General features: G+C 36.5%; 15 protein-coding genes across 20 annotated transcripts; 8 read left to right on the top strand and 7 right to left on the bottom strand.

Moving 5' to 3' along the window:
- Positions 1 to 43,245: 43,245 nt before the first annotated feature.
- On the top strand, positions 43,246 to 48,844 carry LOC106138442 (Bardet-Biedl syndrome 5 protein homolog). Its single transcript, XM_060950086.1, has 7 exons — positions 43,246 to 43,352; positions 43,842 to 43,990; positions 44,474 to 44,651; positions 45,865 to 45,955; positions 47,086 to 47,232; positions 48,275 to 48,466; positions 48,626 to 48,844. The coding sequence occupies exons 1-7, from the start codon at positions 43,276 to 43,278 to the stop codon at positions 48,842 to 48,844; spliced, it is 1,053 nt and encodes a 350-aa protein (XP_060806069.1). The 5' UTR covers positions 43,246 to 43,275.
- A 567-nt stretch (positions 48,845 to 49,411) lies between these two features.
- Positions 49,412 to 60,403, top strand: LOC106138445 (uncharacterized). Of its 3 annotated transcripts, none has more exons than XM_060950023.1 (11): positions 49,412 to 49,640; positions 49,971 to 50,013; positions 50,346 to 50,534; positions 51,336 to 51,507; positions 53,053 to 53,222; positions 53,399 to 53,579; positions 54,724 to 54,864; positions 55,645 to 55,811; positions 56,445 to 56,556; positions 58,196 to 58,620; positions 59,174 to 60,403. In XM_060950023.1, the coding sequence occupies exons 2-11, from the start codon at positions 49,978 to 49,980 to the stop codon at positions 59,564 to 59,566; spliced, it is 1,986 nt and encodes a 661-aa protein (XP_060806006.1). In that variant the 5' UTR covers positions 49,412 to 49,640; positions 49,971 to 49,977; the 3' UTR covers positions 59,567 to 60,403. The 3 variants fall into 3 exon arrangements, with proteins under 3 accessions (XP_060806006.1, XP_013195047.2, XP_060806005.1); XM_013339593.2 differs by having other exon boundaries at positions 49,962 to 50,013; XM_060950022.1 differs by having other exon boundaries at positions 49,956 to 50,013.
- A 1,390-nt stretch (positions 60,404 to 61,793) lies between these two features.
- Positions 61,794 to 67,230, top strand: LOC132902952 (uncharacterized protein K02A2.6-like). The gene is made up of 2 exons (XM_060950021.1): positions 61,794 to 61,881; positions 63,234 to 67,230. Exon 2 carries the CDS (start codon positions 63,247 to 63,249, stop codon positions 67,096 to 67,098), a length of 3,852 nt encoding a protein of 1,283 aa, XP_060806004.1. The 5' UTR covers positions 61,794 to 61,881; positions 63,234 to 63,246; the 3' UTR covers positions 67,099 to 67,230.
- Positions 67,231 to 106,337: 39,107 nt separating this feature from the next.
- On the bottom strand, positions 106,338 to 125,904 carry LOC106138454 (protein krasavietz). 3 transcript variants are annotated; one of them, XM_060949931.1, is made up of 12 exons: positions 125,750 to 125,904; positions 125,346 to 125,417; positions 119,840 to 120,016; positions 117,060 to 117,160; positions 116,407 to 116,472; positions 115,940 to 116,012; positions 115,082 to 115,247; positions 113,642 to 113,753; positions 111,234 to 111,365; positions 109,647 to 109,793; positions 108,634 to 108,829; positions 106,338 to 107,504 (listed from the first exon to the last, which is right to left on the bottom strand). In XM_060949931.1, the coding sequence occupies exons 2-12, from the start codon at positions 125,404 to 125,406 to the stop codon at positions 107,476 to 107,478; spliced, it is 1,260 nt and encodes a 419-aa protein (XP_060805914.1). In that variant the 5' UTR covers positions 125,407 to 125,417; positions 125,750 to 125,904; the 3' UTR covers positions 106,338 to 107,475. The 3 variants fall into 3 exon arrangements, with proteins under 3 accessions (XP_060805914.1, XP_060805911.1, XP_060805912.1); XM_060949928.1 differs by lacking the exons at positions 119,840 to 120,016; positions 125,346 to 125,417; positions 125,750 to 125,904 and adding an exon at positions 118,909 to 119,101; XM_060949929.1 differs by lacking the exons at positions 119,840 to 120,016; positions 125,346 to 125,417; positions 125,750 to 125,904 and adding an exon at positions 118,776 to 118,875.
- A 1,088-nt stretch (positions 125,905 to 126,992) lies between these two features.
- On the top strand, positions 126,993 to 129,252 carry LOC106138446 (large ribosomal subunit protein mL45). Its single transcript, XM_013339597.2, has 4 exons — positions 126,993 to 127,180; positions 127,257 to 127,500; positions 127,642 to 128,030; positions 128,929 to 129,252. The coding sequence occupies exons 1-4, from the start codon at positions 127,157 to 127,159 to the stop codon at positions 129,211 to 129,213; spliced, it is 942 nt and encodes a 313-aa protein (XP_013195051.2). The 5' UTR covers positions 126,993 to 127,156; the 3' UTR covers positions 129,214 to 129,252.
- A 1,806-nt stretch (positions 129,253 to 131,058) lies between these two features.
- LOC106138441 (regulator of G-protein signaling loco) lies at positions 131,059 to 217,662 on the bottom strand. 2 transcript variants are annotated; one of them, XM_060949859.1, is made up of 13 exons: positions 217,081 to 217,662; positions 210,954 to 212,461; positions 210,379 to 210,531; positions 145,430 to 145,528; positions 144,440 to 144,591; positions 143,449 to 143,638; positions 142,725 to 142,883; positions 141,035 to 141,166; positions 136,435 to 136,620; positions 134,704 to 134,949; positions 133,952 to 134,074; positions 133,153 to 133,231; positions 131,059 to 132,178 (listed from the first exon to the last, which is right to left on the bottom strand). In XM_060949859.1, exons 1-13 carry the CDS (start codon positions 217,478 to 217,480, stop codon positions 131,985 to 131,987), a joined length of 3,621 nt encoding a protein of 1,206 aa, XP_060805842.1. In that variant the 5' UTR covers positions 217,481 to 217,662; the 3' UTR covers positions 131,059 to 131,984. The 2 variants fall into 2 exon arrangements, with proteins under 2 accessions (XP_060805842.1, XP_060805843.1); XM_060949860.1 differs by having other exon boundaries at positions 144,440 to 144,588.
- A 296-nt stretch (positions 217,663 to 217,958) lies between these two features.
- On the top strand, positions 217,959 to 228,176 carry LOC106135304 (nucleolar complex protein 3 homolog). The gene is made up of 13 exons (XM_060950066.1): positions 217,959 to 218,115; positions 218,198 to 218,481; positions 219,021 to 219,274; positions 219,778 to 220,013; positions 220,410 to 220,575; positions 221,060 to 221,180; positions 222,171 to 222,381; positions 223,346 to 223,534; positions 224,179 to 224,360; positions 224,812 to 225,020; positions 225,829 to 226,007; positions 226,772 to 226,980; positions 227,940 to 228,176. The coding sequence occupies exons 1-13, from the start codon at positions 218,110 to 218,112 to the stop codon at positions 228,148 to 228,150; spliced, it is 2,457 nt and encodes an 818-aa protein (XP_060806049.1). The 5' UTR covers positions 217,959 to 218,109; the 3' UTR covers positions 228,151 to 228,176.
- Positions 228,177 to 228,693: 517 nt separating this feature from the next.
- LOC106135328 (uncharacterized) lies at positions 228,694 to 236,785 on the bottom strand. The gene is made up of 12 exons (XM_013335591.2): positions 236,673 to 236,785; positions 236,245 to 236,425; positions 236,056 to 236,151; positions 235,696 to 235,778; positions 234,959 to 235,169; positions 234,119 to 234,253; positions 233,354 to 233,442; positions 232,786 to 232,901; positions 231,015 to 231,364; positions 230,360 to 230,490; positions 229,872 to 230,013; positions 228,694 to 229,358 (listed from the first exon to the last, which is right to left on the bottom strand). Exons 1-12 carry the CDS (start codon positions 236,723 to 236,725, stop codon positions 228,999 to 229,001), a joined length of 1,947 nt encoding a protein of 648 aa, XP_013191045.2. The 5' UTR covers positions 236,726 to 236,785; the 3' UTR covers positions 228,694 to 228,998.
- Positions 236,786 to 238,766: 1,981 nt separating this feature from the next.
- LOC106135327 (trafficking protein particle complex subunit 2) lies at positions 238,767 to 240,879 on the top strand. The gene is made up of 3 exons (XM_013335589.2): positions 238,767 to 239,039; positions 239,209 to 239,358; positions 239,735 to 240,879. The coding sequence occupies exons 1-3, from the start codon at positions 238,950 to 238,952 to the stop codon at positions 239,912 to 239,914; spliced, it is 420 nt and encodes a 139-aa protein (XP_013191043.2). The 5' UTR covers positions 238,767 to 238,949; the 3' UTR covers positions 239,915 to 240,879.
- Positions 240,880 to 240,932: 53 nt separating this feature from the next.
- On the bottom strand, positions 240,933 to 244,665 carry LOC106135326 (uncharacterized). Its single transcript, XM_013335588.2, has 4 exons — positions 244,380 to 244,665; positions 243,814 to 244,074; positions 243,242 to 243,388; positions 240,933 to 242,937 (listed from the first exon to the last, which is right to left on the bottom strand). Exons 1-4 carry the CDS (start codon positions 244,465 to 244,467, stop codon positions 242,879 to 242,881), a joined length of 555 nt encoding a protein of 184 aa, XP_013191042.2. The 5' UTR covers positions 244,468 to 244,665; the 3' UTR covers positions 240,933 to 242,878.
- Positions 244,666 to 245,054: 389 nt separating this feature from the next.
- LOC106135307 (DNA-directed RNA polymerase III subunit RPC4) lies at positions 245,055 to 251,444 on the top strand. Its single transcript, XM_060950072.1, has 9 exons — positions 245,055 to 245,264; positions 245,820 to 245,944; positions 246,469 to 246,581; positions 246,912 to 247,058; positions 247,734 to 247,806; positions 249,009 to 249,115; positions 249,839 to 249,940; positions 250,431 to 250,538; positions 251,262 to 251,444. The coding sequence occupies exons 1-9, from the start codon at positions 245,101 to 245,103 to the stop codon at positions 251,418 to 251,420; spliced, it is 1,098 nt and encodes a 365-aa protein (XP_060806055.1). The 5' UTR covers positions 245,055 to 245,100; the 3' UTR covers positions 251,421 to 251,444.
- Positions 251,445 to 252,202: 758 nt separating this feature from the next.
- LOC106135311 (small ribosomal subunit protein mS26) lies at positions 252,203 to 253,566 on the bottom strand. Its single transcript, XM_013335573.2, has 2 exons — positions 253,036 to 253,566; positions 252,203 to 252,729 (listed from the first exon to the last, which is right to left on the bottom strand). Exons 1-2 carry the CDS (start codon positions 253,501 to 253,503, stop codon positions 252,553 to 252,555), a joined length of 645 nt encoding a protein of 214 aa, XP_013191027.2. The 5' UTR covers positions 253,504 to 253,566; the 3' UTR covers positions 252,203 to 252,552.
- Positions 253,567 to 253,852: 286 nt separating this feature from the next.
- On the top strand, positions 253,853 to 260,575 carry LOC106135334 (calcineurin-binding protein cabin-1-like). The gene has a single exon (XM_013335602.2). It carries the CDS (start codon positions 253,957 to 253,959, stop codon positions 260,179 to 260,181), a length of 6,225 nt encoding a protein of 2,074 aa, XP_013191056.2. The 5' UTR covers positions 253,853 to 253,956; the 3' UTR covers positions 260,182 to 260,575.
- LOC106135335 (protein unc-50 homolog) lies at positions 260,569 to 264,553 on the bottom strand. Its single transcript, XM_060949937.1, has 6 exons — positions 264,151 to 264,553; positions 263,861 to 263,926; positions 263,590 to 263,710; positions 262,298 to 262,434; positions 261,548 to 261,649; positions 260,569 to 261,267 (listed from the first exon to the last, which is right to left on the bottom strand). Exons 1-6 carry the CDS (start codon positions 264,383 to 264,385, stop codon positions 261,131 to 261,133), a joined length of 798 nt encoding a protein of 265 aa, XP_060805920.1. The 5' UTR covers positions 264,386 to 264,553; the 3' UTR covers positions 260,569 to 261,130.
- A 2,502-nt stretch (positions 264,554 to 267,055) lies between these two features.
- Positions 267,056 to 280,350, bottom strand: LOC106135301 (proclotting enzyme-like). The gene is made up of 7 exons (XM_060950110.1): positions 280,255 to 280,350; positions 270,431 to 270,485; positions 269,351 to 270,346; positions 268,919 to 269,111; positions 268,387 to 268,547; positions 267,730 to 267,986; positions 267,056 to 267,211 (listed from the first exon to the last, which is right to left on the bottom strand). The coding sequence occupies exons 1-7, from the start codon at positions 280,348 to 280,350 to the stop codon at positions 267,056 to 267,058; spliced, it is 1,914 nt and encodes a 637-aa protein (XP_060806093.1).
- Between the last annotated feature and the right edge of the window lie 8,008 nt (positions 280,351 to 288,358).

The following is a 288,358-nucleotide window of genomic DNA, read 5'->3' as shown; positions in this document are numbered from 1 at the left end:
TGAAGCAAAAGAAGAATGCAGAGATCGTAGCAAGTGGAAAAGTGTCGTCTCTGCCTACCCTCCTGGGAAAGAGACGTGTTAATGTGAATGTTATTTTTTTCCGTATATACTTATATACATATTTAATGCCACAATTTTTTTCTATCTATAAATTTATAAATTATTTTTCTATAAATTTTTAACAATATAAAAAAATCCCCTTTCGAATTAAACTTTGGATACGTCCGTGCTATCTTCTAGCATTTTATTATGATGGTAAAGTGCATTTTCCAGTTATAAACGACGTTTATGGTTAGACGGAATGAGATCTATAAATTATTTATTTTATCAGAGCTTGCCAATCGTGTTTTAAATACAAACTACAGAGGCATCCTACTTAAAAATATCACGCCTATATCCTTTGCGGGGTAGACAGAGTCTACAGTTTGAAAATACTGAAAAGCCGCGTTTAGTATGGCTTATGATATACAAACAATAAAATAATACATCTTTTTTTTGTCATCAAAGCGAATCTGTTGCATCTTCTGTTTGACACTAAATAATAATTAAAGCAATTAGCTTCCTAATTAAGTATAAATAAAAAATACTTATATCCAAAATTATATAAACAGAAAGGCTTATAAACTTAAAATTTCTTTTAAGTGGTGGGCTAGATCATATACACTTACTTACATACAGATAGTCACGTCTGTATCCCTTGCGGGGTAGGCAGAGCCACGTTGCTAGCCCATCGCCTATCCCAAGTTTATAAAGCTACTCCTTAGTCGTCTTTTACAACATGCATAAAAATTATATGAAATGGTTCCATTCTAAATTGCCGGACACCACACGGCATATCACTCCTCAGACCATGATATAAAAATCTGACTTTTCAACTTTATACAAAGACAGTTGGTTAAAAATTCTCGTGAGACCTTTCATTTCATTTATTGTGAAAAGACGTAGCATATAAAAGAGCGTATACATACATACATACGGTTACGTCTATATCCCTTGCGGGGTAGGCAGAGCCAACAGTGTTGAAAAGACTCATAGGCCACATTCAGCTGTTTGGCTTAATAATAGAATTGAGATTCAAATAGTGACAGGTTGCTAGCCCATCGCCTAAAATAAGGTATCTCCTCAGATCTTGATATTAAGAATCCTCGTGGGATCTTTCATTTCATTTATTGTGAAAAGACCTTGAAGGTTTCAATCAAACTCCACAGTTACGAAGCGTATAACTGATATAAATGTAGGCGGGTAATTCCCACACAATTTCACACATGAAATAAATGTTCTATTATATTGTATGAGGGCAATTCAATATCATACAGTGGAAAAAGGAAATTGAAGGTTCGTGCGGTTAAGGTAGGGTGCAAGTTTTGGCTGTAAAATGATCAATAGCCGCTTGATAATGCCATTAATTTTAGTTCCAGCGGGAATTTCTGGAAATCCTCTCTTAGTGCTCACCTACACTCTCTAAGAAACATTGTTAAAACTTTAATATATAAGATAAAATTTTAAGCACCTCCAAAAATGGCGGTCGAATAATTCTGAATTCGTAAACTTTTGTTGCGGTAAAGTAAAATAATTTTAAAGATTTTGCTAATAACACAGCGACTTGCTAATTTTTTACTTAATTATCTAGTTCCTTGATTGTATGCCAGGTGACTGGAAGAGATCCCTCCATAGGATAAGTCTGTCATTGCAAGTGATTTATTTCTTTTATAACTTTTTAATATTTCTTGTAACTGTGTTAATTTCTGTGTAATATAGATATAAAATACAAACAAACAAACATACATACATACATATGGTCACGTCTATATCCCTTGCGGGGTAGACAGAGCCAACAGTCTTGAAAAGACTGAATGGCCACGTCCAGCTTTTTGGCTTAATGATAGTATTGAGATTCAAATAGTGACAGGTTGCTAACCCATCGCCTAAACAAAGAATCCCAAGTTTGTAAGCCTATACCTTAGTCGCCTTTTACGACATCCATGGGAAAAAAATGAAGTGGCCCTATTCTTTTTTGTATTGATGCCGGGAACCACACGGCATTTGGTTGGCAAACAAACAAAACAAATAATTAAAATTTAAACCGCTGCAAGTGGCACCCCACACCAGACGTTTGTTTGTACGGTTGTGCGAAGGAAATGAAAAGGGAAAAGCTCGGCCAATAGTGGGGACTCGAGACCGGCATTTAGTGAATCTGCATGAGATTGGAATACTTTCTGTTTCGCAGACTTAATGAAGTGTTAGAAATGACACGAGTTAAATTTAATTTTATCGGTGTCTTCTTCGTCTTTTAGTTAGTACCGGTTACGTCCTTGACCGAGAAGAGAGCTTTGGGTTAGTCAGATTTTTACACTAAACAACTCCCATGAGAATTCCGGAACCTTAGCAGGGCAAACGACATTATTGAATGGTAGTGTATATTTATATAAATATTCTGCTTACTTGTCGACTTATATAAAACTTGTAGCACACTTATGTAAAGAAAATTGCAAAAGAAATAAATAAATGAATGAAAAGACAAATATCGGCCAATAGTAGGCTCGAGACCGGCATTTAGTGAATCTGCATGAGATTGGAATACTTTCTGTTCCGCAGACTTAATGATGTTAGAAAGGGCACGTGTTTAATTTAAGCCTACCCATATATGTAGTTATTTGTGCAAGAAATTTATATCCATAAATTTTTAAACCTAGCTTGGTTTACTCGTTACTTAAAAAGAACGCCCAAAGACAATATGTTTGAGAATATTTCTATTAATTTCCTAATACGAGTATACACAACAAAACATCCTATCAAAACCCTTAAAGTTGTTAATACTTTGTAAAATCTAACAACTTTCGCAAGGGAATAGGATACTATAGAATTAACTATAAGTCTAGTATAGTTCTAGGTCATTAGTTTACGCAAAAAACGACATACACGCCGACGGAACTGCGGGCACTAATCGTTAATAAACATACATACATATGGTCACGTCTATATCCCTTGCGGGGTAGACAGAGCTAACAGTCTTGAAAAGACTGAATGGCCACGTTCAGCTATTTGGCTTAACGATAGAATTGAGATTCAAATAGTGACAGGTTGCTAGCCCATCGCCTAAAAGAGGAATCCCAAGTTTACAAGCCTATCCTTCAGTCGCCTTTTACGACATCCGTGGGAAAGAGATGGAGTGGTCCTATTCTTTTTTGTAATGGTGCCGGGAACCACACGGCACAATTACCAACCACACGGCGTTAATAAACTTGATTATTTCGATACCAAGTTTATTATAAAATAGATAGTTTATTTAACGTACTCTTTTGCGGAGGCCTCTCCGCGAGGCAGAGTCTACATCCTTCCTTCTTGCCGCGATCCCTGCATGCCTCATCAACATTCATATAACCCTCTTCATGCAATTCGTCGTTTTTAATTTTTATTTCGTATGCCATTTCTATACAATCATTAGCTCTTCACAACCCGACATGTATAAAACTTGTATTATGTATTTAATGTATCGAAACATGTTTGCGGTAGGATCATGTACTTATCGAAGGCATCCTATTGCCTACCCCTTATTTAATAAAAGGTTTCTCCAATATTTAGAATGTTCTTCGTATAACAACGGTATTCATTATAAATGTTTATCCTTTTCAGACCATGTTTTGACTTTAGGTACATATCTAAATCCACGAAGAAAATATTTGTATTTTTTATTTTTTGTTCTGTTTAATATTATAAAAGCGAAAGTACCTAAGTTAATTTGTCTGTTTGTTCTCTATTCACGCGTTATTTACTGAATTTATCGATTCGAAATTTTGCGTATATATGTATAATTGGGAATATGGAGAATGACATGGGATACCTACCATCCCGGTAAAGACTAAAGATTCCGTGGGATTTGCGAAAAACCTATAGATATATTAGTTTATAAGTTCCCTTAGTTCTTCGCTTTTTTCAGGTGGCGCTAAATTCGCGCGAAGCTAGTAAAAGCTAGTTTCTGATATTTGGCAAATAAATATTTAGGGGCACTGTAGGTACCTCACGTTTTTTAGGTTAAGTTCCATACAATTTTACTTAAAACTTACAACAACACACTTCTTTACCTTCGATCGCATTCATAATTCATTCATTCATGCAAGCTAGCCATTTAAGGATACTCTTGACCTGACCTTTTGCCATGACTTCCCCGATTTCATACATATATGTATATTATAAAATCACATTTTTATCCCTCACGGTGTAGACAGAGCCAGCCGTATCAAAAAAAAACTGCAAAGCCATGGTCAGTTGTACCTTGTTAATTAAGATTCAAGGCGTAGACAAATCCGTATCGAAAAACTGCATTTATTCAGCTGTATCTTGATAGGATTGAGATTCAAACTTAACAAATCGCTAGTTGTAAATCACTTCTAGTATCACAATCAAAATGCCATGTAAAAATCTAAATAACACGAGTTCCTCTTTACAGCGGCCACAAATCAAAGTTGCCCGTGTAAACACGGCATAATTGCAGGCCTGTTTCAAAACACGCCTACTACAGAATTAATTGTTCTATCTTCATAATTATTAGGTGTGTTCGCATAAAGCATTTTTCATGTTATACTTAGGTACCAGAATTGATTATTTTCTCTGATTGGCCTGGGTCTTAGATGTTAACACATATAAATTAACATAAAACACTACCTCTTTCCTGAAAGATAGGCAGAGACTATATCTTTCCACTTGCCATGATTCCTCTGACAGATTCAAGGTTCGACTAGCAGAGAATGCTTTATCAGTCCACCTGTTCTACATTTTACATGCATGAAATTTAAATAAATAAATTACTTTTTTCTCCTTTTTCGCGTCGTCCACATTCATAACTCTCTTCATGCAAGCTCGGCGGCTTATTTACGATACTTTTATATTTAAAGTGAAAACATAACGATTCAAACAATTAGTGGCGTTATTTTAATAGGCTGTATGTGTAATCCTTAACACTCCTGTTTTACATATAAATTGTTTTGAATTCTCAATAATTACAGTGCAAAGGTGCCTTCATAAATATTCTTTATTGCACGCCAAATTTATGTAATGGCAACATCGCTAGGGATGGGGGGAGATATGCATTTATCGATAACTTCAAACCGAGCCCCATCAAATATGATTATTTATTTTCCTGAATGAATAATTACCGAATCCAAACAACATACAGTAAAATACAGTGCCGTGTGGTTCCCGGGTGCCATGTGGTTCCCGGCACCAATAAAAAAGAATAGAACCACTCCATCTCATTCCCATGGATGTCGCAAAAGGCGACTATGGGATAGGCTTACAAAACTGGGATTCTTTTTTAGGCGACGGGCTAGCAACCTGTCACTATTTTAATCTCAATTCTATCATTAAGCCAAAAAGCTGAATGTGGCCATTCAGTCTTTTCAAGACTGTTGGCTCTGTCTACCCCGCAAGGGATTTAGACGTAATCATATGTTTGTATGTATGTACAGTAAAATAAAGTCACGCTAAGAAGGTGGCCTTACAGCTCTTTAATTCGTTATGCAATGGAAAAACTTTTAAAAATATCTATACAAAAAATGTTGAGTCAAATCTTGTTCATTTTGATCACAAGTTAGGTCATTAATGGTGATTTCTTGGTGGTTGGAATTTGATCACCCAAGAGACCAAAGTGGTGTTAGGTATATGGTTTATTATTGTCACGTCAATTTCCTAGAGGGAAGCAGATATTTCTGGGGAGGAGGAGAAGAGAGTCTCTATTTCTTAAAAAATCGGCGACAAAGCCAATACTCTCAAATTGTAGTGACGTTCTGACAGAAGTTGACATTGACATAGCGACTGGTTCTTTTATTTATGGTTTTAAGCGAAAAAAAAATCCTTAGCTACCCTAAGTAAGCCTTACCCTAGATTGACTTTTATGTTCTGCGCGGGAAGAGAGCAGCTGACACACACTGTGTTTTTTTTCGCTACTAGACCAGCATGGAAGATAATTAACTTATATTTATTTATTTAAACTTCATTGCACAAAATACATTTGTATAGCACAATTGGCGGATTTAATGCTAGAAGCATTATCTAACAGTCAACCATTGGGTCTGACAGAGAACTATGTGGAACTTTATACCTTAAGTTATCGATATATAATATGATATCGATAAACATCACTCCCATCACTAATAGTGGTAACGGTCAGAAATATTGTTTATAGATGGGAGATAACGTGAACGCGGCCGCCACGTAGCTAGAATATTGTTTGGCATAACCTCACTATTATGCAAATAGTGCAATTGGTTTTACTACCAGTTCAGAATCGGTACCTACTCAAAGAAATCTGAATAATATGGGGTAGCGGGAGCGATGATTCGGCTCGACCGCCACAAAGGGAAGATCTTCCGCCAGGCTGGTGTGATGCCTGGGGAACCGCGCGACAGACGATGTTGTGTCGGAGGTTGTATATATGCTCCAGTCCGTGAAATCTTTGCTTGCGCGATTTAGGTTTTTCGCTGTATTTGACTGATAGCGTCGCGTGATTTTATTTTTTATTTTTGAGACTTGTGACTTGTAGATGTCACCGCAATGGGTTATTTGATTGATTTGCTTTAACATACATACATACATACGTATATAGTCACGTCTATATCCCTTGCGGGGTAAACAGAGCCAACAGTCCCGTAACTGAAAAGCCACGTTGCAGGGCCTAAGTAAGGAACTAAGTTCCAAATAGAGACAGGTTGCTAGCCCATCGCCTATAAAAATAATCCCAAGCTTATCAGCCCTTCCCTTAGTCGCCTTTTGCGACATCCATATGAAAGATTTAAAGTAGTTCTAAAAACATAAAAAACTATTAATCAGGCGTGTTTTAGTTTATTCTGTAAAATAAAATTAGCACGTAATAAACAGAATAATTAAAATACAAACAAAGTAATTGGCTTTGTCGGAACCCCTATAAGCTCACCGCTAATGGCCGCCCAAAATGAGTGCAACCACACGTGTAAAATATAAAAGGTATAGAAAGAGAGAGCATGTTTTTTATGTGCAAATTAGAGGCCCGTCTATAAAACTTCATTCACAAATAGGCACTTCAGTCACCGTAGACTGGCACGCGCGACGTACTATCGAAAAACTATCACTGTTTCGCTTTTTGGTTACAGTGATGGGACTGTTGGCTCTGTTTACCCCGTAAGGGATATAGACGTGACTATATATGTATGTTAAAGCCTACTTATCAATCAGGCGACGCCAAGTCAAATAACCCATTGTGGCGACATCTATCTATCAATCTCATTTCTATCATCAAACAGCTGAACGTGGCCCGTCTGTTTTTTCATGTTGGCTCTGTCTACCCTGCAAGGGGTATAGACGGGATTATATAGGTATGTATGCAACATTGTAATAATAAAAATCTACCCCGCAAGTGATAAAGACGTGATTTTAAGTGTGCATGGTATTTCTGCTGCCTCCACGATTTGTCTAGTAGCTACAAAACTACGACCAAGTAGGGTGCAATAAAATTAAATTATGTCCGCTAATATTCTCAACATTTAAACACGACAAGTTAATTCTTTCCGCATTCATAAATTGGCAAGATTAATTATCAGGCAACAAGAAAATTTACAACAATTTCAAAGTCAATCAATTCATTTATTTCCAAAAAAGTTATTGTATGTAAATAGTCACATATAATGCATAAAATTACGCCTTTTTCCCGGAGGGGTAGGCAGAGACTAAATCTTTCCACTTGCCACGATCTTCGTCTCATCCACATTCATAACTCTCTTCTCTCTTCTTTTCGGGTACTTTCCCGTACTTTATTTCCCGTCAGATATAGACATGATTATATGTATGTATATAACTCTACAAGCTATATATGGTGTAAACTATACTAAATTGAGCTAAACAACCAATGGTGCCGTGTTACATCGATTTCTACCGCATAAATACTAAATCGTTCGCGCACCTGTCCCGTTGCAAAGGAGAGTTTATACTGGTGTCATTCTACTTATATTATAAATGCGAAAGTTTGTATGTCAGTATGAATGTTTGTTACTCTTTCACGAAAAAACTACTGAACTGATTACGATAAAATTTGGTATGTAGGTAGCTGAAGACTCTGAATAACATATAGGCTACTTTTTATCCCGGAGGTCCCGCGGGATTGATAGGGTTTCCATGCGGACGAAGTCGCGGACGGCCTCTAGTTTTAAATAAAAAAAAGAAACCGCGGGCTACCTTTAATAAATAAATATTAGCAAGTACCTGAGGCGTGAGTTTGACAAAATTAGTTTTTTTTTTTTCATATTTTATAAAAAATAATTTTTCCACATTGTCACCTACGATAATTTCAACATCGCCCGCGCGGAAATAAAAGAGAAACTATGATTTATAAAAATTTTGCCATGCAAATAATTTTCTGAATATACATTTGTATATTGTTTTATTTCCTTATAAAAAAAAAGAAGGGAAATATAACCGCAATAGAAATAAAACTCACGACGAAAAACTACACCGATGAGGCTTTCATGATCACCGTTCCATTTTACGCGACACAAACGGATGATTGCATAAAAACAATATGTAAATTGTATAAAAACCGAATGGAAATTCCCCGATTACTATCGTAAATCCCGCATTTTCGTCCCAATTGTCACCCTCATTGAAAATGCATTCACTTTCTCGTAAAATTGAATTGCGCACCGCTGCCGTGTGCAACGTATTGGTTATTATCGAATATTGAACACTGTTTGCAGTTTGTCTGTATGTTTGGCTGGATTTTTAACCACTATCGTAAAAGGTGTGTAAAAAATTTAAATACAAAATTTTTTTGGTGTTTGTATTAGAACCAAATTAAAATGTTTTCGATATAATAACATGTCAATTTTCTATTTAAAAAAAAAAACTGTATTTTTTTTCAAACTTTTGCGTGGACCTCGACTCCTTGTAAAAATTCTAGAAAACAGGAGCAGATATTTGAATCAATCCATAATTTTGACAAAATCGATTCAAATGTTTGCTTACGAAAATGTATTATACTTTTGCAATAATACTCGTATTAGAGGTATGTAGTAAAAACAATTTTTAAATGAAATAATTTAAATAAATTAAAAACCTGATTCGAAATTAAAAAAAAAACAAACAAAACCCATTTAAATTTCGAATGTCATCCATAATCGAATTCGCCACATTCCTTCAAAAAGGGAAAATAAAAATTACAAATTCAAAAATATAGAACAAAATGGAGGAAATTCCGCTGCACGTTGATCGGTTAATGTGGTTAGGCTGTTTACACAAACGTAATCGGATAAAGCCGCATGCACACTAGCTCGCTCGCGAGGAAATGCCAGTGCTATGTGCTACCTACGTTGAATATTTTAACGCAAGTGGACGGCTTAGTGGGCTGTAAGGCTAATAATAGTTGTAGGTGTTGGCAAATGGGAATCAATAATGCGTTTTCTTATTATAGTACTTCTTGTTGCATTTTTGACGGTATTCGAGTTTTTAAAATCATTTTGTCATATATTATTATCTTTGCAATGATGTCGGATTTAAAAAAAAAAACACAAACAACCGAAGCCACACTTCCCGCCAAATTTTCATCCACACAAATATACAAACAAATGAAGCCTTATTCCTTCTTTTCTCGTGTAGATTTTTACTCCCACTCTTTTACTGTACAAGCTGTCCGTCTATGGAATGCTCTCCCTGTCGATATCAGGAAAGCCCAGACTATTAATAGTTTCAAAAATGTCGTTAGGTCTGATTATCTTTCTACTCTATCCTAAATATATGTTATTATTATGTATTTATCTGTATGTATGCGTATGTATGTATTTATATGTATTATATATATTCTGTATGTATTGTATTATGTTCAAACATTTATTTATCTTGCTCTGCGCCAACGCCAATCTCCTGTTTGGTTTCCTTCCACCCAAAGGTTGGCTGGAAGAGATTGCTTTAGCGATAAGTCCGCTTTTGTACCATCTAGGTACATATGTATATCTGCTTTGTGTTGTTTTGTTTGTTTTACTCTTATGGTGCAATAAAGAGTTTTATCTATCTATCTATCTAGATTGTAAAAATCAATCAACTTGGCACTTACGCCTTACAGATTAATATAATACTCGTACAATGAACCCACACAATCTATGTAATGGAGTACGTTCAAGCCATACCATTAACACCCCATAAAACCCTATAAATTGTTTGATACGCCCGTCCCGATCCGACAGGATAACAGACAATATGGAGAGATAACGGTAACTATTTAATGGCTTATAAGTGACAGGTTCAAATAAATACATACATATATAAATCACGCCTCTTTCCCGGAGGGGTAGGCAGAGACCACATCTTTCCACTTGCCACGTTCCCTGCATACTTCTTTCGCTTCATCCACATTCATAACTCTCTTCACGCAAGCAGGTTCTAATAGGTATGTTATTTTTATATTCTTCTAGTTCTAGTCATGCGAGTCACAAATGATTCTGATTTATGTACATTAGTTTATGTGCTAACCGATGCTTTCGAGATCCGATCCCGATAGGATTAAATTACAATATATCTATATATATATAGATATATTGTAATTTAATCCTATATCCCGATAGGATTAATATATATATATATGTATATATATATATATACATATATATATATATTAATATATATATATATACTACTACTACTAGTAATGACCTAGCTTTTCGCTACGTACCTAATCCGTAGCGGTTCCTTTGAGTACGTACGCAGTGTGCGCCGTGCGATCACTGCACACGTAATGAGCCGCTCGATACGGTACACCCGCAGGGTAGTTTGGGTTCACCATACATACATATAATCACGTCTATATCCCTTGCGGGGTAGATAAGGTAAGATAAGACTGATAAGCCACTTTCAGCTGTTTGGTTTGATGATAGAATTTAGATTCAAATAGTGACAGGTTGCTAGCCCATCGCTTAAAAGAAGAATCCCAAGTTTATAAGCTTATCCCTTAGTCGCCGTTTACGACATACATGGGAAAGAGATGGAGTTGTCCTTTTCTTTTTTCTATTGGTACCGGGAACCACACGTGACAATTATTATCTTAATAGGTATATGATAATATAACATCTTTTTTAAAAGTAAATTATATTCAGGAAACGATTCCTTTTGAGAAATTGAAACAATTATATTTAAAGCCTGCCGTAGTGCCGTTACTTGTAATTATTCTGATTGTATTTGTTGTTTTTCACACGCTTTAATGAATCTTAAAACATAAGCTGCGGATCAAGCAAGCCTAAAGTAATTAGAAAAACGACTAACATCAATAAATGTATCTATAGATAATTCAACGACAGATGCTTATGAAAGGTTTGATTTAAATTCGGGTAACAATTTGTTATGATTTGTTTTGGAAGGCAATTCAGAAATATCATATTTAACAATTTCTTTTAGTTTTATCACCTTTGCACTTAAAACCAAACTGCTTCATATAAAGTGTAGCTAAATATGGCGAATATAAATAAATTCAGGTTTACTCTTTAACCTACGCTCTAAAGATAGATCATAGATCATCATAGATGTAATCATTCAATTTAATATCAGAAAAATTAATATATCAAATGTAACCTGTGTCTGTACTGACACGCGGTCCAGGTTCAATTCCAGCTGTTTATTTACAGCATGCTGAACACCGGCCGTTCACTGACCATTGTGGCCGGACAGACAGAAACACAATGTTATGTGATAATTTACAGCTGATAAAATACGGCAGTGCCGTGTGGTTCCTGGCACCAATAGAAAAAAGAATAGGATAACTCCATCTCTTTCCCATGGATGTCGTAAAAGGCGGCTAAGGGATGGGCTTATTAACTTGGGATCCTTTTAAAAGGACCACTCCACATTTTACCCATGCATGTCGTAAAAGGCGATTAAGAGAAAAAAAAACCTTTCAGTGTTTGAATCTCAATTCTATCATCAAGCCAAAAAGCTGATCGTGGCCTATCAGTCATTTTAAGACTGTTGGCTCTGTCTACCCCGCAAGAGGTATAGACGTGATTATATATAAGTATGTATGTATGTTAGAGAAAAGCGAATATACTTGGGATTCTACTCACTCTCTCACCGTAAGAACTCCTATCAACGGTCATGAATAAGCCTCCATGTTCAACTCGATTCATCGCTATATTCGATACAAAATCAAATCAAATATTATAATTACACTAAATCAACAATAAGTTACATTATGCTGATGTAGGATACAAAAACATCATAATTTTTATTCATTATCTATACTAATTTTTTGTTTATTTGTTTGTTTGAACGCGCTAATCTCAGGAACTACTGCTTCGAATTGAAAAATTCTTTTTGCGTTGAATAGACCATTTATCGAGGAAGGCTTTAAGCTATGTAACATCACGCTGCAACTATAAGGAGCAGAGAAATAATGGAAAATTTAATAAAAACTCATCATCTCAGGGAAATCATTCATCCTTGAGGGCTTCAATGATGCCGAAAATAACTATTCCACACAGACGAAGTTGCGGGCACGACTAGTACAAAAATATATTAAAAGATGGACGCCAGGATGTTGACTTGTGTACTTAATAAATAATAAATTGGTAAATAAATCAAAACAAAATAAAGTTAAAATGAGTCTATTGTTAATTGAAATCACGCAATGAAAGAAATTAATCAAACACATTGAAGCCGAATTTGTAACAAAAGATAACAAAAGGTAACGACAAAAAGAAACACAATACAGTTGGTGGGCATTGTAATAGAAATAATACTTATAAAGTATAGAACAGACAACGCGAACGACATCGTAATGTCTGTTTAACATTTCTGACAGTGAGCCACAGGTTCCATTTTCAAGTCCTGGTCAGGTGGTATAGATGCACAAAATTCAAAGGCGGCCTCTGTGGCGCAGCGGTAGTACGCTTGTCTGTGACACCGGGGGTCACGGGTTTGAATCCCGGCCAGGGCATGATGAGAAACGAACTTTCTCTGATTGGCCTGGGTCTTGGATGTTTATCTATATAAGAGTTTATTATAAAATGTAGTATCCTTGGGTTAGTATCTACGAGATAACCCAACGATACTACACAAGTTTCGAACTTACTTCGAGGTTAAATCAATCTGTGTTATTTGTCCCGTATATATTTATTTATTTATTTAACATTACTGGCCAGTAGAAGTGACGTTTAAAGAGTCCGGTTGTTTTATTAAAAAAAAAAAACATTTCATTGGCGATGGAGTATAAGTACGCGTAACCGCGAGTGATGATAATCATCATGATGGAAATTTAAATTTTCTAATTGTTTTGTGTCTGGGATTTTGATATTCAGAAGTATAATTTTTTTGGCTTGATGATAAAATTGAGATTCTAATAGTGACAGGTTGCTAGCCCATCACCTAAAAAAAGAATGCCAAGTTTGTAAGCCCATAAGGAAATGTACACATTCAGGCAACTGGATGTGTTACATTGATCGATTCAATACGGGTTAGGTTTACCTGCAAAGTTTTGCGGAAGTCAGATGGGAGTATCTTCGTGTAAAAAACCTGACTCACCCAATCCAGGATCCATGGTCAAAAGCATATCCCGGTCTCCTCTCTAGACTGATGAAAATGCAACTGGGACTAAAGCCAGTAGGAAGCGAAGAATTTGTACAAAAACATAATCGATTCGAAAACAGACGACTTGCATAATAATACTTATAAATACAATACAGCACTGTCTCCTCTAGTAAGTATATATCATTGTCGACAGTCAAGTCAACGTTTCATTAATTCTGAATCGATTCGTTGTACACCTGAGGTTTTATTATTCAACTGTGGTAAGATTGGTTGTGATTATTTTTATTTATTACTAGCTTTTACCTGCAGCTTGGCGTACGCGTCGCTATGCGGGAATTAAGCGTCATGTGCAAAAAGCGACGAATTTAACGACATCTACAAAGAATTCCAATACAAAGAATATGTAAGTATTGTATGTATATATGTACAAAGAATACAGGCTTTTTAATCCCGCGTGGTTCCCGGCACCATTACAAAAAAGAATAGGACCACTCCATCTCCTTCCCATGGATGTCGTAAAAGGCGAACGCGACTAAGGGATAGGCTTGTAAACTTGGGATTCTTCTTTTAGGCGACGGGCTAGCAACCTGTCACTTTATATGAATCTCAATTCTATCGGTAAGCCAAACAGCTGACTGTGGCCTATCAAGATTTTCAACACTGTTGGCTCTGTCTACCCCGCAAGGGATATAGTCGTGATTATATATATGTATGTATGTGGCGGTTTCAGGTACTTTTGACCTGACCCTTTACCAGGACGTCCTTAATTTGATCAGGATACGTTCGCCTAGGTCTTCCCACTCCGACCTTTCCCTCCACACTCTCCTTGTATATCTGCTTAGTTAACCTGCTTTCATTCATCCTCCCCACATGACCTTATGTATGTATGTATGTATGTGGCGGTAAATGCGCGCGGACAATGCAGCGAGCAGAAACTAGTTTTCGATATATGTACGTAACACTCGGCAACTATTACATGAACAGTTCCCTGAGTTGCCGTTTCGTGGGTTACTGCTAATTGGCGTCCGTTACTGTTACGAATACTAGTTGTGACGTCACAGTACCTTTCTGGACGTTTAGGAGTCGGTGTGTAAAAATGTGGGTTGAAAACCCTAAGGTTTCTTTCAATTTACTGCTTTAATTATTTGCCGTGTGGTTCCTGGCATCGATAGCAAACAAAAATTGGACATGGCTCAGACAAGCGTACTACCGTTGCGCTGCAGAAGCCACGATCATAATCACGACTTTACCCATTACAAGGTAGACAGAGCCAACAGTTTCGAAACAACTAAAATCGCCTTTTATTAATCCATTGGAAAGATATGGAATGGTCCTATTCTTTTTTTTTTTTGTGCCGGGAACCACACAGCAAAATTTATTCTACATTATACGGAACCACGACTTCACTCCAAATATATTTAGCATTTCCCGTCTTCGCTCAATTAAATGAATAATACTCCCAACGCGTTTTATGTGCCCACTTTTATGTTTTTTTTTTTCTCTTTGTTGTTTCCCGCCATTTCTCATTCTTCTTCCGGGTTCAATTTAGCGCCCTTGTGCTATTTCTGGCAGATTAACACGTTGTTAATAAAAAATACTGAGAATTTCCTCAAATATTTTGATCCGATTTCGTATAATATTTCCTTTTGCAAGTTTATTATATACTAGAGACCGCCAAAGACTTCGTCCGCGTGGAATCAATCCCGCGGGAACTCCGGGATAAAATAAGCCTATATGTTATTCTGGATCTTCAGCTACCTACATACCAAATTTTATCGTAATCGGTTCAGCAGTTTTTGCGTGGAAGAGTAACAAACATCCATACTGACATCCTGACAAACTCACAAACTTTCGCATTTATAATATTAGTAGGATTAGACATTTTTATGTCATTGCTTACTTATCATAAATTTTTCAAATGTTTCTGTTCAGAAAAAGTAATACAAAAATTGTTATGTTTTTTTTTTCTTTCAATTGATCTTTGATTCCTGGACACATTACTATACCAGTACTATTTATAAATCATAACATACATACTTAAAATCCCTTAAAGGATGGACAGAGCCAACAGTCTTAAAAAGACTGAAAAGCCACGCGTACAATTGTCACCAAATTTTGTTGATATTGTTTTTCAAAAACAATCCCGCCAAAATTACGGCGGCGCCCTAATGATGAATATTCAGTGCACAGCGAATATGTTTGTGTGTTTGTTTATCAAGATCTCGTCGCCCGGAGATGAAGCGGGCAACTTTTAATCTAACAACGTAATGCGATTACGTGAAGGGAAATTCATGAAAAAGTACTGTAACCCCTACTATGAGTTTTCTCATTTAGTGCGGCGTCTGAATGCAAGCAAAATAAGACTCGAAAGAAAAATAAAAATCAGTAAATATTTAAATGTGCCGTGTGGTTCCCGGCACTAATAAAAAAAAAGAATAGCACCACTTCACCTCGTTCCCATGGATGTCGTAAAAGGCGACTAAGGAATAGGCTTGTAAACTTGGGATTCCTCTTTTAGGCGATGGTCTAGCAACCTGTCACTATTTGAATCTCGATTCTATCATTGAGCCAAATAGCTGAACGTGGCATAACAGTTGGCCAAGACTGTTGGCTCTTGTCTACCCCGCAAGGGATATAGACGTGACCATTTGTCCACCGATGAAGATTCTATAGTCGATTGCGACAAGTACACAAATAAAAACACATGGTAGTGGTTGTCCTCCGCTAATTTTTACGTTTGGAAAGCTTGTTGTTACTAAGGAAAAATTAAAAGCATATTTTTCTACGACGAAGGATAATTTTCTTAGTCGAGATTTAATTATTAAAAGGAAATCCCGTTTGACAGGTGGAAATCGGGTAATCTGCATTCAGGAAACTGGATGTGTTACCATGATCGAAATATGGAGTATGATCCTGTCAGCAACATACATACATATGGTCACGTCTATAACCCTTGCTGGGTAGCCAGAGCCAACAGTCTTGAAAAGACTGATAGGCCACGTTCAGCTATTTTGCTTTAAGATAGAATTGAGATTCAAATAGTGACAGGTTGCTAACACATCGCCTAAAACAGAATCCCAAGTTTGTAAGCCTATCCCTTAGTCGCTTTTTACGACATCCATGGGAAAGAGATGGGAGTGGTCCTATCCTTTTTTCTATTGGTGCCGGGAACCACACGGCACATTTAGCGCCACCTACAAAAGAAAACAGGTTCGCAAATCCCACGGGAAGTTTCGTTTTTAACGGGATGAAAAGTACTAAAAAGCTACTAAGGGATTAAAGAAGAATAAAAATCCTCTCAAATCCACTAGCAAAGTAAGAATAGATATTTCAATATCAATGTGTGATTCCGTTCGGTATTTATTATTTCATAATTAAGCATGTACTCGTATAAAATCTGAAATCTAATATTTTAGTGATTCTGGTTTACGACATCGAAACTCACGTAGTCGCCGGTCGTCACCTCGAAAACGTTACATCCAGGAAAATATGACACCGAGACTAAATCCTGTAACACATAAAACTTTATGGAGCGCTAACCAGTCGATGATTATAGGAATTGGAATTCCCGAGGCAACCGATACTACGGGTCGATAGCCTGATTTACGTTCACTAATGATTCAGCTACACTACGGTAGGATATTTTGGCAACAAACTTTAACTGGATAGCGTCCGCGACTTTGTCTGCGTAAAGCGAAATAGTTAAATCGAGGAAAATATGACATACATACATGTCATATTTAAGGAAAATATGACGTACATACATGTCATATTTTAAGAAAATATGACATACATACATGTCATATTTTAGGAAAATATGACGTACATACATGTCATATTTTAGGAAAATATGACGTACATACATGTCATATTTTAAGAAAATATGACATACATACATGTCATATTTTAAGAAAATATGACATACATACATGTCATATTTTCCTCGATGTAACGTTTTCGAGGTGTCGGCCGTCGATTTCGTGCCATTCGATGTCGTAAACCAGAATCTCAAAATATTAGTTTTCAGTATTTATACATACATACATACATATAATCACGTCAATATATCCGTTGCGGGGTAGACAGAGCCAACAGTCTTAAAAAGACTGATAGGCCACGTTCAGCTGTTTGGCTTAATGATTGAATTTTATCAATTTAATAATAAATCTTCATCTTGAACTGTTGGAATACTTGGGAAGCCATATAAATGAATGAATATATTTTTTTAAGGATATCTTTCGAGCAACAAACAGTCGAACGTGGCCGGTCAGTCTTTACAAGACTTTTGACTCTGTCTACCCCGCAAGGGATATAGATGTGTTTTCATGTATGTATGTAGGCTATCTTTCTTCCCGGAAAAAGTTTCTTCAACATTCAAAAGACGACATGAAGTTTCATTTAGTGATCTTGGGGTGCGCTGACGGAAAAATTAGCAGGATTTTTCGTTTCACGCGAAAGGAGTCGCGTGCATTATCCAGCAAACTTACAGAGCTTTTCAAAGATTACCAAATAGTCGGCCAACTTGTTAGCCCATTTAATGAAGTTCTACAATGTTCGTAACGAAGTTATTCCCGGCCGACAGATGGCGTTGATTGATGAACTCAATTATAATACTCGTTTGTTCTTCCGACTTCGACTTTTTGACTTTATATTGAACTTGACTTTCCCGGGGTATTGGAAGTTCTGCCTGTCTGTCTGTCTGGTACGTTATAACTTGGAAACTCCTTAACGGATTTGAATGCTGTTATAGGTACCTACATATAATTAGGAACGTTGTAAAAACTAACATATATATATTATCGCGTCTATACCCGTTGTGGGGTAGGCAGAGCTTACAGTTTTGATAAGATAGATTTAAAAAAAATGTAGATAATCTATACTAATTTAATAAAGCTGAAGAGTTTGTTTGTTTGAACGCGCTAATCTCAAGAACTACTGGTTAAAATTGAAAAATTATTTTTGTGATGAATAGACCATTTGTCGAGGAAGGCTTCACGTTGTAACTATTAGGAGTGAAGAAAAAATGGAAAATGTGAAAAAAAAGGGCTTCGAGGGCTTCAATGATGCCCAAAATAACTATTTCACGCGTTAGTCAATTGAGTGATTAATATTTGCAATTTCAATCTTATAATTTAACAGACGCGTTACTTGAACGAGCAAATACCCTCACGATGTTATTTTTCGATTGGCAACATAAATACATATGGTCACGTCTATATCCCTTGCGGGGTAGACAGAGCCAACAGTCTTGAAAACTGACTGAATGGCCACGTTCAGCTATTCGGTTTAATGATAGAATTGAGATTCAAATAGAAACAGGTTGCTAGCTCATCACCTAAAAAAGAATCCCAAGTTTGTAAGCCTATCCTTTAGTCGCCTTTTACGACATCCATTGGAAAGAGATGTATGTATGTATGTCACCACGCATTAATAGGGACGAGACCGACGTTAAAATGTAACAAACTTTAGGTAATGCTATACATAATATTACTGCATTATGCAGATAATGCTTGCGTAATTATGCGATTAGCCAGAATTTGTCATGACCGCGATTAGCGGCGACGTAATCTGGCAATTTAAACAACATACATATACGTACATACATAACATTAAGCCTCTTCCTCAGGGAGATAGGCAGAGAAAATGATCTTCCTGACACGATCCTTCCAAACTCTTTTCGCTTCATCCATTTTCATAACTCTCTTCATTTTCTAACCTCAGTTTGCAGGTTGTAAAAGCGTTATAAAATTGAAATTGTTCTTCTAGGCGATGGGGTAGCAACCTGTCATAATCTGAATCTCAATTCCATCATAAAACCGTAAAGCTGAACGTTGCAATTTCGTCTTCTCGAGACTGTTAGCTCTGTCTACTAGTTAAGGTGTAAAGACAAGATATAGCATTAGTGTAAGAGACATTTCAACGAACTCTTTGGGAGTGTAGGTTAACCCTGAGAGATAACTTCCCAAAATTCCAATCGCAGCAGTATGTGACAGTTCAAATATAGACAGGTTATAATTCAGTATTGAAATTCAAGATAAATACAAAAATAAAGCATTTTGGCCAATGAAGTTGTTTGATGTTTTTCTTAACGAAATTAATTTACTTGTCCTAGAAAAAAAAAGTCGCGTCCATACTGAGAAAGTATAATAAACGCATTAAGACGCTATTTTTCCCGAATGTCAGGGAAATTAAGATGAAACGCCGCGGAAATAAAATAACTAGTGTACGGAAGAGCATCACGGATGTTTATGTTAAAAAAAAATACGATCGAATTGAGAACACCTCCTTTTTTGAAGTCGATTAATAAAAGGTAAGACGAAAACAATATTTCTCATATACTGGTTATTTTTTATGTTTTCTTTAAAGTAGTGGTTTCATGTTTTATAAGCAACAAATTTGTTTATGCTATTTCTAGTAAATAATTACAGACATGTTTATCCCTGTGCCCTGGTTCCCGGCACCAATACCAAAAAAGAATAGGACCACTCCATCTCTTTCCCACGGATGTCGTAAAAGGCGACTAAGGGATAGGCTCACAAACTTGGGATTCTTTTTAGGCGATGGGTTAGCAAATAGGTGAACGTGGCCATTCAGTCTTTTCAAGACTGTTGGCTCTGTCTACCCCGCAAGGGATATAAACGTGACCATATGTATGTATGTTTATCCCTTACGGACAGACAGACCCAGTGGAAGGCCACAGTCAGCTACCTACTGGGGTTAGATTATTTTTCTGCAACACACAAATAATTAAATTGTATATTCTATGAATCAGTCAGATACAAGAAATTCATTGGAATGATAATTTTCATTCGAATTACGAATATTCTAAATTATCTATCGTTCGAATTACTCGTTTAAAATTAGATTTTTTTTTTTTTACTTTTGAATACATATAATACATTAATAGCATACAGCTATTAATCTAACTATCCATTTGCTCCATATTTTGTGGGTCAAATGCCACGGCTCTTTAATTTAATCACCGTAAGAACTGAATTAAAATAATAAATGACCCTCGATTATGACGGGCATTGGGGTCGGTTTTATGTGGTCTTCTTGTTTATTGTGCTCGCTTGAATTTGAACTGGAAAAAGAAGTAAGAAAACATGCCGTGTGGTTCCCGGCACCTTATAAAAGAATCAATTTAAGAGATCTTTGTATATTTGTAAATTGACGTTTGGTGAAAATGTTGCAGTGTAGTTTGTTCTGCTGTTTCTTCTACACATGCGCTTTGGAAGCGGTTGTAGTTATAATTAGATTTAAGTGATGTGACGTGAATAAGTGATACTTGTATCCAATTTTGAAAATAAATCTATTCTATTCTATTCTATTAATATCTTTCCCATGGATGTCGTAAAAGGCGAGTGAGGCTTAGAAACTTAGGATTCCTCTTGTAGGCGATGGGCTAGCAACCTGTCAATTCTATCATGGTGCCATATAACTAGCTTTTCAATATTTGCAAAACGATTGGCACTGTCTACCCCGTAAGCGATATAGACTTGGTTATATGTATGTTATCCAGACCAGGCTTGAACCCGAGAAATTACAAAAACGCGCAGACTCGAGAACACTTTTCAAATGAAATCGTATGAACATTGCAACCTTCAAACATCAGTTTCAAGAACACGAATCCTTAATATTTATTGAATAAAAAAACTTTCCACGGTCATTCTTTTGGATAAAAAAACATAATTCGCGGAACTCAGTTGATTTTGAAATTGAATGACTTTTGAAATGGAAGTTGTTGTGCTCGAAACTTAAATACAAAATATATATATTCCGATGAATCTAGCATCCTCCTTTTCTGATGTCGGTTAAATATATTTAGTACATACGTGTACACATACCGTGTGGTTCCCGGCGCTTGATAAACGTGATTATATGTATGAACCTACATACATACATATAATCACGTCTATATCCCTTGCGGGATAGACAGAGCCAAAGGTCTTAAAAATACTGATAGGCCACGTTCAGTTTCGGCTAATCGAATTGAAATTCGAATAGTGTCAGCTTGCTAGCCTATTCCCTGAAAGAAGAATCCCAAGTTTATAAGCCTATCCCTTAGTCGCCTTTTACGATATCCATGGGTAAGAGATGAAGAGGAGACTTTTCTATTGGTGCCGGGATCCACACGGCACAGCACGGCACGGATTTGAATCTGTGACTTTATGCGCATCGCGTATTTTAACCAGGCACCTATCCGACCACCAACACTCATTCTAAGCGTCTATATCTAAGGTATATTTAAAGAAAAAAAGATGAAGATTTCTCACAAACTAATGCCACCTATTTTTCTGCCCTAAATAAAGAACCACGAGCGTATGTTACGACAAGCAATTTTTTATACAGTGCACAAATAAAACCACTGAAGTTTCTCATAAGAAGTGCCATTAAAAAATAATCAGCTTGCCAGCCATGTTTGGGGTGGTTTATATCTCACGATCTTTACAAAGCAAAATGCGAAACGAGTTGATGAATGCGGAAAATTTTTTCTTTCCTTTATTCATTGTTAAGATGGAACACGTTCTATTAATGCTGGGTTTCGGCTTAAATAAATTCATTAATTAATTTATTTATTTACTAATTTATGTACACAGAAAACATCGAGACTGATAAACACAAGAAAAAAAATTACAAAAGTTCTGCTTATTTGCATATTACATTATTGCAATATTGCATATTATATGCCGTGTGGTTCCCGGCACCAATACAAAAAAGAATAGGACCACTCCATCTCTTTCTCATAGATGTCGTAAAAGGCGACTACGGGATAGGCTTACAAACTTGAGATTCTTTTTTATTCGATGGGCTAGCAACCTACTACCACTATTGTATCATTAAGCCAAATAGCTGAACGTGGCCATTCAGCCTTTTCAAGACTGTTGGCTCTGTCTACCCCGTAAGGGATATAGACGTGACCGTATGTATGTAAGTTCTGCTTATTTAGATAGACCTGTACATGTAAATTGACGATCGGTGAAAATGCTGCAGTGTAGTTTTCCGCCGCCGCCGTCCGCCGCTTCTACACGTGCACTTTGAAAGCGGTAGTAGATATAATTAGATTTATGAATTTGACGTTAATTAGTGATACCTTGTAAATATTGAAAATGAAACTATTCTATTCTACCGTGAAGTTATAGGTTTAAACTATACAACACTTGTACAAATTTGCAAGGTTATTTGTATTTATAACATACACATCTTTATAATTAAACTTGCTTTCACCCGCGGCTCCGCCCGCGTGAATTTAGCGACATCTACAAAAAACTACTAATTTAAATTTAACGCTATCTAACAAAAAGGCGACGAAATTAGCATCACCTACAAAAGCAACGATTTAAATGCCACCTACAAAAGCGACTCATTTAGCGCCTACAAAGATATATGTAGGTTTTCCTCAAATCCCACGGGAATTATACATAGGCGAAAGGTTACCCTGTCCTTCTCCAGACTTCTAATAATAAATTATGTATACGTGAAATTTCAAGAAGATTAACATACATACATACATGCATGTCTATATCCCTTGCGGGGTAGACAGAGCCAACAGTCTTGAAAAGACTGAATGACCACGTTCAGCTATTTGGCTTAATGATAGAATTGAGATTCAAATAGTGACAGGTTGCTAGCCCATCGCCTAAAAAATAATCCCAGGTTTGTAAGCCTATCCCTTAGTCGCCTTTTACGACATCCTTGGGATAGAGATGGAGTGGTCCTATTCTTTTTTGTATTAGTGCCGGGAACCACACGGCACTAAAGAAAATTAATTCAGTAAATAACCCGTGAAAATGTAACAAACAAACAAACTAACTCTTGCATTTATAACATTAGTTGGGATTTGTTTTTGAGCATGTTTCGTGCGCGTAAGGTGTAAACGCCCCTAAAAAGCGTAGTACCCTATATTTCAAGATTAGGCTAAGTTCTTTAGAAAAATGTCCTCGCTCACAAAAGAAAAACATTTACTCCTTAGGACAATAGATGGCTACCGTCATACTTGCCGATTGCCGTAAAAAATCCAGTAATGATAAATTTATTTTCTTTTTTGTAAGACAAAAGGGTTTGCGTAGGTTTTTAGAGTTTGATTGTTCTTATTCTTATCCGAGTTCGAATCCCGGCCAGGGCGTGATGAGAAAAGAACTTTTTCATATTAGGTACAATTTGTTACAAATTGTTTATATAAATCAGCTTTTTTAATTCTTGAAATCATTTTTATTTTACACTAGCTGTGCCTGCGACTTCGTCCGCGTGGAATAGTTATTTTGGGCATCATTGAAGCCCTCAAGGATGCTCCTTCCACGATTTTTTTCACATTTTCCATTATTTCTTCGCTCCTAATAGTTTAAAAGTTGCATCTAGACGTTATATAGCCTTAAGCCTTCCTCGTTAAATGGTCTATTCAATACAAAAATAATCTTTCAAATCGAACCAGTAGATCTTGATATTAGCACATTAAAAAAACAAACAAACTCTTCAGTTTTATAATATTAGTATAGATAAATCTAAGTGCCTATTTAAACTAAAAAAATATTCTAATAGAATTATAACCAGAAATATGTACCTACAACTTACAAAAGAAAAAGAAATGAAAATAAACTTGAAACGCCTGTGCAATACTGTCTTGCCGTCGTCGGGTCTTCCCATACTCCCTTAGTGGAGTCGGAGTAGATTGGTGAGGGCTTTTGGCCCTCTTCAATGGCATCATCGCTGCCTACGACTGTAGGCAGGTCGATGGGGCGGCCGTGACGGCCTCGGTCTTCACGTCTTCATACACTGGGAGTTCCCGTCAGCGGCGGCGTCGTCACTGGTTGACGACGTCGGCCTCAAGGCAGCGAGGGGAGGGTTTCACCCGACGGCCCGGAGGGAGCGGAGTGGAGCAGATGCCGCGCAGGTGGCTGTGTGATGACGCGTCCGCCCTCTCGAATATCTAGGTTCTCCCACTTCAAGTCCCTGAGCATCGTCGAGTTCCTCACGTAGCGCGGGGCTCCGACGACTGCTCTGAGACTTTGGTTCTCTTGGGCTCTGAGTCTTCTCCTGTTGGTCTCAGAGCAGAATGCGTACCACGCCGGGGCCGCGTACGTGAGACGGGATCTGACGTACGTTTGGTAGATCCCGAGCTTCTTCCTCAGGGGGAGGCTGCAAGAGAGAACTGCGTGAAGTCTCCCCCTGGCTGCCTTGGTCATGAAGCTTGCGCTTGCCTCCTGCCCCTTTTATACCCTGCCTCTGCTAGCCGCGTCGAGCGCGGCAACCGTTACGCAAAAATAATCCTTATAGCATGATTCAGTATTTACGCGCGATGGCTTGTTAGGGTATTTTATTTCATGTATAAGTTTGGTGTTTCTATACCGATTTCGATGATTCTTTTTTTATTGAATAGGTACTTATATAAATTTTTAAGAATTATGAATGAGTGTGAGTGTTATTGGTATTATAAACATCAGAGTAAAGAAATATAATCAGAAATCTCCGAACTGCTAAGCTATTCGGAATTACACGTGTTATTGCGAGTCAACCATAAAAGATAGACTTATGCTGTCTTGGGATATTTTTTTAATAATTTTATGTAGTATATTTCCGTTATACATGGTTTTGCTGTATCTTTAACCATTAAGGCTGCACACGCGACGGAAGCTTAAAAAATCAAGTAACTTCTCCCGTTTTCCCAACATTTCCTTTCACTGCTCTTCTCCTAGTGATTGTAGCGTAATAAAAAGTATACTATAACCTGCTCAGGAGTATGAAGAATAACTGTACCAAGTTTCGTTAAAATCCGTCAAGTAGTTTTTGTTTCTATAAAGAACATACAGACAGACAGACAGACAGACAGACAGACAGACAGACAGACAGACAGACAAAAATTTTACTGATTGCATTTTTGGCATCAGTACCTATCGAACACTTATCACCCCCTGATAGTTATTTTGAAAATATATTCCATGTACAGAATTGACCTCTCTACAGATTTATTATAAGTATAGATTAAATTCAGTCTTCTTAAAAATTAAACAACAAATCAGAACATTTTTAAAGTTTAGACCTACAGCAATGTAAGTTACATTGGGTATCTATTAAAATTTTAAAACAAAACAATCAATTTTTTTTTATTTATTAATTTTTTAAAACCCGGTCTACAAATGAAACCTTCCCCGGACGCTCCCCGGATGCCCTCTAAACTAGGACAAATACGGGGAAACCCGGACGGATGGCAACCCTATGTATAAGTATTTATTATAACATATAGTATAGTTGGTTCCTGGCACCAATAAAAAAGAATAGGACCACTCCATCTATTTGTCCATGGATGTCGTAAAAGGCGACTAAGGGATAGGCTTATAAACTTGGGATTCTTCTTTTGGGAAATGGACTAGCAACCTGTCACTATTTTAATCTTAATTTTATCGGATTCTATCAGAGACGGGTACGCTACTAACACACAGGCAATAAACACGTCTTAATCCCTTGCGGGGTAGACAGAGCCAAGAGTCTCAAAAAGACTGAAAGGCCACATTTAGCTGATTGGCTTAGTGATGGAATTGATGTTCAAATAGTGACACGTTGCTAGCCCATCGCCTAAAATAAGAAGCCCAAGTTTATCACCTTCTCCCTTAGTTGCCTTTTACGATATATAACATACATACATATAATCACGTCTTTTTCCTTGCGGGGTAGACAGAGCCAAGAGTCTTGTAAAGACTGATAGACCACGTTCAGCTGTTTGGCTTTATGATATAATTGAGATTCAAATGGTGCCAGGTTGCTAGCCCATCGCCTAAAAGAAGAATCCCAAGTTTATAAGCCTATCCCTTAGTCGCCTTTAATGACACCCATGGGAACGAGATGGAGTGGTCCTATTCTTTTTTTTTAATGGTGAAAAAGTGAAATGACAAAGGAAAAGGCAAAGAAAAAGTTACAAAAAAATAGAATTGTTTACGCCCTTAAGTACATCGCTCAATTAGCCGTCAAAGTAAATACCTTTTACAATTTGACGGCCACCAGTCGTTCGCTACATTTCCTAACTTTTCCTACAATTTAGTACACAGTCCAATTAAAAAAATTAAGGCGGCGCGACGCAAGAATATACTATATTTTACTAGTTGTCCCGGTAAACGTTGTTTTGCATTTTGTGGATTTAAAAAATAGATGCTGGCCTATTCTCAGACCTAATCAATATTCATGAGAATCGGCACACAGGAGCTCACAAAATTTCATGAGAATCGGTCAAGCCGTTTCGGAGGAGTACGGGAACGAACATTGTGACACGAGAATTTTATATATAAGACTAGCTTTCGTAGCAAACGTCGTTTTGCCATATAAATATTTTTTAGTTAATTTCTTTTTAAAAAAATGTTAAGTGTGGACAACCCTTATGACTAAGGGATATGAAAAATAGATGTTGGCCTATTCTCAGACCTAGTCAATATGCTCACAAAATTTCATGAGAATCGGTCAAACCGTTTCGGAGGAGTACGGGAACGAACATTGTGACACGAGAATTTTATATATATGAGATAACGAGCGTCAATCACTACATAGTACAAAGCAATGTCGCTTCCCGCGTCTATTCCTCTGTATGTTATGTTCGCTTAGATCTTTAAAACTACACGGTGGATTTTGACGAAGTTTTTTTTTAATAGATAGTGATTCAAGATGAAGGTCTATATATGTATAAATGGTACCCGTGCGAAGCCGGGGCGGGTCGCTAGTATTTTATAAAGGTCTCGCTCTCGTGGGAATTTCAAGAAAACAAACAGTATTTGTTACTTTCTGAAGGTTTTGCTTGTCTCTGTGCTAATTTAAATTCAGTAGGTTAAGTAGTTTTTGTGTGAAAATAGGTATAACAAACATACATATAGTCACGTCCATATCCCTCGCGAGGTAGACAGGGCCGTTCGGTTCGGCTGTTTTATTAATGATAGAATTTTGATTCTAATAGCGACAGGTTGCTAGTCCCTCGCCTAAAAGAAGAATCCCAAGTTTAAAATACTATCCCTTGGTCGCCTTTTACGACGTCCTTGGGATAGAGATGGAGCGGTCCTATTCTTTTTTCTATTCGTGCCGGGAACTACACGGCACTACATATGTATTTTTTATGGGCAATAAAGATCATTTGTTATTATGTTATATGTATGTATGCATATAGTAGAGTATGTTATATGTATGTATACATACATGTTGCTGATAACCAAACATTAATTAGACAATTTTATGTCATAATAAAAATAAAAACTAATTAGTTCAATAGTTATACCGCGCTCAGTCTCAATTTGTTCCAACGAAGGTATAAGCTCATAATTTCTCACAAAAATCCGACACCACCCCGCGGGGAGAGTTTAAACAAGTCTGCCCACCAGATGGCGTCCTATTCAAATTTTCTTGTTAGAATTTACTTCTTTTATTAAAAAAAAAAAAGTTCTACTCGCAATGTTTTACGCTCAGGGCCCTTGATATAATAGTTGTTTGATTGCGAGTTTAAGAGTTTATTTTGCGCAAGTAAAATTAAGTACCAAGATGTTTTATTTTTAGTCGAATTTTCTTAAAACGCCCATCTTAATTACATAATATAACGTAACAGGGGAAAGCTTTTAGTCGGCCAACGATTTTTTTTTTTTTTGTATTCTATGGGACAAATGACAGATAGCCCCTAATGAAATATATTTTATTTTTATTGTTCCGTGTGTTATATTTAAGCAAATAATTTAATTTAAATAGGTAATAAATTAAAATCCGCCTATTTTCATTTTGAAACAGTAAATTTTACCATGAACAATAAAAAAAAAAATATTCTTGCTGGCATAAACAAGTTTGAATTTTTTTTTGTCGATATTTATAGATTCAAATTAAGAAGTTTCTTTCGAACGACCATTAGGTAATCGACAGATTATTAAAAGCGTGTAGGTACATATAGATATTTCAATACAATTTTGTTTTTTTTTTTAATTTACAAACTCTTCCACACGCCTGAAAAAATACAGTTGTTTTCATCGTTTCCTCAGTATTATTATAAAGTTGCCGTGTGACTTTAGACCTCCCTCTCTTTTTTCCGATTCGTACCTTATCCCTGCAGTTTTTGCGAGGCTCTATCTCACTCGTTAGAAATAGAGACGTGATTGTATGTATGTATGTATCTTGAGGGCGGCTAAACAGCACTCGTTTCGAGTGTCTGTGTTATTGCCATACCGCCTTCAAGTGGTAATCATTGAAGGGCACTCGCACAATGCAGAGCAAATTATAAAATAAATTATTTTTAATAATTTAATTTTGCCATGAGGTTCCCGGCATTAATAGAAAAAAGAATAGGACTACTCCATCTCCTTCCCATAGATGTCGTTAATGGCGACTTAGGGAAAGGCTTATATACTAAGGATTCTTCTTTTAGGCGATGGGCTTAATACCTTTCACATGGCCTATTAGTCTTTTCGAGACTGTTGACTCTGTCTACACCGCAAGAGATATAGTAGGATATTTGTAGGTGGCGCTAAATACGTTGCTTTTTGCAACTAGGTAGCGTTAAATTAGTTGAATCTATTTGTAGTTGGTGCTAATTTCGTATTTTTTTGTAAGATAGCGCTAAATTCGTCGCTTTTTTGTATTATAGATAGAGCTAAATTCTTTGCATTTTGCAACTGAGTGGCGTTAAATTCGTTACTATTTGTAATAAGTGCTAATTTCGTATTTTTTGGTAAGACTAAAATTAATAGTTCAAAGTCCCTAAAGAGGTAGAAATTTACAAAGTTTTAGTGACCGCCTACCCTTCCTATAATAGGCCCCTGTCGACGGGTACATTTTGGCGTACGTATAAGTACCACGTTTACGTTAAGCGCCCATAAAAATCGCTAATTACCCACCTGCCTTCTTCGTTTTGCCAGAAACCGCTCCAATACGTACGAAGAACAATTTTCCGTAATATATTTACTGTCTACTGCGTATTTTCCTAAAAAGTTTCAGTACAAAAATTTGAATATCAAATGATTATTTTTCCGTATTAAATTTAGATACTTATACATACATACTCCGTAATATATTTACTGTTGTTACCGTGTGGTTCCCGGCACCAATAAATAAAAGATTAGGACCACTCCATCTCTTTCCCATGGATGTCGTAAAAGGCGACTAAGGGAAAGGCTTACAAACTTAAGATTATTTTTTGGCGATGGGCTAGTGTTAAATATGTATAATTCAAACTTCGCGCCTTTATAGAATCATAGATTCATTCACTCACTCATGTCGCTGCTCTCTCTACTCTGTGACATTATCGAAGTGTACATGTGCTAATATTAAAATAAAGTTTTTTTCTCGTTTTAAATCGTCTTCCATCATTTCAAAGTTTAATAGGTTATGGCCCAGAAAGCCCTGTGATAGTGTATTGTTGAAAATTGGACAGTTGATATAAAAGTGAAAAAAAAAAACTAACCTCAAACACGGAACCGGTCAGTTACGAAAAATCATCATAAAAGTGTTTAATTATGTCTTCAAACAATCCATTAACCCGTGACGCGTCCGCATTTCCTAAAGTCTACACTCCGGTAACGTCCCGTACAATGAAAATTTTGCCGACTTTCCGCAGAAAAGTTAACTTTGTGCTTCAACCGTATAATTATATTCAATGAACTGTATACCTAAAAAAAGATAGCGAAACGAGCATCAAGATAAAAGTAAAATTATATACTAATAAATACCTCAAGTATCATCTGTAGCCCCGAACATTTTAAAGATGACATTTTTTTGGCCGCCATTTACACTTTACACGTTAATTGCACGAAATTCATTCCCATTTCATTAAAATATTTTCCAATAACACAAAGCTTAGTAAATTCCGCTACGAATGAGTATAATCACAACACTTGAACACAAACAATCACTCTTCAATTGTTTATTAATTATATACTATGCAAATGACACACGATAAACAATTGCCGTCGGACACTGTCAATTTCGACCGTTGGCGAAGAAGGGGTGCGGGCGGGGTGCGTAGCCACGAATCGAGCAACATACCGTTAGCAACAAAAATGTAATTCAATCGTAATGTGTCATTTTTACGCAAGTTTTTTGTGTGTATTTTTTTTAATAAAATCCATAACGTGTTTTAGTGAATGAATCGACCATATTTCTTGCTAAGTATCGAATAATTTATGTGGGTCCATTCAGTATAAATTTTGTAATACACCAGAATTCGGGTGTCGTATTTTAACTCCTAAATCTAATTAAAATACCACACAATAAATTGACTATTAAAAACATATTCAGATAGCTTAACTAACGAATAAATAATATATATTTTTTACACTAGTATTCATAAAAAATTAAGGTCTCCTTGTTTTCCGCCTAGCCGAATAACGCTTCTCCGCGATAGATTTGTTTTATTTTTTGTTTGTAATGAATAAATCCAGAAACTACTGCACAGATTTTGATGAAATTGTCACAGAGACAAATTAAACCTTCAGGAGCTCCTTTTTTACCACGGGCGGAGCCGTGGGCTATAATAAAAAAAGAACAAATCACATAGATCGAACGTGAGTTTGAGATTTGTGTAGCGATAGGTAGGTACTACTTACATTTATATAACAACATCCTCTTGGATATTCTTACATTCCAGATCCATCCTACTAATATTATATTATAAATGCAACTTTGTAAGGATGGATGTTCGTTACTCTTTTACGTAAAATATACTGGATGGATTTTGATGAAATTTAATATATAGGTAGAATATTACCTGGAAATATAGGTTAATTTTTATCCCGAAATTCTCACGACCACGGACCAAAGCCCAGGAGCGCAGCTAGTAATAGATAATTTGTACTTTATCGCACCATTTTGCTATCACAGTTTGGTCTGATGGTTAGTCAGTCATCAGACTAGTCAGTAGAGAATGCCATATGGCATGAAGTCCACCTTTGTACATATTTTTTGTTAATTTGTGCAATAAAGTTTTAAATAAATAAATAAATCAGGGAGTAATGATAATTTCAATCATTTAATAATACACATTATAGCCATTCCACATTTTTTTTATGAAAAATACAGATCACTTGAGAACCCTGGTCAATGTCAAAGCATTACGAAACAATCTAAGTGCAGTACCCTAAATTAAAATTTACAACTTCCGCCACATAAACGTAAGCCTACCACTAAACACACACTCGATAAAATAATAAGACCTATTTTTAAAGTGGTTTAAATTTTATTTTAAGAAACATTTTGACTATGTTATTAAATAAACAAAGTGAAAATAATATTTAAAAGAAAAAATAATTAAACAAATTTGCAAAACTTTTTGCGAACGGTACTTTCTAACCGACGATTCGCGATCTCAATATTACAAGGTCAATGCCATGCAATGAACAATATGGACGATCGAAATCACATAATTACGAATTATTGTTTATATTATAACTAGTTCAACAGAATTAATTAAAAACCCAGAGAGCTGAGTAAATTTACGTTAAACTTTATATAGTTTATATGGTACTTAGTTTGATAGAATAAATATGAAAACGAATGAAAACATTGTCGATCGTAGGTCGATTTCAGTTCGTAAAAGTAATGTCGATTTCTCGACATTAAATCATAAATTTAGGCCAGAACAAATAATGTTAATAAATAGGTTATTTAATAAGCTGTAATTTGATATGTAATACATTAAACAAACACTTTCCTTCTAAAAGATTTTGACATAATTCCGTTAATAAATTTTACACACCGCACAATAAAAATAATAATGGCGGAAGGCACTTGTCTTGTCGCGTACTTCACTCACGAATATGTTCTTATTTACAAAATTTTTGTTGATTGTCATTGGTTTAAAAAATAAAAAACGAAGGACAAAGACTTTCTGTTGGTTGTTACACAATTTTTGGGCGGACCAATGATATTTAAATGATTGAAAAAAAATACCAAAGACAACAGACTGCGTTATTGCCTCGGTTAGGAACTAGGACGCTTCGTGCCGTTTTACGTTAGTGCCTCGGTTAGGAACTAGGACGCGTTATGGGTTAACGTTAATTGAAAAATTAACTGGCCGGGACAACTACTCAACGTGGAGATTCGCCGTAAAAACATACCTCGAACACGAGGAACTGTGGGACTGCATTGAAAATTCTTCTGACGACTCTGTGGATCAAAAACGCGATCTTAAGGCAAAGTCAAAGATAATTCTATTGGTGGATTCTGTCAACTATGTCCACATTCAGGAAGCCAAATCAGCAAAAGAAGTGTGGGACAATTTGGCTCATGCGTTCGACGATTCAGGGCTGACACGCCGAGTAGGTTTACTTCGAGAATTATGCACTACAACTCTCGCCGAATGTCAAAACGTAGAAGAGTACGTGAGTAAAATAGTGACAACTGCTCATAAACTGCGCAATATTGGATTCAAAGTAGACGATGAGTGGCTTGGGACCCTTCTCCTCTCTGGTCTACCTGACACATACAAACCAATGATCATAGCAATCGAGAGTTCTGGTATGAAAATAAGCGCAGACTCAGTTAAAGCAAAAATTCTACAGGATGTGAAAATGAGCAACAGTGATACAAGTGCCTTTGCAGCGAATTCAGCAAACAAAAAGCCTTTTAAAAAGTCATTTCCGAAAGGGCCACGCTGTTATAACTGCAACCGATATGGTCATCTGAGCACAGAGTGCAGGTCTAAACGAAAACAAAAACAACAAAGTTCAAGCTATGCCGCTGCATTCATGGCTTCAACCACCAATAACAATGCGTGGTATATAGACTCCGGCGCCTCAGTGCATATGACTAGACACAAACACTTATTGAAAAATGAAACAATACCACTAATTAAGACAATCAAAGTAGCGAATGACAAATCCTTGCCTGTAGAAAGCTCTGGTGAACTTGACCTGAATATATATAATGACAGAGGTCAATGTAACAAGATTTTATTTCAAAATGTTCTATATGTGCCTGAATTAGCAACAAATTTACTATCTGTCAGTCAAATAGTAAATCATGGTGGTGAAGTTAAGTTCAATAATGAAGGCTGTGTAATATTAAACAAAGACAAGAAAATTGTTGCTACAGCTATATTAATCAACAATATGTACAGGCTAAATCTGCCAAATGGTCAGGCATACATATCCGACGTTGATAAAGAAGACATTTATCTCTGGCACCAACGATTGGGACATCTCAATTTCAATGATTTAAAGAAAGCAGAAGAAAATACGGATGGTGTGCAATTATCCAAAAAGACTGACAATTTAACCTGTGTTACTTGCTTGGAAGGCAAACAAACACGCCTCCCATTCAAATTAAGTTCATCAAAAACCACAAAATTACTTGAGATAGTCCACTCAGATATATGTGGACCAATGGAAACCCTTTCAATTGGCGGTGCTAAATACTTCATTACCTTTATAGACGACTACTCGAAAAAGGTGTTTGTCTATTTTCTGCACAAGAAATCTGAAGTTCTTGAGAAATTCAAGAAATTTAAAAGCCAAGTTGAAAATCAATTAGAGTGCAATATAAAATGTCTGCGTACTGACAATGGGACAGAATACATGAACAATGTTTTCTCTGAGTTCCTAGATAAGAGTGGCATTATTCATCAAACCACAACGCCATATACACCAGAACAAAATGGAGTTTCGGAACGCATGAATCGCACGTTGGTTGAAAAAGCTAAGTGTCTGTTAAGTAACGCCAACCTACCTAAACAATATTGGGCAGAAGCCATACACACAGCAGCTTATCTCAAAAACAGATCTCCAACTCAATCACTGGCTTCTAAAACTCCAGAGGAAATGTGGTTTAAGAGAAAACCGAACTTAAGTCATTTAAGAATATTCGGCTGTGAAGCAATGATACATCTACCCAAAGAAAAACGCAAAAAGTGGGATCATAAATCACAGAAAGCCATATTTATTGGTTATTGCGAAAATACTAAAGGCTATAGATTTATAATACCTACATCCAAAACAGTAATTAAAAGCAGAGATGCTGTTTTCTTTGAGACTACAGTAAAAAGGAATTATGTGCCTGTAGATCTATCTGAGAAGGAATCTATGTGTAATTCATCATCCGAAACAAATCATGATTACACATCTGAGAGTCTTGATGAAACATCAGATAATTCAAATAAAACAAGTGAATATTTCTCAGATCAAGGAAATACCTCAGATCCAGATTACATACCAAAAACAAGTGTCAAAACATCAACACCTTCCAACATAACATTAAGACCAAGAAAAAACCTACAAAAATTGAAAGAAAATGAAGATTTAACTTACCTGTGCTGCAGTGATAATGATAGCTCAAACGTTGTACCTCAAAGTTATGATGAAGCTATAAACTCAACTGACTCAGAAAAATGGAAAATATCAATTAAAGAAGAATTAGAAGCCCATGATAAAAATGGAACTTGGACATTGGTGGAAAATTCATCCAACGTCAAACCTATAGGATGCAAATGGGTGTTCAGAATAAAAAACGAACCGACAGGCCCTCGTCACAAGTCAAGACTATGTGCAAAGGGATATGCACAGAGAGAGGGTATCGATTTTGATGAAACATTTTCGCCAACTGTAAGATACGACTCCATTCGTATTTTATTGTCAATTGCAGCTCAAAAAGGTTTGGAAATAGTTCAGTTTGACATTACTACTGCTTTCCTGTATGGAGAGCTGAAAGAAACGATTCTAATGAAACCACCAGAGGGATTGAACTGTAACCCAAACATGGTATGTAAACTTAATAAATCTTTATATGGCCTGAAACAGGCACCGAGGTGTTGGAACACAAAATTCAACTCTGTTTTAAATAAATTTGGTTTTCAAAGATGTAAGGGAGACCAGTGTGTTTACATTGGATTAGTCAGAAATACTAAATGCTATCTATGCCTGTATGTTGATGACGGTCTTCTAATTTGCAAAGAAAAATCAATTTTAACTGAAGTAATAACTGATCTGCAAACTAATTTTGATGTTAAAACATATCCACTCAACTGCTATGTGGGAATGCAAATTGAAAGATATAATGACTGTATTTTTGTTCATCAGACCAAGTACATAGAACAGCTATTAAGAAAGTTCAACATGACTGAAGCTAACTCCAACAGTGTACCTGCTGATCCACATGTCAAACTCACAAAGCCTGATGGAAACAAACCTGAGAGGAAATACCCCTACAGAGAGGCCGTGGGATCTCTCATTCATGCTGCAACAGTAAGCCGTCCTGATCTCATGTTTGCAGTCAGTCAGGTGAGTAGATTTTTACACTGTTATGGAGAAATTCACTGGAATGCTGTCAAAAGAATATTTAAGTACTTACAAGATACCAAAGACTATGGTTTGCGCTATAATATGTCAAAACCAGATAGCATCAATTTGATTGGGTACAGTGATGCTGACTTCGCCAATGATGTTGAGACTAGGCGATCAACAACCGGTTATGTTTTCATTATAAATGGAGCTGCTATTACGTGGTCATCTCAAAGACAACAAACAGTAGCTTTATCCACAACGGAAGCCGAATTCATGGCAGCCTGCGCTGCCACAAAAGAGGCAATTTGGCTGAAGCAGTTACTACAGGATTTAGGTGAATTTAAACAAGAATCAGTTACTATAAATATTGACAACCAAAGTGCAATTAACGTAGTGAAAAACAATGACTTTCATAAACGCTGCAAACATATCGACATCAAGTATAATTTTATAAAAGAAAAATTTCAGGAAAAAGTTATAAGTCTTAATTATGTACACACAAACCATCAATATGCTGATATGTTTACCAAAGGCTTGCCTAAAGAAAAATTTAGTTTTATGAGAAGTAATATTGGAATGTCTAAACATAACATATGTTTGTAATTAATGTGTCCTTATGTTTATTTTTGTTAACCTTGTATTTTTATATTCTCATAAACAAAGAAGGCTCGAATTTGGAGAGAGTGTTAAATATGTATAATTCAAACTTCGCGCCTTTATAGAATCATAGATTCATTCACTCACTCATGTCGCTGCTCTCTCTACTCTGTGACATTATCGAAGTGTACATGTGCTCCTATTAAAATAAAGTTTTTTTCTCGTTTTAAATCGTCTTCCATCATTTCAAAGTTTAATAGCTAGCAACCTGTCACTATTTGAATCTCAATTATATCAGTAAGCCAAATAGCTTAACATGGCCATTCAGTCTTTTCAAGACTATTGGCTCTGTCTATCCCGCAAGGGATATATACGTGACCATTTATATTTATATATATATAAATATATATATATATATATATATAACATTAAATCACCCTGTATCTAGTAAGAACCGTATTGGACATGACACTGAAGGTCTAAACTAACAGGCTTTGTCGTGAACTAAGCCTAATTGACAAAAGGGTTTCTGCGCGCGACGCCGATCCCTAATTGGGTCATTTACAAACATATAAGTAGATTTCGAAGACCACTAATGGCTCTGGTGATAAAATGTCTTACTTAACCAACTCTGATGAAGCGAAGAATAGGGGAATTTCAACCGACTTGAAAAGGAGGAGTTACTCAGTTCGACTTTCAGTATTTTTAACCAACTTTTTATGTTTGTTACCGCGTATCTCCGGTATTTACGGCCTCTGTGGGGCAGCGGTAGTACCTACGCTTGTCTGTGACACCGGAGGCCCCGGGTTCGAATTACGGCCAGGGCATGATGAGAAAAGAACTTTTTCTGATTGTCCCTGAGTCTTGGATGTTTATCAATATAAGTATTTATTATAAAATATAGTATCGTTGAGTTAGTATCTCGTAACACAAGTCTCGAACTTACTTCGAGGGTAACTCAATCTGTGTAATTTGTCCCGTATATAGGTATTTATTTATTTATTATAATTCGAGTTGAATTTCTTTTTTTGGCTTCAATAAAGTAGAATGTCCGTTCGGTCCCATAGTAATGTATTTAAGCTGACACCGGCTACAGAAATTGAAGTAGGTTATGTACTAACCCATTAATCGCGAAGGTAAGACGAAGAGTTCTTTAAATCCTACTTCACTACATAGTATAAAACAAAGTCGCCCATTTTGTCTGTAGTCCCTTCGTATGCATAAAACTTTAAAACTACGCAACGGATTTTGATGCGGTTTTCACTAATAGAAAGAGTATTTTCTCCGACAGGTTTTTATATATAATTGAAATACATTGAAACTATATTAGCTGAGTTATAGCGATTTATGTCCAAGAAGTCAGAAAAAAAATCTAATTGAAGATTGCATTTGTGCGTGCGCCGCTTATACCGTTGGATACAAGTAAGAACAATGTATAGCAAAAACATTGATCTTTATTAGTTCTACAAAAAAGTCCGCGATGACATATATCCAGCTTTTTTATTTAAGTCACAAAAACTACTTTTCTGTATTAAAAAAACATTTAATTCGTTGGGTGATGTTTAACTGGTGATATAACCAATAATACATATATCCTTATCAAAATAAGTAAGTTCATCATCACGAGCATTTAATTTAGATTATTTTTGCAGTTTACAGTGTGTTATTTAGACATATAGTTTAGGAGATATCACGATATTAGTATTGCGGCACGGTACGGGCCGGCCGCGGCGGCGGGGGCAGCGTCCCTATAAAAACGGTTCATAAAAAATAAATAATATTAAAAAGTAGGTAGGGTAGTAAACTACGACTTTGATCTATACATATAAGACAAAAAAAAATCTGTACATTACTTAAATATTTTTTCCAAAAACTGAAAAAATATCAAAGAAGAGTCACAGAAACCAAAAAACATTTTAATATTTTAGCGGTTAAGGGAAAGAGAAGTTATTGTGAATTGAAAATTAGTATCCAATATGTGTTGGTGCGTTGACTGTATTTGTCGAAGTAGCGGGATACACGCAAACGAAGTTGCGCGGGTCAGCTAGTATATTATAAATGCGAAAATTTGTGAGTATGTCAGGATGTCAGTATGGATGTTTGTTACCCTTTCACGCAAAAACTACTGAACCGATTACGATGAAATTTGGTATGTAGCTGAAGACCCCGAATACACGTAACATATAGGCTACTTTCTATCCCGGAGTTTCCGCGGGATTGATTCTACGCAGACGAAGTCGCTAATTATCAATAATTTTGAGCTTTAAATTTTTTTTTTGGCATTAAGAGTCAGGTTTTGTACACGAAGCGACACCCATCTGATATGGATCTACAATTTTTAACATAAAACAATTTTAACATACCTAATTTCAATCAATTCATAACATCAAATAAAACTAAACTTCTACACAACAGAAGCCATTAGCCATTAACGTAATAACGGCGTGTTAATTTGCCAAAGAATGACAAATCTCATAATGCAGCCTCTTAGTATTTTCGTCGATTACAAGATTTACCCAAGCACTTAGTGGCTTTTAAACCTAATGACGGGTTTTAATTGAGTTAACAGTGTTTTAAAGATGACATTTTGGGGATATATTTTTAGTTCACATTGAGAATCTCAATGTGAACTACAAATATATCCCAATTTTTTTTAAATATATCTCAATTTGAGATATAGATATCTTTTGATTAAAATGTATATGGTAGACTGTTAGATACTGCTTAACCCAATGGTAGACTGTTAGATAATGCTATTAGCATTAAGTCCGCCTATTGTACTATACAAATTGTAATTATTACAATAAAGAATAAATAAATAAATAAATATATATCAAATTAGAGGAAGCCCGTGGCTCCGCTTGCGGTACCGAAAACATACATACATATATATATAATCACGTCTACATCCATGTAGACGTGATTATATATGTAGAAGTAGATGTTGGCCGATTCTCAGACCTACTCAATTAGCTCACAAAAATTAATGAGAATCGGTCAATCCATTTCGGAGGAGTACGGGAACGAACATTGTGATATGTGAATTTTATATATAAGAATATATATAAATATATTGAGTCTATATTATATCTATAAATATGGATTTGGATCTTCTAGTAAACTGTCTATAACCCTCGACCATTGTAAACTAACTGACTACAAGAGAACATTTTGCGTACAAACTCCACTAACTCGGGAGTGCCCAACTGTCGAAAGAAATTTCGGTTGCCAAACACGCTGGCAAGGATTTAATCCAGGAACACAGATCTAGGAAGATGGACAAGACCGAACGATAGGACTACATAGAGTTACATCTTTATCCCTTGCGGGGTAGACAGAGCCAACAGTCTTGAAAAGACTGATAGGCCACGTTCAGCTGTTAGACTTTATGACGGAAGTGAGTTTCAAAGAGTGGTTAGCCCATCACCTACAAGAGAATCACAAGTTTATACGCCTATCTCTTAGTCGCCTTTTACGACATCCATGGGAAAGATATGGTGTGGTTGTATTCTAAACTTAGCAAAGTGCCGGCCACACTCAATATTTTACTTCGTTACTAGTCCAGTATACTCTAAATGTATCTGGTTATAATCAGTGTGTACTGATTACCTTAGTCGCCTTAAAGTTAGAGGTTCTATTCAAAAGTGCCGAGCACCACACGGCATTTTATAGGCGTTTCTTTTCAGAAATAAATGCTCTCATTTTATATTTATCTTGTCTCCGCTGCCTGTCGGAAAATTAGCCTTTTAAAGAGCTCAAGTCCTGCAATCGGACGGAATTAAATTTGTTCCGCTCATTAAAGGAAAACGCAAAGGTTGAGATGCCGAGGTTTTTTATAAGTTAAAAATAAAAGCACTGCAATATTTATGAAATTAATTTTAATATTCTATCTATGATTTCTCTCGTTAATTAATTAATTTATTTTATTTCTATTCTGAAACAACTTCTGTCTCATCATCGATCATAATAACACATTTATTTTTTCATTTTAATTTCTTTACAGATAATCCGAGAAACTAAAACTAAATTTGATTATTAATTTAATTTATGAAAGATAGAAGTTATTCTAACATCATCAAAGTCATCAAACAAGTTACGGCAGACAACCGATTTTCATGCTAACATTTTTCGCACAATCAAATTAACAAGAGAACAGAACAGTGCCGTGTGGTTCCCGGCACCAATACAAAAAAGAATAGGACCACTCCATCTCTTTCCCATGGATGTCGTAAAAGGCGACTAAAGGATCGGTTTACAAACTTGAGATTCTTTTTTTAGGCGAGGGGCTAGCTACCTGTCACTATTCGAATCTCAATTCTATCTTAAATCGCTGAACGTGGCCTATCAGTCCGCTCAAGACGGTTGGCTCTGTCTACTCCGCAAGGGATATAGACGCGATTATATGTATGTATGTATGTAGAGAACAGAAGAGACAAGTTACGAATGAATTCGATTGTAACATAAATTTGATAACTAGTAAATTAGTCAATAATAAAAGAAAAAAGTTCCGGCACCACTGCATATCTTTCTCATGGAAAGGGCGACTAAGGGATAGGCTTATAAACTTGGGATTCCTTTAGTAGGCGATGGGCTAGCATCCTGTCTCTATTTAAATCTCAATTCCATCAGAAAGCCATATCTACTGATCTGTACAGCTGAACGTGGCCTTTCATTTTATTCAAGACTGATGGTTCTATCTATCCCGCAAGAGAAATAGATGTGACTTTATGTACCTATGCATGCGTGTATGAAAGAAAAATATATTTATAAAAATATTGATTTAACCTTAACTATTAAAGTCTTTGATACCCTTCTAAGATATATTCTGATACTGAAAAATGATAAGATGTCTTTGTATTTGCACGTGACTCTTAATTGCTATTTAAATTTAGAATGTGGTTCCCGGCACTATTACAAAAAAGAATAGGACCACTCCATCTCTTTCCCATGGATGTCGTAAAAGGCGACTAAGGGATAGGCTTATAAACTTAGGATTCCTCTTTTAGGCGATGGGCTAGCAACCTGTCACTATTTGAATCTCGGTTCTATCATTAAGCCAAATAGCTGAACGTGGCCATTCAGTCTTTTCAAGACTGTTGGCTCTGTCTACCCCGCAAGGGATATAGACGTGATCATATGTATGTATGTATGTAAATTTAGAATCAAAATTTGTTCCATTCTTTTATTAAAACAATTTTATATTAAACCATGTCAATTCTATATTCACATTAATTTGAGATCTTCGCAATTTCATAAGCATCTTGTCCAAACTCTTTCACCCTTATTCCATTACCTTAACGTTCATTTTGGTTAAAATGAATAAATTTAAGAGACTTTCCGTAAACGTCTTTTGAAATTAAGTAGAAGTTTTAAAGTAGGCGAACAACTTCGGCAGTGGATGCGTAAAATTGGCTTAATAGAAGATTAAAATGATTATTTGACTTCGTTAGAACGGGGAAGGACTATTGTGTCGTGCTTTTTGACACGTCTTTAGAATTACATCACAAAAAGGGACTTGTTGGCGGAAATCCGGGTTGCAACATATTTTTCTGACTTTGCCGGGTTAAACTGACTGACTTCTTAACTTAGAAGATTAGTAGGAGTTCTTGTAACAAGGTCAATTGTTCGAAATTATGTAGATACCTACATATATTTATTCTCTCACCTACACTATGAAACTAAGTTTAAAACAACTTATTATTAATTTTAGTGCCGTTTAGTGCACTTTAAAAGAAGACCACTTTATATCTTTCCCATGGCTATCGTAAAAAGTGACTGAGCGTAAGGTAAGTAAACTTAGGATTCTTCTCGTGGGGATAGGCTAGTAATTTGTCACTATTTGACTCTCGGTTCCGTCTTTACAGCTCGACGAGGTCTTTTAGTCTTTTCAAGTCTGTTGGCTCTGTCTACCTCGTAATAGATATTAATGTGTATTCATATATGAAAATTTCTTTGTGTAATAATTTCTTTAGGCACATGTATTGATTTTAACAGCCTACGCGAACCAACTCCCAAGCACTGTGATCCGAAAAAATATTGTAAGTACTTACATACACTCGCATTTTTACCCGCCTCATAAACCTAATGTTATTTATTGTAGCAATAAACGAGAAATGAGAACGCTTCTAGAGCATATATTAAAAACCTTATGTTCTTTTATTGCAAACAATTATTTAAATTTTATGAAAAAATTAAGTTTGAGCCGTGTGATTTTGTGTGAGGTGGAATTGAAACTTACCCAAGTATTTCCGTGAAGTCTTAAACTAATTTAAATCTCACTAACAGATTTCTTAAAGTTTAATACCTTATAATTTTATTAAGTATGTACTCTTAATTATATAATCGCAAAATTTGAAGAGGAATGGTTCAATAAGTAGATAACGCGTGAAGAATCAACAAACAAAAGTACTATAGCATTTAAAATATTAACTCTAAGTTTATCATAAGAAGGCTGGTTCAGTTTATCATTATAAAAACTTTTAAAATAGATATTTAATCGTTTTAAAGAGCGTCGCTGGTCGAATCGGTAAAGTGCCCGGTTTAAATACGTGATGCGCATATAGGCACAGGTTCAGACCTCGGCCATTGTCCAATGACCATTTTCGTAAGTTATGTAGGTACCTATTTTAACCGCTGAGCTTGCATGAAGAGAGTATGAATGTGGATGAAACGAAGGAAGTATGCAGAGATCGTGGCAAGTGGAAAGATGTAGTCTCTATCTACCCCTCCAGGAAAACACGTGATTTTATTTTATGTATGTATGTACTTTAGTTTAAATACTAACCGATGCTCTAACGGTGAGGGAAAACATCGTGAGGAAACTTGCACTGTATGAAAATTGACGCACAAGTCTCGTTACCATGACAACGTTTGCATCAAACATTCACTGATAGTGTTTTTGTTAGTGTTAACTCACAATCTTTCTAAAATGTCTAAAAATAAATCGAAAACAAAAACGGGTGCTGTGTGGGAGGATAGGGAAGTGCTTTTTGACCTGCCATTTTCGTAAGATTCATCTCTCCCCTCACGGGAAGAGATTTCTATTGAAATAAATATCACCTTTGTACTAGAATTACTGTATTAAATGCACCAATGTATATAATTTTGTGTACATAAATAAATAATAAGATTTCTTATTTTGTTTATTTATTTATTTAAACTTTATGCACGTAAAATGTACAACAGGTGTTTGGCTTAGCGATAGAATTGAGATTCAAACAGAGACAGGTTGCTAGCCCATCGCCTTAAAAAGAAGAATCGCAAGTTTATAAGCCTATCTCTTAATCGCCTTTTACGACATCCTTGGGACCGAGATGGAGTGGTCCTACTCTTATCCACCGGCAACCACGCGGCACTATTTATTATAATTTGAATCCCGAGTTCATAGGCCTATCCCTTAATCGCATTTAACGACATCCTTGGAAACGACATGGAGTGGTCCTATTCTAATCCACCGGCAACCACACGGCACTATCAATTATAATTTCATTCCAGATATTTAAGACTACGTCCAGGTGAGAAGATTTTCGACAGGATTGAGCCCATTGAAGACACGAGGGGAAACAGCGGTACCAAGGGGCGAATGGTGATCACTAATCTCAGGATTATTTGGCATTCACTGGCTTCGCCCAGGATCAATTTGTGTAAGTTGTTGTGACGTGTGGTTCCCGGCACCAATACAAAAAAAGAATAGGACCACTCCATCTATTTCCCATGGATGTCGTAAAAGGCGACTAAGGGATAGGCTTACAAACTTGGGATCCTTTTTTAGGCGATGGGCTAGCAACCTGTCACTATTTGAATCTCAATTCTATCATTGAGCCTAATAGCTGAACGTGGCCAATCAGTCTTTTCAAGACTGTTGGCTCTGTCTACCCCGCAAGGGGTATAGACGTGACCATATGTATGTATATTTTTAACGTTTATTTTTTTTTACCAATTCATGTAAGTACATAGGAAAGAGGCGTGATTTTATGTATGTATGTAAGTACATAGATAAAAAATATAAATATTCTGCTTATTTGTAAATAAACGTCATCCAGCAAAAATGTTTATTTAATCAGATAATTATCAAATGAAAAATCGAAAAGTAAATTAATTAAAAAATATTGCGTCATTTTTTTCAGCTATCGGCCTGAATTGCGTCCTATCCACTAACACCAAAATCGTGAACTCTGGTCTTCGAGGCACCACCCAGGCACTTTACCTGCTAGCCGCCTTCAAAGACAGTCGATATGAGTTCGTCTTTACAAATCTATCTCCCAACTGCATTCGGCATTATACTTCTGTTGTCGGCGTCCATAGGTAAGAAATAAAGTGGTATCAGATGTGCTGGTCAGGCGAAGATTATCCTAAACGTTGTTCTACTTGTGTAACAAATTTTATCAAAATCGGTTCGAAGCAATCCAAGCGAAACTCGACCCCCAATGACAAAAACAAAACCATAGTAAAGTCAATTTCTCTGCAGTTAACTGTACATACCATTCGTTTTAAAATGAGCTTCTATTTAAGAATAAAATGTGCGTCATGTAGATATACGTACATTCACGTCTATATCCCTTGCGGAGTAGACAGAGCCAAGTCTTAAAAGTATTGATTGGCCACGTTCAGTTGTTAAAAGCATCCCAAGTTTATAAGCCTAACGAGGGGATCGTTCGTCGCTTACGACATCCATTGGAAAAAGGAATCCCAAGTTTATAAGCCAATCCCTTAGTCGCCTTTTACGACATCCATTGGAAAGAGATGGAGTGTTCCTATTCTTTTTTCTATTGGTACCGGAAACCAAACAGCACAAAATGTTCGTCAAAGGTAATTAAAATGCAAATTATATCCTACTTTTCTCATCATAGTTAAACAGCAAATGTAGGTACGTACACAGACTCAGTACTAATTTACGCTCGCATTTTCCATGAAACAGAATAGAATATAACTTTCCTTTGACTTGTCTTTATTTGCGGTGTTTCACTTCTTTTTAGATTCAGAATAAAGCGTCTTGCAGACAATGCACATTTTTATTCATAAAAATTTCATGTTTAAAAAATATTTTCTTGCTTGCTATGTCCAACAGTCAGGGTTGCCAGATTACAATTTCTCCTAACGTTATACCAAAATAGTCTTCCATTTTTCCTTTCGTTAAAATGACACGCAAATCCTGGCTTTAGTAAATATGAAACACATTTTCTTACATACCTATATCATGCCTTATCCCTTACAAGGTAGACAGAGAAGTTTTGAAAATAATTGATAAATGGATAACTGGAATTGATGCTCTTCCTTTATCAAAGGCAGCAATAAGCGATAATCACGTTTAATTAGCTTAGAAAGATTTCCCATTGCTCATGGTTACGAATGATTTTGGTAATGATCCCAGATCGTGATAAGACAGAACCCGGGCTATTTTTCAGGGGCAACGCTAAGAGGATCTTACTTGGTAATTTATTTGTTAGTAATTTTTGCGTATTTGACATATGGCAACCCTAAAACTAGTGTAACTTATGCACCGTGTTTTATATTTCAGGGCATACGGCGCTTCCAGACTATACCGCGACCTGAAGTTGAGAGCAGCCGTAATACAAAACAAACAACTGAAAGTGCTGCCTTTAGAAAAGGTAGGTGAAGTTACATTGTGGTAGGAAAAGAGTGAAGGCAGCAATTGAAAGTTTGGTAGTTTTGATACGAAAAGTACGATGACATTGTAAAACGCGGTCGGTTGATATCTTCTTTTATATGCCGAGTTATTTAAAAAATAAAAAAAAACATTAGGTAGCAGTGTTGCACTACTCATTGATTCTAAAGCCGTGAACACACGGGGTGCTTTTTTGCGGGGAACTGATAAACAACAGTTGTGAAGTGGTTTTAAATTGTAACAACAGGTCTTTTTCATGTGAGATGAAATCGAATGATGGAGTTTACATTGGGATAGAGTAAAAAACTTCTAGTCGATTATCTAAAAAATCGCATTCTTGATTGATTTTCATAATATTCGCAGGAATATAAATTGACATAGTTAAAATGTTTTAGTTCGCAACTGACTAGCCAAGCATGGAGATGCAAGTCAAATGAATTATTTAAAAAAAATGTTTATTGTGTAATAGCAATAACAAAATGCTAATTGCTGGAACCTTCTTCTAAGCCAGAAAAATGCTTGTAACTCTGAAGTTAACAAAATAGAAGGAAAAGATAAACTCTTTATTGCACCATAAGATTAAAACAGCACAAATTAGATAGAGATGGTACAAAGGCGGATTTATCGCTGCAATGCAAATGCAATCAATTCCAGTCAGCTTTTGGATGCATAATGCAGATATTTTTTTTATATTAATCACTTATTTCTTAAATAACAATTTTGTATTATTTATACACATACACACATATAATCACGTCTATATCCCTTGCCGGGTAGACAGAGCCAACACTCTGGAAAAGACTGACAGGCCACGTTCAGCTGTTTGGGTAAATGATAGAATTTGATTTTGGGTTAATGATTTAATACTTATATAATAACATTATATAGAAACATTATAAAAAAATAATTAAGATATCTACCAGCAGCGGAATCGGACTCAAGTTACCCGTTTTTAGGCCTGCTAAGAAAGCAACCTTCTGATGATGCGTGCCGTGTCTAGAAGTACTGCATTCTGCATATGACCCTTGATCAAACCATCTATCGAGAGCCTCTTTAGATTAAAAATTATAACATATATATATTATGTATAAATTATAATAACTATTATTACAGATATGCCTCAAAGAACACAGTATCTGGAACTTGTCGACAGACTCCGGCAACCTGGGGTGTATGTTGATGAGCAACGTGCGCGTGGTGTGGCATGCGGAAGTTAACGACGCCTTCAATGTGTCCATGCCTTATATCACCATCGAGAGTGTAAATATTATCTATCATTTTCGGTGTCATCATTATACATTGTATCACAACATCATCTAATAACGCACAGGGTAACTTGATTCAGGTAACCAAATACCCATGACTCTCTACAGAGTTGTGCACGTTAGTTTGAGTGCTAACCGATGTTGTGGAGCTTAGATAGACTCGCTTCGTGTTCTTTCTGAAGCAACTCCCATCTGACCTTGTGAGTGGGTAAGTAATTACCCACTCTTGGAGTTTGGTTACATGTAGTAGACCCAAGCGTCCTTCTGAAGAAGTAACTAACGCCAGTAGAATGATGGTGATGTCTTATATCACTATCGAGTGTGGTAGTGACTTCTATCTACATAACAAAGAGTTATTTGATTCAGGATGCTAATGACTCTTTCCAGAGTTATTTACAATGGTTTGAAAATTTCGCGCTGCATATATAATTTTAATCAAATAAAATAATTGTTACATGATTCGAAACATCCGAGATAAAATGAACATACGTTACGTGTGCGTTTAATACTTACCTGTATAATGTTTTTTTTTTTTTCAAAATTCAAATTCTATATTTTTATGTATTATTATAGGATACTTCATATCGCTTAATAATTGTCAAAACGTTTGGTTTCACAACATTGGTTGACGTCAAATAAATACTTAAAACTAAGTTTACTGCCGCTTCCAAGGCGCCAGTGCAGAAGAACTGCACTGCAGCATTTTCTTCACATTTATAAACAGAGCAATGGTTTGATTGGGAACCGATGCTCTTACAGTGAAGAAAATCATCGAGATTCAGGCAACTGAATTTGTAAGCCGGATTGTAAATTTAAGGTTGCCCTGCAAATGTATCTGAAGACGGGAATCGCATTGTACTTATAATATTCAGGCATATTCCGTAGTACTATGGTCAGGGAATCGTCTCTCTAAAGTGATAGGAACGGGAACTGGCACGCAGGCCAATCTGGATGATGTTGTCATTATCTATACAATTACAACCCTCTTGATGCCTACGATCTGAACCAAATTATGTTCTCGTGAAATTCTTTTCTAGATATCCATCCGCGACTCGAAGTTTGGCGAAGCCCTCGTCTTCGTAGTCCGCCAGAGTTCTGGAGGCTACGTGCTGGGCTTCAGAGCAGACCCCCCCGAGAGGCTACGACCACTTTTAGCCGAGCTACAGGCTTTACACCAGGCATACAATGAGAGACCAGTCTTTGGTGTCGAAATGAACTGGGGCAATGAGGTATTTACCTTGCATAGTTAAATCTAGCTTCGTTGTAAAATTCACCAAATCAGCTGGTCTGGCTAGTCCAGTAAAGGAACAGAATTTTCTACGCCTTTCCTTCTATCAAACAATTATTACAATAATTACATATTCGATTTATCATTCTTCACTTTACAGATGACAAAACCAGTAACAGATGATATCGAAGAGTTGGAGGAAATCGGAGAGCCTCGCGGAGAAATGGGACCGAATCTATACCTAGCATCGCAATTAGCACAAAATAAAGCTGAAACTGAAATACAGCCGGTCTACAGCCCATATTTGGGCCTAGCTATTGAGCCTTTGAAAGAAGGATTCACTTTGAAAAGCCTTTTTGAAGTTCAAACAACATCCTGAACCCAAGCAAGTAGTTATCGTAAGGAGTATTATGTAGTTACCTTTGTTACAAATAAATTATTGAGTACACCAATAATATCCTGTAAGATTGCACTTTAAAAGAAAACAAATTGTCAACCACAGTCTAGGCAGATAGGTTTTTACCTGCACTTTGACCTTTTTTTTAAAGTCATGTGAAATTGCGCGCTTTTTTTGATTTGTTGTTATTTGGTTTTCTTTGCTAGGACCTTTTAGAAAAAAATTATATGTTCTTGCCATTCAAAAAAATATTGTACTAAATGAGTAGTTTTATTTCTCATTCCAAGTAAATTTTTAAAACCTTTAGAAAAACCTTTTCCCGGGTAGGCAGTAAAAATAAAATTCATTAAAATATCTCATTACAGGAATGAGATATTTTAATTAAATTTATCATTTTTTAATTTTATGATTATATAATTCTTAGTAGAAAATATAGTAACAACAAAATATAATAGCAATACTTGTTAACTGTAATTTGTCACTCATTATAACAGTCATGTTCAATCCAAATGTCAAATCAAGTCAACGAAAACAAAACAAGATCCTACATGTTCGTATTCAGTCGATGGTTGATGTTGAAAAACGTATCTTTATTTAGTTTTTGTTAAAAATGTGTGATTTTAATAAGATTCGATAAATTTGACAATGTTTTTTTGTAAATTCAGTTTAAAATCACAAATCTTTAGATCATTAAACTAGGTAATCATTGAAAGAGTGACGAAAAACATTAGTACCTAATTTTGCTAGGTACTTATTAATATTTTTATTGGTAAACAAGGTAAATTAAATAATTTCTTATTTTTCAATCACTTTATTTGTTTATAAAATAAATACGCATTATAAATTAATTAATTAATATTTAATGCATGAATTATTAAGACTAATCAACAGCTGTGTACATATTTATTATTAAATTAAAGTATTTAATTAGTTTGTCCTCATCTTGCATGTATTTTAGTTCTCCAAAACATTTCATCACATGTAATTGTTATTTTGCTACAACATCCAATTCATCCTTTGAATGTGTCTATAATCATCATGATTTTTAAAGTTCATTTCTTTTGTTTGTATCTGCTTATATTTATTAGATTAGTTTTAATTGTTACAGAGTAGCAATGAATAAAGAAAATAACAGGAGTGCAGCAGGATTGGTAAGTACAATAAATAAATAACTATGACAAATCACAAAGACACATTTACACGGAACATATTTTTGGAGCCCAGATATCACATAAATAAAATACTTATATCACATGGTTCAGAATTTAGCAATTTAATTAACTATTTGATTTTACAAAGTTGCTTCCAAAAATGTGCATGAACACTCAAAATAGAGTGCACTTACATCTAATAAAATTGAATCAGACCATTTTTTTGATATAATTTTATTCTTGATTTATTTGACATTTATTATATACTTAATAATAAATATAAGTATTAATTTATATTGATTCTTATTCTTTATGTTATATTATTTTTACAGCGTCGTTCAGCCGTCGCTGAAAGGATCCGACTAAGGGAAGAATGGTCAGAATTGAAAGGAACCTCAGATGCGCCAGAGGACAAAAACAAGACAAATGTATTGAGGAAACGTAACCTTTATAAGAACACAGCCAAAAAACAGAACCATACCGAAACCTTGCAAAATATCAAGAAATATGTGAATGGAACGGTAAGCATTTATGGAACTGTTTTTCCACTATCACTACATAGTATAAAACAAAGTCGCTATTTTAGTCTGTTTGTCTGTATGCTTAAATCTTTAAAATTACGCAACGGATTTTGATGCGGTTTTTTGTAACAGGTAGAGTGATTCAAGATGAAGGTTTTTTATGTATAATAACATTTATAATTTTGCACCCGTGCGAAGCCGGGGCGGGTCGCTAGTTTATTTATAAATTAACTAGCTTTTACTCGCAACTTTGGCTGTGTGAAATTAGCGCCGTCTACAAAAAAGCAATGAATTTAGCGTCATCTACAAAAGAGTACAGGTTCCACAGTAACTATGGTTTTTACCGAGATGAAATATACCCTATGTCCTTCTTCAGACTACTTGATATTGCAAGATAATAACTTTTGTAGATAACTTATTAAGAGTAGCAGATTTATAAAATTTTATAGGACGTACAAATAAATACTATATACATGGCAGATTACATAGATTGAGTTAGCCTCGAGATACTACATGATGCCATATTTCATAATAAATACTTATACTATAGATATATGGATGGATAGATTAGCCTGAGTCTTGCCCAGGCCAATCAGAGAAAGTTCGTTTCTCATCATGCCCTGACCGGAATTCGAAGCCCGGGACATCAAAACAAGCGCACTACCGCTCCACCACAGAGGCCGTCAAACTCTTAAGTGACAATCCAGGTGGTTCAGCTATTTCAATCAACTTATTACGGCGAACGAAGCCGCGGGCGACAGCTAGCTGCCAATGTCTAATGATTGGATCCTTCTTTAACAGGAATTCTCCAAAACAATGCAAGCTAACAGTGAGGTTCTACACGGAGTGGTAGCCCTGGTGGATGTGGGGGCGGAGATGAGAGCGTTAGCGCTTAGGGCTGCGCTGACGGCCCTGGGTGCCACCGTGGTGCCGACTTGGAGTCCAATTGTCACGCATTTGGTGTGGTCACAAGGTAAAAATCAGCTAGGAAACTTTACGACTGAATGAAAGAATATTATGCACACGCCATACCGCTCCAAAATTCATCTTTTCTCTCATGGGTCTACTGGAAGAGATTTCTTTAGAAATAAGTAGCACCTTTGTACTAGAATTACTGTAATAAATGCTCCTGTATATTATTTTGTGTACATAAATCCTACTACTATTATAAAGGCGAAAGTTTGTATGGATGTATGGATGTTTGTTACTCTTTCACGCAAAAACTACTGAACCGATTACCATGAAATTTGGTATGTAGGTAGCTGAAGACCCAGAATAACACATAGGCTACTTTTTATCCCAGAGTTCCCGCGGGATTGATAGGGTTTCCATGCGGACGAAGTCGCGGGCGGCCTCTAGTAAATAAATAAAGATATTATATTAAATACAGAAACCAAAAAATTGGATTTGTGATCATGATCATGACATATACTGACTGACTAGTTCCCCGGCTAAGGTTGTGGAAGTCAGGTGGATCGGTTACATATATAAAATCACGCCTTTTTACCGTTCGGGGTAGGCAGAGATTGCGCATTCACTTACGACTATCCCTCCATACTTCTTTCGCTTCATCCACATTCAATTAATCTCTTCATGAAATCTTATTTAAAACCAAAAAAGTGGAGAACCCACCACAAATAATGGGACCAAGGACGGAAGAAGAAAATAAATAAGGGACAAATTGATTACTTATAAATAAATAAAAAATATAAGTTTCTCTTTTCACATCATGTCCAAGCTGGGATTCCAACTCAGGACTTATTATGTCACAGTCAAGCTACTGCTGCGCCACAGAGGCCGTCAAATTCCATCATTAAGCATAACAGCTGACCGTATGACTTAATAATGGAATTGAGATTCAAATAATGACAAGTTGCTAGCCCATCGCCTAAAAGAAGAACCTCAAATTTTGTAAACCTATCTCTTATCACCTTTCACGACATCTATGGGAAAGATATGCGAGTGGTTCTATTCTAAAATGCCGAAAACCACACGGCACTACAATAATTAAAATAATTCGTTATCTCACAGTCTTTTTAAGAAAATATTGTAGTCGTATGTATGTATATGTAGTAGTTATTAGAATTAATAGATGATGTGACGTCAATAAGTGATACCTTGTATCCAATTTTGAAAATAAATCTATTCTATTCTATGTACGTCCGCATGGAAACCCTATCAATCCCGCGGGAACTCCGGGATAAAAAGTAGCCTACATGTTATTCTGGGTCTTCAGCTACCTACATACCAAATTTCATCGTAATCGGTTAAGTAGTTTTTGCGTGAAAGAGTAACAAACATCCGTACTGACATCCTGACATACTCGCAAACGTAGGATTATGACAATTCAAAATTCAAATTTTATTCATTATTATAGGATACTTCATATCGCTTAATAATTTTGGTTTCACAACATTGGTTGACGTCAAACAAATAACTTGAAACGCTTCCAAGGCGTCAGTGCAGAAGAAGCGGCAACAAACTGCACTGCAGCATTTCCTTCAACGTCAAATTCCAGCCGGCAGCGTGGGCACCCGAGCGCGTGCGCGCGCGCTGGCGTGCCGCCTCGTGTCCCCGCTGTGGGTGGAGGCGTGCGCGGCCTCCGCGGCCCGGCTGCCGGAGCGGGCGTTCCCGGCCGCCGCTAGGGCTTCGGACTTGCCGTCGCCGAGGACGCTTAGGCAGCTCTTGGTGAGTGGTGATCGGTTGTCATATTTTATGTACTGTGGTAATAACACGTCGCATACTTGTCGTATTTTTTTTTTTGAATTAAACGTTTTAAATTTTTTACATACATACATATCATCACGTCTATATCCCTAACTAAAAAGAAAATAAATAATATTGTTTTTTTTTTTTTATTACAGAAAAAAGCCGAAATGGAAAACATACCACTCCTAGAACTACTGTCCGACAAAGAAGAGGAACGTGAGAACAGACCGGCCAGGCTGCGGTTGTCGAGCGAAACCGACCGCGACACGTCGGCGGACACGTCGGCGGACACGTCTAAGAACACGTCGAAGGATAAATCTGGAGATTCCACTATAGGTATGAAACAAATTATTTTTACTATTACAACATATTTTTATGTGTATATATTTATTAAAGCTAAAAAAAAAGCCGTGTGGTTCCCAGCATCAATCCAAAAAAGAATAGGACCACTCCATCTCTTTCCCATGGATGTCGTAAAAGGCGACTAAGGGATAGGCTTACAAACTTGGGATTCTTTTTTAGGCGATGGGCTGGCAACCTGTCACTATTTGAATGTCAATTCTTTCACTAAGCCAAATAGCTGAATGTGGCCATTCAGTTTTTTCAAGACTGTTGGCTCTGTCTACCCCGCAAGTGATATAGACGTGAGCATATGTATGTATTTTTATTAAATTGGTACTTACGATTAAATATTGAAAATGTGTACAAAATAAAATTTTCATACCATCATCATATAATTACCTACGTATATACGAATTTCAATTCCATCACTTAGCTATACAGCTAAACGTGGCCTTTCTGTCATTTACAAGGCTCTGTCTGCCCCGCAAGGGATATAGACATGACTATACACCTACAGCTTACACTAATATGGCTTTTTCGTTCGTTTAAGCGTTGGCTACCCCGTTAGGGATAAAAAGTAATAATATGTATGTACTTACTAGCTGTGCCCACGACTTCGTCCGCGTGGAATAGTAATCATTGAAGCCCTCAACGATGAATAATTTTCCCCGTTTTGTTTTTTTTTTCACATTTTCCATTATTTCTTTGCTCCTTATAGTTGCGGCGTGATGTTATATTATATAGCCTTAAGCCTTCCTCGATAAATGGTTTATTCAACGAAAAAATAATTTATAATACATACAAATACATACATAAAATCACGCCTCTTTCCCGGAGGGGTAGGCAGAGACTACCTCTTTCCACTTGCCACGATCTCTGCATACTCCCTTCGCTTCATCCACATTCACAACTCTCTTCATACAAGCTCGGCGGTTTCGGGTACTTTTGACCTGACCCTTTACCAGGACGTCCTTAATTTGATTAAGATACGTTCGTCTCGGTCTCCCCACTCCGACCTTTCCCTCCACACTCTCCTTGTATATCTGCTTAGTCAACCTGTTTTCATTCATCCTCTCCACATGACCGAACCATCTTAACTAATTCATATTATCGAATTTATAATATTATTGTATTTCAGACGTAGAATCTCGAGTGAACACAGCGCCCCGTCGGGCTTTACCTAATTCGTCGGTCGGCAGCCCGCGTCCGACCAAATCCAGGCGGAAGCTGTTCACTCAGAAAGAGACTGAGGTGATGAGGAAGTCTGATGAGGAATCAGGTCAGTATGGATGTTAAGAATCAGGTGATTAAGGATCTCCTATCCTTAATCATCTGATTCTGTGCGCCTCTGCGCACATTCGTCTTGTTTACTATTCAGAATCCGTATGGGCTGGTAGTAAAGTTACGGGGCTTGAAAGCCTATAAATGGTCTATTCAACGCAAAAAAGAATTTTTCAATTCGAACTTGTAGTTCTTGATATTAGCGCGTTCAAACAAACGAACTCTACAGCTTTATAATATTAGTATAGATACTAGCTGTGCCCGCGACTTCGTCCGCGTGGAATAGTTATTTTGGGCATCATTGAAGCCCTCAAGGAGGAATAATTATCCCCGTTTTTTTTTCACATTTGCCATTATTTCTTCGCTCCTTATAGTTGCAGCGTGATGTTATACAGCCTAAAGCCTTCCTCGATAAATGGTCTACTAAACATAAAAATATTTTTTCAATTCCAACCAGTAGTTTCTGAGATTAGCATTATAGTTTCAAAGAAACTAACTCTTTAGCTTTATAATATTAGTATAGATTAAGATAAACCTAAGTCTATTAGCAAAGAAATAACATGCTGTAAAAACCTTATAATACTTATTGTTGTCTCATAACCGACTAGCTGGCATGCAAAGATTGATAAATGAGGATGAAGCAAAAGAATAATGCACGACGTGTGGCAACAGAAAATATACCTATGTGTCGTCTCGAATTGAAAAAATAATCGAACAGAAATAGGACTTGTTGTGACCAAAGAAACTATAAACTACTAAGTATATCTCCACATTTCAGACGCAGAGACACCAGGCGAGAAACGCAACAAAATCGCAGCGGTAACGCAACGAGATCGCAAAGAGCTCGCCAGAGCCGAGCGGATGGCGCGCAGACTGGTCGGCGCCTGCGCAGCGCCCGCCGCGCAACGGGTTCACTGCGTTTCTGCTGAGATTAAACCGAGAATCGTGAGTTTTTCTTTTATATTTTCCTATTTTAAGGAAAATTTCTTCCTCCTGGCTTTAGTCAACCGCTTCCAAAGCGCATGAGTAGAGTCCGTGGCGGAACAAACTACACTGCAGCATTTTCAGCGGACGTCAATTTACAAATGTACAATCTAGCAAATCTAAATCGTGGACGAATGCACCTTGTCTACATTAAAAAATAAATGGAACTGAATGAAACGACTAAGTTATATATTTTTATGCCCTCAGGTAACACTCTAGTGCCGCGTGGTTCCCGGCACCAGTACAAAAAAGAATAGGACCACTCCATCTCTTTCCCATGGATGTCGTAAAAGGCGACTAATAGGCTTGCAAACTTGGGATTCTTTTTCAGGCGATGGGCAAGCAACCTGTCACTATTTGAATCTCAATTCTATCATTAAGCCAAATAGCTGAACGTGGCCGTTCAGTCTTTTCAAGACTGTTGGCTCTGTCCACCCCGCAAGGGATATAGACGTGACCATATCATTGTCAGATTTATAATTTTAAATTGAGAAATAAACCATCCACTCGAAGACCGATATCCGCGCGGATGGAGTCGCGGGCGGAAGCTAGTTGTACATAAAGACTAAGTAATATATTTTTATGATACCTCAGGTACTTACGGGTATGGATCGCGCCGAACGCCACGCGGTCTGCGACGCGATACGTAAACTGAACGGACGCGTACAGTCGCACGTCAACAGGAGAACTACGCACGTTTTACTTGGTGAGTACCTACGAGAGTATTTGTACGTGTACGCAACCATATACGTACCTGGTTATACTGAAGTATGTATACTTCAGTAAATAAAGTCAAAAATAAAGTTTTGTGTCCGGTATTACTCGTACTAGACGTAAACTGTACGGACGCGTACAGTGGCACGTCAACAGGAGAACTACGCACGTTGTACTTGGTGAGTACCTACGAGAGTATTTGTACGTGTACGCAACCATATACGTACCTGGTTATACTGAAGTATATGTATATACTTCAGTAAATAAAGTCAAAAATAAAGTTTTGTGTCCGTTATTACTCGTACTAGACGTAAACTGAACGGACGCGTACAGTGGCACGTCAACAGGAGAACTACGCACGTTTTACTTGGTGAGTACCTACGAGAGTATTTGTACGTGTACGCACAAATACGTACCTGGTTATACTGAAGTATGTATACTTCAGTAAAGAAAGTCAAAAATAAAGTTTTGTGTCCGTTATTACTCGTACTAGACGTAAACTGTACGGACGCGTACAGTGGCACGTCAACAGGAGAACTACGCACGTTGTACTTGGTGAGTACCTACGAGAGTATTTATACGTGTACGCAACCATATACGTACCAGGTTATGCTGAAAAAGAAATACAAATTTAAAAAAAATAAATATATTAATTATAAGCTGTGCCCGCGACTTCGTCCGCGTGGAATAGTTATTTTGGTCATCATTGAAGCCCTCAAGGATAAATAATTTTCCCCGTTCTTTTCACATTTTCAATAATTTCTTCGCTCCTAATAGTTGCAGCGTGATGTTATATAGCCTAAAGCCTTTCTCGATAAATGGTCTATTCAACACAAAATGCATTTTTAAATTCGAACCAGTAGTTCCTGAGATTAGCGCGTTCAAACAAACAAACTCTTCAGCTTTATAATATTAGTATAGATTCTAGGATACTTCATATCGCTTAATAATTGTCAAAACTTTTAGTTTCACAACATTGGTTGACGTCAAATAAATAATTGTACGCGTACGTACTTACATACCTATGTAAGTACGTACGTACATACATACATACATAAAATCACGTCAATATCCCTTGCGGGGTAGACTGAGCCAAAAGTCCCGAAAAGACGGACAGGCCACGCTCAGCTGCTTGGCCAATGTTAGAATTGAGATTCAAATAGTGACAGGTCGCCAGCCCATCGCCTAAAACAAGAATCCTAAGCCCATCCCTTAGTCGCCTTTTACGACATCCTATGACCTTCTCCGTACTTCACTGTACGTACATATGCGAAATTACTCGAAAGTAAAAAAAAATCACGAAGATCGATTCTGTCGTTTCGACGTAAAAAACTGACATACTAACACACTTTTACATTTAAGGGATAGACTTACAAACTAAGGATTCTTTTTTTTAGGCGATGGGCTAGCAACCTGTCATTATTTGAATCTCAATTCCATCATGAAGCCAAATAGCTGAGCGTGGCCTATCAGTCTTTTCAAGACTGTTGGCTCTGTCTACCCCGCAAGGGATATAGACGTGACCATATGTATGTATGTATGTTTCACATTTATAATATTAGTACGTACGCCACTTACGACTACAGATTTTTTCTTTCTTTTCTCTAATCTCAATAATTTGTCTCTCTCAGGTTCATGTCGCTCCGATAGTCCAGAACGCAACTGTTCCGGCGTGACAGCACTCAACATCACAAATACGTGTTCCAAAAATACCAGCACAAATACGTGTTCCAAAAATACCACAACTAGTTCACGTACAAAAACTGCCATCAATAGTCTTAAGAATAATACCAAAAATAATATCACTGTATCTAGTATAAACAATAAAAATACTAGTCCCGAAAGTTCAGTACAAAATAATGTGATAAGTACTGGTAATGAAATGAGGGTAGTTCACAGGAGCGAATTGCAAAAAGCGCGTACATTGAACGCTTTGTTAGGCGCCGCTAGAGGTTGTAGAGTGTTGAACGCGCAATGGGCTTTAGATTCTTTGGCGAATAATACTTGGTTACACCATCATGGTTATGAGGTGCCGCATTTGAAGAAGATTTCACAGGTATGTTTATTTATGTTTATTTTCTGTGGTTGGACTGGGTCTTGGATGTTTATCTATATAAGTATTTATTTTAAAATATAGTATCGTTAAGTTGGTATCTTGTAACACAAGTCTCGAACTTACTTCGAGGCTAAGTCAATCTGTGTTATTTTTCCCGTATATATTTATAAATTAAGCTGTATAGAACCGTATTGTGCCGTGTGATTCTCGGCACTTTAGAAAAGGAAAATTCCATATCTTTCCCATGGATGTCGTAAAACGCGATTAAGGGAATGGCTAATAAATTTGGATGGGCTAGCGACCTGTCACTATCTGAATTTAAATTCCATCATTAAGCCATACAGCTGAACTTGACTTTTCAGATTTTTCTGAACTGTTTCTCTGTCTACTTCGCAAGGGATATAGACGTGACGTTATTTAGGTACAGCAATCTATCATATTTATGTGATTTATCTGCTGTCTTAAAGTCTTCTGATTAAACATATAACATGTGTTTATAAGATCCAAGAGATATCTCCTTATATTGACGTCATTCATATGACTTTTATTCCAGAAAGCGCGCATAGAACGAACAGTGTTAGGCAAACTGCGTTCAGAATACGGTTACGACGTATTTTACGGTATGAAAGTGCGGGTCACACCGAACGCCGAACAAAAAGACGCCGCCATTCAACTTTTGACGTTATGCGGTGCCGCTGTACAAAATGGCGGCCGAAGCGTTCAACAAAATGGCGGATTGACACAAATTGGCGGCAAAAGCGTTGAACAAAATGGAGGATTGTCTCAAAATGGCGGGCAGGAATTCGATTTGACAGTTGGTGTGAGAAACGGCGAAGTCAGCTCTAAATGGGTTTTCGACAGTGTCGCCGCGGCGAGAATGAGAACTACAAGGAGATATATAGTTAACAGGCATTTGACTCAAAACACACAGGACAGTGTTATTTGACATTTATATTAATAATTTCAAATGATTTTACCATGATCCAATAAGGTTAGTTTAGGCAAAAGTTGCTGAGGTCAGACGGGAGTCGCTTCGTGTAAATACCTGACTCACCGAATTCACAATTTGTAATGAATCTATACTAATATTATAAAGCTGAAGAGTTAGTTTGTTTGAACGCGCTAATCTCAGGAACTAATTGAATTTTTTTTTTGTGTTAAATAGACCATTTATCGAGGAAGGCTTAAGGCTATATAATAACACGCTGCAACTATAAGAGCGAATAAATAATGGAAAATGTCAAAATAACGGGGAAAATTATTCATCCTTGAGGGTCTTCAATGTTGCCCAAAGCAACTATTCCACGCGGACGAAGTCGCGGGCACAGCTAGTTAGTTAATAAGGTCATATATCATCACAAGTGATATTAAAAGTATCAAAAATTTATGAGTACCGTAATCTATAGAGTTTTTTCTATGTAAAGCGATTTTTTTCAATGTATAAAGCAATTTTATTAAGTTGAATGTTTAAATTCTTGTTTGACTATACTAATCTATTGTATGGATTGTCACATGATCTTAATTTTAAAATATGGATATTTTAAATTAAACCTACTCTGTATTTCTATTTTTAGTTAACTTATAATAAATCAGGTATAGAGTTTAAAAGTTTTTATAAATTATATTTATAATGATTTTTGTTTTATGTAAATAAAGCTATGATATTAGGTAGGTAAGTAAGTTATTTTTGTAAAACAGTATGTATGTAAGTACGTAAAACGTTAATTCGTTACTGCGGCTCGGGCAGTTTAAAAAGTGATTTTCAAGTTTTGTTGTATTTATTGAGCTAATTTTTGATCGTTTTAATTATAAATTAAAACGATAAAAAAAAATATATACTTGCATACTGATCTATTTTATTTATTATTAAATCCTTTCGTTAAATTTTTACAGAGTTTTTATATCTTATCGCTCACATATATTTTGGTGTACCGTGTGGTTCCCGGCACCAATATAAAAAAGAATAGGACCACTCCATCTCTTTCCTATGGATATCGTAAAAGGCGGCTAATGGATAGGCTTATAAACTTGGGATTCCTTGCAACCTGTCACTATTTAAATCCCAATTTTATCATCAAACCTAACAGCTGAACGTGGCCTATCGGTATTTTGACTGTCTACTCCGCTAAGGATATGGACGTGATTATATGAATGAATGAATTAATATATTACTAGCTGATTGTTTAAGTAATCTGTGATTACACTTAGGTACGGCACCGTCTTCCTCCGGGCCTTAGACCTGGTTGCGTCCTTGACTTTAAAAGGAGCCCAGGGTCCCCCAATGCCACCACCACGATCCTAGATTGCTCCTAAGAAGTTAAATCCTATTGAATATCTAGGGCTGAAATCAAGTTATTAGCGCAACCTACCGCCAAATTAGAATCAAAACACAATAACGAATAGGAAGTATGCAGAGATCGTGGCAAGTGGAAAGAGGTAGTCTCTGCCTACCCCTCCGGGAAAGAGGCGTGATTTTTTATGTATGTATGTACACAATAACGACCTTTTACCAAGTGAATAAAATTTTAAATCCAAAATCAAAATGTCTACTACCCTCTCGTTCATAATAGCGGATTAAAATGGCGCCGATCTGACAAGTTCTAATATTTTTGCGCCATTAAAATAATTTACTTCTGCGCAGGTATAGCGCCCAGTACGAAAGTTGAATAAAATTCTACTTTATTGGCACTGCGCAAAAGATGTTTTTTATATGAAATGTCAAATTCTAGAATCTACGTATTTGCTTGCCGGATGCTATATATCGGTGCAACTTTTAATAGTCAGTAGGTACCTAATAATGTAGATAGTTGTGGATTCAAATTATTAAACAAAATCTGGTTCTACCCACAAATAATATTTTATTTACAACAAATCAGTTATCGGTATAACACAAATATATCTGCAAAAAGTATAGTAAAAATAAATTTCTGCTTAAGCGCTGCAGTGCAGACGACTTCAAACCGTCATTCCATACTTCCCTGTTGGTCTAGAAAAAAAAGATATGGTTTGCTTCTCTTACCGCGCATTTTGTAAAAGTCAAATAAGGAAAAGGCTTATAAACTTGTTTAATAGTTTTCACTGTCTGTAGTGTATGTGATGTAGTGTATGTATATATCTTGTTGTTTGTCTCGAGCGCATACGTCACGAGTGCGGTCGAGTGAGTCAGTCGGTGTCTGACAGCGAGACCGGTAACACGTGTGGTGGTGCGTTGGCGAGCCAAATATAAATACACGATTATTACATTGGCGACGAGGATAAACTGTGAGTAAATAATGTTGTTTTGTAATAATATTTTTAAACTGTAATAAAAAGATTTCATTTACTTAAAGGTGAACTAAAATGTTCTGAGCAATTTCATTTACTTAAAGGCTTATAATACAAAGGAACATTTTACAGCATTAAATATTATACCTACAAGTATAACAGTAACATTTCGTTATTGTTAAATGAAAGTAGGGTACATCTAAAATGCCAATACACCATATTTCTAATAAAGAAAATCTGATATTAACTAAATAAATTTTACAAATCGCATTTATTTTATGTACTAGGTAGCGGTTTTTGTTTACAATGTACCCGCGCATTCATCAAAGTTGTTTACAATTAGATGCACCATGACTCACCGTAGTCATGGAATGATTTTATACTATAATACTGATAAGGAGGGGCTCAACCTTTTGAATAGATTTAAAGATTTTTAAAATCCGGATTATTAAATGTAAACATTATTGCGGTTTTCAACGATAATATAATAAAAATACTTTTCGAAAATACGTAAAAAAAAAAAAAAAAAAAAAAAAAAAAAAAAAAAAAAAAAAAAGGCAAGTTCCTTAAGGTGTAACTAATAAAGGATGAGGTACATTACCTACATTCCTACATGGGTAGAATGCGTGAGCGCGAACGATGAACGACAAAGATATTTAAATAGGCGTTGGGTTCGATTCCCAAGAACAAATACCTCTCGTAGGTTTTCTGCCTCTTCCTATAGGTTCCAACATTTTCTTTTGTATGTGTACTTTTTATTGTATGTTGCTCAATAAATAACAACAACAACAACGTTTCGTATAAAAAAAAAAAAAAAAAATTGCTTACCACTTTTACATGATTTGGAACATTGCTGTTGAGCAACATGGTTTATTATATAATTAAGATGTACGAAATAAGGCAGCATTGCTGATCATTAAATTGATACAAAACAAGGCAGCATTGCTGAGATCATTAAATTGATACAAAGCAAGGCAGCATTGCTGATCATTAAATTGATATGAAACAAAGCAGCATTGCTGATTATTAGATTGATATTAAACAAGGCAGCATTGCTGATCATTAAATTGATATGAAACAAGGCAGCATTGCTGATCATTAAATTGATATGAAACAAGGCAGCATTGCTGACCATTAAATTGATATGAAACAAGGCAGCATTGCTGATCATTAAATTGATATGGAACTAGGCAGCATTGCTGATTATTAAATTGATACAAAACAATTCAACATTGCTGATCATTAAATTGATATGGAACTAGGCAGCATCGCTGATAATTACATTGATACGAAATAAAGCAGCATCGCTGTTCATTAAATTCATATCGTTATTTACTGGTTCATTCCAGATACAACCCTACAATGTCGCATCTTATGCTTGAAAAGTTCGATTGCGAAGGAGAATCAACATCAGTAAGTGTACGGTGGGAACGCTGGAAGCGAGCACTCTCTATATATTTAGACGCTGCGGGTATCGATACAAGTCAAAAGAAGAAAGCTAGTCTATTGCATTTCGGTGGCTTAGAATTACAAGAGGTATTTTATAACATTCCTGATACCAGTACGGACGACACAGACGTATTCAAAGCAGCAATAAATAAACTAGATGCTTACTTTGCACCTAAGCAAAGTAAAGTTTATGAACGACATTTATTTCGATTAATAACGCAAGAATCAAACGAAAAATTCGAAAAATTCCTGGTTCGCCTAAGGCAACAAGCAGATAAATGCCAATTTAAGGATAAAGATGAACAAATTATAGATCAAATAACGGAAAAATGCTCGTTAAAAGAGTTGAGGAAGAAAATATTACAAACAGGAGATTCCATAACACTTGACACTATAATATTCGAAGCTAACGCTCTTGAGGCAGTTAACCGACAGCTTGAAGATTTTGGTAAGGAAACAAATAAAAGCCAAGAAGTTAACAAAGTGGATTTAAAAGGGACACGAAGTACCGGAGGAAATTATAAAAAACGGAGGAGTAACATTGAATGTAGTAGGTGTGGAAATAGGAACCATGGGTCTCAAGATAGCAAATGCCCAGCTAAAGACAAAAATTGTTTAAAATGTGGTTTGAAAGGACATTTTCGCCAGTTTTGTCGGACTAGATTACCTATAAAAAGAAATAATGATACAAATGATTATAAAACTGAAAACAAGAGATTCAAAGGACAAAATAAAGATAATGAGACAAGGAGTAAACCGAAAGACGACTTAAACTATGTTTTTAGAATAGACGAAGACAATGAGTTAGAATGTGAAGTTGGGGGTACAAAAGTTAATATGTTAGTCGACTCAGGCTGTAAATGCAATTTAGTTACAAGCAAAACATGGAAAATTTTAAAAGACAGTAATGCAATAATGGAAAATCGAATTGAAAATCCAAATAAAACATTTTATGGTTACGGAAGCAATCAACCATTGAATGTTATTGAGTCCTTTGAATCAAATGTTAGGATTGCTAGCAAATCGCAGAAAGCAACTTTCTACGTGATAAAAGATGGCACGAGAAATTTATTAGGCAAAGAGACATCTATCAGCATGGGGGTTCTCAGGATTGGATTGGAGGTAAATCAGACAGAAATGGAGGCACCGTTTCCTAAGCTTAAAGGTGTCCAAATCAACATATCTATTGATGATAAAATACATCCAATTTCTCAACCACTTCGAAGAATTCCCATACCGTTAGAAGAAAAAGTGGACACTAAAATAAAAGAACTAATAGATAGGGATATTATTGAAGAAGTACAAGGTCCGTCTAAATGGGTGTCTCCAATAGTGCCGGTGCTAAAGGATAACGGAGAAATTAGACTGTGTGTCGACATGAGACGCGCGAATGCTGCAATCTTACGAGAGAACCACCCATTACCTACAATGGACAAACTGTTACCCAAAATGAAGGAGGCAAAATATTTTAGTAAACTGGATATAAAAGACGCATTTCATCAACTTGAACTACACCCCGATTGTCGCTACATTACTACTTTTATTACGAGCAAAGGTTTGTTCAGGTATAAACGTTTAATGTTTGGTATAGCATGCGCCCCTGAAATCTTCCAAAAGACACTGGAAAGGATCTTGTTAGGATGTGAAGGAACCATCAATTTTATTGATGATATATTAATTCATGGGAAGAATATAGAAGAACATGATAGAAGATTGAAGAAAGTAATAGAAACGTTAGAAGAAAATAATGTGGTGTTAAGAAAAGATAAATGTTTATTTAGAAAGACTGAAATACATTTTCTGGGACACGAATTTTCAGAAAAAGGAGTAAGACCTTTACAGAAATATGTTTCAAGTATACAAGGATTTCGAGCACCTATAAACATAGGTGAACTTCAGAGCTTCTTGGGTTTAATAAACTTTGTCGGGAAATGGATTCCTAACTTAGCCACTACAACTGAACCTCTCAAAGAGTTACTTCGGAAAAAGTCGGGGAAAGCATCAGAAATTACCAAAAACTGGGGACCCAACCAAAAGAATGCGTTTGCAGAATTAAAATTAGCATTATCTAATATTCCTACCCTGGGCTTCTATGACGTGAAGGACCGAACTATAGTAATAGCTGACGCCAGCCCTGTAGCATTAGGTGGAGTTTTAGTTCAAATGAACAATAAAGGTCCCCGAATTATTGCGTACGGGCACAAAACATTGACTGACTGTGAACGAAGATACTGCCAAACTGAAAAGGAAGCGCTTGCATTGGTTTGGGCTGTGGAGCATTTTCACGTTTTTCTTTATGGAAAGCAATTTGAACTGGTAACGGATCATAAACCTCTGGAAGTCATATTTGGACCCAAATATAAGCCATGTGCAAGAATCGAGCGTTGGATTATGCGACTGCAGACATATGATTTTAAGGTGGTTTATAAGCCAGGTAAAGAAAACATTGCGGATAGTTTATCTAGATTATGCCACTCGGAAAAACCAGCAGTTAATTCTATTCAAGATGACATACATCAAATTGTAGAGATGACAAAACCAAATGCCATATCATTGAAAGATATTGTAAAATATTCAGAAGAAGACCAAGAGATCATTAAGGTCAAACAGGGTATATATGATAATAACTGGGATAGTAGTGTCAAAAATTACTCGTTATTTAAAAACGAGCTTTGTTTTTCCGACGGAGTGTTATTGAGAGGGACAAGATTAGTGATCCCAACACAATTACGAAAGGACGTCCTTGCAGCAGCTCATGAGGGCCACCCGGGAATAGTACTAATGAAGGCTAGATTGAGGACCAAGGTTTGGTGGCCAAGATATGACAAAGATGCTGAATCCTTGGTGAAGGGATGCAAAAGTTGTACCCTGGTCTCAGCTCCAAACCCACCGAATCCACTGAAGCGACGAGAATTGCCGAATGAACCTTGGGTAGATATAGCCATGGATTTAATGGGACCGTTTCCGAGTGGTGATTATATATTGGTTGTAATCGATTATTTCAGCCGATATAAAGAAGTCAAAATTATTCGTAAGATTTCTAGTTCGGATATTATAAATAATCTAAAAGAAATATTCAGCCGTTTAGGAAATCCACTAACAATTACGGCGGACAATGGCAGACAATTTTGTAGCCAAGAATTTAAACAGTTTTGTAAAGAGAGGAACATAATTCTATACAATACCGTACCCTATTGGCCCCAACAAAACGGCGAAGTAGAACGCCAAAATCGGGACATACTTAAACGTTTGAAAATAAGTCAAATGGAAAACAGTAATTGGAGAGAGGGTTTGGAAGAATACCTAACTATGTATAATAGTACACCACATAGTGTAACTGGCAAACCTCCTGCAGAATTATTCTTCAAACGACAATTCCGTGATAAGGTTCCGATGGTGAGCGATCTCATCCGCCGACCAGAGGACTCCGATGTGAGAGACATGGACAAAGAAAAGAAACAGCTAGGAAAAGAATATGCAGACAGAAAACGCAAAGCAAAAGAGTGTAATCTAGAACCGGGAGATAAAGTGTACCTGAAAAACATGCATAAGGACAATAAACTGAGTCTGAATTACGATCCAATTCCGCACACGGTGGAAAACAGCAATGGCGGAGATATAGAAGTCCGAAATGATTCTACAGGACAAATATCGAGAAGAAATATAGTTCACTTGAAAAGAATCGAAGGGCAGTGGAAAGTTCTGGATAAAAACGGAAGTGAAGCTGAACTCAATTATAGTAATAATGAAATAGAGAAAAAATAGGGATGACCGTATATTTGATTATGTGATGATTATCAAAGTATCAGAATTGAATAGATTATTTGGGAAGTGATTTATTAATTATAATTAAAGTAAAATACTGATTTAATTAACATTCCAACAATAACTAAAAAACCGAACCACCATGTTATAATTAAATAAAAAATAAAACTACTATTATCTAATTTTGGCTTTACATATTTTGCACAAAGTGTATTATTATAATAAAATAAATTAAAACAAGGAAGAGATGTAGTGTATGTATATATCTTGTTGTTTGTCTCGAGCGCATACGTCACGAGTGCGGTCGAGTGAGTCAGTCGGTGTCTGACAGCGAGACCGGTAACACGTGTGGTGGTGCGTTGGCGAGCCAAATATAAATACACGATTATTACACTGTCATCATCCTGTTTACGTGGATGACCTTCGAATCTTTTCGAGACTATTAGCTCTGTCTGCCCCGTAAGAGAAAAAGACGGATAAGATGTAAGCACTACTTATAAACTATATCAAATGAGAAATTTAATCTGTTATTCTTTCATAGCTTAATCACTTTTGATAAAGATTTAAGAATTAGTATAGATAATTAATCGGAGATCAAACATAGGCCCTATTTCTTGGAAATATATATACATTTTTTCTTTGACGGAATCATCTTAAGTAGGTATATAAGTGGTTAATATACGCACTTGACTGCTTTGTTATACTTATAATCATTTTTGGATACATTGTAAGTTAATAATTAAACATTGTTAACTTAATTTAGTCACAGTAAACGCATTCATCTTTTCCAATGAAATATAAAAGATTAGTATGTGATAGTGACAAACGTACGCTATTTATAGAAAACTGAAATTATATAAAACAGGACGTGACTGACTGATCAAATCCAATATTCAATATAATTTAAAATAAATATAGGTACATAGATAAAAAATCGATTTAACCATTGTTTAGTTTTTTTTTTCACTTTTTTTTAATTGGTTTCAGATTTTTTGGTGTTTTTTTTTTGTTTTCACTACCGACCGACTATTACAAGCACAGCTCGGTCGCCGATGTACTACAAATAAAAACTTAAGACGTAAAGACTGAAATGGCGAAAATATATCCTCAAAGGTTCCTCGTAGACCAGGGAATCATAAGACGCACTCAAATACTGTATAAGTCTAAAAATGGCGTAGCAATATGTAATAATGTTAATTATAATGTAATAGTTACACGAAACTTGCACTTTTTCTCGTCACGAGTCGATTACTTCGCTTCTAAAGCGATATTTGCAGGCCTTACAAGTAGATTTAACGTGGTCATTTGTGAATACAAATGTTTATGTTTGTTGCTGAATAGCAACAATAACTTTTGTAAAATACCGACTCCAATCGATATCCTCCTTTTAGAAGTCGGTTAAATTTCAAAAACATACATTATTGCATGGTCGTCGAAATATTTTTGTAAATAAGTAGTCGCTTTTTTCAGTAATTTTGTGTTATTCCTATGAGAATAAAGTCTTTCTAAACCTTAAACATTCGCTTGTTAGTGTTACAAAAAAACTTTCCTCAACAACGCATTAAAATCAATTCAGCGCAACGAGAGATACTCTCGGACATACTTACACACATATATACATACAGGTCAAACTAAAACCACCATTTTTTGAAGCCGGTTTAACAATATTTTACACATTTATGTCTTTGACATGTACTTATATTCGGAAAAATTAAAGCTTATACTTCAACAACACGCATTATTCTTTGATTAGTGGTTGATAAATAAGCCATTAAAATATTTCGTTGTAAAAGTACGCAATCAGATCATAGTTCATTGGACTTAAATAAATATGCTAGCCACTAAAATTTATTGGTATATATCATGACAAAACAACTTAAATTCGTATTTAAATAAAGAAAAAAATAGTGTTGTTTGATTATGGATTAGACATTAAGTTTAAATTTAGAATTCGAATTTAAACTTTTATCGAAACGCACGAAACAAAATAAGACCATAAACAAAAGTAGGTTAGGTCGTCAGACCGGTTTGGCAAAGGAATAACCTAGGGACAGCCAAAACTAATATTATTCACGGGCGCTTTATAAAAATTATAAGTCATGCTAGCTTGGGGTAGGGGAAGCTAAGGCCTTGACATGAAATCAGCAGACCGTTTGTATTTCACTTTTAACAGATGCACACAATTAAAATAAAACAATGAAGACGATTCGTGAGCGAGCTTCCGTACATAACCATGAGTATTTTGTAACGGTCTTTTATTATTGTACGCTATCTCAAAAATGATTACTTACTAATGGAAATGTACTGTACTGCATGCGTCCGTTCTATTTCTTCTAGTTAAACAGTGGGATTTATTGGATAAAAACCCTAGGCCTCATTTGTCTGCCCAAGGACCAAACCAAAGCCCTAAATCCAACCAAACAGTATTATAAAAAAAATTAACTGCCTATGTAGTTAATAAAGTTCCCATGTGAAGTTGAGGAGGTTTGATAGGATTCGTTTCGTGAAAGGCTTCGGGTTACAGGCAGATGATGCAACCGGGACTATTACCAGGATGATACTGACCGCCACTTTCGAAGGCCGCAGTTCTGTTTATTTCTTAAGAAAAATGTAGCCTCCGTAGTATGATACGCGCCCATTTATATGGAAAATAATCACTATTTCGCTTTTTTTTCATGACGTTTAACGGGACAGCGATAGTTTTTCACGGCGTCGTGCCAAGCTACGGAATTAGCAAACCTTACAGGAGTCATATAAGTAGAAATGTTTTTGAAGGAAAACATGTTTCAATTGAATACATACATAAAATATACAGATTTGCCGTGTGGTTCCCGGCACCAATACAAAAAAAAAGAATAGGACCACTCCATCTCTTTCCCATGGATGTCGTAAAAGGCGACTAAGGGATAGGCTTACAAAACTTGGGATTCTTTTTAGGGCGATGGGCTAGCAACCTGTCACTATTTGAATATCAATTCTATCATTAAGCCAAATAGCTGAACGTGGGCATTCAGTCTTTTCAAGACTGTTGGCTCTGTCTACCCCGCAATGGATATAGACGTGACCATATGTATGTATGTAAATATGCAGATAAAAACGATGTACAAAACCCGATGCGGCATACGATACGAGTAGGTACCGTAACGTGTAAATTTATATATCTGTGTGTATGTATGTTGCAATTTAAATCATAACGGTTACCGCGTCTTGGCGTGGACGATGACTCATCTTCCGCTTTGCCTCACTGTGTCGCTGGAACGGTTGGAAAAGTGAATTTAAAAAAAAATTAACAATGCAGATTGTACAAAACTTTATTAATAAAAAAAGTACAACTGAAATGCAATTTTAACGGAATATTTTGCTTATCAATGAAACTATACATTTAAAAAAAAAAACTGTCAAAATATTTTTTATAAATATAGTTATTGAAAATATCAACAGTTAATTCGTACATATGTACAAATTGTAGAAAATGTTTATCTACAAAAAAATCAACAGATACCTAATCTATGCAATACAAAAAAGCTCTATGCGATTTACATTCATAAATATAGTCACATCTATATCCCTTGCAGGGTAGACAGAGCCAACAGTACATTCATTCTGTCAATTATTTTTATACAAATTCCAGAGTAAATCGCATTTTTTGTTCGAAATTATTATTTAAATATGATGCAAATAACAGAAACGTGACTTTGACCTATGGATAAAAAAAGAAAAATAACGGTTGGTATACAGTTTAAAACAGGAAAGCGCTTCACAATTGAACTAGATTTTCCAGGAATAAAATCTTGTCTATCTCTATCTCGTAACATTTCAATTTTTATTCATTCAATATTTTTTTTTTTAATTTATAACAAAAACAAATTCAAAAGTATTATTTTTCTAAAAGGAATGAGGATTCATTATAGGTACGTATGAATTTATTTATAAAAAGGTACTGAAAACATAAATAATTATCAATTAGTCTTTTCAGCTAAATAAAACACTTCAAATCTTTATCAAAAGTGCACTTACACGCAAATAGAGTATTTTTAGCGCCAGAGTTCGAGGAAAAAAGGCAAATATATAAAATCGAGTTACAGCTATTTAGACACACATCTTAACGTATTAATTCTGTGTGTGTGTAGGTACCTACTCAATTTTGTGTCAATAATTTGAATGAATGAAACATCAGCTGTGACTGTCTAATAAATGTTAGGTATTATTAATGTATTTATGAAGTTTTTTCGCCAGTGTGAACTTTTGACAACTGTTGGGATTTATTTTTATACTAACTTATCAGCAGCTACGCCCGCGCGATTTTAGCGCCACCTCCAAAAAGAAACTAATTTGGTACCACCTACAAAGGAATACAAGGGTTTTTCGGTAATTCCACGAGGGCTGTATAGTTTTTACATAGATGAAAGAACACTACATATGTCCATCTCCACTCTTAAAAAGATAATCTTTCTAAATATGTATTTATATTATTAGTTGAGTCCAGCTTTTGCGTGGCGATTTACTACCGTGGGAAATTCCTGAACAAAAAGCCTATGTTACTCGTGAAGGTTTTGTTGATATATCTCTGTGCCAAATACTATCATCATCACGTTATTTGAATTGTCTCATTACAATATATAGACAACCTTTGCACGAAATAAAGTTTTGTTTGCAAAGTCTTATTTATAGCTACACATCTGTGCCTCTAATAAAATGATGCTACCTGTCAAAGTCATTTACAGTTTGCTTTAATTTTTTAAAAGCTTGTTTTTAGGTTAATCTACTTATATTGGGGTTGGCAACACTGTTTTCCCGTTTGTAGTGTTAGTTCAGCTTTTTTTACCGCGGGCGAAGCTGCGAGGGAACAGCTAATACCTAACTAGTTCTTCGCCGCGAACTTAGACCTCGTGAATACATTAATTTTTTACATAATTGTGAATATCTAAAAAACTACTTATCAAACGCACTTAAAACTTCTTTTGACATTGACAGTTCCTACATACATTCATATAAAAAATATAGATATATATATTTTCGCACCAATTTGATTGGTAGACCTCGCTCGCACGGTCAAAAATTTTGAAAGCTCTCGAATTTAAACTTCAAATCTTTCGTTCGTTACCTAGAACTAAGAACGAAAACTTACAAATTTTACATATGTACCAAGTTTTTTTTTCTTTGAATAATTCAATTTTCATCTTTCGGTTTTGCTAAGTATGGAAAGTTTGATCTTTGGCCATGTAAGCAAACGTGCCCATCTCTAGATAAAATTCCAAAGTGTAACTTAATATTAGCATAGTCGTTAGATAGTAAAAGTATGTGAATGAATCGTTTATTTGCATACAATTAACATATTTTATCTATATTCGTATTGTTAATTCCGAGGATATAGCTAGCTAGCGTGACATTTTTTTTGCTTTATGCAACACAGAATTTGTTAGGGTAAATTTCCCAATGTTTTCGGTAACTGAATTCAAGTCTGTTTTATAATTTATGATTTAAAATTGTTACCAAAATTCTATGTACTGCGTAATTAAATAACCAACCCAAGTAATCGAAATTCGTAAAAGCAATGGGCCGTGAAAGAACGAAAGACCTCAATAGTCGCACAGGAAGTAGATACTATATCTTAAGGCGTATTCATACCATCTGCTTGCACCTGGCTGGCCAGGTGAGCGCCATTAAAATATACTTTAAGAAAACCTATCGTATGTGAACTCGCCGATTTTGAGTGACCACAGACAAGGGCTAAAGTAGAACGGACGAAGGCTTAATAATTTTTTTTTAACTAATACAGATTGTCGTCAAATTAGTAAAAACTACTTTCAATAATATAACTGTTATATTAAAGTTCGTAACATTATTGTGTCGTGGTTGTTTATCTACACGATTAAGTGTTAATAAAGTATAGTATGTAACAGTTTCCGATAACAAAGGAAAGGACGTTGAGACCAGCTCAATTTGTATGATTTGTGTCTCAATATTTATTTATTTGGTCGATCGTGCATCATTTTATTATATGTCCTATATTCAAATGTCACTATAACATACGGATATCAAGAAAAATATTACATGTATTATTATTGTTTCTAATTAATTACTTACGAACAGTAGATCAGAAAGAAAAATTAACTGCGTTTGACAAATGACAAGTTTTTGCAGTAAAATAGAAAGATAAAAAACATTCATTAAGACCTCGCGTACTATTAAAAAGTGGAAATTTAACTTTTGGTCTGGCAACTTCGCTCACTCTGAATGAATCAAGGTCTTTAGCTAAAAATACATTTGTATGCGTGCGTAAACTTGAAATATAAGTAACCTACTTAATCATCGACAACAAGGGTCGCTCCCGCCGAATAGTCCACAATTTGTGAACTCGGTTCGTTTCGCATAAGCATTATAAGTCTTTCCTGCAAAGCAGGTTTACATGCAGCTTGCACACCCTTTAAAGGAGACACAAAAAACGCAATAAAAAATAGAGTACCTCAATAACTGAGCTCTTTCCGGTTCCTTTTGAGATGCTACCTGGTGTAGACAATGTAGGTACCAGACCCTTTTCTTTAAAGGCAAAGTAAGTACCTGTGTAAGTACATGATAAAAAAATGCACTTCTCGAAAGAATTTAAATTGTTCGAGTATTGTGAGCTTTTCCAGGTAGGCTGGCAATAGTTGTGGAGCGGAGGTGCAATAAACATTCCCAGTGCCAATGTTTATACAACGTTATAAACAATGCTTATGGAATTAAGTACAAACTTGAGTCAGAAGACTCGTTAGAAGATTTAACTTTCGACGATTGATATTTCGTTTTTAAGTTCTAAGTATTTTTATTGTATAAATGTTTACTAGGGGAACAAAATCAGATTCTTAAATTCGTATTTTATGGAAGAGAAATGTTATTTATATATGCTGATGTGTCAGAATTTCATTATTCCATTTCTCATTATGGATTTATCGAAAGACTTCACACAATTTTTAATGTGCTATTTAAATTACCTCTTAATTTGATATTTTTTTCGTGGTTAGATAGAGAATGAACTTAACAGGAATGTGCGATGGTATCGTGTCAATAAATTTCAAAACCAAAAAAATATGAGCAAGAAATCGTTCTTACAAATCACAAGAAGACATAGTTAGTTTCATAATTTGACTTGCTCAATCTGGTTAAGTACTAGTCACCAGTTGATTGATGACTAGTTTATGAAATTAAGAAGACATTGCTAAAGCAACTGAGAAATCATGTGTGTCAAATTCCATATAACTACATTCATCCCAATAATAACTGTTTCTTTGACTGTGTGTGTGTGTGCAGATCTTTTTTAATCATTTTCAATGGTATCAATTTTCTAAAAATAATAAAAAAATCATCTAAGAACGGATTTATGATTCCCATGAGGGTAGTCTTGAGCCAAATCCTTTCAAAAACGTTAAATTTAATATCATATTTTTTTTGCCAGCACTTCCATGGATACATCTTTTTCACAATCTGTTTTTTTGTTATCCTTTCCGGGATTTGGCTTGTGTGTTATGTCAACTTTAAACACACAACTGAAGTATTTAAAATAACGAAGACGAGAGTAGTCATTAGCAAAAACAATAAATTAACAAGGTACCTACAGATTGTATATTATGAAAATTTTAAGGCAGACTTTCTTTCCTTTTTTATTCACGACCTATTCCTTTGTTTTTCTTTCCGAAATTGGTATTACTGACAAGATTAAAATGACCCATTAAAATAATCTGAACCGCAGTTCATTTATCAGACTTAGCTTACCGTTAGCACATAAGTACCCGCTGAACTTCAATTAACTGATTATCAATAGATGTTTGAAGCCGGCCAGCAACGGTTTCCTGTAAGCGGTCAACTTGCCAGCTTATTGCATTCCTAGACAAGTTATTATTGCTAATCTGAGTTCTGCTATTTGGCTGTCTAAAATAAAACGCCTTCGGCTATGGAATGTTTTAGAAGCCTTGTAATCTCTTCTCTCAACTTTTTATTGTTCAAAATGTAGGTAGTTCGGTTTTTGATATCATTAAATTCTGTTTTTATTTTAATATTTTTCGAGGTTTATTATTTATTTTTGTTGCGATACATACTTTTTGTGGATCCACGTTATTGATATAAGCTTTGCATCTCAAAAAACAATAAAATGATAAATTTAATGGGTCTTATTGATATGTTTGTTAAAGAGGAAGTGTTTCAAAATTTCGAATAATATTGCTTAGTCCTAAAAGTGTTTGAGCTAAAAACGAAGCCGATAACAATCCAAAATTTACAATCGTTATCCTATCTTTTGTTGGTGTTAGCATATTTACATTTCGTAACCATTATCGACATTTTAAACTGCAAGATATACCACACCTGGCTGGCTACAAAAAGCTCTATTGCAATGGTTTAAAGCCTAAATCAACTTTCAACCGAAACTGTCCTTCATTTTGGCGGTATCAGATATAAATACATACTTATGCACATCATACACACGGGTGCATAGGTGTGTGTTGAGATTTACGAGTAAAACCGGTCCATTGCAGACTCGGCAAAGTTACTCCATCAATTCAGTTCACTCGATACGAATGTTGAACTTTCGACGAAACTAATCGAGGGTACATCGGCACATACGAACTTTCTATTTTACCGCCAATCATAGACAATAAAGTTTACTTTTTAAATTCTATGTCAAATATGTACTTTCTCGTACAATTAAACATGAGTAATGTAGCATTGATGACGAATCAACGGTGATTCATTTCGATGGCCAAGACTTTGTTACAATTTATTGAAGAAATATCGACCTACCTTCATGATTTTACCAAATCATAGAATAACCGTTAAAACTTTGAAAAAAAAATTAAAAGTACCCCCAAAAGCAATATAAAATTTCCCTACAAGTCTGATCATAGCTTAGTTTGACACGTAAAACTAACGTTTAACTGTTTAAAAACATAATTTACTTTTGAAAAAAGTTACAATAAGCCGTTAATAGGTAGTATGGTCAGTGCATCTCTACAGGCTCTAAAACTAATAAATGACCAAAATGTTGCATTTAGCAATAACATATAATTATCAAACCTTTGTTCTTCTTGGCAGACTTTCTTTCCTTTTTTATTCACGACCTATTCCTTTGTTTTTCTTTCCGAAATTGGTATTACTGACAAGATTAAAATGACCCATTAAAATAATCTGAACCGCAGTTCATTTATCAGACTTAGCTTACCGTTAGCACATAAGTACCCGCTGAACTTCAATTAACTGATTATCAATAGATGTTTGAAGCCGGCCAGCAACGGTTTCCTGTAAGCGGTCAACTTGCCAGCTTATTGCATTCCTAGACAAGTTATTATTGCTAATCTGAGTTCTGCTATTTGGCTGTCTAAAATAAAACGCCTTCGGCTATGGAATGTTTTAGAAGCCTTGTAATCTCTTCTCTCAACTTTTTATTGTTCAAAATGTAGGTAGTTCGGTTTTTGATATCATTAAATTCTGTTTTTATTTTAATATTTTTCGAGGTTTATTATTTATTTTTGTTGCGATACATACTTTTTGTGGATCCACGTTATTGATATAAGCTTTGCATCTCAAAAAACAATAAAATGATAAATTTAATGGGTCTTATTGATATGTTTGTTAAAGAGGAAGTGTTTCAAAATTTCGAATAATATTGCTTAGTCCTAAAAGTGTTTGAGCTAAAAACGAAGCCGATAACAATCCAAAATTTACAATCGTTATCCTATCTTTTGTTGGTGTTAGCATATTTACATTTCGTAACCATTATCGACATTTTAAACTGCAAGATATACCACACCTGGCTGGCTACAAAAAGCTCTATTGCAATGGTTTAAAGCCTAAATCAACTTTCAACCGAAACTGTCCTTCATTTTGGCGGTATCAGATATAAATACATACTTATGCACATCATACACACGGGTGCATAGGTGTGTGTTGAGATTTACGAGTAAAACCGGTCCATTGCAGACTCGGCAAAGTTACTCCATCAATTCAGTTCACTCGATACGAATGTTGAACTTTCGACGAAACTAATCGAGGGTACATCGGCACATACGAACTTTCTATTTTACCGCCAATCATAGACAATAAAGTTTACTTTTTAAATTCTATGTCAAATATGTACTTTCTCGTACAATTAAACATGAGTAATGTAGCATTGATGACGAATCAACGGTGATTCATTTCGATGGCCAAGACTTTGTTACAATTTATTGAAGAAATATCGACCTACCTTCATGATTTTACCAAATCATAGAATAACCGTTAAAACTTTGAAAAAAAAATTAAAAGTACCCCCAAAAGCAATATAAAATTTCCCTACAAGTCTGATCATAGCTTAGTTTGACACGTAAAACTAACGTTTAACTGTTTAAAAACATAATTTACTTTTGAAAAAAGTTACAATAAGCCGTTAATTGGTAGTATGGTCAGTGCATCTCTACAGGCTCTAAAACTAATAAATGACCAAAATGTTGCATTTAGCAATAACATATAATTATCAAACCTTTGTTCTTCACACTGAACTTGAATTTCCTTCAAACAAAGACATTGTTAATCGTCCGAAAGTCCCGAAGAGTTCAGCAAGTTACCTGGTCGATTTTTACACGTGGAAGTCGCAAACCTGTCGTTTGGCGACCACAAGCAGGCCGGGATTGGTGCAATGTGGTTCGATACATAGCACAACGTTTACACCGACCCGCGTCCTATGCGTGGTCGCCGCTGTGAACGACCGGCCGGCTAACGGGACTGCGCGCCGCGGATGCTGCGCCCGAGTAGCGGTGTTGGACGACACGACCCGCGTGGATAGGCCGGGACTGGTGCAATATCGCACTTATATACCGAATATAGCCCCAATCACAACCTCACCACACGGGCCTCTTGAACAAAGACGGCCGCTCCTGCGCCGCGCCCGATCTTCAGACTCGACGTAAACTGTTTATGAACTTACGCACTCTCCGACGGAATGTTACGCGCGTATTTCACTTTACCGAGAATGTGTCTGCACCGCGCGGCAGTCGGTGACGGAATGGTTGGAGGCGAGGGGAGAGCGAAGCACGCGCAGCTGTCGCGCCGAACCGCCCCCCCTCGCCTCATCGGTCCCCTCCCGGCCCTTTATCTTTCTGGGAAGTGGTTCCTGCCTTCCCGACTGGGTTGCCAGGTATCAATTTACCCAATTTATAAGTCAAACTCAGGATTGTGTGTCAAAATATAGATTTTCTTGAAAGTTGACATCCTTGACTTGACACATAGTTGCTCCACAACTACGATGACGTGTGTGTCTATTCAAGCTTTAAACGCAACCAACTGTTCGAAAGTTGTGAATTTTGGTATAAATTGTATACTTTATGTTAACGCCGTCTATAATTCATTGAAATGTTTAAGCGCGGACATTCTTGGGCCCATAAAATGTTACACACAAAAAACTATCCGGGTTTCTATTATTAAGAATGACATTCAAAATCATTGACTTTCAGATGTCTTAAAATTTTAATATCAAGATACGAACTTTAACCTTTTAAAATTAGCTGACCACCTTCATAGTGTAATTCTTATTTAATAATTGTTATCATTACATTGCAGCTAGTTTCATTTAGTTAGAAATTTGTTATGTCTATTAATTTTTATACTATCAAACTGACATTTCTTTGTGTCAAGACAAAAATATTATTTATTTTATTAACTTATTAATGCAAAAGTTAAATATTGTTTTGCCGCTGAATAAAATAACAATACGTGTAGCATTTTATATAGGTATTTTTTTCTTTAAATGATAATATTATATTACTGCAAATTATACAAATTAAAGTATAAACCGAAACTAATAAAACATCCCAAACCTAGAAATGTTCGTAGGTATTTCATCGTGACAGGTTTGATCGAACTAAAACTTGTAACTCAGAGGCAAGCACACAATAACTGCTCACCAAAGCCATCAAAAATATATTATATAAACATATTAATATTTTCATCAAAAGAAATAACTGTCAAATTTTCCAACTTTAGGGTAATTTGAAAATGTACTGTTGCACCCTAAGTTCGACATTCAAACGATTCAAACCGTCCACCGCCGCTACCTGCGCACAAGACAATCAGACCATAGATTATGCCATAGATTGCAAATCTAACAGCGAATAAAAAAATACCATTGTAAATACACGCACGAGCCACGTGGTATTAACGATTTATTTATTTATTCCCCATACCACGTGACGTCATCATTTTTTTTAACCGATCAGATGGTAATTATTTATGGCTGTGTACAATGTCACACATGGTCAGAACGGTGTATTTTTTTTATAAATATAATGTCGGTGTTTTGGTTTTGGCGCCGATCGTATAATTTAGCTATTTAAAACATGATAAATTAATATACTTTCGTACTTTAGTAGGAGGTACTTTTACTTTTGATAAAGCTACTACGAACAACAAATAAGTACATGTAAATTATGTACAAATGTTTGCATCCATTATCCATGCGCTAGAAGAAAAAAAAAATATAGTGCGTGCCATCTGCTTCTTTACCTGCGCTTGTAAAAGTCAATAAAAGGCTTGTAAAGTCTTGTTAATAAAAGGCTTTTGGTCTTATGATTCTTCTGAAAAGCGATGAAATAGAAATCTGTTACACTTAAAATTTATCCCATATATCATCCAGCTAATTCCAGTTTCACTTGAGCCTACGGTCATACTGAAGGCTCTGTCTACCCCGTAAGGGTTATCCTTTAAGTCTTGAAAGACATGATTTAACACGTGTGGATTACGCGCTTGCCTCATAGGCATATTATTTTTGGTTAGAGGATAGAAGTGACCAAGATCACCACAGACTTACTACACAAACAGAACTTACACAAAGACATACTGTTGACATCAACCACGTGTTGAATTCAGTTGATTCAGAATACCATAAGAACCAGAATCTCACTCAAAGAGTTAATAAAATATGTCTACGTGTGTAAACATCTTATTTGTGGGCACCAAACAAAAAAAAAAACAAATCAAAATGTTTTATTTGTATAAAATAGGGAACATACATTTAAGAATTTGACTTAAATAATGACTTTTAGTAAGTACGTAACGTTCTACTTAGGTACTTACTATAAGCCAATAAAATTGGTATCTACTAAAACTCAAGAAAAATCCCAATCTACCTACACCGCTAAACATGAACAAAATAATAGAGTACCTGAACAATTTTTGTTCCCTTAAATACAATTGTAAGTTGTTGTAAAGGCAAAAAATTTGCAAAATTTTATTGTAGACGACTGGGACAGGTGAAGCTTGTAAAATTGTTTATTGCTTTAAGAATGTACTTATACGATACATTTCTTTGTACTTATGCGACAAAGAATCCAAACACAAAATTTGAATATTTCAGAACAATCTTCTTTCTCAATGGTTACCTTTGAAAAGAACAAAGCATAAACAATATCACATCTTTTCCATTTTTTAGAATTTTCGTAGACAAAGAAGAGGGACTAGAGATTTGCAAAATTGTGCACCACAAAAGGCAAAATACGATGAAAACTCCAACTGTTACAAATTAGAGTCGAAAATATGCTTAGTAAAGTTTATGCAAAATGGCCTCGCGAATTCTGAGAAAGCATTAAAAGCGTCGGTCCATTGAAATTTTTGCGTGCTGTAAGTTCCATTGTTAGTAATGTAATACTGACAGCAAATTAAAACACCCGAAAGTTTCAATTTGCCAGGCGGAAGATGAAGAAAATAGTTAATCGGTGAAATAGACTACTTTTTACAGGGGAATCTAGCTTAGAATTAAGTATTTATTAATGTTATGACAGAGTTGAGAGGAATGAATTGTGGTCAGCACTTTCTATGCATGGGGTGAGCAGTCTCTTAATACGAGCACTGAAATCCTTATATGAGGATTCGAGTGCTTGTGTCAGGATAAACGGAGCGCACACTGAGTGGTTTAAGATTGAGAAAGGCGTTAGGCAAGGATGTGTTGCGTCACCGTGGCTGTTCAACCTATTTATGGATAGCTGTTTGACAGATTTGAAAGAGTCTAAAAGTGGATTAAGGATGAATGAGTTACTCGTCAAATGTCTGCTCTATGCCGACGATCAGGTTATACTGGCGTCATCAGCGGAGGAGTTACAGGAGATGGTAAACTGTATGCATGAAGCTTTAAAAGAGAAAGGAATGAAAGTGAACGTAAGTAAAACTAAAACACTGGTTTTTGAAATGGAGAAAGAAATGACAGCATGTAATATTTTGATTGGAGGAGAAAAAGTGGAGCAAGTGAAAGAGTTTGTTTATCTAGGATCAAAGTTTACATCAGATGGCAAGTATGATAGTGATATTGAAAGGAGAGTGAACGCGGGGAACATGGTGAATGGAGCTTTGCATGCCTTTATGAGCAGTCAGAAACTATCCAAAAAGGCTCGACTGGCTGTGCACAGGGGCGTGTTGGTCCCGACATTAATGTATGGGAGTGAAAGTTGGGTATGGCAAAAGAAGCATGAAAGCAGAATAAATGCAGTGGAAATGAGAGCGTTAAGGAGTATGATGGGTGTGAAATTGAGTGACAGGATAAGGAATAGCGTGATAAGGGAATGTTGTGATGTGAAAGAAGATGTAGTTACAGGAATAGAAAAGGGTATGTTAAGATGGTTCGGTCATGTGGAGAGGATGAATGAAAGCAGGTTGACTAAGCAGATATACAAGGAGAGTGTGGAGGGAAAGGTCGGAGTGGGAAGACCTAGACGAACGTATCTTGATCAAATTAAGGACGTCCTGGTAAAGGGTCAGGTCAAAAGTACCCGAAACCGCCGAGCTTGTATGAAGAGAGTTATGAATGTGGACGAAGCGAAAGAAGTATGCAGAGATCGTGGCAAGTGGAAAGAGGTAGTCTCTGCCTACCCCTCCGGGAAAGAGGCGTGATTTTATGTATGTATGTATGTATGTATTAATGTTATAGGACCAAAGATTTCCTCACGATGATTTCCCTCGCCTTAAAAGCATCGGTTAGCAATCAAAGTAATGTATGTTATCAAAAGAATAATTGGTAATGTCTACGGTGGGATTTGAACAAAAAAATTGAACCTCAACCCTATGCGTCACGTACTTTTATATTCGAGTACCTTTTGCCTGCCAAAACTCTCTAAACTTAAACATATCTAGATTCTTAATTAGTTATTAGGTTAGATGTAGAGAATGTTTAAATTCAGGTATTACTTATGAACCGTCTACCGTACATAAATAAATCACGCCTCTTTTCCGAAGGGGTAGGCAGAGACTACATCTATACTCGTATATTTTTGCAATTTGCGATTATACCGTGGGAATTTCTTGCAATTAATTAACGGGAGCAAATTCGTATTCCCAAGTATCTTCTGAAGGCTCTATACGTCCGTAAAATTTCATCCAAAAAACCGTAAATGTTTTTTTTATTTACAAACAAAAATACGACGAATATTTTCTTTTTTTATCAGAATTGAAGTGTAGAACATGTCGTGTGTGTTTTTATTTTGTTAATAAATTGATATGTAGGTTAATGACTTAATTAAGCTTTAGCCAAGCGTCGTGGGTCAACAGGATCGATTCCCGGCCCGGCCATGTGTCCGCCAGATGATTGTGAAGGTACTTGTGTAACGTTCATTTTGTAAACATATAATTTAGTTAGAGTAGTAAGTCTGAATGCTTCCAGCTTGGTAGAATTGAAAAGATAAATAAATAATAAAATCAATAAATATATATGTACGGGACAAATTACACAGATTGAGTTAGCCTCGAAGTAAGTTCGAGACTTGGGTTACGAGATACTAACTCAACGATACTATATTTTATAATATAATAAATACTTATATAGGCCAATCAACAAAAAGTTATTTTCTCATCATGCCCTGACCGGGATTCGAACCCGGGACCTCCGGTGTCACAAACAAGCGTACTACCGCTGACTACAGAGGTTTGTTTGTAAATCAAAAAAAAAACATTAACAGTTTATTGATGAAATTTCACGGACGTATAGAACCTTCAGAAGATACATGGGAATACGCCATTGCTCCCGTTAATTTATTTCACGAAATTCCCACGGTATCTTCGCAAATTCCTGCAAAAATGAACGAATAAACATACTTAGTGTATGCCAATTATTCCTTTTCCCGCGCAAGTTATTATAATTTCGGTTGAGGTAATAATTGTTCAGGCAATGGGCTGGCAACATATCACTCTTTGAATCTCAATTCTATCAATAACCCGGCTAAATGTGACCTTTATTTCCATCTGACCTCCATCTCATCTCAATCTAAATAATACGTCTCCATGGTTTTTACCGTTTTTATGTAAGTAAACATACATACATACATAAAATCACGCCTCTTTCCCGGAGGGGTAGGCAGAGACTACCTCTTTCCACTTGCCACGATCTATATGTATTATGTAAGTATAGGTTGAAGATTTAACACAACTAGACAAGTTTTTGACTCTGTCCGCCCCTAAAGGCAGGAGGACGTGAACAACGCTATCTAGACGCCACTTAAACGCAGGATGTTTAGACTAAAGCCATTGCTGAGTGGACGGCTACAAACTACCCACGTGATAAATCAATCTAAATTATTTCAACGTGGTTAAATTCTTTTGATAATAGTTAAGGTTAATCCCAAGTACCTACTTCATGCGTGATTTTGAAACTTTAATGTACACTTTAACCACTTAAAAACCGATATGATATACCGATAAACATATAATCACATCTATATCCGCTGAGGGGTAGACAGAGCCTACAGTCTTGAAAAGACTGATAGCCCACGCTCAACTTTTTGATCCTATTCTTTTTTATATTTGTGCCGGGAACCACACGGCTCAACAATACTATCGATAGGTAATTGAAATAGTCAGCAGCAATACTAAGAGTATTGATTGTGTGGACTATCGATCGGCAACGCTACTTTTATATTTGGTAGGTATGACGAAGTGCTAACAACCTGCTACTGTCTCTGAAACTAATACATACATACATACATACATACATACATAAAATCATGCCTCTTTCCCGGAGGGGTAGGCAGAGACGTCATCTTTCCACTTGCCACGATCTCTGCATACTTCCGTCGCTTCGTCCTCATTCATAACTCTCTTCATGCAAGCTCGGCGGTTTCGGGTACTCTTGACCTGACCCTTTACCAAGACGTCCTTAATTTGATCAAGATACGTTAGGGTAGGCAGAGACTACATCTTTCCACTTGCCACGATCCCTGCATACTTCTTCGGCTTCATCCACATTCATTTCTGTTTCTAAAACTCGAAATTTCATTTTGATGAAATTTTACACAGAACTTACAGGAATAGCGTAAATTTTCATTACCGAAAATTCTCAATTTTCAATATGTACTTTCAAACCAATTTAACCCAAATTAATCCGTCATATGTTGTTCAATCTATCCTGTCAATCCAGTAACCCAGATGGCGGATGTCCAGCGCTGGGCAGATGGGCGCGCAGCTGCGACGCACGCGCCAGATTCGACGTGCGCGCGCGCACCTAATGCACCTTTGCCGTATAAAGATTGATTCCTTTGTCACAAAAAGTAGATGCAATAAACTGTCGATTTTTGAGAAAAGATGACGTTTTAATAGGCATTTCAAAAATACGTAAATCGATGAAATAAACTGCCAAATTGTGAAGAAATATTTTTTGTTTTATGGTACCTACATATTTCGAAATCTGACATGCGAACCATTGGACTTAAATGCGAGGACGCCAAAAATAACCAAGTGGGGAGAGAAAGTCGGAAGGCGGACCCCGGGCTCCGAAACACTCCTGTGGAGGGTGCAACCGGGAACACGCAGAGATAAAAGGGAGGTACTTCGAAATCGGTCAAGTGCAACTCGGATGCGCACAAAGGTCACTGGCTATTTTTATTTTAATACATAATATATAAAAAAAGAATATAATATAAATGAATAAATAAAATATACCAATACCACACATTGATATATTACCTAAGACACAACCCAAACAGCTGTGTATAAAGATTTAAAAATGGACATTCACCTTCCTTATGTGGTTGGGTAGGTTGTATTAAGATAGGTATTTCTAAAGTTCCCGCGGGAATGGAATTAAATCGGATCCTCTCTTGCTTATTAATTAGTTAACTCTGTCTGTTACACCTAAACCACTGAACCGATTTTTATGTAACTTGGTATAAAAATAGAGAGACCCTGAGGAAAAAACCACGCGAACGATATCGATGGAAGAGGCTAGTTTTTATATAGAAAACGAGAAAAATAATAATCAATTTCAAGTTATGTTTCAAGACAACAAATAATTCATCATCTGTAAATTTAATCTTACTATCATGGCTTATGAGATAAAAGCCTATTGTTTATTCGCATAACTTTAAAAATAATTATATTCTTAAATTATTTCAACAGAAGATTCAGAAGAAATTCTTTATTGTAAATTAACTTAAAATTCACAAACCCAACGAATTCTATACAACCTAACTCGCTATAGGACAGTGCAATCTGCCTGCAATCCTGCGCCGGCGCAGCTGCGCAAGACGACAGCTGCGCGCGCGCCGATGCGCCGACGTATACGCACCTTAGAGGTAAATGTAAGTATGTTATACCTGCATTTTTTAAAATCATTTGATATTATACTCAAAGCATAACTGTTAATTTATGAACAAACTCAGTTCCGACGAAAAATTCTAGTTAACTAATTTCCACGTTGATGTTTAGCAGTGCGCTTACCGTATATACTAGGGGAACATTACTTTGTATCCTACATATAAACACGTCTGTATATCCTTTGGGCAGACAGAGCCAACAGTCTTGTAAAGACACCCAGGTAATGGGCTTTAAACCTGTCACCATTTAAATTTCAATTTCATCATTATGCCATACAGCTGAATGTGACCTTTTCATCTTTTGGAGACTGTTGGCTCTGTGTACTCCGCAAGAGATACGGACGTGATTATACGCATGTAAGTATGTATTTACCACCGCGCCACAGGAACGCCCGAATTTATTGAATGTATATTGCGATTTACAATTATAAGTATGTATATGCTATTATGAAATAACTTTGAACCCTATTTGACCCTGAAAAAGACCCTTCGACACCCTTAGCAAAGGACTCCCTTGTTCGACCTTCAAAAATCCTTTTATGACAATACAAACACTAATTTGGAAGCTTTTGTTAAGCAAAACTTGAACTTAATCATTTTATTATTGACGCATTTTTATGCATACCTAATAATTTAACAGAGACAATATTTAATTTTTATTATTAATTAAACAGTCACGGATCTAATTAATGATTTAAAAAATACGGATAAATCCTTCAAGCCTATTCTACTTAGTAGCTTTTTTCTTCTTCCTCCTGGCTTTAGTCCCGGTTGCATCCTCACCACTCTGGAGAGGAGCCCGAGGTAGGCCTTTGATCATGGATCCAGGATTGAGTGAGTCAGATAACTTTTTATATAGAATCGTTGAGTTGGTATATCGTAACACAAGTCTCGAACTTACATCGAGGCTAACTCAATCTGTGTACCTAATTTGTCCAAAAAATAATAATTATAAAAGCAATTTTTTAATAGGGAACTACTTAATACATTCAACTGTCTATTTACATACATACATATGTTCACGTCTATATCTCTTGCGGGGTAGACAGAGCCAACAGCCTTGAAAAGATTGAATGTCCACGTTCAGCCATTTGGTTTAATGATAGAATTGAGATTCAAATAGTGACAGGTTGCTAGCCCATCGCCTAAAAAAGAATCCCAAATTTGTAAGCCTATCAATTAGTCTATTTATTAACATCATTCTCTTGGCAGTGGTACCCGGTTGTATCTTGGAGACATTCAGTCTTCAGTGCGAATGTGACCACGATCCCAGATGGGTAAGTCAGCTTTTTACATGAAACGACTCCCGGCCGACCTGTTTTCACGCAGATTTTCGTTCATTCTTCGCGCCTGCACCGTTGCAAAAATTTTCTAACAACATCACCTTACTAATATTTCAAACGCGAAAGGCTGTCTGTCTGTCTGTTCCGTTTTCACAGGTAAACCGCCGGACCTTCCGGTACGACCTAATCTAAAATTTGGTATACATATAGTTAAAAATGCTGCATTCTAACATAATTTTTTTTTTTTTCAAAAATCAACCCTTGACATACTAAAATGGAGTGTAAAAGTAAAATAAAGTGTAAATTCTTCTAAACCTGTCACAATTTGAATCTCAATTCTACCAAAGACAAGCAACTGAACGTGGCCTTTCAGTCTTTTTAAAGACTATTGGCTCTGTCTACGCCGCAAGGGATATAGACGTGATTATATGTATGTATGTAACTTTCTTAGCTTCAGAATGGACATTTAATCGGAAACCCAAACGTTACGTTGTACATGCATGCTGTTATAAAAAGAAATTTGAATTGCCAGTACGAAAAAAAAATAACCTTCAGAAACCTAATGTAACCATAATTTAAAAAAAAACCCTTTGTCTTGAAGTGTCACTTATTATTGTTGGGATTTTAAAAAAAAGGAACTGTTTTTGAATGTTTGACTGATAATTCGAAAATCGAAAAGTACTTAAAAAAAAAACAATCGGACGCGTGCATAGCGTCAATGCGGCACAAAAGAGGATGGATAGAAGCTTCAACACCCAAAATCGTTCAATTCCCATGTAGATATAACCCCATGAAACAGCCAGCCAGCCCGAAGTGTGATTTAAAGAAGCATTTAGTGAGTCAACTTCGATGGTGGAATCTGCGTCCAACCGGTTAAGTGACCGTTAGCTGGCCGCGGATCGACACGTGCAAGGTTCACTTCCTACAGGACTTATTTATTTATCTAAATATTACTATTAAATTAATAAATACTTTAAACATAAAACTATATAGCCGTGTGGCATCAATAAAAAAAAAGAATAAGACCACTCCGTCTCGTTAACATGGATGTCGTAAAAGGCGATTAAGGGAAAGGCTTATAAACTTTGGATTCTTCTTTTAGGCGATGGGCTAACAACCTATCACTTTTTGGAATCTCAATTCTATCGTTAAGCCAAACAGCTGAACGTGGCCTATTACAGACAGTTGGCTCTGTCTACCCCGCAACGGATATAGACGAGATTATATGTATGTATGTATAAAACTTTATAAAATTCTTCTTCATCTGCTGTTCTGCTTATGAGTCTTAAAAATATCCATTTCATTTTAAAAAATGTTTAGTTATGTTATGATTATCTCAATCATAAGATCTCTTAAATCGAAGGTAAAAAATATGAAATCATTCATTTTGCTTACACGTCAGAAAAATAGTTGAGACGGACAATTTCATGCCTACAAATGCTATTAACGTGTGTGCTATATATATGTTAACGTTACATTATACATTACCTATTTACAAAATGAAACCCAATCGCAAAAATCTTGACAAAAGCGTTCTACGAAGACGTTTGTGTCAAACTGTATTTGAATTTGGACCCTCGTAACGAAGAAAATGTTGATTGTTAGGTACAACAATCCGACCGGCATTTTCAAAGTTAAGCGATAACTAAGTATTACTAAACACAAAGGGCTTTGTTCAACTGTTAGGTATACCTACGCTATGCCGTGTGGTTCCCGGCACGAGAACAGGACAACTCCATCTCTTTCCCATGGTTGTCGTAAAAGGCGACTAAGGGATAAGATTTTAAACTCGGGATTCGTCTTTTAGGCGATGGGCTAGCAACCTGTCACTATATGAATCTCGATTCGATAGAATTGATATTCAAATTGAGGAACGTAGAATAATTAAGCCAAAATGTTGAATGTGACTTTTCAAGACTGTTGGCTCTGTCTACCCCGCAAGGGATATAAACGTGACTGTTTGTATGTATGTTGTAATAAATTCATTAATTTAATCGATGATGTAGGCAGGCATACATTGCGCTATAAAGGTCACCTTTATTTTTTTACTAGCTTTCGCCTCTGATTCAGCTTGGAACCCGCGTGAACAGTACATTCTTTCTTTATAAGTAAACACACTAAGTGTTTGGAAAATTAAAACACGGAGATCGGGGTTTTGACGTGAAAGACGAACAAACAAACATACAAACACACTGCGACATTTATTACATTAGTAGGTATAGTTATCTGATTCTAACGCCAATCTTCTTAGCCTTAGATATACCTTTGTGTTGCGTATTTGTATGTATTTATATGTATTATATATAGATATATATATATTGTGTGTGCATTTTATTATGTTTTTTTATTTATTTTGCTCTGCACCAACGCCAATCTCCTGTTTGGTTTCCTTCCACCCAAAGGCTGACTGGAAGAGATTGCTTTAGCGATAAGTCCGCCTTTGTACCATCTCTATCTGTTTTGTGCTGTTTTGTATGTTTTACTCTTATGGTGCAATAAAGAGTTTTATCTATCTATCTATCTCTCTTTACCACCAACATTTGTGACCAATATTGGTCCTAACAGTTGGTACTTGGCGTGCCACCAACAAATCCAAAGTAGGTCCCACGATATTTCCTTGTTTACAATGTCAAAGGGAAACATTAAAATTAGTTATTTATGCCCTGGAGGTATAAGATTTCGTCTATGAGTGCCGATTGAGCGTCAAATGTAAGTACAATGTGTTGACAGATGTCACAGTATGTGTATAACAGTAGGTCAAGTTTTATACCTAGGTATATACATCCTACTAATATTATAAATGCGAAAGTTTGTGAGCATGTCAGTATAGATGTTTGTTACTCCTCCACGCAAAAAATACTGAACCGATTACGATGAAATTTGGTAGCTGAAGACCCAGAATAACAAATAGGCTACTTTTTATCCCGGAGTCCCCGCGGGAATAATTCCACGCGGACGAAGTCGCGGGCGGCCTCTAGTACATACATAATCAAGGCTATATCCCTTGCATGGGTCGACAGAGCCAACAGTCTCGAAAACACTGAAAAGCCACGTGCAGCACTATGGCTTTGGATGTTAATAAACTTTGGGATATGCTAATAAACTTTGAATGAATCCCAAGTTTAATAACATATCCCTAAGTCGCCTTATTCCACATCCACGGAAAAAAGATGATGTGGTCTTATACTTTTTCTTTTTGGTGCCGGGAACCATTCGGCACAAATGTCCCATTTCATGTCAGGATGATGTAAACAACTGATATTACTTATACTATGGCATCGACCATTCCAATTAAGCGTTCCGAACGTAACTGTAACCGAAAGCCAGCGTAAACATTTGTATTACGTAGACCTTCTTGTTAGAATTTATTTATGCTGTGTCATAGATAACGGTTGGCTGAATGGCCGGACTGAGAGATGATGAATGCAGCCAAGTTCTGGGTAACTGCCTGGATTAATTCTTCGCTACGTGTATTACATAATCGTTGCAAATCAATAAGTACATACATAAAATATAGTCACGTCTATATCCCTTGCGGGATAGACAGAGCCAACAGACTTGAAAGGACTGAACAGCCACGTTCAGCTGTGTGGCTTATTCATAGAATTGAGATTTACACAGTGATAGATCGCTAGCCCATCGCCTACAAGACGAATCCTAAGTTTTTAAGGCTATCCCTTAGTCGCCTTTAACGACATCCATGGGTAAGAGATGGGGTAGTCTTATTGTTTTTTCTAATGGTGCCGGGAACCACACGGCACTTATGACTATTATATAACACTTACATTCTTCTTTTCCCATTTATGGCGGAGCCGCGATCGAACTTAAATATAAAACAAAAATCATATTTTACAAATAAATCTATCAGCAGTTTAGGCGAATTAAAAGCGTTCCTAAAAATCAAACTCGCTTTCAAAAGCCATATTTGTATGGATAAGCGTGTAAGGACGCTAACTAACGAGCCATATCTTATCATCATCGCAAAACAGGTTTTGAAGCCATTAAATAAATATAAAATAACATATTAAAATGTCCATAGATGTATGTCAATGAGTGAACTACTTATTGACTAGTTTCGAAAACACGGAATTGAATCCGCCGCTTTCTTGTTTGATGGTCGTCAAAATTAGAGGTAAAATTGACTGTATGTCTGAATTTCGATAGAAAATTATACTTTTTTTTTTACAACTACTAAAAGAATATATTCAGTTAAATATCTTAATCTACTACAATTTCTGAACTGTATTAATAATAAATATACCTAATTAAATAATATTATATATATATATATATACCTAATTATACTTATAACTTTGAAAAACACTATTTCGACTTAAATTGCTTACACAAAACACATATTCGACTAGCGTTATTCCGACAGGAAATACTTCGACACACCTTCGAAAAATGCTACTTCGAGTAAAGCCATTTCGAAATGCACTTGTTCGGCTGATTATATGAATGTTGATGGATTCTGTACCACGATACTTCATACATTTTTATACGTGTTATCCCTTACAGGGTAGACAGAGCCAACAATTTCGAAAAGATGAATCTGGAAGGTCACTTCAAATTGTGAAAACGCTTTGGAAGCGGCAGTAAACTTAGCTTTAAGTAATTTATTTGACGTCAACCAATGTTGTGAAACCAAAATAATATGACAATTATTAAGTGATATTTAGGTGGTCCCCGCATGGGATATAGACGTGATTATATGTATGTGTGTCCCACACATACATATAATCACGTCTATATCCCATGCGGGGTAGACAGAGCCAACAATTTGGAAATGACTTACCTATATACCACGCTCAGCTGTTTGGCTTGATGATAGATTTTGGCTTGATGACTTATTATTAGCCCATCACCTAATAATAGGTGTCCCATAATAATGAATAAAAGTAATTTTACAGGTTGCTAGCCTTTCGCTTAAAAAAAGAATCGCAAGTTATTAATTAGACTTGTTGACTCGCTTGATTGACTTTTACAGTCTGCAAGAGATGCAGCTGGTGCATACTATGTTTCATTTTCATATTCAAAATATGGAGTGTTTATGGGTAGATTTTGGGAAATTGAAATAAGACCTTGTTTTAACCTTTGACGGCCTCTGTGGTAGCGGTAGTACCCTGGTCTGTGACACCGGAGGTCCCGTGTTCAAATGCCCTGCCCGGATGATGAGAAAAGAACTTATTCTAATTGGCCTGGATCTTGGATGTTTAACTATAAGTATTTATTAAAAAACATAGTATCGTTGAGTTAGTATCTCGTTACACAAGTCTCGAACTTACTTCGATGATAACTTGATCTATGTAAAAAAAAAAAAACAAAAAACCTATCGAGATGCAATCAATATTTGGGATTTAAAATCATTTGTATACTTACTTTCATTTTGTTGTCAGTGAAAGTTATCGTTGAGTGTAGTCGTGAATGTCAAAGGTTGGCCCTGTGACTTTCCTAACCCTTGCTTTGCTTGTTATAAGTAAATCTGGACAGATATATTTCGTTTCAATACTTTGTCATACATACATACATACATACATACATATGGTCACGTCTTTATCCCTTGCGGGGTAGACAGAGCCAACAGTCTTGAAAAGACTGAATGGCCACGTTCAGCTATTTGGCTTAATGATAGGATTGAGATTCAAATAGTGACAGGTTGCTAGCCCATCGCCTAAAAAATTAATCCTAAGTTTGTAAGCCTATTCCCTTAGTCCCCTTTTAGGAAATCCATGGGAAAGAGATGGAGTGGTCCAATTCTTTTTTGTATTGGTGCTGGGAACCACACGGCAGACTTTGTCATTGTGAAGAAGTCGACACAATGGCGGACTGTAGTACAATGTATTCTGTTCTTACCTCTGGAGCACAGGTTCCGATCCCAGGTTGAGTCCTAGGATTTTAGATATGGATTTATATTTTTTTTAATTATATCAGACATATAATTAAACTGTAACAGACTTATGTCTGTACCTACTTGAAAGATATTGACAAAAAACCGAAATATAGGGGGGTCTATTTAAGACAACAGAAGCCAAAAATAAGATTTTAAGGATTTATGCCTGTCTGTATGTTTGTACTCGCAAAACGCAAAAACTATTGCTCTGATTAGAATGCGGTTTAGATGAGTTAGACTTGGTCCACCTTAAAAAAGGGGATGTGTGCCGTGTGGTTCCCGGCACCAATAAAAAAAGGATAGGACCACTCTATCTGTATCCCGTGGATGTCGTAAAAGTCGACTTGGGATAGGCTTTTAAATTGGAATTCTTCTTTTAAAGCGATGGGCTAGCAACCTGCCACTATTTGACTCTCAATTCTATCATTAAGCTAAACAGCTGAATGTGGCCTTTCAATATTTTCAAGTCTGTCGGCTCTGTCTACCCCGCAAGGGACATAGATGTGGTACGATAAGGTACACATAATATGTATGTATGTATAAAAGGATACCAACTTCAATACGTCTGCAATACAAAGGTTTTCAATTCGGCCTACTGTTACTTAAAGCTATGAATACTTATTAGTTGTATCATTAAGGTTTTTATATTTTATAATTTTAATAAAAGTCTAAAGAACCGTAAAGTTTATATCATTATAGGGGTCATTAATATTCAGATTTCAAATGAAATTATTTAATTGATTGACTGCTTTCTAACTGATTCATATAAATTAAGGTAATACCAGAACTATAGCTACTGTTTTATGATATACCTACCTAAGTATTATTTACTCATTGAATTTGTCAAATTGTCCATACATATATTTAACAAGTCTATATATCTTGTAGGGTAGGCAAAGCCAACAGTCTTAAAAAGACTGAAAGGCCACGTTCGGCCGTATGATTCCCGCCCCTTTAGAAAAGAAACACTTCATCTCTTTTCCAGGGATATCAAGCCTTTTTCCTGAAGGGGTAGACAGAAACCATATCATACTACATGACGTGTGCTTAGTAAGATTCTACATACTTTAAAACATCGACGTATAAGTTGATCGAAGAATGATTTTTCATTGTTTCTTGAACCCCCGTACTACGGCACGCGCGATGCCATATTTATCGCGCGAAAACCTATCGCTGTCCATAATAAAAAGCGAAGTGACAGGTTGCTAGCCCATGACCTAAAAGAGGAATCCCTAATATACATAAGCCTATCCCTTAGTCGCCTTTTACGACATCCACGGGATACAGATGGAGTGGTCCTATCCTGTTCTTTATTGGTGCCGGGAACCACCCGGCACACACCCCCTTTTTTAAGGTGGACCAAGCCTAACTCATCTAAACCGCATTCAAATCAGAGCAATAGTTTTCGCGTTTTGCGAGTACAAACATACAGACAGGCAGAAATTCTTAAAATCTTATTTGTGGCTTCCAATGACATATTTATCGCGCGAAAAACTATCGCTGTCCCGTTTCGCGTCATAATAAAAAGCGAAACAGCGATAGTTTTTCGCGCGATAAAAACAGCGTCGCGCGTGCCACATGCTACGGAGACAGATGTTTTACACCATGAGCACGCCTTAAACTCATTTTACTTGACAAGAGCGAAAGAGTGCTACTTCCGTAGCATTTTTAATTTGTTACCAATCTGTTTTTCCTATTAATTCTAATATTCTTTACTGATTTAACTGATTATTGTAATTATAAGGTGATGAATGGTGAGACATCTAATGTTTATTTATAAAATGCTCATTAAGTTCATTTATTATCTTAAATCTTGAATAAACATTCTTCTTGAATTAATAAACTATTATCAACGCATAATTTTGTGCGGCCTCTGTGGCGCAGCGGTAGTACGCTTGTCTGTAACACCGGAGGTCCCGGGATCGAATCCCGGCCAGGGCATGATGAGAAAAGAAAGTTTTCTGATTGGCCTGTATCTTGGATGTTTATCTATATAAGTACTTATTATAAAATATAGTATCGTTGAGTAAGTATCTCGTAACACAAGTCTCGAACTTACTGCGAGACTAACTCAATCAGTGTAATTTGTCCCGTATATATTTATTTTTTTATTAATTGATGCCTTTTACCTACACAACAGCTCAAAAAAGGAGTTCTTCAGGTATTATTTTCTCTTAAAAACATATCTAAATTATCGTTATCGGGGAAGACAAAGCCAATAAAGGTCACAAAAGTCACGTTTAGCTGCATGGCTTTGAATGATGGAATTGAGATTCCGAAATAACTGACATAACTCACTCTTCCCTAGGTCAGGTAATGAAGAAAAATTATACTTAATGTGTGTCAGCTTCTCTTCCCATTGTAAAAGTCGGTCAAAGGAATGGCTTTGGATAAAAATAATACACTTTGGATATTTTTTTGAGCCATAGACTAATATTTTTAATTTCTATTCCATCATTAAGCCAGCGTACAGCTGAACATGGCCTTTCTGTCTTTTTATACTGGTGGCTGTGTATTCCCCGTAAGGGATGGAGACGTGAACTTATGTATGTACATATTTAGCTCATTGCCTAAAAAAACAAATTAAAGTGTATAAGTATTCTTATTAATAAATGCAGCAGACATTTTTTTTCGTAATTAGACCAGCATCGAAATAATTTTTAGAAAATTCCCACACGTGCGAAGTACCGGAATATTATCAGTGAATGTATAAAATTAATAAAATATTCATAGACATATTCATTCATTCATAAAATTGTAGTGTTCAAATCATCATACATGCCGCGGTTCAATAGATTTCAACGAGACTATAGGGCTGATTCTTACATACTACTAAAAAAAATATCTTATATATAAAATTCTCGTGTCACAATGTTCGTTCCCGTACTCCCCCGAAACGGCTCGGCCGATTCTCATGAAATTCTGTGAGCATGTTGAGTAGGTCCGAGAATCGGCCAACATCTATTTTTCATACCCCTTAGTGATGAGGGTTGTCCACCCTTAACATTTTCTTTTTAACTAGAAATTACTTAAAAGTTATTTATATAGCAAAACAACGTTTGCCGGGACATCTAATTCCACTATAAGATATACTTCACTTTTGAATGCTATCTGATGTTCTTACGGTAAGATGTAACCAGGATCCAATACGGTTTAGGTTCCTCCAAAGGTTGCGGAGATCAGATTGGAGTCGCTTAGTATAAAAACCTGACTCACCTGATCCTGGATCATGATAAATAAATATATATACGGGACAAATTACACTGATTAAGTTAGCCTCGAAGTAAGTTCGAGACTTGTGTTACGAGATACTAACTCAACGATACTATATTTTATAATAAATACTTATATAGATAAACATCCAAGACCCAGGCCAATCAGAAAAAGTTCTTTTCTCATCATGTCCTGGCCGGGATTCGAACCCGGGACCTCACGTGTCACAGACAAGCGTACTACCGCTGAGCCACAGAGGCCGTCGAAAGTCAATAAGGTTACCATGGTCAAAAACGTCAGGGTCAGGGAGAAGACACACAAAAGGAGCCGCGGCCAAGAATGGGTTAATGTTTATAAGATGTTCTAAAACGATTCCTAGTGGACCATGGCATAACCCGGCGTATCTAATGATGTGTGCCACTATAATGGCGGCCTTGCACACTGTTGCCAACTGTCTGCGATGAGAAAGCGCTAAATTGATACTGATAAAGCGTCAGATTGCCAAAATGTAAGAGATAATTTTTTTAAGAATTTTTACAGACAAAATAACAACGGCGAACGAAGTTTTGAGTAAAACCTGCTTCTTCAACGACTTATTCTTTTTTTTTCATCACGCATTATTTTTTTATTTAGGATTTCCACATTAGTGCTCTATATTTTTAAATGTCAATAATATTTAATAAAGCGCCAGATTAAAGGTTTTAGCGCAAACAAAAAAGAGCCAAATTTAGCGCAGAGAGCATTTAGTTGGCAACACTGGCCTTGCTAAACCACGCCGGCTAGAATACAAATATTATGAGAGCGCGTGTCTTTGTTCGCTATATTTAGATATATACATACTTACATACTTCCGATTTGTAGAGCACACAGACTTTTCCGATACGAGGTAGACGGAGCCAATATTAGTAACGTTATTAAGCAAGATGCTCTGATACAATTGGGATTCAAATAGTGACAGGTTATTAGCCCATCGCCTACAAGAATAGTCGTTTTTGAAAACCATACAGCTAAACGTGGCCTTTCGTGTCTTTTCAAGACTGTTGGCTCTGTCTACCCCGCAAGGATATAGACGTGATAATAATGTATCTATGTAAGTACATACATACATACATATGGTCACGTCTATATCCCCTGTTGGACAGAGCCAACAGTCTTGAAAAGACTGAATGGCCACGTTCAGCTATTTGGCTTAGTAATAGAATTGAGATTCAAATAGTGACAGGTTGCTAGCCCATCGCCTAAAAAAGAATCCCTAGTCTATCCCTTAGTCGCCTTTTACGACATCCATGGGAAAGAGATGGAGTGGCCCTATTCTTTTTGTATCGGTGCCGGGAACCACACGGCATCTATGTTAATAACTACAAATATTACTGAAATTTTGCAAGACAAAGTGAAGAGCGTCCAGAACTAGACATAATCAAAACTTATCTCCATGAACGTTCGTGACGAAAATTACCATTATAGTGAGGTAAGTGACAACAAAAAAATAAAGGACCAGTATTCAAAATTGCACTCTGGCAAGTAACGGAAACAACACAAAAGGGCGGGTAAATGTTCAAAAAGACACCATTTATTCTTAGAATAGCAGGTAAGTTGCTTTTGTCGGTTTGTATGTAGCATTATTGCTCTGACACATTGATTTTAGGGTTCCCTAGATTGGGACACGAACGTCGGAGTCCCGGCACCATCTCTCTCCCATGGATGTCGTTGAAGGCGACTAAGAGAACAGGCACACATTCATTAACCAAGCCTCAATAGGTACCTAGTAGCGAAGTAGAAAAGAAGAATGTACTTACATGCAGCTTTCTTTCTCTTCTTATACAGATTGTAAAAGTCTCGTCAATGGAATGGCTAATGAACTTAAGATAATTTTAGGCAATAGGCTATAACCTATCACTATTTGAATCTCAATGCTAACATTACGCCATACCAAAGATGACCTTTCAGTCTTTTCGAAACTGTTCGCTCTGTCTACCCCGTAAGGATAAAGACGTGATAATATGTATATATAGGCATGATATAGCTCTTGCTCGCGGTTTCGCTTAAATGGCAACGTAAAAAAGTTATGCGTCCACAGCAAAACGTGAATCTAAAATCCACTCAATGGTTTCTGCGTATGCGCATCGATAAGATAAGGTCTTATAACAATCATTTATAACACCTCGCAATAAAGAATTGTTTTATTATCGTAGTCTCCTCCATTCATTACAAAAAAAAGGTGACTTGAGTCATCTCTATCACAAAATTCTTTAAAGGTTTGTCATTCTTAAAGATACCATAGGATAACAAGAGGATTTTTATTAAATTTCCCGAAATCCTAATTTTCTACTACCTAGGTATTCTTTTCAACTCATGGGAATTAGAAAAAATAAATACTATCACGTATGTATTTCGTATAATATATACATCTATCTGTACTCCTTACGGGGTAGACAGAGCAAACAGTCTTTGTACATTCTCACTATAACTACATAAATTACTTTGCTTAACCTATGTAGTTGTATACATAAAGAATATGTTGAACAAAGTCGGACTTATCGCTAAGCAATCTCTCCCAGCCAACCTTTGAATATTGTAAATCTTTGTGTAAATTAATTTGTAAGGAACCCTTATATTCTCCACGCGCTCGTCCACACCTAATTTTTTTGTAATATTTATGATTTACGTGTGCACAAAACTTTTGAGCTCGCGGCGTGGAGAATCATGGCATTGATTTTGAGAGAAAGTAAAATCGAAGCTTCGAGCTTTTGTTATCTAAAGCTTGTTTGACTAGGTAACCACATGGTCATTTAACAGACCTCACTATTGCCATCGTGCCGTGTGGGTCATGGTGATCGGGGAATGAACGTAAAAACATTAAAAACTGATATAATTACCTACTATTTATTCGATAATTTTAACAAGGTGAGTGATGCACACCAAATGGATTTACAAAGCGGAAGAAAGTGTTGCCAACAACAATTATTATGTTTTATTTTTAATTGAACACGTGGAATTTTAGGATCACTCCATCTTTTTATCATTGATCGAATAAAATAGATCGATAGGCACTGGAATTACTATTTGAATCTCAATTTCATGATTTAACCATACAAAAATATAATTACGTTTATATCCCTTGCAGGGCAGACAGAGATTCAAATAGCGGCAGGTTGCTAGCCCATCGCCTAAATGAGTCCCAAGTTTATAAGCCTTTTACGACATTCATTACTTTTACGATATCAAGCCATACAACTGAACTTTGCCTTTCAAACAAGATTATTGGCTCTGTCAACCCCGTTAAGGATAATACAAGATTGTATGCTTGTTTTTATTTAATACTAAATTTCCTCTCAGCAGTGGTCACGACCTTAAAGCCGTTAGTCTAAACACTAAAACAATATTTCTTATAAATACACGCATTCTTCATATATCACGTCTTTATATCTTACAGGTAGACAAAGCCAAGTCTAGAAAACGCTCAGAGCTTCACACCCGTGATAATTTGTAAAAAAAAAAATTCCTATTTTTGACGCCGAGTTAACTACAAATACAATATATTTCAATCGGTTTAGCACTTTAGCTGGTAAAGCGCAACATACAGACATACATTAAGCTCTTATAGCTAGGTGGCGACATCTCTACGCCACAAATCACAAAAACAAAAATCACGCGACGCTATCGAACAAAAACAGCGAAAAGTCTAAATCGCGCAAGCAGAAATTTCATAACACCTAGCCTGGCGGAAGATCTTCCCTTTGTGGCGGTCTCGAGCCCGAATCATCGCACTCGCTACATAACTTAGTACGCATATAACTTTGAATGGATGCGTATAGGGTTGTCAAAATTAAATATTCACAGACCTTGAATACACAAATAAATCGACTAATTTAAAATGCACCCTACAAACTTGCATCCTTTTGGGAGATGAAGGTTGCAGGTTTTGAAAGGATAATAATGTCAGAATATCCTTCCGTTTCGGATACAATTGCTCCTTAAATTATACGGCACAAGGACAGACAAACACACGTGTAAATAACATAATTTAGGTTCATAGGGGGATGTTTTTATCCTACTTAATATTATAAATGCGAAAGTTTGTGAGTATGTCAGTATGGATGTTTGTTACTCTTTAACGCAAAAACTATTGAACCAATTACGATGAAATTTTGTATGTAAGTAGCTGAAGACCCAGAATAACATATAGGCTTTTTATCCCGGAGTTCCCGCGGGATTGATAGGGATTCCATGCGGACGAAGTCGCGGGCGGCCACTAGTAATGAATAATGTAAAGATTATAACGCTATTAGTTGCGATTGAGTCATATTTTTATGAGATGTCTATGTGTAATTTTGGAATTAGTGGTTACGTTAAATAACGTCCTTTATGGGGTAGACAGATCCATAATCGCAAAACTTCAAGGTGTGGTCTCTGCTGAATAGCTTAGCTAAGGGCGTCAAAGGCTACTATCTTATCGCCTGTTAAAAGAATCCTAAATTTAGTCATTTTCCTTGATTGACATTTACATTCTGCGCGGGAAGACATGCAGCTGACGCACACTGACCAAAACCATTGAAATACATATCTACATACATACATATAGTCACGTCTATATCCCTTGCGGTATAGACAGAGCCAACAGTCTTGAAAAGACTGAATGGCCACGGCCAACTTGGGATTCTTTTAGGCGATGTCTACCCTGCAAGGGATATACCTAGACGTGTTATAAGTATGTTGGTTAAACAATCTCAATTGAGATTTTGCTGTGTGGTTCCCGGCACCAATACAAAAAAGAATAGGATCACTCCGTCTCTTTCCCATGGATGTCGTAAAAGGCGACTAAGGGATAGGATTACAAACTTGGGATTCTTTTTAAAGCGATGGGCTAGCAACCTGTCACCATTTGAAAATACATAAGTCTTGTCATAAAATATCAAATTAATTAAAAAGCAACCTACAAACTAGTTTAAACATCGTGCGTAAAATCATTTACAAGAATTTCGCTGTTGTTTTCTTTCAAAAGTACACAAAAATGATTGTTCACATAAATTTGAATAATCAACGTAATATTCCACCGTTCCCCTATATATCAACCAATAAAGACAAATAATAAATTGCTAAAGTTAACTAAGAACATGTCTATAAAAGACCGCGCCCGCTTTTTTTAAGAATATTATTGACCACATTCAAATGTAGACACTTTCTATCGCATACCTTTGTTGCCCGTAGGAAAATTACAAACTGTGATGGATCGATCTATATTTAGATATCATTGATTATTTTTAACTAGAAGTGACATAAAAATATACATGCATCAATCAGTTTTAAGTAGGTTTTTTTATTAATTTTGTTTTTAGCTTTTCCAATCTCCTGCCTACCAGAAAATATCTGTGATATTAATGAAATGAATTTTCGTATACCTTAAACTTTTGATTTGTACTGTAATCATAAGACCGTGCCGTGTGCTTTCCGGCGCCAATAGAAAAAGGAATAGGACCACTCCATCTCTCCCATGGAAGTCGTAAAAGTTGACTAAGGAATACACTTATATAATTGCGATTCCTCTTTCAGGCGATGGGCTAGCAACCTGTCATTATTTGAATCTCAATTCTATCATGAAGCCAAACAGCTGAACGTGGCCTTTCAGTCTTTTGATGACTGTTGGCTCTGTCTGCCCCGCAAGGGATATATCATAAGACCCAGGGCTTTGCAGGGGTCTCGGAAGACCAAAACCGAGACCGGCTTCTCGCAGTTATACATTACGATTGAAAACGTTTTATGTTTGACAGGTGATTTAACCAAGTTTCACCGCTGGATCTAGAGACTTGAAATCTGGCGTTCTTTTCTTTATATGATCTAGAAGTGTACTAAGAGAGGATGTCACAAAATTTCGGAGACCTAAATAAAGTAAATGCATCTGAAGCACTCGGCCAAATAGCATAGCATTCGAATCATCGACAAAAAGAAAATTTAAATCCTACTACTATTATAAAGGCGAAAGTTTGTATGGATGTATGGATGTTTGTTACTCTTTCACGCAAAAACTACTGAACCGATTACCATGAAATTTGGTATGTAGGTAGCTGAAGACCCAGAATAACACATAGGCTACTTTTTATCCCAGAGTTCCCGCGGGATTGATAGGGTTTCCATGCGGACGAAGTCGCGGGCGGCCTCTAGTTAAAGTATAATTACGTACATAACTTACTAAATTTACACATATGTATATAACCGAAAAAACATTACTCTCTTTTATCAGCGGTTTACACAACCGCCGATAAAAGAGAGTAATGTTTTTAAGGAAATATGAAATGCCACATCTAGAACTTTAAGGGAGTCCATGCAAAACCGTTGGTATTCAACGTCGGTAAACCAACATATCAGGTTCCCACATATAGAACCTTATTGTCAACGTGATAGTGACCAAAATGATGTATATTTGATTGACCTAATGTGCTTTATTCTGTACATTTCGACCTACGACCGGAAGAGTAAGGTGTCGTCTTACTTGATAATCTTTAGCACGCTGTGAAAATCTGGTATGGCTCGTACGCCTACAACAAATATTTTATATGGTTTTATTAATGAGTATCTATTAAGAAACATATTTAAATTACGTATACATTTTACTAATGACCATTAAAAGAGAACATTCCATACATATAATCACGTCTTTATCCCTAGAGCCTCGGAAAGACTGAAAGGCTTTCAGCCGTATGGATTTAAGATGAAATTGAGATTCAAATTGTGACATATTGATTGCCCGTCGTCTAAAAGAAGTCTCAAGTTTGTTAGCCTTTCTATTAGTCGCCTTTTACGATTTTTTTTTGGAAAACGTGCTGAACGGATTTTGGTAAAACTTGTATACAGTGTAAAATTGAACATTATAAACATCAGACGAATTGAGTATTATTAAATCGGCGACGTTCTGATGATTGATCAGGACAAGAGTTCTTAAACCGATGAGCTCGCATGAAAAAACTGGTGAATGGTGGAAGAAGGCTTGCCTGGCGTTTCTCAAGGTAGGGTTTATGTTTTTTCTGTGGAATGGACACAATGTCCAAAAAAATCCAAGAGTAAAGGTAAAGATGAAACAATGGTATTGCTACATGCATACATATAATCACGTCTATATTCCTTGCGGGGTAGACAGGGCCAACAGTCTTGAAAAAACTGATAAGCCACGTGTTTGGCTTGATGATAGAATCGTGATTTAAATAGTGACAGGCTACTAGCCCATCGCTTCAAAGAAGAATCGCATGTTTATAAGCCAATCCCTTAGTAGCCTTTTACGCCATCCATGGGAACTAGATGGAGTGGTCCAATAAATGTACGGATATGATAAAGATTAAATAAATTCAAATTCAATTTTTTTTTGGATAGGTACTTTATAACGCTTAATAATTGTCAAATCTTTTGGTTTCACAACATTGGTTGACGTCAAGTAAATTACCTACTTAAAACTAAGTTTACTGCCGCTTTCAAGGCATCAGTGCAAAAGAAGCGGTAACAAACTTAGCATTTTCTTCAACAACGTCAACTACACAACTATCCAAACTTAGAATAGTAATGTGGACGAGAGAATACATTGTTCAGATTAATTTATTTTTGAGATTTTAATAATAAATATTATTTTTTATGGAATCTTACGGGATATACATCTCAAACCTCCGTCTATCTACTCATGAATATATCTACAAACATGTTTTACTTGTCTCTTGTCTATTACATAGCAATAAGTCTGATCGCCTTTTAATCCTGAATAGGGAACTATAATTTTGCCTCCCATTACACTCGAGGCTTATAGACCCATCTCAATAGGCATACCCGAGCCCTCCGGTCGTCAAAAGACTTTTTTTCTCTCCATATCACTAACGCAGACGTTCTCATTCATCTATTGTTGTTCAGCATCTGGTTTGGGAACACGCAGGTGTGCCAAACTCTGCCAAGTACGCAGCTGTCCGAAATTCGGTAAGAAAACCCAATTTGCTGACAGTTAGAAATCTAGTGCCCCGAACACCTGACGTGGCCTTGGAGTGGCCTTGGGATTCAAACCCGAGGGGAGCCGGGCCGTTAAACAAGTCCTGAATGGCCCGGAAGCCCTCCCCTTGAGTCGGTTGGTCTATTTTCATATTTGTCATTGTGCGAAACCGGGTCCTTTTCAATACGCGCGGAGCAATGTCTAGGGTTTAAATCTAGATTTTTAACGACATTTTTACATTCATATTTGATATTACAGACTAGCTTTCGCCCGTGGTACCTATTGCTCGGGCACAATGTCGTTTATCGCAAATCCTATGGCAACAGTACTTTTTATTAACAATTAGAAAGGTATGTCCTCACTGCTTCAAATAAAGCATTTTGTATTAGTGGCTTTTGCCGGCGGCTTCGTACGCAGAATGATCTGTTCCCGTGGGAATTTCAGAAAATCTTCTATTAACCATTGTATACAAGACAGGCAAAGATTCGATGCCGACGCCTGTTAAAGTTATTCGAGCAAATTAATCGAATTGTTGATGCGACATTCATTTTCAGACTTTGTATCACACAACTTGAAACTTAATCAAGCAATTGGTGCCTAGAATAATTTCTGTAACTTCGTAAATATAAATCCTTGTTGAAGTCGGGATTTTCAACAAACTATACTCAAATTAAGGGGGAAAATTAATCGCAAATAGTCTATTCGGGGTTTAATATATAATTATACAATTACACTACATTTATTATAATGATAAAATAGTTTATTTCTCTTGACTATTTACTACCTATATTTGTTGGAAAATAATAATACCACGTGGATGTTAATCTGAGCGTCACCTATCTTTACCCACGTGCGTCATTGTAGCGGTAAGCCGCTCACAAAAAATCACACAAATGCGGCGCAAACTCAGTAGAAAATATATTTAAGCTCTGACTGCTTTTTATCTTTGCGATAAAAAATACCTTTTGTCCTTCTCAGAAATCCCGTTTTTGAACGAAATTTCACGATGATAGTTTAAGTGAATGAAACGTAGGTAAGAGTGCAGTGTGGTCCCGGCACCAATAAAAAAAGAAAAGGACCACTACGTCTCATTCCCATATCCTTATCTATTAGTCGCCTTTAACGACTATAACTTGGGATCCTTCTTTTGGGCTAGCAACCTGTCAGTCACTATTTGAATCTCAATTGTATCATTAAGCCAAACGTGGTTTTTTCAAGACTGTTGGCTCTGTCTACCCAGCGATGTATGTTTGTAAAATGAGAGAAAGCAAACAAACAAACAATTATTAGGGAATTTATAATGTTTTCCATTTATTATCCCAATACATACCTACTATAAAACTCAAAACTTAAAAATGTGAATCGGGAAAGGTACATTAGGGAAATAGGACATTCGGGGAGTGGGACATTCGGGGAGTGGGACATTCGGGGAGTGGGACATTCGGGGAGTGGGACATTCGGGGAGTAGGACATTCGGGGGAAGACGAAAATAACAGAAGTCGTTCCGGTAATAGGACCTCATGTGCCGAGAGGGGCACAAAGATATAGATTTGATAATTTACCACTTTTATACCAGGTAGTTGAAAAAAATCGCCTTTTTCCTTTGTTTTGTTTGTAATATCTTTTAGTAAATACAAAATAACAGAAAAATACAGTAAATTTGTAAGAGAAATATACAAAGGCTGACTAATCCCATTTAGGGATCTCTTCCAGTCAACCATTGAATAATTAAGAGAGTTATACGTATAAGTTTTTCTTAATGGTCACATTTAGAAAAGGTCAGCGAAATAAAACAACTCCAGCGTGTTACCACCATTTATTGGAATTTTCCTAAAAAAATTGAATAAAAAATATCATATTTCCTCAACATTTTACTTTAGAAATGAACAATATACAGTTGTAAAAACGCCCGCACAACTCTGTGCCAGTTATTATTTTATTATTGTTAAAGTACACTTCGTGAGCGGGTCGGGGGTGACGGGGGTGACATTCGGGGGAAGACGAAAATAACAGAAGTCGTTCCGGTAATAGGACCTCATGTGCCGAGAGGGGCACAAAGATATAGATTTGATAATTTACCACTTTTATACCAGGTAGTTGAAAAAAATCGCCTTTTTCCTTTGTTTTGTTTGTAATATCTTTTAGTAAATACAAAATAACAGAAAAATACAGTAAATTTGTAAGAGAAATATACAAAGGCTGACTAATCCCATTTAGGGATCTCTTCCAGTCAACCATTGAATAATTAAGAGAGTTATACGTATAAGTTTTTCTTAATGGTCACATTTAGAAAAGGTCAGCGAAATAAAACAACTCCAGCGTGTTACCACCATTTATTGGAATTTTCCTAAAAAAATTGAATAAAAAATATCATATTTCCTCAACATTTTACTTTAGAAATGAACAATATACAGTTGTAAAAACGCCCGCACAACTCTGTGCCAGTTATTATTTTATTATTGTTAAAGTACACTTCGTGAGCGGGTCGGGGGTGAGCGCCGTCCTCCGGATTCGAACTGCGGACTTGCCAGCACTAGTCAATGGAATAAACATCTAAGCCGCATCGCAAACAGGCAGTTTACATTTAGCCCCAAACTTATATATTTTCATACAATATTTTGTTCGTACAGATCTAGTTAAACTTTCATTAAATATAAATGATAAATCAAAACGTGAAATGGAATTATTTATTGTATACATTCACTAAATATGAATTTGTTTACAATCCAATATGAACAAGATTTGTAAATATGAAAGCACTTCCTTCGATCAAGTTAAAGAAAAAAGATAAATATTGAACTTTCAACTAGTCAAGACGTCGAAAAGAATAAGAGCAAACAGAACAGAAATGTGATATTAAAATGTTATAAATTTACACATCTTGTCATGTCAGATATATAAATGAATGAATGAATAAATGAAAAAAAATAACAATGATTATGATATTAGTGCTTATAAACTACAAATACATACGTAAACGTCACCAGTTGGCGCCACTTTCGCACAGCTGTCAAAGTAGACGTCATTTCAAATTTACATTCTATTTAATAACACATTCATACATAAAAAAAAAGGTTCAAGAACTTCACATAGTCAGCACCTGTGTCAATCAAGCAAATTTTTGCACCGTTCATACGCTCAAACGATGCCATTACAAATGTTACAGTTATAGCAAACGCAACGCCATCTCGTGACCGATTTCAAAACTAATTAGTAATTCCATCGATATGATAGCGACTCGTGATTACTAATCGAATTAGTCAAATTTAAAATCAAACGATCCATCATAGCTTCAAAGGAATTATCGACGATATTCATCAACGATAAGGCGACATATTTTAGTTGGCTGGCAAGTCTTTACTGTGTGTATGTGTGTGGGGGTACATTATGCATGTGTGTGTGTATGTGTGTTGCGGACGACGCAATGTGTTGTCAGTCTCACTCGCTGCTCTTACACTAATCCTCTTCTTCGCCGCTCTCAGACTCTGTAATTCAAAATGGCACATGTTTTATAAGGTATTTTACTTTAAAAAAAATGTATTATGATTGAAAATTGTAAATTTAAATTTATCCCTTTCCGTAGATATCGTAGGAAAATAATCCAAATTAAACCTAACCCGTATTTGATCTCACCGTAAGACCATCAGTTAGTATACACACTAATGTACATAACTTCAAAAATAGTCATTGGTACGTGGCCGGGGTGGGATTTGAACCTGTGCCTTTTGCGCCACACGTACCTTGCCGATTCGACCACCAACACTAACGTCTAAGTCAGTCTTCTCTAATATATATTTAAAATATAAAAATAAAAGAGTGTAGTGTAGCCAGTGAGACCGGTCCCTCAATAGTTCGGGAGACCGGGGATGAGCCACACGTTGCTATAGCACACTTCGACACCGAAACGAGTAATGGACTCGGCCCGGCTCTAATCGTGTGCATGTTTTAATTAACTTCAAAATGTTTATATCCCGCACTAATATTAAAGAGAAGAAATTTGTATTTTTGTATGTAATAAGATTACACAACTGATTTTAACGAAATTTGGCGCTGATATATATAATAGACCTTCGCGAGTGACGTAGGTTACTTTTTCTGCATTTTTCCACGGAAGCGAAACCCCGCGCTATAGAAAGGTTTAGGTCCCAGGTTCGAATCCCAGCCCGGGCATGATGAGAAACGAACCTTATCTGTTTGGCCTGGGTCTTGGATGTTTATTTATCTATACATACATACATATGGTCACGTCTATATCCCTTGCGGGGTAGACAGAGCCAACAGTCTTGAAACGACTGAATGGCCACATTCAGCTATTTGGCTAAATGATAGAATTGAGATTCAAATAGTGACAGGTTGCTAGCCCATCGCCTAAAAAAAGAATCACAAGTTGGTAAGCCTATCCCTTAGTCGCCTTTTACGACATCCATGGTAAAGAGATGGAGTGGTCCTATTTTTTTATTTATCTATATAAATATTAATTATAAAATATAGTATTGTCGAGTTAGTATCTCGCAACACAAGTCTCGAACTTACTTCGAGGCTAACTCAATCTGTGTTATATGTCCCATATTAATAACTATTATTTATAATTTTGCTATTTTTAAGACTACATACCTTCCTCGGCGCTCTGCAGCCACTCCACAAACTTCTTCATCTGGTCGAGGAACATGACCTTGCCCTTGCTGGAGTTGGGCTCGCGGTACCACTTGAGGATCACCTCCTCGGACAGCACGTTTGTCTTGTACAGCATCAGCACCAACTTGCTGAACGCGCGCATGAAACTCATATTCTCGTAGCAGTATTCTTGCACCTGAGATGGTGAATTAAAAATTAATGTTGCCATACAAAATATATTTTTTGTCAAATTTTTTGCTAATGTGTATCAAAATCAATCAGGCTGCCGTGTCGACATGGCGTTGAAAGTGGTGGGAAGCGATTCGCTAAACAGCTGAAATACTCAGCCGTAGAGCAACCGAGACCCAACTAACAACGCTCTGACTCGTCATCGGGTATCATCATTTTAATTTAAAAAAGCACACATTACTACCACTTTTAAAAGTCGCCTCGACAATAAACGTCGGCGCAAAATAGCGCAAAGAACCAAAAGAAATGTTAAAAGTTAAACTTAAAATATAAAAAACTAAATGTATCTTGCTATCTCGCTCATAGTTTAGCGCATAGTTTAGTTCGCGGGTTCAAAATGGCGCGCTCTGATTGGCTCAACCGCTCAAATATTTTCGCGACATATTAACAATATGTAGTGATGTACTAATACTTAGCGGCTGGGTCCTATTCTCAATTTTATACCAATAAAAATATTTTGTCTCAAAGTTGCTTAGAATATAACCTTATACCGTGTGATTTCCGGCACCAAAAGAAAAAAGAATAACCAAGACCACTGCATCTCTTTCGCATGGCTTATCATAAAAGGCGACTATGGGATAAGCTTATAAACTCGAGATCCTTCTTTCAAGCGACGTGCTAGAAACCTGTCACTATTTGAATCTCAATTCTATCATTAAGCCGAACAGCTGAACATGGCCTATCAGTATTTTCAAGACTATTAGCCCAGTCTACTCCGCAATGAATACAGACCTGATTATATGTATGTATGTATGTATTTTTACCTTAGAGAGCAGAGCGATCTCAGCTTTGGCGCTCTGAGCGAACGCCGCCAACAATGGCGTGTAATGGCGCAGATGTTTGGCCGCCTGCTCCGCCAACAACTCCTCCTTTTTATTCCACTCGCCGCGGGACATCACGCACTGCCAGATCTGAAAAATTCCGTACTCTATAGCTTTATAATATTTAAAATTTTTCCTTATAAGTTAATGGAGTGATAGTATAATCAGGCTGCCTTGTCGACATGGCGTTGAAAGTGGTGGGAAGCGATTCGCTAAACAGCTGAAATACTCAGCCGTAGAGCAACCGAGACCCAACTAACAACGCTCTGACTCGTCATCGGGTATCATCATTTAAAAAAATCCGCTATTATCTCAACGTTCGCGTGCTTTTAATTGGTTTTATTTTACGCCAGTGAAATATCACACATTGTATATCATTTCTTTTGCACTTTATTTTCGTAGCAATAAGGAAGGTTTTGGTTTGAAGTGAATTTCATGGTTTACTATCAAGGATCACTAATTTTTAATTGATAATAGCATTCTAAAATGCTCTGTTCCAACATGTTCATGTGTATATTTCTTGATTTCTAAAAAAATAAAATATTTATGTATATTATATCTGAGGGGTTAGTGCGAGTTTTACTCGGTCAAACGCGTCGAGTAAGTAAACGCTAATTTGTATGGTATTGCATTAATGCAATCGCGTTACCACTAGGTGGCGCTGATTAAATCACAAACAAACAAACTTGCACTTACCCATCTGATAATGAAAACCGATTTATAACAACATAAATATAATAACACTAGCTGTGCCCGCGACTTCATCCGCGTGGAATAGTTATTTTGGTCATCATTGATGCCTCAAGGATGAATAATTTTCCCCATTTTTTTTTCACATATTAAAGTTGCAGCGGGATGTTATATAGCCTAAAACCTTCCTCGATAAATGGTCTATTCAACGCAAAAACAATTTTTCAATTCGAACCAGCAGTATAGCAGATTAACGCGTTCAAACAAACAAACTCTTTAGATTTACAATTAGTATAGATATAGATTAAGCTTTTTCTTAAGTATCGTACAAGAATAAGGTATATAAGACAGACTTTGTAAGCGGTAGTAGTTATAATTAGATTTAAGTTATGTGACGTCAATAAGTGATACCTTGTATCCAATTTTGAAAATAAATCTATTCTATTCTTGCGCCGTCTCATCTTCAGGGTACTAAATCTAAAGCCGGTTCTGCCGCAAATGAGGCAGAAAACCTCAAAAGGCGCAAATATGTAGGTATCGGTATCTAATACCTATACTTTTGAACCTGTTGGGGTAGAAACTCTGGGACCGTGGGGCCCATCTGCCCATCAGCTTTTCCGTCAATTGTCGAAAAAGCTGATTGAGGTATCTCGTGACCGGAGGGCTGGAAATTATCTGGCTCAGAGAATTAGCATTGCCATTCAAATTGGCAATGCTGCCAGCCTTCTAGGCACACTCCCGCATGTTGATGCTATGCAGGGACTGCACAATTTATAAATTAAATTTTAGTTTGTAGTCATCTTTTTTCTTTCTTTTTATAAGTAATTCTATTGTACTCACGATGGGCACGACCTCGTGGTCGGGGATGGCGTGCTTGGCGGCCATGTCGCGCAGCTCCTGGATGAGGTCGCGCACCGGCTTGTCGTCCGCCAGCTCGTCCAGCAGCGCCTGCGTCAGCTCGCGCCGCGCCTCCTGCAGCGTCACATGGCGGCGTTATTGATGTTTAAAGAACTTTATTTCTCATAAAAAATACAATGGTATTTCACTTACTGAGAAAACATTTTTACAATTAAATTATACAAAGTGCGTGTGCGGTTATCAAAACTAACAAACAAAATGAAAGTACAACTAAAAAGTTAGAGTTATTGATGTTATTGATAAACATACACCTCTATTTCCCATGGATGTCGTACATCGCGTTATTGATAAACATACACCTCCATTACACACCGTGTGGTTCCCGGCACCAATGCAAAAAAAGAATAGGACCACTCCATCTCTTTCCCATGAATGTTGTAAAATGCGACTAAGGGATAGGCTTACAAACTTGGGATTCTTTATTAGGCGATGGGCTAGCAACCTGTCACTATTTGAATATCAACTCTATCATTAAGCCAAATAGCTGAACGTGGCCATTCAGTCTTTTTAGGACTGTTGGCTCTGTCTGCCCCGCAAGGGATATAGACGTGACCATATGTATGTATGTATGTATGTTTATAGCTCTATATCCCTTACGGGGTACACAGAGACGGCTATTTTTCATACCCCTTAGTGATAAAGTTTGTCCACCCTGCAACATTTTTTTTTACTGAAATTATCAAAATATAAATTACCTAAATATTTTTATATGGCAAAACAACATTTGCAGGGACAACTAGTAATATTATATAACAATATAAATAAAAAAGAATAAATATTATTGTAGTACAACAACAAGAGCAGTTTGCATAAATACAACAAACTAAAACCTCGCAGCTACACAATAATATAGCACACTTTGACACCGCACAAAGTAGGAAGCTTTGTATGGCTCTAATCGTGCGCAAGAGGGGAACAACCCAATATAAATTCACAATTTAAAAAAAAAAACTTATTTAAAAAAAAAACTATGTCCACCGTCATTGTTTCTGCTAACGCTAATTTTCACGAAACTTTATGCACTTCATACTGCAATCAATAAATACAAAACGGTTCGTTCCGTTCAAATTTACCGAAAAACACAAGCTTTTTACCGAAAACTTTTAACTAGAGAATATCTCTCACTCTTTCCAAAAAAGAAACTCTCTCTGTCTAGGCAACAATTTTATTTATATGATACAGAAAAATTCAGCTTAATATGATGGAATTGAGATAAATATATTGACACTAGCTGTGCCCGCGACTTCGTCCGCATGGAATAGTTAATATGGGCATCATTGAAGCTCTCAAGGAGGAATTAATTTCCCCGTTTTTTTTTTCACATTTTCCATTATTATAATTTCAGCGTGATGATAAATAGCCTAAAGCCTTCCTCGATAAATGGTCTATCTACTAAAATAATTTCAATTCGAACCAGTAGTTCCTGAGATTGGCGTGTTCAAACAAACAAACTCTCAGCTTTATAATATTAGTATAGATGTTGCAATAGCCCATCGCCTAAAAGAAGACAACCTTTCAATTCTATTCTATCGAAATGATAAACGAAAGCTATTTTATGTAAAATCATGCGACTGATATATCATAATATAGAATACTCAATCAGTCTCCCACATAATTTGTTATGTAACGATATCGTTTTACGATCTACACATGTATGTTGATATCAAAGATAAACTCAGTTACTGAGATCGCGCGCCGATTTAAAAAAGCAATTATAACTGGATATACTTTTTATTATATATATTGCATTTAGATAACATAGATTTGCCGGTAAACGAGTGAAATATGTAATGAGACCAAGTTGCCTTGATAAATCATAGAATTAACTTTGCCTTCCTGTAAACTTTTCAAGTGTGCCGTGTGGTGAACGGCATTTTTAAATAGCACCACCCCATATCTTCCGTAGGTATCGTAAGAGGCGATTTAGGGATCAAGCGGGAGGACATAGTCCAGAATAGACACTGTGGTCACCAACCCGCCTGCCCAACGTGGTGACAATGGGTAAAATCTCCCCATTTCTGGGGAAACCTTAGTCCAGAAGTGACTGCGGAGTTTTATGGGTTGTGCCGTGTGGTTCCCGGCACCAATACAAAAAAGAAAAGAACCACTCCATCTCTTTCCCATGGATGTCGTAAAAGGCGACTAAGGGATAGGCTTATAAAATTGCGATCCTTCTTTTAGGCGATGGGCTAGCAACCTGTCACTATTTGGATCTCAATTCCATCATTAAGCCGAGCAGCTGAACGTGGCCATTCGGTCTTTTCGAGACTGTTGGCTCTGTCTACCCCGCAAGGGATATGGACGTGACTGTATGTATGTATGTATGGTACCTGGCTGGCCTGCGCGCGGTGCAGCTTGAGCAGCTCGGCGAGCCCGCGCGACGCGAACGACGCCGCCAGCACCTCCTCGCTGCGCCGGTTCAGCGGCAGGAACTCCAGCAGTCTGCGGGACAATGTGCATCGTTATGTTGATAGGGATCATGACAACGTTTTAAAACAATATAAACATGAAATCACGTCTCTTTCCCGGAGGGGTAGGCAGAGACTACCTCTTCCCACTTGCCACGATCTTTGCATATTTCTGTCGCTTCATCCACATTCATAACTCTCTTCATGCAAGCTCGGCGGTTTTGGGTACTTTTGACCTGACCCTTTACCAGGACGACCTTAATTTGATCAAGATACGTTCGTCTAGGTAATAAAGATATTACAAACAAACAATATTAATTAGTTAATAACCTAATGGAACATTACATTTGATCGGTGTTAGTGTTTTGATGTAAAAGAAGATATAGTAACAGGAATAAAAAAGAATATGTTAAGGTGGTTTGGTCATGTGGAGAGGATGAATGAAAGCAGGTTGACTATGCAGATATACAAGGAGAATATTAATGGACAGGTAGGAATGATCAAATTAAAGACGTCCTGGCAAAAGGTCAGGTCAAGAGTACTCGAAACCGCCGAGCTTGCATGAAGAGAGTTATGAATGTGGATGAAGCGAAAGAAGTGTGCAGGGATCGTGACAAGTGGAAAGATGGCGTCTCGGCCTACCACTAGTCGTCGTAATTTACGTATGTATTTATGCGTTTATTACATCAATGTTTCTTGTGACAACAAATTTAGAAAGTAATTGAGGTAACTGTTAGGAATTGTTGCAACACTTATGACTCCGTCGCAACAATACGACAGGCCAGTATGATGTCGCGTTGTTATATCCCTCACATTCAATAACCACTCGATGAGTAGAAATGGATATCATAATATGTCGAGGGGCTTAAGTAAACGTAGGGCCAGGTTAGGACCTTGTTCATCCAATTAATAATCACGTCTATATCCCCATGCGGGGTAGACAGAGCCAGCAGTCTTGAAAGACTGATAGGCCACATTCATCTGATAGGCGTTATGATAGAATTAAGATTCAAATAGTGATAAGTTGCTAGCCCATCGCCTAAAAGAAGATTCCCAAGTTTATAGGCCTATTCTATTCACAGATAATTATTCATAATAGTATGTCTATGATTTTAATACCTTTCGAACATGTGAAGATTACAAGCCTAATAAAAAACAGTGTAACTCTCAAAGAGAAAAAAAGCTTTAGCTTTAGAACTACCAAGGCTCTCCTCTATTTGGCTTAATGATAGAATTATCATTAAGCCAAATAGCTGCACGTGGCCATTCAGTCTTTTCAAGACTGTTGGCTCTGTCTACCCCGCAAGGGATATAGACGTGACCAGTATGTATGTATGTACTACCAAGGCCGAGATAACCCACCTTCCTTCAAGCTGGCCCTTCTTCAAAGCGGTGACCAACGAAGCCACCCCCCTCTCCTGCTTGACGGTAGCGAATACTTCCAGAACAAAGTCCAGGGCCAGGTTATCCTTCAGCAGATGCTCGTTTACCAGCACCAACAGGACCGAAGGCGGAACGCAGCCGTTACCTGAATCATAAAGACGGGATATGAATTAAAGTTTGGTGATTTAGTGTGACCGTTACCTGAATCATAAAGACGGGATATGAATTAATGTTTGGTCATTTAGTGTGACCGTATTGAGGTTTGGTTAAACTCAATGTCAGTGAAGATTGAACGAGAAATGGTTTTTCTACATTTGTTTCAGGACTCTAGCCATGTTTTTCATCATGTTAAAAAAAAATGGTACTTTTTTGATTTGACTAGACGGTTACGAGTCAGCGCTAGGGTTATTAATTAGAATCTAAAATTTAAAATCTGACATTGAATGACACATGTCATTCACAAATGTCTAATTTCAGTTTTTTTTTTTCACATACATACATACATATGATCACGTCTATATCCCTTGCGGGGTAGACAGAGCCAACAGTCTTGAAAAGACTGAATGGCCACGTTCAGCTATTTGGCTTAATGATAGAACCGAGATTCAAATAGTGACAGGTTGCTAGCCCATCGCCTAAAAGATGAATCCTAAGTTTATAAGCCTATCCCTTAGTCGCCTTTTACGACATCCATGGGAAAGAGATGGAGTGGTCCTATTCTTTTTTGTAATAGTGCCGGGAACCACACGGCACTTTTTTTTTTTTCATATGATAAATTTTCTGTGTCAAAATTAAAATCTTGAGACAATGTTATAATTTGAGTAGGGGGTTACTTACCAATCCATAGGGCAGTCATGCGGGCCAGCTTGATGCGTTGTTGAGGCTCGAAACCCTTCAGGTAAACTAGGACCTAAATTAAAAATTACAATTAATTTTATTACAGTATTTCTAAATGTAAATAAAACTTAATTATTCTAAGAAAAATATCGAGCAATACTTACTCTAGATTTTGTCAGAGTTCTAATTATGGTTACTTTCTGAAAAATACTTAATAAATTCAGGAAACTAAACTAAAATTTAATACAATGTTAAATAATAAGCTTTATGCAATGCGATAATTTTTTTACCATAAATTTTATAACTACATATTTTCATAATTTGATTTATATTCATGATGCGAGTTATGAATGTGGATGAAACGAAGGAAGTATGCAGAGATCGTGGCTAGTGGAATGAGGTAGTTTCTGCCTACCCCTCCGGGAAAGAGGCGTGATTTTATGTATGTATATAATAATGCTTCATACCTTTTTCATTTCCTCCTCAAACATCTTCTCTAGATATTTGTAACGCCTCATCAGCTTCACAAACACCTGCAAACAGACAGACGGACATCACAACACTGCTACTATAGATATATACTAGTTTTATATGAAACGGGTGTAATTTCAGTGAAGATAGAACGAGAAAGGGTTTTCTCAACACGAGTTTCAGGACTCTAGCCATGTAATCATCATTTTGAGAATTATTTTTATTTTAATAATGCTTCTATTCTAGTTTCCGTGTGGTTCCCGGCATTAGATTAGAACCACTCCCTCTCTTTGGACGTGGATGTCGTAAAAGGCGACTAAGGGATAGGCTAATAAACTTGAAATTCTTAATTAGTCGAAGGGCTAGCAACCTGTCACTATTTGGATCTCAATTACATCATTAAGCCATACAGTTGAACATGGCCTTTCAGTCTTTGCGCGGCTGTTGACTCTGTCTACACCATAAGTGAATAAAACGTGATTATATGTTTGCAGTTTGATTTGGTACATGTATGTGCATGTTTCGTGTCTTCATTGTAAGAAGCCACAACCATATAACGGATTTAGTTGATAACTTGGCCTATGGGAAAAAATTATCCCAGATCGGTTTTTTTGTAATTAACACGGGAGCAATCGTCATATATGTTTACCTGTTCAAAGTTACGCATTGTCTCCATATCTTCATTGGCGGCGAAGATGCAGGTGTTGGTTTTGGGCGACTCGCCGTCCATAGACACCGAGCCGCCGGGCACTGGCCATAGACAAGAGAAAAAACAAGTTAACTCTTTTGATCAAAAATAAGTTCGTAAAAAATTATAAATTAAAGTGGTCAGTTAAAAAAACGAACGTTTTGTCAACATTTGTGTTCAGGACTCTAGCCAACATTTTCATCATTTTAAATTTAATTTCCTTACAATGAGGGTTTTTAACACCCTAGAGAGAAAAACGGTAATGTCAAAAACATAAATATCTGTATTGTATTACTTATAAAGCTTATGCTGAAAAAATATATCTAAAAGCTATAATTTTTTTACCGACTTCAAAAAAAGGATGTCGTTCTCAATTCGACCGTATTTTTTTCTCAAATGTCTTTATAAGAAGCATTACAATGTGCAGTCAGGTTAGTACACAAAACCGAAAATTCATTGCATACTTCTTCCAGTTATTAGATAATTTTTGATGTATTTTGTAACAAAAGTAAGCGAAACAAAAAAAAAACATCTCTTGGCCTAAAGACTTTCTTTTAAAAATATTGTTGTTTGTCATCTCAATTTTGATTTCTACCATAATATCCATAGCATTCAATCCAAATTAGCGTCCATTAATTTAAATCAAACAGCTATAATGAAATTTCATTGGCTCTTAAACCCTCAAGCCAAGTGGCTCGCACTGATGAAAAATCAATCGCTTCTCTTCAGCCCGCGATCCAAACGGTTAATGGCGTCACGGCGGAGGTCAACGGCTCCGTCTGAGGCCCGACAATGACCTTAATGCAGACATTAAGCTAATGTCAATATTTGGATGCCATGTCACAAAGAAAAGGTAAGATTCGTTGACATTTTGCTATTTTTCAATTTCATTTACAAATTATGCATAGGATATCCGATAAAATTTTGGTAATATAAAAATATCACATAAATAGTTATATATTTATTTCTGCATTAAAATTGAAAAATTGCTAGATTAGATTTGATTGTTTTAGAAAACATTCATTGGAATGCAGTGTATCATTTGGCAATGAAAGCCAAATTAGGTACTTCAAATAAAAGATGCATCTTACATGCGATTCCTTAGTCAATAATACTATGCTCCCATTATAACATTGACTTTTCTTTTTACTTATTTTCTTTTTGTGAGTGTATTTTCTAAAAGAACAAATTATTAAGATCTACTTACAAAAAAGCCCACGAGCAATGCCAATAAACCGTGGAGCAGAATTATTCATGGCATCAGCAAAAGCACAATCATAATGCAATTTTGGACTGTTTTTGTTGTGTGACGATTAGTGCCGTGTGGTTCCCGGCACCTATATAAAAAATAAAAGGACCATTCCATCTTTTTCCTATGGATGTCGCAAGTTAGGGTGATGAGATATAATTTAAATATTCATGGAAAATCGACAATCTTCACTGGACTAGTTTTTAATTTTTTTTTTTAGGATTTGGCATAGACACAAGATCCAGTATGTAGCCGCCTGAGGATACCGAGCTACTTGATGAACGCTGAAGTAGACTAAAGACGTAAGTCCGGGGCACGCGCTTATAAATGAGGGCAGGGGAGACGACGACACAGTTATATTCGTGTCTTGTGTCTACTGGCTTTATGGCGAATTGTCTGTACCTATTTGGATGTTATTATCTACTTACGAAGCAGGCCGCCGGCAATGAGGACGTCGAAGATGACTTCCCCATAGCGGCGGTAGTCTAGCTTGGAGCCGGCCGCGTCTAGGAACTTGTACGCCGCGTCGAGCTCTAAACCTATATCAATAATGTGACTTACGAAGCAGGCCGCCGGCAATGAGGACGTCGAAGATGACCTCCCCATAGCGGCGGTAGTCTAGCTTGGAGCCGGCCGCGTCTAGGAACTTGTACGCCGCGTCGAGCTCTAAAACTATATCAATAATGTTACTTACGAAGCAGGCCGCCGGCAATGAGGACGTCGAAGATGACCTCCCCATAGCGGCGGTAGTCTAGCTTGGAGCCGGCCGCGTCTAGGAACTTGTACGCTGCGTCGAGCTCTAAAACTATATCAATAATGTTACTTACGAAGCAGGCCGCCGGCAATGAGGACGTCGAAGATGACCTCCCCATAGCGGCGGTAGTCTAGCTTGGAGCCGGCCGCGTCTAGGAACTTGTACGCTGCGTCGAGCTCTAAAACTATATCAATAATGTTACTTACGAAGCAGGCCGCCGGCAATGAGGACGTCGAAGATGACCTCCCCATAGCGGCGGTAGTCTAGCTTGGAGCCGGCCGCGTCTAGGAACTTGTACGCCGCGTCGAGCTCTAAACCTATATCAATAATGTTACTTACGAAGCAGGCCGCCGGCAACGAGGACGTCGAAGATGACCTCCCCATAGCGGCGGTAGTCTAGCTTGGAGCCGGCCGCGTCTAGGAACTTGTACGCCGCGTCGAGCTCTAAAACTATATCAATAATGTGACTTACGAAGCAGGCCGCCGGCAATGAGGACGTCGAAGATGACTTCCCCATAGCGGCGGTAGTCTAGCTTGGAGCCGGCCGCGTCTAGGAACTTGTACGCCGCGTCGAGCTCTAAAACTATATCAATAATGTGACTTACGAAGCAGGCCGCCGGCAATGAGGACGTCGAAGATGACTTCCCCATAGCGGCGGTAGTCTAGCTTGGAGCCGGCCGCGTCTAGGAACTTGTACGCCGCGTCGAGCTCTAAAACTATATCAATAATGTGACTTACGAAGCAGGCCGCCGGCAATGAGGACGTCGAAGATGACCTCCCCATAGCGGCGGTAGTCTAGCTTGGAGCCGGCCGCGTCTAGGAACTTGTACGCCGCGTCGAGGTCGCCGCCGGCGCGCTCGAGGCCTTGCACGAGCGCGTCGCGGAACCCGTTGGGGTCGTACTTCTCTTTCTCATCTGGGACGAAAAGATACACAGATTTATTGAATGAATTAATGTGTTTACTTACTGGAAAATATGCAGATAAGGTCTTAATTTAGTTTAAACAATGTAGGGTGGCCAAAAATTTCCTTTCATTGGTATATCGGCATGCAAATACCATTTCTTGCATAGTTAAATTATCGTTCATATGATTCGTATATATGTATATCATATAATTACACATTTACTTTTTTTCAAACAAAATCTAAGAAAAATGTGTCAACTTCTTTAATTTAAAATTTGTGATAAATATCATAGGTTCAGTAGAATTAAAGTAATTGTAAATTACTTTAATTCTACTAACTATTCTAATTACACTTATTATATTTGATTGAAAGTAAGTAAGTTTGATTAGTTTTCATTAAATTGTGACAAAAACTAATAAACATATGTATTTGTAAGAAGAATGGAAGTATGATTTTAATATCTTCAATTCTGTGTAAAAAAGTATGATGAAATTTCAAATAAATTTAAGTAAACTAAATGAAAGTGACTCGCAAAATCTGTAATATGACTCATCAGATGGGAAATATATTGATATATTTGTCTTGATTAACAATTATCTAACCTTCATGGATAAAAAAGGTTTTATTTTTACGTTTCAACCAAGTAAAAGTTGAAGTGAAATGCACAGTAAGGAAGATTTCTGCGAAGATATGTAAATTAAAAACTATACACTCATTGTTACAACAAAGATGACGCGTAATCTTTACGGCGGTAAGACTGTTTTTATTGCGCATTCAATTAAGGATTTATCACTAACGCACGTATGTTTGTATCTCGTTAATTAGCTTTTATTGTTTATTCTAGATTTAATTGTTATTGTTTAAAACAATTTTATTAAGGCACTGAATTATTTCCATTTCGTGTTGATAAAAATGTCGATTTAAAACGTTGATATAAACCACCATGGTTAATATATACCTTACACCTTTTCCTCGCTAGGTGCTAGATAAGGTAATAGGATGACAATATTTTACTTCAAATTCATACGTTTATTTGCCAACGAGTCATAAATTAGTATGTATATGTTTGTTCGTATCATAGCAACTCGGTGAATATTGCAAATGTAGTCAATTACAATAATAATAACTAATAATTATTTTACTTATGTAAAACAATTTTGATTTAATTTATTTATTTTAAAACTTTATACATTAAATAATTAGGTTGAATTTATTACTAGTAAAAAATATATATAAAATGGTATCCATAACCGCAAAATAGTAGTCTACGTAAATAATAATTGTGTTTAGAAAAAGAAATATATACATATGATCAACCGACCCATTTCAATAGAAAAAGAAAATTATGTCTTCATTATGTTAGAACAATAAATTCCTTAGTTGTTATACAAAGAGAGATCCCACATCTCTGAATCAAACCAATTTAAATATCATTACAGACAACAACATTGAAAACAAGTTTATCATTTGTGGCAAACAGCCACTTAAATATTTATCAAGTTTGCTCCTGCGATCCAAGTGTTAAATACGTTTATGTTATTGTTTTTCTGTCACATGTTAGTGGACTATTGGAATTTATTAATTTGCTTAATATTAATATTGCTTGCCCGCGCAATATTAAAAAGGCGACGAATTAAAATTAAACAAATTGAAATTAGCACCACCTTCAAAAAGCATCGAATTAGTGGTTCAGTGGTTTTGACGTGAAAGCCGTACAAACGAACACACTTTCAGATTTTTAATATTAGTATGAAGTATGGATGAACATGCCACTATTTCAATCTCAATTCTATCACTAAGCCTAACAGCTGAACGTGGCCCGTCGGTCTTTCAAGACTTCTGGCTCTGTCTACCCCGCAAGTGATTGTATGAATGAATGAACGAACGAATGTTTGTAAGGTTTAGGGGATGCGTGTTTGTTACTCTTTCACGCAAAATCTACTGCACATATTTTGATGTTTGTTTCACGGGTGGTAGAATATAACCAAGGGAACCAATCCCCGGGACGCAGCATCCCTAAAAATAGTAACTACATACATGCATATAATCACGTCTATATCCCTTGCGGAGTAGACAGAGTCAACAGTCTTGAAGACTGATAGGCCACGTTCAGCTGTTTGGCTTATTGGTAGAATTGAAATTCAAATAGTGACAGGTTGTTAGCCCATCGCCTAACCTAAAAGAAGAATCCCAAGTTAATAAGCCTATTTCTTAGTCGCTTTTTACGACATCCACAGAACGATATGAATAGGTCCTATTACTTTTATTATTAGTGCCGGGAACCACACGGCAAAAATAGTAACTCTAGCCTTGGAAATGCCTTATAATGTAGGTAAATGGAGCTTAATGCTTTAAAAATGTTTATAAATAAGTATACCTACCTTATCGATGGATGTTGTATGGACAATGTATGGCATTATTGTCCACAAACGTTCAAAATAAAAGGGTATCACTTGGGATAGGCATGTAATATCTTCGTGATCATCATCACTTACCATCAGGTGAAATGGAAGGCAAATGCCTATTCCAACATTGAATAAAAGAAAATTTAGATATATTGCATCTTCTAACCTTGATTCCTTCAATCTCGCCATATTTTTGACCTTGTGCTCGTCCTAGCTTATGTAATCAGGTCAGGACATAACAGTATTGTCAATACAAAATGAGCGCGCGACGTTGCATCATAAGTGATGAACTGACGTCAATGATAAGATGACGTGATAAATTTATCTGATTTAGATTAAGAGAAGTAGGTTATTTCTAGTATCGTTTGATGTCGTTATTATCTATCTCCATGTTTAATATAATTATTAACCTTTGCTTTAACAAATAGGAAAGGAAACAGCGAAAGGGTAGTACGCAGGTTAGTACGCCGTGTGGTTCCCGGCACCAATACAAAGAATTGGACCACTCCATCTTTTTCCCATGGATGTCGTAAAAGGCGACTAAGGGATAGGCTTACAAACTTGGGATTCTTTTTTAGGCGATGGGCTAGAAACCTGTCACTATTTGAATCTCAATTCTATCATTAAGGTAAATAGCTGAACGTGGCCATTCAGTCTTTTCAAGACTGTTGGCTCTGTCTACCCCGCAAGGGATATAGACGTGACCATATGTATGTATGTATGTAGTACACAGTACATACTGCCTGTCGGGTGTCAACCACGGAATAGGTATAGCATAAGATGGTTGGAAATTGAAATTTCCCTTTCTAGGAAAAGACGCGCTAGGGAACCAAAGGTCATCGTGGTGGAATGCCTCGTGATCCCATGATACCCTCAAAATGGCAAGGGTGCACGGAGGGAACTTCAATATAGATCAAGGGCGAACAAGAGACCGCTTCCCAACCAATGTGACAACATGGGCTTGCAATTGACGCCAACAACACCATATTATAAATTTACATAAACATGACACATTTCCATTATACATTTGTTATTATAGATATGCGACATAAATTTACACCGTATATTATCATGTACTAGCGACCCGCCCCGGCTTCGCACGGGTGCAAAATTATAAATGTTATTATACATAAAAACCTTCCTCTTGAATCACTCTACCTGTTACAAAAAACCGCATCAAAATCCGTTGCGTAATTTTAAAGATTTAAGCATACAGACAAACAGACTAAAATAGCGACTTCGTTTTATACTATGTGTGATAACCAAATTGAAAAAAAAAATTGACAGGTAACAGTTTTATTTAATTATCGCGTCAACAGCGAAGCGCGACCGCGGCCTATTTCCGTGGTTTTTCATTGACATTGGGCTACGACATGGCGCTTCCTTGAATGAGATAAGATAAAACCTTTAAAGTGAACTTTTGAAAGCAAAACACTTATCACATTGACAAATTTGACGGATTAACGGAGATATATGTACCCCAGGGAGGACAATAAATAATGGTTGACCAAAATACGCAATCATCAGACTCACTCGGTGATGATTTATTTATCTTTATCCTCTACATGCCATAATCAAATTAACACTCAACATATTGTCTAGAATATGTGCATGTGATGAACATATTTAGCATCTTTATGCCTTATGAAGTAGACAGAACCAACAGTCTTGAAATAATTAAGACAAGAGTTCAGCTAATGGCTTAATGATGGAATTAAGATTCAAATAGTGACAGGTTGTTAGCTCATTGCCTGAAAGAATCCCAGAAGGATGACATCAAACAATAAGTTTTAAGTCAGGTCAAGCTGTAAAAGTTTCACAATTTCGAATTTTAACTTGGAGCCGTAACTAAAAGAGAGAGATAGCATTCTATAATATATATATTATAATATCAAACAAATAGTTTCAATATACGAGAGGGACTTACAAAATTCAGACATGTAAGTCCAAAACAATCCAAATATTATAATGAAGATACTTTGTTTCCTGATGGCTTCATTAAATGCCACATCTGCAATAAATGGCCACTCCACGTGTTTGTATGTAATCAGCAACATATGTGTAGTTGCTAAGAGGAAACTTGTTATGTTACCAAATATAAAGGAAAAATAATGTATGGATTTGTTATAAGTTATTCTCAATTTGAATTCAATGATGATGAAGAATGTAAAACATTATTTTATTCTAAATGTAATCGAGACTATTGGCTCCGTCTGCCTGGCAAGGGATATAGACATGAATATATGTATGTATCATATAATGCTGTATAAACCAAAATCTTACACAATAAGGGAACCCTAGTTTTTTGTCAGGTAAAATATCTAATTTATTATTTCAATGTCAGGTCCTTATTTTATTAAAGGACTTGGGGGTATAAAATATTTGTGTATTAAAAGTATTCTAAACTAGCCTTTTTTTGCACCAATTTTATATTGTTTTAAATCAATTCAAAAAGTTGGCAACCTAGAGTTGGCAAATCTATGGCTTAGTTGATTCAAATTAAAATTTTATAATAAAGTGAACTGAAAAAGAGATTAGAGGTTATGTTACAAGTACAAGATTTTTTTTTTGCAAATTTGAAGGTATTCTATAATAGTGATATTATTATTATTGAGATGTCTTTATTATTTAAAGGCTTCTGAGAATTCTGTAATATGGAGTTGGTTACATTCCAGATTGGATAGGTACATCTATAAGGAATCAATCAAATACTTAAAAATAAGCCAAACAAAATAAACAACATACAGTCGTTAATTAAAACAACAATCAATAATATTAATTTATCAATATTCTACTAAGTTTTCTATTAACAAATGGCCCACTTCAAATAATAGCTAGACATCCACGGTCAAGGCGTCAAGAAGTAGGTAACGACTCAACCTTGTTTTGCACACATGTTATGCAAGACAATTCAAGAAGAAAATACAAACTCACCTCTTTTTCTGGTCTTTATCCGTTGACCCGATAATACTGGTTTTTCTACCTTCTGACTCATACAATATATTGCTGAAACAAAAACACGTGGCAAATTAGGATAATGAGAGGAATGAAAGGTGGTGCCCGTTAGGCGCGAGGTCGTCGGCCGCGCTGCCTGCGCCACGCAGCTCATAACAGAGTTAGAACTTCGCCCCTTTACGTTATGGCGGCCCTCTTTTGCTCTACTTACTGCGAAATTGACGGACCTGCCGAGAACGCAACGTTCGGCGAAGAAAGTTTGGCGATCAAACACAATAGATTCACAATCTATGACTCAGCAAGGATTCTCGAAATCCTCCCAGAACGTACAAAGTAAAACGCGCTACGCAAACTATTTTACTTATGTGTGCACTGATACTTACGTAGTGACAGGTTATGTAGGAGCCTTTTACTCCTTTTGCGAGTTCTCTTGGACTGCGCCTGTTCAGAAAAGAAAGAAACGCTGCGACAATCTCTATTCCCTTGGGTAGAGACAACTTATGGAGTCGCCGGATATCCGGTGAAATCGCCAAGATCGATTCAAACGAAGAGGATATTAAATTTTATTTTTAAAATGTATTACACTATAATCTAAGGTGATAAATAAATAAATTGAACAATTATTGGCCAAAGTATCAGAAATAATAAGAGCGCACGGGCTTAAATGCTCCAATAAGGAGAAATAGTATTTTTGAGTTAACCACAACAAATTTATTTCGTCCACTATACGTGGAATTTATTTAATTCAATCAAAATGTAAATATTTTAAAAGACACAACAATAAATTTGATAGTTTTTCAATACAATTAACAAAAACACCAATTAGATAGGAATTATTTGACTAAAAATGGCAGAAAAAACAAAACACCATAGACACTTTTGTTTGACATTTCCACAACAGTTTCCATTGTTGAAGAAAATTAGTAAAGCGGGTGATATACGCACGCGTAAGTATGCGAACTTGTGGCTCGCCGGGTTTATACGCGTGTATGTCACGAGACTGGGCGAAAACCAATTTTAAGACTGCTTCTTTTATTATTATCTTCTCTTATTTTGAGTTTTACAGGAATGATAGAAACAAACTAAATCATTCTAAAACAACAAGAAGTTTAATCAACAAATATAAGCAGTTCGTCGTGAACTTATATCTCACGAACACTGAAAATCTATAACAAAATTGAAAACTCAACCGAGTACTTATACCTAATTCTGTGACGGCCTGAAATCACTAAGTAAGTCTAAGCGATCTAGACTGATCTGTGCACAGAATTAAAAACATGGTCTGTGCGGGTCGCACAACCACAAGTCGTTGAGCGCGGCCACGTTACACTTCGCCATATAATTAAGTATGTAATTACACACATTTAATCCTGTCTGTCCAAGTCAATACGACCCAGGATGAACGAAGTCGGCGACACGCTGCACGAGCCCATAGGCAAAAACGAACATGCTTGCCAACTTTTAGTATGCAGTTGGTGTGCACGCAGCATAACCGAACAAATAACTCAGAGCTGCTTAAAAACAATCTCTTTGCAAACACAAATTTAAAAACATTATTTATATGTCGGTGTTGGCAAGTAATAATAATTTGACAATCTTTACTTGACAATGACAATAGATATCAAGTGACTTGACATAATGGTTTCAGAGGTTAGGTCGTATTTTTACTAAAACTGATAATTTGAGATTTACCTAATTAATTACTAAGTAGATATTGAGAATTATTTAATTCTGGAAACGTTTGAAGCAAATGATTGAATCTTTGCGTCAAAAATAGTGAAGACGTCATCATGGCTAATACTTTACTAACGAAGGTAAGTATTATTTGTTTCTTGTTAACTTCTACAAAAACCAAAACAATTTATTATGTATATCTTTAATTTTTTCTAGTTCAGCGCTATGCGATTGGTTCCAACTGTAATCGGCAAGCAATCAGTACGGACAACAACATCCAAGCATTGGAACCCTAAATTCAAAAAATTGAGAGCTCAGAAGTATATGAAGATTAATTTACCAAACATGAATGAAGACTTCAGTTCCTTATCTAAAGAAAGGCTTAGGCAGAAAATGAAGGAACGCGGAGTGATGCCCCCACGGCCGTGGATGGATCGACCATTCTATATATCAGCAACAGGTAAAACACAGTTTTTGAACAACAATTGATTGAAGAAGCCAAGCATAGTTCTTTATGGAGGGCACCGAATATGATAATTCATGATACTGCCAATTGAACATAAATTGAATATTTTTTACTAACATCACATCTCAATTGCAGGTGGTGTGTTTGAGGCCTATGTACCTCCAGAAGGGGATGGCAAAGCCTCCATTGTCTCTCCAACTCGAGCCAAGCAAGCTGCAGAGCTTCTACAAAAGAAATCTAAGTCAATGATGGCAATCCGTAAAATCAAATCGTTTGATGAGGACTTTGACTCCACAGAGTTTGCGCGTTTGGCTCAGGACATTTATGTTAAAGCTCATGAAAGTTTGGTGAATGACGATAAGCTTACGTTGAGGCAATGTGTGACGGAGAAGGCGTATCCAGAGTTCAGACATAATGCCCACATGAAGACAATTCGCTGGAAGTTTCTGGAGTCCCTGGAGCCTCCGAGGGTTGTACATGCGAGGTGCACTGATATTGTGACAAAGGATAATATTTTTGGACAGGTATGAATGGGATCTAGGTTCTGTTGTGCCGAACAATATCTAGGTTTGGCTACTCACGCTCAACAATATCAAAGCATCTGAGGTAGTCAAAATTTGAACGCTTATTACAGGCTTTAAAAGGCATAAAAAGCAAGTGATTGATATAAAACAAAGCCAAAAAAACTTAGATGACCTTCTCTTCCCCCTAAGTGCATATAAGCAACTTTCAGATACATAGATATATACATCTGTGGCTCCAACTGTGAGACACAAAAATTTCTTCAGGAAATTTTGTTTACATCTCGTCTAATTATTTTTAATTACCTGTAGCCACATATGGACCAGAATATATGTTTCATTTTGATTGACTCACTTATATATTTCCAGCAATGACAATACATACAATTGGTTATATGGAATTGGCAACATATCCTACTCTTATTATAAATGTGAAAGTTTGTGAGTATGTCAGGATGGATGTTTGTTACTCTTTCATGCAAAAACTACTGAACCGATTATGATGAAATTTGGTATGTAGGTAGCTGAAGACCCAGAATAACATATAGGCTACTTTTTATCCCGGAGTTCCCGCAGGATTGGTAGGATTTTCATGCGGACGAAGTCGCGGGCGGCCTCTAATATTAAATAAAATTATTCCCCACATCTTGTTAAATGTCTTTCTGATAAATATTGATTGAGTGTTATTTTTATTACTTTTATAATTTTAAATGTTTTAATTTTATGGTTATACAGAAGGTATGTAATAATTAATTATGTATGTTTGACTATCTTCTGTTTACCTCGTACAAATGCAAATAAATATCGCTCATTCATATAAAGTTACAGCCCAAAAGCGGATATGTCAGTCAAAATCTATAGATATATTTTAAATTTGTTTAATAGACTGCTTATTTTTCAGGTAACTGTCAGATTCCACACGCGCCAACAATTGTCAGTCTATGATCGCTTCGGCCGCCTCATTCACGGCAGTGATATTTTAGCCAAGGATGTTTTAGAATACATAGTGTTTGAGAAACACCTCTCAAATCTATACGGCACTTGGCGTATCCACGAGAAGATCATACCTGACTGGACGCCACCTAAGGAACCCTCTAAGTTAACAAGGGTTGCGCCTGCGCCGGTTGTAGAGTCGAAGGAAATAGTTGAGGCAAACGTGGATCAAAAGACAGCTGTAGCGGAATGAATGTAATATATTTAATGTAATATAATAGTTTATAGTGTTCTTGTGTTTTTTGGTCTTTCGTTTTACGTTAGGAAGGAGAGTTCTCATAAAAAACGTCTATCAGCCTTTCCGGAAGTAGGTAATGCTCCATCAGCATCCAATGTGGGTACTGCAGTCCTATGAGCGGTAAAAGAGGCGCAGAAAAGAAATGGGGGTCAGGTTTTACACGAAATGACTCCTATCTGACTTCCGCAATCTAACACGTACTGGATCGATCATGGTTACACATCCAGTTGCTAAAATGTGCAGATTTCCTCATTATGTTTTCCCTTATCGTAAGAACATCGGTTGGTATTGTAACTAATGTACATAACTCCTCCAGGACAGGTACTAACCTGAGCTTTTTGCGTCACACGCATTACCGATTCGATGACTGGCGCTCTCGGTCCATGTTATGAGAGTATACTTAGGTAAACGTAAAAGCCACGACTCTTTCCCGAAAGGTTAGGCATAGAGACATATTTCCACTTATCATGACCACTGCATACTTATTTCGCTTCATCCACATTCATAACTCTTAATGCAAACTCGTCGGTTTTAGAGTACTCTTTATTAAGAACTAGCTACCCGCCCCGGCTTCGAAACACTTAGGTATTTCACTTCGAAATAAAACTTCCAAAGAAAATCCTCTTTCCAACATTTCAAACAGGAACATAATCCACAACTTCCCGTGATTAGCGGATACATAAGTGATAAATAATAAAACTGTTTTATCTGTCAACTGATTTTATTGCGATATTCAATACTCTCAGAGCAAGTCGCTCTATATACGATCTATGATAACAATAAATAGCCTAAAATTATCAGTACCTAGCTTACATCCCGTTAGTAAGTGATTTTGCCTTTTGTTAAAATATGGGGACTGACTTCATACATACGTCTATTACGGGGTAGACAGAGGCAACAGTCTCGCAAAGACTGAAAGGCCACGTTTAGCTGCATGGCTTAATGCTGGCTACATACAAATATATTTTATTTATTTAAACTTTATTTCATAAAAACAATGTGGTAAATTTGTAGATGATTACCGATAAGGCTTAATTTATCTTTTAAATTATACAAAAAAAAATGATGCCATTTCATTTTAACATTATTTCTAATAATGCACATATATAAATCGAAGTCCTTTATTTTTCCAATTTATATGCTTACAAACATTTACTATTGTATTCAATCGTAAGCTTTATTTAAGTGATAACATAGTATTTTTACATATCTATCACTCTTTTTGTTCAACACATTGACAATATTAATTACATTTACATTGAAATGTCAGTCCCGTTTACCCTTGAAAGACAGTTGTCAAAAATCCTTTGACAATTAAAGTTTAAACACTGCTTAGAAAGGGCACACACATCAAGGCACTATAAATCTAAGAAGTTAGTGCAGTCTTATTTGCTATGGAAGGCATCAATTTTCAATTACAACAGTTATATATATTTACACTTTATATATTCATGACAATGTTAATTACTTGTATAAAACAATTTATTCTAAATGGAATGAATATCAGATGGCAAACGATTTGTACGCTCATAATAACATTTGTAAATTCATTTTAAAGTAATTTATTTAATGCAGATCAAATGGATAAATCGATATATAAAAGTCGACTTTAGTTGCTCACATAAAATATAGTTATTTAAATTAACAATTGTGTAAATTAAAAATCAAAATTTACATTGTTCGCAATCGAATCTTTTGGCTTTCAAGACTATATTATGTTATAAAAATAACATTTCAATCAGTGTTGCAAATTTAGGGCCATCTAATCGGTGTTTTAAATTTGTTTGGGTATTTTAGCGCTAAAAATTCATAATTCTGGATTATTTATTTATGGTTCCAAATTCAAATTTTTTTTTTTTTTTGATGGAATCAGAATATATACCACAAAAAGACAAATATGTAGCTGATATTTGTCTTTTTGTGACATTTTTGGGTCCAACTGAGCACTTTTCATTAAATGGTAGTTGGCAACATTGTATTTCACTGTACATATACGATACTGCTGTTTACAGTCCACACACAGACTTGGACACAAGACAGCACATTGATTGGTCCAATGACCTTAATTAAAACATCTGTTAAAACCTTAAATAGGTACGTTATTTGCTTTATTAAAGCTTCAACTTATTCATGAAAATCACATTAAAATACAACCACGAAACAATTTGAAACACTTTTTGCAACTTTTATATTAAAAAAAATGATTTTGACATTCAAACTATAAAACATTATGTTACAATGATAATTTTCTTAATTTGTCTTATTCACCCAATCTGGCAACACTGGTATCATTTAAAAAAGTTTGTTTTTTTCGGCCATAAGATGGCGCTGTTTGAATGCCGTTTTTTAGTTCTAAAGATGTATGGTCATGGCGATAGATTTGAAGTGATGTCAACATCACTTGGTATTTTTAATTAAAAACACTTTATGGTTAACTTTTTAAACCATTATTATATAAGATTGCAGACATTTTTAGACGTGAAGCACGAATTCTATTTCATTAGTCTATTTTATCGACATATAGCGATACATGTACAGTTAACTTCAAACAATTCCATCTGAACAAAACTTAATTCACACGTTTGTAAGATCCAAGTAAATATCTTTCTTTTTAACTGGTCGCTCCAACTTTTGGACTTCCCCATCCAGACGTAAAACCACAAAACTGCCTTTCAAAGCAGCTTAAATGGCATATTGACATATCTCTAATTTGAAGGAATTCTCGTTCATACTACAGTAGGCGCGGTCCTCTGCGGCGGTTTGGGGGGGAGCGGCGGCGGGGGGCGCGGCGCGGGGCACGGGGAGGGGGACACCGGGCACGGGGAGGCGGAGGGGGGGACAGTGGCCGGGGGAGGGGGGAGCGGCTCCACGCGGGGGTGGAGGCGTTGGCGTTGCGTCTCTCGAAGGTTTTCTAGGAAATCTGTAAATAAAAAAACAAAATCTGGTCAAAAAGGCAGTTAAAATGTGACACAACCTCATTGGTGAGTCTCAGCCTCAGTACTGGCTGCATAGGAAATAAAAAAGAACAAAAAAATTGTTATTTGCGCCAAAACGAATTTAAATTTATTGATCACTGACACATGTATTTAACGAGATTCAGATATTGTTAAGAAAAATATCAATGGCAACATGTTTGTGTTTTCTGTGCCAATAAACTTTTCAGGTTCAACTGAATTTGTAATCGTGGATTCAATACGGGTTAGGTTCCCCAGCAAAGGTTTGCGGAGGTCAGACGGGATTCGCTTCGCGTTAAAACCTCACCCAATCCATGGTTCATGCACACCCCGGGCTCCTCTGCGGAGTGGTGAGGATGCAACCGGGACTAAAGCCAGGAGGAAGAAGAACCTTTCTTTTCTTTTATTTTTCTATACACGAAACTTAGATAACGGGTGCTGTAAACACAAATATGTTGCCATATAGATATTTTTTCCTAACAATTTTCGAATTTTGTTAAATACAAGTCTCAGTGGTGTTAAGCTCTCCGTAAAACTAATGGTTCTCTGTCTATTAGCATAAAATTTTGTGTCATAATTTTACATGGCATACCTTTGTTTAGCCTAATAATTATTACGCATAATATTATTTGGCATAACTTTTTAAGCATATTTTTTTAAGCATACCTAATATTAGCATAACCTAACCTAACCTAAGAAGTACTTGCCTTATAGCGCATTACACTACATCTGCTTCGCACAAAAAATAAATTAGTCAAAACTATATTTATGCCTATTGAAATTGTATGCCAAAACCAATTATGCCAAAAAACTATTATGACAAAAAAAATAGTATACGTAACTCGTTATGCCAAACTTAAAAAGGACAAAAAAAATTAGTCAAATGGAAGGTCTCCGTAAAACTAATCCATAACATTATAAATATAAAAGTGCGTATTACCGGGCGGGTGGTGCGCGGCGGGCGCGGGCCGCACGCTGGCGCGCACGCGCACGCGGCCGGGCAGGCTGCCGGAGCCGCCCTGTCATCGACAAATGATATAACAATTAACATACATATACATATAGTCACGTCTATAGGTATCTACTTAGTCACGTCTATAGTTACCATAAAATTATATTTGATTCATTTTACGATTTTATCGATCACCAAATTATACCAATTAACATACATATAGTCACGTCTATATATATCAATATATATATATATATATATATAGTATAGGTACCATAAAATTATATTTTATTCTTTTTACGATTTTATCGATTTTATTTTCGATCGGTGGGCAACATTAGCCGTTGATTGGTTAATTGGATTTATAATAAAATCTTAAAAATATAAGATCTTTATAATCTACATATGAAACGGGGAATTTACTGGATTTTTCTATATATTATGCGGGTTGAATCGCGGGCTTCCCGCTAGTTACATACATACATAAAGTCACGTCTATATCCCTTGCGGGGCAGACAGAGCCAAGAGTCTTGAATAGACTGAAAGGCCACGTTCATATGTATGATGTAGTTGTTCAGCTAGTTGATGTAATCAAAAATAAATAACAATATTACTCTCTGGTCTCAAACAGATATACATATATATAATCACGTCTATATCCCTTGCGGGGTTGACAGAGCCAACAGTCTTGAAAAGACTCATAGGCCACGTTCAGCTGTTTGGCTTAATGATAGAATTAATAACAATACAAAAAATAAATAAATAACAATAAAATATATATACATACCTGTGTTTCCTCAGTGCATTCCTCGTGTAGCCTCAGTGCGAGGTCGCTGAGGGAGTCCGCGTCACCGTCGCCCGTAGTCGGCTCCGACGACAACACCAATTGTAGGCGGCTGCCGTCCAGATCCTACCAGAAAGATTAAATAACTATAAATATATTCGCGACAAATTACACAGATCGAGTTGGCCTCGTAGTAAGCTCGAGACTTGTGTTACGAGATACTAACTCGACGACACTATGTTTTATTATAAATACTTATATAGATAAACGTTCAGATGACCCTGGCCAACAAGAGATAGTTCATTTCTCATCATGCACTGGCCGGGCAAGACAAGACAAGCGTACTACCGCTGCGCCACAGAGGCCGTCAAATTGAGGAGACAACGAGAGAATTGATATTGAAGCTCAGATAAGTCATGGTTTAAATGATGAAAATATTTTTAATCTGTTATTGAAAAGTTACAGACACTATAATCACACCTTTATTATCACTTTATATACAAAAAAAATCTTTGAAAAGAGTAATAGGCCACGTTCAGCTGTTTAGCTTTAAGATACAATTGAGATTCAAAAAGTGACAGGTTGCTAGCCCACCGCCTAAAAGAAGAATCCCAAGTTTATCCCCTTAGTCGCCTTTTACCACATCCATGGGAGAGAGATTGAGTGGTCTTATCCATTTTTTATTAGTGCCGGGAACCACACGTTATATAATATACCTATGAATGAATGACCGAATGAAAAAAATCTACAGCTACCTGCATCAAAGTGTCAACGCTGACTTCAGCGCCATCTCTCGTCACCCGCCGCTGTACAGTGGCCGCCTGGACGTACTTCTTCAGTACAGCGGGCAGCACGTGTCTCAGTTTGCGAGCCGCGCGGCACCTGACGCACACACTGCGCCCGTTCAGCTCTATGCGCACTACGGCGCAACGTTCTACCAGAGCTTCTCTACCGCCGAGAATTGACGATGGCGCGTTCAAGTTTATGGTGGGGGTTTCGCCCTGGTAATAATAAAACACTAATAATTTTAGATCAGCATAAATAAATATTAACAGGGCAAAATTAAGACGGATTGAGCTAGCCTCTAGTAAACTTTATCATATTTTTATAATCTACACTAATAATAAAGACAAAAAAAAAATAATATTTTTGTATGTTTGTAACGAATAAGCTCAAAAACTTGTGAACTGATTTTGATGAAATTTACATATACACAGGTAGAATAGACCATTTGAAATAACATGGACTACTGTTTTTCTAGAAATTCTCACACGGGCGACGCATTCGCGCAGAAGCTATTAAAATAAACAATCTCAGACCAATGAGAAAAAGTTTGTTTTTTATCCATTAGGGAGATACGAAATTATGATCCCATGTTTAACTTTTCACTATTTTGATTTCTTTTTCTTGATATTTGGTGGCTGCTAGTGGCAAAGAGATGTCGCAACATACATATGCACATATAACAAATCATTTAGTGCTATTTTTTGGTAGAGTTTATTTATTTATTTAATTATTCAATACATCTCACAAGCTAACAGATATTACATCCAAAATGCTTACAAGATAAATACAATTATTATAGATTATTATATATTATTTTATATATATATATACATTAGATTATTATATATATATATATATACAATTATTATAGATTAATAATATTAAATTATGATACATATAGGTTATGTTCTGTATTCTAATACATACATACATATGGTCACGTCTATATCCCTTGCGGGGTAGACAGAGCCAATAGTCTTGAAAAGACTGAACTGCCACGTTCAGCTATTTGGCTTAATGATAGAATTGAGATTCAATAGTGACAGGTTGCTAGACCATCGCTTAAAAAAAGAATCCCAAGTTTGTAAGCCTGTCCCTTAGTCGCCTTTTACGACATCCATGGGAAAGACATGGAGGGGTCCTATTCTTTTTTGGTATTGGTGCTGGGAACCACACGGCACAATTATGATACATTTAATATAATATCTACATCCACATCCACACTAATAATAATCCACACTAATAATAAAGAGGAAAGATTTGTATTTTTGTATGTTTGTGTGGAATAAACTCAAAAACTACTGGTCCGATTTTGATAAAATTTGGCACAGATATAGAATAGACCTTCAAAAGTGACACAGGCATAAATTTGTTTTTACTCTTTGTTTATTTCAAAATATAAAACACAAAAATATGTCCACCCGTGCGAAGCCGGGGCGGGCCGCTAGTATAATATATAGAGTTATATAATATACTAGAGACCGCCCGCGACTTCGTCCGCATGGAAACCCTATCAATCCCGCGGGAACTCTGGGATAAAAAGTAGCCTATGTGTTATTCTGGGTCTTCAGCTACCTACATACCAAATTTCATGGTAATCGGTTCAGTAGTTTTTGCGTGAAAGAGTAACAAACATCCATACATCCATACAAACTTTCGCCTTTATAATAGTAGTAGGATAGTAGGATAGAGATACATACCTGCGCGCAATCCTTAAGCAGCACATCGTAATTGGCGCACACCAGATTCCTCCTCACCAGCAGCTTGTCCACCAGCTTCTTCACCGTCACGTTCTCGTCCACGCCCACCACGGAGGTGGCGCCATCTGGCAACACCACCCGACACAGGGAACACTGGCCGTGGTTGGTTTGAGACGATTTCACCACCTGGGAACGTCATTTTAATGTCAGTTAAATATATACGTCACGTTTACATCAATTGCGGGGTAGACAGAGCCACAGACAACAGACCACGATGGTGGCGCCATCTGGCAACACCACCCGACAGTGAGCAATGACCGTGATAACTTTGAGATGATTTTACCACAAGGGAAGATCATTTAAATGTAATTTATATACATATAATCACGTTTGTATATCATACTTAGACAAATCAAAATAACTATTTCACGCGGACGAAGTCGCGGGCACAGCTAGTAATAAAGAAAAAAAAGTGACATTAAAGAAACAAGTTAAGTACTACAAAAATAAATTAACTTATTTCCGTGTAACATTATCTAAGTTTATTCGAGACTTTTCTCCGTTCAAATGTCATTCTATTTTAAGAAATATTAAAGATACATAATAACAACGTGTCGTCATTGTTAATATACCGTTAAACTATGACATAACTTAATACGCCTCCTAAGTCGGTAGAGTTATTACATAAGAATAAAGGCGACTAAGGAAAAGGCTAATAATTAACTTGGGATTCCTCTTGTATGCGATGGGCTAGCAACCTGTCACTATTTGAATCTCAATTCTATCATTTGCGCCGTGTGGTTCCCGGCACCAATAGAAAAAGGAATAGGGCCACTCCGTTTCTTTCCCATGGATGTCGTAAAAGGCGACTATAAGGGTAAGGCTTATAAACTTGAGATTCTTCTTATAGGCGATGGGTTATCAACCTGTCACTATTTGAATCTCAATTCTATTATTAAGCCAAACAGCTGAACGTGGCCTATCCTTCTTTTCAAGACTGTTGGCTCTGTCTACCCCTCGAGGGATATAGACGTGATTATATGTATGTATGTATTAGAATACAGAACATAACCTGTCAGACTTTTAAAGAGTGCTGACTCTGTGTACCCAGCAAGGGATATAGACGTGTTTATACGAATGAATAGTTTCATTAAAACTGGCGATTTAAAAGCGATCGTAATCCATTAATAACTCTGCGGAACTATCCAGACGCTTGTTCTAAAACAACATGAAAAATTAATAGGTTAATTTGAATATCGTGTACAGTATGTGAGTACTTAGTTAACATTAATTGTTCACTCCGTACGTTTAGAGATGTGAGATGTTAATTGAGAAGAGGTTATTATTGGTTATGTTATGTTACTTATATTATTACTTATTTATTTATATATTTATGTACATCAAGGAAAATAAGAATAAAACTTAAAGAGAAATTTAGTTAAAGGGCACTACTTATTTCTAATATATATATATTGTGAGTAATCAATAATTTGTAATGACTGAAAACTGAAGACTTTTGGCTCTGACTAACCCGTTACGTTTATTTTACAAGTATGTACGTATGTTAAGTGGTTTCTTTTTGTAATGAAATCGACATAAGATTTCGTTGATACATACAGACATATAATCACGTCTATATCCCTTGCGGGGTAGACAGGGATAACAGTTTTGAAAAGACTGATAGGCCACGTTGAGCTCTTTAGATTTTGTTCATTTTTGGGTTTAAAATAACGATTTATTTTATTAGGTATACCTAACAAAAACAAAGAATAACATTCTTTTTAATAAACACCCGATCATCGACCCACTCTCATTCTCTCATTGTTACATTAAGAAAATAAATAAAATAAGAATCAATTGTTATATTTACAACAGCATAAATCAGTTAGCTGTCATCATTTCAAAACCATTCACAATGCCCACTTTACTTCATTTATATCTGTTTGAAACCAGATATTTCCAGTTCAAACTGTTATCTTAATGCAGAATGTCTATTATTGTTCCACTTGGCTTAAGTCCCGGTTGCATCCTCACCACTCTGTAGAGGAGCCCGGGGTATGCCTTTGACCATGGATCCTGGATTGGGTGAGTCAGGTTTCTACACGAAGACTCCCGTCTGAACTCCGCAACCTAACCTAACCTAACCCGTATTGGATCGATCATGGTTACACATTCAGTTGCCTGAATGTGCAGGTTTCCTCACGATGTTTTCCCTCACCGTAAGAGCGTCGGTTAGTATTCAGAATATCTTTTATTGTTCCTTGTAATCAATAATTACAAAGAAACTAACGTTACTCTAGTCTAAGTGGTAAAATTAACACATGTATTTTAAGAAATCAGGTACTTACAATGGTAAGTATATACATATAATATATAACTATTGACGTCAAGCGACTGCTTAATGCGCATGCGCAAATGAAGAAGAAACGGTACAAATTCCATTGATCTTTGATAAATAAAAATAATTTGTAATACATTATTAATTGTAGGTATGTAACGAACCTATATCTCACAAGTAACTGGACTTTAAATGATAAATAAATATAATTAACAGAGGCCGAAAACAGTGTTTTTGTCTACCTGTCTATTTCAAAATTTGTATTAATTAAACAAATCTATTACATCTATATTATCCATCTTTCTTTGTACCGTAGAAAATTTAAAAAACGCAAATTAAAAATAAATGTGAATTTACACATGCCTTCATCCTTCGCGGGGTAGACAGAGCTAATGTCACAAGACTAATTAAGATAAATGTAAGATTCAGAAGCTTAAAATCTCCGCATCAAATTCCACAAATACTTTTAGCCGCCACTGACAGACATTGAAAATATATCACACCCCTCCCTTGTATCTAATGGTAAAACATAAACGTTACACAATGTCTTTGAACTGATAACGCGGACGGAGTCGCGAGCTAAACATAGCGCCGCCGTATAAATAGCGCATCGATTCTCAAATATTTTCTTTAAGATATAGCGTGATAACGCCACAAGTTTAACAATGGCCGTATGTTTAGTCGACGTGGCGTAAATGATGCAACCATAGTGAAATTGTGTAACATACATACATAAAATCCTGCCTCTTTCCCGGAGGGGTAGGCAGAGACTACCTCTTTCCACTTGCCACGATCTCTGCATACTTCCTTCGCTTCATCCACATTCATAACTCTCTTCATGCAAGCTCGGCGGTTTCGGGTACTTTTGACCTGACCCTTTACCATTGTGTAACATACTCATACATATTATACTATTATTTGAATTTGAAGGGAAACTCTTCTTGCAGGGGAAGGTCACACTCACACACATCCACATATCCTTACAAACTTTCGCATTTATAATCTTCCTTCCCCCTCGCTCCTGTTGCATCCTCACCACAAGAGGAGGGGCACGCCTTTGATCATGGATCCAGGTATTGGGTGAGTCAGGTTTTTACATTAAGCGATTCCCGTCTGACCTCCGCAACACTTTTTGGTCACACATCCAGTTGCTTGAAGGTGCAGGTTTCCTCACGATGTTTTCCCTCACCGTTAAAATTTTCGAATTTATAATACACTAGAGGCCGCCCGCGACTTTGTCCGCATGGAAACCCTATCAATCCCGCGGGAACTCTGGGATAACAAGTAGCCTATGTGTTATTCTGGGTCTTCAGCTACCTACATACCAAATTTCATGGTAATCGGTTCAGTAGTTTTTGCGTGAAAGAGTAACAAACATCCATACAAACTTTCGCCTTTATAATAGTAGTAGGATATATAGCCAGAATAGGAAGAATTCCAAGTTTAAAAGCCTTGTTGTATAATATTGTTAATAAATAACTATTTCTCAATATATAAAATCTCAATTCTATCATTAAACCAAATAGCTGAACGTGGCCATTCAGTCTTCTCAAGACTGTTGTCTCTGTCTACGCCGCAAGGGATATAGACGTGTCTATATGTATGTATGTATGCAAATAACTATTTTAGTATCATAATATCAATATGTACCTATATATATGTGTTGTCATAAGTTTATTTTTGGTATCAAATCGTTGTTTGTTCCGTTTTAATATAGACAGAGGTGTGTCTCATTATTTGCGCGGAAAAACACGCGAGCAAACGATTTATTTATATTGTAATGCAATTAGATTTTACCTACACAACAATAGCACAATCAATGGTAAATAACTTACAAGATTTATTTGATGCCGTGTGGTTCCTTTTTTTTATTGGTACATCCATGGGAACAACATGGAGTGGAGTGATCCTATTTCTTTTTTTTTTATTATATCTGGTGCCGGGAACCACACGGCACAAAACAAACAAAATGTGCCTTATTAACTTACCGCCTTACTTAGTGCCGTGTGGTTCCCGGCACCAATGAAAAAAAAAGAGTACCACCACTCCATCTCTTTCCCATGAATGTCGTAAAACGCGAATAAGGGATAGGCTCACAAGCTTGGGATTCTTTTTTTAGGCGATGGGCTAGCAACCTGTCACTATTTAAATCTCAATAAGCCGAATAGCTGAACGTGGCCATTCAGTCTCTTCAAGACTGTTGGCTCTGTCTACCCCGCAAATGGTATAGACGTGACCGACCATATGTATGTATGTACTTACATCAGTAACAGGTGCTGTGTGATTTGTTTGCGTCTCACTGGCGCGATCCCTGGACGGTGCGCGTTTCCACGGCAGGAGCGAGGCGCCGCCGCTCCTGCGACGCTCCGAGGCGTTGCTCGCTGATTTCTTTAGCTGGAAGAAGATAAACAAATAAATTTTAAATAAACAATAAAGCATTATTGTTTATTTATAATTTATTGTTTTCAATAATTCTATCATAAAGACGAACAGATGAACGTGGCCTTATCTCTAGTCTCTTATCATCCCTAGTCTCTTCAAGAGTGTTGGCTCTGTCTACCCCGCAACGGATGTAGACGTGACTATATGAATGAATTACTGAAAACATTTATTGTACAAAATACATATGTATAGTATAAAATAGGCGGACTTAATGCTAAGAGCATTATCTGTCAGTCAACCGTTGAGTCTGACAAAGAACTTTAAGCGAGGTCAAATTAAATAAATATATTTATATTTACACAAATACAAAATTACATAATTATAATAAACATACATGAAAACTATTACATTTAATAAAATATTTATATAAAATAAAAAAGGAGCTATTACGGAAAGTATTGAATCCCTTTTTTATTGGTCATCACTAGCGTTGCTGAACTGTCGATAGTTGACCTCAAAAATCATTTCGAATATCGATAGCTCAGTTTTAATAACTAATATAAAAAAATAGATTGTGGTGAGACCATTTTACTTGACACATTTTATTGTTTAAGTAAATGTTGACAATTCTTTTAAGTTTAAATCACATAAATTATTTAAAATAAGACAATAAATAATTTCATAAGCATACATCAATACCAACAAACACATATAGAAGGTATTAACACAAATTATAATTATGCACGTGGACATTTATCGCCAAAAGATAATCTTAAATATTATTAACTTGAATTTACAAGATACTGAACAATGAATGTACTGTCAAGTTTGACAGCTGTTTACTATGAGCCAAGTTCAATGTCCGCCCTTGTCAAGTATTATTTCATAGCTACAGACACAATAAAATTAAATAAAATAATTTGAATACACGTGATATTATTAGTAGATAATTGATTAGTTGTTAACGGGCCTCCTTGAATATTTATCTATGTATATACCCGCGGCATCAATAGAAAAAAGAATAGGACTACTCCATCTCTTGCCCATGGATGTCGTAAAAGGCGACTAAAGGGTAGGCTTATAAACTTGGGATTCTTCTTTTAGGCGATGGGCTAGCAACCTGTCACTTTTTTAATCTCAATTCTATCTTAAAACCAAATAGCTGAATGTGGCCTATTAGTCTTTTCAGGAGTGTTGGCTTTGTCTACCCCGCAAGGGAAATAGACGTGATGATATGTATGTATGTATAAGTATTTATTATAAAATATAGTATAGAATAGAATAGATTTATTTTCAAAATTGGATACAAGGTATCACTTATTGACGTCACATCACTTAAATCTAATTATAACTACTACCGCTTCCAAAGCGCATGTGTAGAAGAAGCGGCGGAACAAACTACACCACAGCATTTTCATCGGACGTCAATAAACAGTATCGTTGAGTAAGTATCACGTAACACAAGTTTCGAACTTCGTGGCTCACTTAATCCGTGTAATTTGTCCCGTATATATTTATTTATTATTTTACTTATTTAAGTACGCACGCAACCTCACAGATAGCGACTCACCTTAGTGGGCGTGTCGTGTGTGTCCTCCCGCTCTTGCGCGCGCGCATAGGGCACGGGCAGGCCGCGCAGGTCGGCGCGCGCGCACTCCGCGTGCACGCCCGAGCGCAGGAAGCGCGGGTAGCTGTCGAACTTCATCACGTTGAAGATCTGCTTCTGCGCCTGCCACGGAAGGTTCAATATCGTTAACACTGTGTTATGCTTTGGAAAGTGTCGGAAATAAAAAAAAAATTGTTTTTTAACATTATCAAAGACCGTTATCATAATCTTTTATTCTTTTAATATAGTTACCATAGGTCTTGAATCTACCCTCTGAAGACGTCCGAATTTTAAATATTTTTTTTTAATAAGCAACGGATGTAGGCTCTGTCTAATTATGATCATTATATCAACATTTCAATGTCAAATAATAATAATTAAGAGATTAATAAATATGTCAAAAAATTTATGTTAAATAAAAATAAAAATAAATTATTTTGTATTAAAAAACCCCTAAAGCTCAAAAAAAACTTATTTTTCTATTGGGTTGTGACAACTGTTGGATTGGCAAAAGAAGTCAAGGACAAGCACCAACATGATGGACGGACTTGATGACGAATATTCAGAAGACTTCGGAGCAGACACAAATCCATGCTATTTGGAAAACCCTCGTGAAGTTCGCAGCGTATGTTTTACAATACCCTCAGCAATTAGAATACCACTTAGAACAAGTTATCATCAATCTAACCTGTTGGAACAAGTCAGGCGGCGCCGGGTCGGAGGCCAGTCTCGCCGCCACCGCTCTCCTGGCGGTGGCGTCCACGTTCACTGGCTCATCAGCTCTCTCCCCAAGATGGCGGTCCCAGATCTGTTTGGCGAGAGCGGCCCGCCGGCACGCGTCTTCTGTCGTACTGTATTGTTCGCATAGCCACCAGAATCTGTGTAAATATACATTTGACTGTGAGATGTGACCGTGTGGATAGAAAGACTACTCCATATTCTTCCGATGGATAGAAAAAGCGACTAAAGAAAGGGCTAATAAACTTGGAAATATATATATATATATATATTTGAGACTGGTGATATGGTAAATCAACGCTAGTAAAGTACATACATGCATATAGTCACGTCGATATACCTTGCGAAGTAGATAGAGCCAACAGTCCAGAAAAGCGGATAGGCCACGCTCATCTATTTGGCTTAATGATACATAGAATTGAGATTCAAATAGTAAGAGGTTGCAAGCCCATAGCCTAAAAAAGAAACCCAAGTTTGTAAGCCTATCCCTTAGTCTCTTTTTACGACATCCACAGGAAAGAGATGGAGTGGTCCTATTATTTTTGTATTGGTGCCGGGAACCACACTGCAAGGCTAGTAAAGTAGTATAATTTATACAATAAATACAAGGTATAGAAAAACACACAACCACAAGACCGAGGCGAATCATAATCGTTGTCCATCATACCCTCGACGGAATTTGACCCCAGGTCCTTTAATATCTCAGCCAAAAGAGGCAGAGGCATACTGACTGTGAAAATACATATTTACAATCAATACCTGGTAAAGGGTCAGGTCAAAAGTATCCGAAACCGCCGAGCTTGCATGAAGAGAGTTATGAATGTGGATGAAGCGAAGCAAGTATGCAGAGATCGTGGAAATTGGAAAGAGGTAGTCTCTGCCCACCACTCCGGGAAAGAGGCGTGATTTTCTGTATGTATGTATGTACAATCAATACCAACCTAATGTTCTCTGCAGCGAACTCCTTAGACAAGAAATGTAGGAAGGCAGCCGCCCCGGCCGGGTCAGCCAACAGCTGTTCCAAACCCAGAGACCAGCGCGCCACTCCGCCACAGGAACTGGTGGTTTGGGGGGTGCCTTCGCTCATCTGCTGCTGAGGACAAGACGGGTAAGCATTAGTTCTCAGAGATAAAAATCTTCGGGTACTCCTGACCTGGCCCTTTACCAGGACGACCTTAATTTGATCAAGGTACGTTCGTAACCGCCGAGCTTGCATGAAGAAAGTTATGAATGTGGATGAAGCGAAGGAAATATGCAGAGATCGTGGCAAGTGGAAAGATGTAGCCTACGGGAAACAGGCGTGATTTTATGTATGTACCTATGTATGTATAAAAATCTTCATTTGATAGAAAACTAGTGTTACGATATTCCCTACCATGATGAGGTATATAATAATAGGAATAATGTCACGTAATAAAATATATATGCAAAGAACCGGCCAAGTGCGAGTCGGGCTCGCGCGCGAAGGGTTCCATATCATCATTACGATTGTTACTTAAATAATTATTTTTAAGTTTCACGACATGTATGAAAACGGCACTTTCCACTGGAAACGAGGGGATTATTGTAAACCGCCTTAAAAAAAATGGGTCTCGGTTGACTTGACCTGTTGACAAACATACATACATACGTATGTATGTTTGTCCGAGATTATCTCGCGTTTCGTTGGACCGATTTTGATGCCGTTTGAGGAAAGTGTTTGTTACACTTAGGAGAAGGTTTTACCGACTTAAAAAAAGGAGGATATCGATTACAGGCAGATTCCCCTTCCTAAAATCATCCTTAGCAGAAGCTAAATAAGTAATTATAACTTTCAGTTATATAAACGTTAGTGCAAGTTCATTATTTGTGACAAATCTCTATTTAGAAAAGTTATTAAAAATAATGGGCTTGCGATAAGCGGGACAAGGCATATATTTATTGTTCCTCACCTTGTTGTACATATTGCGGTGGTCGTGATGCCGGTAAGAGCTCTGTGCGCTCGCGCCGCCTGTCGTCGTCCAGCGTCGGAAAGGCGACGACTGTTCGCTCTGGGGACAAACAAACAAACAAATTAAAGACTTACACATACATACATACGATAACGTCTATATCCCTAGCGGGGTAGAAAGAGCCACCAGTCTTGAAAAGATTGGCCACGCTCAGCTGTTGTAAAGACACGCTCACAAATTAAAGAAATGCATCAAAAATAATAATATTACATATGTCATGTCTATATTGATGCGAGGTAAACAGAAGAAAAAGTATACGGTTCGCGTATGGTTTTATAGCGGAATCGAGATTCAAATAGTGACAGGTTGCTAGCCCATCACGCCTACAAGAGAAATTCCAAGTTTATATAAGCAAACCCCTCAATCGCCACCGATAGAAATAATATGGATTTATTCAAAAGTGCCGGCAACCACACGGTACAATAATGACAATAACCAACATAATCGTAAAATAAGCATGTCAGAGATAAATAACACATATCGAAGATGGTTTCACAATTTGACCGGGTATACATACATACATACATAAAATCACGCCTCTTTCTCGGAGGGGTAGGCAGAGACTACCTCTTTCCACTTGCCACGATCTCTGCATACTTCCTTCGCTTCATCCACATTCAAAACTCTCTTCATGCAAGCTCGGCGGTTTCGGGTACTTTTGACCTGACCCTTTGCCAGGACGTCCTTAATTTGATCAAGATACGTTCGTCTAGGTCTTCCCACTCAGACCTTTCCCTCCACACTCTCCTTGAATAAATTGAATTTGTCCGGATATAATGCTTTGAAGTCCTTGGCGGACTTTTAAAAGTACTTAGAATAAATGGGTACCTCTTGGATAGGCATGTAGATGAAGTTCGGCTTCTTCATCGTCACTTACCATCGGGTGAGATGGAATGAGTGGAGATTCGGACATGGGACTTAACCGCGGTAAATTCAACTAGGTATTACAAATTCCCCGCTACAAACTTTTGTACCTAACCTTCAAATCAAATTCTTGAAAGCGACATATGAGAATTTCTATCGGCCATTTTGAACCGAAAAACAATGAAAGCAGACGATTTTATCAAAAGTTATAATCATTACTATTATGTAAGAGATCGTATCTTAATATATGGACTGTGGGAGGAAATAATTCTAGAACAAATTAAACTTTATATTAATATGGATAAGAACTATAATTTCTTTGATTCGATGCTAGAATATGAATAAAAAGTAACAAGATTCTAGCGTGTAATATTTGTATGTTGTAAAAATTATAAATTTAATAGTGGTAAACTAATTTGTTATTCGTTGCTACTGTTCATTTATCAAATGTTAATCTTTAAATTTACATACAGACATAATCACGTCTTTATCCTTTGCGGGGTAGATAGAGCCTACGGTCTTGAAAAGCCTGATAGGCCACTTTTAGCTGTTTGGAAACTAATATTCCATTTTATTTCCAAATTTTTATACTGACCGATCGAACTATTTCCAAATCACCTTTAAAACCAATGCGTATTTTTATGTTAATGAATTAAAAAGGAACCGATTGCTGGCATCATAAATATTAAATATGCGTCCTATAAACGAAAATCTAAGCCATTATGTCAATGTTCGACAAAATAAAGTCCGATAATATAGGACGCCGGTGAAAAATACGAGGAAAACAATAAAACAGAACGACTAAACCAGACCAATGAGATTCAGACTGAAATCTGGGCAAATAATGGAAAATTCCAGTTTTACAGTAAGAAATAACATACATACATATGGTCACGTCTATATCCCTTGCGGGGTAGACATAGCCAACAGTCTTGGTAAGACTGATAAGCCACGTTCAGCTGTTTGGCTTTAAGATCGAATTGAGATTCAAATAGTGACAGGTAGCTAATCCATCGCCTGAAAAATAATCCCAAGCTTGTAAGCCTATCCCTTATTCGTCGTTTACGACATCCATGGGAAAGAGAGATCCTATTCTTTTTTGTATTGGTGCCGGGAACCACACGGCACTAAGAAATAAATAAGGACATATAAACAGTACGATATAAATCGACGTGCTAACGTGTAACGTTACGTACGTAACGTGTAAAAACGTGTAACGTTGAAAAACATAAGAAAAAAAACGTTTTTTGAGATTTTTTTTTAAACTCGGGTCGCATTTACATTAATAATGAACATGTTTTTACCCGCAGATTCGCCCGCGCGAATTTAACGCCACCTACAAAAAGAATACAGGTTTTTCGCAAATACCACGGGTACTATAGTTTTAGACGAGACGGAAAAGAACCTCATTTTCTTCTCCAGTCTCTAAATTATAAAATTTAGGTAGGTACTAACAATTTTAGGCGAAGATACAAATGCGAGGCGACATTATTTACATTTAGATATGAGCAATGGCGCCGGCGTGATGGACACTGTGTTTGTCGGGAAAACGCGTGTTCAACATGACTGGCTGGATGTAAAAAAAACGAAAAATACATAAGGACAATAATTAAAAATTGTGCTAAAGGATAGTAACACAACGGTACAGGATATGGCATACACTTCAACGATACTTATTTATATAAACAACATACACACATAAATATATACACGTCTATATCCCTTGCGGGGTAGACAGAGCCATCAGCCTTGTATAGACTGATAGGCCACGTTCAGCTATTTGGATTCAAGATATAATTGAGATTCTTAAAGAAGAATCCCAAGTTTATAAGCCTACCCTTAGTCGCCTTTTACGACATCCATGGGAGAGAGATGGAGTCGTCCTATTCTTTTTTCTATTGGTGCCGGGACCCACACGGCGCTTTATTATTAATTGATGATAGAATATGACCATGGACATCTGAAACAGTGGTTTCAACAAATTCCCCGTCACAATAAATCATTTACACTCCATGAATGGGGACCGGACCGGAAAACAACGGCGTCACGCCCAAACAACAGGAGCTTTTCACAAACTTTGATAAAGTATGATTTTTTAACACTCATACAACTGAAACATCGCAAGGTGTATGTGATCTCGACCGCTAGACCTCGAGAGACTTATCTGTGCGGTTTGAAACTTTCCAAAAATTTTGGGCAGATTTCGAAAAAAATCACTTTATCTCTAAGTCAGCTGCCCGCTCGGCTACTTCTACAGAACCAAACGCAACCCACAACACTATGCAGCATTGTTACAACTAATTATTTCAACCGCTTTGTAAAACAATCGGGAGACGTATTCAAATTCTCATTTCAATTGCAGATACAATGTAAATAGTATGCATGATAATACTTATCACAGGTTGGATCATGTGAACCGAATCGCTCCCACGGGAATCCGCTGAAGATGGCAATTAGACATTAATTACATTGTGTTTTACAGCTAGAATCCACTTTGTTTTACTTGAAAACGGGACTACTAAACCTAATAGCACGTTTACGTTTTTCTCCGCCTCTCAAAACTATTCAGAATAAAAATATATGTACATTTATCAATGTGACAACTACGGACTTAAGGATATAAGGTTATTTTTATATAGTTACTAGCTGTACTGGCAAACGTTGTTTTGCATTTTGTGGGTATGACAAATAGATGTTAGCCGATTCTCAGACCTACTCAATATGCTCACAAAATTTCATGAGAATCAGTTAAGCCGTTTCGGAGGAGTACGGGAACGAACATTGTGACACGAGAATTTTATATATAACATTTTCGACTGAAGAAAAAGAAATTTAAAAATAGATTTGATCCATTAAGACAAAGTAAAAGTACGAACATACCAAGCAAATAAAAAAAAAGGTATCAGGGAAAAGAAATGAACGGAGGACGCTCCACTTAACTACTACCGAAAAGAGTTGGCTCTTAAATATAAGAGAGTAGAAGAATCGAAGCTCTTCTACTGATAAGGGTAAAAAATCTTCTTGTACCTAAATAGCCGCCAATTCGTCAATTGATCTTTGCAACCCGTAGGTCAATTACCATGTCGGATAAAATCACAAACGTGACGAAATAACTGTACAGAGATTATCCACGTCCCATCAATTTGAAAAAATCTCCCCAAAAAACAAATTTGCCATGACAAAATTTATTAGTTATAATTATAAACATACATATAAATATACTGAAATTGAAACAAAAGCTGGGTAAACAGGACATGTATAGGATTTTCCCTTGTCTCATACGTAAATTTTAATCAAGCCATAATTTGAATTCCTATTTTATCACAAAAATTTACTTCTCACTAACTTCAGCTATTTCAGGAAAAACCGCACGTTATTTCTAATCTTAAGATTCTGAATGTTATTGTCTTAGTAAAAAGATAAGGCGATAATAAATGGTGCAGTTTTATCTTAACTCTATATAACAATTTTAACTGGCTGCAATAGCAATGAGTTTGAATTTTGTAACTGAGGTAAGTAAGTTTCCGCTAACCAGTCCTAAAAAGTCCACTTACCACTAATACTAATTAGAATAATTGTCTCAATGATTAATCACTGTAAAAACATTGATTTTTAAGTCAACTTTCCACTCATAACGAAAATAAAAGTGTTACTGAAAATTTAAATATAAATAATTTTGTACAAACATCAAAGGCAAGGCCTGAACAACTTTTTAAAGAAAATGTTCAAAACGCAAGTGCGTTAAAGATCTCATCTTCGCTTTTTAAAAAACAGAAAGTTAAAATATTTGTGGTTTACGCATACTTTGGAGAAAGGCTTTGCAACAAAGAATTCGAAACGCTCTTTGCTTGTACAGATAAAGATTGTGATGATAAATCGTGAATAGATTAATGTGTACTAGAAAATACGGAAGTTAAGGATACGTCGTACAAGGCAAGGAGTCGGATGTCTGCGGTAAGGACGCATGTATCAAACGATCACTTGTCTATAGTAGATTGCATGTCTGAACATAATTACGTATCAGCTATTAGCAATCTTTCTATACAAATCTTTTAAGTATATTATAAATATTACAAAATACCTGATGACGAACCTAAGATACTCTAATGAGAGAGCACAGTAGTGACAAACACCAAAATGATGTTAACCTGAATTGACCTAAGAAAACTCTCAAATAGGTATAATTAAACGATAGGCTATAACATGATAGGATATACGTATATATCGTAATAGGAAATACCTATAATAATAGCGTTACTTGAATGGTCACCGTGTGATATAAACAGATAAACAGTTGCACATTCAAATAAGTACTATCGTCATGTGTGTTAAATCAAGTCTTGATCGTTTCAGTGAAGATTATTCTACTATGAAAACCGCTCCGCACTGTGGATGGAATGGGTTTAGCCAGCAGCTAAATCGTTGTTTACATACATACATATGGTCACGTCTATATCCCTTGCGGGGTAGACAAAGCCAACAGTCTTGAAAAGACTGAATGATCACGTTCAGCTATTTGGCTTAATGATAGAATTGAGATTCAAATAGGCGTCTTATCTATCGCGGTCCTCATCAACATTTCTTTCATTTTAAAACGACTTAGAAACCGTTTGGTTCCCGGCACCAATACAAAATATATTTGGACCACTCCATCTCTTTCCTATGGATGTCGTAAAAGGCGACTAAGTGATAGGCTTATAAACTTGGGATTCCTCTTTTAGGCGATGGACTAGCAACCTGTCACTATTTGAATCTCAATTCTATCATTAAGCCAAATAGCTGAACGTGGCCATTCAGTCTTTTCAAGACTGTTGGCTCTGTCTACCCCGCAGGGGATATAGACGTGACCATATGTATGTATGTATGAACGGCGCCAAAAGCATTCCCAAAGATAACCCAACCAATTGCTACTTTATATAACAGCGTCCCGACTGGCGAGGTCAGGACGGTTGACCCCGGCTGGCTCGTCAATGGCGGCGGGGCAATGCGGTTCAAGGGAACACCGGGGCGTTCATTCAGACTCGACGGGATAAGCAATTTAGTGATAAAAATGAATTAACGCTGATAAAGGCTGATGATATAAATGATTTTCTTGGTTTCAAGTAGAGTACGCAATTTAGTGAAAAAAATTAATTAACGATAAAGACTGATGGTAATTATGCTGTTGGAAAAATGTCGCTGCGAGTAGACTCTTTTTGGGCTAATAAGTATGTAGTCTTTTAAGTATGTGTAAAACATGAGTTTTACGGCAGGATGGAAGAAAGGTAATGGTTTAGTGGTCCTTTAAGACCTCCAAAAGAATATTTATGTCGTAAATAAGATAATAAGAAGATAAATCGAAAATTTTAAACGTACATAATATAAAAATATGTTAATGTACAGCGATATACTTAATAACAGTAACATCCGAAAATATTTTTCATACAAGCTATAGAAACTAAGGATAATTTACTCAAATTAAACTCTTAACATAAAAACAGACATTGGCATTCTTCTTTTAGGCGATGGGCTAGCAACCTGTCACTATTTGAATCTCAATTCTATCTTAAAGCCAAACATTTGACCATGGCCTATCAGTCATTTCAATACTATTGGCTCTGTCTTCCCCGCAAAGGATATAGACGTGATTATACGTTTGTTTGTATGTAAAAAAAGAAATTACACTGTCTATTTGAATGTAAAAATTATTCACATTTCTGTCACAAAAAAGAAAAACAATAAACATAAAATTAAAAATATACCCAAAAGTAAAATACCTCTTCTTTAGAGCGATCCTTCACATACCATATCACCATTTTTGTACCTCACCCACACAATACATCAATTAACATTTAACCGATTCAATCACTCAATTGTTATCACCCGTATGACTGTCAGTGTGTCTACATCAGAAGCATCGAAGAACCAATTCAATTTCTATTTTAAACGATATTATATTGTTATTAACAAAAAGAGGAATTTGAAACACTTGCAAAAAACACTATCGAAAATTATTTGGAACAACTTTAGTACAAACAAACAAACATTATAAACGAGTCGAACGGCTTCATTGATGTGTCTGGTATATCCAAGCGATGATTTTACAAGACACATATTAGAATAAAAATTATGCGCCACAGATGATCGTTAGATGAACCATTGTATGACCACTCTCTACCACGCCTAACATCACACTGTCATACAGTAGCCGGCGAGAGTCGGTATCGTCACTCATACAATGCTCAATGCAGTTTCCGGTCCCCATTCATGGAGTGTAAATGATTTATTGTGACGGGGAATTTGTTGAAACCACTGTTTCAGATGTACATGGTCATATTCTATCATCAAATAATAATAAAGCGCCGTGTGGTTCCCGGCACTAATAGAAAAAAGAATAGGACCACTCCGTCTCTCTCCCATGGATGTCGTATAAGGCGACTAAGGGGTAGGCTTATAAACTTGGGATTCTTCTTTCAGGCGATGGGCTAGCAACCTGTCAATATTTGAATCTCAATTCTATCATCAAGCCATTTGGCTTGAGATTCAAATAGTCTTGAAAAGCTGAACGTGGCCTACCAGTCTTTTCAAGACTGTTGGCTCTGTCTACCCCGCAAGGGATATAGACGTGATGTGAATTGCGTTTGCAACGGCACCTTGTACACAACGGTTTCTGACATTTCGTGAATATCAATTGGTAACAAAATAACAATTTTTTTGGACAATCAAATACAATCAATAGGAAATATTATTTATTTCTGATAAGAGATATTGAAAACATATATAATAAAACAGTTCTTCAATGTAATGTTCAACTGTATGTCTTAATTATGAAATTCAGAAAGTGACAGGTAGCTAGCAGCTAGCACATCTCATACAAAATTATTTACACTTTAAGATAATAACAAATAAATCAATAAACATAAACGCATCAAACGAGAGTAGGTATAATTTCTAATAACAAATGAAATGATATACGTCGATGAATCATTTGTTTCATATCGGGACGCTGCGTCACGTAGGGAAGACCTCGTGAAAATGGGTCAGCTATCAGCTTTGGTTGCACAATGGACTTATTTGTCGTATTGTGTTCTTTCTTGGAAGATTACACAAACAACTTTACAAATACCAACGCAATATACCGTTTACATACATACATAATATGATCACGTCTTTATCCCTTACGGGGTAGACAGAGCCAACAATCTTGAAAAGACTGATAGGCCACATTCAGTTTTTTGGCTTGATGATAGAATTGAGATTCAAATAGTGACGGGTTGCTAGCCCATCGCTTAAAACAAGAATCCCAAGTTTATAAGCCTATCCCTTAGTCACCTTCTACGACATCCATGGGAAAGAGATGGAGTGGCCCTATTCTTTTTTTATTGGTGCCGGGAACCACACGGCACCGTTCACATAATCTGGATATCTTAATCCGAATCAGAAATCAAGTGTAGTATCTAGCAAACTTGTGATGAAACAGGAACTTAGCAAATAGTTAACGGCGTGATCCATTGTATGATAATCACGAAAAATAAACCTGATGACTTTTATCTCTGTGTAGATAATAAATAATAATAAACAAGCCGTCGATATAAATTGTTTGCGTATCATCGACGCTGACGCGAGACAAATTGGCCGCCATTCATCCATTGTGCCGATAATGAACGGCCAACTGTATGTTAATTTGATGTAACTGTTATTGGCATGCATATAATGGTACAATACAAAAAAGAATGGGACCACTATCTCATTCCCATGGATCGACATCCATAAAAGGCGAGTAAGGGATAGGCTTACAAACTTTGATTGATTCTTTTTTAGCCGTTGTGCTAGCAACCTGTCACTATTTGAATCTCAATTCTATCATTAAGCCAAATAGCTGAACGTGGCCATTCAGTCTTCTCAAAACTGTTGACTCTGTCAAGGGATATAGACGTGACCATTTGTATATATGTATAAAATGAAAACTTAATTTACCGAAATGAAATTCAACTTCAAGAAGACGCGGGCACAGCTAGTTGCTTATAAAAATGTATGCTGATACTCGACATTCACCGTCATTACATTATCTTACTCGAAAATTAGTTCCAAGACATCATCTATCCTAACAATTTGTTTACAGTAAGTATTATTGGTGACATACATACATACGTATGGTCATGTCTATATCCCTTGCGGAGTAGACAGAACCAACAGTCTTGAAAAGACTGAATGGCCACGTTCAGCTATTTGGCTTAACGATAGAATTGAGACTCAAACAGTGACAGGTTGCCAGCCCATCGCCTAAAAAAAGAATCCCAAGTTTATAAGCCTATCCCTTAGTCGCCTTTTACAACATCCATGGGAAAGAGATGGAGTGGTCCTATTCTTTTTCGTATTGGTGCCGGGAACCACACGGCATGTTATTGGTGGAAATCGATTATTTATCATTTAGGTCGCGTTTGTACGTACTGTCCTGTAATAGTCACCGCATGTTATCTGTGTGTGTTACCTAGATAGCTGTCATTACGTGCAGTGGAACCATTACGTGCAATTGAGAACGGACAATTTCCAATCCCGGCTTTAGATTAAGCTCTGATTAATGTTTAACCACGGCTTTGTCGTCTGATCTAAACTATTTTATTTTTACCTTTACGTATACAATAATGTCGATTTTAAAGAAATTTGATTTAATTTTAGATTAAAGAATTTGATTAATACGAAAGCTGTTGTAAATGAATTTATTCATTTATATTATATTGTAAATGTGCCTATTTGTGCAACAGAAGACTGTATTTGTATACCCTGTAACACCTTTGCAAACCTAACGTCTGACAAAATCTCTTAGAATTTTACGACTTCACAGAAATATGCGTTAACACATAAGAGATAGTATTTTTGTTCCCCCTCTTCTTTCTGCGACTTTTGAAAAAGAACATATTAAACCACATTTTTCTGCTAACAAGAAAGTCACAGTCCTATTTAAGGTTGCATCACGCGAGTCATCAATTCTAGTGAAGTCACAAGGAAAATTAACATAGCAGACATTTTGCCCTTCAACAATTAAGTGCAACGTGAAAATAAATAACGATGACATATCAACTGTATTACTGTCAATATCCATCCATTCATCTATACTAATATTTGAAAGTTGAAGAGTTTGTTTGTTTGAACGCGCTAATCTCAGGAACTACTGGTTCGAATTGAAAAATTCTTTTTGTGTTGAATAAACCATTTATCGAAGAAGGCTTTAGGCTGTATAACATCACGCGGCAACTATTAGGAGCGAAGAAATAATGGGAAATGTGAAAAAAAAAAACGGGGAAAGTTATTCATCCTTGAGGGCTTAAATGATGCCCAAAATAACTATTCCGCGCGAAGTCGGGGGCACAGCTAGCGCATATAATAAAATTGTAACCGACTGATGTCTGTACTTGAGACTATGCAAATGCTGTTTTCACAGATGTGTCTTCGCGTGGTCCAACATAAAAACTGATAACTATACCTACAAAAAACTATCGCCTACCTCTGAGGCAATACTAAGATCAGTTCTTTTTCAGATTTTATTTATGGCGAGCGAAGTCGCGGGATGCTGGTAGCGGGAGCTAGTAGTCAATATTTATATAAACTGAGGCAATCAAAGTGCAATAAATGTTGTACCAATACCTACATGATTTATTATTAATTCTGTGACATAATGTAACGACTTTATGACAACCATACTATAGATTGTCATCGCTTTGCGTAAATATTATGGGTTGTGTTGTAATAATTATTCTATTATTCATCATCTTATCCCAGTTAATGGAGAATGAGTACAAATTTAAAGATTGGCATATTACTATTAGACGTAATTTAAAGGTCAAAAACTCAACCAAAGCTATATTGAAGTACGTTAATAAAAAAAAACCGATAATCCTAACAAAGCACTCTCGTTTCACGTGGCAGCTTATAATTCAAAAGTTAAACCCAGTTAAGCCTGGATTACTCTTACTGTTGAGCTTTAAGGTTTTTTGAAAGATCAAGCTATGAGATTATTTTTTATACTCATTTAAATCATTACATTAAATTATTATAGATGAAAAAAAAGGAATGCACCGTAATGGACTATGATGAAGGCTTAAATATGACTGAAGTCGTGCGCTAATATTTTCATAATTAATGAAGCTTATATAAAAATAATATTTGTGTTTGTGTACCAGATTAAAATCAAGCTATGTTTGTAAACGCATTCACAGATTAAACAGTAATTTATGCTTAAACAAACAATCGAGTAAGCCGACAAAATTGACATTCCAATCACGATAACAACGAATTATCACAAAACATATCAATATGAATGCGATAATGATAATAAGAAGCATGTAATCATAAATAGTAGATTAAAACAATAATAATAAATAACAAGATTGTTAAGAACCAGGAAACAAATGATCATCACATCAATATAATTTGAGAATAATCTTAATGATTCAAATAAAAAAATAATTTCAGTCGTTGAAATTTATGTGGCAACGGTGGCGAACTCATTTAGTTTGTTCAAAAAGAAGTACTTATATCTAAATTACACTAAACACAAACAAGAAAAGCCAATTTGAAAGACACCAATACTTACACCGAGCGAAAACTTATGAAACAATCTACCAAATCTGACAACAGGCATTCTGCGGGCAATCCTTTAAACCATCGGCTTAAGCGTCCTTCACTTAACTTTGGTATTATATATATATATATATACTTAAACACGCGCGACTGTTCACACCGAGCGTTATAAACAAACTGACGTTAACGTAGGAGTTCTTCGGCTCGATACAATCTTATCTGATAACGCGGCACGCGTCAGCAACGTGGGAGCCGTGCAATTTGATTGTTCTAAAACGGCTGTTTTCACTTGTGCGCTATCTATGCCTGACATTAAGCGACTAGTTCTGCCATTTCACCATTTGCAGGGTTATGAGATTGCGATTGCTATTTTATTGAAACATTATTGATGGAAATAAAGAGGTACATACATACATACATATAATCAAGTCTATATCCCTTGCAGGGTAGACAGAGCTTACAGTCTTCAAAAGACTGATAGGCCACGTTCTGGCTTTAAGTTAGAATTGAGATTAAAATAGTGACAGGTTGCTAGCCCATCGCTAAAAAGAAGAATCCCAAGTTTATAAGCATATCCCTTCAAATCAAATATTTAATAAACTCTATTGTACAAACTAGAAATAATATTGCACAAAACACACACAGTAAGATCAAAAATAGACATAAGTCAACATCAAGCAATCGTCAACAAATCTAAAAAAATAGACACTTCCACACATATAAGTCCTGATGTAAATTCTCGAAAGCATAAAAATGGAGTTATGGTAAATAATGGATAGGTACAGCATACTGCACATAGCCTTACCTCCTTATCGGGTGAACCTGATCTCATCAGAATTACGTTTCCAATAACGATAGCTACGGTCGAACACATTTGATAAAAAGCATTAGATCAGCTTTATGAACCTGATACTGAGAACGCGACTATTTTTTTAATTAATAAATATAGTAAAGATAAAACCAATGTGGGAATTGTAGTGGGCGCTAGTAAAAATCCCTATAATCTAAACTTCCGTTATATTTATGTAGTGATAGCAGAAATATAATCCAAATCGTAGACTATCCATCCGGAGATTCGTTATGGTTAAAGTAAGAATTTCCAGGAACAAAAGAGCATTCTGGTGTTATTAAAGATCTCCCCTTATAACATAAATTTAGATAAACCTGTGGGATAAACTATTTCTCAATAGAGAAAATTCCATTTTGGTAAAGAATCTTATTAATTCTCTGATTCCATGAAACTCTTAAACTTTATGCCAAAAATTTAATAGCGTATCCTCAATGAAATACTCTGAAATTTACTCATACGCAGACCAAATCAGATATTATAGCAACCGTCATTAAACCAACAGAGACTTCCTTCAGACCACGTCCTGAATGAAACTGCGTACACCACTTTATCGTACAATTAGATGTTGGACAAATATTTGGCGCAAACATCACTAGGACATCTCATATCTTAACTGTGATAAAGAGATATAACACTATTGGTAAGTTTGTTCTTCTTGATTATTTTAAATTCAATAATGTGTACGACTTTCTTTACCTGATGACTTGACTGACCTTAATTATGTGCACAATTGTTACTGTTGGGTCAGCCTACCCCTTGAACTTGAAATAGGTTCTTTTCTGTGAAGGCAAAGCGAACGGCACGATGATAAATGTTATCAGATTGGTCAAACCATTATTGAATTAATCTTTTCTTGTGTACTGAATAAATTGTGTTGATCCTAGATAGGCATGTCATATGTGAGATTATTTTCATAGTGTTTTACTAAAGTAGGCCAGGGCCGACTACCGTTTTCTATCAACACACTGTTTATCTATATTAATTAAAATATTTGGTATAGTCTAGGCAATATGCTTTTTTTTATTAAATGATTAATAGCATTAAGAATATGTCTTTACAAGATATATATTATTTCATTCAAATTCAAAACTTTTATTCATTATCACTATGGGACATTTCAATATCACTACAAAATTGTCATATCTTTTAGTTTCACAACATTGGTTGACGTCAAATAAATTAGTCAAAACTAAGTTTACTGCCGCTTCCAAAGCGTCAGTGCAGAAGAAGCGGTAACAAACTGCATTGCAGAATTTTCTTCAACAACGTCAACTTCACTATCATTCAAGCTTAGAATAGGCAATAATTGGCCTGGAAAGTATTTCTATAAAACAATCTATTATTACTTAAAAAAACACTAGATCATTCGGCCGCGTGACGGTAAGTTAGCACAGCAGTAAATGTAACATGTTTTACATACATATGCTTGAGATTCAAAATATTTATGCAATATTCTGTGAAAAACCATATTTGTTGTAACTGTTCATTATTTTTTCGAAGTAAATAGAAAAATCACGATGTTATTTGCCTACAAATGAACAGAGATGTGACAGTTTTAACTTTATCAAAGAAAAATAAATAATAAAGTAGCAAATATTTACGATGCCGAAAATATGATAGATTTTGAAGCGATATAAATGAACCTGACCTTAATGATACAACTACTGTATCTTATGACATACATTTATCACAAATAAAATGTACTCATTCATTTATATGATCAGGCCTATATCCCTTGCTGGGTAGACAGAGTCAGCAGTCTTGAAAAAAACCAAAAGACCATGTTTAGCTGTTTGGCTTAGTGATAGAATTGAGATTCAAATAGTGACAGGTTGCTATCATTGCCCATCACCTAAAAGAATAATCCCAAGTTTATGAGCCTATCCCTTAGTCGCCTATAACGCCATCTGTGGGACAGAGATATTCATAAAGATTTAAGGCAGACGACGCCGTGGGCAACAGCAAGTATAACAATAAAGCAATAAAATTGAGTTACTTTAATCAGTAAACGAATATAATAATAACACCAAACGATCCAGAGTTGTAAAAGATTATAATAATTTATAATACTAGAATATTCTACCAGAAAGATTATGAAAGTAATGCTTATTTCCGATCGAGCTCTAAATACAACAAATCGTTAAGGTGACCGGTTAAAATGCGTGATGCGCAGAATGGCACAGGATCGAATCCCACCTCGGCCATGTACCAATCACTATTTACATTAGTTTGAATACCAACCGATGGTCTTACGGTGAGGTAAAATACGGGTAAAGTAATCCTACTGCAAAGGTTGCGGAGATCAGATGGGAGTCGCTTCGTGAAAAAACAAGACTCACCCAATCTAGGATCCATGGTCAAAGGCACACCCCAGGCTCCTCTCCAGAGTGGTGAGGATGCAACTGGGACTAAACCCAGGAGGAAGAAGAACTGGATAAGTGTATTAGAAATAAAAAAATGCTGCAGTGTAGTTTGTTCCGCCGCTTCTTCTACACATGCGCTTTGGAAGCGGTAGTAGTTATAATTAGATTTAAGTGATGTGACGTCAATTAGTGATACCTTGTATCCAATTTTGAAAATAAATCTATTCTGAAAGGCCATTTAAATCTCAGTTACCAAATTCTTAAGTTCAATCAGTGAATTCTTAATTACATTTTTTTTGTGCAGTCTTCTTCGTTCTGTTGTTTAGTAGTAAGCTTTTCTTAATCTGGTCAGCACTGCTCATGGATTTAGAAATTCTTTTTTTGTTTAGTTTTTGATTTTTTTTTTGTCACGTTATTATTCGAATATGACTTTCTCGTGGTAAGCCTTCTATTTTTCTATTTAATAGTTTAGGAATCTTATTGAAACATTCATTCGATCCCCTGTAAGTAATCAAGGTCAAAATGCCGAGGAAAATGTCATGTATCATAAATTTTATAACATAAAATAAATAATAAGCATAGGAAATATGAAACACTACTGACCTAATTTAAACCCTAAATATATTTACATAAGCTGTTTAAAGAACATATAAAACAAAGGGAATTAGTAGCAGTTATTTATAGCTGACTATAAATAGAACCGACTGATAGCAGTAAGTCTGATAGTGAATTTTATTTGAACCGTGTCGATGATATGAGTAATCTGCGAGATCTAAAAGATGCCGTGTGGTTCCCGGCACTAATAGAACAAGGGATAGGACCCCTCCATCTTTTATCCATGGATTTCGTCGATAGGCTTATGAACTAGGGAAACTTCTTTTAGGGGATGGGCTAACAACTTGTTACTATTTGAATCACAATTCTATTACTGGGCCAAACAGCTGAACGTGGCCTAATAGTCTTTTCAAGACTGTTAGCTCTGTATAATCCACAGAGGATATATACCTGATTAAATATAGATACATTTAATGACATGTACATATATACGTAAGAGGTGACATTTTAGAAATGACAGCAACATCAACAGAAATAAACGTGCCCCAAAAAATTAGAAATAATTAAATTACAAATAAGAAATAACTACATTAAGCAGAAAACAAGAACACAATTTTGCCTTGGGAATACGCGATAAAAATACTTTCGCCTTGTCATTTTATTGATCTCAGTACCCTTTGATATTTTCTAAACAATACAACCGATAAGACAATTCTAAAGTTTGATATCAAACGCGTACAATTGGCCGTAAGATGAGTAAAAGTCATGACAACTAACACAAACATACACAAAGAGAGTGAATGCAATATACACATACTAATTTCGCGATGACACCGCAAACACACGCACGTAGAGACAAACAAAACAATCATTTTACTACGCGCACATATTGATGGAACTGGCTGTAAATACATTGAAAGAAAGTAAAAAAGAAAAAAAAATATTGCGCATTCATCATGATTTTAATCAGTGGAGGCAACACCCAAAAACAATTAAAATTCATAATTCCCCACGAATGTTCAATGTTGAATTCCCCAAAAGAAAGTATTCACTTTTCTATCGAAACCAATATCGACTATTTAATCGACGGAGTTAATGTCAAACGAACTGTGCATATAATATATAATTTAAAATAACATTGCATGAACCCCATCAGACGCTTGCAACTCCTGAATCGGAAGAGTTTTAGTCAGAATGGAAGGGATGTTATATGCATGATTCGGAGGAATTATAACATGAAAACTTTGATAGATGGAAGCAATGATTTTTAACATATTGATTGTGTCTGTTAATAACGGGGTATTAAGTTCTACAATTTTGACTTTTTAATCCATACTTTAACTTCACCGAAATGAATATTTTATTTCACTTCATAATTAAAGTTACGACTTCGTTACTTAGATACGACTTCATTCATACTATACACACGTACAATTAAAAAAAAACTTAATTTTCAAAATAAAAATTTTAACAATCAGAGTTAATGCCAGGAAAAAGAATCAGAATTAAATCATAACATAAAAAACATAGTAACTCATTAAAATTATCACAATCAACAAGAGAAAAATCAAACTGCTAAAAATACAAATCGCATCAAACGCACGTGCGTCAAATGCGCTGTCAAAAAAGCAAGATGGCCGACCTTGACTCGAGCGTATTATTGATCTTGCACTACACTTTCACCGCGTACGTCATCGCTATAGCACCAGAATCACTATCATCACTTTCTATAACTAAAGGGAGAGGCGCCCACCGGCTTGGGCGCGCAAACACAGACTGGTAGCTGAAGCAGACACCACGACAATCGCCATGGTGATTCCCATAGTTAGGCTGTAAGGCGGTACTCACACGAGCCGTTTGTACAGTGGGAAAATTCTGTTTTTTATACCGATAAACGATGAAACAAGATTGTGGTGAAACGAATAAAATGTTACAGCTGTAGAACGATCCTACAAATTTTAAGTTTTCATTATGTGACAGATGAAATATAATATTTTTTTTTAAATACTTATTTATAGGCAGTCGTATGAAAACTTACTCAGCATTAAGATAAAACCACAACAGTAATTTGAACTTCATCTTACCTGTAACAAAAATAAAATCATTAATGTTAGCAATGTTTCTTGTATCAAAAAGAATCCATTAAACTTTCAAAACAAACCAAAAAATCCTCTAAGCTCTAAACATCTCTCCCCGCCAAAAGAACTGAACAGCCACCATAATTGTAAACGAAAATACATTTAGTTTTGTAAAGATTAATAATGATGCAGCAGGTAAGTATGTACAGACAGCCTAGGCTTGTTCTACCTCGAATTGAATGGTTTACGGGAAGTTGCCCATGTCGTAGGGCCAGTATTTTTTTGCTTTATTTTTTTTTCTTCTCCTACTTATTGCTTGTAATAAAATCAAATCAACAATTTTTTTTAAAACAAAAAAATATGTAAGTCTTCCTCGTATTACCGCCAAGTAAAATCAAGTTCTCCTATTTTTTTGTCATTTATCTGAAAAACCCAAATAAAAAAAAACGTCACGGCCGGGATTACGGGATCTTCGTTGACACAAAAGCAGAGTAATCACGTGCGCAGATAAAACGTAATCGATAACGATGAATCTATTTGTATAGACCAGACTATCTAATCGCGTGGGTTGCCAGGTCAACTGGTCCTGCACAACCTGGTGTCACGGGTTTCTTATCTTAATCGCAGCCTCTGACGCAGTTAATATGGCCAACAAAAAAAATAGACACACCTCTCGCAAATACAGAAAATACGGACTATAATTAAATTATTTGGTGCTTTTTGTTTCCCACCTCTAACAGAAAAATATTCGGTAAACGTTTTTGAAGTTTCGTATCCAAATGTCAAATTAAATGTCCGGTAAATTATAGACATTTTTGTACTGCAAGTAAAATAAAAATGGCCGCGTGAGTTCCCCACAATGAAAATAGTTTTAATTGGCTGTAAATATGTGAGAAATTTGCTGAGCGTGACAACCTCTGCGGAATTATTTAAAAAAAAAGGATAAATAGGACAGCTAAATAGGACTACATGCGTCATCGCGATAATAAGACAATCTAGGCATTGATTAACCGTTTTCATTATTAATATCGTACGAAAAGGGATTGCCTTTGCCTACGTTTAATATTTTTTCAACATTCATACATACAGTCAAGCCTCGCAAAGTCTGAAATGCTGTTTTTGTTTTTATTAAAATCTATGCATTTATGTTAACACATGATTGGGTCGTTAAAGTATTTTGAAGAGATTCGTTAAGTCTACTGCTTATAAAACAAACACCACCATTATTACGCAGTAAAATAATAGAAATTTAATATACAATAGTTTTTAGATGACATGTTAAAAAAATTGGGAGTGGGAAGGCCTAGACCCTAGACGAACGTATCTTGATCAAATTAAGATCGTCCTGTCTAAGGGTCAAGAGTTCCCGAAACCGCCAAATTAGCATGAAGAGAGTTATGAATGTGGATGAAGCGAAGGAAGTATGCAGAGATCTTGGCAAGTGGAAAGATGTAGTCTCTGCCTACCCCTCCAGAAAAAGGCGTGATTTAATGTATGTTAAAAAAAATTTGCTACATAAAAAAAAAGAGTTTGCCATTTGAAACCTTTCTTTTTTTGGGCAGCCAGTTAAAAAAGGTTGTATATTCAAAAAATTATTAATGAACCACAATTCTAAAACTAGAACACCTAAAACCTAAAGTTAGAAATTTATAGGCCTCCGTCCTAAACCTTTGAATTTATAATTACATTCGACCAATTACAGTCACGCCATGTCACAAGAATAGAACCAATTGTTTCTGAAAACCATTTATTATTTATTTCCCATACAAATATAAATAGCCTGTTCGCTGTATACTAATTGAGGTTAAAGGTCTAAGGACTGCTCAAATTGAACTGAATAGCTTTCTAGAAAAAAAGTTTAATGTTAATTAAGTCAGATTTCATCAGGCACAGAGAGAGTGAGAAGACTAACACATACCTCACCAAAGTTTGATGAAGATCAAATATTATACAGGTGCCGCTTCGTGTAAACCTGAATAACGTTATCCCGGATCATTGTCAAAAGGCGCGCCCTGGGCTCTCCTCTCTCCTTCAAAGGAGAAGATGCCTAAACAAAGATAGTGAAAAGTCCTATTGGACTTATCAAAGTTTACGACCCAAAATCAATTGGAACGTTTTTCAACATTCGACCATACTGATAAATCAATTGTTGTCTTTGTGCGTTTGACATTAAATTTCCATTTTCCACATGTCACCAGGTGGAACTAACATACGAACAATATCCGCCACTTATTATAACAGCTGTTGGAACGACGTCACCTTTATTATTTATCGCTGTTTGTGCTTCCGCGGACTAGTTACTTGTCGGATGCATTTGCATATGTTTGCTTTGTTCTCTCTCTCTTTCTCTCATCTTTGCGTGTCCAAGTAATTGTAATACTACATCACTAAACCTCAGGCCTTGGCATTCCTTTCTTCACTTTGTCTGCTCGACAGAGCGTCTTCACTTTTAAGACCATCAGCACCTACAAACTTTTGGCGACGTTAATTCGAAATTACTTCTACCCCAGATAGTTCGCAGTCTATATTTTCTTCTAGAAGAGCGACTTCTTTGTTTAAATTAGAAGAAGAATGTGTTTTAAACAAAAAAATACAGTATTATTGTATTCTAACTTAAAGCCACACGGATCTGCAACCTGTGATGGCAGATTATTTTAACACAACAATGGAGAATAGTTATGAAGCATTCATTAGTTAGGAACTGAATGACGTTTCGTAAGCTTATATCATCCCCGGGAAGAATCAAAGGTGGTCTACTTTGCCAAAAGCGCAAACTTATTAACTAACATAAAGGATGCGGACGTGATTATACGAATGTGCGCATACGCATAAAGACATTTCCATTTGTAATTCTCTACAAAAATTACCTATTTTTCCACAAAGAGCAGTTGCAAATCAAATACACAATTTTCCTTAACATCCTGACGTACGTTTATCAGTTTTATATATTATATCGTATGTAATTGGTGTATTGTATATCATTGTTTGCCCAACTGCGGCGAGGATGTATTGTGTTGTGTTATGCTCTTCATTTGGCGCGTGCTATGCCAGCGAAAACATGTCGAAAGATACACTTGTGTACTCAGAATTGTTTTTAATGGAATTTAATATATGGTAGTTTGGTAGTTATGTCACTAATTGTGTACTGTAATTACGAAGTAATAAAGAAAAAGGAAAAAGAAAATAATTTATTTTCATTTTAAACCACTGTACAGATTTTGTGCCCTTGCGCGCTTTTGCCAAAAAGGCTGTTGGAGGAGCGTCAACCCCTCGCCTAACTGTCCCGCCGTAATAGTTAATGCCCCTCAGGCAAACTTTGGTCACATAGTCCAAAAAAATAATAATAATGATGATGTGCCGTGAGTGCCGTGTGGTTCCCGGCACCAATAAAAAAAAGAATAGGACCACTCCATCTCTTTCCCATGGATGTCGTAAAAGGCGACTAAGAGATAGGCTTACAAACTTGGGTTTCTTTTTTAGGCGACAGGCTAGCAACCTGTCACTATTTGAATCTCAATTCTATCATTAAGCCAAAAAGCTGAACGTGGCCTTTCAGTCTTTCCAAGACTGTTGGCTCTGTCTACCCCGTAAGGGATATAGACGTGATGATATGTATGTATGTATGTATAATTATGATATGAAACTGAACAGCGATAGTTTTTAGCGTTGTGCGTGCCATACAACGGGGCAGATTCACCTACGACATATGTTAAAATCAATCGAGAGAAAAACTTATATCCTTGTTTGTTTGTAAACTCTTTATTGCACTCTTTCTGTGCCCGCGACTTCGTCCGCGTGGAATAGTTATTTTAGTTTTCAATTCGAACCCGTAGTTCCTGAGATAAGCGCGTTCAAACAAACAAACTCTTCAGCTTTATATTATTAGTATAGAATAGATAAAAAGAAATATAACAAATTGAAAAACAGAAGAATATGTACACTGTCCCAATTGTGATTTCTTCCAGTCAACCAAAATACTTGTGATTCTACTCTTAGGCGATGGGCTAGCAACCTGTCACAGTCTCTGAACAGCAGTTCCATCAGTAATTTTTCAAACACCACGATGGTAATCTGTTACACAATCGTCACCCGACCCTCGTACACGGCGACTAAGGTAACGGGACACCGGAATGCAACCACGACAGTCGGTCGCCATGCGTAATGCACATACATATGTGGACACAATCTCTATCTTTGAATCTCAATTCTATCATTAAGCCAAATAGCTGAACGTGGCCATTCAGTCTTTTCAAGACTGTTGGCTCTGTCTACCCCGCAAGGGATATAGACACAGTGACTTGCAGCTTTTTACTCAATTATTTTGTTCCTTTATTGTTTGCCGGTTGACTGGAAATGATACCTTCATGGGATAAGTCCGCCTTTGCAAGTGATTTGTTTCTTTTATAACCATGTACTTACTATTTTATTGTTAATATGTAAATTTCTATGCAATAAATATATTACAAACAAACTTCCCTAATATTAATTAAAAGGCGCATCTGCAACTCTGCAGAAAGGTGATAATGTACCCGGGACTAATGCTAGCAGGAAGAAAGTCACAAGACGTGTAGATAACCAAGGCAATGACACTTTTTATGGCATTACAGAACACACAACCACGCCCACACACACCCACGAAGCGCTATCGGAAAATGTGTACATTGGGCATGTTTCGGCTGTAAATGTATGTAACGACAGATTGAGATTGCCACGTGTATATTAGAAAATACAGCAAACATAATGTAAGCGAGAGTATGCTAGCTTTACTGTGGCTGATAAATAGATTTGTACATTAATGCTCAGAATCTTATTAAGTGCTATATTTATTTTTATATGATTATTATGTCCGCTCGTCGAGATCAAAAAAACATAGAACACTTTTTTCAATTGATCCGAGAGAACGTCGGTGGTCGCATCTATAAGGTTAAAATGCGTATTGCGCGAAGAAAGGCACAGGTTCAAATACCACCTCAGAAGTCGCTTCGTGAAAAAACCTGAGGTTCTTTTTCTAAAGTTCCGATGTCAAGTTCGCATAAACTGAGAGTAATATAAACAAGCGAAAAAATCTGCGATTCCGACTATTTTTATAACATGATTGTTTGAACTAATATAATTGTTATTAACAAAGCAATTGATACTATTAATACGTTAGTTTCTCCAGAAGCTTACAGAGCAGACAAAACAATTCGACGAACTCTGACTCATGTAAAATTAAAATCGGCAAATCCGCCATTATGAGGACATCAGTCACCGAAACGGTTTAATTTGCGTGTTAATTAACACAAGGATAGTATTGTAACAAAATTGTGTTCATACACCAATTCTAAGGAATGTGACCTTCATTCGAAATGGGGTTTGCAAAACGTGACTCTATTGTGATTCAAATTATGATTATTATACGATATGAAACAAAATACATACATACTAACAATACAGACTAAGAAGACTTCAGACCAATGGCCCTAAAGCAGCCAGTGACCATAAGTGAAGACCATAAATATAATGGAAAAGATAACGCTTCAAATAGCTATAAAGCTTTTAAAATAAAACCTCAGAATGCAAACGGCTATAAAATTTGCAACTTCATATTTTTATTTGTGACGCAGAAACGATACATTTAGCCATAATATTCACGACAACAACGCAGTCCCTACATTTGAATAAAATAAATGAACCCATTCCACCTAATATTATAAATGCAAAAGTAACTTTAGTTTGTTTGTATGTTTTCGCAATCAATTTTCTTGAAATTTTGTTTACGTATAATTGAGAGTCTGGAGAAAGACAGAATAATTTCATTGCGATAAAAACTATATAATTCTCGTGGAATTTGCGAAAAACCTGCACTCTTTTATAGGTGGCTCTAAATTCGAGCAGAAAAGGGCAAAGCTGCGGTTAAAAGAAATGCATTGACAAAAAAATTTAGAGCGAACGATGGGAAATCTAAATCTAAAATATCAAAACATTGACATTAACACAGTGACTTGCCGCTTTTTACAGAATTATCTAGTTCCTTTATTGTTTTGCCGGTTGACTGGAAGAGATCCCTTCATGGGATAAGTCCGCCATTACAAGTGATTTGTTTCTTTTATAACTATGTACTATTTTCTTGTTACTGTGTAAGTTTCTTTGCAATAAATATATTGCAAACAAACATTTTCTTGATAAGGTAACGCTGAGACCGCGTGCTCCACGCACAACTTTATAAAGGTTATATAAACATTATCTGATTACAAATAGAGATTACACACAATTTGACCAAAGGTACACGGATATTTGTCAAATTTGATGGAGCGACTACAACGGGACGTGTCTATGATAACATTGTTTTGGTCAGTCGTGACGCAAAAGGAGATATGGATTATACTTCTACAATATCAAGTGAAAACTCTTGAAGTACTTTTCTGCGCGAGATTTAGTATTTTATACAAAAAAATGAAACGAGAGGTACTTATTGAGCTAAAAGTTATATGAGAAATGTTTTTACGCTGTCGTATTCACGAAATATTCTTCATTAAAATAATCTCATAACATAAACGTATGTAACGTATTTAAATAAAAGTATAAAGTTTCTTGGTTCATGGGACGTGTAATTTTACATTCAATTCGAAATAAAAAAAATTTCTAAGTTTACCTTTAGTAGGTAAGCAAATGTACATTAAATATAAATCATATTCAATTAGAGCTTTAAATTTAGCTTTGAAAATTCAATAATAATGCAATTCAATTTGGCCTTTGCAATATTAAATCGTTTCACTTCTAAGAATTTATGCATGAACCGTAAACTCCATTTCAAAATCTATCGAGACCATATAACGTGGTTAAAAAAAAACTGCAATTTAAAGCGAAATGTTTTATAACCGACTCCAATGTTAGAGCATTCGTGATCCGAGCATAAAACGTTGTCGATTACTTTTCAATGTCAAACACATAAGTATTTTTTATTCTCTAGTAGAGTTGTTTGATGAAAAATTCAATTTCAAATTACATATGCTAAAATAGGTAAGAAAACTTTGACGAAACACAACGAATAAACTGAAACTATTTCAGATTTCGGTTACAAATTTTAAAGTACAGAAATAAATAAATTATGTAAAGCTGTCAAATAAATTTCAATTCCATCATTTAACCATACAGCTGAACTTGGCCTTTCCGTCTTTTCGAGACTGTTATCTTAGTCTACCACGTAAGGAATAAAGACACGACAATAATGTGTATATATGTCCAAACGAACCTCCTTATGCGGCAGTAGCAACCTTTGCGGATAAAGTTCCTGCAAACGTTGCACCAAGTGCACAGCGCCGGTCGCCAGACGAGCCATCCTCCCTAATCCCAGGCTCAGACAAATTCAATCAACCAAATCCTATAACACCACAGACACAGATTCACGTTCTATGTTCACTTCAGATTATCATTTGCAAAAAGGATAACTTCTCCAATTCTAATTAGTAAATCACATTCATTTTCAACCACAACACATCTCACAACGGAAATTGGATTCATATACAAATCATGTTTTCGCAACTAAGCCGAACATAGTGCACGAGATAACTGTGCGCTACCGGTGCGTTCTACACAACGACTGGATCCAAAATGTACTTGTCTCAGCTTCGGATGTGAATTGAGTGACATTACAAACAACAGTAGCACACAGAGACGCCGAAGTGGGCCGTAATGCACATACAATAAGGAACGAAGCGGACGAAATTGATGTTATATCATATTCTGATAAGGCTTGCGAAGGAGACACTTAAATAAAACAGCCGTAGGAAATTGCGGAGGATCTCAATATACAGATGCCGGCCACACATGGAGATGTTACTTAAGCAAAAAGCTATCTTGTCTATACATTACCAGGAACATTCTTTATGTACACTCGTGTGGCTAGTGGTATGTAAAACATATGCTTTTATAAAGTATATTATATATTTTATAAAGTATATGATTTAAGAACAGATGCATAATCTATGACATAAAATATTGAACTAAAACTATGTAAGTTTATATTTGTATAGTAACCAATGCAAAACAAAGTGCAGTACAGTTTGTTACCGCTTCTTCTGCACAGACGTTTTAGAAATGGCAGTACATTCGACGTCAACCAATGTTGTGTAAACAAAAGATATGACAATTATAAAGTGAAGTTTGAAATGTCCTATAATAATGTATAATTAAGTACAATTGATTTGACAATAAAATCTTAATTCGAAAAACAGCTACTGAAAACATGAAGAACAAAAACGGATAACAAAGATAAGACTTGAACAATTGAACCTGAAACTCGAACAAAGCACACATCGATGGTAGATTAACGGGTAATGGACGGAACGAATGGGCCATTCACATGTAAATCTAAAACGGACGAGACACATCCAAATTGGACATGGAGGCGCATAATTTCATCTGCACCGTAATTGAATGATCTAGACGTTTGATGACCTCTTAACATTGTCCAAATTTAAGAATGTTGTGTAAAACACATCATGTGCATCATGGCATCTTTATGTCAAGACCTATAGGAAAATCTTGAGAATAAGACGAAAACAGAAAAAAAATAGGAAAAAGATAAATGAATATAATCTTAAACTTATAATAACAAACTTTAATTACAGAATTTATCACTACATAGTATAAAACAAAGTCGCTATTTTAGTCTGTTTGTCTGTATGCTTAAATCTTTAAAATTACGCAACGGATTTTGATGCGGTTTTTGTAACAGGTAGAGTGATTCAAGAGGAAGGTTTTTATGTATAATTTTTTCCGAATTTTGCACCCGTGCAAAGCCGGGGCGGGTCGCTAGTGATATGTAAATTTATCAAACGTGAAACAATGACAGAATTCAATCAATATAATGCAGCAAATAGGTATAATGAAAAACGCATGACTATTTCAAAAGATTTTAGTGTAAGGCTATTAACATTTTCCAAAAAAATGGCATAGATACAATGAGTCTTTTCATGCCTAGCAGTGGATCATGGAGGGCTGATGGTAATGATATGATAGAATTATACAAAATTGTCATATGAGCCCACTCCATCTCTTTCCCATGGATGTCGTAAAAGGCGACTTAGGGATAGGCTTACAAACTTGAGATTCTTTTTTAGGCGATGGGCTAGCAACCTGTCACTATTTGAATCTCAATTCTATCATTTAGCCAAAAAGCTGAACGTGGCCATTCAGTCCTTTCAAGACTGTTGGCTCTGTCTACCCCGCAAGGGATATAGACGTGAACATATGTATGTATGTCATATGAGCAACCCTGGGCAGCGACTACAAAAATTCGGTGTTTTCCCTGCTTCGCTACTTTAATAATTACGAACGCAAAAGTAACTTTGCGTGTTACACTTTCACGCCTAAACTTCTGAACCGATTTCGATCAATTTGGTGCAGACAGAGTTGAACCTGAAGAAGAACATAGTCTTTTTACGAAAAATGAAACGCGCTGACGAAGTCGCAGACAAAAGCTAGTCCTCTATGAACGAGTGAAGCAACAATACAAAACATAACGGAATGTTTAAATGTATCTTAGAATTGCAGCTATTATGTAATAGTACAGCTATCTCGATTGTATTGTCTGGTAAATACGGTACTGCTAATCGGAAATCATACGTATCTGCAAATTGGCAAAGCCTGTTTTTCTTTCTCCTGGTTTTAGTCCCAGTCGCATCATCACCACTCTGGAGAAGAGCTTGGGATATGCCTTTGACCATGTATCCTGGATTGGGTGAGTCAGGTTTTTACACGAGGCGATCTTACATCTGACCTCCGCAACCTTTGCAGGTAAACCTAACCCGTATTGGATCGATCATAGTTACACATTCAGTTGCCTAAAAGTGCAGATTTCATCACGATGTTTTCCCTCACCGTAAGAACATCGGTTGGTATTCTAACTAATGTACATAACTTCTAAAATAGTAATTGGTACATGGCCGAGGTGGGATTTGAACGTGTGCCTTTCTGCGCAATGATTTAGTGTAGACAAGAGACGTAATGTATGTACGACAAATTTAAATTCTTTAAAATATTTGATTCTTTGTTCCCAAAATATCAAACTAATTGGTAGAATTTCGTGACGTCAATTAAGACAATAATTCTTACCGAATGTAATAAACACAATGGAATATAAATACATTTCTCAACATTGGTGAAATATTCCATCGTGATATTTAAATTTTAAGGAAAACATTTTTTTGACAATGTTTAACAATACCCTGACATAAAAATTATTAACACGTTTTAAACCTATCATGCTATCATTGAAGTAGGTCACACAGGCATAAAATATGATCGCGGTGTCGTGGGCAATTTTAACAGTATTACATGCAACGTTCAGAAAGTTTGGTAAAATGAAAACCTTATGGTGACCGATGATGATCTTGGCTGACTATCATTTGGGATGACACATTCACTACTACTTAGCTATTCTTTAATTTTATTCCGAATTTTGAGGGTTTACCAAATAACAAAGACAGAGGTGAAATTATAAAAAAAATTGTAAAAAGGTAGGTACCTAACACTTGTTGTGTAACGTTGCAGAACTTTTCTCAAGACAAAGACGTTGAGGTGTTTACAGCCATAGAAACTCAAAAAGTCGAATGTAGTTTCCGTAAATACAATATTTTCCACGCCCATACCACCAAAACAGGTGAAGCTGACACCGGCCGCTCGGAAAATTCTAACAACGGTGGCATTTCAGTACGAAACTCACAATTAGGATGTTGATGTGAATTACATTATCACAGCGACACGGTCACGATTCGAGATGAGCCTCGTGTTAGCAGTCGATATTGGTTCACCAAACATGCCATGCCACGGTGGAACAGCATGAAGACGTCATGGCCAATGATAATATTGTAACAATTGTAATAGTTGTGTTTGCATTTGATGTTATATCCGAAAATGTATAACATAAGTTTCAGTCAGTGACTCCGCCCGTGTGACGGGTATAATCCTAAATAAGATCACAATGAGTAATGGTTGGAGATATTGCATAATGCGATAACGCCGCCTTTTGCGCATCAACTAATATAAGATTAATGATTTTTGTTGTAGTCTGTATTTGCAAAAAAAAAACGTTTATTAGTTCACAAAGTAACACAAAATGGAAAACCAAGAGATTGTTATCACAAATGAGACAAATTGTCGTTAAAAACGTCGCAGTACAGATATTTTAGAGTAGAGATTGATATTTCTAATTCAAATTATTATTAAGTCTAACCTTTCCTAAAATGGGACCATTTCGCATGTCTTCATGTATTCCGTGAGATTAAAACGATCATATTTTAACGTATATTTTCAGTACGAACAACAAAAATCATGAGATTTTATATACACTTCTAGATATGTTTATTTATTTTGCCTATATCAGCGGCATGTCCGTCCAACTTACATTTAATGTTAAAAATTGACATGGAATTTGGTTTGTACCGGTTTATTTGTGTACCTACTCAAATGATTGAAAAGCAATAAGTATTATTATGTTACTATGCGTGAAGCTGACAGCTTCTAGGAAAACCCGGCGAAAATGGGTCGACGACATTTGTGAAAGACTATTATTAAAGGAAATATTTAAGGGTAAATAGCTAAATTAGCAATGAAACGAATCATGATACACATATTTATGTATTTAGAACTATATTGCACAAAAAAATTTGAACAAAGGGCGAACTTAATGCCGTTTGGCATTCTCTACCAGTCAACCAGCTGACCAAACAGAAAAACTGTAAGTTGGTGGTGCGATAAAGTGCAAAATACATACGTTACAAACAAAATACAGAAATACATACAAGATACTATAAGACACCTATGTGTCTTGTCTAACATGTACCTATGTACATATTAAACAATATGCAACTAAGTCACATAATAAGCTAAATATTGTTCTCTTTTGCACATCATAGAAGAGATGATAGTAGGTACATTCATAGGTACATACATATAATCACGTCCTTGCGGGGTAGACAAACCCAACAGTCTTGAAAGACTGATACGCCACGTTCTGCTGTTAGGCTTGATGATAAAATTGAGATTCAAATAGTGACAGGTTGCTAGCCCATAGAGAGTCTTTGCCGAAAACCGCACTATTCGCTCTATGACTATCAATGAAATGGAAAAACTCCCGAAGGTCTACGTGAGGAGGATCAGAGCCTCGATCCTATGTTTCCAAATTCAAACAATAATGTCCCATTGTTCGCAGCCGCTGACGTAAATGCCGAGTCGAACGGAATGGCTAACGATTTCGGGTCAAGAGTGTTATGGAGCGCTGACTAACAAAGGTTCGTAGTCAATGTCTGTTTTATAAGGTTTATCACTAAGTCACATCTCATAACGCAAGTCTCGAACTTGCTTTGGCGCTAGCTCAATCTGTTGAACTTCCCAAAGCGTCAATAAAAATTTACGTAACTTGTAAAAAATAGTGGAAATGGTTTATTTGATATGACTAAATTTAATTGTCTAACATCGAGACAGCTAAAACTGAAACCAAAAGATATGACAATTATTATTAAGTGATATTTGAAATGGCTTAATTTGATGTGTCTGTAAAGACCTTATTTATAATTTAAGTAAAATTATGTGTTATTAACAGTCACGTTTCATCAATTGAACTGCAACAACAAAATTTTTCTGCCAACACCATTCATTAGGAGATAAAAAGAGATTGCTTCTAAACAACGAGTTCACATTATACTCAGAATCGTTTAAAAAATGCAATAGAACTAAGAAGATATGTCATTAAAAGAGACAAATTATTATAGACACGCGATATCTGGATAATAGAGACTAGGGAGAATGTCATGTCTAAGGACCATAATTTAACAATTCCCACGGGCGCGAAATAATGGCGGATGCGTTCGAGTGGAGAAAAAAACCTATCAACTAGCAAAAAAACGTCAATCTGGCATCAATTGAAACAGATAATAGAAATGTAATTGCTGGAACAAACGGACAATTAGCCGGTGCTGTGAACTGGGGAATTGATCATGAAAAAGTATACCCTTGACGACGGATTAAAGACGTCGACGAATTTATAGAAGACAGATTCAAATTTAAAATCAAAATTTTTATTCATTATGATAGGATACTTCTTATCAATTAATATTTGTCATATCTTTTGGTTTCACAACTTTGGTTGACATTAAATAAATTACTTAAAACTAAGTTTACTGCCGCTTCCAAAGCGTCAGTGCAGAAGAAGCTGTAACAAACTGCACTGCAGCATTTTCTTCAACAACGTCAACTTGACAACTATCCAAACTTAGAATAGAAATGTGGACGTGAGAAATTCTGATTTGTATTAGTTTTTGCGGGTTCGGATTGTCAAAAATCCTTCTTCGGCGGTTACCTGCGTCATTTTCGACTGTATGCAAATTTCTTACTAAATTTGTTTAAACGTTTCGGTTACGGTATATGAGTCAGTTCCCGTTCATTATATACATATGTATATTCAAATGTGTTATTGTTAATCTTCAAAATTAATTTTATTTATACGTCCATATTAAATACATTAATTACATACATCTGTTGAACTCTGAGAGAAGGTAAAAGAAGACATGAAGATGAAGACTTTTAAAATCAAATAAATTCAAAGAACTCTAATGTACAAGTAGCGCCATCTAGTTAAATCGCCGTGAACTTAATACACTGCAAGCAATAATCATTGTTATCTAAACTTTTTTCATTAAATTAACAAAGTACCACTGATAGATCTAAAACTATGTAGTTATAAAAATGTCCTCAAAAAAGGCAAAAACTACAGCTTTGAAGAAAAAAGAATACATCAATATTTAGAGAACTTCCTTTTTTAGAAAATAGTCAAAAAAACACGGAACATCTTACTGCGGAAACTATATGAAAACAGATGAACACATTGCAAATAAAAAACAGGAAATATTTACAAAAGACTAGAAGCCTCGACCTAACAAGGCTAATTTACTTACGAGACTTCAAGACGATATTGTTTACGTTTTACTACAGTTCTTGTCACACGTGGTATGTGGGTTTGTTTGTGGACACATTCATCCACACTTCTCTACAAAGTATAAGAGTTATTTCCGTCTGTTTGTTCAAATACATCGATATCTTCCAGACCGATTTCCATTTTCCTTTTTCCATTCCGATCAACGGAACGGGTCAATGAGTTGTTCTAAATGAGACTCGTGCAAACGACTTTTGGTGCCCGTTTTGATTAGAAAAAATAATAGAACCACACCTATCTCTTACCCATGGATGTCAACTAAGGATATGCTTCTATAATCAGGATTCCTATTTTAGGCGATATGCTAGCAACCTGCCACTATGCCATGCGTGCCTGCGTAGGTGCCGTGTGGTTCCCGGCACCAGTACAAAAAAGAATAGGACCACTCCATCTCTTTCCCATGGATTCCGTAAAAGGCAACTAAGGGATAGGCTTACAAACTTGGGATTCTTTTTTTAGGCGACGGGCTAGCAACCTGTCACTATTTGAATCTCAATTCTATCATTAAGCCAAATAGCTGAGCGTGGCCTATCAGTCTTTTCATGACTGTTGGCTCTGTCTACCCCACAAGGGATATAGACCATATGTATGTATGCCACTATTTGAATCTCAATTCTATCATTCAGCCAAGCGACTGGTCTTTCAATCATAATCACTTAACGATTGGAGCACGGAAGTTAATTAAATTGTTGAAAGCAAACAATTTCCTTCTCGATGTTCAGTAGAAAACATTCTATCGATAGATTTAAATACAATTAACATGATTGTTGAGTTTTCCATTAAAATATTCAGTTTGCATAGCGACGTCCATTCCATCACGACGTGACAACTAACGAATTTCAGACGACGAGCGTAGAATCTAATGGTGTTATATGAAAAGAAAATGCTCACTTTTGGCCTGGTATGGTATGATTGTTATGTATAACATTTTAAAAGATGGTCATTCCATCCTGCGACGTATTGTAGGTTGACTTTAAAAAATATATTTTTACCATTAAATATAGGACAATTAAAATTTTCCTACTTTAGAATGGAGTGATAAAATTATTATTAACTTACTAATGTCAGCAGATGTGAATGTTAAACGAAGATATTCTTACCTGTAACAAAACGAACAAATTTAAATAGAAAGTGAGTTAGTTAAAATTAAAAAATCATATCGTACACTTTTAATTTTTTAATATTCAGAAGTATTAGGAAGATTGCATGAAAATCTAATATTCTTTTATTATTTATACCTACAACTTAATAAAATACACCGGTCCACTTATACTACTGCTGAAACATGGATTATATACATACATATGATCACGTCTATATCCCTAGCGGGGTAGACAGAGCCACCAGTCTTGAAAAGACTGATAGGCCACGCTCAGCTGTTTGGCTTAGTGATAGAATTGAGATTCAAATAGTGACAGGTTGCTAGCCCATCGCCTAAAAGAGGAATCCCAAGTTTATAAGCCTATCCCTTAGTCGCCTTTTACGACATCCGTGGGAAAGAGATGGAGTGGTCCTATTCTTTTTTGTAATGGTGCCGGGAACCACACGGCACATGGATTATATTATAAATCAAATTCATTACATCACGTCATACAACCACCAAATAAATATTAATTAAATTTTGTTCAACGCCAACTGCTAACTCCATAATTTTTCTTAATGTTTAACTTGAATCCGACCGGCGCATGCGTCACGTCGCGCCCATTGCATATAAATCAATGCATAATCGAATCTATTCCATTCTATGTGCACACGATTTTTTGTCGCATTTTATATCATTTTCACGCTTTTGATTAATTGGACACCATAAAATAGATGTGGTGTTGTAATACGTTTCTCAAAAATTTTACATATTGCTACATTCAGTTTTAGATTAGAATCTTACAGCATAAACTTTTAAATATTAAAAAGATCAAGTCAAAAAATATTTAATGGATTTATTTAATATTATTAAATTAATAAATTTTCATACATGTTATATGTTATCTATGAATGATAAAATAAAAATTTAATGTTTGAAAATCAGAAATCGTGTGGCACCAATAGAAAAAAAGAATAGGACCACTCAAACTCTTTCCCGTGGATGTAGTCGTTAAAGGCGACTAAGGGATAGGCTTATTAACAAAGGATTCTTAGTGTAGGCGATGGGCTTGCAACCTGTCACTATTTGAATCTCAATTCTATACATACGTACATAAAATCACGCCTCTTTCCCAGAGGGGTAGGCAGAGACTACTTCTTTCCACTTGCCACAATCTCTGCATACTTCCTTCGCTTCATCCACATTCATAACTCTCTTCAATTATATCATTAAGTCAAACAACCAATCAGTGATATAGACGTTATTATATGTATGTTATATATTAAAAAATTATAAAAAAATTGATAAATAATATATATTAGGCGTATATATAGTATATTTTAGGCGAAACTCTCAGTTGTTTTGTCACCTATTTGATTCTAGTCTCAAAGCTAAAAATAATTAACGTACATCTATTGATGTACGTTAAATATTTTTAGCTAATTTAACTAAACTAAAAAAAATAAAAAAATTAACGTTTAATTTAAATTAAACGTTAATTTTTTTTGGTAGGGGTGGTTTAATTTTACCTCACTTTTTATACGACACTTCCTTACAAAATGAATCAAGCCCTTGTATTGCTTGGTATTATCGTAAAAACGACATCAATGCATAAAGGATATGAAAAGATTTCCCTGCTTTTTGTAAGCAAAGTAAAGGATGAGGTATTGTGCTAGTGTAGTATTGAGATTGAGATGAATGTAAGTATTGATTAAAACTATTTTGTTGACTAAATGATAACCTTTATTAATAAAAAAAATCAAATACTTAGAGTATAGCTGCGGCTCAACCCGCAAAAACCGGAATAAAAAGATTCAATATATTCCATATAATTAACCTTACTTAATTTAAAAGGTTGTAAGGTTGTTATAGATTTAGATTATACGATGAAATATATAAAATATACCAGGATGAAAAATATCAAACATCTACTAGCTACTTTACTCAAACTATGAACCCCACAGAATCAAATCTAGTCAAAGACAATGAACCTTCAGTGAATAAAATATAAAATATACCAGGATGATATGGCATGAAAAATATCAAACATCAACATACTAGCAACTTTACTCAAACTATGAACCCCACAGAATCAAATCCGGGCAAAGATAATGAACCTTAAGTGAATGCAATAAGGTTGTATGGTCGGGTGGTGGGTGATAAGTTTGGGGTGATCACCTGCCGTGACGGGGGCGCAGGTGGGGTGCCACCTGACTGGCTAACGGCAGATACAGATTCAAATACGAATGTTACAAATAAAGGAAGATATTAACTACAAATTTTAGCATCTGAAACATTAACTCACTCACACAACAAAATTAAATAAATTAACAATCATGAATTTTTGAACAAAAAAAGAGGCAGAGGCCGCCCGCCATATCGATCTGGTGGTCAAATATCCAAAAGGATCTCAAGCAAGCCCCGTTGCCAGAATCGAGGACCCAATACCGAACGTCTGGGCGCAGAAAAGCGAGGAGACCCGACTCAACATAACGAGACCAGGGACGGAAGAAGAAGAACTTGCAATGACACAAGCTATTATTTCGCTTCGAGGGACAGTATTTATAGACTTTCAGATCTAACTCACACAACAATCAAATATAATAACCAATTAGTTTGTATTGAATCAACCAATAATACAAAAATATGTCAAACAGCTGATAAACTTTCCACTAGCAAAGAGAACGAGAAGAAAATAACAAAAACAGAAATATAAAAGAGTAAACAAGAAAGTAACAACATCGGCTAGTACGTTTACGTGGGCCGCTCGTAAAGCGGACCGCATCATAAACAAACTGACATTAGACAATGTTGATAATAAAAAGTTTATAGAACTGGGTAACTGCGTACGCTAAAGCTGATACACATTACACACAACCAGGTTACGAGAACGATAAAGTTCTTACATGTGTAACTGAGTTTATCGCAGTTCCTAAACTTATAGCACTATTCTGTAGTATCGTTTTCCAATAAAGGCATGTGATATCAATAAAAGTTTTCGTGGAAATTTCGGAAATTCCTTTCTAAATGCTTCCAATCGCACATGTAAAGAACCCAACGGGATACACATGGCCGCCAAGTCATGTGTGGCCTGAACAAAACTTATTAACGAAATAGTTTTATAAACTAAACTTATAAAAGTCTCAAAAATTAGAGACACATTGATAGCGACAATAAATGAGAGTTTATCGCTAAAACTGTTCCACGGTAATTGCTTTGTCTAAAGAATTTCATTCATCAACCAATCAATATTTGTTATTAGACTTGTATAAACATTTTTAAAAAAATCGAAAACTTTCTACGACGACGTTGAGCTGATGTTTCCAAGAAAAATAAAACTTACAGGCGTGTATCCTAACTCTTAGATAATCATGCTCGTGTAAAATGATTGATTGTGTGTTACCATCGTGTGCACAGTTATAAATATTCGGGACGGGGAAAATTTTCATTCGGCCGGATCAAAAGGAAGTCATCACATTAATATTACAGAACTACCAAACTAGAATATTAATAATGAGAATTGTAACACTATCATTTGGACTAATGATAGTCTAGATGTTGAAATTTTAATTAAAGTAATACTTGAAATAGACCATTTTGTAAAATATAAGGATGGAAAAGGATCAAGACGAATATAAAAAGAATAGTAGCTTTATATATTGAACTGGACGTGGAGAAACGATTTATTTTACAATAGTTGTACTTACTTTCAGTAAACTAAGGTAATGTTTGAATGAATATATTTCAATAACCTCAAATATGATGTCTCGGTTCAAGCCAAAAAACATTGCCAGTTGAAGATGTTGATAACACAACTATTAAAAAAGATTCGAATAAAGGCCTTTTTATTACACTTAACTTATATAGCAACTAGACAACGCCCATAGCAGCGACCACCGAAAAAATAAAAATCCCGTCAATTGCCGTTCCCGCGGGAAAATCCGGTAAACTAAGGGAGCTTAGTGCACCTCTAGACCACATAAAGTAACCCTACATGCCAATTTTAAGACCGGGTTTGGGCTGCGCGTTGTCTATGTCAGTCAATCACTGAGTAATAGAAGACTTCTAAAGATTTCCCATATTAATACATACATACATACATAAAACCACGCCTCTTTCCCGAAGGGGTAGTCAGAGAATTCCTCTTTTAACTTGTCACGATCTCTGCATACTTCCTTCGCTTCATCCACATTCATGACTCTCTTCATGCAAGCTCGGCGGTTTCGGGTACTTTTGACCTGACCATTTACAGGGCGTCCCAAATTAACTATGAATCAATTACATACGATATGATTGACAGCACAACTGCATAAAAATTCTGTATATTGTTTACGTAACCTAATAATATAGTTTATATTAAACGGACAGATGTTCAATAGTCAGTTTTCCTGGTTTGTGTCCTATTGGACGAAACACAATTCATTAGCTGTTTGACCCAAATCAAGAATATGGAAATGGCGATCGTGTGTTGATATATGCCAATCTTAAGCAAGATATAAATACAAAAATTAGCTTAAAACCTATGGAATAACTGGCTCTAGATACAGAAAACCAGATAAACGATATATATTTAAAAAGAACTTAATAAAAGGAGAAGTAATAATGATATCAACGGAGGGCTCACAGAATGCATGGAAAATACTGTTTCCTAACAACGGTACACATTGTCCATTGCAAGCTCATAGACACATAAATAAAATAACTAGTCTATGAATCATTCATACGGCTACATCATTGTAGGCTACTTAGTAACGTTATATCACATTCACGCCCAATTACTTGTGAAACCAGTACGAGGCTTACAGAGTAGAAAGAGTTTTACGACACACGAAATGAGGAAGTACAAGTAGTAATAAAATTATAATGATCTACGGAAACAGAACGCAAACCAAAAAAGCCGATGAAAGACCAAATCATGTAGTTAAATGATTTTGAACAAGCTAGTTAAGATTTTAAACAAAACTTAAAGCGATATCTCATTGACAATATCAATATCTGAATTATCAAAATGCATGCGCGAAATCAAAATATACAAGACCTTGAACGTGTAGACCTTTGAGGTCAAATCCCCAACGGTTGACTTGGACTGTGGTTTGCGCGCGCGCAGTGACATATACGCGCGGTCCATAGCTGCGACGGCGCCGTTCGTGCCGCACAACATTGCACTTCACTAATTTAAAATTCGAACGCGTTATTTTTTAATTTATTTATTTTCAACTCGCGTCTCCAATTAATAAGGCCGCGTGTAGCTGCGCGTGCGTCGTTCGCGGCCCTCCTCCCGCTACTATTTTCGGAGCCCTGCGCGGCGACCCTGCTTCGTTTGCGCCATGTGTCACGCCCGAGCCCCTGCGCACGTTGACGGCGGAGTACGTTATGGTTTGCTGAGTCAACTTTCTAGGCGGTTGTGACGGTAATTCATACATACCTATGTGTAATAAGGGACTGTTTGTTATGCATGCAAGTATACAATTGTAAGTGGACTATTTCTGAACACAGATATTTGAGTTTATTCCCCAATAAAATTCTCGACCAAAGACCGAGCTGGACATCCTATAAAACTGTCATTGGTCAAATAGATCATTCATCACGTTGATTTGTAAGTAAAAAAGAAAAGTGACTACTGCCTCAGTTCGTCAGTCATATTAGATCAAAAAATAAGAACGAAAGTAAAAATTCCCAACAAGCTGAAAATCAGTAATGTGGTTTAAAACATGATTAAAAATATTTTCTCAAAACTCCCCATTATTCCTGTTTTAGCTTCGATCAAGTATAAAAACAGATTTTTTATACTCCTTGATCGTAGGGTTTTAGGGAAAATTTACGCGAGTAGCAAAAAGCGAGACGGAAATAAAAAGTATATCAATTCTATTGAAAATCCCAACACTTGTACTTTCTTATCGAAACACGAGTCAAGAGTACGAAATAATGAGTCAAACCTACTATATGAATGAAATATTTTTAAAGATAATGGTGGCTTACCAAAGCTGACTCTTTCTCTCAGATAAGATAGGGTTAGTTTTACGATAACTGGATTCATATCAACCCGTATTGAATACACAATTCTACAAGTGGGGTTCGTGGCAAGTGGAAATAATGTAGTCTCTACCTACCCCTAAGGGAAAGGTGTGTGATTTTGTGTATGTAAAATTGTACTAGCTTTTATCCGCAGCTTTGCGCATACGCAATTACTTCGACCAACATGTGTGATTTTAGCGTCACCTTCAAAAGAAAACTGGTTATTCGCCGATCCAACTATAGTTTATACCGGGATGAAAAGAACTATATGTCCTTCACCAGACTCTTTAATTTTATATACGCAAAACTACAAGAAAATTGGTTCAGTAAATAACGCTTCAAAAGATAAGAAACAAACTTATTTTCGCATTTATAATTTAATTGGGATCCTTTGACTCCCTAACTGAGTTATACCTTCAATCATCAGCTCAGCTTTATAAAATGAATGAATGAAATACACTTTACTGCACATTAGAAAAAATATTACAAACATTAGGACAGGACTTTTCTTACTTTTAATAACTATATTAAGAGACTTCAGAGCATATTAAAAAGAATTATCATACGTGGCCGGACTGAAAATTTTTCAACTATATCACAAACCCTCTTTTAAAAGCTCGGTCAAACTTTTTCATATAATTAAGGGATTTTATCTTAAAGCCAAATAGCTGAACGTGGCCTATCAGTCTTTACAAGACTGTTGGCTCTGTCTACCCCGCAAGGGATATAGACGTGATTATATGTATGTATGTATTTTAAGGGATAACATTCCCGTTGCAGTAACAGCTTGGTTGTTGACCGCCAGTTAATTCACCAAAGCGGTGTCTCCAAAACAGTTTAATTGTCAATTCCCGGGAACATTTCCTGCTACAATTAGGATGGCACAAAACAATGAGGTGATAGATGGATAGCCCGTTTGACCTTTCAATATCTCCTATTTGTGAAGCCAGTTTTTTATTGATGTTCCATCATCTACAATCTCAAATGATAACATTAATGCGAAAGTAAGTCTGTTCACTCCTCAACGTTAAACAACTGAACCGATTTCTATAAAATTTTACATACGTGGTGTGGAGTACGGATACGGAGAAGGACATTACGTTATAATGCTTAAGGGGGCGGAACCGCGGGCGAAAAGTAGTTTGATCTACCAACAACAATTTTTTTTTATATAATTCGAGTTGGAGCAAAAATGCACGTTTGGAAAAAATGTTTGTTTGTTCCTCGAAACTCCCCTGCAGATAAATTTTTATTGATAAAACTGGGCAGCCAAATATGCCAAAAATATAGGATTCTTAGATTACTTAATTTCGTTGGGTATGTTCTAGTTTTTGTATGTTCGCTTTGGAAGCGGTAGCAGTTATAATTAGATTTAAGAGATGTGACGTCGATAAGTGATACCTTGTATCCAATTTTGAAAATAAATCTATTCTATTCTATTCTTTTATAATTGAGGTTAACTGCAGAGCAAGAAGAAAAGAGAGAACGAAGAAAAAACATTGTCCTATCAAAGATCGTGAATCGAATCGACCCTCTAAAATAAAATCCCGATCCACTTTCACACCGAACGACCAGTAAGTGAAAAGATCCGCCAAAACGGATTCGGATATCCGACTCACACGAACAGGTAGCTGTTTCGTGAAAGCTGACCATCTGTTTATGTAATGCTCCCTATATGTACTACGTCCATTTCTGTACCGTAATTAATTTGTTATGACGACTGTAATGGCGCCAATTACCGCTGGTTCGTTTAATTACACCGTCACCACGATATTACTATCGCAACTCGATTTATACTCGACAAAAGTTCGACGCAATCAGTATTAGCTATGATGTAAGTACAAATTTATCGATAACAGGGTAAACAGACTTTTTTTTTTTAATTCGTGCTCGGTTACTATTTCTTCATGGTTATAAATTATTTTTTACTATTTTATTATATGTATTGATAACTTTTATTCATTGCCGTATGGTTCCCGGCACCAAGGATTGTTTATTTACAAACTTGGGATTCTTTTTAGGCGATGGGCTAGCAACCTGTCACAATTTGAATCTCAATTCTATCATTAAGCCAAATAGCTGAACGTGGCCATTCAGTCTTTTCAAGATTGTTGGCTCTGTTTACCCCGCAAGGGATATAGACGTGACCATATGTATGTACCTATGCTTATTCATTCATTAAATAAAGATATTACAAACAAACAAACAAACAAACTACGTGGAAATCCATGGAAAATTGCCTTGGACAAAAGTGGTTTCGCCCTTAGTCAACATCGTTGCGCAAAATGCGAGTCCAGTTGAAGAGTTGCGGGTCCCTCGTCCAATTGTTGTGGCATTGCGGCCCATTGAGCCGCTGGCTGATTCAATTCCCGGCGGGGTCGACAACCGCCGCGTGGGAAGCGGGAATCAGCTGACGCACTTGTACGGCAAATTTGTGGCTAATAAGAGTGCATTTTTGGAGAAACACCCGAGTCATTCACTACGCCCACGCAGAGGAAGCTGTCTGGTTTAGAATTTTCTGGATTTCAAGTAAACATGTTGACAAATTAGCTTTGCTTTGAAAACTGAGGATGACACAGGTAAAATGAAGAGAATTATGTAGTAAAAGGGTAGGTGTATGGTGGGTTACGTGAGTCTATATCCCTTGCGGGGTAAACAGATACATAAATACATACAAATACCTAATAGCAACGCAAGGGATATAGACGTGACTTTGTGTATGTATATATAGCAACAGATTGCCCATCGCTAGAATCTTTAGTAGGATATAAGCCAAGGTAACTCTGGGTCTAAGCTCTGGGTAGACGCCGAAGATATTTTTGGACTTATAGTCGAAGAATATAAAGATATTTTTGGACAAACTGTATAAAGTTCAGACCGCAACAAGGATTTCCTGCGCTACGCCGGACCGTTTATTTTATTTGTAACAAGCTTTAACCCGCGGCATCGCCCGCGCGAATATAGCACCAAATACAAAAGGTACAGGTTTTTCTCAAACACCACTAGAACTATAATAGTACTTACCGTGATGAACCCACGTCATTCTACATACTCTTAATTATGTATACGCGAATTTCCAAGAAGATTGGTACATAACGCGTGAAGAGGTAACTCTATGGCGCGATAATAAATATATAAATATATACGGGACAAATTACACAGATTGAGTTAGCCTCGAAGTAAGTTCGAAACATGTGTTACGAGAACTAACTCAACGATACTATATTTTTAAACGGTTTTATTTAGCTCACCCCGTTTGTTTTTTTATAATAAAAACGTATATAGATAAACATCCAAGACCCAGGCCAATCAGAGAAAGTTCGTTTCTCATCATGCCCTGGCCGGGATTCGAACCCGGGACCTCCGGTGACACAGACAAGCGCACTACCGTTGCGCCACAGAGGCCGTCGAATAATAGAGAATAGAATTTGGTTTGGTCTCATGATGACCTCAAAAAGGGCCTACCAGAGGGGTTTTAGTGGGTAGGCTGGCACATTAGATGCCAGGAGTCCCACACTCTCCCGGGTGAAGACACGGGAGGGAGTCCGTAAAAAGGATTACCGTTCGGAAAAAAAAGTTTATGTGCTGTACATAAAAATCTTCGGGAATAAATTGGACACTTCATGATTTACAGTCAACTTCAGATTAACATCTATTATATTAGTTTAGACGCACACATCACACAGGGTCCTGTTGTTCTACACAGCCCACTGCAATGACCTACTGTTAATTTTTACACTATGACACAACAATGTATAGGGCGAGTTCACAGCGTCCAAGACAGGAAACTCGCCCTAAATAACACCATAACACAGTGAGACGTGTAAACATTAGCGTTTAATTGCACTAACCATAGAATTCGGAAGAATATTAGACTATAGAAGTGGCGAGTACTTGTGAAAGTGACGTTGTGACAACTGTGGGTGTTCAAGAACACCAGATACCATATAGCTTTTATCTTTAAAACTATATTTTTTTATCTTCAAGCTATCAAAATATGAAAGTCTAAGCAGATATACAAGGAGAGTGTGGAGGGGAAGGTCGGAGTGGGAAGGCCTAGACGAAGGTATCTTGATCAAATTAAGGACGGCCTGGCAAAGGGTCATGTCAAGAGTACCCGAAACTGCCGCTTGCATGAAGAGAGTTACGAATGTGGATGAAGCGAAGGAAGTTATCATGACTATAAGAGCTGAACGTAGCCGTGGTCAGTCTTTTCAAGACTATTGGTTCTGTCTACCCTTGCGGGGTGTAAACGTGACTATATGTTTGTATTCAAAGTTACGAAATATCCTCTTTATATTATTAGTATAGATAAGTTTATCAATAACATAGTTACAGATTCGAACAGGCATACGGCCCATCAGATCCGCGGCAAATGTACCGTGCGACCGGTCGTCTCATTTTAATTAGTATCAGTTAATAAATCTGTTATGTACGTATGTATGTCTGGCACAGTTTAACAATCGAATGATAAATACCGTGTGAAATAGATCAATAGTTGATTTAATGCATATTCTATATAAAGTTTATAAATATAACAAACTACATGCCCATTTTGTGAACAATCCTTTCATATTTTCCTCAAGGCAAAATCAAATGAATACGTATATAGAAATAGACCATGAAACGAACAGGATAAAATTATTTGTATTTGCAAAATAATATATCACTGAAATGTTACTCGTAGCGGTACTAACAATAGAGATAATTATAGTAAAACTAGATGTCCCGGCAAACGTTGTTTTGCCATACAAATATGTTTTAAGTAATGTCTAGTAAAAAAAAATGTACATGGTGGACAACCCTTATCACTAAGGGGTACGAAAAATATATGTTGCCCGATTCTCAGACCTACCCAATATGCTCACATAACTTCATGAGAATCTGTCAAGCCGTTTCGGAGGTATACGGGAACGAACATTGTGACACGAGAATTTTATATATAAGATACCTACTGATAAACGACTCAATTTTTATAAGGAGTTTTTATGAGATACCTACCTAAGCGTACACTATTTTTTTTTTATTTACAGTTTTTACAAATATTCTATCCGAATTTCACCGACATTATAACCCTGGATTGAAGTTACTAGATATTCAAATCGACGTACCTGATTATTAATATCTTATAGTAAAAGAACATTATTTGTTTCTTTTATAAACTATGTACTTACAACATATTTTCTTGTTACTGTGTAAATTTCCATGCAATAAAGTTATTACAAACAAACAAACAAAAGATATTTCAGAAGTTAAAGCGGTTTTATTTTTCAATTAAAAATACTTGATTACATACGCAATATTCATATAGTTTTAATTAACTTTCCGCACATGCGTCGGAGGCCAGACGGTTACATCATTTGTTCTGACTACTGTATCTTTAATTGGACCAAAGCATAGCATTGTTTGAAACTCCTACAGGTAATTAGTTCAGGAAAATAAAAATACCGATAAATTCTGCCAAGCGTATGTGTTATTGTGTATGTTATTCTAAAATTATGATTGTTTCACACCAACTTATCGTCGAACATACATTCTCGTAATTGAATAAAATAGATTTACTTTCAAAACTGAATACAAGGTATCACTTTTCGACGGCCAGCACTTAAATCTGATTATATCTCCTACCGCTTCTAAAGCGCATGTGCAGAAGAAGCGGCGGAACAAACTACGCTGCAGCATTTTCACCAGACGTCAATTTACAAATATAGTGTACATATGATCACGTCTTTATCCCTAAAGGGATAGACAGTGACAAAGGCAAGAATAAAAGTCTCGCAAAGATAGAAAGGCTATTTAGATGGTTGCCTACCGCTAAAAGAAGAATCCAATTTCATGGGCCTATTCCTTAGCCGCCAAGAACACACGAAGTAGAATAAAGCACTCAGAAATCTGACTCCCTAGATACATAAAGGTTAAACATACATAATGTATTTTCGTTTTAAAATAAACTTTTAATTAATTTACAGTCCTTTATGTAATCAAAATAAAATAACACAATGTCATTATAACTTTTGCTATTTACCATGTTTTTTTTAAATACATTTCAATATTATTTGATTGTACCTATAATTACCAAAACAAATTGACTTTAGCCAAGTCAACGGTACCAAGATAACTAAATTGCATTCACTGCATTGTTTGGACAATTTGCGACTCACGCGCCTGACTCACAGAGCGGAGTGAATAAGGAGTTGCCATATTTTAGACGGCCTCTGTGACGCAGCGGTAGTACGCATGTCTGTGACAGCGGGTTCGAATCATAGCCAGGGCATGATGAGAAAAGAACATTTTCTGATTGGCCTGGGTCTTAGATGTTTATCTATATAAGTATTTATCATAAAATATAGTATCGTTGAGTTGATATTTCGTAAAAACAAGTCTCGAACTTACTTCGAGGCTAACTCAATCTGTGTAATTTGTCCCGTATATAATTATATTTATTTTTAGCACCTAGATCACTGGACATACATTTCAGACCATAGTATACAGTAAGCCATGTAGTGCCAATATCTTCCCGTCTGTATCGTAAGAGGCGGTTAAGGGATTAAGCCGGAAGTGGGCAGCAGCGCCTTCTACGCTGATATGACAACATAGTCCAGAATCAATTGATACTGAGGTCACCAAAAAGTAAGTAAAAAGAACATTATTTTCACAAACCCGTTTATGAGAGAAGATGTTTCGCTATATAATAAGATTCAAGTTTATAGCCCCTACATTTTTATATTCTTTATTTTCCTAACACAAGTGCTCACAACATTTTAATAGGCGCTAGGCTTGTATTAAGTGCAAGGAGAAGTTAAGTGCGCGCACGCACCTTGCATTCCACTGATAATCTTGATGGATTTGGATTAACTGTATTTTCCTCTTGGACTTTTATCGGTTAAATAGTCAAATGCATTATCTTGTTTATATTGAAATGCATTCTTAGAATTTTTCAATAAAAAAAATATTCGCTAAGTAGGTATTCAGTCCCTTAGTCGCCTTTTACGACATCCATGGGAAATAGATGGAGTGGACCTATATTTTTTTGTGTGTAAGTGCCGGGAACCACATGGCACGATTACAAATAAACTATTTTAATGACGATCCCATGACTAATCGAATTATTTCTGTAACAACTATTATTGACTTGACTCACTTTGTAAACACCGACACGCAAAATGGAATAATTTAAAACAACAGATAAATTAAGATGATTTCGTGAAAACAACACTTGAGTTTTTTTTATATAAATTAGAATTGTCAAAATAATCTTTGCCCTGTAAATTTGTACCGAATATGTCCTCTCGCTTATGAATGTAGATGAAGAGAAGGAAGTACGCAGATATCGCGGCAAGTGGAAAGATGTAGTCTCTGCCTACACCTCCGGTGTGATATATTTTTATACAATATATCATTTATTTCTGAAAACCCGGTAACAAAATAAAGTTATATTCTCAAATGTCTAATACAAATCATACACACACACACACATGGTCATGTCTATATCCCTTGCCGGGTAGGCAGAGCCAACAGTCTTGAAAAGACTGAATGGCCACATTCAGCAATTTGGCTCAATAATAGAATTGAGATTCAAATAGTGACAGGTTGCTAACCCATCGCCTAAAAAAGAATCCCAAGTTTGTAAGCCTATCCCTTAGTCGCCTTTTACGACATCCATGGGAAATAGATGGAGTGGTCCTTTTTTTTTTTTAATTTTTTTAAATACAAATCATGTCTATTTAATAAGCTGCAGAACTATACTGTACCTACCAGTTCAGAACAAATTCTTGCTCGTGACATGACAAATACGATAAACGTGGCACAGCAGAACGTAACGCTGAAACTTTGCAATGCACAATATTCTATCTAATTAATTCTGTGAAGGACCAACAATTATGATATATGTCGTGGTCTCTGACAGTACAGACAGCAGAAAAATTATCATGGGAAAAAAGATGAAGCAAGAAAAAATTGGTACAAGCATAGCAGTAAGTCTGTTTTTGCTCAACATTTCATAATGTATGTTTCTACTACATATATGTATTATTTTTTTATGGGCAAAAAAGATAATTTGTATTGTATTGTACAAGCATTTGAATTTACTCAAGTCACATCACACATCACGTCTGGTGGATTAAGGATGGATTTTTATTCATAATAAACTTTAATTTGAAAAAAAAATCACTTGAATTTGGAAGCGATGTATGTACTGGCCGGTTGCTAGCTCATCGCCTTAATGGAGATCCCCACCAATAACCCTTTCTCTTGACTTTTTCATACAGCTCGGGTAGATTAGCAGCTGGCACACGGTATGATGTTTCATGTCTACCCGACCAGGTCGGAAGCGAGAAAAATTTTGAATTCGTGTGGAGTACATATAATAATGTTCATAGCTCTTGCGGGGAAGACAGAGCCAACAGTCTTGAAAAGACTGATAGGTGATGTTTAGCTGTTTGGCCTAATGATAGAATTGAGATTAGAATAGTGATAGGTTGCTAGCCCATCGCTCAAAAGAAGAATCGCAAGTTTTTATATCTATCCCTTAAGAAAAGAGATGGGGTGATCTATTCTTTTTTCTATTCGTGCCATAATAAAATGTGAAGTGATAAAATTTCTAATAAGTTCTGTATATGCTGTCTGTCCCAACTTTATAAAGGTTGACCCTGCCGTGACATTATTTCGCTAACGATCTGAATGTAGAACATTCAGAGCTATATATATATCGTAATCAGAGCGTTAGATACATAAATTATTTCCAAGGTCTGTTAGTCTTAGTGTTTTAAATGGTGATGAAAAAGTGGATTCAACACTACAAAAACCCGTTTATTATATTTACAGCGTTTCAGGAGAATCTTTTGAAGGTATGAATGAATCAATTCTGAGCTTTCATCTACATGATGACTCTTCACAGACTTCATAGCTTAGACTCTTAGAAAGAAAAGAAAAAAATATGTTAAAAAATAGTAAAATGCAGTCTGTGTGTAAAGTAAAAAAGTATGTGACACAAATTGAATATGTAAATAGAATTATACATAGTTTTATATTTATAATTTTAGTGCCGTATGGTACCCAGCACCACTAGAAAAAAGAATAGGACCACTCTATCTCTTTCCCATGGATGTCGTAAAAGGCGACTAAGGGATAGGCTTTAATACTTGGGATTCCTCTTTTAACCGATTAGCTAGCAACCTGTCTCTATTTGAATATCAATTCTACCATTAAGCCAAGCAGCTGAACGTGACCTTTCTTCTTTCTAGTCTTTTGATGACTGTTGGCTATGTCTACCCCGCAAGGGTATATACCCGCACAGACGTAATTATTTGTTTTGTTACTAATTTTATCTATAAGGGTATTAAAGCCTAAGTCTTGCCTGAAAAAATTGATAACTTTTTATGTCTACGAAGACGGACAAGTCGAACTGATAAAGAGTATAATTATCATCTAGACGACTTTTTGTTGAACAAGGTCACTTTCAACTGTTTCATCTAGTCACATCAAACACGCTAAGTCGAAAAAAGCCTGGCTTATTGTCGTCATTAAAGAAAATAGATTTAAAAATGAAGATGCGGCTAACTTGACAGAAAAATGGGAAAGCGGACCACAAGCACCTAAGCACAATAGCAGATACAATTAGGAACAAGCTAAGATGAAAAGAATAGATTTATTTTTCTAAATTGGATACAAGGTATCACATATTGACGTCACACTACTTTAATCTAATTATAACTACTAAGCTCATGTGTAGAAGAAGCGGCGGAACAAACTACACTGCAGCATTTTCACCAAACGTCAATTTACAAATATACAACATTGAACAAGATGTTACGTCCTTATTGTATATTGTTGTATGTAGTATGTTAACTGATGGTACAATTGGTATACCAATGAACTTAATAAACAAGATGTCTGTCTGGGCTGTAAAGCATAAAAAATACACGTACGAACTGTCCAAGATAGGTACTTAACATCATCATCAGACCGAATTAGCTTCATCGCATCTAATGGGTGGCCGAAATACCGCATATTTCCCGTACAAGATTGCACGTATCAAATTTTATATCCAAACATTGGTAACCCGCTCATAACAACTGTAACATTTACTGTACGGCGCTTAACACGATTTAGACCAATTTAAACTATTTGTTAGAACCGTTTCAGGGGCAAACGTGCCGCTTTGGCTGAATAGCGGGTTTGGAGTGATTGTTTACAGAGTTCATTCATTCGAGGAATGCTCTTAAGGCGTTGGACAGATAAAAATGAAATTAGATGAAAAAGGGGCGTGGACAAATGTCCCTTTTCCTTCCTGCTTTTTTTTTGAGAATTTAGAACGTCAGTGGTCGAACGGTTGAAGTTTCCCTGGGCTAAGTTATCGAACAAAATGACCGGATTACATGATTCCAGTCCAGTAACTTTGTAGATCTGGCCTGGATTATAGTCGTTTGAAATGTCGAATCATCATCGACTACAATGACAATAAGTTTGTGAAAGTAGTTGAGATTGACTAAATTTGACTACAACTAGAGACTAAATTTTTAAACACACACAAAAGTTAGTGCCGTGTGGTTCCCCGGCACTTTAGAATAGGACCACACCATATCTTCCCTACGGATGTCGTTAAAATCGACAGCGACTAAGGGTAAGACTAATAATCTTGGGATTATTCTTGAAGGCGATGGGCTAGCGACCTGTCACTATTTGAATCTTAATCCATGTAACCCGAACAGTTGAACATGGCCTTTTAGCCTTTTCAAGATTGTTGCCTCTGTGTACCCCGCAAAGGTTATAGACGTGACTATATGTATGTACAAAAGTAAGAGTTACAAAAACCGGAAAGAGACAAGAAAAAATCGGAGAGGTACTGGAAGGCTCTAATCTTTCAGAAAGTCTAAAGATCCAGAAGTTTCCTGAAGGAACTGGACCGGACCTTGTAGTCTAAGTCTTGTATGACAACAGCGCATTCCTACACCCACTGATATGAGCGTCCGAGGGTCGGCTATTTTCACACCACGCGGAATAAAACTCTAAAAATACAATTTCATTTTTATTCGAATCGTTTGGGAATAAAGAGTGTAAAGTATTAGAAGTGTGTAACGCTTCGCCTCACTTAAACCTTTAAATAAATAGTCTAATTGTTCAGATTTTTATCATTGGCTAGAGAAGGAAAGGATCATAAACATACATCCCAACAAACATTTAGGCGACGATTAGAGCTTATTTTGTTACTTAGTGGGCTACAAAGGCATTACAGTAGCAACACTTATGACTATTGGCGATAAAGTGGCGTACCAAGTAACGTATATCACTTCTACTTATAATACAGAGTTACAAGCGCGACAATTAGGCGAGCTTAAAGGTTATGGATGTATTATGGCAAATCTTAACACTGTTGTACATGCACAGCATTTTGTGTTATAGCTTTAAGTGAATCTTAGAACTCTAAGATCTAAATAAGAATAAGAATTAGCTACTACCTCCAAAAGTGCTATGCAGGTGATAATAAACTCTTTACAAGAACCTAAAGTTGCACAATAGCGTTAATAAGCGCTACCAGCCTTACAATAGTGTTTATTTAATCTTATATAGAACCAAATGCTTGAAGTTATACAAAACTCTCTTGCATTACCTTAAGTCAAATAGGAGTATAATTTTTCGCTATAACAGATCCTATAGCGTCTATTGTTACTTTTTTGTGACTAAAGGTAAAGTAATAGCGCTTAAGGTCACTACTGTATTTCTTATATTGACTACTTGTTTTTGACAATGGCGTCGCAACCAAAATAAACAAAAATTGTTGTAAATACGTGGAAAAGTTTTCAGTAAATAGACAACATACATCGGGCGCTCGAATTATTTGCCAATAAATATGTAACATATTCACAGTGTACTTCCCTTCGCAGCAAAAATATGCTTCCTTTCTCACCATACAATATCACTTTTTTTTGTTTAATATAAAAATCATTAGTCGTAAACTTATAGCCATGAAAATAAAATTATTTATTATTAGATCACAAAATTAGTTTAATTATCTTGAATAGCGTTCAGACCGTTACAAAACACCTATTTACCTCCCTTTTAGCGCTTGAAAATATAATTAACGCCTTTGTATCTCTACTGTACCGGTTAAGGAGTCAGTTGACGCTTATTTACCCCTCTTGTATCGCTAAGAGATCCTGTTACCGCTATAATAACTTTCTTATAGCACTAATTGTACCTCTTAGCCAATTACCATAACTCTTGTATACCGTCATTATACAACCTTAAGTAATATAAAAATTGTGCCCAATTCGGGGGTAAAGTAGGGTTAGAGCGCGCTCTAACACTAATTTGTTACACCCATAAACCACTTTAGAATCTAGTTAGCGCTTTTATAGACTTATTATAAATCTTACTTTAGCGCCTAATTGTTACTTGGGATATAACCATTTTTTCTTCGTTCTTTTTTTAAAGCGATGGGCTAGCAAATCATTATTCCATCATTAAGCCAAACAAATGAATGCTGCATTTCATTCTTGAAAATACTGTTTCCTCTGTCAATCTCGTAAGGGTTAAAGACGTGATTTAATATACGCACACACTAAAATACGCAAATTATTTATATCTAATAATTTATGCTTGTATAAAAGAACATTTTTAGGATGTAATACTAACAAGTAAAACACTCGGTTTTTATTAGGTAGGTATTCATGCAAATCTGAATCTGATCTGAAACGAGTGGTGCCAACATGATCTAGAAGCACTGTTCTCGCTCCCACGTTAACTTTAAACACGCTCTTTGCATTTTCACCTTTTTCATTTGAGCCATCGCTTCTCAAACTGTATAACATCAATACAGCCATCCTATCAAAACTTTAAATACAATAATTAATAATAAGCAAAAAGTATAAGTTTTTTTCATGTTTTTATTTTTAGCGAAAGAGACTTCGATCCTGTGGAAATTTCCAGAAAGAATTCCCCAGGTTACTCGTAAAGGTTTGATCTGTCTCTGTGCAAAATATCATCAAAATCGATTGAAAAGTTTTTATTTTATTGGTTACTGTAAATTTTATTTGTTATTTATACTAAAACTTAGACTAAGGACAAATTTACTTCTAAGAGTGACTTATTTCTAGAGAAATTTCGTCCAGTAAGCCCAATTTTAAATCATGATTATGTTTTGTTTGAATCTCAATTCTATCATAAAGCCAAACAGCTGAACGTGGCCAATCAGTCTCTTCAAGATTGTTGGCTCTGTCTACCCCGAAAGGGAACAAGACGTAACTATATGAATGAATGATTATGTTTTTTGTTATATTCCAATACCGCTAAATTGCAACGCAAAAAAAAAAACAATCACCCGCCACGCCGCGCCTTTAAGAGTAAGCAAACTTTGAGAAGCGCATACCTATGGAAAGTCACAGGCATTGTTTCCCCGGCCATTGAATGGGTCTATTGACATCTACTCGTTTCCGCGACCATTTTCCTGTAAACGACCTTGTACCCTATATATAGAAGTTGAACAGTCGCCACAGATATCGGAATAATGTGAGACAATACACAGAAGTGGTAAGTACTGGTAAAAGTGTGACTGACGGTCGTGACACCATAAAGTTTTCATCTTATATCTTTCGCAAGACGACGAAGTATTATTCCTTGTACATTATACATAGTTACGACTTGCTAGGACTGAGAGCCACGTTCAGCTGTTTGGCTTTATGATGGAATTGAGATTCAAATAGTGTCAGGTTGCCAGCCAATCGCCTACAAGAGGAATCTTAATTTTATAAGCTCATCCCTTAGTCAACTTTTACGACATCCATGGGAATGATATGGAGTTGGTTCTATTCTTAACTGCCGAAAACCACACGGCACAATAACACACACGACACCTAGTATTATGCACAATTGCACAATATGGCGCTATTGTCTAATATTATTACGAATTAAATAACAAGTCACATCATTATGATGATTTCAATCCCAAGTGTCATCATTAATGAATCATGCATGATCATGATTACAATCCCATAGTTTCGCTAATCCCAACACTAGTAACAATCTGAAAAAATTGTATTCGGTTTTATGTGAGCGTGTTTTATTCTCATCTATACTAATATTATAAAGCTGAAGAGTTTGTTTGTTTGTTTGAACGCGCTAATCTCAGGAATTACTGGTTCGAATTGAAAAAATATTTTTGTGTTTAGTTTACCATTTATCGAGGAAGGCTTTAGGCTATTTATCATCACGCTGCAACCATTAGGCGTGAAGAAATAATGGAAAATGTGAAAAACTGGGAAAATTTTTCCTCCTTTAGGGCTTCAATGATGGCCAAAATAACAATTCCACGCGGACGAAGTCGCGGGTACAGCTAGTTTAAATATAATTCCCGTGGGAATTGCAATAAACGATACTAATAATAATCTGTAATACTTCCATATAGTTGTAAATAAATAAAATGTTTATTTCTCGTTTTATTTTTAGTAAGCGCATAATTTAGAGTACAGAGGAGGGCATAGGATACCTATTTTACCTGTAAAAACCACTAATCTAGTGTGTAAGCTGAAAACAGCTGACACTGTAAATTAAAAACATACACACATACATACACATGGTCACGTCTATATCCCTTGCGGGGTAGACAGAGCCAACAGTCTTGAAAAGACTGAATGGCCACGTTCAGCTATTAATATAGCTAAATTAAGAAGTTCGCAAATAACAAGAAATTATTAATCGTGTAACCGTTATCTATACTAATCTATACTAATATTATAAAGCTGAAGAGTTTGTTTTGTTTGTTTGTTTGTTTGTTTGTTTGTTTAAACGCGCTAATCTCAGAAACTACTGAACCGATTTGAATAATTCTTTCACTGTTAGATAGTCTATTTATCGAGGAAGGCTATAGGCTACATTTTATCCCGGATTTCCTACGGGAAACATCAACAATGCAGGTGAAAGTTGAATGAGTCGGCCATCTGCGAGCTTTCCACGCGAACGCTGCGCAAACCAACAAAGATATAGTAAAACATTGTACTAAAGATGTGAAGTACTCATTTTTTGCCACAAAAAAGTCCGCGAGAGCATATATCTATCTCTTAAGGTTTACTTACAATAACCACTTTTATGTTCATTTTTTAAGATTATTTTTTCATTATAAACATAAGTTATTTTGAAACCAATTTTCTTTAATTCAGTATTAATCCTTATCCAAATAAATATGTTTATTACTTTCGGCTTTTCATGTAGACTAAAATTGCCATTTACAGTATTTAAATCAGACGAATAGGTTTTGAGATATAGTCGTTATAAGCAATTTGCAGCGAAACATTTAATACGGCGAAGCAGCGTTCTTTCTAATACGCGTGACCGCCTGACCGTCCCCCCGACTTCCACGCGGACGAAGTCGCGGGCACAGCTAGTTATTGTATATATGTTATTAATCGTATAAAATTAACCGTGTAACCGTCCATCGACCAATTTCATAACTTCATGTCTCTTCAAACCATAACATTGGCAGAATCACCGAAGTTCCTGTGGAGGCCATAATATAGAAAAAAAAAGAAAGAACAAAATATAACACAATATCAGTCCTATAACACGTGTCATTGAGTGTAAATTGTAAACGTTTTAGCCAAGTCACGTTTTACATTTCTCAAGTTCAAGAGAAAATTAACATTGAACACAACGTAGGTATTGTTATACCTAATTTTTTTTAAATTCTTTTGTACAATTTGAAGTAATATTTGAATGTTTCTCATATTTCTTATATATTACTTCACATACATGTGATTATTTTAATATTGAAAAGAAGCAGTCTCTTTGGCTTGATGATAAATTGAAGTTTATAAGCCTATCCTTTAGTCGCCTTTTACGACATCCATGAAAAAGAAATGGTGTGGTCCTACTCTTTTTACCTCTACTTTATCCTACTTTCTTCTGGTGGCGGAAACCACACGGCAATATATATCGAATAATATATTTTTATTCGGGTACCATTAAGTATTCCTTAAATTATCAAATGAACCATATTTGACCTAACTTTTGAGGTTATGGAATTCCCGCGCGATTATTCCAAACAATAAACAACTGGCGGTGTTTTCTAAAAATACCCTCATTCATACACGTTTCGGTTATTTCTGTTGTCTGTTTGTCTGCTATTTCGAGATCATCGTACATGCTCGACCAGGAATTCCAATTATGTTATAGGATTATGTATCAAAATATGAATAATTGAATTAATATCAAACAGCTGAACGTAGACACTATCAGTCTTTCAAGACTGTTGGCTCTGTCTACCCTGCAAGGGATATAAACGTGACCTTTTTGAATATGAATGAATGAACGAATTTCTATTTGTTTATAAATATAATATAAAACAATGAATAAACGAATAGGACAAGTATCTGTCCATTGAACTTACTTCAAAATTAGGGTGTATAAAAATTTGTTTTGGTAAAAAAATCCTGTGTTTACCTGTATGTCTGTTTGTTTTAAGTATAAAACCTAACAGTGTTATTACGGTCATAAAATTACCTTTTACCTAATACGAATACCATAGACAAGACCAGCAAGTAATGAAAATAGACAATTTTATATTAATAAAGTTTTCATAGAACCTGTTTCGAAGAATTGACGTATGCACATCAAAACTTAACTTTTTATGCTTTCTTTGTCAATTGTTTTCCAAATGCTATGGTTATAAAGATCAAATCAGGGTCAAACGGTTTTCTTAAGGCTGCAAAATATAGTTAAATATTTCTAAATTACAAGACGTTAGTAAACATATATAGGTAACAGTTAAATCTTAACCTCCCTCCACTGTTACGAGTATGCGGATCCCGGGGTCCGCTTTCCTTAATTTATCGTTCCCCCTTCCCGGTCTTACATTTAAATCCTCAGTTTTATTTTACGTTTACAGCTCGGAAAAATTAATCAACCTTTTCAAGCAAACTCATCGGTTTCGGGTACTCTTTTCGCGTCCGGTAAACTTGACTTTTCATCATTCCGATTTCATCAAGGCACGTTTGTTTGTTTGAACGCGCTAATCTCAAGAACTACTTGTTCGAATTGAAAAATTCTTTTTGCGTTAAATAAATTATTATTGAGGAAGGCTTGAGGCCAAATAACATCAAGCTGCAACTATAAGGAGCAAAGAATATGTGTGTATAATGGAATTATGGAATATGTGAAAAAAACGGGGAAAATTATTCATCCTTGTAGGCATTCAATGATGCATAAAATAACTATTCCACGCGGACGAAGTCGCGGGCACAGCTAGTTAATTATAAAACTTAAAAAAAACAACAGACCAGCGTTTAGCTTCCTTGGGAAGTAGAAAATTAATGTGCCTCCAAACAATTGACCAATTACGAAGCAATCAACGTCAATTTCACAAAACAGGACGAAATTAGTCAACAGTTAGTCAGTCTAGTCGGATTCGTGCTATTCACAAAAATAAGTATAACATACATATAGTCACGTCTATATCCCTTGCGGGGTAGACAGAGCCAACAATCTTGAAAAGTCTGACAGGCCACGTTCAGCTATTTGGCTTAATGATAGAATTGAGATTCAAATAGTGACAGATTGCTAGCCCATCGCCTAAAGAAGAATCCCAAGTTTATAAGTAATTGTTTTCATTCATGGATTTTTTAAAGTATAATTTCAAACTTGGTTATTCAAAAATACTTTTTATTATGTATGTATTTTTCCGTGTTGATTATATTTTTAATAATGCTATCTTTACCAGATTACATCAGAAGACAGCTATATAGTTCATATAATTTGACACTATCAATCACGTAACAAGAATCTGATGGATTGCTTCAAGTCACATCGGGTTTATGTCCATATACCTATCAATTAAAAATTATATTTAACGCATACCGAACATTATCTCCAACGTTGTTTAGAAAATATTGATACGAGGTACTTAGGTACATAAACATACATACATACATTCACGTCTATATACCTAAAGGGTTAATTACAGCCAACAGTCTCGATAAGACTGAAAGGCCACGTTAATGGCTTAGTGATGGAATTGAAATTCAAATAGTGACAGGTAGCTACAAATTAAAAGGACATTTTAAACCAATAGCAGCGTTTGAGATGATCTCTGGACCAATCATCTGAATGTATTCAAAATTTATGCATTCTATTGGGCAGTTTAAGACAATTGAATTGTACTTAATCGTACGACCGTCATCTTAAAAAAAACATACCTGAGTAACAAAGAACTACTCGATAAGTAAGATACGTAATAAATTGAACCTTTTGAGAATATAACCAGGACAAACGTTAGGAGGATGATATTACATCTTTATTTTAAAAGATGATGCCGTCTGAATGATTGACTGACTTATTAAACGCTACGTTTAAAAATCTTCTGAAATTTTTCATGTAAGCCCCTTATTTACGCTAGGGGTGCGATAACAGAAGATCTTTCAAGAGAAATTAACAATATTAACACGTACTCTGGTAACAATTAAAACCGGTAATAAACTCACCAACAAATTATCCACGGAGTTATATCCGCAGATCACATATCCCATCACACGATTCGCCATTTTTATCACATCACTTAGCCCATAGACACAAGTCTCGAACTTACGCGTTCTCACAACACTACATAGATCACTTCGCACTATTTAGATTCACATAACTAATTCGGCATTAGACAGAGAAGTTTACGCTTCAAATCATAAGATTGAGAATTGTGTAACGGTGTTACGAAAGATGTAGGTACACGTGGTATTTTCAGTTACGAAGCACGTCTGTGCAACGGCGTTGAACGTAACAGACTGATTTGATTCCAGTCTGCGGTGTGATGACTATAGGCTATGACCCGGGATTACGCTGAAATTGTGCCGTGTTGTTTGTTTATTATTGTAACTTAGTAGGTTAGTAAAATTGTATCCTTAATAGAGCGATAACTTTTAAGTTTGTTGATGGAAAATAAAATGAAAATCTATTTAAACTGCCACAGACAAAATATATATAATTGTAATAATTAAATTATCTTAACGCCCCTGCATACTTATTCTACATAGAAGTTCAAGTAAGTTCTTAACATGTCCATACCAATTTAAAATCGTCTGGAGAGAAACTTAGTACCTAATGTGAGGTCCCTGGCAAGAATAGTAAAAAAATAAGACCACTCCATCTCTTTCCCATGGATGACGTAAAAGGCGATTAAGGGATTGGCTTATAAAATTGGGAATTGTTCTTTTAGGCGACGGGCCAGTCACTATTTGAATCTCAATTCTTTCATTAAGCCAAACCCGCAAGGGATATAGACGTGATTGTATGAATGTATGTATGGAGAGAAACTTAGCCACCTAAAGTTTTGCATTTAATTAAGTGGGGCTCATAATATGTTTTCTTGTAAGCGACTGTTCAAAATTTAATGGACACGAAATCAAACGACTTAGGTCAGTCTTCGTCTCGGGCAACTGATAAGTCGTTTGAATTTGCGAAATCGAGGCTATCAGTATTGGGACCGTTGAAAAATGGAGACGTGACTTGATAGATAACGTGACCTGGTGATAACAGGCCGAGTTTGCGGGGTTATTTAGTTTTTTAAGTGACATTCGTCACGGCACGACTAAAGATTTTTAAACTGAATTTTTAAATGAAATCTTTCGTAATTTATTTTAAACTTTATTGCACAAAAAATGTACAAAAGGCGGACTTAATGCCACTTGGCATTCTCGACCAGTAATTCTATGTAATATCTAAACTATTCCTAAACCAATCACGCTTTTTTTCCTGGAAGGTTGTCAGAGACTGCATCTTTCCACTTGCCACATTGTCTGCATACTTCTTTCAATTCATCCACATTCATTATTTTCTTCATGCAAGCTCGGCGGTCTCGGGTACTCTTGACCTGACCTTTTGACCTAAACCGTATTATCGATAAATCTCGATGTCTGAAAAAAGACACGTCAAGATGAAGGCACTAAGAAATGATTTTTTTATTAAAATTTGTCAAATTTTATATGGTCAGCTGACTCAACTGCCTTTAGCACGAAAAGTTGTCGGCTTTAAAGCTCACAGTCCACCGTAAAGACGTATTTTTCGCCTTACGGCGAAGCCAGAGCCAACAGTCTCGCAAAGACTAAAAGACCACGTTTTACTAGAAAATTTTAAATGTCGTCAAATAATATGATCAATGTTCTTACGGCGAGAAAACATACAATTGGGACTTTTTGATGAACTATGTTATATGGGCAAATTTAACGCTAAAGCAATAAGCCCAAAGATCTGTCAGTTAAAACTTTTCGAGACTGTGGGCTCTGTCTATCCCGCAAGGGACATAGACGTGATTAGGTATATGTATTTATGTATGTCTGTCAGTTTAACCCAACACATCTCCTGTATTGTTTTCCATGTGTCCAATGCCATCGAGATAGAATATACAAAGAAGAAGATGATTTATATATCCAATACCATCAACATATCGCGGAGGCGTCATCCCATCGATACATATTTCATCGCCATCGCAGTATCGATAAACATGCGTGGCGATTCATCGAGTCCCAGTTGATGTAACATAGTGTTCCACGAGGACGCTGGCTGACCCATTTTACGACATAGGGTTGGCGCTTTGGAGTTGATGAAAGGGAGTAAAGTTTCTTCAAAATTCGAGGTTTGAGCATGCTTGGGTTGAACCTGTGTTGCGATAACATACATAGATACATATGGTCACGTCTATATCCCTTGCGGGGTACACAGAGCCAACAGTGTTGAAAATAGTATCGATAAACATGCGTGGCGATTTATCGAGTCCCAGTTGATGTAACATAATGTTCCACGAGGACGCTGGCTGACCCATTTTACGACGTAGGGTTGGCGCTTTGGAGTTGGTGAAAGAGATTAAAGTTTCTTCAAAATTCGAGGTTTGAGCATGTTTGGGTTGAACCTGTGTTGCGGTAACATATATACATACATAGATACATGTAGTCTCGTCTATATCCCTGGCGGGGTACACAGAGCCAACAGTGTTGAAAATAGTATCGATAAACATGCGTGGCGATTTATCGAATCCCAGTTGATGTAACATAATGTTCCACGAGGACGCTGGCTGACCCATTTTACGACATAGGGTTGGCGCTTTGGAGTTGATGAAAGGGATTAAAGTTTCTTCAAAATTCGAGGTTTGAGCATGCTTGGGTTGAACCTGTGTTGCGGTAACATACATAAATACATAGATACATATGGTCACGTCTATATCCCTTGCGGGGTAGACAGAGCCAACAGTGTTGAAAATAGTATCGATAAACATGCGTGGCGATTTATCGAGTCCCAGTTGACGTAACATAGTGTTCAGACAGACAGACACAACAGTGTTGAAAATACTGAATGTTCATTCAGTCATTCAGTTGCGGTAGCCGACGTCAAAAACTTAGACTACTCAATATCTTAAATGAAGTAAAAAAATATATATTTAAAACGGTTTTCATAAAAAATATGCACATTTTATCATAGCAAGCTCTATTCTTTGATGAAAGGAATTCAACCTATTTCATCACACACGTAACATAATCGCATTCTCTATTTGATACGCTATTCTTGTAACCATAATGCCTTGAGTCTTAAGTAACAGTCTTGAGACAGTGACTGATCTTTTCGCCGTGCGGTTTCCGGCATAACAGAATAGAACCATTGACCGTTTTCTAAATCTATAAAATAACAAAAGTGAATAAATAACTAACTGAATGGTAGCGTGTGATACCCGGCACCAATAGAAAAAGAATAGGACCACTCCATCTCTTTCCCATGGATGTCGTATAAGGCGACTAAGGGATAGGCTTACAAACTTGGGATTCTCCTTTTAGGCGATTGGCTAGCAACCTGTCTCTATTTGAATCTCAATTCTATCTTAAAGCCAAATAGCTGAACGTGGCCTTTCAATCTTTTCACGACTATTGGCTCTGTCTACCCCGCAAGGGATATATACGTGTTTATATGTATGTATGTATGACTGACTGATAAAACAATGCACAGCACAAACCTCTGGGTATAGAAACTTGAAATTTGACGTGTAGGTTCTTTATGTGTTCTAGGGATACACTAAAAGAGGATTTCCCGAAATTCCCACGGGAACTGGAATTATGGTGATTTTTCATTTACGCGGGCGAGTGCGCAGGTGTCCTCTAGTTTAGTACAAACGATCTAAGAAGACTTTTATTAGTATTATTAGCAAGGATTTAAAAATTAAATTGTTTAAAAATAAAAGCCTATCAAGTGCAAACAAAACATATATGAGAATGTAAATGAAGCGATAAGTATGCAGGGATAGTGACTAATGAAAAGATGTAATCTCTGCCTATCCCTCCGGGAGAGAGCCGTTATTTTATGGATTTATTTACGTACTAGAGGCCGCCCGCGACTTCGTCCGCATTGATATCCTATCAATCTCGCGGGAACTCCGGGATAAAAAGTAGCCTATATGTTATTCTGGGTCTTCAGCTACCTACATATCAAATTTCATCGTAATCGGTTCAATAGTTTTTGCGTGAAAGAGTAACATACATCCATACTAACATTCTGACATGCTCACAAAATTTCGCATTTAATTCCACTCGGCAACCCTAAATACATTGAGCAGAGAAGTCAAGTGGTGGCTGGATATTGAATTGCAATGACTCCACTGGTCCATATAACGACTGACCTACAAATAGAACACATTGGTGCAGACTTTATCTATACTAATATATATAAAGCTGAAGAGTTTGTTTGTATGTTTGTTTGAACGCGCTAATCTCAGGAACTACTGGGTCGAATTGAAAAATTCTTTTTGTATTGAATAGAACCATTTATCGAGGAAGGCTTTAGGCTATATAACATCACGCTGCAACTGCTAAGAAATAATGGAAAATGTGAAAAAACGGGGTAAATTATTCATCCTTCCACGCGGACGAAGTTGCGGCACAGGTAGTTTATAGCGACACGCCCTGAAATCGCACGGGTTTATTGATTTTCATACAAACATTCACCCCCTATTTTAGGATTTAAGGGGTTGATTTATACCGTGTGATTCCCGGCACCAATAAAAAAAAAGAATAGGACCACTCCATCTCGTTCCCATGGATGTCGTAAAAGGCGACTAAGGGATAGGCTCATAAACTTGGAATTCCTCTTTTAGGCGATGGGCAAGCAACCTGTCACTATTGGAATCTCAATCTATCATTAAACCAAATAGCTGAACGTGGCCTTTCTGTCTTATCAAGTCTGTTGGCTTTGTCTACCCCGTAGGGGATAAAGGCTTAATTATGTGTAGGTATGTTACCACGTGAAGGTCGCACAAACAAACAAACATTCGGTGCAATTAGTGTAAATTCCATAAACACATACGTCCTCGCGTGAGTCACGGTTTCTATATTTAGCCCGCCCTTACTCCTAATGCAACTGATAACGATTGCTGTTATCAGAACAATTGTAATTGAACATTTCTGATAGATTTTAAAGGTCAGATAAGTTTCTATCAACAAATTATTGTAAGCTCTGATTGCTTTATGCAGTGCCCCAAGTACGTAGTTTTTTTTATACCTGGATCGGACATTGAGAACATACATGCAAGTACAGTTAAACTTGCAAGATTTCTTAACATACATACATTCAAGTCAGAGACCTTTCAATAAAGTGCCGTGTGGTTCCCGCCACCAATAAAAAAAAATAATAGGCTCACTCCGTCTCATTCCCATGGACGTAGTAAAAGGCGACTAAGGGATAGGCTTATAAATTTGGGATCCTTCTTTTAGGCGATGGGCTAGCAACCTGACACTATTTAAATCTCAATTCTTTTTTTAGGCCAAATAGCTGAACGTGGCCTATCAGTCTGTTCAAGACTGTTGGCTCTGTCTACCCCGCAAGGGAAATAGACGTGTTTACATGAATGAATGAATATCTTTGATAGCTATCAAAAGAAAATGCTTAACGTTTATGACGCGTCTGCGTTATCTCCATAACATGCTGCTGTTTCAGAGATCAAGTTACTAAAAATATTCGACTTTTTCCTTATTTACTTACTAGCTGTGCCCGCGACTTCGTTCGCGTGGAATAGTTATTTCGGGCATCATTGAAGCCCTCAAGGATGAATAATTTTCCACGTTTTTTTCAGTTTCCATCATTTCTTCGCTCCTAACAGTTGCAGTTATGCATGCATGTTATATAGCCTAAAGCCTTCCTCGATAAATAGTATATTCAACACATAAATAATTTTCAATTCGAACCAGTAGTTCCTGAGATAAGCGCGTTCAAACAAACAAACAAACTCTTCAGCTTTATAATATTAGTATAGATTGCGACACATCGCAATTTAACAAAACGCTAACAGCCATGTCCACATATAGGGCTGTTGAAGATGACACAGACACGTGGTCCAGTCGTGACCGCCGTATTAGGATGTGAATTAGCGCGAAATTTTTGAAATTAGCATAAACATGGTGGAATGTCAAAGATAAATATATTTAGAGAGGAAATGTATAAAAACGAATACTTAAAATAACAAAAATTAACCGTTACTTATTTTATTAGTAAATGTCTAAGGGTTAAATTAAATAAAAAAAAAAATAGGAGGTAGCACGTGTAGCCTCTTAGCCCAAGAGCATTCTTGATTAGGTCAAGTAGTAGAGGGTAATTATTTTTATTTAGCCATTATGATTTACGATTACAATCAACGCTCTACTCAGATCTACGTCTAGAGATATAAAATTTCGCATTTATTTGAATTTAGAGGTCAAATTAAAAGAGGATTTCTCGAAAATCCCACAGGAACGGTAATTAACGAGACTTTTTTTTGGGAGCAACGGGTATGCCCTAGTTGTAAAATGGACAGTCAAACGTGTAGAAACATTACGGTAAATAAATATTGTATACGGGACAAATTACCTACACAGATTGAGGAATTAGCATCGAAGCAAGTTCGATCGTTTCATAATATATACATTTAAATATAGATAAACATCCAAGACCCAGGCCAATCAGAAAATGTTCGTTTCTCATAATGCCCTGGCCGGGATTCAAACCCGGGCACCTACTGTGTCACAAAACATAATGCATCAAGCAAAATGACTATATAAATAATAATCGGCGAATAAAATTACACAGAAATGCATCACACAATTATAACGAAAATTCTGTCAAATTGACATTAAAAAAAAATTACGTATTTAAAAATGGAACGTAGTGCGGTCCGTACGTCCACGGCGGACGTTCCCGGTGTAATACTAATGGACTTAACATGACTTTCATTGTCCGGATACGCTATACTCAGTTTGGTATGCATTGGCTACAATTTGTAAAAGATTATTTAGGTCCCATGTCTTTATAAGAAATTAAAGAGACCTTAACATAAACTTTGGTATGTTTCTTTGTACTCAAATCATAGGTATTGTTTCATTAGCTTACGCTCGCGGCACCACTTGCGCACACGCATTTATTTTTATTTATTTATTTATTTAACCTTTATTGTACAAAATACAACTGAAAAGCACAATGGGTGGACTTAATGCTAAGTGCATTATCTAACAGTCAATCTTTGGGTCAAATTATATATCCTGGATATATGGATATATAATTATATATGTATATATCCATTAGCTTGTAAAGACGCTTCAAAATTTTCCATTCTTAAATAATTAGTTTTGAATCAAATTAAAAATAAGCTTGTAAGAAGCACACTTATGATTAATATGACGAAACCTGTCAGACAGCTTTGGGTGGCCTCAAATATCTGACACTAGATTTGGCCACTTACACACGGCAAAAAATAAGCGTCGCTATTTGCTTTTTTCCGTTTGTCAATATATTTAAAAAATAAACAACAGTATATTATTCAGAACTCCAAAATAGGCCAATTCACTACAGCATCACTGCACCAAACGTGGTTCAATTATAGTCAAATTAAACATGCGGGCTGCGCAACGTCTGCTCTGGAAGGGTTTAACTATAGATAAATGATTACGGCGGATCGGCGTACATCCACATATCACGTCTTAAGCCGTAACGGGGTGGATTGAAAAAAAAGAACATGGTGTTGCAGCTGCTTCTCTTCCCGTGCAAATTGTTTAAGTCGATCAAGGGAATAGGTAAAATGAAATAAGGGTAATTGGATTTTTCTTTAAGATGATGGGCTAGCAACCTGTCACTATATGAATCTCAATTCTATTATTAAGCCAAACAGCTGAACATGGCCTTTCAGTCTTATGGGACAAAGACGTGATTCAATGTATGTATGCTAACTTTTGCTGGGGTGGAGAGTCCCAGAAGATAGCGGATAATTACAAATAAAGACAAGTAGACTGATTACATAACATTCAGGCAAGTGGAAAAGATGTAGTCCCTGCCTACCTCTCCGCGAAAGAGGCGTGATTTTATGTATGTACTAGCGACCCGCCCCGGCTTCGCACGGGTGCAAAATTATAAATGTTATTATACATAAAAACCTTCCTCTTGAATCACTCTACCTGTTACAAAAAACCGCATCAAAATCCGTTGCGTAATTTTAAAGATTTAAGCATACAGACAAACAGACTAAAATAGCGACTTTGTTTTATACTATGTAGTGATGTATAAGAAGACTCACCCTCATATCTCTGAGATCGGGCTCGCTGGCTGCGCACGCTAGCGAGTCCTGCTCGGCCGCCATCTTGCTTCTCTGCTCGGAACGCGAGCGCTCTTTGCCGGAGAACATCTGCTTCGTCTTCGATATTATGTTTAGTGGCTTCGGCTTGCGCACCTGATAGTTGAAAGTTTAATAACAATTATAACGAAAAACTAAAAAAAAATTATATGGTCTGCGAGAAATTAGAAGCCAGTTTTGACTTAAGAATAGATTTAGCAAGAGCAACCGTTACCAGGAATCGAACCCGGGTATTACAACTTGAAAACCGATCATACTAACCACTTCACTATCAGTAAAGCACCAAATAAAAAAGAGATCTAAAGCTGGTTCATTACTTTGAAGTGACGAATATGATTTGAGTTGTATTTATGCTGTAATCAACGGAAACTTTGATTTAACATTGTTCCACCTTTCCATTTATCAGCACATTACTCCACCACGAGAGGTCTTGAGACAACAAAATTGGAACGATAGGCAGATTTAATTTAAAAAATAAAATATTTCCAAAACAGAAAAACATATTAATTTTACTATACCTTGCATTTAACAGTTGCGGGATGTACAAAATTATCATCGTCCTTCTTTTTCTCAGACTCACGCATGCTCAGCACCAGCATATCGTCCAAGGACGCCTGAAGATGCCTCCTCAAAGCCGGACGGGCTTCTTCGTGACTCCTCGTCGAATACACTGACACAGAGTCCATACTAGTTTTACTCGTCCCCGATACAACCGTAGCATTCTCTACAGATTCGTTCGAATGCCAATCCAGAGGCTGCCTACACCTCTCTTCATAAATCTCCACAGAGTTAAATGTCTCAACACGGTCTATTCCCAAATCCATATCCAACTGTTGGGGAACAAACTCATAGTGGCCCTCGTTCTCCGTATACACTTGATCATAGACACCGTTAGATTTGGAACTCGATGCAACATTCCCGTACAAATTGTAGTTGTAACTATCATCCTCCTTGCGAGGACTGACATGGCGTACTGGCTGCAAATCGTTTGAATTTAGAATAACATCGTCCAAGTTCAAAGGTCTCCCTTGACCGCCAAATCCGTCAACTACAGGAGTCGTATTCGATAGAAACGAACCGTCCGCGTCGAAACTGCTGCAGCCGACCAATCCGAGCGGCCGCGGTGGCATGTCCTGTCGGAATCGATTAGGCGGGGCTTGCTGAGCGAAATCGACTACCAAAATACGGTCAGCTATATTCCGACAATCGTTGTGGAAACCGATGCCGGAATCGCTGTTGCTGGACGTCGTAGTGGTCACTTCACTATGATTGCTCGGTTGTGGCGAGTTAGCCACAAACTCTTGGGCTTCGATCCTCGCGTCTTCGTGCCTACACGGTCTTCTATCTCGCGGCACCCTGAACACGGGTCGGTTGCACCGCGCAAAATTACCAGCTAACGGACTGTCTCCCTTGATAGCTAATCTGGAAATCTGCTGTAGATTAGGGCTTAAGCAATCATCTGCCGGTAACGAATACATTCCTCTAATAACTCCTACGACGTACTCAGCTGAAGGAGGAAACTCCAAACATCTCTCTGCGACCGGATCTCGTGTGCAGACGATTTGGAACTCTCTTGCTCTCACAATATGAGCTTCATGCTCTGCTAATCTAGGGTCTACGGCGAAAACATGGCAGCTATGTGAGGCTTCGGCTTCAGCTGTTTCTGCTGACGTCACTAGTCCAAAATACCTTCTATCCGCTTCTGAGCCGCACCCAGCGTATACTATCCTGTCTCTTTGATACTGAGCTAAGACTTGTCCAGTCGGGCGTCTTAGGAGTAATGAATTTGGGAGTACAGATAGCAAAACAGGGGTGGCAGGTCGCCTTTCTTGTCGGAGTTTTCTGACTGCAGTTCTGACGTTGCCAGGGGCCGCATTGGAGGCCGCTTGTGGAGTCTCTATGGTGCCGAGGTAGCCGACGACGGCGCGGCACTCCAGGCGGACCAGCTGGTTGGGGGTAAGCTGGGCCCTTGTCAGGTTTTGGAGGATCTCGTTGACGCCTGACGTGCTGGGGGCGGCGTGACACCCTGGAATTAAAGGATTTTTGATTTATTGTAGCTTGTGAATTAATCTAATACAAAAATGTGCAGAATCGTGTTCAATAAGAGAGCTATGAATGTGGGTGAAGGAAAAGAAGTATGCAGGGATCATGGCAAGTGAAAAGATGCAGTTTCTGTCTACCCTTCCGGGAAATAGGCGTGATTTTATGTATATATGTATTGTATGTGTAAAATAAATAAATATACCAAGCATGGACAAATAACACTTTTTTTGTAGTACTGAAGGCATTAATTTACTGATAAGTATTTATATCACATAGTTATATCCTTTGGCTCTGTCTACCCCTAAAGGATAAAGATAACATAAATTCTTTAAATTAATGCAAAAAAATGTATATATTCCAACAACAAACATACATACATATAATCACGACTATATCCCTTGCAGGGTAGACGGAGCCAACAATCTTGAAAAGACTGATAGGCCACATTCAGCTATTTTGCTTAATGATAAAATTGAGATTCAAATAGAGACAGGTTGCTAGCCCATCGCCTAAAAGAATTCCAAGTTAATAAGCATAGGCTTATTAATTAAAGGATAGCCTTTAGTCGCCTTTTGCGACATCCATGGGATGGTTTGGTTTCTTTTTTTATTGGTGCCGGGAACCACACGGCACATATTCCAACAATGCAATTAAATTTAAACATTTCGTATATATTGAACACTGTATCAATTAAAAAGCAACAATAGTCAATCAATACGAAGATAATGCATGCCATTCATAATTATGATAATAATGTCTACTGACTTCACATGTGTTTACAAACTGTGTAATTGATTATAATTAGCGCACTAATTGCTGTGATATCATGAGATAATTAAAGTGTTTAATATTATGTAATCACTAGAAGCGCCCACGACTTCGTCCGCTTTAAAACCCTATCGTAAAGTAACAATCAATCCCGCGGGAACTCCGGGATAAAAAGTAGCCTATGTGTTATTCTGGGTCTTCAGCTACCTACATACCAAATTTCATCGTAATCGGTTCAGTAGTTTTTGCGTGAAAGAGTAACAAACATCCATACTGACATCCTGATATACTCACAAACTTTCGAATTTATAATATTAGTAGGATTGTGGATCAATCAAAACAATAATGTCAATACAATTATAACTATCTAATTTTGAATAATTATATTAATAAAACTAGCTGTGCCCGCGACTTCTTCCGCGTGGAATAGTTATTTTGGGCATCATTGAAGCCCTCTAGGATGAATAATTTTCCCCATTTTTTTCACATTTTTCATTATTTCTTTACTCCTTATAGTTGCAGCATGATGTTATATAGCCAGCCTCGATAAATGGTCTATTCGACACAAATATTTTTTCTATTCGCTCCAGTAGTTCCTGAGATTAGCGCGTTCAAACAAACAAACTCTTTAGCTTTATAATATTAGTATAGATGACGCTGACTGAATGACATTTCAAGTCTCAAGATCTAGTGGGCACTGTGATCATACCACTAGATCTTGAGACTTGAAATTTGGTATTAAGGTTCCAAGTGGTCTAAGGTGCTATAATTCCAGAAATGCCTACATTAATGCAAATTGACAGGATGTTTCGTTTTATACAGGTGAAGTAGCTGCCATACTCTATTTATTTATGTACATCAAAGAAAAAATTATAACTAGAACATAGGTTTAGTAAAAATGTAGTACAAGGGCACTACTTATTACTAAAGAAATTTCTTCCAATAGGCCCACATTATTAGATGTTTGTCCATGCTGATCTCAAGATGGTTAGTGAGATTTTAATGGAATTGGCGTGAGCTATTTTACTATTTGCCTGCATAAGGTAAGTAGAGTACCTATACACTAAGAGACTACCACCTGACCTACACTTTTTTCCGCTTCGCAGGTTTTGCAGGGGAACCTAACCTATATTGGATCATGGTTGAAGAAGCACTAGATAAATGTGCCTATTTCTAAAGTGGCTTTGAGATCCATAGGATAGAGATTGTTCTATTTTATTAAAGTGCTAGGAACCACAGAACACAATTGCAAAATGTTATTGTGCATACATAAACGAACAAAACACAAATGTAGAACAAAAACAAGTATATTGTTAGTGCAAATAGGTGCCAAACAAACAGTTCATTAGTACCACATAAACGTAAGTGCAGAACATCAAGTTACTTTGTAAACATACCAATTTTAAAGGTCCATCTGTAAATAGGAAATAAATAAATATATAGTTTGTTTATTAATGTTAATAATTATAATAAAAATCAAATAATCTATAGGTAGATATTTGGGAGAGCAGAAACATTTGTGATAAAATTTAAATAACCAAAAAATAAATTTGTTGGACCTAAAAATGTTTAAGAGACACTGGTATCCTGGTATCACACATTTTAAACTGCCTACACCTCTCAACATGATAATACCAGTCATTTTAAAATTCAATACAAATGTCATATTTCTTCACAAAAATGCGTGGATGAGTAAAGATGTGCAAGAACTTGTGCGATTAAAGAAGAAAGCATGGCTGGATTTGTTAGCAGCAAAAGCTAACTTAAGAATGCAAGAGGTTATAGATGAAGATGTGAATGAAGCACGTAAGGAATATAAGAAAATGAAAGATTTGGTTAAGAAAGCTGTGATTAGAAAGAAAGAAGAGTATAAAGAGGATTTTGATAAAAGGCTATCAGAAGACTTTCAGTCAAATCTGAAAGTATTCTGGAAATCCGTAAGGTCAGCCCGAGGAAATACTATAACCAGAGAGCTGACTAGGATCAGATGCCAGGATGGTAGCGTTGTGAAAGGAGAAGAATGTGTACTAAAGATATGGAAGGACTATTTTGAAAGTTTATTTGAAAAAAAGGAAGGAAATAAGAAAGATTTCTGCTATAGCGAAGAAAAAGAGAATGAGATGGAAGGCGAAATTGAAATGTTCGAAATTGTGGAAGCACTTAAGAGTATGAAAGCGGGAAAGGCTGCTGGGTGTGATAGAGTGTCGGTCGAGATGCTTAAAGCAGGAAAAGGCGTAGTAGCTAGTCAGTTGTACTGCCTTTTCAATTTGTGTTGGAGAAGCGGCCGAGTACCAAAAGATTGGTGTAAGGCTGTTATCGTGCCACTTTACAAAGGAAAAGGGTCACAGCTGGACTGCAAAAATTATCGTGGTATAAGCCTGCTTAGCGTCGTCGGCAAATTGTATGCTAAGGTATTGATTAATAGAGTCAGGAATGAAACTGATGACAAAATATGGGATGCTCAAGCGGGATTTCGAAAGGGAATGGGATGTACTGATCAGGTCTTTTCCTTGCGGTGCATAGCCGAAAAGTTTTTGGCCAAGAGTCAAAAAGTCTATTGCACATTCGTAGATCTGGAAAAGGCCTATGACAGAGTTGAGAGGAATGAATTGTGGTCAGCACTTTCTATGCATGGGGTGAGCAGTCTCTTAATACGAGCACTGAAATCCTTATATGAGGATTCGAGTGCTTGTGTCAGGATAAACGGAGCGCACACTGAGTGGTTTAAGATTGAGAAAGGCGTTAGGCAAGGATGTGTTGCGTCACCGTGGCTGTTCAACCTATTTATGGATAGCTGCTTGACAGATTTGAAAGAGTCTAAAAGTGGATTAAGGATGAATGAGTTACTCGTCAAATGTCTGCTCTATGCCGACGATCAGGTTATACTGGCGTCATCAGCGGAGGAGCTACAGGAGATGGTAAACTGTATGCATGAAGCTTTAAAAGAGAAAGGAATGAAAGTGAACGTAAGTAAAACTAAAACACTGGTTTTTGAAATGGAGAAAGAAATGACAGCATGTAATATTTTGATTGGAGGAGAAAAAGTGGAGCAAGTGAAAGAGTTTGTATATCTAGGATCAAAGTTTACATCAGATGGCAAGTATGATAGTGATATTGAAAGGAGAGTGAACGCGGGGAACATGGTGAATGGAGCTTTGCATGCCTTTATGAGCAGTCAGAAACTATCCAAAAAGGCTCGACTGGCTGTGCACAGGGGCGTGTTGGTCCCGACATTAATGTATGGGAGTGAAAGTTGGGTATGGCAAAAGAAGCATGAAAGCAGAATAAATGCAGTGGAAATGAGAGCGTTAAGGAGTATGATGGGTGTGAAATTGAGTGACAGGATAAGGAACAGCGTGATAAGGGAATGTTGTGATGTGAAAGAAGATGTAGTTACAGGAATAGAAAAGGGTATGTTAAGATGGTTCGGTCATGTGGAGAGGATGAATGAAAGCAGGTTGACTAAGCAGATATACAAGGAGAGTGTGGAGGGAAAGGTCGGAGTGGGAAGACCTAGACGAACGTATCTTGATCAAATTAAGGACGTCCTGGTAAAGGGTCAGGTCAAAAGTACCCGAAACCGCCGAGCTTGTATGAAGAGAGTTATGAATGTGGACGAAGCGAAAGAAGTATGCAGAGATCGTGGCAAGTGGAAAGAGGTAGTCTCTGCCTACCCCTCCGGGAAAGAGGCGTGATTTTATGTATGTATGTCATATTTCTCAAACAGAAATTTTGTTGTTTACTGAAGATTGTCAGATTGTAGCAAATTCACAATGAATGAGCCAAACATGCCATATTTTACTTTTATGATTTTTTAATTTTGTGTCAACAAACCTGGATGATGCATCATCTGTGGTCTGCGCCGCGGTGGAGGGTGCCGTCTTCTTGTTCTTGCTCTCTCATCAGGCTCTGTGTCCTCTGTATCGGTCGGAGGCGACTCTCTAGGTGCTACACTCAACGATATAGCCCCTGGAGCGGCCGCAACGAGCCGCGCCACCGACGCATGCGGAGCCCTAGCTACATTAGCTCCATCAACAGCCAGTAACGCGTCCCCAGCCCTCAAACCAGCCCTATCCGCTGGCCCTCCTGAAGTTACCGCCGAAACTACACAAGGACGCTGACCCGCTATCGTAAACCCAAATCCAATAGCCCCGCGGGCCACCACCAAACGACGCTCAGCTGTACGAGGGAGCGCTGCTCGTCTTCGCCTCCTCCTTTGCTGTTGAGGCACCATCACAATCTCGAAGATAACAATAAACTTTTTAACCGTTATTTCACAGAAAAGTTGACAGAGGTCATGGTGGATGTTTGCCCAGGCATTCACTAATAGATAAAACTGATCAGACACTTAGACGGACGTAATTAGGTGAAATTTTAACTTAGAAAACTAGAAAAACAAGAAAGAAAGTTTCGAGGTCTCCTACAACTGACGTTTACTTAAAAGTTTGGCTACATTCATAATTGACTAATTCACTTCCAGTACTTTAATGATAAAAGTGTAGCTTAAAAATTGTACTTCATTTTATTCCTGTTAGAATAATTTTCTAAAATAGATAAAAAAGCCTTCGAAACTATAAAGCATATTTAAAAAAATTAATCTTTTTCTCGAACGCGACATTATGGTTTCATTCAAAAATTTATCAAGAATTGATATAAACATTTCTAAATATCAAAGTCAATGTCAAAAACTGACAATCCCATTATCTGATTATCCCATACATACTGAGATTTATACCTTTGAAAACAGAAGCATGTTTTGTGAACTTTTGTATTACTATCCAAGTTTAATTTATTGATACATTTTATCGTATTCAATTATAAACATCTTTTTTTAATTTACTGTAATAACAAAATTAAATTAAAATGGCTGTAAGTATTTTACTTAAAATATTGTTGTACTTTGTAACCTTAAAATTTTACTTAACTAACCCAAAAACTCATTGAATAACAGAAAAAAGGCAAAGCTAAAATCAGCAAAGTAAAGAGGAACAACCAGACGACCAATAAAATGAAGAAGCAGGGAAAGTTGAGGCTCCAGAGGCACAGAACTAAGGTCCAGAAGCAGAAGCAGCCAGCACAGCAACATCAGGTGGAATACAGTAGTGAGAGTGATTCCGCATCCGGAGATGAATGGGCAGACATGTTGGATGAAGAGGAACAGAAGTACATAATGAATAGGATAGCAACGCAACCTCAGTTGCTGTCCAATGTTCCAGAGCAAGACCAGAAAAATAAGTAAGACTTTGCACTTTCTGTTTTTAAGAGTATCTTGTTTCTTGTTAAGCCTTACTAGTTTGAATTTATTACATTCTAGTTTTGGATATCATTGCTAGGAAACCTGCATCAGGCATAGTGCTAATGTGTCCATGATCCAGAAGTTGCTTAGTCCATTCAAAAACTTACCCTCCCAGCAGTGATAGGATGTGAAGATTTGAGTTAGTCAAGGATTTAAAATAGTTAAAGTATCAATAAGTTAAGGTGTATGGAAGGCAAATGGGAAAACCACTATACTATGTTCTTTAAACTGGTGATAGTATTGAGGAAGGAGGCTCCACTTAACTCCACCGACAAGAGTTACTCTTAATTTTAAGAACAAGGAAGAATCAAGTTAGTAAAAGTTTGAGTTAAAGAAACAAATTTATTAACTTTAAATTGATAATTGAATTCAAATTAAAACTAAAACTACTTACTTATAAAAAAAGGAAAAGGTGATGACAAACTAAAATTAAATCTATGTATTTAAATAATTAAATACTTTAAATAACTTTTATCAGATCAAGAAAAAGGAAGAGAGAAGACAAGGGTAAAATGCCAAAGCCGGCCAAGTTAGCTAGCAGTGACAGTGGCGCTGAAACAGAGTCCGACACACACCAGGACTCTGATGAGGAGTCCGATGTCGAGGATTCGGGGAGTGAATTGGAAGATAAATATGAGAAGGAGTTAGCTGAAAGACCAGTGAAAAAGCTGCGACCTCTCCTTCCTATCAAAACAAAGGAAGGTGTGATGGAAAGGACTGAAGAAGTGGAAGGTGAAATTGTACATACATACATACATATAATCACGTCTATATCCCTTGCGGGGTAGACAGAGCCAACAGTCTTGTAAAGACTAATAGGCCACGTTCAGCTGTTTGGCTTTAAGATGGAATTGAGATTCAAATAGTGACAGGTTGCTAGCCCATCGCCTAAAAGAAGAATCCCAAGTTTATAAGCCTACCCCTTAGTCGCCTTTTACGACATCCATGAGAAAGAGATGGAGTGGTCCTATTCTTTTTTCTGTTCGTGCCGGGAACCACACGTGAAATTGTACTATTTTGATATCTCAAATCTATAGTTATGCCATAATAATTTTTCTATAAGAGAGGTTACCAAAATGGCCAATCATAAAACATGACTTGATCTCTGATAAATACCCAGGGTTCACGTCATGGTCCAGGAAAGGTTGAATCTGTGATTCCACAGTTCTGGCTTTGTCAATAAAATTTTAAGAATTTACAAAATAGGGAACCTTTTTTGTTGTTTATATTCACAGACACTGAATCAGAGGCTGAAGATGAGCCACCAGCGAAACAACCAAAACAATCACCAGACTCCAATGGATCAGACTCGGACTCCGGCATGGAGGGTACAGCAGAATCAACGCAGGACGGAGACGCTGAAGTGGTGACTGCAGTGCAGCTGCTAGCCGCGAGGAGGGACAAGCTGCAGCATGATAAGCTGAGGATCGGAGCTCTGTGCTCATCTCTGTTGGAGCAGCCGGAGAAGAAGGTTGGTAAAGTGTGATTGTAATTAAAATTGTTAGCTCGTCGTTTAAAAAGAGAATCCCAAGTTAAAGGCCTTTGGAAGCTGGTTGAAACGCTGCAGTGTAGTTAGTTCCGCCACTTCTCCTACACTACTCATATCAATCAATCAATCAATTTATTTGTCAAACATAGGTACAAAGATACAGTTGTTGAATAATAATACGAGTACAGTTCGCTATGTCTTGCTGTTTAAAGCATACAAATATTAAAGGTTCATGTACTTTCTTTTCTTTGGAAGCGGTAGTAAATATAATTATACTTAAGTTATGTGGACGTCAATAAACAACACCTTGTATCCTATTTTGAAAATAAATCTACATCAACTTGAAATTGAGAGTAACATCAAAATTCTTTGTTTCAGCTCAAGAACCTATACCCAATTCTGTACCTAATGGAAGAACGTTTGAAAGATGGACAGCTGAACTTACCTTCAGTGCGCAAGCTGGCGAGCATATCGGCTTGCGAGGTGTTCCGGGACATCCTGCCTGACTACATGATCAGGCATCAGGACTACTCCAATGTCAAGTGTGAGTGTAACCCTTTACATCTTTTCTCTTATTCTCTCCTATAAATCTCTTTTTCTAATGTTGATAAAATTGAATTGAGTGCCGTGTGGTTCCCGGCACCAATATAAAAAAGAATAGAACCGCTCCATCTCATTTCCCATGGATGTCGTAGGAGGCGACTAAGGAACAGGCTTGTAATCTTGGAATTCTTATTTTAGGCGATTGGCTAGCAACCTGTCACTATTTGAATCTCAATTCTATTATAAAACCAAACAGCTGAACGTGGCCAATCAGTCTCTTCAAGATTGTTGGCTCTGTCTACCCCCGAAAGGGACGTGATTATATGATGAATGATAAAATTGATAAGACATATGTCTGTTTCGCTTTTTATTGTATGGACGCGCACGCTTTTAGGGTGGAATGTTATTTAATTCTCATTGACCACCAATTAAAGTTGCTTAATAAAACTAAATCTAAATTTATATTTTTATCATCTTTATTCCAGTGAAAAAGGACACGTTAGCGCTGTACAAGTACGAGAAGGAGTTGTTGGAATTCTACAAGCGATACCTCCAGCGGCTGGAGAAAGCGGCCACCGTGCTGAGACGAAAGAAGGGAGACACTAGGTACATACATACATACATACATAGTGCCGTGTGGTTCCCGGCACCAATACAAAAAAGAATAGGACAACTCCATCTCTTTCCCATGGATGTCGTTAAAGGCGACTAAGGAATAGGCTTACAAACTTGGGATTCTTTTTTAGGCGATGGGCTAGCAACCTGTCACTATTTGAATCTCAATTCTGTCATTAAGCCAAATAGCTGAACGTGGCCATTCAGTCTTTTCAAGACTGTTGGCTCTGTCTACCTAAAACTAATAAGCAATTTAAAATAAATATAATTTATAAGATATATTGAATTGATAAAATGATTTATATAATAATAATTCTAATGTCAATATTTCCATCGTTTAAAAACTCGTCCAGTGTATAGTAGCATTTATCGGTCAAAAGTAGTTTTAAGATATATTTAACTCTGTTACCTAGGAAGTGTGCAGAGATCGTGGCAAGTGGAAGAGGTAGTCATTGCCTAGGTACCTCTCCGGGTAAGAGGCGTGATTTTATGTATGTATGTATACATACATACTTACATATGGTCACGTCTATATCCCTTACAGGGTAAACAGAGCCAACAGTCTTGAAAAGACTGATAGGCCACGTTCAGCTGTTTGGCTCAATGATAGAATTGAGATTCAAATAGTGACGGGTTGCTAGTCCATCGCCTAAAAGAAGAATCCCAAGTTTATAAGCCTATCCCTTAGTCGCCTTTTACGACATCCATGGGAAAGAGATGGAGTGGTCCTTTTCTTTTTTGTATGTGTTTCGGGAACCACACTATACAAAAATTGTACTTCTGTACCGGCACATTACAAGTGATACCATTTTGAGAATAAACTATGTCATTATTCTGTCGATAAATATGTATTGGAAAGATTATTGTCGATAAATATCAATTGGAAATTATTTCATATTTTGTTTCACAGACGACAGAAGACTGTCGGCTCCGTCTACCCCGCGAGGGATATGGACGTGACTATATGTATTTGTTTCACAGAAAACTGGACGAGTCGACGAGCAGTATAGCACACATATCTCTCCGCTGCATGTGTGACCTCCTAGTGTCAAAACCAAACTTCAACTACGCCACGAATATAGCTCAGAGTGTCATACCCTACTTGGATTGTGAGACGAGCGCTTCGGAAATAGTCACCGATGCGTGCGGCAAGGTGTTCGTAGAGGATACTAAGGGAGATATCACTTTAGCGGTGAGTAAGGAATAGTCGCTTTTATAATTTTTTTTACCTATGTGATGATGAAATGACATGTGGTTGCCGGGATCGAATAGAAAAATAAATAGGACTACTCCATGACTTATCCATGGATGTTGTAAATGGCGACTAAGGGATAGGCTTATAAACTTGGGATTCTTCATTCAGGCGATGGTCTAGCAACCTGTCACTATTTAAATCTCAATTCTATCATTAAGCTTAACAGATGAACGTCGCCTAATCAGTCTTTCAAAACTACTGGCTCTGTCTACCCCGCAAGGGATATAGATGTGACTACTAAAAAAAAGGCAAGAGCGTCCTTCATTACTTAACTTAACATCACCCTACATGTGTTCACGTCTTTATCGCTTACGGGGTATACAGAGCCAAAAGTTTTGAAAAGCCTGTAAGACCATGTTAGGCTGTATGGCTGAACGATAACTTTAGTTAAATAAGTCTTTTCTAGCTTCTGACCTCCATCTTTCAACTTTGCTCTATATTTTCCACGCGAGTGGAGTTGCGAGCGAAAACGAGTTGGTAAATATATAATTGTGACGGCATAGTTACCACTTTTTCAGTTTATACATATATTTACTTTTTATATTTCAGATGTGCCGTGTGGTTCCCGGCACCAGTACAAAAAAGAATAGGACCACTCCATCTCTTTCCCATGGATGTCGTAAAAGGCGACTAAGGGATAGGCTTACATACTTGGGATTCTTTTTTTAGGCGATGGGCAAGCAACCTGTCACTATTTGAATCTCAATTCTATCATTAAGTCAAATAGCTGAGTGTGGCCTATCAGTCTTTTCAAGACTGTTGGCTCTGTCTACCCCGCAAGGGATATAGACGTGACCATATGTATATGTATGTATGTATGTATATTTCAGATCGTGCGGCATAGTAATCACTTTGTTCAGACATTAAAAAAAAAACTATTTACTTTATATGTTTGTTTCAGATCGTGCGCCTGATCAATCAGCTAGTCAAACGTCGTGGTGACCGCTTGAAGCCATCGGCTTTAGACTGCCTTCTGTCGCTGAAAATAAGCGACATAGACATGGACGAGCAGGCAGAAATACAGCACAAGAAGAGACAGGAGGAGAAGAAGAAGAAGCGGATTGTCAACTTGTCTAAGAAAGAGAAGAAGGTGTTTGTTTATTTACTAGCTTCGTTAGATAGCTAGCTAGCTAGTTAGACTTTGTTCACTGACAATTTCAATACAACTATCTCCTGTAGCCCCCTTAGAAAAGTGGGGGGAGAAATTTTGTTTTACCAATTTTTAAGTTGGACTAAGTCAGTAAGTAACACGGACGAAAAAAACCGCATATATATCGGGGCAAAAGTTTTCTTGTGATGCTAGTACAAACATACAGACAGAAATTGACACATTTTTTTGTAAATAATTGAAAAGAAAATATATGAAACTTTAACCATGATTAAGAAAACCTTTATTTTTTTTTTATTTTAGGTCGCGTTAACATGAGAGTTTATGTATGTAATTTAGCTCATTCTTAAAGAACGTAACGACGCAATGACGTTATATTTATGGACTTAACAGAGTTTTATGCCTTTGTTCGTTAGCAAATGTCAGTCAGTTTCAGTCTTAAAATAAAAAACAAATTAACAATATTGCTTAAAACTTGAGAATGGTTATCTCATTATCAATTTATATGTTGTTATATCATGTCGGTAAGAAATTATAAATTGTGTTATAATATTATTTATTTTGTGTAGCGCTATCGAATAAACCTTATGTCTATCTATTTCAAACTGTTTTTCCATGTCTTTCAGCGCATGAAGAAGCTGAAAGAAGTGGAGAGGGAGTTGATCGAGACGGAAGCGCAAGAGAGTGAGCTCGCGCGCAGGAAACAGCTGACGGAGGTGACCAAGACAGTGTTCCACATCTACTTCAGGTTGCTGAAGAGCGCGCCTAAATCGAATCTGTTGGACGCCGCGTTACAAGGGATTACAAAGTAAGATATTTATCTTGGTGACTTAAGGGTTAGAGGTATAAGAAGGGTGCGCGATATATCTTGGTGACTTAAGGGTTAGGGGTATAAGAAGGGTGCGCGATATATCTTGGTGACTTAAGGATTAGGGTATACGAAAGGGTGCGCACTTTTTGGGACTTAGAAAGGTTCACCCACGTAATCAACCTATATTTTTGTAGGATGATGACGGAACCTAGAAAAAAATCTTTGATCTAATGGGCATCTTGCCCCGCTTACTCTACTAGTGATAAGCTTTTAAATTTGGAGATCTTTAAAGCGACGAGCTACCAACTTGAATATTATTTTAATCTCAACTATATCATTAAGCCAAATAGCTGGTCGTAGCCAATCAGTCTTTCAACATTGTTAGCTCTGTCTACGCCGGCCGCGAGAGATATAGTATACTATATGTATGCATGTCCAACGTTCCAAGGTTCACGCACGTCATCAACCTGGAATACTACTCGGACCTGGTGGCCATCTTGTCCGGCCTGCTGCGCGACGAGCGCGTGCGCGCGCGCAGCCGCGTGAGCTGCGCGCGCGCCGCGCTGGCCGTGCTGGCGGGCGCAGGCGAGGCGCTCAGCGTGGACCCCGCCAACTTCCACGCGTACTTGTTCGCCAACGCGCTCGACGTGCACGCCGGTAACTTATTTTTGTTTTTGTTGTTCTTTTCACAGTAGAAAAAAAGGCGGACGGGGTGTGGCTTGAAATAAAGTGAAGCATCGTTATTTATACGTGCGTGTGTGAGTGACAGACGTGACGTATCTTGATCAAATCAAGGACGTCCTGGTAAAGGGTCAGATCAAAAGTACCCGAAACCGCCGAGCTTTCATGAAGAGTTATGAATGTGGATGAAGCGAAGGAAGTATGCTGAGATCGTGGCAAGTGGAAAGAGGTAGTCTCTGCCTACCCCTCCGGAAAAGAGGCGTGATTTTATGTATGTATATATATGTGTGAGTGACAGAACACTTGCAATTTCGTGAGGATAGGATCTTTGACGTAATAGCGGCCTGCTATCACACTATTGGTGAGTGTGTGCGTGAGGCGTGTATATATGCGATGGGCCGGCGTACTATTGGTGCTTCATTTTGCCGTAAAGTAAAGCTCCGTCTGCCTTTTTTCTACGTCTATGTTGACATGTGCAAGTTTAGAAAATATCAAAAGATTTCCGAGAACGCTTGCATAATTGGACTGACTGAAAAAAAAAAACTTAAATATCCAATTTAAATTTATACACTTACCTTTTAAATATAAGTAAACGTTGATCCAATTTATATAGCCCATCATCTTTAAAATTACAATTTAACTAGAAACTTGTCGCTATTTAAATTTATTCCATCATACAGCTATACATTTCAATCCTCTAAAGTCTGGCTCTGTCTACCCCGCAAGGGATATAGACGTGACTATTATATATATGTATGTTATAATTAAAATCGACAAACTCCAGGAGCGACCCACGAGGACGCCAAGCTGACAATAGAAGCGATCAGCCAGATATGCTCGCGAGCGCGCCGCGTGTCCGCCAACGTGCTGCGGGCGTTCGCCAAGCGGCTCGCCGAGCTCGCCGCGCAACTGCAGCCCAACGGCGCGTTGGCTTGCTTGCTGCTGTTGCAACACTTGATACAGGTACAGATCTACCACTTTTATAAGTTACAATCGGCATTGTTCGACGGCGCAGAATAGTACAACCGACCGCCGAATGAAAACATTAGTGAAATAACGAACTTATTGCTACTACATAGGATTTTTAATCCCAAAACAACAGGAGTCGTGTTATAAGACAAATACCGACTATCGCCACGGCGCGGCGTGGCGCTCCTGCGAACTCCAGACATGGCGCGTACGCAATTAGCCAATAGCGAACGGTTTTGATCCCGCTTTCAAATGGCGCACTATGATTGGCGCAGATATTTTCGCGCCATGACAAAAATTGATTTCTGCTCAGGTACATCGGTGTAACTTATTTAAATGTTAGTACATACTGTAGACTTATTTTCTGAATCATCGACTTATACGAGGAGTGTGTGTGAGTGGTCGGTGGTCGAATCGGTGAGATGCCCGGTTAATGTCCGTGATGCGCAGAAAGGCACAGGTTCAAATCCCACCTCGGCCATGTACCAATGACTATTTTATAAGTTACATTACATACATATGTTTAATCACGTCTATATCCCTTACGGGGTAGACAGAGCCAACAGTCTTGAAAATTACTAATAGGCCACGTTCAGCTGTTTGGCTTACTGATAGAATTGAGATTATGTACATTAGTTTGAATATTAACCGATGCTGTTACGGTCCGATGATAAAATTGTGTACCTCAGAAATTCGTATGATAATATTGTTCAGATATCTATGACTACAAACTACTATCATTTTTGTAATCATTCTAGCAAAGCAAGCCGGTATCATCCCTTCTTGAACCCGACCCGGAAAGCGGGTCAGGTAGGTACTGCCCGCTGGTCGCGTCCCCGGAACACTGCGGCGCTGACAGAGCTTCGCTGTACGAGCTCACCGCTCTCAGGAGACATCACCACCCGGCAGTGAGAACTGTGGCTATTGCGCTGTATAGTGGTAGTTTACCGCAAGAGTTTACGAAAATGTAAGTTTTTTTTTACTTTTGTTCTACTAGATTAAGCTAAAACAAGGGGGGAAAAGCTAATATTAGATATAAATGCGAAAGTAAGTTTGTTTGCAACCTCTTTACAAATTGTCTACTCAATTAATCTTCTTGAAATACCACGTATATATAATTAATAAAAAGTCTGGAGAAGTACATATGGTAACTTTCACCCCAGTAAATACAATAGTTCCCGTAGGATTTGCGAATTTGTACTCTTCCTTAGGCAGCGCTAAAAGCGTTTCTTAGGTGGCATTTTATTCGTTGCATTTTGTACACGCGAGTGAAGCTACGGGTAAAAGCTTGTAATAAATAAGTGATCTTAACTTAAATTGGATAAGTTATATGAAAAATTCAGGGCAAGAGCTCCCTTAAAAATACGTAAATCCACGTTCTGTATGGCCTAAATTCAAATAGTGATCGGTTGCTAGTCAGACGCCTAAAAGAATCCCAAGTTTATAGGCTTTCCTTTGATTTGCTTTTACAATGGAGATTTTACAATCTTTAGAAGCAGTAAGGCACACTACGGTCTTTTTTCGTTTCCAGACTAGCATGTAAGGTTACACTAAATGAATGTGCACTTGTGATATCTATGGGAAAGATATGCGAGTGGTCCCATTAAAAATACAATAATACGTTTGAAATGAGAACCTCCTTTTTTTTAAGTAGGTTAGAAAAAGGACCACACGGCATAGTAATAAACACATGCATACAAATAATCACGTTTATATCCCTCGGGGTAGTCAGAACCAAGTGTTGGAAGGACTGATAAGTCACAACACGGCGCACTACATACATAGATCACGTTTGGCTAAATGAGTGACAGGTTGCTAGCCTATTGGTTAAAAAAGAATCCCAAGTTCATAAGCCTATCCCTTAATCACCTTTTACGGCATCCAAATGAATGGCAAGCCAAATAAATATGACCTTTTCGTTTACAGGACACCGATGAAAGCGTTCGACCAATACGACGGCTCGCAAATGGCGTTCAAGCCCGCTGTTCCTCCGCCCAAGAAAATAGAAGGAAAAACTAAAGTCAAGAAATCGCAGTCTCACAGCTGGGCTCAGACAGAACTGAAGATATTATGTGAGAAAGTTGAGAGCGATGTTGATTTGAATCTACCTAAAGTGATAAGTAAATGTGTAAGATGAAGTGAATTAAAATGTTAGAAATATTATGTAGCTTTTTTATTTTTTTTTATGGTGGCAAGTAATAAGACAAACTCTCAACAATTTTTGATGCAGACAAGGAAACAAAGCTTTAATTGTAATATTTTTAAAATTGAAAAAAGTATTTCACGAAATGGCACACATCTGACTCGTGGAACATAAAAGTAGTTCACCTAGGTGCTTGTTGAGAAACACAACTGGTCACAAAACACGTAACACTGGTCGAAGATATACGGAACTGATGGTCTTGGTTTAACTTCAAATATTTGACGGTGGATAAGTGAATAAGTGTAAGGGACGTATGATTGGATACACAAAAACGTGTGCGCAGCGAACGCGATCTCGGCTCTACTGGCGCCGACTGGCGCGCGAGTCACGGAGGAGACGCTTAGTCGTCCAGAGAGACGCGTGGGATACGAGGTACCGCTCAGCCGGGCTCGGTTGCCTAGCAACGCGGCCGCGATAACTACCTAACTACTTACGCGCTCGCTACATAAGTAAAATTTAAATATTTGAATGAACATTCTATTTTGGTTTTTATTTTTTTCTAAGTGGCCAGTTTCAGCCGTAAATAATTATAGTGTTTGCTGTTAAAATTGTATCCCAGTCAAAAGTTTTAAATCTTAACTATTCTTAATGTAACTGTGAATCCAATTAATCTTTTTACCCAGAGAAACATTAAAAAATGAAAAGTATATATTATGTAGCCATCTCCTGTTTAGCTATCTTGGCAAGTTGAAAATTGTGTCCCCTTTACTTAATATATCTTCCTTCTGATTTCATTAGCACAAAAAAAAAATATTTTTCAAACTACACCATCACATCCAAAATCACATGGCTATCTTCTCGTTCCACTGCCTGACACAATCCTTGAGCAAACAGATTCTCTTCTCTTTAGCTTCCACCAACAGTCTCTCGCATTCAGCCTGCTGCCTCACTATATACTCTCTCATTTCTGTCAGCTTTCCGTTCCACGCTGCGTCCTGCTTCTCCCAAAACTCCAGCTCAGAATCAGCTTTAGCATACGTCTCTTGGTTCTTCTTATATTCCTCCATTTTGTTTGTGATCTCTGCGAGTTGTTGAGCCCAAGCGGTCGCTTCTGCGGCCTCCTCGCTTTGTTCCGTGTCTAAAGATTCCTGTTCACGAGCTATTGACGATTTCAGTTCGGCTATCTTGTTGCGGGCTTCCTCCTGTGATTAGAATTAATTGTGTAGTGTAAATAATTGTATTATGTACAAATGCGTTAGGTGATCTTTTATCAAAAGCTAGGATATTGAAATACTTTTTACAAATAAATGATGAATTAAATCGTTCGTTTTCTAATGAAAATTTACATATATACATATGGTCATGTCTATATTCCTCGCGGGATAGACAGAGCCAACAATCTTGAAAAGACTGATAGGTCATGTTCAGCTGTATGACTTAATGATAGAATTGAGATTCAAATAGTGACAGGTTGCTAGGCCATCGTTAAAGAATTTAAAATTGAAAAGCCTATCCCTTAATCACCTTTTACGATATCTATGAAAAAAGAGATGGACTGTCCTTTTCTATTCCCACCGGGAACCACATGGCACAAGAAAATTTATTTATTTGAATTTAATGCATGTAAAATGTGCAACATGTAGACTTAAATGCCACAAGGCGTTCTCTGGCAGCCGAACAAAAGCCAGCAAACTATGTAACGGCGTGTGACTCACCACGAGCGCGCCCCGCTGCCGCTGCCGCGCGCTGCGCTGGCGGGCGCGCGCGCTGCGTGCTGCTCCCAGCGCGGCGGCGTGCGCGCGCAGCGTGCCCAGCGCGCGCTGCACGCGGCCCGAGCACTCCGCCTCCATCAGCTCTCTGCAACACGGGGCACATTCTACATCAAATGCTCTCTCTCTTTTGTCATCAATCTCTTTTGTCTAAAACATCCTTGAATCGCGTCAATTTAGCCCTAACAAATGCTCTCTTTTGTATTTCAATATGTCTAAACTATCTTTGAATTTAACGCTATTTACAAAAAACGACGAACACAACCAACTTTAATCAACACCACCTACTTGAAGCATAGAATTAAAAGCCACCTAAAGAATCTGTCGCAAATTCCACGGGAACGATACCTTGTCTTTCTCCACATTATATATTATATGTTGCATCTAATCTTTAGTCTATGCTGAAAATCAAACAGACCACAAACAACACTCACTTCTCGTCTATTATCTGTGAGAGTTCTGGCAGTTGAGCGGAGAGGTGTATGAGTCCCTGCTTGAACTCCACGCAGCTCGATAACGTCTTCTTCTGCCACAGTGCCAGCTCCGTCTCCTTGCTAAGAACCATCTGTGGACAAGAACAAAAATAGGCCTGTGTTGTAAATTTCAAAAATGGCTTTATTTCGATACTTAAGTGCCTGTATTACCCTAAAAATTTAATATTTCATGATAAAAATTATTCTTAAAACACATATTTTAAGTTTAAAAAAAAAAAATATTTTTAATCTGACGTAAAAACACAACAAGCGATTGTGTTCACTTACGGCAAAAGATTGTTTTGTTTAAATAAAATTGGAAATTTCGTATTTTAAAAAGTGTATAGTGCCCCAGTGTACAAATACAAGTATAAAAACTCCGACTAAATTATTCATACGTGTTCCAGTCAACCAAAAATGCGAAGAAAGTGGTTAAAGCTGGCAAGGAGGGATAGTGTTCATTGTTTATCAACAACATCGAGAATGTATTATATATAGTATTTTATCGAAAGTAGTGACTACATATTGAACTTGTACATCTAAAGAAAAACTAAAGCTTTATTTGTCTTAATAAATCAATAAATAAATAGTACCTATGTAAATTAATCTAATTTACCTTAGCGATCTGATCAGCCAGCGCTCGCTTCGAATCCAACACCCTCAGCTCGTAATCCACCTCGTCCAGCAACTTGGTCCTCTCCGCCACACACATCGTCTGACTCTCCAACTGTTTCTTCAACTGCTGACTCTCAATGGTCGCCCTCTCGATTTCCACGTCCAAAGCCCTCAAAACTTCAGCGTTCTCGCTCTTCGCAGTCTTCTGCGCTTCGATGTCCGTTCTGGCCGATCTTCTGGCTGTGCGTTCTGCGCGGAGGGAAGCGAGCAAGGCGTCCCTTCGTTCGCTTTTACGTGCTTCGCCCGCGCGAGCCGCCGTTTCTGCTTCGTCTTCTAAGCACAGCTCGTATTCTGGGAAAGAAATTTTGATTTATGATATACAAACATACAATCATCTCTTTTTCCCGGATGGGTAGGCAGAGACCACATCTTTCCACTTGCCATGATCGCTACATACTTCTTTCGCTTCATCTACATTCGTAAATCTCTTGACGTACTCTTTTGACCGGACCCTTTACCAGGACGTTCTTAATTTGATCAAGATACGTTCGTCTAGGCCTTCCCACTCCATCCTTTCACTCCACACTCTCCTTGTATATCTTCTTGGTAGGAGTGAACGATATAAATCGATATTTGATAAAGTATCGATACATGTTTTGTAATAGTGCCGTGTGGTTCCCGGCACTATTACAAAAAAGAATAGGACCACTCCATCTCTTTCCCATGGATGTCGTAAAAGGCGACTAAGGTATAGGCTTATAAACTTAGGATTCCTCTTTTAGGCGATGGGCTAGCAACCTGTCACTATTTGAATCTCGGTTCTATCATTAAGCCAAATAGCTGAACGTGGCCATTCAGTCTTTTCAAGACTGTTGGCTCTGTCTACCCCGCAAGGGATATAGACGTGATCATATGTATGTATGTATGTATCGATACATGCACGCGATATATTGCTTCAACCCGATATTATCGAATTACCTAGTATTGATATGTACTATCGATATATATTATCCGATATAAAACCAAAAGAGTAAATAAAATTTTGTTTTTGCAAGGTCTAGAGAAAAAATATTGGGATTTATAAAGCCTAATATTAAAGTTAAGTAAAAAAGGATGTAGTTAAATATAAAGTATTATTTTTAATAAATAAAGTTGATTCGTTTCTTCGTCCTAGCTGTTTTTACTCATATACTATCTGAACGGGCCGAGGGTCTGGAAGGTCGTTTCTAAATAAAACCACTTGTTTTGGCTGTTCAAAGCGTCGCGTCGTGTCGTCTTAGTCTTAGTTTGATTGTTCTTTTTTTCATCAGTCTGTCAGTCAGTTTTGTTCATTTAAAATATAAAGTCAAAGTGTCTGTCTGTCCATGGGGGCTGAACGGCCGCTACACTGTCTTATATTGTAAGAATAGTTAAATACAAACAAATTACTAACGATATATCGAAAATATTGATATATTTGGACAATGTATCGAAAAGTATCGATAGAACATTAGTATATATTATATCGAAATAAATATCGATATTTTTTTTATATGAACATCTCTACTTCTTGGTCAACCTGCTTTCATTCTTACTCTCCACATGACCAAACCATCTGAACATACCCTTAGATTTTTTTATTTTCACGTTTATATGTGATAAATCTATATAATATATATATATATTGATAATATCAACGCTTTAACCCACAAACTAATACAAAATATTAATGAATAACTCTTGCGGCATCAGTGCATAAAGTGACATAAGAACATAAAGACAAATGGACTTACTTTTGATAATCTTCTGCAGTTCCTCAATCTTCTCGTCGTCGTTGCCAAGGAGGACCTTCAAGTTCATCAGGTATTCCTCGTTCAGGTCCTCAAACTGGTGGCCGGGGTCTTGGAACCTATATCACATAAGCAATGATATACTTATTTATTGGCCAAAGATCAGATCAAGAGTATCAGAAACCGACGAGCTTACACGAACAGAATTATGAATGTGGTAAAAGTGAAATGAGTGTGCAGGGATTGTGGCAAGTGGAAAGATGTAGTCTCTGCCTACCCCTCTGGAAAAAGGCGGGATTGGGACTGGACACATGACAAGAGACAGCAGAATTAAAAAGTACACCAATAATAGTACTGAAAGATATGACCTTCAAATAAATTCTTCTTAAATTAAAGAGCTTACTCCTAAGTGGATGGAGTTAAGTGGAGCGTACTCCATTCATCGTTTTTCTCTGTAATTTTTTTTTATTTCTTAGTCTGTTGTTACATTTACTTTTTGCCTTATTTGTTGATCAAAATATATAAGATCAAAATAAATAGAAGACTTAGATTCATGATCATCTGAACTAACCTGATCCAACACTTGTGGAGGTAGTCCCTCCGCAATCGAGACAGGTCATCCTTGCCCACGTACAGGAGATCATCCGTCACGGGCATTTCCTGAAACATTTCTTTAGTCAAATTATTCTTGTTCTTCTTAAATTTAAGAGCACACTCCACTTAACTACGTGGAGTTAAGTGGAGTGTGCTCCATTTATCTCTTTTTTTTTAGACGAATTTTCTTCTTGTTTTTATCACTCTATGTTCATGAATTGGTAAACAACAAATTAATAGAATATTTGTTAGCAATTTTTTTTTCATGAAAATATGCCATTGTAAAACAATTCACATTTATATAAATTCTTTAGCAAATGTTATATAGCGTACGTCTGCGGCTCCGCCTGCGTAAAATAATAATCCCGTCATTTTTTGTTCTCACATACATACATATAATCACGTCTATATCCCTTGCCGAGTAAACAGATCCAACAGTCTTGAAAAGACTAAATATCACGTTCTAAAGGCCACGTTCAGCTGCTTCGACACAATAATAGAATTGTGAATTCAAACAGACACAAGTTGCCCAGCCAATCGCCTAAAAGAATCCCAAGTTAAAAAGTCAATTTCTAAGTCGCCTTTCACGATATCCATGGCAGAGATGTGGAGAGTGGAGAGTATTTGTACGGAGTACGGAGACTCGAGTGATGTGGAGAGTCTTAAGCCGCCTTTCACGATATCCATGACAGAGACGTGGAGAGTGGAGAGTATTTGTACGGAGTACGGAGACAGGACTCACGATGTGCGTGACGAGGTCCAGCAGGTAGCCGACGAGCGCCAGCGCGTGCGGGAAGGCGTGCAGCGTGTTGACGGTGCGCAGCCACGACTTGGACACCGCGCCCGGGTACAGCAGCCGCTTGCTCACGTGCGGCAGCTGGGGGGGGCATAAGACCAGTGGCGTAACTACACCATTCGTGGCCCGTGGCAAATTCATCGGATAGGTACGTTCTAAAACTGGGTTACAACACTTACAAAAAACTTTTTTTACAAAAGCTTTGAATTTTTAATATATTTTTTTACTTGTGTAGGAAACTGAGTAGGTTACAAAAATAAATCAAAGACTAAAACTTTTTTTACTAAACATGTATGATAAATAAGAAATTTTGGGAGTTGGGATTGTCCTCTGACCGGGGGCCCCTTCCGGCTGGGGGCCCGTGGCATTTTGCCGACTTGCCACCCTGTAGTTACGCCACTGCATAAGACCCAGTTAACTAATTATTTTGATAGATAAATTTATACCTTTAGACATTAAAATAAATAAATATATACGGGACAAATTACACAGATTGAGTTAACCACGAAGTAAGTTCGAAACTTGTGTTACGAGATACTAACTCAACGATACTATATTTTATAATGAATACTTAGATAGATAAACATCCAAGACCCAGGCCAATCAGAAAAAGTTCTTTTCTCCTCATGTCCTGGCCGGGATTTGAACCCGGGACCTCCGGTGTCACAGACAGTGCGTACATATATTTATTGATTTATTCTTCCTTATTGGAAGTCGATCATAACTATGTGCGATAAAAATTAATATAATTTCTAAGTAAATTCAATGAAGATGTAAACACAGTACCTTGGTGACATAATTATCGTTGTTCAGCTTGGTGTCCCTGGTGACGGCGGCGAGCAGGCCGCCGGTGATGTCCACGAAGCGCGCGATGGTGAGCGGCCGGATGAGCGCCGCGGAGCCCCCGGCGCCGCCCGCGCCGCCCGCGCCGCGCAGCGACAGCAGTTCCTGCACGCGGGAGCATTCCGAACGCTGCCAGGCCACGTTCGAGATCGGCCTGAATTTAAATTCAAGATTTTTATTGGTTAGTTACTAATGGGACATTTCTTATATCACTTATTGTCATATCTTTCGATTTCACGACGTTGGTTGACGGCGAATTAATTACTTAAAACTAAGTTTACTGCTGTTTCCAAAGCGTCAGCGCAGAAGAAGCGGTAACAAACTGTACTGCAGCATTTTCTTCAATAATAAAAGTCAATTTCACAATTATTTCTCAGAAATATCACTTAACATACATATTATTGCATGTACTCATACACAAGGTAAGTGTAACTTTGTCTGTTGAACATTCTTGAAAAGATTGATAGGCCTCATTCAGCTGTTTGGCTTAATGATAGAATTGAGTTTCAAATAGTGACAATTTACTCCCATTTATGCCCATCGCTTAAGAGACTAATCCCAAGTTTACAAGCCTATTCCTTTGTAGCCTTAGATGACTGCCATGGGAACAATATGGAGAGGTCCTATTCATTTTTTATTGGCACACTAACAACACTGCACTCGGCACAGACTTAACTTACCGCTGGTCTTTTAGAGTGACAAATGACAATGCTCTGTCCAAGCAGGCCTGCCAGTTGCGAGCGCGTTCTTCAATTGGGGTTCTCTGTAAAAAAACCTTTAAGTTATTGACTGACATTTAAAGTCAGAAATAATCAAAGTTAAGTGTAACTTGTAATATAAAAATTACACTTACTTTTGTTCACAAACTGCAGAAAGGGTTTACTATTTTAATATCCACAGGTCACAAACCTATATAGCAATTTTTGTTACCGCCAACGTAAAAAAGAGGGGTGTTATAAGTTTGATGTGTCTGTAGGTGGTATCATAGCTCACAAATGAATGTAGCCATTTTAATTTAGTATTTTTCTAAACAAACTTACAACAGGAGTGGTTGTGGGTCTAGACGCATAGTGACTGGACCGCAGCGGTGTAGTGGCCGCCTGGCCATATCTCTCGCTCTGCTGGGATCTAGATCTCTGCAACATTTGAGAAAATAAAATGCTTAGTAATGTGTACGAATCCATGATTCGTATTCTGAACCTTCACAACATTATACTAAGGTACCTTACCCCATTTAAAGGCAGTTTAGTAGCAGACGCCTCTCTACTCAGCCGCCCGAAGGTTGCGCGCGGAGGCTCCGCGCTACTGGACCGGTGTCCCGCAGTACTCGGGCGCCGCGCCTCGGTTGACAACCGGTCCGTGGAGCCCGGCCGGCGGGGCTTCGGCAACAACGACGGCTTACCTTCCAGACTAAGAAAATATGTTATAGATAACAAGTGGCAAAGGTCAGAGGTATGAATGTTTGAAGCTAAAGAAGTATGCAGGGAGTCGGGGCAAGTGAAAAGATGTAATCTCTCCCTATCCCCAGGGGAGAAGCGTATTTTATGTGTGTTACAGAGATCGAACCTTCAGCATTTTCATTTTCAATTTCGTGTATGGATTTATATTGATAGCAAGCTAAATATGTGAAACTCAAAGAATTCATAGTAATACTCACCGCGATTTTCGCAAGGCAGACGACTGCCCAGGTGCATATCTCGACGGTAGCATTTTAATTATCCTTTATCAAAAGGAAAAATATTTTGCGCGGAATACCTACTAGAACTTTAAAGAAAACAACTCCCAAGTCCCCCAAATTGTTTTGATTTCGTCCGTTGCTTGAGGTTTCAAATCAAAATTCAAATCAAACAAACAAAACAGTTTTGACAGTTTTAAGCTGACAAACAGTGACAATGACAGTAATGTGTGAAATTATAAAATCAGGCGAAGACATCTCCGTTCATACAGCATTTTTATGAACACAATGCTTTGCATTTGTAATAAGTACTTAGGTATAAAAGTCTAACAAAACTTTGACTTGAAGACTACATTAGTTACGGTCTTCTCAACAGAAATAGTGAATATTGAAATATTTATTTGTTTAAAACATATTCTGAAATAACATTTTTAGTTTCTTGAACAAAATTCGGAAACGTCGGGTCCAATAAACACATTTTTACGAAATTTTTGAAATCAGCTGGAGCTTCACTCAATTCGACTGCAAAACAAAAAAAAGAAATGAACAAAAACTGATCGAGATTAAACCACAAATACTTTTAAATACCTTTATCATTTACCTTCTGAATTTAAAGCAGCCTTCAAAACATCATTTACATTATGATAACGAAAATCCACTTTCTTCGATTTACTGGAACTATAATTAACTACTGGGAAATGTTGCCCGAGCATTTTATAGCAACAAGCTGGATTAACTTTTATTTGAAATTTTAATTTCCTTATCTAAAACGTATGTAATAATATGAATTATGAACACAAGGTTTATATGTACTGGATACTTTGTAATAATTAATTCAAATGTATGTAATGCAATCGTCCTTGTGTAATACTTACATTTTGAGAACTATCATTAATTAACAAAATTAAAATGTCATCTTTGTACACTCCTTTTATTTTACATTGCATGTTAAGAGATTCTAAAACTTTATTATCAGCAGTTATTAGAAGCTGATCACAGTAAATTCTTAAATATAGATCCGGAACTATCTTCTCATACTTTACCCAGGCTCCAGTCCGCCAAAACATTAATTTATCAATAGATATTCGCCACGAATCTAAAATAGGTAAGTAGGTATTAAAGTTATCCATATAAAATAAGATACACATGTTTTTACGGTGAGTGCAAACATCGTGAGGAAACTTGCACATTCAGGTAACTAGATGTATAACTATGATCCAATAGGATCCAGTTAGGTTTCCTGTGAAGGCTGCGGAGATCAGATGGAGTCGCTTCGTGTAAATATCTGACTCACCCAATCCTGGATCCAAGGTACCCCGGGCTTCTCTCTAGTGGTGAGGATGTAACCAGGACTAAAGCTTGGAGGGAGAATAAGAAACTTTAATAAGATAATGAATTTCATATCATAAATTCAGTATCCTCGAATACCTTCTTAGTACATAGCCGTTACTTAACCTAACATCAAAACTAAATGAATGAAATATAATCTTATTAGTTGGTTACCTACATACCATTCATTGTTTGTAATTTTCACTCAAAATATCCAAAATAATTTAGACAGTACCAGTAGTAACAAATCCCGCCAAAAAAATTTTTTTTTATCGGCGCAAAAACAAAAACCTTTTTTATTAAAAATCATTTTGTGTACGTAGCGATCAAATAAAAGGATTATAAATGAACATCTTTCACAAATATTTAAGACCTTTTCTTAAAACTAGTTAACTAAGTTACAAACTATACGCTTTTATTTAAAGATTGGAAGTGAAATTCCTTGTCAGCAAAGTTTAAAATAACTTCATATACATAAATAGTCATAATTTCTCGAAGTCAAAAAGGACTAATACGATAATGCAAAGCAATATGCCGAAAGATGCTACGCAGTCACATCTAATATTTTAGACTATTGCTCTATGATAATGGGTATATTGGTACGGCTACTTAAGGCTCCTCAATCTTAACTTTGACATCATGGCCACATTTCATAAACTATTAACATATATATATTTAAAGTTATACTACTTACATGGTATTATTTTTTTTATTTTTGTGAACATAACTTCAGTCCGTCAATGCCATCTGCTATCGTATGTCACTACCTCGTCGTGTAAATATTAATTTTTTGACCAATTAAATTTGCAAATTATCTAAATAATATCGTGTTGTAGTTTTAGATGTAGGTAGTTAAGTAAATTCTTTTAATGCTAATTAATAACTAATAGACTATCTATTAGTTATTAATAAAAAAAAATAGTAAAAAATATGGCAGGGACCTACTATTTTGTCATCGTCGGACATTCGGATAATCCTATATTCGAAATAGATTTTATCCCAGTTACGAAAGAAGTTAAGGTTGGTTGGTTGGATTAAAATGTTTCGCCCCTTGTGGTATAAGTTCTGTGTGCATCATATGTACCTAATTATTGATTATGATTCTGATAAAGTAAAAGAACACTCAGTAAGCAAATAAATATGAATACTTGTATCAATACTATGTGATAAATTTCCTCCCAACTTTCAGAAAGAAGACAACAGACATTTGAATCAATTCATCGCACATGCCGCTCTAGATCTCGTTGACGAACACATGTGGAAGGTCACCAGCACATACCTCAAGTCCGTAGATAAGTTCAACCAGTGGTTTGTCTCTGCTTTCGTCACTGCGAGCCAGGTTAGATATTTTATTAAAGTTATATTTAATTTATAAGCAAAGCTTTAAGTGTTCTTCTACACTGTTTTAAGTAATTTTTTTATGAAAACCAATGTTCTGAAAGACCCAGGTCAATCAGAAAAAGTTCTTTTTCCATCATGACCAGTCTGGGAATTTAACAATACCAATCATATCACTGTTATTTAAATCAAATTTATATGCTTTTATATTCAAATGTGAAATTCTAAAATCTAAATCTGTCTGTTGACCAAAAGCTAAGTACCTAAGATGATAAGATGAAGTACATCTTAAGAAAGTTCACCACTTTCAAACCAGTAGAAGTAACAGTTGAGGTATGCCTATTTGAAATGGATTAAAATTATGAATTTGTTTTCAGATGCGTTTCGTAATGGTTCACGATGCCCGCAATGAGGATGGTATCAAAAACTTTTTCACTGATGTCTACGAAGCCTACATTAAGCTGTTACTGAATCCGTTCTACAAAGAAGACACACCAATAGCCTTCCCGGCCTTCGAGAAGAAGGTTCAGTTTCTTGGGAAGAAGTATCTTACATGATCCACAAGTTTGTTTTTATAAGTTCACTTCGATCAACTGTACTAGATTCCCTTAAGAGAGCAAAACAAGTTTCCGAGGTTTTATATAGCATTTGACAAATGTTTACCATTAAAAAATGGATCTTAATGTATTGCTATAATGCACACAATTCTTTTGCTCATTGTGAATGATCAAGTTTAATTTAGGATTGTGTGCCTTATTGTAATCCATTTTTTATGGATGAATCACGTCATGCTGCCCTTTATATTTAACCTCTGACATGTTGAAAAACATAGTGTTTAAATAAAAAAAATTTATTTCATTTTTCATAAGTTAAAGTCTTGTATATTGTATGTTTGTCAACATTTGAAATCCCTGTGAATGTACTAATAAACTCATTATGTCTCTTAAGTAATTGACTGAACGACTGAAGCAAGTCAGGTCTATTAATCGCATGGCGCGAAAATATTTTTTTTTGTATGTATGTAGTTTTGTAAAGCTATGTAAGTAACTTTCGAACCGTTGGTCTGATTTTGTCGAAATTTGTGTAGAAATAAAGTGGAAAATATGTGTAGAATCGTCATTAGAATTTGCTAAAAATGGGGTCGCGTGTGCTTTGCTAGGGGGCTGGGTTCCACATTCCAACATTCTAAATCCTTATTTAAAATTATAAAGCTCTACTTTTGGAATATTTAAAACCAGTGTTGCCATCTAACGCTTTCGGTGCTCGTCGTCGAACCTTTTTTGGTTGCAAATTTTGTTAATGTAATGAAATTAAGGTTCATTGGAAACATTTGTTAATGTGCACTTTCAATTAAGCTTATCTTCTGTAAAGGCTTGTGTCCAAGAAACTTTGTCTTTTACCAGTTTTTTATTTGTTTGTATATTTAATTATTTAAGGATTCCTGCAGTTAAATAAAATAGTCTTATTGATCTAATTCTTGAGTTGTAAATAACTATTATTGTAAAGTAAAATAGGTTAAAAGTATAATAAAAGAAATTATTTATTCAAAAATAACTTTATTGTTATTACCTAAACTTTATTATACAGGCGGAATATACTATTTGTTGGATACAGGTAGTTTTAGAAACTTACAACATATGTATATTCATGTAGCATTTAATTTTCAACACATAGCATCTAAGGGTCAATTCACACCGTCGTCAAATGCCTCGTCGCGTCTCGGTGTGAACTAACCCTTACTCTGTGATCTACAAAGATTATATCTTACTTACATGTAATAATCATCCACCTGGCGTTAGGCACTCGCCTCTCAACGGACAAGCAAGAGTTGCCCCTTTGACCACATTTCGGCTCAGTAAGTCAAGTTGAATCTCAATGCCATCTTTAAATCATACAGCTAAACGTTGCCTACCCCTGATTAGTTTGTCTACCCCGTCGGTAAGGGATAAAGAAGTGATTATATGCATGTAAGTCAGGTTTTCACACAGAGAAATAAATCTGTTTTTAATTAGCACAATTTGAAACAGATACTATTTGACCTCTATAATCTTTGCAAAGGAGCCTAACCCATATTGGATTATGTTTACACATTCCAACTTATGCCCCAGGCTTCGTACATGGGTAGATTTACTATTTTATAGATGCTACGGCGAGTCAATTAGTCGTCCACCAAGATCCCCGTGAGCTCATCAACTTAATCCACTGACATAGGTTTAGCTAGACCGCACAAGTGTTCACACGAAGCTTCATGTGCATGAAATGAGATAAAAATAATGGATCTTTTTTGAAACTTGTTTCATTCAATATCATTATGAACCAAATTTATAAAATCTTTTGTCTTAACTCGTTTTATCTTCTTATAAAAGAGGACACTGATGACTGCACAGCCCAAACCGCTTTTAGTCTTGACTTGAAGGCATGTAGATTCTTTATATGGTCTAGGGGCGCACTGAGCGGGGATTTCCCGAAATTCGCTCGGCTAAGGTAATGAGATTATTTGTTTTAGGAGTGCACGAAGAGAACATTTCCTGAAAATCCCGCGGGTAAAAAAACGGGATTTATTTGTTTGATCGAGTGGAATTACGAGCGTATCCAGTCTACTACAAAGTAGAAGATTTGCCACAATTTATTTTCATACATATTGTACTTGCGGTATCTAGCTAAATCTATGTCTGTGACTGAAATGATCTTACATTCCATTAAATTGTTTATGTATAAATTGACAATATATTAAATTGGTCTGAAACAGTCACCTGCATAGAAACTTGACCCCTCTGTTTTTTTATGTACAATCAACAGTATATCAAGTTGCCAAAATTCACTAAAGGTTTGTGTTTATTTCAATGTCATAGTTCCGTGCCGAGTTGACATAATATAAAAACTTGATGTGTGGTTGACTGTTAAACAAAATGTTTCTTTGTCATTTACAATACATAGATTGCAATATAAGTATTGCCAGCCTTCGTAGCATGGTATGCGCAACAATCGTTTTTATCGCGCGAAACTAATAAAACTATCGCTGTCCAGTTTCACACACATGGTCACGTCTATATTCCTTGCGGGGTAGACAGAGCCACCAGTCTCGAAAAGACTGAATGGCCACGTTCAGCTATTTGGCTTAATGATAGAATTGAGATTCAAATAGTGACAAATGGTTGCTAGCCCATCGCCTAAAAAAGAATCCCAAGTTTGTAAGCCTATCCCTTAGTCGCCTTTTACGACATCCATGGGAAAGAGATGGAGTAGTCCTACTCTTTTTTGTATTGGTGCCAGGAACCACACGGCTGACTGTCCAGTTTCACGTCATAAAAAAAAGCGAAACAGCGATAGTTTTATTAGTTTCGCGCGATAAAAACGTCGTCGCGCGTGCCACGCTACAACGCTGGATATAACTTTTACTTACATATTGGGCTCAGTCAGTAGAAGAAGTTTTTTCAATTTGTTAAATAAATTAATAGGTACGAAGCCACATTTAGTAACATGACATAGTATTATAAGTTATTCAAGTATTTATAAATAAATCAATACAAAGCAGGAAGGCCAAGGTCTTCATCTAAAATGCTCTCGTTTGAAAAGTCATCTGAAAAGAAATAAAAAGAATTCTATTTCATTATGGAGAATGGATGATTCTGAAACTGAGATAAATTTGTGTGTTTAAAATAAAATAGTCATATTTATAGGAAATTTAAAATTATATGAGAAGTGCCAACAAGGGCCTATTTTCTGTATAAAATATAGATTTACATCTTAATCATGATTGAAGGTATCAAATCATAGGATCTTGATCAAAAGGCGCACCTTAGCTCTTCTACGACGAGGTGAAGATGTTACCGGTCTAATGCCAGGTGTAAGGTCACAAAGTAGAGCACTTTTAAAATTTTTACCTGTGAAAAATTCATCTTGATATGAGCAGTCAAATTCCATAGAGAAGTTCTTAGTGGCCGGTGGAGGGGTGTTAGGGGGAGACAGCTCTGGTTTGATCTCCGGCTCCGGGATCGGGAGGTAGTCCAGCAAGTCTTGGTGGTAGTTGTCTGGGAAATTCAAATTAACACATTTTTGTATTGCAGTATGTTTTATCTTAACTAGCAACCTGCTTCGGCTTCACATGTGTAGCATTTATAATTATAAACCTTCCTTGGAAAACCCTCTTTCTGACATTTCAAACAGGAACAATATCTGTCTACAACTTTAGATTATCTCATATATACTGACAGAGAATATATGTGGAGGGACTTTATAATATGTAGCGATATTGATACATGATCCTGCAAATTTAGAATTATGTTCCAAACTACTCACAAAGTTACTAATTAAAGTTTATAGAAAAGGTAAGGTATGAATAAATAATTCTTCCTTCATGAGGTCTGGTCTCCCTGTTTATTTTCACTGATTTTCTGGAAGGAATTAATTGTTCTTTATGTGTGCAATGAATTCAAAATATTACAAGACAACATACCATATTTATATGTTGGTTTGGTAAACTTCAGTTCATCCATGGAGTAGCCTTTTCCTTCTGTTTCCGAGTCATTATAAATCATACAGCTTACATTCACAGCTTTGGGTGAAAACATCTTTCTAGCTGGCGTATTAGTAATTTGAAGGCCTTGTAACTGCAACGCTTTTCCAGCATTGGACAAAAACGATTTCTTAACTTCTCCTTTCTTTACCGGTTCATTGGGTTTAACAGGACCCGAAGATACCATCTTGCCCATATTTTCTGGGGATATTAATAATAAAATAGTTAGATCAAGGTAATCTTATGATAATAATTTAACTAATAACTGTTATGCCGTGCGATGTCAGTCACTCTTTCTCGTTTCCATGGATGGGGACTAGAACGTAAAAGGCAACTAAGGAATAGTCTAATAACCACCTGTCAATTTTTTAGATCTCAATTATATACACAAACTGAACATCGCCTTTCACATCTTTGCGAAACTGATGGCTCTGTCTACCCCATGGGGGATGGAGACGTGATTAAAGGTATTAAGTGATAAATTTATGGAATATAATGATTCTTACCAATATTGTGAAGCGGCTGGCGGGAAACATTTTTTACAGCTTGCTTCGTGAGGTGGTCACCAAATATATCAAACAGAGATTCTGCCATTGTTATAACTGAATTTTATTTAGATAGCAAAAGGCGTAGGAACAATCGATCAGAAGTTTCTTATTTATTTCCAGTTGCGAAATTGCATCGACACAAAACAAAACAACGGTCGTTTCAAAATGAAAAATTAAATATTAACTGACCGTGTTCGGTTTTACGAAAATACACAAAACTTTCACAGCCGGGTTACATGTTATTTTGTAAAATTTTGAATAGCAACGGAACGGAACGTTGTCATGTGACAGTTTATGAAATGGGTTAGTTATTTTCTGACATTATTAAAAATTTTATTGAAGAAATTTTCTTTTGTGTTTGATTGATAATTTGACAACGGCTATTATAAAGTGTCTTTAAAAAACTTTTAATGTTCAAAAGAAGAAGAATTTGTACTTAACTATCTTTGGCGCAATATCAAAGAATTTTAGTTATGCAACTCGATTTATGAAGCAATATTCATAAACGTTGATCTAATGTCAAAGTCAAATGTGCTTATCTACAAAAATAAACAATACAATGTCACTCATTATTGTCACTCCAGTTTCTGATTGTGGCGTGATATCATAAAGTTTATAATTTATATTTATTATAATTTACAACGAGTGGTGTATTTCGTGTCTCATAAAATAACGCAAAATGTCTGATGCTACCGATAAGGTAGCTAAAACAAATGGCACAAGCGACCCCATGCAAAGACTAGCTTCATTGAAACCTGCAAGGGATTTGACTCTTGGAGGCAATAAACCTAATAAGAAAGTATTTGTACCTAATTTAAACGTGACCAGGAACAAAAACAAAGGGTGTGTATGTTTTGTAACGTTTATTTAACGACGACGGTGCCGTGTGGTTCCCGGCACCATACAAAAAAGAATAGGACCACTCCATCTCTTTCCCATGGATATCGTAAAAGGCGACTAAGGGATAGGCTTACAAACTTGGGATTCTTTTTTTAGGCGATGGGCTAGCAACCTGTCACTCTTTGGATCTCAATACTATCAATAAGCCAAATAGCTGAACGTGGCCAATCAGTCTTTTTAAGTCTGTTGGCTCTGTCTACCCTACAAGGGATATAGACGCGACCATATGTATGTATGTATTTAGCGACAACTGTAGGAAGAGAGTTGTGAATTTGGATAATCCGAGAGAAATGTGCAGGCATCGCCGCAGGTGGAAATATGAAATAACTGCCTATCCCTCCGGTAAAGAGGCATGATATCGTTAAAATAAATTTTGCTTAAGTATACTTCTGTTATTTAATGTATTTAATCACAAAGTCTAATTTATATTTGTTGCTTAATGGCACCTCTCAAACATCAACACTATGGCTTAGATTTATTAATTTAATTGCATTACAGTCCTCAACCATCGACAAAAGAACAGAAGAAAGAGGAAAAAAGTCGGAAAGATCGGAAAAATGACAGAAACAGAAACAATAGAAATGGCCCTAGTGTCATCAAGTCCGGAGGAGTATTTTCTGAAGGTAACACAAAATTATTTTATTACTAACTCTTGACTGTTTTGTCCAGTTTATAACTCTATAAATTTTAACTTATTACATTTATAAAATAATACAGGCATTTCGAACACTCTGTTGACTTTATCTACCCCACAAGGGATATAGATGTGACTATTTCTTGTATTATTTAGTATTTACATATGTATTTTATAAAATATTATTAATGTATATGTTATGTCTTTAAAGAATTGAGTGGAGTACATGCCTGTCTCCCTTTCCATCATGACTCCTATCTCGGGTCTGCTGGAAAATTTTTCTTTAGAAATAAGCAGAACCTTCTTACTTTTGTTTCTTGTATCTGATGTTTTGTGTGTACATAAATTGGTAAATAAATACATGTCTCCTGGTATTCTTTACAGCTGAATATAATTTTTTGAAATAATATGGTTAGCATGCTATTTTGCATAAATAATTTTAGACAGTTTGCTCCGTGTACTCCTTAAAGGTAAAGGCGATTTATTTAAAGCTCCACTTTAAAACATTTACAGGTCTTGGGAATGCAGAGAAACAGCATTTTGCACGGTCTTCCTACGGGGGTGGACGGAACTCGGAACCAACCACACTACAAAAACCTACTATTAGAATTAAAGATGTTATTAAGGTAAGTTAGTCTTGTAGAACCTTAGGATAGGGCAGCTCTAACCTTAAGTTAAACTTATTACATTTCTAAATTAATACAGTCAGTTAGTTAGTTAGTCTTGTATAATTTATTTACTAAAACATATTAACACCAAAAATTTTGTGCCATGTAGTTCCAGTAACAATACACAATAAAAAAAAAATAGGAATATTTGAATCTCAATTCTATCATTAAGCGGAACAGTCTATTCAAGATTGTTGGCCCTGTCTACCCCACGAGGTATATAGACGTGACTATATGTATGTATGTAAGAATTGCGAGTTAAAACTAACCAGTAACCCACTTCACCAGATAGACAAGGAGCTGGAAGACCAGAAAATCAAGTCGGTGCTCGCTGGCGGAGGCACATACAATGAGGATGAATGTGAAGACTTCAAGGATTGCATTGAGCATGATGCGCCGGTGAAACTGCCAATGGATGATGGAGGTTGGACTTTTGTTGTGTTATATTTCTTTTTTTTTTTAAACATGAAGTGATAAAGATTGGTAGAAAGAAGCCAATCGAAGGACAAATAGTTTATGATGAACATGAAAAGTAGCATAGAAACCAATTATAGGTTCTCAGGTCTTTTCTTATTTACTTGTATATTAAAAGGTCAATTAATTTTGTTAGATATACCGGCAGAGATGGAATTTATAATGACTAAACATTGATAGTTGAGAAGCCATTCAACCATCGCTCTGGATAGTACCTGGTTCGAATATCCTTAGCAAGCCAAAGATGAAACGCAGCTAGTGTGATGGGTCCATCTTTGAGCCGGTACTATTTAGGGTGAAATTTTTAACTGATGTAAATTTTAAAAAATTGTAGTTGCTCACTATTGAAATGAAAAAAATTATAAGATGGTTGGTCAAATTGGGGAGATTCTCGAAACCGACGATCTATAAATATATTTTTTATTATTATAAACAAAAGATGACTTCGAAGGAAGATGCTATTTACCTTTTAAATAAGGGAGGCCATCTTGGGATATTACCGATTGTAATCGGTAAAAACAAGGTGCGAAATGCGCAGACGCTGAAATGGACACAGAAGATGGGAGAGAGACGTTACGGCATAAACCTCGTATCTTATTATGTATTTTTCCAAATGTAGGCTTTCAGCAAAGCCAGGCGAAGTCACAGGTCAAGGTTAAACAGGAGGTTGTGGTCAAAGTCGAGGAAGGCGAGGAAATTGCCGGCCCTAGTAAGGAAGCTTGTGTTACGGCGATGTTCACACGAAGCGACATCTGTATTTTAATCATGAAAATAGTGGATTTCAAGAGGTGTAAATTTGTTTTTCTTTTTTATCTACATATACTTTATTTTATTGTAATACATTACAATAGTCGAATGGCCTATTGAATTCTCATTTTGGGTACAGATGTCGAGTCGTTTAACAGCCAGTATGACGCAACACCCGTGACCTGTGGATTCGAAAGTCCACATGGGCGGGAGAGCGGCCACAGCAGACCAAAACGTCCACTTCCGGTACACACATTGTGTATCCGGAACGACTATAAACTTAGATCATAGCTCTAAACGCCCGGTGTACGGTCAAGCGCAAAAGTCATTTGACTTTGGTAACTTGTTTTGAAGGTTTTAAGGTGTAGTTTAGATATATGTAGCTAATATTACAAATAACAACTTTATTTTTCTTTATATTAATTAAAAGAGCGAATGATAAATGACTTTTGGCCTCGACCATACAGTAAAATCGGGATATTTCGACTAATTTATATGTAACCAATTTATCCAGACGTCCGTTTAGAAATGGGTCGTAATATCCGGATTCTACTCGATTTTTATTGCCATATAAATTTATTTGATCCAAGTATATCTATGTAGCTAGATAACGGTGTTGGCACAGATTAAATAATAGAACAAGAAGTATTGTTGGTTGAAATCTGACCCGGCTTTTATCAAGTATTTTGTTGACTTTCCAATTTTATTGATGTGTAACATTTATCTTTTATATATTTTTTTTGTGTTCCTTGGTGTGTTGGTAGTGTTTTTGTCATATGGGACAGAAGTGCGTAGCATTAAACTAAGGCAGCGCGCACTATTTTACTCGTATTATAGTAAATATGCGGTCATATGATTAAATAAAAAAAATAGTTATTGTGAAATGAAAACATAGGTTAATGGACGGGTAAGTATATGGGCAAATAAAATAAGACACGCTTTCCCTCTCTATATATGGGTGCAATTTTGTAGGTTCAATAAAATTAGGCGCGTTTCAGGCTTATAAGTGGAACAAAAAAAAAAAAAAATTGGCGCGTTTTTTCAGCTTCCTAACATTGAAACTGTCTCATAATACTGAATCACTTCCAGAGCTTTCAGGTTAAGGTTATATACTTTTATTTTGAGCAAAATAATAAATTAAAAAAACAAAAATCTTGTATTCAGTTTTAGAACTACCGAAGGCCCCAGTGGACGTCAAGAGCGACGCTTTCGAAGACACTGACGTTGTCAATTTGCTGTGCAACGATAAACCCACGCTCATCTTGTTACAGGTAATACGTTGTTTTAACGTCCATTCAAAAATAGATCTTAGAGTATTACTTACATTAGAGCACACTATCCTTAAATATAAAACTCTGCTGATTTACAAAGAGTGTAATTGTGTATGGAGTAAGTGTAAGAGTGTAAATGTCTATATTTGTAAATTGACGTTTGGTGAAAATGACGCAGTGTAGTTTGTTCCGCCGCTTCTTTTACATTAATGCGCTTTGGAACTGAAACTGCACTGCAGCATTTCTCAATTTTCTTCATTCTTCAACATCGTCAACTTCACAACTATCCATTCTTAAAATAGAAATGTGGACGAGAGAATGCATTGCTGTGATAAATTGACTTATATGAAATTTTAATAATATGACGTGTAGTTCCCGGCACCAATACAAAAAAGAATAGGATCACTCAATTTTTTTCCCATGGATGTCGTAAAACGCGACAAAGGGATAAGCTTACAAACTTGGGATTCTTTTTTTAGGCAATGGGTAAGCAACCTGTCACTATTTGGATCTCAATTCCATCATCAAGCCGAGCAGCTGAACGTGGCCATTCAGTCTTTTCGGGACTATTGGCTCTGTCTACCCCGTAAGGGATATAGACGTGACGTGATGTATGTATGTGTATTAATAATAAAAAGATATAATTTTCATGATAGATATATAGATGGTATTTAATAATAAAAAGATATATTTTGTTATGGATTTGTAATTTTCAAATTCCAGCTGCCGGATTCTCTGCCGGGGCGCGGCGGCAGCAGCGACGAGGGGCCGCGGCGCCGCGACCAGGCCTCCACTTCCAACGACGAGCAGGAACAAGACAAACCGGTCAGTGATATTAACAAAAACATAACTACATATAATATAACCGGTCAGTGATATTAAGAATAACATAACATATAATCATGTCTGTATCCGTTAGACAGAGCCAATACAATAGTCATCAAAAGACTGAAAGGCCACGTTCAGCTGTTTGGCTTAATGTTAGAATTGAGATTCATATAGTGACAGGTTGCTAGCCCATCGCCTAAAAGAGGAATACTGACTATAGAATCCTTTCCCTTAGTTGCTTTTTACGACATCCATGGGAAAGAGACTAAGTGGCATTGTATTTATAGATAGTTTATAATTTTTATTTATATAAGTATACATAGTTTATACCTTCGATTATCGCTAAAATCAGTTTAATACATTTATAAGTTTGTACAGCGATTCCCGATTTTTTGAGACGATTGTGCTATACCTACATTTGTATTTTGTGCAATGAAGTTTAAATAAATAAATAAGTATAAGTACCTAATTATATTCAATGTTACAGGTCGACAACCGTTGCAGACTATCCGACTTGGAAGAGGGAAGAATTGGAAAAATATCTGTGCACAGATCTGGACGTGTCACGCTCAAACTGGGTGACACAACCTTCGAGGTACGCAATATTATATTTGTGTTAGTAGAAGCCTCATGGCCGCCTTATATATTGGAAGATCATAAGAAGAAATTTCTTTTAAATCTACAAAAATTTTTTTTTTATAATAATACAAAAAACTAAAATTTTATAATACTGGCAACATCACTGGCAGGATCGTCATGTAATCAAGTAATCACATCATTGTGTCTAGGTTGATAATTGAAATGGCAGACATTGTTAGTCACTGGCTTCCCCCACTCAGAAACTTATCATTTGATATAATAAACTAAACATGTCCCTGGCAACGAATAGAAGAAAACCGCTTACACCTTAAAATCTTGTGATTTTCGATTTGAAACCATTTAAAACTACTGAACCTATTGAGAGATTTTTTCACTCAATCCAGGACTTTTTGATGAGTAAGTAAATTGATAGCGAGGCATGCGCGACGCCATTAACTAATAAACTGGGGATTGTTTTAAGTGATAGGGTTAGCAACCAGTCACTATTTGAATCTCAATTCCATCATTAAGCGATGCAGCTGAACATGGCCATTCAGTGTCTGCGAGACTGTTGGCTCTGTCTACCCTGTAAGGGATAAAGACGTGATAGTATGTACCCATGTATGTACTAATTGTCACATCTTTTAGTTTCACAACATTAGTAAATGTCAAATACTTAAAGTTTCCGCTTCCAAAGCGGTGACAAACTGCACTACAGCATTTTCTTCTATATTTTCAGGTATGTTCAGGTACAAAAGCAGCGTTTTACCAAGAAGCGGTATCAGTGGCGGCCGACGACGCTTCAAGGTCCGCCAATATCGTGGCCCTGGGCGCCCTCCAGCACAAACTGAATTTAGTCCCGCATTGGGAAAATATGTTTCAGGACTTACCTGTATAGATGTTTATGTAAATAAAATGTTATATGTTGTAATGTGTGTCTTATTTATATATAAGTCGTAGTAGGTCTGATCTCAAGAAGAATTCACTCTTCATTATTATTAGTACTTTTCAATTTTCTATTTCTTCTGATCTCCCAATACCACTGAACAGGGGTCAGAATTGAATTGAAAATACATACATACGTAAAATCACGCCTCTTTCCCGGAGGGGTAGGCAGAGACAACATCTTTCCACTTGCCACGATCTCTGCATACTTCCTTTGCTTAAAATAAATAATTAATATAACTTATAATAAATAAATAACTGAAAATAATATAAAACTATCCACTTCAGACTTTTGGGATCAGATCACTTCAGAGATTGGACAGTACAAAGACAGGCTTATCCCTAAGTGGGATCTCTTCCAGCCAACCTGACAATAAGAGGACTGTAATTCAACTGATGTACTTTATGATATGCAATAAAGATTTTGAATCAAATTGAAAAGTAATACTGCGATATTTATGTATGTGTCACTTATAAGGGGATTGATAAAACACAAAAAAGAATAGGACCACTCCATGTCTTTCCCATGGATGTCGTCAAAGCGCTAACAAACTTGAGATTCTTTTTTAGGTGATGGGCTAGCAACCTGTCACTTTTTAAATTAATTCTATCATTTAGTCAAATAGCTGAAAATGGCCATTCAGTCTTTTCAAGACTGTTGGCTCTGTCTACCCCGCAAGGGATATAGACGTATGTATTGATAAAAATAGGAGAGGAAGAGAATAAACTACCTCGCATTTTAAAATATAATTTATTAAGTTTCCTTCTATGTACAATATGGTTTCAATTACTAAAACCAAATTTGCTCTCTAAAGAGTTTGTTCATGAGATGACTGCCCACAAAGTAAAGCTTGTTTTGTGGGTACAATGGACAAGATACACGTCACAATAAAAATGCAATACACAAACCTTTGAAAATTGTAAAAATGTACAACATGTGTGAATGTTCAAAACTAAAAAAACCTTTGAAATTAATTTCCAAAATCTATCACGATAAAGATTTTGTCAGTTTTACTTACTTCTTTCAAAAGGTTAAGTGGGTTTAGATGTTGGATGGTTTGATCCTAAAAACTAGAAAATCTAATTTAATTCTTGGCTCTCTCTTGAATTATTTCTTCCTTTGACAGCACTGCAGGGGTGTCCCGGCCCATGAACCTGTGTCCCTTCAGGTCAATGGCGTAGTTGTAGTCAACAGGGTTTGCCAGTGCATGGTCGATAGCCGCTTCAAGTGTTTCTGGTGTGATGAATGTCTTTGCCAGCTCCTGAAAATTTTTTTTATAAGAATGTACCATATTATGATGTCTATATTCCTTGCAAGGTATACAGAGCCAACGGTCCTGAAAAAACTGAAAATGAAAAATGAAAAAATGAAAAAAATGAAAAAACAAAGTGACAGGCTGCTAGCCCATTGCCCATAAGAATCCCAATTTATTAGCATATCCCTTAGTCGCCTTTGACAATGGAGTGGTCCCGATTTTAATTTAAATAAATTTTAATAAAATCTATATTAATTTGTTTGGATACTGCTCTCTTGTTGATATCATATAAAGATTGGCAAGATATTTTACCATCTGTTTTCTTATTTTTTCTGAAGCCTTCGCCTTTCTTTCTTTCATCTCTTGGTCCACTTTCTCCATCCGTAAGAGCACAGTCTCCTCCATGGTTGCCAGTTCCTTCTTCCGTCTCTCCTCCCGTTCTAATGCCACCTGGGCGTTCCATGTGTCATTAATTACGACACAGCGCTTCCATTCTTCAGCTTCAAGATTTTGAGACATCTCAGAACTGGCACTCTCTTTGCTAGACTTTTCCTTGATCATTTCTTCGTGAAAGAACCTCCTTACGGCACGCATTTGGGTCTTGTAATTGTTGTTTATTCGTAATAATTCCAATCGCTCTTCTTCGGAGACTTGGGGTCTTTTGGGAATCCGATAAATTTTACTTTTGGCGACTGGTAACCAACGAGGTTTTCTGTGAGCTTCAGCGCATTGTATGACCATGGGCCATGTACGTTTGAGCAAGGCATTTTGTGATATCATTGTATAATGGAATTATTATAAAATTATTACTTTACAATAACATAACCTCAATTTTTGTCCCACCTAATATTTGAATTTGCATTTGATTTGACTTTGACGTTTTCTTTTCGGTCTTTTTATTTTTAACTTGGCTTTGACAAATAATTTTCCCTGAGGTTCTTCGCGAGGTGACATGTATTCATGAACGTTGGCACTTGGTTGAACTTTTCGATTCGGATTGATCACAAAAATTGAGAATAAAAGATTCCGCTTATCAAGTTTCGTGAACAGACCCAACCTAAACAAGTTGTTATGTCTGTCTGTGCCGTATAGATTTGACAATAGTCACTGTCAGTTGTCGTATTGTCAAGTTATGAGCAACTTGAACAAGTAACCGGTTCACTATTTTATTTATTTATTTTCTGAACAAAATAACAACTATTAAGACTAGAAAGTGTTATAAACGTTTAAAAAATGATCAAACTATCGGCATTAAATAATGAGTCTGAAGAAGAAAGTAGATCAGAGGAGGAGGTGACTAGAGAAGCTTTAGAACAGATTGCACTACAGCAGTATGCGAAGGCTCTCGATTTGCAGAAAAAGGGTTGCCTTCCTGATGCTACGCAACTTCTTAAAGATTTATTAGATACAGAGCTGCTCTATGATGTCAAGAAGCCGGCGCCAGGTGAAAAAGTTACCGGCCCATTATTTAATTTGAAGTATTTGTGTTACAAGAATTTGGCGTCAATGCTAAGTTCTGCCGGGCAAATTGATGCGGCTATAGAATGCTATTGTTCAGCGTCTGATCTCGACGATACGGATGTGACACTCTGGCATCACCTTGGCCAAATTTGTATGAAGGCTAAAAAGTATGAAATGGCCCTCCAAGCTTTCCAGCGCGGCACGGAGCGCAATCCCCGCCACTGGCCATGTTTGGACAAAATCGTTACACTCCTTTTGGGCCTGGATTGCAAAGAAGAATGTATTGCCACTATCTATGATGTTTTGCAACTTGATCCCGGATATTTGCGGGGGATAGCTTATAGAAAACATATTTATACTACATTTCCTTATGTAAGGGACTACTTAGAATATCTTAATCCTATGTATAAATGGAATGAAAAAGATGATGAGCCATTTGACGAAGAGAAAGCAGAGAAATTGGTGAAGGAAGCTGATGAAATCCATGAAACATTTTTGGAACAACAGAGGGCCGACCAGTTCAAATGTTCAATGCCGATTTTAAAGTTAAAGAAACCTATTACTAGTCTCTCTTGGGCTTCAGTTGGAGAATCTTTAGTCCACATGCATCATTTCATGACAGAAAACTGCTTTAGCCATGCATGTCATATTGATATAGTCTTTGAAACAGAAGAAAATGTGGAACCAATGGAGGTACAAGAGGAATCAAAAGGAATAGAAATTGTGGAGAATAAACCTGAAGACACTAATACAGACACTGAAAAAAATGCAGAGAACATTTCTGAAAACGAAAATAATGATCTTTCTGATAAAGATAAAGCAACTACTGACACAGAGAAGGTTGAAAGTGATGTTGAAATTGTGCCAACGGAACCAACTTCAGAGGTTCCACAAGAACCTAAACAGAAAAAAGCTCCGGTCAGGAGAAGAGGCAGTGATCTTAGTTTTTTGCAGCAATGGGAATGGTGCAACAAACGCCGATCTGGTCGTAAAAAGCAAGCCAATACAAAAGATCGTCTTGATGATAACATTTATGATATGTTACGAAGAATGGTCCCTGTTTGTCTTACTCCAGAAATTGTGGAAAAAAAAGAAAACCAAGCAAGAGAGGCATCACCTGATATGACTGACCTTGATAAAATGTTTGAAGCAAAAGAGAAAGAAAATATTAAAGAAGTTGAGGTATATTTTGGATCAGAAGAGGAACATAAAGATGTTAAGACTTTTATCACTAAATACATAGAATTACGAAAGGACATTATTGATATTTTAAAAGATTATCTTGATATTTTAGCTAAAAAATGGAAAACACAGTGGCCTGATAATCTTCCAAAAATATTCATAGAAGCAAGTAAATGTTATTATGGTCATGTTGATACACCTTCATATGGAAATGATAATACTGAAGATTTGATACAATATACTTTTGTGAATGTCTTAGTTGAAGAGTTTTCAGTCAATGAAAAGTTTAATTCAAATACAGATGAAGAACAGCAACATGATTTGAGTGCAGTTGATACTATTGGTCTAGGGTTAAATTTGAAGCCACATCTATTTTCAAGTACAGACTGTTTGGAATTGACACTGAGACATCTTTGGGTTAAATTACACATCCACATGTTGAATAAATGTGACGAGATGGCCTTGGATTGCCTTTATCAACTATCTTATGAGTTTGAAGCTATGGGTGATTTTCATGATAAATATAATTTAAACCTAATCAATTTCACATTCAAACCTGTAATTAATGAAATTGAAATATCAGTATATATACAATTTTTGGAACGAAATAAAAAATTGTCTACAGTCATGGATTTATATAGCAGCTGTAACTATGAAGAGGTTTTGGCTATTGTAATCGATTCTTTTGAACACTGTAAGACTATGGCCAAAAAACAAGAAGAGGAAATGTCTTTAGATTTTGCTGTACAGCTTTCACTTATTTTAGACACTTACTGGGCACTGGATAAGGTTGACGAATGTTTCAAATGGTCATTGACCTGTTTGCATGAGGCACTTAAACACTTTTTTCGTTACACAAGTGGTTCCTCGGATTATGACAAGTGGACTTTGACTGTGGTCAAAATTTTAAGTTGTATGGAACATATATTGTCAACTGAGGGGTTGGCGTGTTTAGATGAAGTCTCACGAAAGGAACTCAGCCAAGGTTTGGAAGACCTAATTAGAATAATTGGTCATCAAGTGGAGACAAATGCTTCAGAAATGCCCTTTGGCACAGTAATTCCTTGGATAATTATGCACTATATACTACAAAGGGAGGAAGACCAAGGAAGAGGAAGGACTGTAGATGAAAAGGATAAAGCTTCAGGTGATGATATCCCTAATCCATTGATGATTTTGTTCATAGCTCATGAACAGTTGGGAAATAGAGGATGGTGTGCGGCATCTGAAGCTAAATTATTATATTTCACTCTTGATACAGTTGTGCCACGGTTGCGATCTCCAGTTCTGGCTAAATATTTAGAACAAATTACTCAATATATGGAACAATGCGTGTTTTGCTTGTTCGGACATCCAGCAAAGAAACACAAGTTGAAATATTTGATTGACCACAATGTGACTCCTCATTCTTTAGATTGGAATAGAGCTCAACAATTATACGAGATCTTTAGACCCCCAGTGCTACCAGCGTTGGAAGGGAAGATTTCCGGTATAACAGCTGATACTGAACAACTGTTTCATCATATCCTTGCACTTCTGCCCCCAGAATGTGATCCACAAAAATATGTTGCAGAAATGGACAAATACATAAAGAATGTAGAAGATAAACTACCAGTAGTTCCACCATTGTTGCCATATAAGATGAAAGACATTTATTTCCTTTTAGGTGATTATTATTTCAAGAAAGAAGAGGGTAAGATGTCTGTCAAGTTCAACACTTTAGATGTCATTATAAATAATGATCGATTAGAATCCTGGGCGGAAATATCACTGGCTAAAGTTGTTAATGTAGAGAGACTATTGAATTCTTGCAAGAATCTCAAACATGAAAGAGAAGTTTTGAATCCAGCTAAATCAATAATTCGATGCTTCAAACGGACTTTGGATTTAGATCCAACACATTCAAATATGTGGATTGAGTATGGCATATTTGTGTATATGATACATTCATTTTGTTCGAGACTGCTTAAACAAGCCAGCGAATCACTGAGCATGGAAGATTTTGAATCTTTAGAAAAACAGAAAGAAGATATGTTAGACACGACACATAAATGTTTCACGACGGTTTTGAATGATCTCAATAGTAGTCACGACAGCGAGAAAACAAATGAAGATTCCTGGCTTCCATACTACATGTTAGGGAAAGTTGCCGAAAAGCGAAATAAACCACCCGCCGTTTACTTGCAGTATTATATGCAAGGTGTAAAGAATTTACAAGAAACAAATGCCGTATATCCATTAAAAATTAATTATAGTACTCCACCACATTTAAGCATAGAAGTATTAGAGTTGCATTATAGGATTCATGCATCTATTCTAAAATATATTGAACAACATGAGAATAAGCCTATTCCAGCGTCAGTCGGTAAGATTTTCAAAGAGTGTTTAGCAGAATGGAAGAACGGACCATTTACAAAGAAACCAAAGAAAGATGGCATGCCTGAAAGTGAAACCGAACCTAAATCGGCAGAAATGGTACAAGCAGCGAACATTTTGAAACGGTCCGTAAGTGATGCAGGTGAAGAAGAAACGAACGAAACGAAACGTCTCAAGTTAGAATCGGCAGCCGCTAAAGTTCGCAGATCAGCGTCCTATGACACAGAAAGGATCGCCAAAGATACTTCGGCTGTCGAAAAAAATGCTGAACCAAAACCAGAACCTGAAACAGTTGCAGAGAACAAAGAAGCGGCATTAGAAGAAGTGAAGATAGATAAAACAGTGGCAGAAAAACCAGCCAGTGTAACAAGCCCTGATAATAAGAAAGATACAGAGAAAAAAGACGAATCTTCTAGTGGGACATCGTCTTCATCATCATCCGATTCTAGTTCCAGTGACTCGACGTCGGATAGCACCAGCGAATCTAGTCGAGATAGCGAATCGAGTAAATCATCTAATGAACCTAAACCATTGACTGATGACGAAATTATGGCGATTGTTTCCGATTGTTTAGACGCTCTTGAAGACTGCTCTAGCCGTTTCCCACAGCATTACAAAGCTATTTACAGACTCGCCCATTATCACTTCTACTATAAAAAGGGAAAGGATATTGAAAGATGTCGAGATCTTATGCTTTCAAACTTTACTTCGAGATCTGGGCAGAAATTGGGCGGACTGTTTAGCGAACGAAAAACTTCCAATTTCTTTAACAATGTCTGGAAGATACCCGTATCGGAGGTAGACAGAGCCGGTGGATTCGCGTTCCATATGAGTCGTTGTGTCCTTCTGACTATGGAAATACTGAAAGAGATTGACGATCATAAAACCTTGCTAGATTTGAGTCTACATCTTCAAAGAATACCGGAATCGGATAAGAAATACTTACGAGATGCTGACAGGGAAGAACTTGCACAGCAGGCATTTTCTTTATGTGTACAATCACTCAGAGGACAATTGACTAAATTCATACAACAAGCAGACTTAAAGAGTAATGAGGTCGAAAAACAAGCGCTCAAAAGTCTTACGTTGGATATTTATAGAGCACACCACAGAGCACAGAAACAAGCCCAATCAAATTCAAAGCAGTTTACAAACTTGCTCGTCGAAGCTTACAAACTGATTTGTCCGACTCCTATAACTGAAAATATGAATCTTGTAGATATGAGTTTGAGGTATTGTCACTCGCTCACACAAATTTTGAAGCAGCAAGCAACACAGGCGAGTTTGGATAAAAGTCAGAAGGCGGAGAAAAAGCAGAACACTAAAGCAGCTGAGAGTGTTAAGGCGACGGCTTCGATACCTGTTGCTCCGGCGAGCAAACCTGACCACAAGACTACAGCATCGACGTCAACGGCCGCGGCTGCAGCCACTTTACCAAAAATGTCTAACCACGAAGTTACAGCTGCCATACAAAGCTACTTGTCCATGTTGAATGATCCATTATCGCAGCAAACTGCGGCCGCGTTGTCCTCGCTCTCATACCTCAGTAATTTATCAGCTCTTGCTGGTTATTCATCGCTCCAAAACACTCTACATTCATCTTTGCAAAATTCGCTAAGCAATTCCTTCCAAGCGGAATTTTACCGCCAATTCCTCTCTCAGGGCTTCTCGTCTTACAATTTGCCAACTTCACCTCCCAAAAAGCAAAAACGTGGACCGAAGCCATCAAACCCATTGCCTCGACCAGTGACTACTACTGCGTCTCAAGTCAAGCCCCCTAAGTCATACGGAACTGCATCGATGATGACTTCTACTGCAAAATCTACATCAAATTTAACCACTGCAAAATCTACATCAAATTTAACCACTGCAAAATCGACATCAAATTTAACTGCTCCCAGTCTTCAAAAGTTAAGTTCGGTAACTGGTCTTTCAAAATCAGTTACTGGTCATCAAAAATCAGTTGCAGCTCCGCAAAGATCGGTGTCAGCTCCTCAAAAACCAGCGCTATTAGCGCCTTCAATGGGCACAGTTCTACCAACTTTACCGGCGTCAATGACTGCGAATCTGTCTTCTTTCGGCGGGTCTTCTAACTCTTCATCGCACACTTACTCCGCACATTCTAAACCATCCACCGCTCACATGTCTAGTGCGACTACCGTCTCAGCTATTCACACGAAACCGCCATTGCCACATACTCAAGCCGGTTCCGGGAAAACGCTGCAAGAAAAGTTGGCAGAGCGTCAGAAACACATACCGAAGGCACCAACTATACCTTTAGATATCAACGCTTCTATAAGCAAGTTGCCTTCTTCGCTGACTATTACGAAGACGTCTGTGCCGAAGCAGCCTGCGGTCCAACCGAAAAAAGGCGAAGCAAAGAAGACAGTGCCGAAACCTATATCTTCAGATGAAGTTATTGTACTTGATGATGACTGAAAGCACTCGTTCATAATTTATTATTTAAAGGTAAACAAAGAAACAGCAAAATACAGTTTCGACGTGTATAATGTATATATTTTTTATGAAATTTTGTAGTAACTGATTACTTTCTTGAATTACTATGTCTGGATAACTTAATAAGTTGTTGTGTGCTTTTTTTTAGTGTAAAACAATATTAAGATAAAATTTCACTGATATTTAATTAAAGTGATTGTTGATAGTAAAAATGAAAAATAAATGGGTAAAAATATACCTTACAATGAAATCTTTGTCCCCCTTTAAATAATTTATTACTAAATCTTCTGTTAAAAATAAAAACAATTACCAATGTATTTTTTTGTGATGTGATATATTAAAAATGGATTGTAAATTAATACAACCGAGTCGTTTAATTAATAATTTTAATTATAAAAAATAATATTTACAATAGACTTAGATTATAGTGATTATCTCGTAATCGAATTAAATATTCTTTTCTATATTAACATGTTTTTTTTTATTGTTCAAACACAAAACATTCATTCCAATAATTTTCTATATTAAATACCAGATAACCTGGATTTTTACCTAAATTATAACAGTTTGTTAAGGACATATGTATGTACTTGATATGAGTACAATAAATTATGGACATTCTTATGTTAAAAACTCCACTGCTTTCGTACGAACAGAGCGGTCATGTTTATGTGCCGTTGACTGTACAGGGACATAGAAAAGTCCACACATACATTTTATATATAAATGTTCCTTTAGTTGTAATTGGACTATTGAAGGCGTACTGTACCATGAATTATTGGCCATAAGTACATTTCATTATTTGTATGTTAGGTTTTACATTTCACCATTAAAGTTTTAGATTCCATACCTATTGATTATAAGTGCTTTAGTACTTTGGCATCTAGTCCACTGTTAGCACATATTTTTCCCCACTTATAACATATTCAGTCTACAGCACCCGATAATGGTAGAAATTCATGAGCATCAAACTAAGGTTCCAACCGGCTAACAGCGTTCCTATGTAGACCAGAACGAGAATTGGGAGTGGCAGCAGGAACACTCTAGCGTTCTGTAGCATCGGTAGATCTGAAATAATGGTGTTACCAATAAAGGATGTGCGGTTAAACAATATATAAATAATATACAAGTATTAAACGATATTTTTATCCTGCACATTCAGGGAACTGGATGTGTAACCATGATCAATATAATACCGATTATCCAAGTCAGATGAGAGTCGCTTCGTGTAAAAACCTGACCATACAGGATCCATGGTCAAAGGCACACCCCTGGCTCCTCTCCAGCGAGGTGAGGATGCAACTGGGACTTAAGCCAGGACGAAGAAGGAAGAGAGAAAGATACTCACTGCTATAACCAAGGAAGGTGATATACAAGTAGTATATAATGGAGGCGAGCCAGAACGTGTTGGATACGAAACAAGACAGGTACCCCCCGTGGATCAGCAGATCTGAAATTAATCCATAGTTATTAGACTAAGTCACGGCGATAGGTCAGGTCAAAAGTACCCGAAACCGATGACGCAAACTCATCATGAAGGGAATTATGAATATAATGTTTCGTAGGAATTGGAAATATGTAATCTCAGCGTACCTTCTGAAAGGGTGGTCTGATTTTGATGTAATTTAAAAGGTATGTAGGTTCTGTCAATATAATTTTTATATTAGTAAGGCAACTAAATCGGTTAAGTTGTTTTTGGGATATTCACAAAAACTTCTGGCTTACCACCAGGCAGATTGAGGTGAAACGCATTCGAATTATAATTAAAAAAATAAAAATAAACGCGTTCGTGAGGTCTGAATTCACGACGAACGACGAACAAAACTACTTGATCGATTTTGATGGTCCACGAATTAAAATTTTTTATTGACACCACCACATACATTTGAATAAATTTCATCAAACTCAGACCAACACAGTTCGTAAGATACAGCATTACAAACATACATATATACAAAAAAAAATGTATATTTTCGTCCCAAATCGACTAGCAGATCTAACTAATCATTCACAGTTAAGCAATAAATATTTTTGAGTTTGAAAAACAAGCTTCGCTCGCCTCTGTCAATTATGAACAAATAAACAAGGGAATACATACTATTGAACAGTATTATCTGGAAGCAATGTAGCAGAGACAGTGGGGGGAAGAACGCGTTTATGTGCACGTCGAAGGCGTACCCCCACTCCACGTCGGGGCCGTCGAGGTCCCGGCGCAGGTACTTGTTGCTTATGTACCTGTTAATTTATTTATTTATTTTACGGGACAAATTACACTGATTGAGTTAGCCTCGAAGAAAGTTCGAGACTTGTGTTACGAGATACTAACTCTACGATACTATATTTTATAATAAATACTTATACTTATATAGATAAACATCCAAGACCCAGGTCAATCAGAAAAAAATATTTTCTCATCATGCCCAGGTTGGGATTCGAACCCAGGACCTCCGGTGATACAGACAAGCGATTACAACTAATATGTTTGTTTCTTTGTTTGTAATATGTTTACTGCATAGAAATTTACACAGTAAAAAATAATATGGAGTATGGAAAAGAAGGCAAAATATGTGACAACATGGAGACATCTCCCAGTGTGTCACTGAGGTGTGGCATAACAGTTGCTTTTATCTATACTAATATTATAAAGCTGAGGAGTTTGTTTGTTTGAAGCGCTAATATCAGGAACAACAGGTTTGAATTTAAAAATTCTTTTTGTGTTGAATAGACCATTAAAAGAGAAAGGCTTAAGGCTTTATAATATTACGCTGCAACTATAAGGAGCGAAGAAATGATGGAAACTGTGAAAAAAACGGGGAAAATTATTCATCCTTGAGTGCTTCAATGATGCCCAAAATAACTATTCCAGGCGGACGAAATTGCGGACACAGCTAGTTATTTAAATTGCAAAACAATGTTTGCCGGGACAGCTAGTATACACTAAGTATAGAAAAAATAATAGAAATTGAACTCGATATCTTTTCATGGATGTTTGAAAGGTGACTATAGGATTCTTCTTTGCTCAATTTCATCATTCTGCTAATCAGCTGAACATGCCCTTTCATTTGTGCCGTGTGGTTCCCGGCACCAATACAAAAAAGAATAGGACCATTCCATCTCTTTCCCATGGATGTCGTAAAAGGCGCCTAAGGGATAGGCTAACAAACTTGAGATTCTTGTTTTAGGCGATGAGCTAGCAACCTGAAACTATTCGAGTCTCAATTCTATCTTAAAGCCAAATAGCTGAATGTGGCCTATCATTCCGCTCAAGACTGTTGGCTCTGTCTACCCCGCAAGGGATATAGACGTGATTATATGCCCTTTCAATATTTTCAAGAATGTTGGCTTTGTTGTGATGTGCCATACTAGTATTTATGCATAGAAAGAACTCACCAGAAAAACGTTGACACCAGGATGCCGGCCCCGATGAAGTCCACGAAGACTACAAATAACACGAACAGTGCCACCTGTCCCCAGCTCAGGCTCATGGCCAGCGCAAAGCATATTGAAGACACTGAAATTTTATGAATAATAAGCTTATTTTTTTTCAAACTAAGATAGTAAAATATTATTGTTAATGACTTCATTGAATGCCATTAGTGGGATCTCTACTGTATTAAATTAACCGCACCAGGCAAAATGAACTAATACAATATATACTTACAAAATAACCACACGCTGAGTAGAACTACAAATGCCGGATCATCTCTGGCAAACTGCGATTTTGTGTCTGAAAATATATAAAACAATGTTGCACATAAATATACATCAAAGGCAGTCTAAACTTGAAGTTTAGAGGCAAGTTTGAAGATCAAGAAAGGCAGTAAGACAGGTCTCTCACAGATTGAGAGAGATTTTTATCTCTGCAGTTAACAGGCACAATAATGTGTATAAATTTCGATAATTAAAACAAAAATAAAAGCCAGTAGTCAAAACAAAAGTTATATTACTTACGTTTCCTATAATTAAAATTTCTAAACACTTTCTGTGGAGCTACAAACAAATACACCATTTGCCAAGCTGCGAATTCGAAGTCCATTTGATTGAACTTGAAGAGCCTTCGAAGGTATTTGTACCGCTTGACCGCAGCGCTGGCTGTCGTAGCTTGGTAGTTGGCGGGAGCAGGCAGTGGAGAAGTACTCCTGGGGTAGTTACTCAAGCTGGGAGTTGGTGAAGTGGAATACTTCATTTTGTGTGTTTATTTTGAGTCTTGCTTGTTATAATATTGTAGTGATCTAATAATATTGTCTAGAATACTTTACAGAACTAAGACCACTCTTTATTTATATCGATAATAATTACAAAATCATGAAATAAATATGTACTCTAAACGATGACACATTCATCCATCCATTTATCAGTGACATGACAGTTTGATAAAGTTCAATTTTGACAATTTTGACATTGATAGATTGTTAAGCGTAGGGATGTGCAAATGTAACTTGATTATATTAAATGGAATTTTAATCGATTACATTCAGTTAGTTTTCTTCTTTTTTCATTGCACTAAGGACGGAATGTCTCGCTGGCAAGTTTTTAATTATAAGAAATGTTGATGGACGAGTTAACATATTAAATGAGCATGCTATATTAAATCATACAGCTTAACGTGGCCTATCAGTATTTTCGAGACGTTTGTTTGTTACATAAGGCTCTGCCTATTTCGTAAGGTATAGGGACGTGATTATACGTATGAATGCATGACGCTGTCTTACGTTGAGGGACAATATCGTGAGGAAATCTGTTAATTCAGGCAACTAAATGTGTAAACCATGAGCTGAGCAGTCAGATTCCCTGATAAGGTTGTGGAAGTCTACCGGAAATTGCTTCTTATGTAAAAACGGTCGTGATGTTCAATACAATACTAATTATCTTTATTGCCCATAAAAAATAAATACCTACATACTTATGGTCACGACTATATCCCTTGTGGGGAAGACAGAGCCAACAGTAAAAAAAATACATATGTAGTAGAAACATACATTATGAATATGTTAAGCAAAGGTGCACTTTATTGCTAAGCAATTTCTTCCAGCCTATCTTTGGGAATGAAAGGTAAAACATGGAATAGGGACAGCATACCTAACATATATACGTGTATAATACTGTATGTTTTCCGTGTGGTTCCCGGCACCAATACAAAAAAGAATAGGACCACTCCATCTCTTTCCCATGGATGTCGTAAAAGGCGACTAAGGGATAGGCTTACAAACTTGGGATTCTTTTTTAGGCGATGGGCTAGCAACCTGTCACTAGTTGAATCTCAATTCTATCGTTAAGCCAAATAGCTGAACGTGGCCATTCAGTCTTTTCAAGACTGTTGGCTCTGTCTACCCCGCAAGGGATATAGACGTGACGGTATGTATGTATGTATGTATGTATAATACTGTATCATAGTCAAAGGTGCACCCAGGCTGCTAAGGTTGTAATCGGGACTACCGTTAGTAGGAATGAAAGATTAAAAAAAAACAGTTTTTACATTACTTAGAATTTATTTTAAAAATACAAATTTAATCTAACTTATGGTATACAATTTTCAAGTCTATAAAAAACGAACAGTCATTATTATATCACATACCTAGGCTACTAGAATCTTGAAAACAAGAAAAACTTCTATTTCTATGAGAGTATGTAATAGGAATTAAAATAAGTTATTGAATAAATAAATCGACTATACCACACTTTTATGGCAAAAAATAAATAGCTTTCTTATGAGACTATTAAAAAGGATAAAGAAATATGGTTTACCTGATGGTAAGCGGCCACTGTGGCCTAAGAAATGAAATGAGTGTGCTTCACGCGCGTTAGTGAAATAAAAAATATATGTAAACTATTAAGGTATCCGTGAAAGTACCTACCTTATTACAATATTTATTTGGTAACCGGATTGCAATTAATCCCATTTTATAAATGGTAACCTAGGTACCTATGTGTGAAATTTGTTTAGAAAAATGTGAAGATGGAGTTACCCTCGCATATTAGGGAAGTGGTAAAGATTTCGGTGGAAACTAATAAAACAACCAAACAGTGATTCATAAAGGAAATCTGATTTGAAAGTTGAAATCGACGATTCAGACAAGTTGAGAATATTTAATCTCTAAAGATTTCTTTATACAATACTTTGATTCATAAAAATAATGAACATATTATTATATAGCTTGTTGAAAGTGGAAAGCAATGTCACAGTCAGGTCAGGTCAGAATGAAATTTTTAAAGATAGCGATCCTCTATCATGTGACAATCTTATTTAGCGCAGAATGACGCGACATCCACTGACGAGTAAGAAGCTATCAAAATCACCCTGTTTAAATGATTACTCATTTAAATAAAGCACGGCCGTAACTGATCCATCGTATGCACAACCGTGGTGTTACAGACACAGATGTCATTGCTACGTTTTAAAAAAACACCATTTGAGTCCTTGCATCCATAACGGTGTTGTTTCAGAGCCCGGGGTCTCCAGCTAAATCTATCTGACTTGACAGATCTTATAAATTTTAATGGTATAATTAATTTAAAGAACTATTTTTTGACATAAACGTCCTTTCGTGAAAATGACGTTTTTGAAAAAAATCCTGCAGTGCAATTTGTTACCGCTTCTTCTGCACTGACGCTTTGAAAGCGGCAGTAAACTTAGTTTTATTTGACGACAAACAATGTTGTGAAACCAAAAGATATCACAATTATTAAATGATACTTATGTGATATGAAGTGTCCCATAATAATGAATAAAAATTTTGAATTTGTTTCGCATAAACTTTCATATGAAAAATCGTATGAAAACTTAATGCCATTAAAGTTTATGACACCCAAATTAGGATCCTTCCAACTGCACTTCTGAAATATTTTTGAGGAGCTATTAAACAATATTCTGCTGCAGCCAGTTGTTGTAATGCGTGACCCTGGTGTAGACCCCGGGGTACCCGGGTTCTCCGCACTTGTTCCCGAAGGAGACCACCCCGATTTGGGTCCAGCGACCGTTGGCTAGCAGCATCAGGGGCCCGCCGGAGTCACCCTGGAAAGAAAAAAACAAATATCATACATACAAACATACATACATATATCACGTCTTCGGCACATACGTACAAAAAGTACAGCTCAGTTTTATTTTTTCATACTCATCGAAAAAAACTTCCTAATGCGGACCAAGTCGCGGGTAAAAGCTAGTTGCCAGTAAGTGGCTTGTATATGACCGTGTGGTTCCCAGCACCAATAAAAAAAAAGAATAGGACCGCTCCATCTCGTTCCCATGGATGTCGTAAAAGGCGACTAAGGGATAGACTTATAAAATTGGGACTCTTATTTTAAGCGATGGGCTAGCAACTTGTCACTATTTGAATCTCAATTCTATCATTAAACCAAACTGCTGAACGTGGCCTATCATCCTTTTCAAGACTGTTGGCTCTGTCCACCCCGCCCCGCAACGTATATAGTCGTGGTTATATGTATATATATAACCAGAATGTCGAGCCGGCAATTAAACATACCCAGCAAATGGAACACTGGATTTCAACGCAATTTATCATTCGTTACCTGGCATGCGTCAACACCTCCTCTCGCATAGCCGGCGCATAGGAATGTGTCGGTGATAGGCTGGAAGTATGCGCGGTCGCAGTCCTCGTTCCTCCACACGGGCAGTTTGGCCTCCAGCTGCTTGGTGCTCTCCCCGCCGCCGTACCTGGTGGTGCCCCAGCCCACCACGGTGGCGAGGGAGCCGTCGAATTGCTGGCGGGAAAGCTCACCCGTCGGTAGGCAGATGGGGATCACGTATTTGGATTTTTGGACGTTGTCTGAAAGGAATTTTCGGAGTGCTACTGAGATTACAAACATATATATAATCACGTCTATATCCCCTGCGGGGTAGACAGAGCCAACAGTCTTGAAAAGACTGAATGGCCACGTTCAGCTATTTGGCTTAATGATAGGATTGAGATTCAAATAGTGGCAGGTTGCTAGCCCATCGCATAAAAAAGAATCCCAACTTTGTAAGCCTATCCCTTAATCATAATCATTTATTCCTCGAATATGGTTACAATGTTGGTTACGACATCCATGGGAAAGAGATGGAGTGGTCCTATTTTTTTGTATTAGTGCCGGGAACCACACGGTACGATACACATAATTAACAAAGTTTAGTTACAATTCTAACGAGAGCAAGAACCCAGACCAAAAGTTAGTAAAAAACTTTACCCGCTAAAACTAATACAGCAATGTCATTGTAAAAGCCAATTCTTGAGAACTGCTCATGGGCGCGCACAGCGGTGACCCGGTGGGTGACAGGGCGGGAGGGCTCGTCTTCCCGCGCCAGGTCCACGTCACCCAGGCGAACGCTGAACTGACGGGCTGGGAATCTGGACAGAAGATTGGTACCTAGACATCAAATTTTTGTACAGAAATCAACAGATTGAGCTAGCCCCGAGGTAAGATCCTTTAAAAATAAATCTTAATAATTTTTTCTAGTGACTTCGATTGGTCATTAATATAAAAACAATCACGAATTTAAATTCAAGCATGTACAAAATACAGGTGAGCACAACTTTTTCAACAATAAATTAAGAATCACCCAGGTTAAGACTAAATACACGTGGAAAAAAAAGTAAAAAAAAAAAACAAAAATATATCATGTATCATTGATCATTGATGAGGATCATCTCAGTTATAAGAGGTCGAACGCTTGGTGGCTCCAACCTCATTGTTTAAAAAGGCAAAATGTTCAACTCACGGTCTCTGCTTCGAGTCTCTTGTACAATGGGCTGCAGTCAACACATGTCGCTTCCCAACCAGCGTGCCTCCACACCAGAATTCCCTGCGCTTGCTGCCGTGCAAGAAGATGGCTGCCATCCAGGGCCAAGCCCCGGGTTTAGACTCCGTGCCACCCACTATCCGTCCACCCTCGTCCTCTCTTTGCCCGCAATCTGGAAAGCATAACATTGTGATCTGTTATGTTCTTATTGTTCAGTGTCGTAAGCCAGGATTTGATAAGGATTTAAGTAGTAAATGATTCGTAAATTATCACCAATTTACAAAATAAAAAGTCAACATAGATGAAAAAGAAATTGCAGCCGGAAAAATAACAGCTTAAATCTAATGAAAAATTAAGTCCATCAAATGATTGTAAAGCGATTCATTATTACTTACCTATTCGGTAACTTACCATCCATATCCACAGTTAGGGAATAATTTCCAAGAATAGGAGGGGCAACCGTGAAGAAAGTTGTAGTCGTAGGTCGAGGGGTAGTAGTGGTTGTAGCCCTTGTGGTGGTAGGTCTTGGTGTCGGTCTTTGAGTGGTGGTGACAGGTTTAGGCTTTTTAGTAGTGAGAGTTAAAACTGCTGAAGGTTTCTTTACTGGCTTCGGTCGCTGAGTTGTCACTGGCACTAAGTACGTGGGCTTACTAGTCGTAGTCACAATTGGTTTTTCCGAAGTTAAAACTGAAGGCACTATTGCATTCTTCGGACAACAGACTCCGGGTACAAACAGATCTTTGAAGCATAATGATTCCCTCAAATTGACTAAATTCAACAGCAGTTGAGGGCAGTTACTGAGATCTTCACATATACCTTCTTCGCCTTCGGGTGTCGTACAATATTTAGCTTCATCGTTTCTGTTGATGTCGCTTGTAGCTATTTTAGTAATGGGTGCATCGGGAAGTACTCTTGGTAACGCTTTCTTGACTATCGGTGCTATTTTATCTGTAACATTTGGTCCTAAAACGTTCTTGCTTATCGTGTAAATAGCTTGTGGTAACTGTTGTAAGTTGGGGTCCGTTTCATTTCTCTCATTTTCACTGACCATGTCTACAAGATAGTGTCCTACAGTGTTTATTGCACCCAGTGTTTCAGATATTTTGGTAAAAGCTGACTCTGAAAGTAGTCTTCCATCATTTGGGTTGTTTGAATTGAATGGATCAAATGATGATCTTTGTTCGTAGTTTGGTTGGAAGTTTATGGGTTGACCTTGGCTTTGGTGTAATCCTTGGGTAGTATAAGGGCTTTGGTTATGTCTGAATGGTTCGTTATAAGGACCATTATAGAAGTGTTGGGGGTAATCATCTGGCGATCTTTTCCTGGGTGCTGAGAATTGATGCCATGGTGGGTTCCCTTGCTGCAGATGTGGGTTCGGCCACTGCTCACCCGTTCTCACGAAGGAGACTGGAAGAAAACTCGGTATATTTGGCGTGTTAGGAGTAAAAGTAATTAATGTAAGGTATTGTGACATGGATCAATGATGCATACCTACCCGGATGGTGGACTGGATACTGGCATTTGATGTCTGATAGAACGAGGATACCTGAAGCAAAGGCAAAAGGTAATTATTAATGGTGTGTAACTGTAAGATAAAACAAAAATTATACTGACTACAATAAATTTAAAAATACACCAGAATTTGGAGTCGCAACAAGCTCTAAACAATTTCGAAATGAAATTAATTTTGGCATACCGATTCCCCGAAAAAGGGTATTGGAGATGGCAGTTTAAATAATTAGTTTTTAAAGCCTTTCTTATAACAAACTCTATTTCGAGGCACTAAGGTTGATGCCGAAAAGGTAAACCTGGTTTCTAATTTAGGAGAGATCAGATTTCTCTCGTGTTTTGGTCGCCAATAAAACTAAAAAGGAGCCCTACAATTTTGGTTACATGTTTTTTTTTATTTTATTTGTTTACGTTTAAAGTGAAAATTTAGTTTTGAAATCGGAAACGTCGTTTCTTTTTTTTTTATATATTTAGATACGAGTATTGTTAAACTCCTGTGGGTATTTTGGGATAAAAAGGTTATGTTATTTAGGGTTATATTCTACCCGTGGATATAATTTCATCAAAATCTGTCTAGTAGATTTTGCGTGAAAGAAAAAAAGAAGAAAGAAATACTACTACACTGCATCCACACATCCTTTCAAACTTTTGCATTTATTAGATAACAATAATAGGAAGTGGTATTTTTTTTTTGTGTAAAGTAAATTCGTTTGTTTGTTGGTTCGTCTGTTTGTACTTACAAGTATCTTCTTTCCCCTGTCAAAAATTTGGGGAACATATAAATATTTACCAGTTGTTTTAGTATTAACATACTTATCTACTTACAATATGTTCATGCATCAGCTAAAAATACCAATCTGGACCGAATCCGCCTTAAGAGTGCTTAAAGTAACATTTAAAAATAAATGTGCCGTGTGGTTACCGGCACCAATACAAAAAGAATAGGACCACTCCATCTCTTTCCCATGGATGTCGTAAAATGCGACTAAGGGATAGGCTTATAAACTTGGGATCCTCTTTTCAGCGACGGGCTGGCGATCTGTATCTATTTGAATCTCAATTATATCATTAGGGCCAAACAGCTGAACGTGGCCTTTTAGTCTTTTCAAGACTGTTGGCTATGTCTACCCCGTAAGGAATATAGACGTGACTATAGATATGTATGTATGTTAGAAACAAAACCATAACTTGCCTATTCGTAGTCGGCTAACAATTTAAAAGGCACGTTTTGTATGGATCTCATCCACACATTGAGCAATAGGAGATTTCCCCAAGGTCTCTCCGTATCAGTCTCGTTGCTACAAAACATATTGCGCAAGTTAAGGCACTTTCACGTGGGTACTAATAGTGATTTAGTCGTTCATTCATTTTAAAGCAGGCTTCCTCAACAATTGGAACGTGTTTACTATGCAATGCTAAGAATTTATGTGAAATTGTTTTTGTAAGTAATCAAAATGCTTTACATAGTAGACGCGTCTTAATTGTTAATTTACAAAAAAATAGACATATCTGGATACATCGACATAGATACCTCTTCACATTTTTGTTTAAATGTAGACATTCGTCCGCGATTTAGCTTTTGCGAGATCTATGTATATTTGTAAGCCCAATGGCTGAACGTGGCCTATCAGTCTTTACAAGACTGTTGGCTCTGTCTACCCCGCAATGGATATAGACGTGATTATACTATGCATGTATGTATATATATTTCTACACATAACACTCGGAATATAAATAACTTAAATTTTAATGGTCATGTGATGATTTTCGCAAATATTTATGAAGGCGCATCTTAAAAAAGGTTGAGAAACCCTGCTTTAAAGTTATGCACTGGCATGAAAGTGTGACGACAAGGTTACATGAAAGTAAATTAGTAGTGTCGCGGGCGCAATTGGTTTAACAAAAGAATGTAAGCTACATACATATATATAATCACGTCTATATCCCTTGCGGGGTAGACAGAGCCAACAGTCTTGAAACTACTGAGTGGCCACGTGCAGCTGTTTAGCTTAATGATAGAATTGAGATTCAAATAGTGACAGGTTGCTAGCCCATCGCCTAAAAAATCCCAAGTTTGTAAGCCTATCCTTTAGTTGCCTTTTACGACATCCATGGGAAAGAGATGAAGTGGTCATATTCTTTTTTGTATTGGTGCCGGGAACCACACGGCAACATACAAGCTACATTTATGTATATATATTACTTGATATTATTATTTGATAACATGCGAAAGTAAGTTTGTTTGTTAGCTCGATAACTTCATCGCAGTTAAACCGATTTTAATGAAACTTTCTACAAATAACGCTGTTGAGTTAAAACTTGAGTTCTGAGGAGGAACCTTAAGGGTGGATGCAGCAGTAAAATAATGATGATAAATAAAATTAACATTTTCTAAATACATACATATAAAGGGCAAACAGTCTCGTACATTCAGCTGATTATTTTAATTTTGTAATTCAGATATAGTGACAGTTGCTAGCCCACCATTTTAAAGACGAATCCCAATTTTATAAGCCCTATCAATATTGAAAAAATGTGCTAATTTTAGATAAATTGATGCAAAGGACGTCCAGGCAAAGGGTCAGGTCAAGAATACCCGAAACCGCCGAGCTTGCATGAAGAGAGTTATGAATGTGGATGAAACGAAGGAAGTATGCAGAGGTCGTGACAAGTGGAAAAATGTAGTCTCTGCCTTCCCATCCGAGAAAAAGGCGTGATTTTATGTATAAATGTATGCATTTTGATGCACCTTGATTTGGTGTCGTGTGTACCTGTATTTCACTATAACACAACCCGATACATTTTGGCAAACCGCACCAATCAACCTAGATTTTGCTGACAAAACCTGGCAGGCGCAGCGAAACGGGTAACATCGTTTGGAATTATACAGCTTTTTAAGTAGGTAGGTAATGCCGTGTGGTTCCCGGCACCAATACAAAAAAGAATAGGACCACTCCATCTCTTTCCCATGGATGTCGTAAAAGGCGACTAAGGGATAGGCTTACAAACTTGGGATTCTTTTTTAGGCGATAGGCTAGCAACCTTTCACTATTTGAATCTCAATTCTTTTATTAAGCCAAATAGCTGAACGTAACATACATTCTTTTCAAGACTGTTGGCTCTGTCTACCCCGCAAGGGATAAAGATGTGGCTGTATGTATGTATGTTTAAGTAGGTACTTAACCTTTTTCATACCTATCACTTTTATATATTGTATACTAGAGGCCGCCCGCGACTTCGTACGCGTGGAATAAATCCCGCGGGAACTTCGGAATAAAAAGTTAGCCTGTATGTTATTCTGGGTCTTCAGCTACCTACATACCAAATTTCATCGTAATCGGTTCAGTAGTTTTTGCATGAAAGAGTAACAAACATCCATACTGACATACTCACAAACTTTCGCATTTATAATATTAGTAGCATAAAAGAAAATCAATTAAAACGGTATCACAGATCTCACGGCTGTGCATTAATATTTCAGTCAGTCATTCATTTTCTTCTTTTATCTTCTTGTATATAAAATTCTCGTGTCACAATGTTCGTTCCCGTACTCCTCCGAAACGGCATGACCGATTCTCATGAAATATTGTGAGCATATTGAGTAAGGTCTGAGAATCGGCCAACATCTTTTTTCACACCCTTTAGTAATAAGGGTTGTCCACACTTAAAAATTTTTTTAACTAGAAATTAAAAATTATTTATATGGCAAAACAACGTTTGCCGGGACAGCTAGTATATTTTATGTAAGTATTTTGATGAAAATCTTTATAAATTTCACTGAAAAAGTTGAAAGGTCATGTTATTAGAGGAAATTATGCATGCCCCTTAAGTAGTCTAGTCGCACTGCAATAATATTATAAAAATAAAAAAATCTACTGGACAGATTTTGATGATATTTGGTACACGAGTAGAATACAAAGTGGAACAACATGATAAGTATTTATTTCGAAATTCCCACGGAAGAGAAACCCCTGGGCGCTGCTAGTAACATCTATTATAAACAAAACAAAACACTATCTACAGAATAGGTAGTCTTCGCTTGTCAAAGTCATGAGTATCTTTTTCATGATTGATCGATTATTGATTGACTCGAATAGTTTAAAAATAGACGTCGTTCGTTGCACTCGATTCATTATTGTTACGTGGGCATTATTTATTATGCAATTTGTTTGTGTGTTCGTCTGTCCGTGCTAATTTGAAGGTGATGAGTTACGTGATAGTTTTGATGGCCAAGTTTAATATGATTTATTATTAATGTATATATTTTATATCTTTCGTAAAAGACGACTAAGGGAATGGTTAATAAACTTGGGATTATTAAAATAAGGGATACAAATGAACTTCTTCTAGGCGAACTTGGGATTCTTCTTTTAGGCGACGGGCTAGCAACCTGTCACTATTTGTATTTCAATTCCATCATTAAGTCATACAGTTGAACGTGGCCTATGGTATAAATGTGACTATACTTATGTATCTTATTGTGCATGGAACAAGCCTCCTCGGCTATGAAGGGGAGCCTGTTAAATTCCTGCTATTAAATTTATCCAATATGGATTGGATAAATTTAACAGACAGGATTCGTCAGACAGGATTCGCTTCGTTTATAAATCAGACTGATGAGATGAGATGAGACTTTCCCAATCAACGTGAAAGCGCACCCTGGGCTCTTCAAATAGGTTAGGATGTAACTCGGATTAACGTCAGAAAAATGAAGATGTTCGACCCACTAAAATCAGAATAAAAATGCAAATAATCTTTAACCTCACTTTTGGCTCGGTAAATATTTACGACCACAATCCTCGGATGGGGATTACCTTCGTATTACGTGACTGTTGACATCACCACTTTCACTAGAAGGCGGCCATTAGTCAGCAGAAGTGGCGCACGCGCAGACATTGCCACAGATAAAGCTAGGGCACCCGGACCAACAATTTTATGGTTTGTTGGTAATTATACACTTTGTAATATCTTCATTCTTCGGTTTTCGATAAAGATCGAATATGATCGAAGACTTCAATAACTAATACTACCCCGTAAAGGATAGATAAATTCACTAGCCACGATAAACTCGAAGGCCAAGTTCAGCTGATTGGATTAATGATAGAATTGAGATTCAATTAGTGACAGGTTGCTTGCCCATCGCCTAAAAAAATCCCAAGTTCATTAGCCATTCCCCTTGTCGCCTTTTGCAATATCCATGGGGAGATGGAGTAGTCCTATTCTAAACCACATGGTTATTGATAAGACAGACAAAAAAAAATCTGTATCAACCTATTTAAGAATATTTTATTTTTGTTTTCCATGTAACAGAATCCATCCATCTACATATTTATTTTAAGTAAAGACATGCTATTTTTAAGTGAAAATAACTTATGAATGAATGCGCAAAACGGATGCATTGTGGCGTAAACATGTAACTTCGCAACGCAACGCAACGCAACGCAAGTGATGCGTAATAGTTTTGTTGTGGGACATTTGTGGGACAGGATGTAAGAGACGTTGTTATAAAGTTGGGCGTATTGCGACATGTTTTCTTCACTGTTTCATATTGAACTCAGTAGCGTCGCTTGTTATTTTTTCGCGTATTAATCAAATTTGTAAAAAATATGTGTATGTACTTAATTTTGTACAAGTGTAACTGTAACAACGTACCTATGCAAGATGAATTCCAAATACTTAATTAAATTAATTGTTTACGAATTTTTACTGAATAAAATTAAAATTATCATAAAAATGTTAAAAAAAATTATAAAAATATGTTTATTAAACAATGTAAGTACGTCTTCTTCCAATGTCCGAAAATTGATTTATCTATTAATTTGTGAAATTAAAATTGAATTCATCATACTTTATACTTTTCATTTGGGGTACCATTTTTACAGCAAGTTAATCCTTTTTGGTTTATACATATGTACATACATATGTATGTGTCACGTCTATATCCCTTGTGGGCTAGACAGAGCCAACAGTCTTGAAAAGACTGAAAGGCCTCGTTCAGCTATTTGGCTTAATGATAGAATTGAGATTGAAATAGTGACAGGTTGCTAGCCCATCGCCTAAAAAAGAATCCCAAATTTGTAAGCCTATCTCCTAGTCACATTTTACGACATCCATGGGAAAGAGATGGAGTGGTCCAATTCTTTTTTGAATTGGTGCCGGGAACCACCCGGCACATTTGGTTTATCCTAAAGATAAGATGAAGTGAAGAGTTAGTTTATAGACAGAGTTATTAACACCATTAAGTAAAATTATATATAATTTGTACAATTTAGACAAATTTAAACTGTCACAAGCCGTTCTGAAGCTTAAAATGAAGTTTCCACTTACCGCCAAGACGCGACCGTCAATTAAGATTTGGCAGATGAGTAATTAATTAAATTCTCATATTTATGAATTAATATATTAACTTGGAATCGAAAATTAATGAAGTATAATAAGGCATGGAATCAGATTTATTAAGTTTGATTTATTATACTTATAAGGGAATACATTTTTGGTTGCATTATGAGAAGTAAATAATTACGCCTGGAATAACATGTGAAAAAAAAACTAATTCAACCGAAAATCGGTTTTAAAAAAAATTATTCAAGTAGTTTATGAGATAGGAAAATATGAAATTTTCTTTTAATATTGAGTAGGTATATTTAAAGAAAATTTCATATTTTTGTATTCCTAGACTGTATAAAAAAACTGTATTTCAAACTTTAGACCCAGTAGCTTAGGTTGTCAGATGCCAGTCAGATAACAAGTCAGGTTATGTTTTTTATTTAAAAAAAAAAAAATCATTCGCATTCGTTTGAAGTTTGTAATAAAGCGATTATAAATATTACTCAATACGATCGCATTCCGCTATTATACGGTTACACCATATAATTACGTGCGCATGCGCGCATCAAACACGACGCTATGTTCAGTACGATGAACTACGGCGGCCTCAGTTTTAACATTCGACTCAAAGCTAAAATTTCTGTGTCATAAAGATATTCCAAACAAGCTGCAGTCCCATGTTCGATTCCCGGTCATTACATGATGAAAATAAACTTTTCTGATTAGGGTTTTGGATGTTATCTATTTGTTTTAAGATAAAGTATCGGTCAGGTAGGTACTGTCTCATAATAGTGTTATAACACAAGTCGTGAACTTATTATTCCTTTTTTTATCGGGCGAAATGTCGCTATTTCGCTTTTTATTATGACGTGAAACGGGACAGCGATAGTGTTTCGCGCGATAAAAACGGCGTAGCGCGTGCCACGCTACGGGGGCTGTTGACAGGATGAAACTACCTAATCCTTCATTCGCCTGTTACGACATCCACAGAAAACAAATAGATCCAATTTTGAAAAAAGTATGACATTAACATAACTTAAAAAAAAAACTCTTTAAATTAACCTTTTTCCCAAATGTGGTTCCCGGCACCAATACAAAAAAGAATAGGACCACTCCATCTCTTTCCCATCGATGTCGTAAAATGCGACTAAGGGATAAGCTTACAAACTTGGGATTCTTTTTTAGGCGATGGGCTAGCAACCTGTCACTATTTGAATCTCAATTCTATCATTAAGCCAAATAGCTGAACGTGGCCATTCAGTCTTTTCGACTGTTGGCTCTGTCTACCCCGCAAGGGATATAGACGTGACCATATGTATGTATGTATGTTTTCCCAAATCGTGTAAGCAACTCATCTCGATCAGATTAAAGCTCGCGATAACGTAGTTTGTTAACTCAATATGTGTAGATGTAGAGTAAGGAGCCACGGGCGTAGCTAGGTAGAGACTTACACAGGGGTAAATAAAGGGGCAATTTTTAAATTTACTTAAGCGTATCTATTACTAGGTATTAAATTTTTTTAATTATTTATAAGAGCTATCTAGTTTAAATCTTTTTTCCTACAATTTTTTGTTTGACGGCAAAAATTTTCCGATTAGGACGATTGAAAGACAGAACTGTTCTGTTGTTCAATTGCCCGATACTTAAATCATGTATGATTATGAAGTATATCCAACTCACAGCTGTCAGTTGCTTGTAAACTGGTATGAGAAATCCAACAACGCGATGTAATCACAGAAAATGACATGCTTGCATCATTTTTTTACTCAAAGCGATGCCTCTAACAATGTAACATTAGTAATAAAATTTAAAAATCTAATGTTAGTGCAAAAAACCCTGCTCCTATCGCGGAGTACTATAAGAGGCAGGTTATTTTAAGAAATTCTTTATCTGCCCCCCCCTTAACTGCCTCCCTTCCCTTTTCATAGGTTCTGGATACGTCCTTGTGTTGGTTGCGGAGTGCTCACTTTAATTAAGTTATGTGTCGTCGCTTGGAGCTAAATTGACAAGTTTGAAACTTACAAGTTATAAATACAGTATTTTATATTGAGTGGCATAAACTGTTTGCAGTTAAATAGTTATTATTCTAAAAAAATATTAATAAAAAATGGATATGACCGGTTGTCTAATTTTTTTTTTATAATTCCTAATTATCTCTAGTACCAATACCAGATTAAAATGTCATTAGTATGCCTACTTATAAAATTTTAAATATTCCTTCGTTATCTCCAAGTTTTCATCATATGATCTTATACTGATGAATATAGAATCAATCTGAAGTAAAAGGATATAAAAAAAATCGTCATAAAGTTGAATTAAAAACCTTCTCTTTTTAACCCTTTGACCGCCATAAGCAAAACCGACAAACGTGTCACCGACGCCACGGGTACTTTTTGCGAAAACGGCGGCACTTTGAGGATAGGGTTGGGTAAATAGTTATCGAAAAAATATTAAAAAAAAACGAACCTTATTTATTCCTTGTTTAATTTTTCCCGTTACCACACATAAACATCAAACAATACATATTACTTGATTTTAACCAAAAATAATGCAATTCAAATATATAAACACATAAAAAAAACCTTTTAAATGATTTCAATGACATCGATTTTTCACATCACTAGGCGACTCCTTTAGTCGTCCGTGGCGTCAGTGGTGTATCTTTTCGGAGATAATTTATTAAATCGATAGTGTTGTCCACGAGCACGATAAAATTATGATAGCGGTAAATTTCGATTACCTACTTAGTAGTGTAATTTTATCTAATTAGTTCCAGCAGAAAATTTGATCACATTACACCAGTAGGTACAGCAAATTTTGACATCGCAACACTTTTTTTGAATAAAGACAAAACCAATTTTACCTATATAAGTACCCACTTAAGTACATAAAAAAAGTATTTTGTTCCATTATAGATTTGTAGGCCTTTGCTAACCAAATCAATAAATATATAAATAAAAGTCAAAAATTAAGTTTTTGACTTTTATTTATATATGTATTGTCTTACTTAACAACACCAACAAAAAATAAAAATTATGAATAATTTTTTTTTTTTTATGATAAAGCTGGAAACATGGAACTACGCAAAGTGCCACTGTACACACTGCACACATGTATCTGGTGGTGCGTCGTTTTTTAGATCGAGCACAAAGTTTACATCGAAGTTTCTTTTGTTTGGGAACGTATGAAGGCATATGTCGAGCTCCGTCTCCGGGCAAGAATCGCGTAGGTTGTTCTAAGGCACGAGATGTAGACGGTAATGTTTTATGAACTGATTGCTCACCATATTTCTGAACAAGCTGTTCTATTAATACCAATTGGTATTTCCTGAAACTAGGGCTAAAATCGTCTTTGCAAGTTATTTTAAAGATATGATACGAATTCAGCAAATGTAAGTCTAGGATGTGAAAAAATAGTTTCTTATACCATTTAATGGTTTTTCTTATGCATTGTAGACCGCTTAACATCATATCACAGACATCCACGGCACCCATATTTTTATTATAGTCAATGATACACTCAGGCTTCAGTTTAGGCAAACCAGTCATTAGGTCCATTTTTTCTGTTGGCCCCATTTCGTCTTTATGAATAGTTGTTAACATATGTATATTTTTTTTATCACGCCATTTCATAGCCATTATAGGGTCAGAATACAAAGCTTCTCTATCTCCTTTCTTTAAATTCTTAAATTTTGGCATTTCGCTTCTATTCGGCTTTACTGTACCACATGTATGTATACTTCGTTGCTTTAAAAATATAGACAATTTTGGACTTGAATACCAATTGTCAATGTATAATTTCCTATTAACACCGTAATATTCTTCTAGAAGTGTTGCAACTACTGAGCCACTTGCGCCTAAATTATCAAAATGTGTTAATTCCGTGTCTTTGCCGCAGTATACAATAAAATCCAAAATTATTCCCGACAACACATCACATAAAACGAAGAGCTTGATACCAAAACGATTTCTTTTTTTGGGAAGATACTGTTTAATAAGAAGTCGCCCTTTAAATGGTACAATACTTTCGTCAATGCAAATTTTTTCGTATGGTATAAAACTATTCTTAAATGTCTGACGAGCATGATTTACTGGGTAAATAATTTTTGACAATATAGTTTCTTCCTTAGTCCTAGGGCCTAGTTGGCAGAAATGCAACATGCCTAAAATTGTACAAAACCGGTTTCTCGACATAAGACTACCATATATGCCGGAATGCAAGTATGGGTTAGTAGACCAGTGTTCTTCAATCGTATTCCGGCTGTTTCTTGTCATTAGCATACACACAGCGAAAAATGTATACATTTCAGGAACTGTTACAGGATACCAATTTTTTAATCTTGAATGAAGTTTTATATCAATATGTCTAACAACATATTGCTGGTAACTATTAGTAAATTCAACAATTTTTTCTACATAAGCTTCATTGCAATAATGTAAAAAAATATCCAATTCTGATGAGACCGACGAAATCATTGACGGCGAAATACCGCTAAAAAAATCATCAAACGGCTCGTTTTTAATTTCGAAGGCTTCGGACGACCATTGAAAACTATATTCCCCAGCAGAAATGTTTTGACTTTCCTCAGTAGTCTAGTCCTAAAAAACACTTCTACATTAAGTAGGTATAATGAAAAAAGTAAAAGTCATATATGTAGCTATTAATTTATAACCTCCTTATTCAATAAAATTATCAAACGTTTAATAAGCCTATTTTAACTAAAGTACGTTTTGTCACTTTCTTTCAACGTAAAATTTTTAAATGTGAGGTAAGGACAAAACATACTTTAGCTAAAGAAGGCTTATTAAACATTTGACAAGTTTTATGAATACGAGTGTAAGTAATTACTGAAACTTACCTCAAAATCTGATAGATCTGAATCTTCATCAGAAATAGCAATAAATTGTTCGACATCTCCACTCCTTCCAGAATTGCAATAAGATCGTCATTTTCCATCGTAAAGTTAATTTTATCCACAGGAAATGCTACATACAATATGAATATAAACCAACAAATGATTCACGGGTATTTCGATATATTTTATTCATTTTTCTACCCACATCTTGCAAGCACTAGTCGATAAATTGCTTTCGCTTCTGACGTCACAAGCGGGCGCCTAAAGGTGTCCGTGGCGTATAGGGGACGTTAATTGTAAAATTATCTAGAAACGTCCGTAATTTTTATCGATAAAATGAAGGTATATAATTATAATATTGAGATTTTACGAAAAAGATGAATAATTTCGTTACTTAATAATTATTTATGATGCTAAATATTTAGAGGTTTAGGAAATTAATATATTATTATTTATTATTATATATAATAATATTAATTAATATAAAACACTCTTGTATACGAAACTTCAACAACATTAATATTTATTTATTACCGACGATTAACAATTATTACAGAGCTATATTGAGTGGTATTGATTGTTCTTCTTCCGTTTCTTCTCCTTCACTTTCACTTTGGATTGGTACAAATTCTATGACTTGGTCCAAATCAGGGTCCCCTCTCAACAATCTTATAAGATTTAAAATTTGCGGATATGCATTTGAACGTTTGTTTTCCGGCAAACGCTCTAATTCAAAAGCCACCAACCTTGCAAAGTCTTCATTCCTTTTATCGGACGGTCTTCTATCGTCGAAATTAACATCGGGCAAATGACGAGTAGAATAAGAAATATTTCCTTCTTTTGTAGTTTTTCTGTACACCATAGTGTCTGTAATAGTGTATTCTGTTTGTGTCTGCTTATTATTAGAATTTTCTGTTTCTCTATACTTTCTTTTACGACTTGAGAATCCGAATAATATCGACGGCGAAGATGGCCTCTCTTCTTCCATATTTAGGCAATGACAGTACTACGACTAGTTCAGATCTCATATAACTGAGAGCAATAGAAACATGCTTCAATGAATACCCACTACAATAACATAAGGAACATTAAATGTAGGTACTTGTAAAAAAACTACAATTTCCCATCACTACGCGACACTTAAAGGTGTCGTTGGCGCTACTTGATAGTGTATTTTCATAAAATTTTAGGTAATTGTAAATTAAGCTTTAAATGGGTGTTTTTATATTTTTTCTTCATTCCGCCTCGGTTAAACCAAAGTTTGACGAATAATCAAGCTACCTATCGATATTATTTCAATAAGATTAGTATTAAAGTAAAGTTTTTTTTTGTTTGAATGTGATACGAATCTCGGCTACTTAAGAAGTCGTCGGCGTCTCAAGACAGTTTCCGCTGGACGCCTAAAGGTGTCCACGGCGGTCAAAGGGTTAAAGTAGGTCAAAAACATATCGCTATGGTTTATATTTAGAGCGGCCTTTAAAGGACACGCTCGTGCTAATGTAATCATTACAACTAAGTTAGCGGGAAATCTGCTGGCAAATGTCAGCCATATTTAATTTTAAGACTAGCGCTCCGTCCCAATTATACACGGTTACTGGAATAATCTCATGTAAGTTTGTTTGTTACCCCTTCACGCGTTATCTACTGAACCAATCTTTATGAAATTTTGCGTAAATAGATACGTACATCAATAAGAATCTGGAGAAGGACACAGAGACTTTTCATCCCGGTAAAAACTTTAGTAGTGGGAATTGCGAAAACTTCATTGGATATTCTTTTGTAGATGGCGCTAAAGTGACGCGGGCGAAGGGAAGAAGGTTATAGAGCCAAGAACCACACAAGACAATAGGTACTTAATTAATTCTGGCACTGTATGCTTCTTTATCTTATGAATCACTAGGAACCTGTCTGAAAAAAAAAAAAAATCAGCTGCTCCATACGAAATTAATTAAGCACTTACCGCGGTAAAATGTTCTTATAGAACAGCTGATTTTAAGGCAAGGTAAAGAGCGTAGTCTTTAGAGCTTGTTTATACTTACGAGATCTTATAAAAAATTTCACATGGTAGGTTACATAGACTTGCCTTGGCAACATTTTAACATGAAATTTTTTTAAGTAAATTTTAACAATTACTAAGCCAACGGTATATTATATTTAAAGTCTATCAAACTTCTTTTTTTCGTTACGGAGTAACTTCTCAGGTGCTAAACAGTATTGCACGATATAATAAAACGAGCAAGTCTGTCTTTTTTGTGCTTTAATTGTTGGAGAAAGCAAGACGAACAGTATTGTAATCACACGACTTGCAAGACAATTGTTGTTAAAAACAAAGAAAATTTGACTTTCCACGGTTTGACCAATCGGCGCGGGGAAGGTTTTCTCCAGTGCTTGCGTAGAATTTAAAGATAAAAATCTGAATTACACTTATTCGATTCAAAGGTTAACAATGACGTACTGAACAATTATCAAATCAATCGTTTATTTGTGTTATATAAAACTTTTCTTTAATTTTATTTGAGTTAGGTAAGTATTCAGTTTACTAATTAATCGTTGGCGGAAAAGAAATAAGTACTTTCGTTTCTCCTTTTGATTAAGTACCAAGCAGGACAAAAAGACAAATTCACAAAATTTTTTGTGTCAATATTTACATATATTGTCAAACGCATAAAGATTTTCAGTCAGTTTTTGCAGGCTGCAAAAATTAAATCATTTCTTAGTACTCACTCGATGATTTCGATAGATCAAGAGTAGCCGAAGCTGTTAATAATATCAATAAATACATACCTACCTAACCTTTGCATGAGAAAAATTGTTTATCGAAAAACTATATTAAGCGAATTAGGCACATACTTACCGATAACAGTAAGACACCGCTTCCCGAATCGGCCAATATCCGCCATATTATCTGTTCTAATGTAACGCTTACGTCACAACGCCACTTTCACTGCGTACGACAAACCACAATGATGAAACAGTACGCTGCACTGTGGCTGCACTCCACACGACAACAAGTTCAACGCACGGATTAAAAAATAAAAAGAAAAAAAAAGTTAAAATAAAAAAGTGACATGTAGGTACAAAAAGCGCGCGAGAGGTTCCAGAACTCGGAATTTGGGCGTTCGATTTTTAAATTTTAAAGCGTGACGCCCGGTCACTTTCTTGGCGGGCAATGCGCTGAGCCCAGTTGTTGGTTTTGCTTTTACTTTTCTTGAGTCAGTGGGGGAGTGCAGATGAACGCGGCTTGGTTATCATTGTATCATGATATAATGCGATTGTTGGAAGGATCCTGTATGGGCGGAGGTGATGGCGCAATCGTGGTTTTAGTCCGATACCTTCTCCATAGCTCAATATCTTCAAGAAAATAGACAAGCTCACAGACGAATTGACGAAGTTTTACAGCAGTTTAAAATATTTCTAAATACGGAACGTCAATATTAAATTCTAAAAAAAATAATGAAACTGCTTTTGTTAGCTGAATCTTCTTCTTGTATATGGAGTAAGCTATGGGATTCTCTTATACTTACATATAGAGAAGCCATCTTGCTGTATAATTGCATTTATTTTCATAGCACAAAAAAAATGTATTCGTGCAATCTGTGGCCTGGGATATCGTGACACTTGTGTACCATTGTTCAAAGAACTTCGAATTCTATCTGTCCCTTCACTATATATATTTGAATCTGCATTTTTTGTAAAAAAATATCATAACTTATTTAATAAACGTGATGATCAAATACAACGATCGAACAGGCGCAAATTTAATTTAGTGGTTCCCAGTACCAATTTACGATTTAGAAGTAGGAGTTCATATTGCATGTGCATTAAAATATATAATAAACTACCGGACTCATACAAGTCTTTGCCAATTAATAAATTTAAGAATAGACTGCATGATTTTTTATTTTTTCATTGTTTTTATTCAATTGATGATTATTTTAATTTTAAATTGTATAATTACTAATTTTTAAATTATTAATTTTGGAATTAATTTATTACAAAACAATATTTACATGCCATACTTCTGGCGGAACAAGTAAGATCACATATTTTTCTAACACCAATTTGTACCATGTTTCAAGTAAATAAAGAATATTTCATTTCATTTCATATTTCATTTCATTTCATTTCAAAAAGTGGAGCACTCCAATCTTCTCTTTTCCTATTAGCTTATATTTTTAACTTCTAATAAAGAATCATTTCCCATTATTACTCCATTCGGTTAAAATCGACCTAGTCACCAATGGATAGGGATATATTTTTTAGTGGTGGACCAATTATTATCTGTGGCCATTTCATTAATTTACCGAGCTTACATGAAAGTCGAAGAAGCGAAAGAAGTATGCAGAGACGTGGAAACATGTAGTCTCTGCCTACCCCTCCGCGAAAGAAGCGTAATTTTATGTGTATATTCTTATTATTTGTTTCATCTTTCCACAACAACAACCATTTAAAAAAAAAATTAACACAAAATGAGTCTACCGGACCTCGACATCTTTCGACATACTTTTGAGAAATTATTCAACATCGTTAACCAACCTTCGGGTTTTACGCTGCATGTAGCAATTCATATTTACCTCAACTTTAACCCCAGGCATGATGATTTACAGACAATCATTGGAGTGGAGTGGAGACAAACCTTACCCGTATCAGAACGATCATTGTCACACATCCAGTTGCCTGAATGTGCAGATTTCCTCACGATCTTTATCCTCAGCGTAAGAGCATCGGTTAGTATTCAAAATAAGGAAGAAAATAATTTCAAAAATAGTTATTGCTAATCCGTGTGGTTCCCGGCATCAATAAAAAAAAGAATAGGACCACTCCGTTTCATTCTCATGTCGTGAAAGGCGACCAAGGGATAGACTTATAAACTTGAGATTTATTTTAGGCGAAGGACTAGCAACCTGTCCCTTTTTAAATCTCAACTCCATCATTAAGCCAAACAGCTGAACGTGGCCTATCAGTCTTATCAAGACTGTTGGCTTTGTCTACCCTGCAACGGTTATAGACGTGATTATATGTATGTATGTATGTCATTGATACTACTGATGTAAGTCGCATGGTAACCTTTCAATATATCCATCACGAAAACCTTTACTGAAAATTCACCTGAATGTCAACAGGATTTGCGCTAAAAATAAAATATGGAGTCGCAATAACGAAGTTCATAAACAGGATGTATCACTCGGCTTCCGGTCCAAAGTTCAAAGTTCATGCTTTGTTGAAAACCTGCGTTGTGTACCACGGCTTATACCCAATGAAACAATGGTTGTATTGTATAATGAGTAATTAGCCTTATGACAGAATTCGTGTTTAGAAGATGAAAGTGCAGATCTCTTTGAGTCTCATGTAGAAACAATTGTAACCACAGAACTCGTAACCTTTGCCGTGTGGTTCCCAGCACCAATAAAAAAAGAATAGGACCACTCCATCTCGTTCCCATGGATGTCGTAAAAGGCGACTAAGTATCCCTTAGTCGCCATTTACGACAAACTTGGGATTCTTCTTTTAGGCGATGGGCTAGCAACCTGTCACTATTTGAATCTCAATTCTATCATTAAGCCAAATAGCTGAACGTGGCCATTCAGTATTTTCAAGACTGTTGGCTCTGTCTACCCCGCAAGGGATATAGACGTGATTATATGTATGTATGTCTGAACTCGTAACCTATCGGATTGGAAACCTGCACATTCAGGAAACTGGATGTGTAGGTAACCATGAACGACCCAATACGGGTTAGGTTTACCTGCAAAGGTTGCGGAGGTCAGATGGCAGCCGCTTCGTGTAAAAACCTGACTCACTCAATCCTGGGTCTAGGGTCAAAGGCATACCCCGGGCTCCTCTCCAGAGTAGTGAGGATGCAACCGGGACTAAAAGCTGGGAGGACGAAGAGCTCTAATCCTAAATATACTTATAAAGTATATTTTTCATCAAGCAACATAATTCGCGCTCCTATAGGAATTTTGGAAATCCTTCATTAGCCCTAAGACCATATAAGGTACTTACTACATACAGAAGTGTCAGTGTTTTTGGCTGTGCGTAGTCTGTCAGTCAGTAATGTTATCTGGTCTAAGGGTGCACTTAGAAATTATTACCCGGAATTTTCCTTTTGATTTTACACAGATGCAGCCGTGGGATAGTGTAAATAAATACATACATACATACATATGGTCACGTCTATATCCCATGCGGGGTAGACAGAGCCAACAGTCTTGAAGACTAAATGGCCACGTTCAGCTATTTGGCTTAATGATAGAATTGAGATTCAAATAGTGACAGGTTGCTAGCCCATCGCCTAAAAAAGAATCCCAAGTTTTCACTGGGCACTGTAAATAAATATAATTTATAAATAAATAGTAATACATACATAAATATAATTCTCTTTCCCGTGGATGTCGTGTGCCGTGTGGTTCCCGGCACCAATAGAAAAAAGAATAGGACCAGTCTATCTCTATCCCATGAATGTGGTAAAAGGTGACAAAGGGATAGTCTTATAAACTTACGAAAGGCTATTTAGAGAAAGGCTCATCAACTTGGATTTTTTCTTGTAGGCGATGGAATCTCAATTCTATCATTAAGCCAAACAGCTGAACGTGGCCTATCAGTCTCTTCAAGGCTGTTGGCTCTGTCTACCCCGCAAGGGATATATATATATACATATATGTACTTATGTAAATAAATATATACGGTAATAGATAAAGTAAACTTAAAATAAGCTCGAGACAAGT

This window comes from Amyelois transitella, chromosome 20, assembly GCF_032362555.1.
Source record: "Amyelois transitella isolate CPQ chromosome 20, ilAmyTran1.1, whole genome shotgun sequence".
Taxonomy (NCBI): Eukaryota; Metazoa; Arthropoda; class Insecta; order Lepidoptera; family Pyralidae; genus Amyelois; species Amyelois transitella.
Note: the sequence above shows the minus strand (reverse complement) of the source record. Positions and strands in the feature narration are given on the sequence as shown.

Coding starts and splice junctions, on each gene's coding strand:
- LOC106138442 (XM_060950086.1), top strand. CDS start 43,276: ATGTCTAAAAATAAATCGAAAACAAAAACGGGTGCTGTGTGGGAGGAT. Junction 44,652..45,864: donor TCTGTTGTCGGCGTCCATAG/GTAAGAAATAAA, acceptor TTTATATTTCAG/GGCATACGGCGCTTCCAGAC. Junction 47,233..48,274: donor CTTATATCACCATCGAGAGT/GTAAATATTATC, acceptor ATTCTTTTCTAG/ATATCCATCCGCGACTCGAA.
- LOC106138445 (XM_060950023.1), top strand. CDS start 49,978: ATGAATAAAGAAAATAACAGGAGTGCAGCAGGATTG. Junction 51,508..53,052: donor GCATTTGGTGTGGTCACAAG/GTAAAAATCAGC, acceptor GTCAAATTCCAG/CCGGCAGCGTGGGCACCCGA. Junction 53,580..54,723: donor ATCTGGAGATTCCACTATAG/GTATGAAACAAA, acceptor ATTGTATTTCAG/ACGTAGAATCTCGAGTGAAC.
- LOC132902952 (XM_060950021.1), top strand. CDS start 63,247: ATGTCGCATCTTATGCTTGAAAAGTTCGATTGCGAAGGAGAATCAACA.
- LOC106138454 (XM_060949931.1), bottom strand. CDS start 125,406: ATGAGTCAGAAGGTAGAAAAACCAGTATTATCGGGTCAACGGATAAAG. Junction 117,161..119,839: donor CATTGCCGGCGGCCTGCTTC/GTAAGTCACATT, acceptor GTCTATGGCCAG/TGCCCGGCGGCTCGGTGTCT. Junction 109,794..111,233: donor ACCACGAGGTCGTGCCCATC/GTGAGTACAATA, acceptor GGAATTTTTCAG/ATCTGGCAGTGCGTGATGTC.
- LOC106138446 (XM_013339597.2), top strand. CDS start 127,157: ATGGCTAATACTTTACTAACGAAG. Junction 127,181..127,256: donor CTAATACTTTACTAACGAAG/GTAAGTATTATT, acceptor AATTTTTTCTAG/TTCAGCGCTATGCGATTGGT. Junction 128,031..128,928: donor AGGATAATATTTTTGGACAG/GTATGAATGGGA, acceptor CTTATTTTTCAG/GTAACTGTCAGATTCCACAC.
- LOC106138441 (XM_060949859.1), bottom strand. CDS start 217,480: ATGGTGCCTCAACAGCAAAGGAGGAGGCGAAGACGAGCAGCGCTCCCT. Junction 134,950..136,434: donor TGCTTAAGGATTGCGCGCAG/GTATGTATCTCT, acceptor TATTATTACCAG/GGCGAAACCCCCACCATAAA. Junction 133,232..133,951: donor AATGCACTGAGGAAACACAG/GTATGTATATAT, acceptor TGTCGATGACAG/GGCGGCTCCGGCAGCCTGCC.
- LOC106135304 (XM_060950066.1), top strand. Junction 220,014..220,409: donor TGGAGCAGCCGGAGAAGAAG/GTTGGTAAAGTG, acceptor TCTTTGTTTCAG/CTCAAGAACCTATACCCAAT. Junction 222,382..223,345: donor AGGGAGATATCACTTTAGCG/GTGAGTAAGGAA, acceptor TGTTTGTTTCAG/ATCGTGCGCCTGATCAATCA.
- LOC106135328 (XM_013335591.2), bottom strand. CDS start 236,725: ATGCTACCGTCGAGATATGCACCTGGGCAGTCGTCTGCCTTGCGAAAA. Junction 234,254..234,958: donor ACGATAATTATGTCACCAAG/GTACTGTGTTTA, acceptor TGCCCCCCCCAG/CTGCCGCACGTGAGCAAGCG. Junction 233,443..234,118: donor TGGACCTCGTCACGCACATC/GTGAGTCCTGTC, acceptor GAAATGTTTCAG/GAAATGCCCGTGACGGATGA.
- LOC106135327 (XM_013335589.2), top strand. CDS start 238,950: ATGGCAGGGACCTACTATTTTGTCATCGTCGGACATTCGGATAATCCT. Junction 239,040..239,208: donor CAGTTACGAAAGAAGTTAAG/GTTGGTTGGTTG, acceptor CCCAACTTTCAG/AAAGAAGACAACAGACATTT. Junction 239,359..239,734: donor CTTTCGTCACTGCGAGCCAG/GTTAGATATTTT, acceptor ATTTGTTTTCAG/ATGCGTTTCGTAATGGTTCA.
- LOC106135326 (XM_013335588.2), bottom strand. CDS start 244,467: ATGGCAGAATCTCTGTTTGATATATTTGGTGACCACCTCACGAAGCAA. Junction 244,075..244,379: donor CCAGCCGCTTCACAATATTG/GTAAGAATCATT, acceptor TAATATCCCCAG/AAAATATGGGCAAGATGGTA. Junction 243,389..243,813: donor CAAACCAACATATAAATATG/GTATGTTGTCTT, acceptor TGAATTTCCCAG/ACAACTACCACCAAGACTTG.
- LOC106135307 (XM_060950072.1), top strand. CDS start 245,101: ATGTCTGATGCTACCGATAAGGTAGCTAAAACAAATGGCACAAGCGAC. Junction 245,945..246,468: donor CGGAGGAGTATTTTCTGAAG/GTAACACAAAAT, acceptor AAACATTTACAG/GTCTTGGGAATGCAGAGAAA. Junction 247,807..249,008: donor CGAGGAAATTGCCGGCCCTA/GTAAGGAAGCTT, acceptor TCTTGTATTCAG/TTTTAGAACTACCGAAGGCC.
- LOC106135311 (XM_013335573.2), bottom strand. CDS start 253,503: ATGATATCACAAAATGCCTTGCTCAAACGTACATGGCCCATGGTCATA. Junction 252,730..253,035: donor AAAAAATAAGAAAACAGATG/GTAAAATATCTT, acceptor AAAAATTTTCAG/GAGCTGGCAAAGACATTCAT.
- LOC106135334 (XM_013335602.2), top strand. CDS start 253,957: ATGATCAAACTATCGGCATTAAATAATGAGTCTGAAGAAGAAAGTAGA.
- LOC106135335 (XM_060949937.1), bottom strand. CDS start 264,385: ATGAAGTATTCCACTTCACCAACTCCCAGCTTGAGTAACTACCCCAGG. Junction 263,927..264,150: donor AAATTTTAATTATAGGAAAC/GTAAGTAATATA, acceptor ATATATTTTCAG/ACACAAAATCGCAGTTTGCC. Junction 262,435..263,589: donor CTGGTGTCAACGTTTTTCTG/GTGAGTTCTTTC, acceptor ATAAATTAACAG/GTACATAAGCAACAAGTACC.
- LOC106135301 (XM_060950110.1), bottom strand. CDS start 280,350: ATGGGGCCAACAGAAAAAATGGACCTAATGACTGGTTTGCCTAAACTG. Junction 270,347..270,430: donor CCAGTCCACCATCCGGGTAG/GTATGCATCATT, acceptor GTTTTCTTCCAG/TCTCCTTCGTGAGAACGGGT. Junction 268,548..268,918: donor AGAGACTCGAAGCAGAGACC/GTGAGTTGAACA, acceptor TCTTCTGTCCAG/ATTCCCAGCCCGTCAGTTCA.